This window comes from Syngnathus scovelli, chromosome 21 (assembly GCF_024217435.2).
Source record: "Syngnathus scovelli strain Florida chromosome 21, RoL_Ssco_1.2, whole genome shotgun sequence".
Taxonomy (NCBI): Eukaryota; Metazoa; Chordata; class Actinopteri; order Syngnathiformes; family Syngnathidae; genus Syngnathus; species Syngnathus scovelli.
The window spans coordinates 8,608,945-8,855,810 of NC_090867.1; the positions used below are offsets into that span (position 1 = coordinate 8,608,945).

At 43.1% G+C, this 246,866-nt stretch overlaps 28 protein-coding genes, 2 long non-coding RNA genes and 1 other non-coding gene across 50 annotated transcripts; 11 read left to right on the forward strand and 20 right to left on the reverse strand.

Annotated features, from left to right (window-relative positions):
• The first annotated feature begins 554 nt into the window (after window positions 1-554).
• Window positions 555-9,791, forward strand: atp2a1l (ATPase sarcoplasmic/endoplasmic reticulum Ca2+ transporting 1, like). The gene is made up of 23 exons (XM_049759564.1): window positions 555-849; window positions 1,262-1,279; window positions 1,785-1,867; window positions 2,763-2,867; window positions 3,626-3,764; window positions 4,483-4,563; window positions 4,674-4,759; window positions 4,832-5,129; window positions 5,217-5,383; window positions 5,466-5,554; window positions 5,634-5,736; window positions 5,819-5,950; window positions 6,022-6,138; window positions 6,211-6,429; window positions 6,521-6,632; window positions 6,697-6,920; window positions 6,984-7,204; window positions 7,288-7,490; window positions 7,564-7,649; window positions 7,730-7,863; window positions 7,936-8,053; window positions 8,338-8,455; window positions 9,126-9,791. The coding sequence occupies exons 1-23, from the start codon at window positions 732-734 to the stop codon at window positions 9,140-9,142; spliced, it is 2,988 nt and encodes a 995-aa protein (XP_049615521.1). The 5' UTR covers window positions 555-731; the 3' UTR covers window positions 9,143-9,791.
• Window positions 9,792-9,800: 9 nt separating this feature from the next.
• LOC125991557 (sulfotransferase 1A1-like) lies at window positions 9,801-11,623 on the reverse strand. Its single transcript, XM_049759571.1, has 7 exons — window positions 11,419-11,623; window positions 11,189-11,317; window positions 11,017-11,114; window positions 10,819-10,945; window positions 10,661-10,755; window positions 10,396-10,576; window positions 9,801-10,341 (listed from the first exon to the last, which is right to left on the reverse strand). Exons 1-7 carry the CDS (start codon window positions 11,567-11,569, stop codon window positions 10,229-10,231), a joined length of 894 nt encoding a protein of 297 aa, XP_049615528.1. The 5' UTR covers window positions 11,570-11,623; the 3' UTR covers window positions 9,801-10,228.
• Window positions 11,624-12,312: 689 nt separating this feature from the next.
• Window positions 12,313-14,067, reverse strand: LOC125991558 (sulfotransferase 1 family member D1-like). Its single transcript, XM_049759572.2, has 7 exons — window positions 13,845-14,067; window positions 13,622-13,750; window positions 13,233-13,330; window positions 13,040-13,166; window positions 12,887-12,981; window positions 12,640-12,820; window positions 12,313-12,477 (listed from the first exon to the last, which is right to left on the reverse strand). The coding sequence occupies exons 1-7, from the start codon at window positions 13,987-13,989 to the stop codon at window positions 12,365-12,367; spliced, it is 888 nt and encodes a 295-aa protein (XP_049615529.1). The 5' UTR covers window positions 13,990-14,067; the 3' UTR covers window positions 12,313-12,364.
• A 405-nt stretch (window positions 14,068-14,472) lies between these two features.
• On the reverse strand, window positions 14,473-17,685 carry LOC125991559 (sulfotransferase 1C1). Its single transcript, XM_049759573.2, has 7 exons — window positions 16,564-17,685; window positions 16,351-16,479; window positions 15,859-15,956; window positions 15,637-15,763; window positions 15,463-15,557; window positions 15,093-15,382; window positions 14,473-15,010 (listed from the first exon to the last, which is right to left on the reverse strand). Exons 1-6 carry the CDS (start codon window positions 16,748-16,750, stop codon window positions 15,188-15,190), a joined length of 831 nt encoding a protein of 276 aa, XP_049615530.1. The 5' UTR covers window positions 16,751-17,685; the 3' UTR covers window positions 14,473-15,010; window positions 15,093-15,187.
• Window positions 15,007-21,559, forward strand: LOC125991561 (tectonic-3; the record flags this gene model as incomplete). The annotated part of the gene is made up of 14 exons (XM_049759575.1): window positions 15,007-15,040; window positions 18,483-18,600; window positions 18,684-18,781; window positions 19,087-19,199; window positions 19,294-19,402; window positions 19,534-19,646; window positions 19,716-19,754; window positions 19,826-19,900; window positions 19,990-20,109; window positions 20,187-20,285; window positions 20,373-20,476; window positions 20,583-20,730; window positions 20,837-20,971; window positions 21,053-21,559. Coding segments are annotated over 14 exons (1,374 nt in total), but the record flags the coding sequence as incomplete, so codon positions are not given.
• Window positions 21,281-25,163, reverse strand: mto1 (mitochondrial tRNA translation optimization 1). Of its 2 annotated transcripts, XM_049759566.1 has the most exons (13): window positions 25,023-25,163; window positions 24,443-24,645; window positions 24,168-24,367; window positions 23,895-24,012; window positions 23,378-23,676; window positions 23,202-23,314; window positions 22,941-23,131; window positions 22,738-22,868; window positions 22,427-22,631; window positions 22,111-22,282; window positions 21,911-22,020; window positions 21,688-21,845; window positions 21,281-21,505 (listed from the first exon to the last, which is right to left on the reverse strand). In XM_049759566.1, the coding sequence occupies exons 2-13, from the start codon at window positions 24,630-24,632 to the stop codon at window positions 21,398-21,400; spliced, it is 1,995 nt and encodes a 664-aa protein (XP_049615523.1). In that variant the 5' UTR covers window positions 24,633-24,645; window positions 25,023-25,163; the 3' UTR covers window positions 21,281-21,397. The 2 variants fall into 2 exon arrangements, with proteins under 2 accessions (XP_049615523.1, XP_049615522.1); XM_049759565.1 differs by having other exon boundaries at window positions 22,738-23,131.
• Window positions 25,164-25,298: 135 nt separating this feature from the next.
• Window positions 25,299-33,740, forward strand: atxn2l (ataxin 2-like). 2 transcript variants are annotated; one of them, XM_049759561.2, is made up of 23 exons: window positions 25,299-26,200; window positions 27,136-27,175; window positions 27,347-27,403; window positions 27,491-27,562; window positions 27,701-27,857; window positions 28,063-28,184; window positions 28,370-28,461; window positions 28,566-28,802; window positions 28,897-29,339; window positions 29,613-29,699; window positions 29,792-29,905; window positions 30,036-30,116; window positions 30,200-30,261; window positions 30,350-30,687; window positions 30,761-30,830; window positions 30,913-31,047; window positions 31,121-31,184; window positions 31,288-31,469; window positions 31,542-31,683; window positions 31,797-31,906; window positions 32,071-32,250; window positions 32,321-32,492; window positions 33,083-33,740. In XM_049759561.2, the coding sequence occupies exons 1-23, from the start codon at window positions 26,079-26,081 to the stop codon at window positions 33,130-33,132; spliced, it is 3,129 nt and encodes a 1,042-aa protein (XP_049615518.1). In that variant the 5' UTR covers window positions 25,299-26,078; the 3' UTR covers window positions 33,133-33,740. The 2 variants fall into 2 exon arrangements, with proteins under 2 accessions (XP_049615518.1, XP_049615520.1); XM_049759563.2 differs by lacking the exon at window positions 25,299-26,200 and adding an exon at window positions 26,227-26,587.
• Window positions 33,741-33,743: 3 nt separating this feature from the next.
• On the reverse strand, window positions 33,744-36,662 carry adprh (ADP-ribosylarginine hydrolase). The gene is made up of 8 exons (XM_049759568.1): window positions 36,398-36,662; window positions 35,963-36,077; window positions 35,703-35,811; window positions 35,414-35,512; window positions 35,176-35,281; window positions 34,768-35,034; window positions 34,357-34,571; window positions 33,744-34,190 (listed from the first exon to the last, which is right to left on the reverse strand). Exons 1-8 carry the CDS (start codon window positions 36,403-36,405, stop codon window positions 34,042-34,044), a joined length of 1,068 nt encoding a protein of 355 aa, XP_049615525.1. The 5' UTR covers window positions 36,406-36,662; the 3' UTR covers window positions 33,744-34,041.
• Window positions 36,663-40,750: 4,088 nt separating this feature from the next.
• Window positions 40,751-41,366, forward strand: LOC125991462 (uncharacterized). The gene is made up of 3 exons (XR_007489306.2): window positions 40,751-40,894; window positions 40,963-41,070; window positions 41,147-41,366. It is a non-coding gene; the product is annotated as an uncharacterized lncRNA (long non-coding RNA).
• Window positions 41,367-50,069: 8,703 nt separating this feature from the next.
• Window positions 50,070-54,079, forward strand: si:ch1073-13h15.3 (inactive all-trans-retinol 13,14-reductase). The gene is made up of 11 exons (XM_049759381.2): window positions 50,070-50,281; window positions 51,030-51,212; window positions 51,329-51,570; window positions 51,636-51,831; window positions 51,901-52,098; window positions 52,171-52,290; window positions 52,374-52,512; window positions 52,933-53,042; window positions 53,203-53,369; window positions 53,437-53,596; window positions 53,666-54,079. The coding sequence occupies exons 1-11, from the start codon at window positions 50,125-50,127 to the stop codon at window positions 53,833-53,835; spliced, it is 1,842 nt and encodes a 613-aa protein (XP_049615338.1). The 5' UTR covers window positions 50,070-50,124; the 3' UTR covers window positions 53,836-54,079.
• Window positions 54,080-62,526: 8,447 nt separating this feature from the next.
• On the forward strand, window positions 62,527-74,454 carry col1a1b (collagen, type I, alpha 1b). The gene is made up of 51 exons (XM_049759365.2): window positions 62,527-62,761; window positions 63,833-64,021; window positions 64,952-64,971; window positions 65,088-65,123; window positions 65,518-65,610; window positions 65,734-65,811; window positions 65,902-65,946; window positions 66,027-66,080; window positions 66,169-66,222; window positions 66,310-66,363; window positions 66,442-66,495; window positions 66,565-66,618; window positions 66,695-66,739; window positions 66,810-66,863; window positions 66,953-66,997; window positions 67,077-67,130; window positions 67,470-67,568; window positions 67,659-67,703; window positions 67,774-67,872; window positions 67,954-68,007; window positions 68,097-68,204; window positions 68,306-68,359; window positions 68,447-68,545; window positions 68,623-68,676; window positions 68,753-68,851; window positions 68,932-68,985; window positions 69,071-69,124; window positions 69,207-69,260; window positions 69,347-69,400; window positions 69,492-69,536; window positions 69,620-69,718; window positions 70,027-70,134; window positions 70,214-70,321; window positions 70,463-70,516; window positions 70,603-70,656; window positions 70,740-70,847; window positions 70,942-70,995; window positions 71,072-71,125; window positions 71,202-71,363; window positions 71,447-71,554; window positions 71,638-71,745; window positions 71,854-71,907; window positions 71,998-72,105; window positions 72,199-72,252; window positions 72,342-72,449; window positions 72,573-72,626; window positions 72,721-72,828; window positions 72,902-73,184; window positions 73,264-73,454; window positions 73,539-73,781; window positions 73,867-74,454. Exons 1-51 carry the CDS (start codon window positions 62,680-62,682, stop codon window positions 74,011-74,013), a joined length of 4,350 nt encoding a protein of 1,449 aa, XP_049615322.1. The 5' UTR covers window positions 62,527-62,679; the 3' UTR covers window positions 74,014-74,454.
• sgca (sarcoglycan, alpha) lies at window positions 73,572-84,065 on the reverse strand. Of its 4 annotated transcripts, XR_011086115.1 has the most exons (15): window positions 84,025-84,065; window positions 83,512-83,619; window positions 80,465-80,544; window positions 77,963-78,110; window positions 77,753-77,869; window positions 77,522-77,673; window positions 77,241-77,307; window positions 76,966-77,164; window positions 76,727-76,895; window positions 76,428-76,636; window positions 76,329-76,355; window positions 76,089-76,262; window positions 75,990-76,016; window positions 75,858-75,922; window positions 73,572-75,244 (listed from the first exon to the last, which is right to left on the reverse strand). XR_011086115.1 is itself a non-coding variant. In XM_049759377.1 (12 exons), exons 2-12 carry the CDS (start codon window positions 77,997-77,999, stop codon window positions 75,916-75,918), a joined length of 1,185 nt encoding a protein of 394 aa, XP_049615334.1. In that variant the 5' UTR covers window positions 78,000-78,110; window positions 78,231-78,380; the 3' UTR covers window positions 75,519-75,915. The 4 variants fall into 4 exon arrangements, 1 of the variants encoding a protein (XP_049615334.1); XR_011086116.1 differs by lacking the exons at window positions 80,465-80,544; window positions 84,025-84,065 and having other exon boundaries at window positions 83,512-83,621; XR_007489280.2 differs by lacking the exons at window positions 80,465-80,544; window positions 83,512-83,619; window positions 84,025-84,065 and adding an exon at window positions 78,231-78,380.
• On the forward strand, window positions 78,799-87,844 carry LOC125991455 (neurabin-2). The gene is made up of 10 exons (XM_049759374.1): window positions 78,799-80,028; window positions 83,497-83,629; window positions 84,058-84,178; window positions 84,294-84,398; window positions 84,866-84,998; window positions 85,830-85,976; window positions 86,097-86,150; window positions 86,230-86,459; window positions 86,530-86,626; window positions 86,961-87,844. Exons 1-10 carry the CDS (start codon window positions 78,799-78,801, stop codon window positions 87,009-87,011), a joined length of 2,301 nt encoding a protein of 766 aa, XP_049615331.1. The 3' UTR covers window positions 87,012-87,844.
• LOC125991454 (histone-lysine N-methyltransferase PRDM9) lies at window positions 87,155-92,032 on the reverse strand. 2 transcript variants are annotated; one of them, XM_049759373.1, is made up of 7 exons: window positions 91,805-92,032; window positions 91,608-91,717; window positions 91,250-91,306; window positions 90,888-91,165; window positions 90,754-90,821; window positions 90,451-90,641; window positions 87,155-90,360 (listed from the first exon to the last, which is right to left on the reverse strand). In XM_049759373.1, the coding sequence occupies exons 2-7, from the start codon at window positions 91,702-91,704 to the stop codon at window positions 88,481-88,483; spliced, it is 2,571 nt and encodes an 856-aa protein (XP_049615330.1). In that variant the 5' UTR covers window positions 91,705-91,717; window positions 91,805-92,032; the 3' UTR covers window positions 87,155-88,480. The 2 variants fall into 2 exon arrangements, with proteins under 2 accessions (XP_049615330.1, XP_049615328.1); XM_049759371.1 differs by having other exon boundaries at window positions 87,155-90,363.
• A 150-nt stretch (window positions 92,033-92,182) lies between these two features.
• mbtd1 (mbt domain containing 1) lies at window positions 92,183-101,342 on the reverse strand. Of its 2 annotated transcripts, XM_049759375.2 has the most exons (17): window positions 101,170-101,341; window positions 100,304-100,508; window positions 99,814-99,947; window positions 99,616-99,730; window positions 99,265-99,347; window positions 99,080-99,197; window positions 98,873-99,007; window positions 98,696-98,784; window positions 98,362-98,596; window positions 98,226-98,281; window positions 98,064-98,168; window positions 97,856-98,003; window positions 97,682-97,764; window positions 97,323-97,557; window positions 97,187-97,258; window positions 96,569-96,721; window positions 92,183-95,811 (listed from the first exon to the last, which is right to left on the reverse strand). In XM_049759375.2, exons 1-17 carry the CDS (start codon window positions 101,188-101,190, stop codon window positions 95,693-95,695), a joined length of 2,106 nt encoding a protein of 701 aa, XP_049615332.1. In that variant the 5' UTR covers window positions 101,191-101,341; the 3' UTR covers window positions 92,183-95,692. The 2 variants fall into 2 exon arrangements, with proteins under 2 accessions (XP_049615332.1, XP_049615333.1); XM_049759376.2 differs by lacking the exon at window positions 96,569-96,721 and having other exon boundaries at window positions 101,170-101,342.
• Window positions 101,343-101,430: 88 nt separating this feature from the next.
• tmem94 (transmembrane protein 94) lies at window positions 101,431-109,995 on the reverse strand. Of its 4 annotated transcripts, none has more exons than XM_049758511.1 (32): window positions 109,861-109,995; window positions 109,140-109,284; window positions 108,952-109,071; window positions 108,684-108,811; window positions 108,434-108,570; window positions 108,149-108,354; window positions 107,938-108,083; window positions 107,682-107,784; window positions 107,523-107,609; window positions 107,315-107,431; window positions 107,126-107,182; window positions 106,944-107,048; window positions 106,709-106,867; window positions 106,388-106,606; window positions 106,009-106,321; window positions 105,770-105,943; window positions 105,607-105,709; window positions 105,326-105,534; window positions 105,045-105,226; window positions 104,858-104,978; window positions 104,673-104,788; window positions 104,484-104,583; window positions 104,260-104,368; window positions 103,975-104,161; window positions 103,822-103,899; window positions 103,651-103,736; window positions 103,497-103,578; window positions 102,967-103,130; window positions 102,791-102,885; window positions 102,636-102,729; window positions 102,404-102,574; window positions 101,431-102,300 (listed from the first exon to the last, which is right to left on the reverse strand). In XM_049758511.1, exons 2-32 carry the CDS (start codon window positions 109,161-109,163, stop codon window positions 102,228-102,230), a joined length of 4,065 nt encoding a protein of 1,354 aa, XP_049614468.1. In that variant the 5' UTR covers window positions 109,164-109,284; window positions 109,861-109,995; the 3' UTR covers window positions 101,431-102,227. The 4 variants fall into 4 exon arrangements, with proteins under 4 accessions (XP_049614468.1, XP_049614470.1, XP_049614469.1 ...); XM_049758513.2 differs by having other exon boundaries at window positions 109,140-109,273; window positions 109,861-109,988; XM_049758512.2 differs by lacking the exon at window positions 109,861-109,995 and adding an exon at window positions 109,442-109,581.
• A 603-nt stretch (window positions 109,996-110,598) lies between these two features.
• Window positions 110,599-112,858, reverse strand: LOC125991027 (nucleoside diphosphate kinase B). Its single transcript, XM_049758517.1, has 5 exons — window positions 112,712-112,858; window positions 111,603-111,729; window positions 111,147-111,248; window positions 110,959-111,071; window positions 110,599-110,886 (listed from the first exon to the last, which is right to left on the reverse strand). The coding sequence occupies exons 2-5, from the start codon at window positions 111,723-111,725 to the stop codon at window positions 110,772-110,774; spliced, it is 453 nt and encodes a 150-aa protein (XP_049614474.1). The 5' UTR covers window positions 111,726-111,729; window positions 112,712-112,858; the 3' UTR covers window positions 110,599-110,771.
• Window positions 112,859-113,290: 432 nt separating this feature from the next.
• On the reverse strand, window positions 113,291-118,611 carry si:ch211-214e3.5 (zinc finger protein 518A). 2 transcript variants are annotated; one of them, XM_049758515.2, is made up of 3 exons: window positions 118,262-118,611; window positions 117,370-117,432; window positions 113,291-117,284 (listed from the first exon to the last, which is right to left on the reverse strand). In XM_049758515.2, the coding sequence occupies exon 3, from the start codon at window positions 117,272-117,274 to the stop codon at window positions 113,474-113,476; it is 3,801 nt and encodes a 1,266-aa protein (XP_049614472.1). In that variant the 5' UTR covers window positions 117,275-117,284; window positions 117,370-117,432; window positions 118,262-118,611; the 3' UTR covers window positions 113,291-113,473. The 2 variants fall into 2 exon arrangements, with proteins under 2 accessions (XP_049614472.1, XP_049614473.1); XM_049758516.2 differs by having other exon boundaries at window positions 117,360-117,432.
• A 408-nt stretch (window positions 118,612-119,019) lies between these two features.
• Window positions 119,020-125,796, reverse strand: fmn2b (formin 2b). Of its 2 annotated transcripts, XM_049758532.2 has the most exons (19): window positions 123,983-125,795; window positions 123,701-123,924; window positions 123,433-123,605; window positions 123,249-123,372; window positions 123,122-123,180; window positions 122,001-122,959; window positions 121,748-121,892; window positions 121,422-121,509; window positions 121,296-121,357; window positions 121,142-121,233; window positions 120,957-121,086; window positions 120,741-120,887; window positions 120,563-120,622; window positions 120,191-120,311; window positions 120,014-120,106; window positions 119,868-119,919; window positions 119,652-119,801; window positions 119,471-119,552; window positions 119,020-119,393 (listed from the first exon to the last, which is right to left on the reverse strand). In XM_049758532.2, the coding sequence occupies exons 1-19, from the start codon at window positions 125,347-125,349 to the stop codon at window positions 119,367-119,369; spliced, it is 4,155 nt and encodes a 1,384-aa protein (XP_049614489.1). In that variant the 5' UTR covers window positions 125,350-125,795; the 3' UTR covers window positions 119,020-119,366. The 2 variants fall into 2 exon arrangements, 1 of the variants encoding a protein (XP_049614489.1); XR_007489175.2 differs by lacking the exons at window positions 119,020-119,393; window positions 119,471-119,552 and having other exon boundaries at window positions 119,708-119,801; window positions 120,175-120,311; window positions 123,983-125,796.
• Window positions 125,797-125,948: 152 nt separating this feature from the next.
• chrm3b (cholinergic receptor, muscarinic 3b) lies at window positions 125,949-130,084 on the reverse strand. Its single transcript, XM_049758533.1, has 6 exons — window positions 129,365-130,084; window positions 128,418-129,122; window positions 128,131-128,306; window positions 127,489-127,784; window positions 126,835-127,427; window positions 125,949-126,770 (listed from the first exon to the last, which is right to left on the reverse strand). The coding sequence occupies exons 2-6, from the start codon at window positions 128,464-128,466 to the stop codon at window positions 126,319-126,321; spliced, it is 1,566 nt and encodes a 521-aa protein (XP_049614490.1). The 5' UTR covers window positions 128,467-129,122; window positions 129,365-130,084; the 3' UTR covers window positions 125,949-126,318.
• Window positions 130,085-130,143: 59 nt separating this feature from the next.
• On the reverse strand, window positions 130,144-159,317 carry ryr2a (ryanodine receptor 2a (cardiac)). Of its 2 annotated transcripts, none has more exons than XM_049758531.2 (114): window positions 159,151-159,317; window positions 157,333-157,452; window positions 157,140-157,244; window positions 156,946-157,020; window positions 156,785-156,863; window positions 156,544-156,656; window positions 156,295-156,394; window positions 155,936-156,032; window positions 155,670-155,744; window positions 155,385-155,538; window positions 155,151-155,315; window positions 154,883-155,004; window positions 154,607-154,790; window positions 154,399-154,534; window positions 154,236-154,331; window positions 153,835-153,953; window positions 153,623-153,756; window positions 153,285-153,526; window positions 153,034-153,226; window positions 152,746-152,950; window positions 152,565-152,669; window positions 152,381-152,484; window positions 152,179-152,262; window positions 151,940-152,099; window positions 151,596-151,743; window positions 151,418-151,518; window positions 151,247-151,351; window positions 150,988-151,162; window positions 150,716-150,924; window positions 150,475-150,651; window positions 150,271-150,410; window positions 150,075-150,189; window positions 149,849-150,009; window positions 149,594-149,750; window positions 149,440-149,526; window positions 149,231-149,362; window positions 149,077-149,171; window positions 148,836-149,011; window positions 148,129-148,760; window positions 147,855-148,055; window positions 147,638-147,743; window positions 147,420-147,563; window positions 147,227-147,354; window positions 147,013-147,158; window positions 146,825-146,939; window positions 146,628-146,760; window positions 146,465-146,568; window positions 146,269-146,404; window positions 146,018-146,204; window positions 145,693-145,801; window positions 145,503-145,623; window positions 145,276-145,445; window positions 144,980-145,200; window positions 144,802-144,892; window positions 144,588-144,728; window positions 144,350-144,513; window positions 144,038-144,116; window positions 143,877-143,966; window positions 143,539-143,676; window positions 143,356-143,433; window positions 143,204-143,279; window positions 142,959-143,082; window positions 142,663-142,778; window positions 142,487-142,554; window positions 142,295-142,416; window positions 142,042-142,091; window positions 141,464-141,524; window positions 141,127-141,365; window positions 140,974-141,055; window positions 140,737-140,867; window positions 140,544-140,671; window positions 140,279-140,471; window positions 140,102-140,184; window positions 139,883-140,040; window positions 139,734-139,821; window positions 139,563-139,655; window positions 139,307-139,477; window positions 139,173-139,232; window positions 138,924-139,058; window positions 138,644-138,756; window positions 138,473-138,569; window positions 138,236-138,342; window positions 138,121-138,172; window positions 138,005-138,055; window positions 137,843-137,942; window positions 137,700-137,779; window positions 137,549-137,625; window positions 137,391-137,464; window positions 137,232-137,312; window positions 137,063-137,151; window positions 136,851-136,979; window positions 136,655-136,759; window positions 136,477-136,558; window positions 136,253-136,411; window positions 136,030-136,184; window positions 135,752-135,967; window positions 135,418-135,690; window positions 135,075-135,281; window positions 134,712-135,002; window positions 134,559-134,626; window positions 134,354-134,486; window positions 134,187-134,273; window positions 133,835-134,098; window positions 133,643-133,773; window positions 133,459-133,501; window positions 133,254-133,387; window positions 133,113-133,173; window positions 132,900-133,046; window positions 132,676-132,810; window positions 131,830-131,986; window positions 131,700-131,764; window positions 131,517-131,617; window positions 131,235-131,286; window positions 130,144-131,112 (listed from the first exon to the last, which is right to left on the reverse strand). In XM_049758531.2, the coding sequence occupies exons 1-114, from the start codon at window positions 159,193-159,195 to the stop codon at window positions 131,017-131,019; spliced, it is 14,814 nt and encodes a 4,937-aa protein (XP_049614488.1). In that variant the 5' UTR covers window positions 159,196-159,317; the 3' UTR covers window positions 130,144-131,016. The 2 variants fall into 2 exon arrangements, with proteins under 2 accessions (XP_049614488.1, XP_049614487.1); XM_049758530.2 differs by having other exon boundaries at window positions 150,075-150,192.
• A 544-nt stretch (window positions 159,318-159,861) lies between these two features.
• On the reverse strand, window positions 159,862-168,125 carry mtr (5-methyltetrahydrofolate-homocysteine methyltransferase). Its single transcript, XM_049758412.1, has 33 exons — window positions 167,965-168,125; window positions 167,257-167,465; window positions 167,054-167,143; window positions 166,883-166,952; window positions 166,718-166,810; window positions 166,517-166,623; window positions 166,297-166,356; window positions 166,108-166,202; window positions 165,741-165,841; window positions 165,581-165,642; window positions 165,317-165,384; window positions 164,969-165,048; window positions 164,794-164,906; window positions 164,534-164,674; window positions 164,285-164,470; window positions 164,037-164,216; window positions 163,856-163,972; window positions 163,653-163,793; window positions 163,501-163,590; window positions 163,275-163,427; window positions 163,089-163,196; window positions 162,920-163,020; window positions 162,786-162,853; window positions 162,601-162,721; window positions 162,452-162,533; window positions 162,254-162,352; window positions 162,111-162,186; window positions 161,718-161,873; window positions 161,263-161,447; window positions 160,997-161,197; window positions 160,662-160,854; window positions 160,411-160,523; window positions 159,862-160,249 (listed from the first exon to the last, which is right to left on the reverse strand). The coding sequence occupies exons 1-33, from the start codon at window positions 168,005-168,007 to the stop codon at window positions 160,160-160,162; spliced, it is 3,792 nt and encodes a 1,263-aa protein (XP_049614369.1). The 5' UTR covers window positions 168,008-168,125; the 3' UTR covers window positions 159,862-160,159.
• Window positions 168,126-168,214: 89 nt separating this feature from the next.
• Window positions 168,215-192,646, reverse strand: bms1 (BMS1 ribosome biogenesis factor). 3 transcript variants are annotated; one of them, XM_049758418.1, is made up of 24 exons: window positions 192,526-192,646; window positions 179,580-179,733; window positions 173,633-173,812; window positions 173,376-173,566; window positions 173,175-173,254; window positions 172,913-173,101; window positions 172,694-172,836; window positions 172,484-172,605; window positions 172,213-172,406; window positions 171,975-172,117; window positions 171,418-171,893; window positions 171,235-171,336; window positions 171,011-171,162; window positions 170,853-170,934; window positions 170,658-170,728; window positions 170,398-170,583; window positions 170,077-170,265; window positions 169,834-170,014; window positions 169,689-169,747; window positions 169,475-169,597; window positions 169,255-169,402; window positions 168,975-169,150; window positions 168,725-168,886; window positions 168,215-168,636 (listed from the first exon to the last, which is right to left on the reverse strand). In XM_049758418.1, exons 2-24 carry the CDS (start codon window positions 179,612-179,614, stop codon window positions 168,406-168,408), a joined length of 3,615 nt encoding a protein of 1,204 aa, XP_049614375.1. In that variant the 5' UTR covers window positions 179,615-179,733; window positions 192,526-192,646; the 3' UTR covers window positions 168,215-168,405. The 3 variants fall into 3 exon arrangements, with proteins under 3 accessions (XP_049614375.1, XP_049614373.1, XP_049614372.1); XM_049758416.2 differs by lacking the exons at window positions 179,580-179,733; window positions 192,526-192,646 and adding an exon at window positions 174,060-174,306 and having other exon boundaries at window positions 168,496-168,886; window positions 173,633-173,809; XM_049758415.2 differs by lacking the exons at window positions 179,580-179,733; window positions 192,526-192,646 and adding an exon at window positions 174,060-174,306 and having other exon boundaries at window positions 168,496-168,886.
• trnak-uuu (transfer RNA lysine (anticodon UUU)) lies at window positions 176,836-176,908 on the forward strand. Its single transcript has one exon. It is a non-coding gene; the product is annotated as a tRNA-Lys (tRNA).
• On the forward strand, window positions 177,190-179,085 carry adoa (2-aminoethanethiol (cysteamine) dioxygenase a). Its single transcript, XM_049758420.2, has 2 exons — window positions 177,190-177,996; window positions 178,108-179,085. Exons 1-2 carry the CDS (start codon window positions 177,661-177,663, stop codon window positions 178,543-178,545), a joined length of 774 nt encoding a protein of 257 aa, XP_049614377.1. The 5' UTR covers window positions 177,190-177,660; the 3' UTR covers window positions 178,546-179,085.
• egr2b (early growth response 2b) lies at window positions 180,231-182,670 on the reverse strand. The gene is made up of 2 exons (XM_068649418.1): window positions 182,155-182,670; window positions 180,231-181,991 (listed from the first exon to the last, which is right to left on the reverse strand). The coding sequence occupies exons 1-2, from the start codon at window positions 182,309-182,311 to the stop codon at window positions 180,844-180,846; spliced, it is 1,305 nt and encodes a 434-aa protein (XP_068505519.1). The 5' UTR covers window positions 182,312-182,670; the 3' UTR covers window positions 180,231-180,843.
• LOC125990976 (NHL repeat-containing protein 3) lies at window positions 192,172-194,656 on the reverse strand. Its single transcript, XM_049758419.2, has 3 exons — window positions 194,289-194,656; window positions 194,015-194,214; window positions 192,172-193,606 (listed from the first exon to the last, which is right to left on the reverse strand). Exons 1-3 carry the CDS (start codon window positions 194,539-194,541, stop codon window positions 193,007-193,009), a joined length of 1,053 nt encoding a protein of 350 aa, XP_049614376.1. The 5' UTR covers window positions 194,542-194,656; the 3' UTR covers window positions 192,172-193,006.
• Window positions 194,657-194,994: 338 nt separating this feature from the next.
• nrbf2b (nuclear receptor binding factor 2b) lies at window positions 194,995-196,999 on the forward strand. Its single transcript, XM_049758152.2, has 4 exons — window positions 194,995-195,078; window positions 195,356-195,440; window positions 195,541-195,581; window positions 195,745-196,999. Exons 1-4 carry the CDS (start codon window positions 195,049-195,051, stop codon window positions 196,414-196,416), a joined length of 828 nt encoding a protein of 275 aa, XP_049614109.2. The 5' UTR covers window positions 194,995-195,048; the 3' UTR covers window positions 196,417-196,999.
• A 95-nt stretch (window positions 197,000-197,094) lies between these two features.
• Window positions 197,095-200,902, reverse strand: reep3b (receptor accessory protein 3b). The gene is made up of 8 exons (XM_049758153.1): window positions 200,585-200,902; window positions 199,929-200,001; window positions 199,739-199,815; window positions 199,519-199,639; window positions 199,327-199,440; window positions 198,701-198,866; window positions 198,476-198,609; window positions 197,095-198,389 (listed from the first exon to the last, which is right to left on the reverse strand). The coding sequence occupies exons 1-8, from the start codon at window positions 200,614-200,616 to the stop codon at window positions 198,318-198,320; spliced, it is 789 nt and encodes a 262-aa protein (XP_049614110.1). The 5' UTR covers window positions 200,617-200,902; the 3' UTR covers window positions 197,095-198,317.
• A 1,360-nt stretch (window positions 200,903-202,262) lies between these two features.
• Window positions 202,263-233,867, forward strand: jmjd1cb (jumonji domain containing 1Cb). 3 transcript variants are annotated; one of them, XM_049758149.2, is made up of 31 exons: window positions 202,263-202,660; window positions 215,565-215,759; window positions 219,610-219,723; window positions 222,269-222,374; window positions 222,487-222,611; window positions 222,691-222,834; window positions 222,901-222,942; window positions 223,254-223,512; window positions 223,586-224,125; window positions 224,197-224,521; window positions 224,603-225,509; window positions 225,581-225,769; window positions 225,842-226,014; window positions 226,087-226,249; window positions 226,328-228,674; window positions 228,770-228,971; window positions 229,041-229,261; window positions 229,355-229,507; window positions 229,577-229,666; window positions 229,736-229,860; window positions 229,999-230,224; window positions 230,301-230,512; window positions 230,587-230,922; window positions 230,995-231,163; window positions 231,251-231,341; window positions 231,425-231,555; window positions 231,718-231,840; window positions 231,999-232,138; window positions 232,218-232,394; window positions 232,466-232,597; window positions 232,678-233,867. In XM_049758149.2, the coding sequence occupies exons 1-31, from the start codon at window positions 202,505-202,507 to the stop codon at window positions 232,768-232,770; spliced, it is 8,406 nt and encodes a 2,801-aa protein (XP_049614106.1). In that variant the 5' UTR covers window positions 202,263-202,504; the 3' UTR covers window positions 232,771-233,867. The 3 variants fall into 3 exon arrangements, with proteins under 3 accessions (XP_049614106.1, XP_049614107.1, XP_049614108.1); XM_049758150.2 differs by having other exon boundaries at window positions 202,264-202,660; window positions 229,041-229,255; XM_049758151.2 differs by lacking the exons at window positions 202,263-202,660; window positions 215,565-215,759 and adding an exon at window positions 217,375-217,687.
• A 964-nt stretch (window positions 233,868-234,831) lies between these two features.
• Window positions 234,832-239,808, reverse strand: LOC125991338 (uncharacterized). Of its 3 annotated transcripts, XR_011086150.1 has the most exons (7): window positions 239,698-239,808; window positions 239,382-239,431; window positions 237,617-237,821; window positions 237,272-237,552; window positions 236,929-237,206; window positions 236,743-236,876; window positions 234,832-236,511 (listed from the first exon to the last, which is right to left on the reverse strand). It is a non-coding gene; the product is annotated as an uncharacterized lncRNA (long non-coding RNA). The 3 variants fall into 3 exon arrangements; XR_011086149.1 differs by having other exon boundaries at window positions 236,743-237,206; window positions 237,272-237,376; XR_011086148.1 differs by having other exon boundaries at window positions 236,743-237,206.
• Window positions 239,809-246,866: the final 7,058 nt, after the last annotated feature.

Consider the following 246,866-nt stretch of genomic DNA (forward strand, 5'->3'; position numbering starts at 1 on the left):
TTTGGACAACCTTTCCCCAAAGTTCCTTAGCAAAGACCAAGGTTGAACAGGACTAAAAAGTTCACCTGCAAAGGTTAAAGTGCATTTTAGGTTGATCCTGAAATACGAAATGACAAATATCCACCTTAAGAAACATCTCCAGGTTTTGTTCTTAACACGTCTCCAACCTCCCGCAAGTTCCTCAGCACAAACCAGTTGAGCTGTCATTCAATGAACGCCCCCCCCCTACCCCGCCCGACTGCATGATCCCCTCCGTCGCTCTCTCACCTTCTCTCTTCGTCTTATTCCACTGACCATGCATGTTCCAAAAACAGATCCCATTTTCATCTGCGGTGACACCCCCCCTCCGACCCACCGCTGCCGCTTCACCTCCTTTCCCAAAATCCAAGCCTCCTTGTTCCTGTCTCACCTCCTCATCGCTCCACCTCACGCCACACCCCCACCCGTCGCCAGCCCTCCCAGTCGCCATGTGCGCCCCCTATGTTGGTATGCGAAGGCGTGCGCCGGCAGGGGGTGTCCACCAATCCGGGGACCCCTTAGGTGGTATAAAACCCTGAGCAAGTATGCATTTATTCGCTCTTTCTGTCAGACCAGCACTCTTAAATCGGAGGGTGCCACTTAAGAGCGAGGGTGGTGGCTCAAGGGTGTACACACTTGTAGACGAGTAGAACCAACAAGAGAGCGCGGACCGGAACCGTTGTACGGCCCGTCCCTTTATCTATCCCAACAGGATGGAGAACGCACACACCAAGACCCCGGCAGAATGCCTGGCTTACTTTGGCGTGAACGAGACCTCGGGTCTGACCCCCGACCAGTTCAAGAAGAATCTGGACAAGTACGGCCACAACGGTAAGATTGCATAGACTTTGCAAGAGTTTTTTTTTTTTGGGGGGGGGGGTTCTCGGCTTGCACGGCGAAGGCTTTTTTAGCGAGGCCTTGCGACAGCTGCTTGACACGCAGCGAGACATTGAGAAGCAGAGATCTTTGAGGGCTTTGAGAGGCTATTTAAAGATAGCCAAAGAAGATGGCTGGAGAGCGAGAGAGACAGGTGACAGGCTCAAGAAGCTTCCTGGCTGATATATGGGCCGGGGAGCTCGGATAATTTTAGGCAGGTTTCAAAGGGGGCTTAAATGATATGAAACACGATTGACCATTAATGACTTAATTACTGTGCACTGCTTGCATTATTCCTTGGCGGAAACAAACCTTTGTACGCATGAAGCTGATTCACTGACATTTGTTCTCTCCTCTTCTCCTGCAGAGCTGCCCGCTGAGGAGGGTAAGTGTTTAAAGCCCACCGTCAAAACACCACACTCATCTTCACTTGAAGATTGTCAGTGATTAAGGGCTGCCAAGGTTGAATCGAAGCGACTGGACCTGAAGCCTGATTTGAAGTGTGGAGTCTTCCCAATGATCCGGTTTTAAATTTGAAGTGTGAAATCTCTGGGTATTCAAATCTAGAACCTCTTCAAATCTAGATCTGAAGAAGTCTTCTGTTGTCTTCAGTTTTTGATTTGAGGTGTACCTCAGTTTTAAAACCGAAAAGTGAAGAAGTCTCTTGGGTCAATAGGCTTCCTTAGTTCTAGAACCAAAGACTCTCCACACTTAAGATTTTGAAGTGAAGAAGGTTTTGGGGATTTTGGATTACAGGTGAAACAAATTTACAAGAGTCCAGTTGCCTTGATTCATGCTTTGCAGATTTGTCTTTATCTCCATCTGGCAGTTCTGTTTTGCTCGTCACGTGGAAATTCAGGGTGCCTCTGTCCTTTCTTTGCACATCACAGGCAAGAGCATCTGGGAGCTGATCGTCGAGCAGTTTGAGGACTTGCTGGTCAGAATCCTGCTCCTGGCCGCCTGCATCTCTTTTGTAAGTAAACACCGGGCGCTCTGCCCAACCATGTCTGTCATTTTGAATGCAGACTAAATTTCCTGTGGTGTGAGGGACAGCGAGTCCTGTCAGGACTCCTTGGACCGCCCATCCCAAGTCCCCCCAAATCCTGCCCTCTTCGGTTCGGTTCCAAGAACCCTCGGTGTATTTCGGAAGACGACAACTTGAGACAAATTGCGTGTTGTAGGAGGAGGTGTATTAATTCCGGTGCCAGCTTTCACCGCCAGCTGTCATGATGGCCTTAGAAGGCGAATATTGAGGGGCGAGAGGGAGGGTTGGGGGGTCATGAAAGTGAAGGGGGGGGCGCGAGTGAGAGGACGAGGGTAGTTGGTGGGGGGGTGGTGTGTGTGCGGAGGGGGGGGGGTTATTTTAAGGGCAGGCCGAAGCTGAGGAGAGAAACTGAATCCTTCGGGAAAGGTCAGGACTCAAGGAAGGAACGATGGGCTCACAGTTGCAAGGACGTCCAGATCCAATTAATAACGATGATGTCACCTAATTACCTCTCGACCTGCCGTGTCATGATCATTTCTTAAGTGCGGTCATTTCCTCTCTGTAAATTTGAATTCCTAACCATAAACCATCAATTTGATTTTTCTTACCATCAAACACTGAAATGTTTTACCAAACAGTTTCTAAGTCACTGATTTTTATTATATACTTTATTCAACATCATAAAGTCGCCCAAGTTTTCTGAAATCTCAAGTGCATTATAAATGAAACATATTATTTTTACACAACATTTTGAATGTACAGCTAGCTCTACTTTGAATAAAATAGCTTTTTATCGCCCTTAATAAAGACCCACTTTTGACCCCTGACCCTCAGTTTGAAAACTGTTGCTCAACTATGATTGACTCTCTTTTCGTCCTTCAAGGTTCTGGCTTGGTTCGAGGAAGGCGAGGAGACTGTCACCGCCTTCGTGGAGCCCTTTGTCATCCTCCTCATCCTCATCGCGAACGCCGTGGTTGGAGTGTGGCAGGTCAGTGCGGCGGAGTTGGGGGTGCTTGGCACATCGGGCAATAACACGCCTATCGAGTTACGGTGATGTCAGAAGGCGCACGGGGTCCAGTTACCTCTGCTTCATACCCGATCGCTTTTACAGCGGTGAGGCTCAAAATAGCTTTTGGCTGATTTAGGCGCTGGTGTTGCACCATTTAGTACAACGTAGATAAACAATGTCACATGTCACTTCATATGCCGCAAACAAAATAAGACCCCGGCAGTTTTAATCTTGAAAAATGTCTACTTGATTACAGATGCACTCAAGTAGCACCGTACGATGTTAATAAATATTGTAACTTCTTGAACCTACTGCATACTTCATGAGGTACACCCGCATGCTTTAATTAATTATTAGTATGATGAAACGTATGACCTAGCTTAAAATATTGTTAAATTAGTAGTCTACAAAATGGTTGTTGTCCTAGGCTCTTCAAATTTGTAATTTAAAAAATACGGGCTGCGTAGCAAATGCGTTAAGCCCGCCGTGCGTGTGACAGATGTTGTCCCAGCAGGTATTGGCCGATTCCGATTGTCGAGCTATTCAAACACCTCCGCAGGCACGCCGTTAAGTGTTTGGCAGCGCCGTCAGGCATTTGTCAGTGGAGGAACGTTACCACGCCCATGCCAAGGCTTTTTTCTGAATGAGAGCATTTATCATTCTTCATTGTCAGCCGCGGAACAATATAAGCACGAGCAGCTTTGTTTATATCCCACTGCCTTGTGTGCGCACCACAGGAGCGTAATGCCGAGGATGCCATCGAGGCTCTCAAGGAGTACGAGCCCGAGATGGGCAAAGTCTACCGTTCTGACAGAAAGAGCGTACAGAGGATCAAGGCCAGAGAAATCGTCCCTGGAGACATTGTGGAGGTGTCTGGTAAGACATTCTTTTGGGGAATTTTTCTTTCCGGGAATATTAGAACCCATTCCCAGTCCAATCAAAGCATTTTGCATTGAGTTAATTATGAATTTCATATCAAACTGTGCAAGTGCGCCGAATCAAAAGACGCATGATTGACTGCACGGTGAAAGCAGACGGCCAAGCGTCATGTCTTTTTAAGGCAATGCCAAGCAAGGGACGGACGGCGGAGCTGCCGCTGGCCTGTGAAAACATGCTGAGTGGAGCAAAACAAAATCACAAAGTATAAATATCCTGGCTAGCGCCTGCCGCACCTCTTCTCCCCTCCCTTGTCCATGTACACCTGTTACCCCTCTGGCTGACAAGACCCTCCGCCCCCCCCCAACTGCGCTTCATTCTCTCCAGGCATCGGTTTACCCTCCGCACCCTTATGAAATCCATGGATCAAGTATAGAAGTGCTGCAAGGGTCTTCCTCACAGTCACTTGAATATTATGGGGTGTGAAAATAATTAATGTTCCAGCCGAAGGTCATCATATTTATGCAGTCAGTGTGCCGAGGCACGTTAGGTACACTTGCACAATCCAATAAGAAACATATTGGCCAGGGTAAAACCATATGCTTAAATTTATTTCATTTCATCAGAAAATCACACATGAATCAAAAAACAAGCAAATATGATCTTAGCGGCGGTTGGTTGAAGTAGATGGTAACCATTGATTGTTTGTGATTACCAGTTGGTGACAAAGTCCCCGCTGACATCAGGCTTGTTTCCATCAAGTCCACCACCCTGCGTGTTGACCAGTCCATCCTCACTGGTAAGCTGAACTGGAATTTGAAATCCGCATCCAACTGCAATTTGACAAGTGTTTCTTTAAGCAAAAATGAATTTGTAAATTTCATGACAGTTCTTTGTTTCCCCCGTCAGGTGAGTCCGTCAGTGTGATCAAGCACACCGAGTCTGTTCCTGACCCCAGAGCCGTCAACCAGGACAAGAAGAACATGCTTTTCTCTGTAAGCTTCCCCGTACCGCCATCATTTTTTCCGCCCCTTGCATAATCTTCAGCTTCACCTCTTCCACTGTAGGGCACCAACATCGCAGCCGGCAAGGCCGTCGGTGTGGCCATTGCCACCGGAGTCTCCACCGAGATCGGCAAGATCCGTGACCAGATGGCCGCCACCGAGCAGGAGAAGACCCCTCTGCAGGCTAAGCTGGATGAGTTCGGCGAGCAGCTGTCCAAGGTCATCTCCCTGATCTGCGTCGCTGTCTGGGCCATCAATATCGGCCACTTCAACGACCCCGTCCACGGAGGCTCGTGGATCCGCGGTGCCGTCTATTACTTCAAGATCGCCGTCGCCTTGGCTGTGGCCGCCATCCCAGAGGGTGAGACGAACAAGGCTGTCGTCCGGTTTGCGAGTTTCACTTACTGGTCGACCAAAAAAAAAAACCAACAACTTCTTTGTGTCTCAGGTCTTCCCGCTGTCATCACCACCTGCCTGGCTCTCGGAACCCGCCGTATGGCCAAGAAGAACGCCATCGTCAGAAGCCTGCCCTCTGTGGAGACCCTCGGCTGCACCTCTGTCATCTGCTCCGACAAGACCGGCACCCTCACCACCAACCAGATGTGTGTCACCAAGGTGAGTTCCCTAGAAAAATCATCGAGGCTCCAGCAAGTTGTTGAGCGCACTACGTGACGCCTGACGACTTCCCGCGTCGTAGATGTTTGTCGTCAAGAACGTCGAGGGCAGCCACGTTGACCTCGATGCCTTCGATATCTCTGGATCCAAGTACACCCCTGAGGGCGAGGTGTAAGTTTTCAATTCGTATCTTACGTTGTACAATAGTTACTGGCAGGCACTTTAAAAACATTTCTGATTCTCTGTGCAGTTCCCAGGGTGGTGCAAGGACCAACTGCAGCGCCTACGACGGTCTTGTGGAGCTCGCCACCATCTGCGCCCTTTGCAACGACTCCTCTCTGGACTACAATGAGGTAACGCCTGCGTTTTCATAACACTGACCTCCAAAGATTTTGCTCTGTGACATGGACACATCGATGCCTTTTGTCTTCTCAGTCCAAAAAGATCTATGAGAAGGTTGGTGAGGCCACTGAGACCGCTCTCTGTTGCCTGGTTGAGAAGATGAACGTGTTCAACTCCAACGTGAAGAACCTGTCCAAAATTGAGAGGGCCAACGCTTGCTGCTCTGTAAGATTCCCCCTCCCTTCTCCTCGAATTGCATTAAATTTCACACAATTCTAATGTTTCTTGGTCTACAGGTCATCAAGCAGCTCATGAAGAAGAACTTTACTCTGGAGTTCTCCCGTGACAGGAAGTCCATGTCCGTGTACTGCACTCCCACCAAGGGTGACGGCGGTGCCAAGATGTTTGTGAAGGTTGGCGCCTTTCTCTTGAGCCAAATGTTTCGACTTTCCTAGCACCGGTGTCAAAAAGACTTTCCTCCACAGGGCGCCCCTGAAGGTGTGATCGAGAGGTGCATGTATGTGCGCGTTGGCACCACCCGCGTCCCCCTGACCAACGCCATCAGGGAGAAGATCATGACCGTGATCAGGGACTGGGGTACCGGCCGTGACACCCTTCGTTGCCTGGCCCTGGCCACCTGCGACAACCCTCTGAAGCCCGAGGAGATGAACTTGGAGGATTCCACCAAGTTTGCCGATTACGAGGTCAGAGCTCGATGACCTTGCTTGGCGAATTAACAGTATCCGAGAGTTAACGAAATCTGAACACCTTCCCTTTGGGTCCCTTTCTTCACAGACTGACCTGACCTTTGTTGGCTGCGTGGGAATGCTGGATCCCCCTCGTAAGGAGGTGTCCATCTCCATCGAGCTCTGCAGAGCTGCCGGAATCCGTGTCATTATGATCACCGGTTCGTATCTAGTCTGTCAATCTAACATCGGTGACGGTCACTAACTTAATTCTTGTCTCTTCAGGTGACAACAAGGGAACCGCCATCGCCATCTGCCGTCGTATCGGCATCTTCACCGAAGACGAGGATGTGGAAGGCAAGGCCTACACCGGACGCGAGTTTGACGACCTGCCCACCCACGAGCAGGCCGAGGCCGTCCGTAGAGCTTGCTGCTTTGCCCGCGTGGAGCCGTCCCACAAGTCCAAGATTGTTGAGTACCTGCAGGGTTATGATGACATCACTGCCATGGTAAGACAAGATTACGATGAACCTCAGCGAGACGACAAACACTGACTTGGGGTCTCGCCGTAGACCGGAGATGGAGTGAACGATGCCCCCGCCTTGAAGAAGGCCGAGATTGGCATCGCCATGGGCTCTGGCACTGCCGTTGCCAAGTCTGCCTCTGAGATGGTCCTGGCTGACGACAACTTCTCTTCCATTGTGTCTGCTGTTGAGGAGGGCAGAGCTATCTACAACAACATGAAGCAGTTCATTCGCTACCTGATCTCCTCCAACGTGGGTGAGGTCGTCTGGTAAGGCAGCTAAGCGCTCGGTTTTCCCTTCCGATCTCCAGCTCTGCCTTTGCTTGATGGATCCATGTTTGTGTGGCCCACAGTATCTTCTTGACTGCCGCTCTGGGTCTGCCGGAGGCTCTGATCCCCGTGCAGCTTCTGTGGGTCAACCTGGTGACTGACGGTCTGCCCGCCACTGCTCTGGGCTTCAACCCCCCTGATCTGGACATCATGGGCAAGCCCCCACGTTCCCCCAAGGAGCCCCTGATCTCCGGCTGGCTGTTCTTCAGATACATGGCCATCGGTGGTGCGTGGCTCATCATTGTCTTTTGTCGAAACGTTTTGTTTGTCTGTACCCACACTTCGGGCCCTTCCTGCAGGATACGTCGGCGCCGCTACCGTTGGCGGCGCTGCCTGGTGGTTCCTGTATGACGCCACCGGTCCCGGAGTGACCTACCACCAGCTGGTAGGTGTTTTTCCTCTTGATGACGTTACAAGCTTCCGTGTTCAGATGTTGCATTGAATCCCAAATTCTCCTCTCCACAGTCCCACTTCATGCAGTGCCACGATGAGAACGAGGACTTCACCGGCGTGGAGTGTGAAATCTTTGAGGCCTCTCCTCCCATGACCATGGCTCTGTCCGTCCTGGTCACAATTGAGATGTGCAATGCTCTCAACAGGTACTTCTACAAAAAGATGAGGAGCGTGAGCAGTGATGTAGACTCATTCTTTTTTTTTTTTTTTTTTCCTAGCTTGTCTGAGAACCAGTCCCTGATCCGCATGCCCCCATGGAGCAACTTCTGGCTTCTCGCCGCCATGACTCTCTCCATGTCCCTGCACTTCATGATCATCTATGTTGACCCTCTGCCCGTAAGTTTATTGATGCAGAACATCTTGTTGTACTGCATTTAACACCTGATTCTAGTTTTCCAGACAAAATAAGAATGCCGATCCCGGAAGTAAAACCAAGCATCCCTTTTCCCCCTTTATCTGGAAATAATGAATTCAATATTTTAATTTTTTTCAAATGGGAATGTATTCTTACAAGTCAAAGTTGCGGCAACTCAAATACTTCGGTTTTCTGTGAGGCGTGGTCACCATTGTTGCTTTTCATGCGGCGCCGCTCACTCTTGAACCCTTCACAACCCCCTCAGATGATCTTCAAGTTGACCCATCTGAATGTAGACCAGTGGCTTATGGTCCTCAAACTTTCCTTCCCCGTCATCTTGATTGACGAGGTGTTGAAGTTTGTCGCCCGTAACTACGTTGAGTGTAAGTATCTCTGCATTTGTCTTTCTTTTTTTTATTAATACAACATCTACTCCATTTTCTTTTTAACATCATTAACAAAATGTAAACCCATACCTATCATACCATCCACCCGCCATTCATTCTCACATTAACGCCTTCTGTTGATTTCCAGGCTAATTCAGTCCACCCCCAACGTTAGCCTGTAACTAAAGTAAGATCCTGTAAATATGCCAAAAACTGCCCGTATTTGTCTTTTTAATGCATGAGTGTTTTTTTTTTAATGCATGTCAATGTCCCTTGTCCTCATACACATCCATCTGGTATGTGTGTACTTTTCTATGTATTTCTGAGCCATGTTTGTGCGCATTCCTGATGTCACATGACATCAGTGGTTCCCGTGGCGACTTGAGCTCCAGTCAGTCATTTGTTTTAGAGCTTGTTCATGTCCGCATTAGGAGCACAGTAGTATCGCTGGATCTGTAGTGTCTTATTCAAGACTGTAGACAATTAGTATTAGAAAAAAAGCTTCACGTGTGTCATTTATGGACATATTTCTAGTCCTACGTCGCTTGCTTTTCTTAGAGTTGATGTGGGGGGGAAATTCACATTGACCCCAAATCGTCCTCTATAGTTTCATGTTGTAGCTCATCTCCTTTCCTTTTTTTTTGACTGATTTCTTTTCTCTTGGCAGGTACAGAAGCTAAATAGAGATGTAGAGGGAGATCTTACAAGGGTTGGATAGAAATAGTTGGAGACTAGAGAGAGAGAGAGAGAGAGAAAGAAATGAGCATCACAACCGCAAGGCCCAACTGAACCAACCAACAGAGGAGAGAAGATAAAATACAGGGAAACGTGTAAAAAAATCAACAAAATGTGTTAAAAATGTGTATAAAAATAGCCTCTATATAAGGAAGGAGATTGAAATTTTAAAAAAAGGGAGATGTCCCTGCAAATTCAGTATCAAAGTATTTAAGATTTTATTCTTAGGCAATGATGTATTAAAAGTGACTTTTTTGTTAAACTTGGATATTCTCAGCTGTTGTGTTTTTGTGTCCTCTGTCCATTTTCCTATGAAAGATTTTTCAGCTCATGACTTTTATTCTTTTAGTCTTTACTGGCTCGTGCAGGAGCCGCGCTTCAGGTGAGCTCTGCACAGTGTGCCCGTAGGGTTGCATGAATGAATGAAGGGCAGGAAAGCCAACATCCATCCGGCGGCCAGGGCTTCTACTCACTCCATAGGCAAGCTGCAGTCAATGGTCTCGTGACACATGTTGGGCATGTCCACGCTGTCTCAACACTTTTGGTCTTATATATTGTTTACCTGATGAGATGAAATAAAATGATGATGACAAACGTGCATATTTTATTCTTTTTTTATTATTACTAACGCATTTAAATAAGCTGTGTTTTGAACCATGTTCTCTTCTTCTAGGCTCCTCCTCCTCCTCCCTTAATCCTAACTCAAAATGCCACGCTTTGAACCTAACCCTGCAACGGCTGCCTGACCTACGAACCCGACTGGTAAACACTAACTCAACATCAGCAATACCTTTAACTAACCAAGCTCATAACAGAAACTTAACTGCCAAAGTCAACATTTGACTTCTATTTGCATCTTACTTATCCAGTTAAATGAATGCTGGGCGTGAATATGTTTAAGTCAACTCCATGCATGATGTTTAACAAGCTTAAGTCAGTATTGTGACAAGCAAAGTCATTCTCAAAATAAATCCTGTAATATTATTTCTGATTATAGTACAATGGTTCCTTATGTCCAGCTAACCATTGAAACGTTCAGATCTGCGTTCTGAACGGAATGTTGACATGCTTCATTTTTTTCTCGTAGTCTTCGTCAAACTTTGCTGACTGCTCGGGAGTGAAATGATTTTTCCAATCGCCGACTTCTCCTGTTAATCATAAAAAAGTTAGTTATTGCTATTATAAAAATCGCTTCGACTGACCTTTTCTGATGAAAGTACTGATGGACTGATCAAAAATATGATTGGGAATGAAGCTGTAGTTGACCATCGGGTTCTCCTTCATATTCTTGAAGGTCGTCAGCTCCGCAATGCGGCTGATAATGTCATCAGGGAGGGACAAGTTGAGGTAGTTCATGATTCGTTTAATTTCGCGTGTAGGATTCTGGATGGTAGGCACACAAAAATAGGATGTATAATTATTGTTTATGCCAAGACAAAAATATTAGGGGTGGTATTAAATCACCACCTCTTTCATGTCTTCATAGAAGAGGTAGAGGATGTTCCGCTCTTCTCGTACTTCCCAGTAACCTTTCACATGATCGTACCAGGAACCCCATACCACTGCAGTGACAATAGTCAAGTCAGTGAAAGGCTCAAAAAGTCCGCATGATAATTTCCACTTACGCTCTCCACTCATGAACTTGTGGATGAAGTTCTCCCAGGAGTCAGCCTCAGGGCCCATCTTATTCATGCCACGAAAGTGGTAGAAACTCACCAGAGTGTCCTTAGCATTGCGTGCAACGTAGATCGTCTTGAAAATAGTTCACCTTATTACAAACCAGGGCCGGTTCCAAATTGTCCACCCTGAAAGTGTCATCTTACTTTACACTTGTTTTCCCAAAACCCGACCGGACACAGCTGAAGTGGCAGATGTGTCTTGATGACTCTTGGGGGAGTCATCTCCTTCAGGAGGTCAAGACCTGATGATCACAGCAAAAATATCTGAAGTATCAATGTATACTTTTTTTATGAGATCCAATTGCGGTCTACTCACTTGATTGTTTCAATAGAAAACTGGGAGACTCGAGGAAAGCCTGTCGCTTGACGATTGGAGCTCGTCTTGCGCTTTCAGCATCACCATTATGTAGCAGCAGGTCAACTATCTCCTGGGTCCATGTCGTCCCTTATTACCCAAATGTATAAAAACTTAAATCTCCAAAACACCACATCCATCCATCTAGTTGCAGGGTGGCCTGAAAAAAAAAAGATTGTTCAATGACAAACCTGATTTAGGGAAGGAGACGATGAGGAGGTCTGACGGATCAGGACAGAAACCAGACACGGCGTCCAACTTTTCGACAATGAATTCTGGAAAAGGAATCCCTTTTACTTTGACAATGCAAGGTCGACGGATGCTAGTCTGGACGTCTGACATAACTGATGGCAACTTGTTTTGTGGACGACCCCAAAAAATAGTCGACGTAGCCCTTCCGCGATGGTAGTTCTATTTGAATTTACATCCCCCTGTGCATAAATATATATTCTAGGTCATGTAAACGTGTCATGAATATTTGCTGTGCATCTCCTTCAAATTCAGATCAGTTTCAAAGCCAACAAGCCCCCAGTCCTCTTCGTCACGTTTACACACTCAAAATGTAATCATTAGAAGTCAAAAGATGCTTTTTTTTTTTTTTTGTCTGTTTGCTCCCAAGCAATATCCCAAGCTTCATCTCTGCCATAAATTCTAAAATTGTAAAAGTGTAAAATGATTTTTCCAATCACTAACTAGTCCTGTTTTGGAAACCGAAGAAAGAGACACGCCAGTTTGGTACGTTATGCTAGAAAAATATAAAGATATTTTGATATAGTTGCTATATGGGGCTTTAATGACCTTTTCTCATTAATTTTAAGATTGTCCTGATTAGTCCCTTCATTTAATCAAGACCTGAGGATCAAATACAACTTACTGTAAGTATGTCACCTTGACTTACAACTTAAATTTGTTCAGTGACCAAGCTTGTAACTCAAATGTGTTTTTAATCAATGAAGTGACATTCCAAATTCCCCACTCCCCAAAAAAACATTTCTGAAGAAAAAAAAAATAGTCCGATATAGTATAAAATCATTCTAAAAGCAAATGTTCATTATAAAGTCCATTCATCTCAGCCTCCTCAAGAATAATCAGGCAAAATTTTTTGGAGTGTATTTTATTTGAATACAGACAATAATGTTACAACTGTGTTCTGAACGGTATGTTGATGTTCTTCATTTTCTTTTCGTAGTCCTCGTCGAACTTTGCTGACTGCTCCGGTGTAAAATGAGTTTTCCAATCACCGACTTGTCCTGTTTTGCAAAGCAAAGAAAGAGACACGGCAGAACGGTAAGTTATGCTGAAAATGATGTCGGAAATTGCTGAAGCACTGAAATTGCAGAAAGACAGGAAAAATAAAAAATATTTAGGAAAATATTTGTCACCATTATAAAAATATACAGTAATTATATGACCTTTTCTCATGAATTTGGTGATGGACTGATCATAAGTATTTTTGGAAACGAAGCTGTAGTTTGCCATCGGATTAATCTTCATGTTCTGGAAGGTGGTCAGCTCCACGATGCGGTTGATGACCTCATCAGAGAGGGACAGATCCAGGTACCTCATGATCCGCTCCACTTCACGCCGAGGGTTCTGAAATTAGAGCCAGTTTTACTTAGCCCAATTTGTGATGTGAAATCAAATAGTTCAAACCACCACCTCCTTTAGGTCTTCATAGAAGATGTAGAGGATGTTTTTCTTCTCTCGCTCCCGCCAGTAACCTTTCACGTGATCGTGCCAGGTGCCCCATCCCACTGCAGTGACAATAGTCAAGTGAAACTCTCAAAAAGTCCGCATGATATTTTCACTTACACTCTCCACTCATGAACTTGTGGACGAAGCTCTGCCAGGGGCCAGCCTCAGGACCGGTCTTATTCATGTCGTGAAAGTAGAAGTAGCTCACCACGGTGTCCTTTGCGTTGCGTGCAACGTAGATCATCTTAAAAACAAGTTATTCAATGAGAGGCGACGCTTCGGCGTTGTCGTCGCTGTCGCTTTGACATACTTTGCACTTCTTTTCCCAAAATCCGACCGGAACTAGTTGAATCGGCAAATGGGTCTTAATGATCCTCGGGGGAACCATTTCCTTCAGTTGATCCAGACCTGGTGGTTGACAGCAAATCCTGATGTACTTACAACTTGAATTTGTTCAATGATCAAGCTCATAAATTAAATCACTCCTTTTTGAAAATAACGTTCTTATTACCATTGCAACTTCCCCAAAATTTGCTTAATACCGTTCATGTTGTTCAGGAAATTTTTAGGTATGCTTTGAGTGATGAAGAATGCATTTTGCTTCTAGGTGGAGTGGAAACAGTCAGTTGCAATCAGTTTTGAAGAAATTTCCCGACGCTTTTTTGGAAGACATCTACCATCAAAATGGAGTCCACGCACCTGATTTAGGCCGTAGTCGATCGGAAGCCTCGAGGAAAGCAGCTCGAACCGTTATCGGGGCTCGTCTGCAGGTCTCGGCATCTCCGTTATGAAGAAGCAGATCAACTATCTCCACCGTCCAGGTCGAGCCTGTTTACCCAAAGGTACCCAAAAAAAAGATGTATCTTAAGTGAGAGATTAAGCTAAAAAGAAACTGCACATAAAAAATGGAACGCTCTCAAACCTGATTTAGGGTAAGCACCGATGAGGATGTCCGAAGAATGCGGACAAAAAGCGGACACGGCGTCAATGTTTTTGGCGATGTGATCTAAGAGATTAATCCCTTTTACTGTGACAAAGTCGGGACGTGCGTCCTGGTTGACTGACATGATTGAGATCAAAACGTTTGGTGGAACAACTTACAATATTTGGCGTATAATAGTTCTCCTGCCTTTTTATCTTAGAAGTCCTCTGAATATTTGCTTAGAGGCTTGTGCTCATTTTGTTTGAAATTTAACAAACCCCATATGTAAACAGGGCCACTCCCAATGTAAAATAGGGAGAAATTATAAAATGCCAATCTTAATAACTGCCTTGCAGTTGCGAAAGATAGATTTGGTTAATAAATGCAAAGAAAATGAAGCTTTTATTTTATTGCACGTTTCTAAGCAGCAGGATATGTAGACCATAGAACATTTAATCATTACTCTGTTTGGAACGGTACGTTGACATGCTTCATTTTTTTTTCTTGTAGTCCTCGTCAAATTTGCTGAGTGAGTAAAATGTTTCCAATCACCAACTTGTCCCGTTGAAGATAAAAATAAAAGCTAATGACTGAAATTGCCCCTAACAAAAAAATATGACCAAACAACAGGAGTTAATTTTTTTATTCATGTAAGCATCAAGATATGCAAAACTTATTGTCTATTGTTCAGAATTGACATTCAACAGTGTCATGTCATCATTTTCATGAATCGTGACTATTCTGTAGTGATCCAAACAAAGGCAACAAGGTGCTGGAGTGGATGTGCATAATGGCTGGAAGGATAGATTCAAAGAAGGCTTAGGGCGCATCATACAAATAGTTCAAATTTAAAATTTGTTTGAATTTCACTCATTTAGTTTAATGAACTCTGGGCGGGGAAAGTGTTTGTTTAGTCAACCGTGCCTTTCTTACGGGAAATAACGTACAACCAATGTTGGGACAAGCAAATTGCATTCTAACTTTTTTTTTTTTAATCATTCTTAAAGGACTATTGCAATTAGCAACGATTGAGAAATAACAATTCGAAACTTGTTATAACTCTGTTTTGAATGGGATGTTGACTTGCTTCATTTTCTTCTCGTAGTCTTCATCAAACTCTGCTGACTGCTCAGATGTGAAATGATTTTTCCAATCACCAACTTCTCCTGTTGAGGACAAACAAAAAGATGTTTCTGGTGAGTAGAATATATTTCTTCAAATATTTATAGCAGGCGAAAAGTTCCCCACCATTGTTTGACTTTATTTTGACTGGAAAATAAACCAGTGGGAAACGCAGTAACTCATAAGACCGCTAGAGGTCACTGCTCTCCTATCAAGAATACTCATATTGAATAACCTTTTCTCATGAAGTTAGAAATGGACGAGTCAAAAACAGTCTTAGGAATGCAGGTGTAGTTTGCCATCGGGTTCTCCTTCATGTTTTTAAAACTCGTGAGCTCCACAATGCGGCTGATGACATCATCAGGCAGGGTCAAGTCCAGGTACTTCATGATGCGTTCCACTTCACGTCTGGGATTCTGCATGTCAAAAGGTCATGGGACAATGTGTGCATAAGCTTTTGGAGCTCATGAAAAACAAAATCATGATTAAATCATACCTCTTTCATGTCTTCATAAAAGAGGTAAAGGATGTTCTTCTTTTCTCGAGCCTCCCAGTAGCCTTTCACATGATCGTACCAGGAGCCCCATGACACTGCCGTGCATATACGTGTATGATTTGACACGAAGTCGAAAATGATTCTTTCAATTGAGTCAGATACTGAGCCACTTACACTCGCCACGCATGAATTTGTGAATGTAGCCCTCCCAAGGCCCGGGTTCAGGTTGAGTCTTATTCATGTGATCAAAGTAGTAGTAGCTCACCATGTTGTCCTTTGCATTGCGTGCTATGTAGATAGTCTGCAGTGCACATGACACAAAAAGGAGAGTGAAAACCACAATGTGAGAAGTGACAGTTTTAGTCACATTATATAATCCCACTTATGTCAACTTACTTTGCACTTTTTTTCCCAAAACCCAGTCGGAACCAGCTGAATTGGCAGATGCGTCTTAATGATTCTTGGGGGAGCCATTTTATTTAGCAGGTCCAGACCTGAGAATTTACATTGAAAAGAAAGAAACTATTGATCTGACCTTGGCATTAAGCATCAAAATTATATGCAATCAACATTTCCTCCATAATGCCACATGTACAATTTATCCTTCTGAGTTACTAGGGAAATACCGCCCTCTTGTGGCGTATATGTTGCAGTGCAACCCCAAACACTTGTAGGGTCTATTTCAGTTCAAATCAGCGGTAGTCAGTTCCCAACCAGAAGTACCCTGGTGTCTAATTTTTATGAACAATACGAGCAAAATACCTCAGATCCATTACCCAATCATGGAAAAGCACAATGGAAAGGCAGAATTTTCTTTTTCTTTTCTACCTTTTGACTTTGCCCGCATATTGAATTTAGAACGCAACCGCATATAGAAACAGTACACACCTGAGGGGATGGGTGGTGGGCTCCAGATCTCCAGGAAAGGACTGCGAACCGGCGTGGGGGCTCGTCTACAGGCCTCCGCATCACCGTTGTGAAGAAGCAGATCGACTATCTCCTGGGTCCAAGTTGTCCCTTTACCCCCAAAAGTAGAAGAACACAATGAGCGACATCATTCCTTAATGTGAAGGTGCTGAGAAGCAGCGCATTCTGTCAGACCCGCTTTAGGATAGGTGGCGATGAGGAGGTCTGAGGCGTCAGGACAGAAAGCTGAGATTGCATCAAAGTTGTCGGCGATGTGGCTCATTAAAGGAATTCCTTTGACAGGGATGAGCGGGAAGCGACCCATGGCGCTGCCGGCCTCCTCGATGGCATCGGCATAGGACAACTCTTTGTCCTCTGACATGGCTGAAGTCCAAACGTTTTCTGATGGACAGTCAAGATTGCAGAACGTTGGTTATGTCTGACGTCCTTTCTTCGCTGCTGTCAAATATTTATCAGGGTCTTTTCCTGGAACTCCTTTCCTCGAATGACTACCCCTTTCGTCCGGTCCACTAACATCTGGACTTTGCCTCTGCGAGTTCCCAGGGGCTTGCTCTACAGCGTCTCTGACATGTGAGCACAAAAACTCTCAGTGGGCTGTCCCAACCTTATTTTCCTGGAGACAGAGTGAAGCCTTTGGCTGTACCGTTAAGTCCCCTCCTCCTGATACTTTATCAACTATTTCCTGTGTTACTTGAGGGCATTGTTATCCCACAGGTTTCATTGGATTTATCAGCCATGCATTTTAATCATTGAGAGAAACTATGCTTTCCTCCGACACTTTTGACTGCTAGTTTGGACCCATAGTCAAGTCAGATGTTTTACTCCGTGATTCGCCGTCTTTGTGCGTTTAAGCTCGACCACATGATTAAACCAGGATTGCGCAGTATGGTATTGCATCAGGACAGTTTGCAGAATACACTAGAAGCCATGTGGTGAGCAGTCAGCCTGCAGCAACAGCTTGGAATTGACATCCTTTCAAAGGCTGAAACATAAACAAAGCCCTGGGTTAAAAAAACATTTGCAATGAGACAATCGACATGCCTGTGTTATGAGAAATCTAATCTAAACTTCCGATCAGGCTGGGAAAAGACAGTGCTTTATTTTGTCACATAAGATTCTGGCGGTGGATAAACAATCACAGACCTTAAAAACAATGGCCTAAGAATAGCAAACAAATGTTTTGACTTTACAAATAATCACAAATATATTTACGTTTAACAATTCTTCCTTAATATGCCAATTTATTAAAGAAGATATTGTACATTACTGATAATAAATATATTTTAGCACCTCTGCTTTTACCGGTATTTTACATAACACAAAAAATGTTTCCTTTCTTTTATAAGCTTTACGGTAGTGCCTCCAACCGGAAGTGGCTGCTTCAACTTCCTTGGTAACAAGAAGCCTTCGCAACCCTTCCTGTGTAGCAAGTTTAGCTAGCTCCCTCGAAACACGTATCCGATATTTTACATTTGACTTGGTTTAGTGTGACATTGCGTTAAAAAGATGTCTAAATGTACAACCAACTAGACACCATGCGCGCCGTGGTCATTACGTGACGACATGAACAAGCACCAGTGGCTTCGTCTTCGTTTAGCCTTGGTCGTGTTATCGGTTGTGTGCTTGACCCAAACGCGAGCACAGAAGGATGCAACGCCGACGCAACCCGCGAGTGTAACGCCCCCTTCAGCCAAAAGTACTGGGACTCCCTTTGCAGACAGCCAAACATCCACCGCTGCAACTGTATCACCAAGTGCAGTTGCAACAAATGGGGAATCTCTCAGCTCGGAGACCCCTTCTCCGGGGGTCACCGACGGGGTGACCCCCACCACGGAGTCCATGAATGATACAGTTGGAAGCACTGGGACACCTTTTGAAGACACCCCAAGTCCCACAGCTACTATTGCCCCATTTGTGGGAGACCCTGAGGGTAATTAAAACCTATTTTTTTCATATTTGAAAAAAATTGTCATTACATGCCACAAATACAAGACAGCAAACAGCAGCTACTTGATACATTTGAATTGAGAAGTCTACATACAGATGGAATATCTACTTTAGACTAACACAAACATTGTGTGTTATTTATCCAGCGTGTGCCTGCGATTTAACTCCTGATGTCTGCGACATTGGCTGCTGTTGTGACATTGCTGACTGTGACGTTGCTGACCTGAGTACTGTGTTCACGGGATGTCCTCAGAAAGACACCAAGTAAGAACTTGTCATCAGTGCAAGCAAAAGTGTCTATTTTTTGGTGTTGTTTGTATGCTAACACTTTGTTGTGTACTTTTCAGGTCAGGACACTGTATTGAGAAATGGCTGATGTTCCGCGCCAATGTGGACACTTCCTTGGTTACTGTGACTGAATCATTATTTTGTGTTCAATCTGAAGGTAAATGGTTGCAAATGTATTTATTTATTATTATATTTTTAGTTGACTTGTACGTTTTTTGTGTTATTATGACAGTAACTTAAAAATGACTTGCACAAATTATGACTTTTATTTTTACATTAAACTGTTGTACATGGGCGCCCTCTTGTGGTACATGAAAGAATCACTGCCTGAGTGCAGTTCAATTGTATCTAACGTTTTGAGTTTAATGTGCAAACCTCCGAGTCAGTTTTATTACAAGGAGATGCCCAACACTGTTCTAATGTTGCATTTTTTTTTTTTTTTAATTTTGTTTCTCCCAACAGTTGATCACATCAAGGTCTCCGCTGCTCCACTAAAGCTTCCAGTATTAGGGAACTCTTATCACTTCTCACCACCACAACCAATCAGCGTCGGCCATGGACGACATTTTTATCGGGTAACGGAAACATATTTGTATGCAGCTATTCAAACCCAGGTGCATTACTGAAGCCTTCTTCCCCTCGTTTGTGGTGATTATATCAATTTTCTAGGCCGACGACGTCATCCAGACATACTTCGGCAATTCATCCGTCCGAGGTCTCCTTCGTCAGCCGTCTCCAGGACCTGTTGGTGCATTCTGTCTTAACCGCAATCCCGCACGTAAGCATAAAAGAATTGAATGCAATAAAAATTTCACTCGACCTATAGTGGGATTGTTTTTTTTTTTTTTTTTTTTTTTTTTTACATATATTAACAACTGTAAACTTTTAAGTGTTTTGTTTGTCTTGCAGGCTTCTTGAGGTCCGAGTCTCTGTCCTGTACTCGCATGGTAACCCCTCAGTCGTGCAGCAACGATCCAAATCTCAGCGCGCTCTCCTACTTCTCAGACCTGAGCCTGATTAAAGTAAGCAAGTCTGCTGAAGTTGAAAAAAAAACACGTTCTCTTAAATCAACGCAAATTTTGTCGTTGCAGATTCCCAAACCTGCAGAAGAACAAGTGTCTGACCTTTTGGTGAGAACACATTTGCCTGACCAAGAAGGTCTTAATTAATCAAGATTCTTTTCTTTTTTTCTCCTCTCCAGGTCCCAGTCACCCCACTTTCTGACTGGCCTGCACCAAGTGAGAAAAATAACCTTTGTACAAATGTAGCAAAAGAGGTGAGAAGCTTTATTTGTGTTTTTCAAGCGTAGAATAAAATAAAGCCATATTTACGACCTTGTCAAAACCCCCATCGGCGCGGACGCAGGTGGAGTTTGTCATCGTGTTCACAAACCGAGGAGAGCTGGAGAGTGCCACAGTGAATGTGCTTTTAGCTGATGTGAAAACGGACCAGTTGTTTCAGCAAGTGCATTCGGTCCAATTCAAGGTATTTGCAGCCACGGTCATTATATAAAATGCACATTGTAATGTGTTCCTCTTTTTTTTTTTTTTTTTGTTAAATAGCTGAAGACAGCTCGCCCGTCTCCAACGCCCCAGATTCCCTCAGCTGGACTGCGGGTGGGAGCCAGTGTCCGTGGTCGCTTTAACGGCGTAGTGAAACCCGTATCCTCATGAACTCCTCCGTCAGACCCCGGTTTACATTTTCTAGTTTTGCTGGTCATGCAGAAAGGTTCCTTGACAGCGTGCCAGGTGAGTGTAATGGGGACGGGGCAAGACGGGGAGTGCTCCTCTGATCCCGCCGCACGAATCGGCGTCCTCTTCACGCACAACACAATTGCAGGCTGCTCATTTAGGTAAGACCAAAAAGTCCTTTCCGCTTTGTGTGCAAAATGAAAATACATAAATGTGACATTTTGGAAATAGCTTGACAAGTTCTTCACTGTGTTTTTGCATTCCAAGTTCTTCTTCCGGAAACTGCACAGAACTGCGTTCCAACATCAACAGCATCTTGCTAGGAGACGCCATTCCTGACACCATTGCCATGAGCTCAGGCTCCCAACCAGACTGGACCCGAGTCCTCAAACAGGAGTGCCCCATCAGCTCGGAGGTAGGAAATCACGCGTTGCCAAGGTCATTGGAACCCTCACTTGTGACCTGCCTCATCTTTCCTGACTCTAATGATGAGGATTTAACGGCTTCGGCTTCCCCCTCAGGAAACATGTGACTCTGGCTGCACCCTCCCTCACTCGCTCTCTGTGCAAGTACTGTGGGCACGTATGGGCCTCCTAGATCTCCCTCAGAGCTTCATCCTGGGTGTTAAATACCTCTTTCGATGTCGAAAGTTGCAGGTGGGGCAAAACCTGGCCGATAACTCGCAAAATAATTCTTCCACTGTGAAAATCACCCACCGGCTCTCTCGTGTCTTTCAGTGTCCTCTGTCGTCGCCCGTCAGACTAACCACCGAAGTGGCCTTTGCCGACATGACGGTTTTCCCCTAACCGCTGCTGGAGTTCGGGTCGCCTTAACTGGCGGCACCGCAGATCAGGACAGACTCATTTCTGTTGCAGTTAAGGTCACATAGAGTTTAACACTGCTCACAGCTAACAGGATTAGAATTCTTCACCAGGCAGCTGGACAAGAGAAATTCTACACAAACATTGGCTGAGTGCTTTATTGAAACATTAGTGATGGCATCAATGTGTTTTTGTACATTCTTAGTAAAAGTGTATTTTTGTTGTACGCAGCTCCACTTCTAGCTTCTCCTTTTACTCAGGTTAGTTCCCCTGCGCTCTTTTCTCCTTCTTCCCCGGGGGGCGGATGTAGTTGAGAAGGTGGACAATTGCAGCCGGCGTTATTCCTTGCAAACGTGTAGCGGCGCCCAGCTGAGGGACACAATTTGTTTCACCTCAAAATAAAAATGGATATATCGAAATCTACTTTCAATCTTAACACATTTTTGCCACTTTCACTTTCTTAGGAACCGGTTAGAAGTTTGCTGACGCTATCTAGCGGTGGAAAGCATGTAACACAACAACACAAGTCTGCACATTCATTTTGGACTCACCGTGCTCGGGCGAACTCTGTCCAAAATCTCCCGGACCTCCTGTGACAGAGAGGCAGGCAGAGACAAATAGTCCAAGTCATGTGGGAGAGACATGCTCTCCTCTTTTTGAATCCTTTCAATCTCCTTCTGCTGAAGAGCACAGTGAGGCCTGTACACAGCTACACACAGAAGAACAACATCAAGACTTGAACGGAAAACCACATCCGAACTAGTTCCACACCACCTTCTATCTTCAGCCTTTGTGAGAATTCTGTGTAGGGAGAAAGGCGTTCTGGGAGAATGGATGCCAACATTTCAAAGGTGGCGTCGTTGTACTGCAGAATCTGCAAGCCGCTGAAAAAGAAAGCAGATACCTGATGAATTCAAAGTCAAATGGAGAAAGGTCCTCTTATCTCTCGATGAACCAGCCAGTTTGTAACTTACGTCGGACTGTCTGATTTGTTCTCGCTGATGTGTACGCGAGGCAGCTTCAGTCTCCAGCTTGCGGCGGGCAAAGAAATGTCCTGAAGAACTGCGAGTGCATCTTGGAGACTGTCTCGCACTCTCACAGTCTTCTGGTAGCGCAGGGAGGACACGCAACCCACCTCCTCGAAGCCTGCCAGGACATGTTTCACGATTCAAAATGAAATCTGATTGCCACATTTTAATCAATTTCCCCCTCTTTCACTTCTAGAAAAGTAAATAACACGCTGCTCCAATTCCATCTCATCTCCAGCAAGGCCCTGAAACTCCTGCTTACCTTTCAGGCTAAGTCGCAAGTCAGCATTGTCTGGCCTGAGGGACGTTCGAAACTCCGCCCGGCTGGTGAACATGCGGTAAGGTTCCGTTACGCCCCGCGTCACGAGGTCATCGATCAGAACGCCGATGTAGCTCTCTGTCCGAGATAGCGCCATCGTGGGCATGGAGAGCGCGGCGCGGGCTGCGTTGACCCCCGCCCACAAGCCCTGGAGAGTCATGACATCCAACTTCAATGCGGGTAATTCATTTGATATACGATCTTGAGTCAAGGTAGCATTTTCTTTTCTTTTTTTTTTTTAAATCTATAATAACCTGTGCGGCAGCCTCCTCGTAGCCCGTGGTCCCGTTAATCTGCCCGGCTAAGAAAAGACCTTGGGTGCTTTTCACCTGCAGTGCAGGGCTCAACTGAGTGGGGCACACAAAGTCGTACTGCACGCCATAACCTAAACACATCATGAAAAATAGACTGTTTAAAAAAAACAAAAAAAACATGGGCCGATTCGGGTCACGTGTACCAGCCGTGTGGATTTCGGCCCTGTGCAAGGCCGGGATCTCTCTGATGAGGCGCAGCTGCATGTCAGCGGGCATTGTCATAGAGAGCCCCTGTGGGTACACCAGGTCAGAGGTCAGCCCCTCAGGTTCCAGCCACACCTGATGCTGCCTGCCCGGGAAGCGAAGTACTCGGGACTCAATCGACGGGCAGTACCTGAATAGAAACGGATTCTCAAATGTCTCCATTGTAGGTAGCTGTTAATCGAAAGTGGGTGTGTCTCTACCTGGGGCCCTTTGTGTCCTGCTGTATGTGGCAGTTGAGATGAAGACTCTCATTCACCACTTGGTCCACACCAGGAGTGGTATAGGTCAAGTAGCACGGCAGCTGCTCCTCGGGCTGTCGAAAGGTTCGTTGAAATTCAACCGCAATATCCTCGACTTCACATGTGCTTGAAAATACCTTGCAGTGAGTGTGGCTGTTGAGGAAGCTGAAGGGACTTGGCTGACTATCAGGCTGGTGTAGCGTGGCCTGCTCAAAGTCCACGGAAGCCTTTACAATTCTGGGTGGGGTACCCGTCCGGAGACGGCCCATCTTCAGCCCCAGGCGCTCCCGCAGAGTGTGGGACATTCCGGCGCTGGACGGTGTGTCTCCGATTCGCCCCCCCGGGGACGTGTTCTGACCCATGAAGAGGGAGCCGGATAAGAAAGTCCCGGTCGTAAGAACCACAGAGTGGGCTGAGATCAGGAGGCTTGCACCAGCTGCAAGCAGAAAGTGAGTTTTTATTTTTATTTAATAACAACAATTCTAATAGATAGCATTCAAGTGTAATGTATTTAAAAGTACAACTAAACTAAATGTTCACTGCAATGGGCTGTGATTACTTTGTCCGCCACTAGAGAGAGCCTGAGTTCCATCAATTTTTTTCCCCCACTAAAATGAATAGAAATGTTTTTTTTTTTATGTGTTTGCTGCCTACCTAAACGTATCCCAGTGACTCTGTGGCATCCAGGCTCTTCTGGGTTAGATTCTGTGACAAGAAGCTCCTCCACTGATCCCTCCAGCACAGTCAGTCTGGGAGTGGACAGAAGCTCAGACTGCAGGGAGAAGACAATTCATAAAAATAATTATAAAGTGCTTTGACAAAATGTCTAGACACCCATTTAATCTACAATTGCGTATGAATGTAATCCAGCAAAAACTAAAAATTAAAGGTGCTGTCTTGTCTCATCAACCTTCTTTTTCCTCCCACCTGAATGAATTGGCGGTAGCGTTGGCGGTCCAGCTGAGCCCGCGGCCCCCACACAGCGGGGCCCTTCCTGCGATTCAAGATGGAGAAATGTATGCCGGCCCAGTCTCCGGCTCGACCACACACGCCGTCCAGAGCATCTACTTCCTTCACCAGGTGACCCTTCCCCACCCCGCCCAGAGAAGGGTTGCACGACAGGGCACCTATGTGATGGGAGAAGGACATTCATTCCAAAACGTCGCTGCCAAACACTTTTTGGTCAAATCTCCATCTCTTACCGATGGTGTGAACTTTCTGCGTGACTAACAGCGTCTGTGCTCCAACCCGAGATGCCGCCGCTGCCGCCTCGGTACCTGCGTGACCCCCGCCCACCACGATGACGTCATACTGCTGTCTGGCAAGGTGACTGGCACGTCTGGAGAGCTGGGAGAGCAAGAACTCCAAGGTGGGAAGCTTCCTTGTCAACATGGATGATGGTAAGCTGTATGAGTTGGGGAAAGAACCACACAGACAGTGAAGCAGACGTGCTTACCACTATGATCAAATCATTGTTCTCCCCTATACAAAGTGTTAAATATGATTTCCACAATCCCGTGTAACTACAGCTGGATTTCAAAAGTACTGAATGTTCTTTTCAATATGAATGACAGTTTTTTTAAATATATATTTACGTCGTAGTAAAACGACACGTTAGGCATATAAAGGACTAACACTTGACTGAATGCTCACAAAAATTAAGGAAACATTATATACATGTGTTTACTTGCATAGAAATACGTAATGCCTTTCACCTTGGCGAATGCATTGTGCGATTGCGGTTATCACAGCCCCTAAAATATACCAACTTGAATTACTTACAATTTCTTCGCAAAATTGAGCGGATGGTTCTGCTTTCAGTTGATTTTATAACTTATAAAGCAAGACGACATTTCGGACATAAGGAGGCGGCCATGCTGTGTGTGGCTTACTGTCGTAATATATGCACTAAAGACGCGCACACAAATTTTCCAGCGCTTTGTTTATATTTACATTGAGTAAATGTGGCAATAGCTAAATCCTCTATTTGCCACTTTTGAATTAGAACAGACAATTTTGAATTAAAAGTAGGTTTATATAACGTTCATTTAAAAACATTGATTGATTCATTCATTTAATTGATGTACTTAGTCACACTTAATCATAGTTTTCATTGTTTCTACCCTACTCAATCAGATATATCAATCAGAACAATCCGATCCAATCAATCAGTCCTTCAATGTGCGCGTGATCGTCAGGTCGAAGTTGCGCGCGCACGTCGAGACTCCTCCCCCTCCCTCTACCCCTTTCCGACGTGTTTCCCAGTTCGCCGCGCGCGGATTGAGTCAAGTGAACCAACCGAGAGGTTGTGCTGACCGTCCGCTGCAGGTTTTCTCTACGAAACCTGAATCATTTCACTTTTGGAAGCGACTGACAAGCAAGGCAAAGACTTTATCTTTTTTTTATTTTGACTCGGGAGGTTTTGCCGGTGACGCCGTAGAAGGAAAGAAAGTAAAACACGGAGTGAAAGCGCCTCACTGCATCTTGAGGATCAAAGCTAATGCTTAGCCACCTAGCCGTTTCTAAATAATTACACGAAAACTCGTGTCAGTTGAACCGTCGTTTGCTTTGTCATAACCGCTGATATCACAAAGTACATGTTCGGGGGCGCATTTTGAGAGTGCACGACACATTTGGTAGAAATAGCAGAGGGGGACATTTTAGGCCACAAGCGACTGGTACTCGTTTAGCAAGATTAGCTACCCTAGCCGGTACAACTGAGGTGACACCGGCTCAACTGCTAAAGATAGTTTACAACCGAAGCTACTTAGCGTCGGACGGTTTGTGTTTATTAGTTTCGACACTTTTGGTACGGTCCGAACCCCGTGCTTCTTCACCATGCTGAAACAACAGCAGCCCAACTCCGGCGGGAGAAAAGCGTCAAATGGTACCACGGGCCCCCCCGGTATGTCTTCACCAATAAGTGGCAGCAGCAGCGGCAACAGGACGCCAGCCGGGAGGTGAGTGAGCCGGGCTACACACGTCAGGAAACCCCGGGGTCGGCCCCTTGCGACTAAGGCCTACCGGTTAAAGCTCAGGGTGCTCAATGGGGCGCGTCTCCGCCACAGTAGCTTCTCTCCTGGCCAATCCGTTGCGTTTCTGTAAGATTGAAAGCTAGGCCGAACCAATCGTATTGCTTGAACCGAACCGAAAACGTCTTGAAGGGGCGGGTTTAACTTCGGTGAAACCATTAAGTAGCAAATCAACATACAGGTGAAAGAAAGTTTATCTGGCCGGTCAAGACCCTGAGAGCGGACGCAGCTCGGCGCAAAACAATCCTGTTTACTTGCATCGCTAATTTCAATCTAGCTAGTTTAATGAAATCATCTTTTCATGGCTAACGCAAGGTCAGTCTCGCTCCGTTGTCGCTGACGTGAATGTGCTGGGTTTGTTTTGGTCCGATTGGCCTCTCAGCCTTTGTTTTGTAATCGTGCATGTTTCTTGGCTGCATTGCCACCTCATTGAGCAAGACACATTTGCCTCGTCGAGATTGAAAGTAAACATCGCGCGTTGGCGTCTTTTGTCGGTTTATATTTCGAGGGTTTTACTCCTTTTGTGCTCGATGAGATTTGTTTAAAATGCACACACGATCTAGATGTTGTGGAGCACCATTAGAAGGTCGAATTGGGACATTTGTAGCCTCCCCCATTGTCTTTGATAAAATAGGTATAATGTATGCTGGAGATTCTTTTGTCCGATCGTTTATATAAAAAACGAGTTGCATGGAAAATGGAAATAAAAGATGGGTGCCAGATTTCTGTGCATGTAGCAATTTGTAAAACTAAATTTGAACTGATCTGACAAAGTGTTTGCAAGCATTTATATAGTTTTAATGTTCTAGGATGAATTAAAAGCGTTGCCTGTAAATTCACACAACTGTTTTATCCTTCCGCAGGAATCGAAATACTGCAAAACCATCATTCCAGTCTTCTCCCGTGAGTATTGAGGCCCAAAACATTTGGCCTTCAAACATAAGAAAGAGTTTGAACGTTTTGACCTAATGGAATAAAGATACAACATGTCACAGCCACATCATGTTAGGACAGCTTGTTTGGAATGTGCTGCTGGAGTGTTGATGGATACTTTGTGTCTTGTCCCTTGTGCAGGTTTTTGAGGGTGTGTACAACAATGCTCGAATGCTTCATTTTCTCACAGCTGTTGTGGTGAGTTTTTGTCTGGTGATTAGCCATGGTTCAGATGATTGGTGTCAAGTTCCTGTGATTCAAAATTTCCAATCTTATCTCGCTCAGGGTTCCACTTGCGATATAAGGGTGAAGAATGGGAGTATCTTCGAAGGCATCTTCAAGACGCTAAGTTCACGGGTAAGGCATTGTTTGCTTGTAACGTGCACAGCCTAATAATTGAAATGCCGCATCTACTTCATACAATGATGTTGTGAATTCACTTTTTTGCAATTTACATGCAGCCTAAACTTGTCGATGTTCCCCTAATATTCTTAGTGCGAGTTGGCCGTTGACGCCGTGCACAAACGGGAGGAGGAGGGCTCGACGTCGGCTCCACCGCGGAGGGAAGACATCACCGACACCATGATCTTCAGCCCTTCCGATTTGGTTACGATGATATGCAAAGACGTAGACCTCAACTATGCCACCAGAGGTATTTTCAGTGTTACTTTTGTGTTTGATTGAGTCAATGGTTTACTCATCTCTGTAAACAATGATGAATGAAAGTGCAGAGGGCAACTAAAGATTATTTTACCAACTGTGAGTGTTTGCCATGTGTTGGTCTACAAAACGAGAGACAAAGGACGTTACTGTTGCCAGTTTGAATATTGCATTGCATTGCTTTGCACTGTGTGCAGATACTTTCACCGACACGGCCATCAGCTCCACACGCGTAAATGGAGAGCACAAAGAAAAGGTGTTGCAGAGATGGGAGGGAGGTGACAGCAACGGGGAGAGTTATAATCTGGAGGCAGATGCAGTAAGTGCTTCGCAGTCTTTTGTTGACCCTTTTAGCTTTTGCAGCAAATCATGTAATTGACATGCCAGAGCATTTCTGTCTCCAAAATTGTATTCTGTTCTTTGTATTATTTTCAAGATGTCATTGAATACTCCACTGATGTTATGTTTGATTTGTTAAATGCACCTTGTTGTTCTCCTGCTTAGTCCAATGGCTGGGATGCCAACGAGATGTTCCGCTACAATGAAGTGAAGTACGGAGTTACGTCAACGTATGATTCCAGCCTTTCCATGTATACGTAAGTTTCTAATAGTCTTTGTGGTAACCTTCCTAACAGCCACCCAATAATGTTTAAATAAATTGGGAAATAAATAAAACAATGTTTGCTACCTTCCCCCCAAGTGTGCCACTGGAGCGAGGCAACTCGGAAGTGTATCGACAGCGGGAGGCCCGTGCGACTCGCCTGGCCAGCGAGATTGAGTCCAGCCCCCAGTACCGCCACCGCGTCGGCCTGGAGAACGACGAGGGTAAAAGTGAGGAAGACAAATACAGCGCTGTGGTGCGCGACGGCACCGATCGGGACAGAGGTCACGAGAGCCCTCGCGAGCGCGAAAGGGGTCGAGATAGCCCCGGGGCCAGGTGAGAGCCGTGTTCGTGGTTGTCTAGGTGGCGTCGTCAAACTTAATCAAGTTGTTTTGCCAACGGTTGGACTGTTGTTTTTTTTGTTGTTCAGGGACGGCAAGTACATTCCTTTACCTCAGCGGCAAAGAGAGATGAACCGGGATCGAGTTGAGAGAGGCCCCGGCGGTCCCCCGCCTCACACTCGTCTTAGCGGGGGCTACCGCTCCACTCCCACGTCCTCCTCTAACTCATCTCCCAGACCCCCGGTGGGGGCCCCGCAACCCGGTGGCTCGCCATCGGAGCGAAGCAGTCCCCTGTCAGGCCGAGGTGGGGTTTATGTTGGCCACCACCCCCAAGGAAGCCCCAGCCCGGGTCCCGGCTCTGGTCCCGGCAGTCCATACACACCCGCTTCGCCGGGGGCGGCGCCCACCTCCGCAGCCTCTCTCTCTGCCACCCCTTCGCCGACCAGCCCGCCTGCCCCCCATGGACATGCAGTTCCACATTCCCACTCCCTACCACACTCCCTGTCAGATGCTGGTAGACCTGTTAATGGAGGTAACACGCTTTTGTAGTTGACCAACTTTACATTTGGAATTGTTGTGATAAGGATTTGCCACATTTTTGCTTCTCATCCAGCGGGGCAACAGTGTGGCAATTTTTGTTACTATTTTAGTTGTAAATAGTTTCTATGTATCTTAACAAAACTGTTGAGAGCTCATTTATTATTAAAATGTTTCAGTTATGCATGTTACAGTCATCACCACCACTTTGCTCGTCGTTGCTCAGTTAAGGGCTGTCAACCAAAACAAATGGGAACTTGTCTTTCAGTGGCTGCCAGGACTTCCCCCAAAGCTCAAAGACCTCCACAGTCGAGCAGAACAGTCCGCACTCCAAACGCGCATTCTCAGTCCACCGGTACAAGTTCCTCCCATTTCCAAATATCTGCTCCTCTACTAAACCATTTTTCCTTTTCATCACCACTCATGACTTGGATTCTGTCCTTGCAGCCACTCGCTCGCCAAAATCAGGCTCTTCCCAGGACACGCCTTATTTGGACACGTCGTCCATCTCCTTGCCTGCGCAGAAGACTTCAGGGCCCGCCCCCCTCTTTCCCGTAAATGGTATGGTCAACACTTTCACCTCCTGGTTACCTTTAATTTAAAATTCAATTCCAGCTCATCTGCCAAATTGAGTTGGTCAACACGCCAAATGAAGCGGTACAACCCATTAAGTCGTCATTTGTCATGACAGTGAACGAGATCCTTTGCGCCGCCGCCAAAGAACGCGCCGCCGAGAGCACTGGCGGCACGGAGGAAAGCAAGAGCAACAAAGGTACCAACTTGACAAAGCCGGAACGCCACAATTACTTTCCCGAAACCATGTTTTCATTCTCCTGCTATCCATTTTCTCGCTAGCCCCTTCAGTTCAACAAAGGTCACAAATCGAGGAGCTACGGAAGTTTGGGAAGGAATTTAGGGTGAGTGGTTGCTTGCTGTGTCACGAAATTGGGAAAGCAACCCCTAATTCACTTACTCATTCACTTAGCTGTGTGCTTTTTCTTCTAGCTCCAGCCAAGCGGAGGCAGCTCCAGCTCTCCTAGTTCCCCTGCAGCAGCGACTCCTCCCGCGGTCGGCGACATCGTGCAGGCCGGCGCCGCCAAATTGCCGTTGGATGCTCACGCCGCATCTGAACCCAAGCTGCAGTCCACCACCCCCAGTCCGTCCCATCCTCAGCCGTCGCTGCTCCCGTCTGACGAAGCCTCCAAGGAAGCCGGCACACCCGGTGCCCCCAACTCGGTTGCAGCGGGAGCCATTTCGGACAGGCATTCACCAGCGGTCCCTCAGCCGGCCAGGACCCCGGGAAGTGAGGAGGGCACGTCGGAGCGCACTGAGGGTGTGGCAGAGTAAGTTAAAACAAAAATAATCAAGGATTGACTGTAATTTGAGCTGTTTTAACATCTTTTGGCCTCCTTCTAGCCAAGTGAAGAAATCCACCTTAAACCCCAACGCTAAAGAATTCAATCCAATCAAACCTCAGATGCCTATGGTGAGCATATGGTTACCTTCGCAAGTACATTCATTTCATGATGTGGTCCCTTACCAAGTACCACAATTCTTTTGCCGCCTAGACTAAACCAAACGCGGCGCCCACCCCGCCTCGACCCACTCCTCCGAGCCCCGTGGTCATTCAGCACACGGGTGGGCAGGGCCCACTCTACACTGCCCCCTATCTGTCCTATATGTCGCAAATCCACTCTGTACAGGTACACAAGCAGAGCCCATTCCATAAATATCCATTTCTGATTGTATTATTCTGATTGATTTTTCATTTTCCAGACCCCGCAAATGTACCAGTACACCATGTCTGCGGTCGGCCAGGGAAAGTACCCCAGGACCAAGGGTAATGAATGCATGGTGCAGATTCTTTTTGCCAACCCAGACTGGCAAACGTAGGGCAACTTCCAAATGTCCGCAATGAGAACATGTCCACCATCCCATTTCAGGCTCTGTGGTGGCGCAGCGCTCTGACCATGGCGCCTCAGCTCCCCCTATGCTGCAAGCGGCGGCATCAGCCGCCGGCGCCCCCCTTGTTGCGTCCCCTTACCCTCAGTCGTACCTTCAGTACAACCCGCAGCAGTATGGCCAGCAGCAGGTCATCCAGGCCATGTCACCCTACCCTGGACAGGTAGCGAACGACACCGTGTTGCTTATGTCTCGCCGCGACATTCCAAAAAATAATATCCTACTTGTCTGTCAGCCTATGTACTCCATGCTGCAAGGGGGAGCTCGGATGATAGGGCAAGGCGGGGGTCCCCACCCGCAAGCCCTTGGCCCCCCTGGAGGCCCACAGTTCCAGACACAGGGCGATGGGCCACAAGGCCCTCAGCAAGGCATCTATGGTGAGCAATCAAGTCTTTTTAAACACTGTATACCAAGGAAAGTGCTTTAGCTGCTCTTTTCAAAAAATGTTGTTGATATGGGCTAACAAGAATCGCGTGGATCGTCTTTGCAGCTCCACAGTCTTTCTCCCACCACTCGGGAGCAGTACATCAACCGCAGCCATCCAGTACCCCGACAGGCAACCAGCCCCCACCCCAGCACGCTGCGCCCAGCCCTGGACAGGTGAGTCCACCCGAAAGACTTTGAGCCAGACCTACACCCTCACTACAGTAGAATGTGAGGAAAGTGACCCCAAGTGGACAGAATAATACCTGCGCGCTGTTGTCTTTAATCATTCAAAGTCCATTTTTAGCCGATTGATCAGTTATGCTTATGTTTCCTCCCAGAGCGCCCAGTCAGGCCCGCAGCCCCAGTCCTTGTACCATTCAGGTCCACTGTCGGCACCGACCCCACCCAACATGCCGCCTGGCCACACCTCTCCGCAGGGCTCATACCCAATTCAGGGCTACAGCATCCACGGTCACCAGGGCATGCCGCCCACGTACCCCCTGGGACAGTTGGCGCAGGTAGGAACCCATCCGCTTACTGTGCCCCAAAAAAAATAGCTGATTTTTGTCACGTCCCTCTTTTGGTCAGGCTCATGTACAAGGAGCCATGTCAGGTCCCCACCACTCGGGGAGCCACGGTCAACCCCAGTTAGTGATGCTGCAGCCTCCCCCACAGCAGGGGCCTGGCTCGGTGCCGCAGCACCCGCAGCACGGACCGCAGCAAGGGACACACCAACACTTCTACATAGGACATCCGCAAGGTAGGACAATAGTGTCAATTGCCACGTTCTTTGTGAAATGTCCCTAAGATGGTTCCCAAAGTTTGATTTTAAAAAGCAGTGCTTTGGTGGCATTTTATGACATCGATCTGTCATTGTAAAGCTAAAATTAAAAAAAAGGTTAAAGAAATGACTTAAAAACATAAACTAACTAAAGCTACTTTTTACATATACAAAACTATAATTATAGCAAATATGTCCTTCGTTTTTTGCCTTTGGCAGTTTAAGGGATTGATTTTAAATGTATTTTTTAATCTTTGTTTTGATTTATTAGGGTGCATGCATCTAACTTCAGAAGTGGCATACCAAGGTGTTTTATAATCTTAAACACAAGCAAAGCACTTTTTAAACAAAAACTAAGACTGAAACAAAACTAAATGTTTTTTTTTTTAACTATGCAAATAAAATCTAACAATGCCACACAAAATAAATACAGAAATGTATTATAAATATATAATCTAAAAATAGAAATAGGTTTCGATTACACGCTGTTTTTCACTGCTCAGGGCAGCTTATGATGTGTGGCCTGTTGGATGAAATCCACAGTTGATTTTTCTTTTTGGCACTGACAGCAATGCAGGTTCAGACACACCCGGCCTCCTTCCATCCACCTGGAAACTAAACTTCTATCTCCCAAAAACAAAACGTTCCCGGGATCGAGCGCCGACATCCCCGCGGCCCGCCGGATGACGAGCCGACGGAACGTCCAAATACGAGACTGACAGGAAAGCGCAGCGGGGAAGGACAAAGTCTCATAGCACCTTCTTATTTTACTTCTTCCTCTGCTGTTCTTGTTCATTGGCCCCCGGAAGCAAAGAAGTTTATTTTTAATGCAAACAATGGAGATAGCGAGATGATGAGCGTGGCATCCAACCTCCGTTCAAATCTTGCTCTCCTCTTCAAGTTCTTCCTTTTGTTCCGAGGCATCTTGCTCGCTTGGACCAGTCAGAGGACAAATGGTTTCATCTTCCAGCGGAGTGGTTTTGGCCTTGTTGGGTGTGTAGGCTTTTGGACCCGCAAACGGAATGAATACTTGCTGCATGACAGGAGGCGGCATTTGAAGAGGATGGGACTTTTAACAAATCACTTCTTTCAACTCGCCTCGGTTAAAAAAGAAAAAAAATCACCCATTGACCGTTCTTCTCTTCTTTAGGTTAATAAAATATAAAAAAAGTACAAAAAAAATTCAAAACAAAATGACCAAAAAATAAAGTTTTCAACTTAACTACATCATCATGTTGTGAAGCTATTTTATTCTCCAATTAGTCACATTGACTAGGACTAGTCCATGGACTTTAAACCCGATAGCACGGTTATTTCAAACAGCCACTAGCGGGGAACAGACGTCTTGATAGAGCAGCAGCCTCTTTTGCAAAATGATGTGACAGCCGACGTCCTTGTTGCGACCCTTCTGTCGGTCAGTGGGACACTGTCCCCTCGGCGCCAGTACAACACCAAGCACACGACGGCTCAGCTCGTCCTGTCCCCCGTCAACACATCTGCACATGGCCTACTTTCCCCTCACCTGCGCTCAATGGACCAGCGAGTAGAGCAACTCGCCACTGCGCTCAAGTCGATGGCGGTACTCCAGGCAGCTGTAGTTGCCCTCTGGGACGCCCCGGGTTCCGTAGAGGAGACCCCAGCAGCAGCAAGCGATCACGGCAGTGCTGTCGCTGTCTCCTGGGAACAATGCGAAAGATCAACTAAGTTACATTCTGGGGAACGTGGACAAGAAAGACAAAGGTAATCGCATCCAAACTTCTCCCTTCGCCTTCAAGAAAAGCCAAATAACTATCTGAATTTCAAAATGATCCTCATCAGCCAGGTTAAAATGATGCCAGTGAACCTCCATGGAAAGCAGCCCTGCTCATCAGGTCGTTCCAGTCATCTCCGGCGGCCAGCAGGGCGTCGAGGGCGATCATGGGAGCGTCGTGGCCACTGCGTCCCGCCCAGCCCGCCAGGCTGAAAGTCTTGTACGCTTCGTCTCTCTCAGCCGGCCCGTACGGCTCGGGCCAGATGACCGGACCCACGCAGTTCGAGATGCCCCTCATATCCAGGTACCTGCGGCAAAACCGTACTCACACTCTGTATTGAACCAATAACTGCGCAAAATGTAGTAATTCAAAAGTTGTGAGCTGATGCCAACTATTGCAGTTTTGCTTTAGTGTGCAAACGTCAAAGTGTTGAAAAAAAGTAGTCGTTCTACTTTTCATAATCTGTTTTACTATATATAATTTAGTCCATATGTATCTCATACCACTGCCACTTGTCGCAGAAGTAGTCCCAGTCCTGCTCCGTCTCATCCACAGCGTATCCTCGGCCGCGAACAAAGTTCCTGGCGATGGGGCAGGCCTCATTGAGCAGGCCCACGCCCCATGTGGCCAGAGGCCGGCGCTGCACAGCGTATGCGGCGAAAAGGGCAGAGGCCACAGCTCCCAGAAAACCAGTAGGGTGAGGGTGCGTCATTCTGCCCGTTTCTACGGCAACGGCTACCAAGGACAACAGCTGGTCAGGCTTTGGGTACCTGTCAGTAATTGGTGCAGATGTCAGTAACATGTTGGCCCATTTTTCCCCCTTGGTTGGAAAAGGTTATTCACTTTGTCTCAGGTTTTGAAACTAAACTTGGTAGAGAAAAACATTTCTAATTTGATTTTTTTATTTTAACCTGAGTCCAATGCACATGGATCTCATTGCGGCGCCGCAGCCCGTCCCCTCTGGGTTGTACGCAACCCTGTAGCCCCCTTCCTGCCCGGGCTTCAGCTGGGACACTCCTGAAAAGCAATTTTGGAAGCTAGTTGTTGACATATCACAAGTTAAAACAATAACTATTCTCGTAAGACTTTGGTCAAACTTTTGTCTCTTAATTACTGTAACTTTGCCACTTGATCTTGACAGATGCTTACCCAGAATGCTTGAGGGTCCTGGTTTTCTCCCTTCCATGTCTTTCATCCCCTCCACATAGCGAGCAGCAACCTCGTGCAGAAGCTCTTCCCCTTTCATTCCTGTGTCAAAAAGTTCACCTTCAGTTGCGATCCTCGGCATTCAATAGTGAACCAAAGACCCCTTGCTTAATAACTACCTACATTACGGTTAATATCCAATTCAAATTTACATTCCAGAACACCTGTCAGCCAAATGCAGTAAAGAACAAGAGAGGAAATAAAGAGCAAAGCGGAACAATTCAGCACTCACCGGTGGCAAGTCCTTCGGCCGTGGCCAGATGGAGGACAGTATCATCACTAATAGGCCAATCTGGCAGCTCCACCTTGATGTTCTGCAGCCCGCCCAGCTCCTCGAGCTCCTGCAGACCGAGGAGGGATGAAACTGAATCTGGCTTATCTTAAATTAGCCAGCAAAGCTATCTTCACTATGGTCACGTCAGAGCGCCTCGCTTCGGGGGTGACTTCATTGACCTAACTACAGTTGAGAAACACCAGCATGCTGGATCCGACCTTGTGAATGGCTGGTCCGGACTCATTGTACTCCCACTTCTGGTTCCTGAAGCCCAAAGCATCACCTGCGCCACTCAGCAACATGGCCGCCTTGTAGTGCTCCACTGTAGCAATTCTGCAACCACAAAACGCACATCATTAGTACATGCATGGGAAGATTAAAATTAAGACTAGGTCCCAACTGACTTTGGGTAAGAGTCCAGGTACACTGATTGTTAGGCGATAAACCTAAACCCATATAATTGCACCTATGGACAATTTAGTCTGTAATTAACTTAATATGCATATTATTGTAACGTGAAAAAAATAATGTAAATTGATCAAAACATCACACAAACCTTTATAACATGGAAATATTTGATAGAGTCGTCGAAATTCCTAATCGATACAAGATGACATTGTTCTTATTTAATCATTAAAGTATCGCACACTCACGGGTCCATTGCAGCGACCCTCCCCACAAATTCGTGCCCACAAGGCGGCTTAGCGCAGTAGTCGTTGTTGAAGCTGAGAGGCCTGGAGCGGTGCTCAAGACTTTCCTCGTTCCCTGTGAATTTAGATCGCAATAGAGGAGCAACGTTATCCGGTCCACAGCAGACAAACTGGTAAGAACGTCTTGATGCATAAAAATCGTGTAGTGAATCTAAAATGGATAGCGAATGAACTGGCGTGCCTACGGTAACCGAGAAAGGTCAAAGTGAAAAGTGCCACACCCACCCTTACCCCCAACTCCTGATTGGCAGGTTTCTATATGACGTCACGTATGGACACTTCATTAGGTACACCGCCATTTTCAAGTGCACTTAGAAGAACTGGAATGCACATCATGAACCTAATCACATGCCACTTCATTAGGGCAAAGCTGACGTGAAGTCTGCTTCGTGTGGGGCTCGAAACATGGTCTCCCGAACACCGGGAAAAGTTATAAACCATTCTGCCAGGGAAATTCGGCATTTTTATTAGGTAGTGTATTGTACATAGAGGACGTCTGGTCCAAAGCTGAAAAAGGAAAAATTTAGATGTTCATTTTACGCCGGGTTACATACAAGTGAATGGGGACACTGCCATCTTGCGGTAGCATGGCGTCATTACATGAACCGCTTCATAAACTAGAGTCAAAAGCCTGTGTTTAATATCGTACGACGTACGTATTTATTTAGTTCTGCTTATGTGATGGTATTTTAAACTAAACAAATGTATAGTAAACTACTCATATGTTTAAGTTCTAATAACCATATTGGAACTGAACTAAAATGATATCGTCATTAAAGAAAGAGCAACGATGAAATGGAAATGGACATGTTCATTTTACGCTGGGTTACATACAAGTGAATGGGGGCACTGCCATCTTGCGGTAGCTTGGCGTAATTACATTAACCGCTTCATAAACTAGAGTCAAAAGCCTGTATGTTTAATAACGTACGACGTACGTATTTATTTAATTCTGCTTATGTGATGGTGTTTCAAACTAAAGAAATGTACAGTAAACTACTCATATGTTTAAGTTCTAATAACCATATTGTAACTGAAGTGGAAATATATTTTCATTAAAGAAGGAGCAATGATGAAATGGACATGTTCATTTTACACCGGGTTACATACAAGTGAATGGGGGCACTGCCATCTTGTGGTAGAGTAGCGTCATTACATGAACCTTTTTATTGACTATGGTCAAAAGCCCATTTAATACATTAATTAAATTAATCTATTATATTAATTTATACAATATATTAATTTAATTAACATATTATATTAATTAAGTTATATTAAATTACAATATAGTAATATTTAATGATAATATATAATAATAATTTTGCATATATATATATATATATATATATATATATATATATATATATATATATATATATATATATATATATAATTTATATAATGATTTATAGTGATAATTTCTGTATAGATTTGATTATTATTATTATTATTAGTATATATATATATATATATATATATATATATATATATATATATATATATATATATATATAATTATTTTCATTAAATATAATTATATTATAATTTTATATAATTTAATTAATGGGGTTTTGACTCTATCGTCAATAAAGCGGTTCATGTCATGACGCTAACCTACCACAAGATGGCAGTGCCCCCATTCACTTGTATGTAACCCGGTGTAAAATGAACATGTCCATTTCCATTTCATCATTGCTCCTTCTTTAATGAAAATATATTTCCACTTCAGTTACAAGATGGTTATTAAAACTTAAATATATGTACATTTGTTTAGATTAAAAGATCATCTCATAAGCACAATTAAATAAATACGTACAATATTAAACATACGTGCTTTTGACTCGTTTATGAAGCAGTTCATGTAATGACGCCAAGCTACCGCGAGATGGCAGTGCCCCCATTCACTTGTATGTAACCCAGTGTAAAATGAACATGTCAATTTTTCCTTTTCGTTACCAGACACCCTCTATGTACAATACACTATCACAAAAAAAAGGCCAGATTTCCCCGCCAAAATGGCAGAATGGTTTATAACTTTACCCGGTGTTCGAGAGACCATGGTTCGAGCCCCACACGAAGCGGACTTTGAGCTAAAGTTTGAATAGTGTGAGACTCGAACTCGGTTCTCCCGAACATAAGGCAAAAACTTTAACCACTAGACCACTTGGTGTTCTATATGTGATTGTTGATTTTACAATTTTATCTACTCCTGAAACGTTTTCTATAAGTACATAAGAAAACTTTGGAAATTTCATCGCCAAAATAGTTGAGTGGTTTTTGACTTGGGTTGGTGTCCAGCAGCCTCGGGTTCGAGACCCGCTCCGTGCATCATTTTCCAATAAATAGAGCGACATGCAAGATTCGAACCCGCCTCGCCCAAACTCAAGGCAAAAGCTTTAACCATCCGGCTATTCGAGATCTTAGTCAACCATGTCAATTGCTTGTAATTGAAGGATACTCTGAACTTTTCCTGAAGATAGCTTCATGATTAGGGATAATACAAAGAAGTCTTTCAATCTTGGCCAACGGACAATGGTCGAGGGGATAAGACCATTACCCCTGAAGAAAGCGGTGCTGGTTCGAGGCCCGAACACTCCCAAGCTTTGTCTTTGCAGTTTTTCTCTCGCGCGAGCACCTGTTTGAAAGTTTTTTTTCTTTTTTTCTTCTAATGACGTCATCACAAAAAGAGTATAAAAGGCGTCAAGAACGCGCCACTCATTCGAGCACTCACCACTGACAGCGAGAGCCACGTTGCTCTGGTCCACCTGCGACGCCGGCTCCACAACAGCGTATAAAAGTGACAAGGTGAGTGTACAACTTTTGTTAACCTTTTCAAACTAATTGCTTTTGCTCTCTTTCAGCGTCAACTTGCACTTTGGGCGTGCTTCCATCTTGCAAGCGTGCAAACTAAAAAGTTTGCAGAAGCTAGCGTTAGCAGTTAACAGCTTCAACGACCACCAAAACGCATTTATTTGGCGTGCAACCAAACAATTGAAGCATTTAACGGTGGGTAAGTACAGGTACATTTTCAAAACTGAAGCACGCACCGTGTGGAAAGACTACTAACACCATTTTTGCACAAACATTTAGCAACGTCTGGACGACAGCGCCGTTTGGCTGAAGGTAAGTAGACAAAGCAGCGTTTGCAGAAATCCACCAGAGAATTACTGAAACGGGTATTTCGATGCATTCGTGTTAATTTTCTACTTTCTGTCTGCAGGTGCAAATCCTCAAAACGAGGCCGTCATGGCCGACTTTCTGTGAGTTTTAAAGTCAACTCTTTTAATCGACTGCTTCTAATTGTCTTGTCATTTCTGTCCACAGGCCAGCATCTGGAACAGAGGGAGCAGATTGACTGCAAAATGGCAAAAATATTTTTATGAGCAACAAATTGACTAAATTGTTCTCTTTCTTTTGTCTGCAGGGTCCAAGATGGCTGACTTGCAGTCCTCGCATGGCTTCATGAGACACTTGCAGGTCTACGCTTGCTCAAATTGCTTTTTAGGCTTAAAATGTAAAAGCAGAATGGTTGTAACGTTACCTTGTCTTTCAGACCAGCGAGCTGTGGTTGGAGAGACGTCCGGCGCTGCCCTCCATTTCTCACTGGTGAAACACGCACGCGTCCAAAATGTTTGACACAAGTCAAACATTTCAGCATGTTCTTCCTTCTTTTGTCCACTAGGTGGTGCTAAAGGACCTAGTTTCTGCATCATGGATCTGCTGGTGAAGATCTACAAGGTTTTCATCCTGTGGTATCAATCTCTTGTCCAGGTGACAACTTACTAGAAACTTGGCATTGTTTAAAAGCACTTACCTGCTTTTTTTTTTTTTTAATGCCTCCCGCTTCCTGCAGAGCACTTTCCAGTAAGGATGCAGTTACAAAATCTGCCACCTGTTTGAAAAAGGAACAAGCCCTCCCCAACCATGCAGAGGTTCCTCAAGGCTGCCTCCATTTTCAGAGTTGACGCACAAATAAAATGTACTAAATGGCAGCTTGATGGCTCCCTTGTTTGTGTTGTGTGCAGGTGTCCACCCTGGAGAGTCTTTGCAACATTTCAGGAACTCTGCATGTGCACCAGCAACTGGCTGCTTCCACTCTACAGTTAAAAATAAAACCAGTTAACTTAAATGGAGATGTTGTGTCAATGTTCCTTTTTCTTTCCAGGCAGAGGTGGCAAATCCAGGTCCAGAGAGTGGAAAACTTGCCACAGTTGGTCTTCAGCCTCTGTGAGCTTGTTCACCTGGGTCTGTGCTGCCCAAAGAGCCGGAAAGTAAGTCACATTTTAGCCAACATGTCTCAAAATTTGAATTTGTTTTTTTGTGTCCAGTGTGAAGCACCATCAAGTACCTGCTCATAGCGGAAGCTGAGTACCAGAGCAAAGCCGCATACCAGCAACTCTTTAGTCTTGTTGCTGCCTCAGCTCTAAGGCAACCTGAGAAGTGAGGCACTTTAAATGCTCTTCATTGCATAATCTTATCTTTATTCCAATATTTTTTTTTTCTGACAGGCAGCAAGGAACAAAATCACCTTCCTGGGCCATGCAGCAAGGAACAAAATCAGCTTCCTGGTCATGCAGCTTGCAATACTTGGTGCCATGAACTCTACTTGCACACTGGTATGTTTCATGCCAAAACCTTTTCTGCACAAAACATTGACTTAGCTTTTTACTTACCAATCTCTTTTTGTCTAAGGTCCGGGCATGGAGGAACACTTGCCCCGCTGGCCGACCACTTCACCCCTCGTCCCGCTGGCCGACCACTTCACCCCTTGTCCCGCAGGCCGACCACTTCACCACTCGTCCCTCTGGCCGACCACTTCACCACTCTGCATTGAGCAGACTACCATCCAACTTGTTACTTTGTCATTGTTTACTCTGCAAAAGAAATAAAGCTTTATTACAAATAACACAAACTTTCAACTCTTCGTTTTCTATTATAACTTTAAAACAAATATAAAAATTCTTTTCAAACTTTTTTTTAATTTTATTTTTTTTACCTACCCCAAAAATTTCTGGATTTTTTTTTACGGATTTTTTTTACGGATTTTTTTTCTGGTGAAATTTTTTTGAGAAATGGGGCGGAATCATGACTGGAATACTGCTTCATGATTGGCTGAGAGCTCAGAAACTGGGTGGAGCAATGAGAATAAAAGGCTTTGGTTGGTCGAAAAGTGGGCGTAGATATGCAAATGAGGTGCCTTGTGATTGGTTGGCATTGTAGTGGGCGTGGCTTCCTTAAAATAAAGCAATTTGATTGGTCAGATGTGCAAATGCTGCATTTTGATTGGCTGCCAGAAAGTGGGCGTGGCTATGCAAATTTTGAGCCGGGCCGTGATTGGCCAGGCTGAATTTGGGCAGAGTTAGGAGGCGGGCAAAGTGGCACTTAGGTTTTGGAAGGCTCTTTCCAGCTTGGAGTTGAGTGTTTGCCTTCAGCCACTGAACAGAGCCAAGTCTTTGACTGCTTCTCTCGGTCTCCACATGACTCAAAGTGACTGCAACTGTACAATTGCATCACTTTGACTCATGTGGAGACAGAGAGCAGCAAAGACTTGGGTCTGTTGCAGTGACACTCACCTCAAGGCTGAAAACTTGTGTGCATAGTAGTGGACACTTAGGTTTTGGAAGTGGCCAACTCAAGACTTGAAACAGTACTTTGCCAATGCAGTGACCACCAAGCATGAAAGACTTCAAATGAGCAAATTTGCTCATAAATCACAAAGACTCGCATTCCACTTGAACAATTTATTGAATAGAAAATCAGTTTGAAAAGGCCCTGGCTGAATGCATGGAAGCAGCTTAAGTGCTTGATGAGCTCAGGTATGATGTCACTTACTTCTCGTGGCAGGCACTAGGGGGAAGGTGAGCACATGCAAACAGTGCAAACATCTCTCACTGGGACAAAACCTAAGTGCCAGGTACTGCACAGTACCACCACCACTGACTTTTGGACAAGGTTTTCCATGACACTGATGCAAATCAAGTGAGATAAATATATGTTTCTGACTAACTTGGTTTGCTTCAATGTCATCAAAAAACATCCAGACGAGTGTGATGATGATGATATTGTGCAGTACCTGGCACTTAGGTTTTGTGAGAGATGTCAGCTGCTTGCATGTGCTCCCCTTCCCCCTGGTGTGCCATGACAGTATGACATCACACATCAGCTCCTCAAGCACATAACACTACCAACTAACTAACACAAATGTTTTCTTTTTTTTTTTTTAGATTTAAATATTTTTTTAGATTCAAGTCATAATCTTAGAACAAAGTGGTACACTTTCACTTTTCATGTGTGCCAACTATGATGAAAATATACTTTTTAAGTTCAAATGCGAGTGCATTTTTCAAAACGATACTTCTTACATTAGCATGTAACTTTAACCATTGTAGAGCAATTATTTTGTTTCTTTTCATGGTGGCCCAAATAATCATCAGGACATTATTCATTTGGGAAATGACCAATTAAAATGTCCTTTGATAACATTTTGGACTCCTAATATTTCAAGTCATATATGACACGACCTTCTACATTTAAGATTAGGAGGCAAACGTTAAAGTCCACCTTGCTAGTCGCCAGAGGCATAATGCTACATGGAAAATGGGGAGGTACCTTTCAAGATATGCAGACAGACGACCAGCAGCCGACGTGGAGCCTCCAGTCTTCAAGTTTGGACATGGAGAAACATGGAAAAACAACGTTGAAGTCAAACGTTTTCGTTGATTATCCATTGATTGACAGCCGAGTGAGTGCTGCTTGTGGGCGTGCTAGCTAACGCTCCACCTCTTGTTTCACGAGAGCTAGCGAGTTTCCACTGACGTAACGACTAACAAATATCCTCCTTTCATGCCATTGTTTACATGTACGCATTTACATACATACAGCAAATATAAGAGGTTGGAAAAAGTTGACATGACTCACTCGAACCCCCAAAAGGTAACAACTTGAAGAGCTAGCTGCTCGCTGAAGCGGAAGTGTACGGTAGCCGAGAAAGCTCAAATCAAGTCACCAAAAAGCGCGTCTATGGCAACCTGCAGAAAAGACACGCCCACATCATGCATGCAACACTAGCATTAAAGATGATCAAAAACTAGTTAAAAAGACCAGCCTTGTCAAAAAATAATATTCTGTCATATAGTTTGAGTTTCATACAAATTTGTGTTGTACCTTTGATCAAGTTTGACAGTGACAGTAAATTATTTAAAATAAATTATATAGAGCCGCTAGCCAAGTCCACTTTGACCATTCACTTGGTAGCCAAACAGAACCGAGGGACGCCCCTTCCTTACTACTACGGTGCCTTCCGTGCTTGCACTACCCTGGTAAGCACAATAACTTAATTTTCATTTTTGCAGAAACCCACATTCTCTGTTTAAATGATGAATGATGGTAGCAAGCTTTCGGTTGTCATGCGATCGTGGCAAGTTAACGAGTCCCTCACGTCGATACTGCTAGATGGAACGAGTGAAATGTGTTTTCATTTGCAGTTGATACTATTCGGAGCAGTTTTGTCATGGAGATTTCATTTGAAGGCAAACGCGCTCTGGTCACCGGGGCAGGAAAAGGTAAACACAATAGCAAAATGACTGCTATTATGATGATGATGATGATGATGATGATGATGATGATGATGATGATTATTATTATTTTGCGCTATATAGTGACTGTCCGCTGTAAGCACAATTGCTCCATTTCGACCATGTTGCTCTTATTTATTTATTTATTTATTTATTTATTTATTTATTTATTTATTTATTATTTATTCACTGCTCTTATTTATTCATTGTATGTGCCTTCTTGTTTTTACTTTTTGTATTGTTTACTTGAATGTGTAATATGTCTCGTCAACGTGGGATAGTAGGAAACGCAATTTCGATCTCTTTGTGTGTCTTGACATGTGAAGAAATTGACAATAAAGCAGACTTTGACTTTGATTATTATTACTATCATTAAATATTATATTATAATTTTATATAATCTTAATTAATAATGGGCTCTTGACTGTCGTCAATAAAGTGGTTCATGTAATGACGCTAACCTACCACAAGATGGCAGTGCCCCCATTCACTTGTATGTAACCCGGTGTAAAATGAACATGTCCATTTCCATTTCATCATTGCTCCTTCTTTAATGAAAATATATTTCCACTTCAGTTACAATATGGTTATTAGAACTTGAACATATGAGTAGTTTACTGTACATTTGTTTAGTTTAAAATACCATCACATAAGCAGAACTAAATAAATACGTACGTCGTACAATATTAAACATACAGGCTTTTGACTAGTTCATGAAGCGGTTCATGTAATGACGCCAAGCTACCGCGAGATGGCAGTGCCCCCATTCACTTGTATGTAACCCAGCGTAAAATGAGCATGTCAATTTTTCCTTTTCGCGACCAGGCGTCCTCTATGTACCATACACTACCAAAAAAAAAGGCCGAGTTTCCCCGCCAAAATGGCAGAATGGTTTAAAACTTTACCCGGTGTTCGGGAGACTATGGTTCGAGCCCCACACGAAACAGGCTTCGGGCTAAAGTTTGAATAGCGTGAGACTCGAACTCGGTTCTCCCGAACATAAGGCAAAAGCTTTACCTATTACACCAGTTGGTGCTCTGTATTGGAGAAGTAATTTGGTAATTTTATCTATTTCGTGAGACATATACTATGAATACATACAAAAATTCGGAAACCTTCAACGCCAAAATAGCTGAATGGTTTAAGACTTGGGTTGGTGTCCAGCAACTTCGGGTTCGAGACTTGCTCTTTGCAGCTTTTGCAAATTAAATAGAGCAACACGTAAGAGTCGAACCCGCCTCTCCCAAACTCAAGGGAGAAGCTATAACCATTCGGCCATTCGAGATCTTACATAAAACGCTGAAGTGTTTGTAATTGAAGGTTACTCAACCTTTGCTAAAGAGGGCTTCATGATCTGGGATAATACATAAAATTCTGTGTTCGAGTCTCATCGGTCAATGGTCGAGGGGATAACACCATTGCCTCCGAAGTCTGCTGTGCTGGTTCGAGCCCCGGTCCCACCAAAGATTCTTCTTCGCAGATTTTCTCGCTCTCGAGCACCTGTTTGAAAGGGTTATTTTATTCATTTATTTTTTTTCTTCTAATGACGTCATCACAAAAAGAGTATAAAAGGCGTCAAGAACGCGACGCTCATTCCAGCATTCACCACTGACAGCGAGAGCCACGTTGCGACGCCGGCTCCACAACAGCGTATAAAAGTGACAAGGTGGGTGTACAACTTTTGTTAATCTTTTAAAACTAACTGCTTTTGTTCTCTTTCAGCGTCTAGTTGCACTTTGGGCGTGCTTCCATCTTGCAAGCGTGCAAACTAAAAAGTTTGCAGAAGCTAGCGTTAACAGTTAACATCTTCAACGACCACTTAAACGCATTTATTTGGCGTGCAACCAAACAATTGAGGCATTTAACGGCGGGTAAGTACATGTAAATTTTGAAAACGGTGAAGCACGCACCGTGTGGAAAGACTACTAACACAATTTTTGCAGAAACATTTAGCAACGTCTGGACGACAGCGCCGTTTGGCTGAAGGTAAGTAGACAAAGCAGCGTTTGCAGAAATCCACCAGAGAATTACTGAAACGGGTATTTCGATGCATTCGTGTTAATTTTCTACTTTCTGTCTGCAGGTGCAAATCCTCAAAACGCGCCCGTCATGGCCGACTGACTTTCTGTGAGCTTTAAAGTCAACTCTTTCAATCGACTGCTTCTAATTGTCTTATTTCTGTCCACAGGCCAGCATCTGGAACAGAGGGAGATTGACTGCAAAATGGCAAAAATATTTTTATTAGCAAGGCATCTTATCAAATTGACTAAATCAAGCCTATTTTCTTTTTCTCTTATCTGCAGGGTCCAAGATGGCCACCTTGCAGTCCTCGCATGGCTTCATGAAACACTTGCAGGTCTACTCTTGCTCAATTTGCTAGTTAGGCTGAAAATGTAAAAGCAGAATGGTTGTAACGTTACCATGTCTTTCAGACCAGCGAGCTGTGGTTGGAGAGACGTCCGGCGCTGCCCTCCATGCCTCACTGGTGAAACATGCACGCGTCCAAATGTTTGACACATGTCAAACATTTCAGCATGTTCTTCCTCCTTTTGTCCACTAGGTGGGGCCGAAGGACCTAGTTTCTGAAGCATGGATTTACTGGTGAAGATCTACAAGGTTTTTAACCTGTGGCATCAACGTGCTGATAGGTGACAACTTACTACAAACTTGGCATTGTTTAAAAGCACTTGGCTGCTTTTTTTTATGCCTCCCTCTTCCTGCAGAGCGCTTTCCAGTAAGGATGCAGTTGGAAAATCTGCCACCTGCTGGCCAAAGGTAAAAGCCCTCCAAAACTATGCAGAGGTTCCTCAAGGCTGACTCCATTTGAGTTGATGCTCAAATAAAATGTACTAAATGACAGCTTGATGGGTCCCTTGTTTGTGTTGTGTGCAGGTGTCCACCCTGGAGAGTTTTTGCAACATTTCAGAAACTCTGCATGTGCACCAGCAGCCAGCTGCTTCAGTGGGAGGTTCCAGTCTACAGTTAGAAATAAAAGCATTAAACTTAAATGGAGTCGTTGTGTCAATGTACCTCTTTCCAGGCAGAGGTGACAAATTCTGGTCCACAAAGTGAAAAGTCTGCCACAGTTCAGCCTCTGAGCTTGTTCACCTGGGTCTGTGCTGCCTGAAGAGCCCTCGGCTGGTAAGAGAAGGAAAGTAAATGACATTTAAGCCAACAAGTTTCAGAATTTGAATGTCTTTTTGTGTCCAGTGTGGAGCACCATCAAGTACCTGCTCATAGTGGAAGCTGAGGACCAGAGCAAAGCCGCATACAGCAACTCTTTAGTCTTGTTGCTGCCTCGGTTCTAAGGCAACCTGAGAAGTGAGGCACTTTAAATGCGCCTCATTGTACAATCTTATCCTTATTCCAATAATTTTTTTTCCCCCCCTCTTTTCTGACAGGCAGCAAGGAACAAAATCAGCTTCCTGGTCATGCTGCAAGGAACAAAATCGGCTTCCTAGTCATGCAGCTCGCAATACCTGGTGTCATGAACTCTGCTTGCGCACTGGTATGTTACATGCCAAAACGTTTTCTGCACAAAACATTGACTTTACTCTTTACTTACCAATCTCTTTGTCTTAGGTCCAGGCACGGAGTAACACTTGTCCTGCTGGCCGACCACTTCACCCCTCGTCCTACTTGCCGACCACTTCACCACTCGTCCCTCTGGCTGACCACTGCACCACTCGTCCCTCTGGCCGACCACTGCACCACTCGTCCCTCTGGCCGACCACTTCACCACTCTGCATTGAGCAGACTACCATCCAACTTGTTACTTTGTTGTGATTGTTTACTCTGCAAAAGAAATAAAGCTTTATTACAAATAACACAAACTTTCAACTCTTCATTTTCAAATAGAACTTTAAAAGAAAACTAAAAATTCTTTTCAAACTTTTTTAAAAAAAAATTTTTCCCAACCCCAAAAATTTCTGGAATTTTTTTTTTTACGGATTTTTTTTCTGGTGAAATTTTATGAAAAATGGGGTGGAATCCGGACTGGAATACTGCTTCATGATTGGCTGAGAGCTCAAAAACTGGGTGGAGCAATGAGAATAAAAGGCTGTGGTTGGTCAAAAAGTGGGCGTGGATATGCAAATGAGGTGCCTTGTGATTGGTTACCATTGTAGTGGGCGTGGTTTTCTTAAATGACGCAATCTGATTGGTCAGATGTGCAAATGCTGCATTCTGATTGGCTGTTAGAAAGAGGGCGTGGTTATGCAAATTTTGAGCTGGGCCGTGATTGGCCAGGCTCAATTTGGGCAGAGTTAGGAGGCGGGCAAAGTGGCACTTAGGTTTTGGAAGGCTCTTTTCAGCTTGGAGTTGAGTGTTTGCCTTCAGCCACTGAACAGAGCCAAGTCTTTGACTGCTTTTCTCGGTCTCCACATGACTCAAAGTGACTGCAACTGTACAATTGCATCACTTTGACTCATGTGGAGACAGAGAGAAGCAGCAAAGACTTGTGTCTGTTGCAGTGACACTCACCTCAAGGCTGAAAACTTGTGTGCATAGTAGTGGACACTTAGGTTTTGGAAGTGGCCAACTCAAGACTTGAAACAGTACTTTGTTAATGCAGTGACCACCAAGCATGAAAGACTTCAAATGAGCAAATTTGCTCATAAATCACAAAGACTCGCATTCCACTTAAAGAATTTATTGAACAGAAAATCAGTTTGAAAAGGCCCTGGCTGAATGCATGGAAGCAGCTTAAGTGCTTGATGAGCTCAGGTATGATGTCACTTACTTCTCGTGGCAGGCACTAGGGGGAAGGTGAGCACATGCAAACATCTCTCACAGGGACAAAACCTAAGTGCCAGGTACTCCACAGTACCACCACCACCAGTCACTTTTGGACAAGTTTTTCCATGACACTAACGCAAACCAAGTCAGTTAAATATATGTTTCTGACTAACTTGGTTTGCATCAATGTCATCAAAAAACACATCCAGACGAGTGTGATGACGATAATGTGCAGTAGCTGGCACTTAGGTTTTGTGAGAAATGTCAGCTGCTTGCATGTGCTCACCTTCCCCCTGGTGTGCCATGACAATATGACACCACACATCAGCTCATCAAGCAAATAACACTACCAACTAACATAACTTACACACACATTTTTTTAAATAATTATACATGTTTTTAAATTTAAGCCATATTATTTGAAGAACAAAGTGGTACACTTTCACTTTTCATGAGTGCCATCTATGATCAAAAATATACTTTTTAAGTTCAAATGCAAGTTCATTTTTTCAAAACTAAACTTTAACCATTGTAGAGCAATTATTTTGTTTCTTTTCACTGTGGCCCAAATTATCAACAGGAAATTATTCATTTGGAAAATGACCAATTAAAATGTCCATTGATAACATTTTGGACGCCAAATATTTGAAGTCATATATGACACGACCTTCTATATTTAAGATTAGGAGGAAAACGTTAAGGTCCACCAGAGGCATAATACTACATGGAAAACGGGGACGTACCTTTCGAGATATGCAGATAGACCAGCAGCCAACGTGGAGCCTTGTTTTGAACGAAACGTTCACTCACGAGCCAACACTCCTACCGTTGCGGTGGACGTGATGTTGCGGAGTCACGAGAGTGCGACAATCCTGCAACAAACAAACAAAAAAGGCTTGTAAGAAAACGAGACAAACTCTACATTTTTTGGGCCGTATTTGAAAACTCGGCGGCTGAGTCATTAATTGTGAAAATCCATCCAGCAATCCTCGCTTACCTGAGAAAATGGCACACTCCCCTTGAATCTCCAATTCACCTGAACACCTGACGTCACATCCGTCAATTCAAATCCTGCTCCGCTTTGCACACTAGTGCCACCTGGTGGCCTAACATGACTTCTTTGGCGCACGTACATAACTTTACTACGTAAAATGATTGCTAACATGTGTCACAGTTGTCGAAAGTCACACAAACCTGAGATCTTATCTTTATGACTATAGTTATGACATGATTGGTGTTACATATAAATTAACTCCCCGCCCCTTTGCTTGTGCCTACTAAAAGCAAGTTTCGGACGGGAAGGACATTCACATTCAAGTGTCGCCTCCATCCATCCATCCGTCCATCCATCTATCCATCATGTGGCTCCTTGTATTTGTTGTGTGGTTGGTCATGTGGCTGGGGGGCACTTACTGGTACCTTTTCGGCAAGCGCAGCCCCTTCTCGCTGGACTCTGTCAGGCCTCCTGGACCGCGAGAATTTGACCAGAAGAAGAGGGACAAAGTTATCAAGCAAGGTGAGACATTAAACAATGCAGGATTTTTAAAAAAATATATTGCCTAATTCTCACACAAAGCAAAAGCTACGCTCTTTACCCTATCTTGTACGATATCTCAAAATTGTTGAATTTTTTTTATGAGCGGTTTCTATTACAAAATATTACAATAACTTTAGACATCTAAAAATCATTTTCATGGTCTTATTCTGTTTTATGAGTTCAATCAAGATAGCTTGATTTTTTTAAATTTATGCATAGTTGTCATACATCTCAAAAGCATTGATTTATTTTGCCATTTTAGGCGAAAATCCTTTTTGTGTATTGCAACAACAAAAAAATTAGGAATAGAAACAATCTGCTCGCTGTGACACATTTAATTGCACAGCATTATAAATTTAAATGTCACGTTTAAATGCGGTTAGTTCATATGTGTAAAATCCGAAGGCTAATTAGTTTTACCTGTGTATTTTCGGTCAGAGATAAGCTCATAACTTTTTATCTAAATGACCTGTTTTCGGTGCCAAGAGCCACTAAACAAATGTGCAGCACGGCGTCGGCTTGGTATGATCATAATTGAGTTATCACTTGCTGATTATGCTATCTGGCTTCATCCGTTGTTTGGAAATATCATGAGGAAACTAGATCAACCTTCAAACTCTACATAGCATGTTGCCAGTTGCGCAACACGATAACATTTATGATGTCTGGACTCTTCACGAGCTTGTGAACGTCATTCTTCAGTTGTTTATGTAACCGATGTGTGCAGGTTTCAGCATTGATAAGGTCCCGCAGGACCTGGACGTCATTGTGATCGGCAGTGGCATTGGCGGGCTTGCTGCGGGCGCCACGCTCGCTAAGGCGGGCAAGAAGGTTCTGATTCTGGAGCAACATGACCAAGCCGGAGGCTGTTGCCACACCTACGTTGAGAAAGGATTTGAGTTTGACGTTGGTATGATGGAAACTCAAAACCATAACTCTCATCATAACCCCATCATGCTCCTCAGAAAACCCTGATACCAATCCCTAATCCAAGAAAGTCTCCAAAATCTTGTCCTGTCCTCACAGGTCTTCACTACATCGGTCAGCTCCACGAGAACAGTCTGCTGCGCATCATCTTTGACCAGTTGTCCGAGGGCCAGCTGGAGTTCCAGGAGCTAAACCCCCACTTCGACACCATCCAGATAGGCCAGGGGGACGACAAACGGGAGTACACCATCGTCTCGGGCAAAACCGAGATGAAGGCTCACCTCTTGAAGCAATTTCCAGACGATGCGGAGGCCATCGAGACTTTCTTCAAGATCATGAAGGTACACCACCATAGGCTTGCTTATCTCAGTGGATCAGCTGTTCATCCCACTTTGCTGTTCCTCAGATCTCAGCCAAGAAGACTCACTACCTGGCAACCCTGAAGCTTATCCCACAGTGGGTGTCTTTGTTCCTGTTGAAGTCAGGAATCGCAGATCTGGTCTCGCCTGTGTTCCGCCTTACCGGAACCTGTGCGACTGACCTGGTGAACACATTGACCACCAACAAGGACCTCCACGTCATCTTCTCATATCTTTTTTATGGTGCGTGCTCAAACTTTCAAATGTCTTGACTTGCTGAGTTTTACAAAAACAACTTGTCCTTGTACCCAGGTGTACCTCCCAAGGATTCCAGTATTTTGATAAATGCCCTTCTGCTCCATCACTACAAACGAGGGGCATACTACCCTAAAGGAGGAGCCAGTGAGATCGCTTTCAACATCATCCGCACCGTTCAGAAGTATGGCGGCAACTGCCTAGTGCGAGCGCCCGTCTCGCAGATCTTAGTCGATGACAAGGGAGCAGCCTATGGTAAGAAACTGAAGCTCAGGTAGATACTAAAGACTCCTAGAATGAAAACTTGATCACTGTGTCATGGGACAGGAGTGAAAGTGAAAAAAGGCAGAGAAGAAGTGGAGATCCATGCCCCGGTGGTTGTCTCAAACTGCGGTATCTTCACTACCTTCCAAAAACTTCTACCCCCTGAGATCCAGGTCAAGCCAGGTGATCCAGAAGCAATTTTTTTGAGTTTGTATCCAATTTTGAATGTCCAAGGTTCAGAAATGAGCAACAATATCCTTCTGCAGACATCCAGGACAGGCTGAACATGATGAAGCACGGTAGAGGATCCTTCTTGGTCTTCTCTGGGTTCGACGGGACTGAGGAGGAGCTTGGTCTGGAGTCCACAAATTTCTGGCTGTTCAAAAACAACGACATGGACACATCGTACGTAAAAGGGATAGTGTGTTAAATGTTTTGATTTTGTACTTTTCATTCCTTATAAAAAAAAATAATTTATTAATGTACAAAAAAATTTACATTTAAGTTTTCTCTAGCCTTCTTCACTCTTTCACTCTTCCACTGTATTCTTGTTGAGGCTTCTCCTTATTGGGATCACGTATGAAGATCAGCCACTAGAGGGTGCTGTTGTACAAGAGTTCTGTGTGGATCCTTCCTTTTGGAAGCGCTCCTACAAGTTTTTCCACACGTGATCAATGGAAAGAAAAAGTTTGAGTTATTGTTTGACTGTTCTTAGCAAGCTGCAGCTCTTATTTGGTTCTCTAGATGGGGCATGGAGTCATTCAGGAACGTTTTTTTTTTTTTTTTTTTTTAACTATAGCTGAGTCCTCTTTGTGCTTGTTGTAGAATGGAGAACTTTTTTGCTTTGAGCAAAGAAGAAGCTCCAGACAACATCCCCATGATGTTTATCACCATGCCGTCCTCCAAAGATCCAGAGGCCAAGATAAGACACCCTGGTACAAAGCAACACTTTTAACATATTGTTTGGAGGCTTCCTCTCACATTCCCAAGACGTCCAAATTGGTCATCAGTGTGAATGTGAACAGTTTTGTGAACAGCTCCAGCTAACCCAAAGAAGGTTAAGTAGGTTGTGACATCCCTAACTGGTGTCCACAGGAAAATGTTGCATGACCATCCTGACCATGGTGAAGTACGAATGGTTCGAGGAATGGAAGGATACCACGGTTCGCAAACGTGGAGATGAATATCACAACTACAAAATGAGATTTGCTGAAAAACTCTTTGACTGGGCCTGTGAGTTGTTCCCAAAAATCAAGGACAAGGTGAGTTCTTGGATTCGGGAAGGGTCGATAGACACCCTTTTTTATAACGGCAACCTTTGCCCTCCAGCTGGTCTTCCAGGACGTGGCCACACCTCTGACCAACATGCACTACCTGGGCGCCCAGCGTGGAGCCATGTACTCGGCCGAGCACAACCTGGACCGCTTCCAAGCCGAGGCGGTGGCAAGGAACCGCTGCCACACGCCCGTCAAGAACCTCTTTCTCTCTGGTAAGGATCCCCCAAATGATAGACATGGAAGAACCCAGGTTATCCAATAACATGGCTTTTGTCTCCCAGGCCAAGATGTATTCAGCTGCGGGATCGCGGGAGCGCTGCACGGCGGCGTCCTGTGCGCCTCGGCCGTGCTGGACCGCATCGTCTACATCGACCTGCTCTTCATCAAGAAGAAGCTGAAGCGGGGCAAGGCCAAGGAACTGGCCCTGCTGGCTCGGAAGAAGCTGCAGTGAGTTGGCTGCTTGTTCATTTTAAGAGACATCTGCAGGATTTGCAGGTGATCAAAGATTAGCTCCAAGCATTTCTTTTGTGTAATCAATCATGTAAATTTAAATAACTGTTTTATTTTATGGATCTATGTAAGATAGTAGGGATGAATGTGTACATTGAGGTCTGACATCAATAAGTCATGTCATCTTTTTTGGAATAAAATTTAGATATTGTTTTTGAACCATTAAATATTCTTTTTACTTGAAAATAATCCCTTAAATGAATTATATATTTTTTTTCCCCCCTCATCATTTTGTCTGCTACCTGTGCGGTTCCCACCTGAGTAGTTCCAACCTGCCGCTGTTTGCTTTAGCTGCTAAATCAAACATTTTGAGGGAAACCTCAAACTTCCTGCACTAAGTGAACATTTCCTCGCTAAACAGCCGCCAAACAAACTTTAGCAGCGAGGGGCATAAGGGGATGAATGCCCCCTCTGTCCGGTCAGCTGATGGGACGCCAGCGAGCGCACCGAGCGGGGGCTGCTCGGGATGGGGAATGTTTAAGAAGGTTGAAATGAGTGAGGAGTCACTTGAGTTGACTTTGCCAGTCTGGAAGCTGAGCAGCAGACAAAACGTGCAATTAGCATGGCTGGATAAGGAGCACCACTCCCAAAATAAAATTGCAATGCAACGTTACCACTCAGAGTGATATTGTCTCGATCGAACTTGTTGTGCATCAGGAGTGTATTTAATTTTTAATTTTTTTTTAGAAAATATGACCTCTTGACTTTTTATGACAAATCAAGAAAATATTTTATCTATTTTATTTTTTATTCATTCACAACTGTAGCGTTGTAACGAAAGTAAAGCCGATTTGACGAATGAACTAATTTCCGAAATGTATTTCACACTGCCGTAAAGCCTCCATGATTGGAACGCTAAATTAATCTGAAGCTACGGCGGATGCTCCTCCCGTTCTCCTCACCCCTTCCCCAAGCCGCCTCCCCGCTGCCCCTGACTCGACAGCTCACCACAAATCTGTTCGGATCACTTTTGGGATTCAATGACTCTTTTGGGCTCGCGAGCAGGAGCGCCCCCGATAGGCCATGTTGAATATTAACAGGATACGTAAACGCATGATAATGACGTGTGTGTATACCTTTAAGTGTATATGTAGATATGAATTTTAAATATTGTAAACTTAACATGTCACATGTGGATCTCTTGATTCCTTGCTGAGAGTTGGAGTGGATTTGGCTTCGTGGCAGACGTGGGCCTCGTTCATCTGTTTGTAATATGGCAACTTTCATTGTAAATGATCTTGCGTGTTGGAGAGAGAGGAGAGCGAGAGAGCAAAAAAAGAGGGAGGGAAGAGGTTAGGGTTAGGGTTAGTTCAACTCTGCAAAGAAATGAATGTGTGATATTAAGCTGTAAATACAATTTGGGGTTGAATTTGCAGACAGTCATTTATTTGTACGACTTTCATCTTGAAAAGACAATTTTATTTCTAATATGACCTTTTTGTCTGGGGGACTAAATCTGTTCTTGAGAAAAAAATCTTGACAAAATATGAAATTAGTGCCATAATCCAAACACACGTTGTTAACTCTTGCCGTTGAAAAACGGCAAGAGTTAACAACGTGTGTTTGGCAGTCATCTGTGCGCTATTCCGCCTTCTTTCCCTTCTCTCCTCGGATGTTTCACACATGAGCCGAAGTTTCACATTTCACCCCTCCATCCCCGCCCGCCCAAACTAGCCCCTAAAAAAATGCTTTGGCATACGTCACCGCTCTGCCTGCTCACTGTTGACATGAGCGGCCAGCTAATGGAAGCTAAAGCATGCCGAAGGGTCAAAATATTAGCAACAGCTTTGACTCAATGTATGACCATTTTTTAAGATGACGTTCATTTTGGAGTCTTTTTGCTCAGCTGACAGAAGCACACTTCAACTATTTGCGTTGACACTTTACACTCTCGTGGCAAACATCTCACACTTGGACCCGACATGTTCGCAACATGCCGTTAAAAACGTCAAATTGTTTGAACAGAAAATATTAGCGGGTGGATGAAGGCCATCCTTATCTCCAGAATGGTCATTTTGGTCCAAAAAAAAAAAAGTCAGAAATCCACCAATGGGTGGAAAAGCACATTTGAAACATAAAACAAGTTGACTTACCTTTGCCTACACTCAATTTGACGAATGTTTCAGTGTGCTTTTGGAATTCAGAAAAGCTGCTGTTGTTTTTGTTGAGGCACAGATGAACGTTGCACTTTGGACACAGTCGCTCGGGCCTTTGCAAGATGGAGGAAGAAGAAATCACTTTAGAAAAGAGCAGATTTGATCTATTCAATGTGCACACAGTTACAGTTTTACTCAATTTGGATTTTTTTTTTTTTTAAATACTACTTTTGTCAAAACAGTTTATGATTTTCACAAAGCAATCAATTTCATTAAAATGGCAAACAATTAGTCGCGTGGCCTTTCAAGAGAAAAAAAAAAAGGTCTATGCACTGGGAGAATTTTTATTTTTCCTTCTGAGCCTTTACTTTCCAAACGTTGAAGTCAGTGAGCAAAGCTGCAAGTGATTCCAGATGTTTTTTTTTTTTTTCTTTTCTCTCTCTCTCTCGCTCTTTCTAGAATTGGACTCATATGGAAGCAGAAGATGTTCCTTTTCCTGCTCCCATTTTTACCATTTAAATTTGCCAGTCTTGATCAAATGCAAGCACGAGTGTGAGGAGCACCTTCATGCCACCAAAGGGTGACTGCGCTGCCTCCCCAATGAGGAGGGAGACGCCCCGGGGTGGCCACCCCTTTCAAGATTTGGGGGAGGGAGATGGTAAAGGAGAAATGAAGCACTTGAGCAATGTTTGAGGCAGGTAGAGACAGGACTAGTAGAAAAGAGGAAGGCTCATGAAAATGGCGAGGAAATTCAAGGTGATGTTCCAAAAGGTGGACCATCATCGTCGTGACATAAATGGCTCCTCCTTTCCTTCCCCCCTCATCTTTAGTGGTCTGTTTTTTTTTTTTTTGGTCGGCATACATTTTTCCTCATCCCAGCACACTCCCTTTGTGGATGTGGCAGGCCTGGGAATCAACGCCGATGAGAGGCAGAGCACCTCCTCTTCTACTTGCAGACGTGGACACGGGAGGAGCAAAGAGGGGAGGGAAGAAAAGAAAAAAAAGAAGACAATAATTTCAGCAGATAATGTCGGAGTGGAGGAGGGACGAAAGCATCATGTCTTCAGCTGTGCAATGCCACGCTGTTTAATTCACGTTTCATAAAAATGATGAGAAGGAAATATCAAGAACCTCAATCCCAAGTATAACTCAAAGCTGCTTGATAAGAATAAAAAGATGAATTTGTGACAAGCTCGCACTGACTTTTCCAATGCTTGTGAGCCAGCAGACATCTTTCAAGCGCCACGTGACACTCGTCTATATTCGGGCAAGGGGCTGCAACCAATGAGAAGCAGGCGTCAAAAAAGCCCACCCCTCCTCCCTCTGTTCTCCTAAAAAATGTGACGTGGATGCCTTCAATCCACTTTTTATACTTGCATTCAAGTTTCAAGTTCTTCTGGATGTGGTGTTGCTTCGGTGTCACCCTGAGGAACATCTCCAGATACTGACACTGTGGATCCCTAAAAAAAAATGCCATGTCAGCATCCCATAAAGACAATTAATCGAGCGTTTCTATACGCAATGACCGACAGGGCGTCAAAGTTTACACGCATCTTTGTTAGCTGGCATCTGGATGTTAGCCATTAGCAAGCCGGGGCCTCTTTATGAGCGCCACTGTACATCCCTGGGGGGAAAATGATCTCAGCTTAGGTTAATTCGGAAGCAATGATCAACCAGAGATGAAAATCAGCATTTTTTGTAATTAGGATCATGATGGTAGCAAAGGTTTTAGGCCACGTTGTTCTGATCTGGCACGGTGTTGGGATACAAAGGAGAAGACGTTTGACTTCCTCACTGCTCTTGTAGAGAACTGGACAAGGAGCGCTGCAGCGGTTGTGTGTGTGAAGCCAAAAGCCAAACCCAGTGGCCTTTTTTTTTCTTCAGTGAATGCTGCTGCAACCCTCTAATTTAAATTTTATTTTTGGAATGAGTTTATTGAACTCTCTCTTTCACTGCAAAACGCGCAGGAGTCACTCACTATGATCTCTGTTTTTGTTCTTAATCCGGCCAAATGATAAAATATTCATAATAATACAATATGATTATTTTTAAAAGTTCTTAAAATATATGGGTGACTTTTTTGGGAGGTCTCCTGAAAAATTATGATTTTGGACAAAACTACTTTGAATTTAAAATGAATTTAGTTTTCATTTTATGATTCAAAATATTTAAAAATTCTAGTTATAAATTAAAAAATGCACCAATTAAAGTATTAAATAAAATAAAAATTAAATGTAAGTATATTGTTTTAATTTTACAATTAAAATACACTTAATTCTTTTAAGCTCATCTATAGCTACCCCATTAAAATAATATATTTTATATCATATAATCAAATTAAAAGGTGATTCACCCTGTATTGTTGCCCATGTCCAGTGATTGGTGAGACACTTCCTGATTGCACGTTGGGTTGGGCTTGACCCCCAGAAGAGAAGTAAACACAGGCTACAGATCGGGAAGCGATGGCGAGATGTCGTCAGCGGCCTTCTGCTCACAGCCTAGCCAGCAACATGTGAAAAACGTTAGCGCTGCTTTTGCAGGGTGACCCAGGAGGAGAGCAGAACTTTCAGCTCCTCCTCCTCCTCCTCCTCGAGTTGCTTTTCCAACATGTGGCGGGCACCAGGATTCCTCATCATGCATGGAAAAAACAAAAGTAGAGAGATTTGTGCAAATGGGCGGTAATTAAAGAAAAATGAGCGAGAAAAAAAAAAAAAAGGAAAGGAAGCAATAGGAAGTGCTATCGGCTTGTCGATCTTTGTTTACTTGCACACAAGTGACCTTCTCTTTAGGGACTCAAGTGAAGAAAGAAATGAGAGACTTTGATAGTTTGCTCTAAAAGGGAAAAAGTCACTTTTGCTGCTTGGATGTTTCGGGGCGGGAGAAGAGACCACATTGCATTCTTCTTCATTGAGGTCACCTTTTTTTTTCTTCTCCTTCTCGAGTGCTCAGCAGAGTGGAGCTGCAGCTCAGCTTTCTTCTTCTTCGTCGTCGTCTTCTTCTACTGCACATGCTCACAAGTTGTTGTTGTCACTAGGTGGGGGGAAAAAAAAATAAAATAAATCAACCAATCTACCACTTCTATTATTTATATATATATATATATATATATATATATATATATATATATATATATATATATATATATATATATATATATATATATATATATATGTGCAAATAAATAAATCAATAAATAAATGGAAAAAATAAAATAAAAATATTTAAAAAATGAAAACTATTGCAAAAAAAATTAAAAATATTTTTCATACCTGACCTGAGTGATGTAACATGTAAAACCAGTGTGCACACAAGTCACTCAGAACTTCCTGTCTTGCCCTGGAGGCAGTACCACAGGTCCAAAAACATGGCTGCCATTTCTTGCCGTGTCACCCCCCCACCCCTGCAAGAACAACACCCACAAACATACATGTTCATATCACGTCGCCAAGGTGAAACGTGACCGATAACGTTGGGCCGAGGCGGCGAAAATGTCTCGTCACATGTGGCGTGCAGATGATCAGCACTCGCTGAGGACTCGGAGATCCAAAATGGATTCAAGACAATGGAACACAAATAACTTTTTTGTGCCACTTTCCAATTGAGATCTTTTGTACATTTTTGCTCTTTCTGTTGCATACATAATGGACGCCTTCCAACCTCTGCGTGGAAGTTATTGATAGACCTGTGTCCCAATACTTTTGATCACACCAACGTCACAGCATTTCTGTCCCTGCAGCCGAGAGGAGAGCATGAGTCATTTACTTTTTTCCATTTCTAGCCTCTCTCTCTTTCTCTCTAATGTACCTTCTCTTTTTTTTTCACTTCTAGTGCTTCCATAACGTGCAAATTCTCTCTCTCTCTCTGTCTTTGCCACCTCCTACTTCCAGCCTCGCATACGAAGACGGTAACGACAATTCCAGACTGCATTTCCACCCCCTTTCACCTCCATTTTTAATCGCTTGCACTCTAATTTTTGGTGTTAACAGTTCACACCGATATTCAAATCAGAACATTTGCAGCAAAAAAAGAGTTCATACTTTAAATATGAGAACGGTGAGGGTTAAAAGCTTGAGCACGTGGCAGAGGCTGGTAACCAACTTTACCAGATGTTGGGAATGATGAACCACCCCGAAAAAAAAAAAAAAAAAAAAAAAAAGACTCAAGCGCATGAGAGTCAAATAGAAAGAGAAAAAACTGAGGATTCCTCCCTTGGAATGCATCAGTGAACGCACCATTTTTAAAGCTGTACATTTACAATAAAGACCAGTTTGGATCAAAGTGAGGATTTGTGGACACATTTTTTTTTTTTTTTAAGGGTTTAAAAGTCAAAGTGAGTGGAGAGGAATCTGAGAATTCCTCCTTTATAGATTGCCAGCGAACGCACCAGCAGGAGCGTGCCATCATATCAACATTTTTTGAAAGGTTGGGAGAAAATGTGCAACATTCCCGATGTAGGGAAATGTGACACTCTCGATCCCACCCACTTCTTTCGGTCCTCGGCGCTCTTTCAAGACAAACGATCAATAAGTTGGGTTTGTGGAGGGTGTCATTGAACAATCATTCATTAATATTTTCAATCCATTTTCACCGTGTGGCTGCTTTTGAGGAGCGTGCCAACTGACTTGCATATTATCGCAAAGTCCATTCAGTCAGATTTTCCATCTGGGCTGTCTGACTGGATGTCTGCGGGACTGGTGGAGGGAGGGAGGGAAGGAAGGAAGGATGGAAGGGAGAGCACCAGAGAGTGAGGGGGAGAGAGAGCGAGAGGGAGGGAACGATGGATCCGATGGGGGCTGGGATGGAGAACGCAGCCAGACAGTAAAAGAAAACCAGACCGAGACGTCGTGAGAAAAAAAAAATAGAAGGCAATCGGCAACCATGAAGGTGCGCTTGGTTGAGTTTGGTGAGCGAGAACCTCGTCAAATGAGCTCCATGGTAGAAATGGTCCAAGCTGGGAAATTTGAGATGGAAGTCAATAAAGGAGCAGTAACTGAGAAGAGACATTAAAGACTTCTTTTTAAATGTCCACAGTCTTCTTGTGAATGTAAATAGTGTATAGGAAGGTAAGTGAGGCATGAGCGGGGCTTAATCCCAAGATACAAGTAGGAACACGTGAAGGCTGCAATTTACAGGCTTGCTGGGAATGTCAAGCCTGCTCTTTTTCTGACACTTGCTAGCAAGGCTTTAAACTTGTTATTATTCACGTTCACCCACTGCTGATTGATTTGAGAAGGTGGTGAACTTTCGTCTTTGTGTGAGTTTTGGGAATCGTAAACCATGCTTTGATTGGTCATGAATGTAATCACTCCCACAGTGGCACAGACCTCCCTCTCTCAAATCCAAATACACCAACCTGAAGCGTGCCATCACTTTGCCTGCAGATCTTCTGCAGATCAGAATGAGCTTCCGCCCAAAAGGGTGGAAAAGAAAAGAAAAAAAAAAAGGCCACAAAACTATCTGTTAGAGTCAACCAGCCAGCCTCCATTCTGAGGCGCAGAGCAGAAAATTACAAGTTCTATTTAAACATCGAGCTCCGGTTCCCTCGTGGAACTTTTTTTTTTTCTTTTCTTCCCTACACTCCAATGTCACGCGTTTGACTCCATCTAACTAGTACTATAACTAGTACTAGTACTACTGCCGCTCCAACTATCTCTACTGTACGACCACAACTACCAGTACAGCACCACCAACCAGTACTGCTAGCACGACTGCTAGCAGTAAACTAAAAAAACTAGTTACCACAACTAGTTTTCGTGACTCTACTATATTATCAGTATCACTTTTGTGACTATGATTATTATTGCTGCCATTCCAACCATGACTGCTAAATTTTGTAATGACAATAATCCAAAAAGTAATGCTATGAACAGAAAAGGTGTGTTTGATAATGATAAGGTCTCACGTTCACATCTTTTATTGATCCCAGACTTCTTCTTCTTCTCCTTCCTCTTCTCTCTAAAAAAGGAGAGCGAGAAAGAAGGAGAGAGAGAGTGAAATGAGAGGTCAGACTGGGCCAGCGTGTAGAAGCTGCAACGTGTCCACATTGTAAGCAAGCTGGCTGCTTTGTGGGCCTGCCAGCTTTTTTCTTCTCTCTCTCCTTTCTGCCTTATGTCTTCTCGAGCCGCCGCACTTTTAAAATGAACGTGCGCGCGTTTTCAACGTCCCGCTATGTGTTTTATAGAATCACTTTAATATGGATCAACGCGGGATGCCTACACAAAGCATAATTGGGTGGTTTCATTGGATTTAATGGTGATCCATATTTTTGGTTGACACGTTTGATACTACAAGTGCAAAGCGATGACTTTCACATCCAAATCAGTAATGGAGGAGTCCACAAGGAAGCGACCTTGCTTCAAACGCCTCAAGTGTGTCAATGATCCTCACCATCATCGCGCACCAACTTTTTTTCGCCTGCGTGGGACATGTTTAAAGACAGCGACCAGCCCTCTTCCCGCCCCCCCGGCACACGCTGGAAGGAGGGTGCGCGCTCTTGAGGACCTCCCCAAAAAAGCTCGGGGCATATAAAAACCCCGCTAAGTGATTTGTTGAAGCAGTAGGGAGTTTCTGCTGGGGTCTGGATTGGAGTTACACACACAGACCGGACCCTACCGTGTATGAGTGGCATTTGAGGAGACGGAAAAAGGACCCCCCCTATCGCAAAGAATCTACATGTCTAATATTTAGACATGTTCAGCTTTGTGGATATTCGGTTAGCGCTTTTGCTCAGCGTTGCTGTGCTGGTGGTGAGAGGTCAAGGCGAGGATGATAGTAAGTATCCCTCTATAATATTGATATTTTCTTTTCACGGTGGGTCCCCTATCAGGATTGGACAGAGCCTTGGAAAGGGACGATGAACGTTATGGACGCCTTTTTGGGGTTCTCTTGGAGGTCCGTTTGAGCAGGAGTGGATTGTGTGGGTTGGTTTTTTTTCCCCCCTTGGCGTGCACATACACGCTCAGTAAGCGTCCTCCTAAGGGAGTGCAGCTGCATCTCCTCTCTCTGACACATGTTTAGGTTCAGAGAGAAAAAGACACTTTTTATTTGAAGGACAGGGCTTACTTTGGTCAGTTTAGGAGTAAAACCTAACTTTGCACTACATTTTGTCACTTTGGGAGAAAGTCGCCAAACTCGGATAAACGTCTTAAATTAGGATCACTTCTGCAAAGATTCACTAAATTCTACCAAAGGAGCATCCTTACGCTGTTCCTTTATTGTATACGTTGAAGACCACCCTCATAGTCAATTTGGATTAAAACTTACATTAAAATCGGCTGTGATTTTTTTCCCCCAAGACAGGTAGATTTTAAATGTAGAGGGAAAAACTAAATCTGGTGTAAATTCTTCACAAGTCGTACAGTTTGGAAAAAGCTGGGTGGAAGGAGGGGAGACAATGGAAAAATTGCTGAGGTGTGACGTAGGCGCGTCAATTAATCACAGAGTAGGAGGAGGGCGTTCTTTTGTGGGGAAACAGCACCTCTTAGTGGTCAATTTTGGTACTGTCGCGTCTTTCCCTAATTAAAGTTCTCAAACGCCCACTAAGAGTAAAATAAGGGTCCACTTGCTGTTTGTAATGTATGAAACCTCACTGCTAGTTATTTTTTTCCTCTTTTTATCACAAATGATACAAATTTGAGGCTTAAATGTGGAATATTTGTGAAACGTTCTGTTCCCTGCCTTTATTGATTCTGCCTGTTGAAAGTATGAAAAGGGTTGAAGGCCCCACATATAGCAACTAAGAATTCAATCCTGTAATGATGAATGTATTGAAATGAACATTTAAGGCTTAATTTGGTGCTTTTATGTGGGAGAGTGTTTGACCAACACGTTGTTATCGCTCAGGCACATTTGGCAGCTGCACACTAGACGGACAGTTGTACAACGACAAGGATGTGTGGAAACCAGAGCCGTGCCAGATCTGTGTTTGCGACAGCGGCACAGTGATGTGCGACGAGGTCATCTGCGAGGATACTACCGACTGTGCCGACCCCATCATCCCAGAGGGAGAATGCTGCCCCATCTGCCCCGACGGTACGAATTCTCCCTCCGTACCCTCGGCCCCCCTCGGCCTCAATACCTTTACTTTTTTTTGTGGCGACAAGTCGGGGTCCGAGCATTTGTGCGAGCGGCCTAACAAAATGGACGTCGACCTTGCACGCCCCTTGGGGATTTTCGTAGGTCTTTATGTACGCTTAGCTTGTAAATTTGGCAAATATCACTTTCTTCAAAAGTACTAATGGTAGATTTATTTTTTCCAATTTGGAGGACGATATTCACAAACGATATACAGAATTGCAAACATGATTTACTAAACACTGTAAATACTGCAATGAATTATACTTTTAACAAAAACGGCTAATGATGATCTGTACGAAAACAGATTTTGCAAATGATAAACAGTACAACTAATATTTTAAACAATAAACCGGGCGATACCAAAGTACACAAAAGAGGAACATACGGATATGAAATTGGTAATCCGACTGACGACAAAGTTTGTAATAGGTCAAACTAACAAAAACAGATCGGGAATGATACACCGACCGACAACAAAGTTTGCAAACAATAAATCAATCAATAAATCAAGTCATATATAAGGAGCTAACATTTTATATGGCACTTCTGCACTTTTCTAATATGACCGCCTCTTTTTGTCTTCTATTTGGGCACATTTTTTATTTTTTAAAATTTCAAAATTTTAATGTCCAAACTGGAATTTTAGCTGCATGGTCACAAAACGAGGCCCAAGGCTACGTGGCTTCCATTCCTGTCAATTGATGATTTAAAATGTCATAATTATTCCTGCACATCATATTTCTGTATATTGCTATAAAATGCTACCATCAGCTATAATTGTGTAGCTTTGAGATGCTAATTACTAGCTTCAAAAGCCAAGCAAAGTTGCATAGTCCTATCATGTGGACATGATGTAACATTATATTATTCCTTCTCCTTCCTTAGGACCCGTGGATCCCCAAGAGGTACTGCTACCTTTTATTGATCCCTCATCAGTATCAATGCATGTTTCCTGATTAGCTTTTCCATGCTACACATGTCCACATAGTCTCACTCTTTTATTTTTTGGGGATGTTTGTAGGGAATCAAGGGAGACGTTGGCCCCAAGGGAGATGTGGTAAGTTATGCAAATATGTTGATTATTCTTTATAATTATTGTGTCATAATATTATTCAATCTGGTTGTCAACGTCTATCTAAAACATTTGCTGGTTACTTTAGGCCCCCCCACCCCCCATTCTGGCCCCTTTGGCAAAAATTAAAGCCTATTAATATGCAATACTCTATCGGATGATGTCATCGTGGCTATGGGATTCAGGTCACGAGTTCACGGGGGCATTAAAAGTTCAAAGGCGGTGACTTTTTTCCAGTGGTAGCACCGCAACTTGTCAGTTGAAGGTTTTCAAAAGAGGTTTCAGTTGCACACCTTTGACTCAACTGCATTCAATATACATATTACGGCAAAGTAAATATACTTTTCCACGGCTAATGGCCCACCTGATATCTTTCTAGGGTCCCATGGGTCCTCCTGGAAATGATGGAATTCCCGGACAGCCTGGACTTCCCGGCCCACCAGGTCCCCCTGGCCCCCCTGGCCTTGGCGGAGTATGTTGGATTCAAATACAGTCGCATTCAATGAATCCTGAACATGAACTGTTATTCATACAATGTTGGCGTTATACCTTCAAAGCTCAGCAGCTAATTTGTTATCTCTTCCTCCCTTGACAGAACTTCTCTCCTCAACTGAGCTCTGGCGCTGGCTATCACACCAAGCACATGGGCGGCCCACAAACGCCCGGCCCCATAGTATGATGGCTGTTCATCTAAATAAGCTAAATCAGGATACACTATGAGTCTCAATGCTTGTACTGACTTTTCACTCACCTTCATCAACAGGGTCCAAGGGGTCCTCGCGGTCCTGCCGGACCTCCCGGACCTGCTGTGAGTATACCTCGAGTCTTTGACATGCTTCTTCATTGTGGATGTTGTTTGGTTAATCTTCTGGATTTGTTGTCCATCAGGGTCCTCAGGGTTTCACTGGTCCCCCAGGAGAGCCCGGTGAGCCCGGAGCTTCTGTGAGTATCCCTCAAGCTTGCTTTCAGCACTCACCCCGACCTGCTGTCGCCATTTACGCTTCAATGTCGTCGTCACTTTGTGCTGCAGGGCCCCATGGGTGCTCGTGGTCCCACTGGCCCACCTGGAAAGAATGGAGACAATGTAAGGGGTTTATTCAAATGCTCATCTTTTAGTTGTCCTCAACACAACACAACACGTGTACGAACCATGTCCCCTGTGTATCGGTAGGGTGAGGCTGGTAAAGCTGGACGCCCTGGTGAGCGTGGAGCCCCTGGCTTGCAGGTAAGTCATCCCCCAGTGGGAACAGGGGCAAAGATCAGGTGACCAAAGTTCTTGGTTGACAACTTCCTCCTGCTGCAGGGTATCCGTGGATTCCCCGGAACCCCCGGACTTCCTGGCATCAAGGGACACAGAGTAAGTTGAGAGGATACGGTTAGGAGCGTCCTCATCATGTTGATGTTAAAATGTTGAATTTGATTGCAGGGTTTCAGCGGTTTGGATGGAGCTAAGGGAGATGCCGGACCTGCCGGACCTAAGGTGAGTGGAAGGATGCGAGGATGGAGCCTCCCGATTTGCTGAGCCGTGTGAAACCATCTCTTGTCTCTGTCTACAGGGAGAGGCTGGTGTCCCTGGTGAGAACGGCGTCCCCGGAGCCATGGTGAGTTTTTGTCTCCCCTCCATCGATACACTGAGCGGACAAAGCCGAAAATGTTGTCTTCATTCTTCAGGGTGCTAGCGGTCTCCCCGGTGAGAGAGGCCGTCCCGGACCTGCTGGCCCTGCTGTAAGCGCTGCGAGCTCCTTTCGACACGTTTTGACCAAAGTTGGTATCGACTCTGTGATTTGACTTGGATTTGAAAACTTCCAACGCAGGGTGCTCGTGGTAACGATGGCAACGCTGGCCCTGCTGGACCCCCTGTGAGTCTTTGTCTTTTTCACTTGCAGGTCACCTGTCTCTTTTAGAATTGTCTGCTAACATCCTGTCTTCATATTTTAGGGACCCACTGGACCTGCTGGACCCCCTGGATTCCCTGGCGGCGCTGGTATGAAGGTAAGTCACCCAAAAGAGGACGTTTCATGATTTGCACTTTTGGTCTTCATGTCCTATGATGAGTTATCGTCTGAAACCTAATCTTCCATAGAAATCCAAATCTGGAATATGAAAGCGGCAATTAATCAAAGATTAAAGCAACTTCGAAACAGAGAGGGTCTTAGCAGGTTCTTTGTTGCCACGAGATTAACATCCACCAGTTTGTCGTTAGCTCGTTAGCATGGAAGAACGCTAACATCAAGGTTCAAGGAAACAAACACTTTTGTTCAGCCTGTGGATGGATTAGAATGTACGACTTACGTTAAATATGACATAACTCCGTGTTCTTTCTCTGCTCAGGGAGAGACTGGTCCCCAAGGAGCTCGTGGAGCTGAGGGAGCCCAGGGAGCTCGTGGTGAGCCTGGTAATCCAGGACCCGCCGGAGCTGCTGGAGCTGCTGTGAGTTTAGGCCACTCTTCTACATTGCCATCTACATTTCACATGGATTTAAGAAAAAAATTAACTGCGGTGTTGGTGCTGCTTCCATAGGGTGCTCCAGGAACTGATGGTGTTCCCGGTGCCAAGGGTGCCACTGTAAGTATGACATTCACAAAATACATCAGATGGGGACCCAGTTGTGACATCTGCTCTCGCTATTCCACAGGGCCCCGCTGGTATTGCTGGTGCTCCCGGTTTCCCCGGTGCTCGTGGTCCCGCTGGAGGTCAGGGTACCGTTGGTGCTCCTGGTCCCAAGGGTAACAATGTGAGTAGACAACAAACGATCATGGTTTTTGGTTTTGACCGGCATATGAGATTTACCGTTACCGTGTTTTTTTGTCATTAGGGCGACCCAGGTGTTTCTGGTCCCAAGGGAGAGCCTGGTGCCAAGGGAGAGACTGTAAGTTTCAGTAAACAAACGTGAACATATCATCACCCTTCAAATGATATGATACAATAACAAAACATGCCTGATGCTTTCTTCTTTAGGGCCCAGCCGGAATTCAGGGACCTGCTGGCCCAGCTGGTGAGGAGGGCAAAAGAGGAGCTCGTGGAGAAACTGGTGCTGGTGGACCCCGTGGACCTACTGGAGAGCGTGTATGTCTTCCTTGTTTTTGTTTTTTTTAATATTTGATGATCCCTTATTTGTGCCACCGAAACCTCAAGCACACAGTAATGTTGTCTTCTTGTTCTCCAAGGGTGCCCCTGGTGGCCGTGGTATTCCTGGAGCTGATGGAGCTGCTGGTGGCAAGGTGAGTTCGTGGCTGACCCCCATCTTTGGCTCCCATCTTTGTATTGCTCCATTAAGTCTTTCCTTTGAACCTTCTTCGACGTGGTAGGGAGCCCCTGGTGAGCGTGGTGCCACCGGCCCTCCCGGACCTCAGGGAGCAACTGGTGAGGCCGGAGCTCATGGCGCTCCTGGCGCACCTGGATCTAAGGTGAGTACTGCTCTGTTTGACTTTTCGTCCAACATTTGAGCATAGATGAGGTCCAAACATGGTGAATCTTTTCACAGGGTATGACTGGTAGCCCCGGAAGCACTGGCGCTGACGGCAAAGTTGGACCTGCTGTAAGTTCAAATTCATTCGGCAGACGCCTTGAGCTCACGTTGGAAACGATGCTCAACTTGGTATCTAATCTTTTAGGGTCCCGCTGGACAAGATGGCCGCCCCGGACCCGCTGGCCCCACTGGACCCAGAGGACAGCCCGGAATTATGGGATTCCCCGGACCCAAGGGAGTTGCTGTGAGTGCAAGACTGAACATTATTCTCCTAAAAGTTGGTTTGCGGCCATCGGATGCTCACGCTCCTTTTCATTTGATTAGGGTGAGAACGGCAAGGCTGGTGAGAAAGGACCCGCTGGTGAAATGGGCGCTGTCGTAAGTGCTATTATTTGATTTGAGGTCAGATTGTGCGCTCGTCTTCATCCACGCAAAATCAGACGGACCTTTCTATTCTTCTCAGGGTGCCCCTGGCAAAGATGGTGATGCTGGTGCTCCTGGCCCCTCTGGCCCTGCCGTAAGTATCAAAACAATTTCGTGTCACGTTGTCAAAACACAAAGACAGGCAGTGAGGTCTCTGATCACCTGGTGTTCCTCAGGGACCTGCTGGAGAGAAGGGAGAGGGTGGTCCTGCTGGACCTTCCGGATTCCAGGTGAGTTTGAGGACATCCCCGTATAAACTGTGATCTCATCATTTTTGGTAGCAAGTGTTGATATTCTGCTTCTCTTCCTCAAACAGGGTCTTCCCGGACCCCAAGGTGCTACTGGTGAGACTGGCAAGCCTGGTGAGCAGGTAAGAATGAGAATGATTATCACATTATACTTACGTCACAATACTTTGTCAACAACTGTGTTGGTTGTTAACCCTGTCCTTCTTTGATTAGGGTGTTGCTGGTGAGGCTGGACCTTCTGGCCCAAGCGGACCCAGAGTGAGTATCCTGGAAATCAGCCGGTTCCTTCAACGTGATTGGCTCCTGACTAATCTCGATCCATTTTTCTTTCTTTCAATCAGGGCGATAGAGGTTTCCCTGGTGAGCGTGGTGCTCCTGGTGCCGGAGGACCAACTGGACCCCGTGGTTCCACTGGCCCTGCTGGTAACGATGGAGCTAAGGTAAATTGGAGAGACCTTTGTAGATGAGGTCCGCGAGGGTTCTAAACTCTGTCGTTTGAGTTTTCAATTCCGTCACACGCAGATTATGACTCTTTAGGCCTAGATGGACTCAAACATTAAAAAGTGCAATTAGATGCCAGGCAATATTGATTTTCTTACCTTGGTTTATCCTGATTATCTTTCCAGCTGGTTAAGAGAAATCAAAACCGTTCTGAGTTAGGACGTGTCCATTTGATGACCTACTGTTGGTTTAAATTCAATTGCCAGCCTCTGCAACAAATTGACAATGCTTCTGTTTCTGTGCGCAGGGAGAGACTGGTGCAGCTGGTGCCAACGGTGCCGTCGGAAGCCCCGGTATGCAGGGAATGCCTGGCGAGCGTGGAGCTTCTGGCCTGCCTGGAGTCAAGGGAGAGAGAGTAAGAATCGCTTCACCTCTTTCCCAATTGTGCCGTCAGTCCACATGAACACCAACAAGATGAATTTTTTACCTCTCAGGGTGAGCCTGGTGCCAAGGGAGGTGAGGGTGCCCTCGGCAAAGATGGCCTGCGCGGTATGACCGGACCTATCGGACCCCCTGGACCTCCTGGTGCTCAGGGTGAGAAGGTAAGATCGCTTTATTCTGATTGCCCAGATGGTGGTCTTCTCTGCCACATCCAAGGACAGATAGCTAGTGCAAGTCAACAGCACCAACGATTTTTTTTTTTTTTTTACGGTCAAGCTGATTTCTTTTACATGTGGTTTTAGGGTGAGCCTGGCCCAGTTGGAGCTGTTGGACCTACCGGTGCTCGTGGTTCCCCTGTAAGTTTTTTGCCAATCATTCAAAAACCAGATACATTTTATGATTTGTGTCAGACATGTATTCTCATGATTTTTCATACCTTCAGGGTGAGCGTGGAGAGGCTGGCCCAGCTGGACCTGCTGGATTTGCCGGACCCCCTGTAAGCACCTCTCTTTATCCAAACCATCCATCATTTAAGGATGGCCATGATTTTTTAACTTTTTTTTTCCCTTCAAATTTTAGGGTGCTGACGGTCAACCTGGTGCCAAGGGAGAGACTGGTGCTACTGGCCCCAAGGGAGATGCTGGTGCTCCTGGTCCCGGTGGACCTGTTGGACCCGCTGGACCCCAGGTGGGGGTTACTGTTTAATCACGTGGAAATGAACTCCTAGTCTTCATTGTGATAGTGTGCCTCTAGTCTCACCTTCAAATGCATGTGTTCACAGGGACTTGCTGGTCCTCCTGGTGCCAAGGGTGCTCGTGGTGGTGTTGGCTCTCCTGTAAGTATATCTTGAGAGGCTTTGTGTACTGGACTTGCTTTCAGTTCCATGTTTCATCTTCTGTGTTGTTGTGCAGGGTGCTACTGGTTTCCCTGGACCCGCTGGCAGAGTTGGACCCGCTGGCCCCGCTGTAAGTGCTTCTCACCATTTGACTCTGAACACCTGTTGTATCAGCAACGATATGACCTCACGGTGTGTCTCTGCAGGGTGCTGCTGGACCCCCTGGACCTGGTGGCCCCGTTGGCAAAGATGGCCAAAGGGGAGCTCGTGGTGAGACTGGTCCCGCCGGTCGCCCTGGTGAGCCTGGTGCTGTTGGTGTTGTTGGACCTGCCGGAGAGAGAGGATCCCCTGGCTCCGATGGTCCCGCCGTAAGTAGACGCACTTTATTCACTTTTTACATATTGCCTGTTCTTTGTCGGCTCGAACTGACCCAGTGTGTCCTTCTTTGCAGGGTGCCCCCGGTGCACCCGGACCCCAAGGTATTATTGGAAAGAATGGTAATATGGGTAGCCCTGGAATGCGAGGTGCCTCTGGGAGCGCTGGTCTGCCCGGACCCGCTGTAAGTGTTCCTCAAAAGATCACTGAACTCGGATCATTTTAAAATGTACACCGTTTCTCATCACTCCAAATGTTTTGATTCAGGGTGAGCCTGGAAAGCAAGGACCTGGTGGACCTGTTGGTTCCCGTGGACCCCCTGGACCCGCCGGACCCCCTGGACTCTCTGGTGCTCCCGGAGAGGCTGGTCGTGAGGTATGAGCTGCTGTTTACTTGCTCCCAATTCAATTCTGATCACTTTGGTATTTATAAGCTAGGTCGTTTGTCTACTTTGTCAAATAACATCCGACCAATTTTTCACAGGGAGCTCAAGGACACGATGGTGCACCCGGTCGCGATGGACCTGCTGGCGCTAAGGTTAGCAATCTATTTTTAAATGTACTTTTCAAAACATTGTAAAACAGTTTGTAATTTGCAGAGTTGTCTGACTGAACGTGCTTTCTATAGGGAGACCGTGGCGAGTCTGGCTTGGCTGGACCCCCAGGACCTCCTGGTGCTCCCGGTGCCCCCGGAGTTGTTGGCCCATCTGGCAAGACTGGCGATCGTGGAGAGCCTGTATGTGTCACCTTTACTGAAATATCGACAATCTCGCCGTCCTCTAATTTTCCAGTGCGTTGACATTTGAACTATTCCATTCCTCACTGCTAGGGTCCCGCTGGTCCTGCTGGTCCTGCTGGCCCTGCCGGTGCCCGTGGTCCTGCTGTAGGTTCCTCATTCCCTCCCTTTTTTCTTTGTGCGGACTGGAAATGGTAAATCAGGTTCCCACCTCCATTTGACTTTTTGTCGTAAAGGGACCCGCCGGAGGCAAGGGAGACAGAGGAGAGACTGGTGAGCCTGGAGAGAGAGGCCACAAAGGACACAGAGGACTCAATGGCATGGATGGTATACCTGGACCTGCTGTGAGTACCATTTCCATGCATCCATCACAAGACTCCTGGCGAGAAGGCTTGGCTCAGTCTGTGATCATTTCTTGAGGGATGAGATTCTCTTTGCATGCTCATGGTGGCTTCTTCTGACTCCAGGGTCCTTCTGGAGAGAGAGGACCCGCTGGAGCCTCTGGACCCGCTGGACAAAGAGTGAGTACAATCCGTCCTGAAAAGTGTGGTAGTCTTGTACGGTGGCTTTCGGGAGATTTCTTCATAATGTTTTTTTTTTTTTTTTGCTCCATAGGGACCTGCTGGATCTCCCGGCGCCCACGGTAAGGATGGCATGAACGGTATGCCCGGACCCATCGGACCTCCCGGACCTCGTGGTCGCAACGGAGAAATGGGACCTCATGTAAGTTTCTTTCACATGCTTGATCTTTCTCCTTGAATCTGAGAGATTTCTAAGCTCCTGTCATGTTTTCTAGGGTCCTCCTGGACCTCCCGGACCTCCCGGACACCCTGGTTCTCCCGGTGGCGGATTCGACTTCATCAGCCAGCCAATTCAGGAGAAGGGACCCGATCCCTACCGCGCTGGCCATTACCGCGCTGACGACCCCAGTGTTCTCCGCGATCGTGACATGGAGGTCGACACCACCCTGGAGTCTCTGACCAAGAGAATCGAGAAGCTGAACAGCCCCGACGGCACCCAGAAGAGCCCCGCCCGCATGTGCCGTGACCTGAGGATGAGCCATCCCGAGTGGCAGAGCGGTGAGTGGGCATCCAGAACCTCCCTAAAAATGATCTTGTGCACTCAATAGTGGTCTTACAAATTATTCATCTCCTTCAGGCACCTACTGGGTGGACCCCAACCAGGGCTCCCCTCTGGACGCCATCAAGGTTCAATGCAACATGGAGACCGGCGAGACTTGCGTCTCTCCCAGCCAGTCCACCGTGCCCATGAAGAACTGGTACATCAGCAGAAACCCCAAAGATAAGAAGCACGTCTGGTTCAGCGAGTCCATGACCGGTGGATTCCAGGTAAGACCAGATGGATTTTTTGGGGATAAGCGCAGGCAAGCTCAGACGGTGTGGATTACAATATCTTCTATGACCTCCACACAGTTCCAGTATGGCACCGACGGAGCTGATGCCGAGGATGTCAGCATCCAGATGACCTTCATGCGTCTGATGGCCAACCAGGCCTCTCAGAACATCACATACCACTGCAAGAACAGCATTGCCTACATGGACTCAGCCTCCGGCAACCTCAAGAAGGCTCTGCTGCTCCAGGGCTCCAACGACGTGGAGATCAGAGCCGAGGGCAACAGCCGCTTCACATACAGCGTCAGCGAGGACGGTTGCACGGTAAGCCCCGGACAAATTTCCAATGCCGAAACGTGAATGTGATGGTTCTGAGCCTTTTTGTCCCCCTGTTTTTTTCCGTCCACAGTCACACACTGGCTCATGGGGCAAGACAGTCATTGACTACAAGACATCAAAAACATCCCGCCTGCCAATCATTGACATTGCTCCTATGGATGTTGGTGCCCCTGATCAGGAATTTGGCGTTGAAGTTGGCCCAGTTTGCTTCTTGTAAAAAGGAGAGGAAAAAAAAGAGGAAGAAATATGGACATGACATTGTTGTTTTTTTTCTAGCAGTCATCTCTAAAAATCCTATTTCTTTTGCATTCAAAACTCATTCGGCCACCGTCGGTCCACACGCTTAAAACCACTCCACTGAAGACAATGATTTTTTTTTTTTTTTTGTTTCTTTCCAATCGTTTCTGGACTGCCACTCCACAAGGACACTTTAAAAAAAAAAAAACGAGAACAAATTTAGAACAAACCGGTTCGTTTACAACGGCAACAAGAACATATTTACTTGTGTAAAATGTCTCCCTTGGAGTTTAAGAAAAAATTATCGCAATGAAATACAGGTGACTTTTGCCGTTTTTCGCCCCCAACTGCGGAAGGACATTAAGAAACAACAAATGATATGTACCATTTTTTCTTGGTGTTAAATAAATTGTAAAAAGTGTGACGTGTCTCCTTGTTGTAAAATTGTCCTAACGGAATGCAAAAAAAAAAAAAATCCCAAACAAAAGTGCACCTTCATTGCTTTGATGGCTACCTCAAAACAAGAAGTCACCGCCACGTTTTCTTTTTTTTTTTCTTAAAGGAAAAGGGTCATATTTTACACACAAGCCTAATGGGGAGCATGTAAACACGTCAAGGTGCTATTGAACCAACTCAACTTATTGTGATGGTGAGACGTTCGCTGTCATACTGTAATTTTGACCACTCGTATGCCCGCCGAACCCTTTTGGTGCTACTTAATTGACTCGTCAACTTGTTATCTTTGCCGTGCAATTGTTTTTTTGTAAACGCATGTCATTGTAGCTGAAAACAAAAGTGACCGTTTCAATTGACATCTCTTGGCCGTTGTTGTTCTTTTTCTGTCTCATCTTCACTAAAAAAGAAAACTACCACAACTCCTGCCCTGTTGTTTTTATATTGTTTGTTGTTGTCTCAAGAAGAAGAAGACAAAAAAAAAAAAAAAAAACTCAACCAGGAAGCAGACCCACTTCCATGGTTGAAAAAGAGAGATTGTGTACTTATGTTGTACATGTATAATAAATCAAGATGTTTTTAATTATTTTTTGCTGGGTGCTGAAATAAAGCATGTGAAGTGGTTCTACTCACTGGCTGACTTTTCACTGTCCTGTCGAGCAACTGTTGTGAAACCCAAAATGGCTGCCGTCTTTAAAGTTAGCATCGATCGGTGCCTAGCCGCACCAACTATTCCACAGCAGTTGCACTTGTGTTTCCTAAGAGCAGCAGTGAAAACAAAGCCAATTATTTTTCTATCATTCAATATAATAGACAATTTACTGATAATAACAATGGAGGAGGAGGCCGGGGTACTCGGGCACAAGAAGTACACGCACCCGTCAAACAGGAAAGCTGAAGGTGAGATTTTAAACTAAGAGCCTCAGAAATGTGAGGCAGTGTTATCCACTTGCACACCGCGCTGCCTCTTTTCAGTTTCATCCACAGAATCAAAATTCTTTTAGGATATTTTTTCCGAAACAAAAACGCACCTTCTAGCGGTAAACAGAGCACTTTATTTCTTAAACACCCATTTCCACAAATCTCACTCAAAAGCCCTGGCATCACAATAAATAAAAAAAGGACACATGTTTTGGACCTTGCAATGTTAACTAAATTACTCTAGCGCCCCCTGGTGGACGTTAAGCGCAATAAGCATTCAGGGTCATTTGTAACCTAAAATTAAGAGTTTATGTAATTTAAAATAATTTCCACCCGTCTATCTTAACCTAACTTGGACTGTTAACGATCAAAATCTCAAAACAGAACTTTTAAAAATGATATTACGATTAATATTGTAACACACTGATGATTAGAGAGAAAAACACTCACAAACGTTAAGCGCACACAAGACATTCCGTCCTCCTGGATCGACGCTCCATTGGTGCTTTTATTTCCTGCAGAGGCAAAGACAACATTTGTTGACTTTAAAGCATCAAGCAGTACGTGGGAACGAAGTCTCACCTTGGCATCGTGTCGACATTGGGGTCACTGCAAGGAGACGCAAATCAGGTAGGAAATGTGCTTTAAATAATATGTGGAGAAAAAAAAAAAGGTTCTTACTGCTGGGCCATGATGAGGGGCATACGGGGGCTGTCGGAGGGCGTCGCCTGGGCTCCTGTACGGCTGTCGAACATGGGCAGCGTGGAGAGCGGCGGGGGGACGCCCCGGTGGTCCGCCATGCTCCTCAACTCGTCAGTGTTGTCCAGAATGGTGTGGTGGTGGTACAGCTGGATCCTGTGCCACAGCGTGAAAATTAGGATATTGAGTCCCTGTTTATTGCTGGCTAGGTTTTTGACTTACTGATTTGTCCTTTCGTTCCTCTTGTCACTGTAAGAAAACATCACGTGGTAGTTAATGTGTTCACAAAGTAGGTCAAATGTCGCGCGGTTGAAAACGTACACGCCTTCGCGACGTCCACACATGATGTAGGTGAGCAGCAGACACAGGACGAGGGCCACCACTAGCGGCACAATAATAGTCACGAGGTAGTCCGGTAAAAAGTCCCGGTCCTCGGGGGACTTGGGTGGCTCGAAGTCCTGGCCGGCCTCGAGCACACCGGAGCCCAAGGTAGGCGCTGGCGGGCTCGGAGCCATCTGGGACAGATCAAACTGAAGGGGTGGGGGGGGGGGGGTGCAAAAGGGGTATTGCATGTAAGCTGTTGCGTTCCCCCCTGATACTCGCCACTCCACATGTCTCACCAGCTCAGTGCTGCACCAGCTGATACAGTTGCTGGGGATGCTGCAGAAGTTGCACTCCCCAGGAACCTTGACCTTGGCGCCCGTCGCACACTGCCGCTGATACTCTGGCGTCTGTACCTGCAGGAGGCAGCCTGAGAAGTTCTGCTCCGATCCAACCTTCACGTACACGCTGGCGCAAAAGTGAGGAGAGAAAAATAAATCAACTGACTGGTGGATGGGAAATAATAATGCCGTGTTACCCTTCAAAATGTCCTGCCAGCGGAAGGGGCACGCGGCCGCCGCGGTCCAGCGCGTTGGAGATGTTGACAATGTCCAAGGCCTCCGTGTCCCACAGCTTCTGCAAATCCTGCTTGATCTCATCCTGGACAGCAGGGGGCAGCACCTTCTCAATCTCTCGCAGCTTGATGAAGAACTCAGCCTGATAGGATGGGCTCTTGGCTAAGTGAGAGTGGGGATGGGATTAACATGAGTTCATCGAAAGTACAGTGGGACCTCGAATCCATCCTTTTCCTACCTGCAATCACGTTAAGGACAAGAATTTGCCTGGTGGTTTCATAGCTTCGCTTGTTGACAGCGTAAATCTGCCAGAAACAAAATGACAATATTGTTTTGCAAAGAAATTTGTTTTCTACCAGTTTGTTAGTTGAGGCAACCATTTTCATCCCATTATTTGGTTAACACATGATGCTGAAATAAAGTCAATCGCTTTGTTGACATTTCTGGAAAGGCTGAAAAAGCTTCTAAAAAATGACACAGCTTGCAATTTTCTCTCCTTGAATTCAAGAGTCCAGATACCTCAATGACGCTTTTCCCGGTCGACATCGGGGTCCCGTACAGAAAGCCGTTGTCGAAGGGATGCCTCTGGGTGAAGCGAAGCCACTCGGGAAGATCTGGGAAGTACTGCAGGTTGCACTTGAACACCATCGGGTCATCGTACAGGCGCCCCACTATACATGATGGAAAAAAAAAACTTGTCAACACTCACTAGGACATATTGGGGGGGGGGGACAAAGCACTGGCTCTTACGGTAGAGCTGGGACAGTGGCTCAAAGTCGCTCTGGAAGGTTTCTCTCATCAACTCGTAGGAGAAAAACTTCCCTGCTGGGATGTTGAATTTGATCTCCGCGTGAGCTGCACTCACAACTGTGTGGATGATTAAACACAGTAGAAATCACAACATGAGTGTCAAAACCAAGGTACATGTTTTTTTTTTTAACATAAAAGACAAAAACTTGCCTGTTAGAAGGAGAAACCAGCTCCTGCACACTGCCATCTTGTTTTGGACCGTGATTGACAGCTACAAGTGCACAGTAAGAAAGACTGGCCGGGGTTATTTTGGTCACTCCCGCCTCCAAAGACATCCAAAGAGGCGGTACTCTTCAGGCTGGTGATTAAAATAAATACAATTGAATTGTATTGCAATTACAATAACATGCATTTACTCAATAATGGGGCGTCAGGAGGTCATTTGAAAGGACTTTGGAGACAGAGGGCCATGGCATACAAGGGTCATGGTCCCGTTGCGGGTAAATTCTATTGGAACCCGCCGGCGCTAGGACCCAGCGGATTCTTCTCCTCCATGCAGCGGCGGCTCTCTGCTCGCGGAGGAGGACCAGGCAGAAATCTGCTGCTCGCCGCAAGAGGAGATCAAAATGATGCTGCCTTTAAAAAGGGATTAAAACGTAAGCAATCTGTCGTCAAGCGCGCTAAAGCCGCCGAGTCTCGTCGCTGCTCTACATTTCGCGTTCAACTGTCATTTGAACGATCGCGACAATCGTGCAAGGATCACCGTTGCAATTTCGCGCAAGCTAATGACAGATGCATCGTGCCCACTTTCTCCACAGCAGTGCATGAGATCTGCAGCGCGGCGCGGTGCGGCGCGGTGCATGCAGGCCTTGAATGCAATCTGTTGTTTTCGTCTCGATCCACCTGCCCCGCTAGCCTGAGCGCATCAGCCGCTCGCCGGTGGATAATACAGCTTTGCAAGGAGTGAAAGAGGGAGGGAGGGAGGGAGGGAGGGAGGGAAGGCATGCCGTCGCAGAGCATCCGTCGCGACGCCTGAGCGAGCCACCATGATGAAGACGGAACCCACTGCCAAGAGCGCCGGCTCCACGCTCAGGAGCCCATCCCCGCACAGGAGCGCCTATGAGGCGGGGATGCAGGCCCTCAAGCCCGTCCCCGACAACGCCGCCAATGGAGATGTGCAGGGCGGCCCCCGGGGTCGCAGGTACGGCTCCAACGTGCACCGCATCAAGAACATGTTCCAGCAGCTGCAGACCACCACGGGCGAAGCCGAGACAGAGGAGGGTGCCAAGGGGAGCGACAAAGCCGTGCGCCTCTCCCTTCCTAGGGCCGGCAGCCTCAACGAGAACGTGGACCACAGCGCGCTGCTCAAGCTCGGCTCGACCGTGTCCGAACGCGTCAGCAAGTTCGACACCAAGCCCGAGAACGGCCACCAGCGGGCTTCGTCGCCCAGCTACTCCAAGCTGCAAGAAACCCGCCGCATTTTTGAGCAGCAGCAGCAGGAGAAGCTGCAGCAGCAGCAGCAGCAGCAGCAGCAGCAGCAGCAGCAGCAACAGGAGAAGGTGCAGCAACAGGAGAAGGTGCAGCAGCAGCTGCAGCAGGAGAAGCTGGCCACCACCAGGGTGCTGCTCAAGCCGGATAAGGCCCCCAGCCTGCAGGAGGGCAGGCTGGACATGATGGCCCGCTTCAACGGCAGCACCGAGTCCCTGGACAGCCTGGACGCCAGCGAGGCCGTGTCCCCCACTGTCAGCCAACTCAGCGCCGTCTTCGAACGGGCAGCCGAGCTCCGGAACAACCTGAACCGCCTCTCGTCCACGCCGCCGCTCCCATCCAGGGGGGTCAGCGCCAAGGTGGGCGTGTTGAACTCGAAAATAATCACCAAGAGGGCGAGTGCCTTGGTCTCCAGCAACCATGGGGATGACCAAGACGGGCCTGCGAGGAGCCTCCGCAGGGGGGCCGAGACCATAAACGGGGGGCAAAAGGAAGAGGCGCAACAGCATAGGTCAAAGACCGTGTCTGATGCGGGCGTGGAGGCCAAGGCAGAGCAACTTGAAGAGGCCAGCATGGTGGCGCGCTTCAACAACGGAGATGCCACTTCACCGGGCCTGGAGGCAGCAGAGGAGGGCAGCCGGACGCCGAGAGACGACGGCTCGAGCCAGGAAGAGGACGAGGACGACCGCTACGAGGCCGAGTCCAGCTGCGTGGAGATCGCAGGGCTCCCCGTGGAGGAGGAACCGCCCCCATCGAGGAAAATCCGCTTCAGTATCGAGCCCATCAAGGTGAGTTCATGATGGTATTTGTTCTTCATTTCTAGAACAGTCCAAAACCATGCACATTAGGGTTACTGAAAACCCCAAATTGGATAAAGTCCATCTTTTTTTGACCTTTAAGGTCAGCATTTTGGTAACTAATGAAGTACTGCTATGATATGTGTACCTAATAATGTGGTCAGTGAGCTACTTATACGATAATGGACAAGTCAAGCTTGCTCAGAGTTGACCCCGAAATGTCTTGACGAAGGGAAACCCTCCCCCCGTCTTCACACTGTACCCCACAGAGGCCTTTGTTATGGAGATTGATGTAGTGTGTGCGTGTCAAAGGAGCGTCGGGGTCAAACGCAGGAGGAGGGGGGGGGGGGGGGGGGGGGGTTATTATGCTATTATGTGACTCAAATGTCACGCGTCCCCGTTGCATAGTCACTTCTATGTCGCTTACCAAACAGGAAGTAACCATTTTTAGCGCCCGCTTCCTGTCGTCGGCAGACAAAAGAGTCTTGTTGCGGCGATGGCGGGTCTCTAAAAAAAAAAAAAAAATTAAAAAGTATGTTTGGGGGTAGGGTTCATACGCAATTCGTCGCTTTGTCATCAGTGTGCTGTTGTTGCCGTTTATAAAAATAGAAACTCCGCCGCGAACATCTCGTTGAGCTCGTTTGCTTTGGAATTTGTTTTTTTGTTTTTCTCCTCACATGTATGCAACTTCAACGTGATGGTTCAAAAGGGATTGTTTTGGGGTAAACGCTTGCATAATAAGTCGAATTTTAGAGCTTATAACTTATCTAGTGATTACGTAAGCATGCAAGGGTATGTCGCAATCAAATCATCAAGAAGATTTGGGAAAAAAGACATTTAAAGACAAATAAGGGTTTTTAAGTCACAACCTAGTCCCAGACTGAGACTTCAACTAAATTCTTGAGGAATTTTTTCTTTTCCAAACGTACTTGGCAAAAAAGATAAGCACACATATTTTATTGGACAACAACAATGTGCCCCCTGCGACTTAATAATAAAAGTACTTTTTAAAGCTCCATGGTAAAAGAGGAGCTTGTTTTGTCTACACAAATAAGCAAAATAAATAAACAAGTAAGTTGTTACGTAAGTTGTCACCTGAACGAGTGGGCGCTCTGACACACACACACACACACACACATTCCACCGACACGTCACAGCGGGACAGAAACAAAAGCGAGGGCCAGTGCGACCTTGCTGATTATCTCGAACAGACGATGTGAAACTCAGTCCGAGTCGTCAATCTCGAACGGCGTGTTTATCGCTCGCCTCTGCTGAGCACCCACCAACGCTAACACAATCAACTGAAAGACATGACACCTCTTTAGTGGGGACAACAGACGGGCGATAAAATGAGTTGGGATATTTCAATTTTTTAAATAAAAAGCGCTTGTTTGCCTCACACTGACCATCTTTAGTTATTCAAATACGATGAAGACAGTGGCATGATTCTAGGCTCTGTCTGTCGCTGACCTTGATATTCTGCCGCTACGTCCCTCTCACGAGGTCACGGCTAAGCTGCCCATCGAACTGGCCTGCCAAAGCAGATGAACCCGAGTGCCATGCAGCTGACCATTATTTTATCTGTGTGTTCTACATGTGAGCTGCGGATTAAGCCCGCCCATTCTAGTTGGTGACGACATCTAATACGTTATCGACTTAATAACCATCGAATCGATGCTTTTATTCATCTTCGACAAAGCGCAACGGCAAATTCACCTGGCAGAGTTTGAGAATGACGGAGCTAGCGGAGAGGAATTTATTTCTGATGCTGGGCACCTTGTTGGCTCGATCCAAATATAGACACGATTGGTGAGGAAGCGAGAGCATCAATTGTTGGAGTGGGCGGAGAAGGTTGCAGAGGAAGTGACTGCAAGTTTACTCACTAGGATCATTTGAGAAAAAGATTCAGATTAACTTATATTATTTGTCTACATGTGTTGCTCCACCGTTTGTGTCCATGGCGTGCTGCATTGTTGGTTATCTTTCAAATAAATGGCCGAAACTGAAGCTAGGAGTGGCAATCGACATTAGAAGGAGGCACAATAGCACGGTTGCGACGAGGAACATTAGGCGAGTTTATGATGCGACTAGCGGGGGTGTTGGAGGCCTATTATGACGGCTCTTCGTCATATAAGTGTTGGTTGTCACTTGCATGCCGTTAGCAGTCTTGAGTGACGCCCACATAGACTCAAACCGGTTAGCGTCTGCGGCTAGCTGCAATTGTAGGACATCCCATACTGAAGAGGGAAGGGAGGGAGTTTCCTGGCCATCTGTTGGCTCCTCTGACCTACTATCTGTCACAACTGGAACGGCGCCCTTCTTTGGCACACACGCCGCCGCCCTCCTCCCTTGTAGCGGCAGCGGCAGCCTGCCTCTAATCCCACTGTTTGTCTTCTATGCGCAACAACATGTCTGCAGGCTGAGGTGAAAGTGTGACGCTGTTGGTTAGTCAGATGCGTGTCACCAACGTGCCAAGCCCACAATGAACACCTTAAATCAGGATGCCACTGTGTCAGTCAATGAGTAGACGAGTGTTGTGGGATGTATAGAAGCTTTCATTGTGTCGATGTGTGTGTATAATCCACATGCTTCTAATCCCGCTAAATACAAAGGTAACCTAAATCAAAAACCTCAGTCAGTGCTTGTCTGTCAGCATCATGGGTTGACTTTGGCCTCAATTTTTTGCAAAGTACACCATGTCTATATTATGAGATAAAAACAATTTTGTTTTTTATTTTAAAACTATAGCCGCTTCTAATTTTTTTTTTTTAGTCCAATTTTTACACAACGTGTTCATTACATTATATTCTATTTGTATTTATCAAGGCAAAATGTTTATATTTTAATTTCAAATGAAGAAGCCTTTGCTCCTTGTTGAGTGTTTCAGCGACGCATGCAAATACAATCATACTGTAAATCTCCGAGAGGAGAAGGCCAAGGGCGGGGCGGGGTGGGGGGGGCTGGTGCCAATTCTGATGAGCTTGCAGCGTTGCTATGGAGACGAAGAAAAGCCGTGTAACGCAGATGGACGCATTTGAACAAAGATCGAAAGAGAGATGCGCACACGACGTGAACACTAAAGTGTGAAAATGTCTCCGGAGTGAGAAGAAGAAAATGTTGAGGACAAATTGAGAGCGCTTGTGACGAGTCGGGCATGCGAGGTGCTGCATGCGTAATTGCCTCCTGTGTGTGCGCATGTGTGTGTGTGTGTGTGCAGCTGCAGGAGGCCTCCATTATTATGCTGGAGGTGTTTATGTGAACAGTCACACTGTTTAAAAAGAAGCAGAATGAACGTGGAATGTTAAAATACGCCTGTGTCGCTTTAAAACAGCTCTCGACCTCACCTGAACGAAATATTCATTTTCAAAATGACATGAGTGGAAAGTATTTGAGCTTTTGTTTAGAAATAAATCAAACAATACCGTTGAATCTAAAGTGCAGCGTGTTTGTGTCGTGCAGGTGTTTGCCACCTACCCCAACGAGGATTACGACAGGCGCAACGAAGACGTGGACCCCATGGCGGCGTCCGCCGAGTATGAGCTGGAGAAGCGGGTGGAGCGGCTGGACCTGTTCCCCGTGGAGCTGGAGAAAGGTGAGACGTGTTCCTAATCATCTGAGCACCTCGTGAACGGCAAAAACTTACCTCCACCCTTCCTCAGGGAGCCTGACCCCCAAGTTCTCTTACACATGGAGTATTCAAATATTTATTTATAAGAGATTATATTTAGAAGTGTGTACATGGCCCATCATTCTTGCTATAAGTGACTTAAAAGCTTTTACTTGAGCTCCCTTCTTGCAAGAGTAAAATGGTTTTTCATGCTAAAAAGTACAAAAAAAAAGTGTGAGGACAAAAATGAAAAAATATTTCTGTCATGTACTATAAATACTTTATTTAAAAAAAAAAGTATATAATTTTTCTTCTCTAAATCGCCTTTATTGAAATAATATTTTTAGGCCTATTTTTAAAAAAATAAAGCAGCAGCATACCTTTAAATGAAGCCAGCTTGCCTTGACTTCCAGATGAGGACGGCCTGGGCATCAGCATCATCGGCATGGGCGCGGGGGCCGACATGGGCCTGGAGAAGCTTGGCATCTTCGTCAAAACCGTTACCGAAGGGGGCGCGGCGCATCGCGACGGCAGGTGCGTTCCCGGTGTCACCTCCACAAACATCAACAATTGCATTTTAGAATGTGTGCTGCAGTGTACAAAAACATGGACACCTACAGAAAGTGCTTGTCGATGGTGCTCCGTGCAGGATCCAGGTGAACGATTTGATCGTGGAGGTGGACGGGACCAGTTTGGTGGGAGTCACCCAGAATTTTGCCGCCTCTGTGCTGAGGAACACCACGGGAACCGTCAAGTAAGATGATAAGTTCAAATCAACAATAATTTGAATAGAACATTATTTAACTTTTTTTTTTTTTGCACTTAAGCATCTTTTCAGGCCCTTAAATGCATTTTATTAGTGGCTAAGCGTCATCCTTAATGGAGTGCAGCCGTTCGGGCCTTTGTGTGACTTGGGATGATCAAAGGCTGTCAGACAGCGCATGCATTATGAATTATCATTAAAGAAAAAAAACACCCTCAGGCTGACAAAAAAAAAACAAACAGGCGCATTAAATTACCCGAAAATTGAAAGGCTTCACAATTCATGCCGTCTTCACTCTCCTCTTTAATTAAGACATTTTGTTTGCTTTGTAGTCACAGTAATGAACTGAGGCAAAATGAGTCATTGAAATTTGTTATTTCTCAAAAACGAGCGCTCTCTCTGGAAATCTTTTGTCTATCTATTATGACTGTTGCCTTATTGATAAATGCGCCGCTCAGGTTCTTCATCGGACGTGAGAAGCCGGGAGAGCAGAGTGAGGTGGCGCAGCTCATCCAGCAGACGCTGGAACAGGAACGCTGGCAGCGTGAAATGCTGGAACAGCGCTACAACCAGTATATGGAAGAGCATGAGGTTTGTCTATTTTTTTGCGGGGGGAGGCAGGGGCATAAAAGTGCACGGCTCGTTATTGTGGAATGTGCGGCGGGGCGGCGGTCGTGCTGCCGGGGAAACGCTGAGTAATCTATTTTGCTCCCCCCCTTGCCTTCCCTCCCCCCACTGACTCGGAATTCTGCCTGCTTTCTCAGCCGAGTTGCCTCATCAATATTTAGCTGGGATTACTTCCACTTTGGGAACAGATGCGTTTGTGTGTATTTTTACACACACACGCGGCCGTCAAAACATCAGTCACGCCTGCGCAACCGAATCAAAGCCATCAAGAAATCGGATCTTGCGTTTATTATCACGGTCGTCAGACATCTAGCTCTGCCGAACAAAGCAACGGAAACATTAGAAAGGTCCTGCTGTGTGTGACCTACAAGCTCTTTTGTCATTGCCACGGTAACGTGACGATTGCAAAATGGCTCCCAGGATGAGCCTCGCTGCTCCCGACCGGTCCTTTCATTGCTACACGTGCGCGGAAACGACCTTTTCCATTGGCGGCAAAAACAGGAAGTGACTCCATTCATCAAGAGGGTGGTTCTTGAAAAGCATCAAGAAAGGATGGCAGAGAATGTGAGGCGATTTTGCCCTACCTACTGGCTGTTTACAGTACTGCACCTGTTTTTTTCTCCATTCCCGTTTTAACCCCTTAAAAGCAGTCATTTCCAACCACTATGCAGAAATTTAATTATTTCCATTTAATTATTTAATTTACTTGCAACAAATCACTTCATATGTCATATGTTCATGAGCTACCTTATCCAACGTGTACATTTTTATTCTCACCGCTTTTGGTTCCTGCAGGAAGGCGAGTACGGCACCGATGAGGATGAGGACGAAGACGTCAGTCCGCAGTACACAGGCGCCATCGAAGTGTTCGACTTGGCGGAGAACGAGGACCTGTCGCCGCTGGAGACGGACCCGGAGAAACTGGCCCATAAATACAAAGAGGTGTGCATGACAATGTGCTACTGTGCACAATAGAAAATTAATTGCTTGGAGTATTTCTGTCCAAAACACGACCACGCGCATAATTATGATATGTTCCTTACCTTGTGTCCTCCCATTCAGCTCCAAATTAAGCACGCTGTGACTCAGGCAGAAATCCAGCAGCTGAAGAGGAAGGTACGCTGGATTCACCTGCAGGAACATCTCCGTTCCTCTCCAGCGCTTCTCGTAAGGAACGATTTCTTTATTCCCGCAGCTCCACCACGCCGAGCAGGACAAGCAGCGCTGGCGCATGGACAAGGCGCAGCTGGAGCAGACCCTGCAGGAGAACAAGGAGCGCATGGAAAAGCTGGAGGGCTACTGGATGGAGGCACAGAGTCTGTGCCAGGCGGTGGATGAGCACCTGAAGGAGACGCAGGCGCAGTACCAGGCGCTGGAGCGCAAGTACAGCAAGGCCAAGCGGCTCATCAAGGAATACCAGCAGAAGTAAGACCGACGTCCAACGCTCTCTTGACCCTTCTTTGGAAATGCTGATTGATCCTCTGCCCTTCTGCAGGGAAATTGAGTACCTGAAGAAGGAGACACAGAGATGTGCACAAGCAGGAGCCGAGGCCTCACTCCTCAAAGAGGAGTCGGGTCAGCTGCAGGAACAGGTTGGTTTTTCATAAAGAGAAAAAGCATTACATGTGTGGGTCAGACGGCTCGAAATAAATGCAGGCTATAAAATAAGAGGTCATTTAAAATAGGCATTGGCTGGTAATTTAAAAATAACTGCTAGAAAGTCTCCCTAACCTGTAGCGCCCTCTAGTGGTTTGGAAAGGGAATTCTAAAGCCAAACAGATGACTATGATACATTTTGGTGCAAATCTGGATTAAAGTGCAGCTGTATGTGTCATAATCAAATTTGTAATTTGGAGATTTACAAAATAGAAAAAGATGACTAGGAAAAATAAAAAAATCCACCTCTTCTTCTGGGCTCCGTTGCAGGTGGCTGATTTGGAGTGCCGTGTGGAGGAGCTCAAATCGGAACCTTTATAAGAAGCCTTTTGGAGGTAGACAAAAAAAAAGGAGAGCACAACAAGGAGCAGCAGGGTATCTTTTGTCTACTCTCCATGTCGAACCCTTTTTCTTTTACACCTGGAGAGTATTTAATCCCGGAATCTGGTATTTATTTCCCCCCCCCCCCCCAATTGCCAAACAAAAACAATGTCCTGTCTTTCTAGTTTGGTGACTTTTTCCAGCGTGTACAGATGTGACTACTGTATAGGTGTGGTTTAACAAGAGTTTTTAATATGTGTCATAATATTTAACACATCATGTAAACTCAAATTAGCCGGACGAGTGTTGTAAATTTGATGTGAGATTGACAACTGGGATCAAAACAGGACTGATTGTAACTGTGGCGACCAACTGCTGCCTAACAGTGTTTTGTGTATTTTATTTATTTTCTTTTTTTACATACTTAAGACTTATAAATATGAATCTAGGCCTCCGTTTATTCATGACTACTAACTGGAGCAGCAAGTACCAGCAGAGGACATTTTAAGGTCTGGAACCAGCAGCTGCAGCATGAGGAGGGATAGGGACGAAAAAAAAAAGGGAAAAAAAAAAAAAACAACAAACCCACTGCCTGAATTGAACGCTACCAACATCTTTGTAGAGCTCAGCTTTTAACTGCGTATTTATAACACAAATATGTGAGCAAAAATTGTGTTTATGTTAAAAAAAAAAGTAATATATCTGGATAACGAAAGTGAAGAAAAACAGGCACGGTTGTATTTTTCCTAATAATAATGATAATAATAATAATAAGGCTTGTACAGTGCACATTCTTGGCATTGTGTGTTTTGTGGATTAAACGGTCAACAATGGTGGACAAAGTGCTTGATTTTATTTCAACTAACAAAAACAAAAAATGGCATGCACTAGGGATAGCCCTTGGCAGGTTAACGATTCAACATATTAAATATTTGTATATTGTTGACAGTGGCAATGGAAATGATTCAATCCTCAAACTTTTTTTTTTCTTTAAACGCAAACAGGTGCAACAGCACGTATAGAATAGAATAAAGCTACCTGATGGTGCAGGTCTACTTGGATGTCGTTCAAGTAGCGGACGTCACATGCTTCTCTTGACCACCACATCACTTGATGGACCTTTTTGTTTTCCCTTTTACAACAGATGTATATGTATTATATATTGTATTGTGTTAGCATAACAATGAAATGCTGTCCAATTAGATGGCAGAAAGTAAATAAGTGTATCCACTTTTTATGACAAATTATTTGCAGTCAGGAACTTTTGGAGCAAATAAATGAACGTGGACAACTTTACCGCAGCACACCGGATGATCTCTCACCGCACACTTCACACTGGCTGGAGACAGAATGGAGCTCAGCGCCGGTGGCTGTGGTCAACATGCTGCTCATCCCTAAAATGCACTGAGGATTATTTGTAACAAATATCAAAAAGCAGATTCAAAGCAAGGCTGGCTGAATGAAATGATTCAGGTGTGCATCTTGCGGTGGTGCCTACGCAAATGATAGTTCCTCGAGAAGCTCTTGCTGCACACGGTGCAGGTAAACATGCGCTGGCCCATGTGCAGCATGCGGTGGGCCTTGAGGCTCTGCGGCCGGCTGAAGCTCTTGCAGCACTGTTCGCACTTGTGGGGCCGCACGCCCGTGTGCTTACGCTCGTGCCGCTTCAGGTCGCCCGACTGGCGGAAGCTCTCGCCGCAGTGCGTGCACAGGTAGGGCTTCTCGCCCGTGTGTGTGCGCAAGTGCACAGTGAGCTGGCTGGAGTTGGCGAAGGCCTTGGCGCAGTGCGGGCAGCCGTGCGGCTTCTCGCCCGTGTGCGTGAGCCGGTGCTGCTTTAGGGTGTAGCGGTTGCCGAAGCCCTTGCCGCAGTCGGCGCAGAAGTAGAGCACCTTTACCTGTTGGAAGCACGAGTGGCTTTTAAAGGCTTTGGCGTTGGAGTAGTCTTTTTTGCAGCGCGAGCACATAAACACTTTGACGTCCTGCTCCTCCTCCGGCAGATACGCCGAGCTGTCGGCCCGGTACTCCGCCGGGTGGTGCCTGCGGACGTGCTTGGCGAGGAAGCTCTTGGCGGTGAAGGAGAACTGGCAATGGGCGCAGGAGAAGAGCTCGGTGGTGCAGTGGTACTTCCTGCAGTTGTCGGCTCGCCGGTGCTGCTCCAGGCCCGCGGACTCTACAAAAACCTTGCTGCAGTGCTCGCAGCGGCGTTGTGGCACGCTGCGGTGGACGGTCCGTTCGTGGCGCCGCAGGAAGACCGAGCGGCCGAACGTCGAGCCGCAGATGGCGCACGTGTGGCGTTGCTGCTCGCACGCGTGCGCCCGCAGCTCGTCTGGGTCGGCGTAGCTTTCATGACAGTGGTTGCAACGGAAAAACTTGCGTTTGGAGAGCTCCTCGCCATCGAGCTGGGTGATGAGGGATATTTTGTATTTGGAGGCGTGTCGCCGGGGCCTCTCACAGGGAGGCCTCGTGACAGCGTCCGGGGGTTTCGAACTGGAATCGGGATTGTCCCGCTGCCCGACCTCCTCCGAGTGACTGGCGCCGATGTGCAGTTGGAGGAGGGCCACGGTGGAGAAGTCGACAGAACACTGGCCACAGCTAAATGGCATCTCGGCGGGCGGCCCGGACAAACGGCGAGCTCTCGGGCGGCCTGTGCGTCGCGTGCGGTGGCGCTGCAGGTGGCGGGTGAGGTCGCTGCACTGGCCGAAGCACCGCTTGCAGAGGGTGCACACGAATGGACGGATCTTGTCGTGCACCAGCGCCTTGTGCTTTTTGAGGAACGCTTTGACACGGAAAGTTTTACCGCACTCAGCGCAAACGTGGGGCTGCTCATCCACTTCTTGCTCTCCAGCTTCACTTGAAATTTTGTCCTTCTCATCACTCGGTTGCTCGCTCGTCGTCGTAACTTCCGGCGTGTTGGAAGCTTCTTCTTGGGCGTCCCCAACCTGCTGGCCATTTTCTGCTAAAAGTGGCGCAGCGGGCTTCCTGTGAACAACCTGGTGTCGGAGCAAACCTGACGCCTGGCTGAAGCTACGCCGGCACAGCGTGCAGCAGTAAGGGCGCCTGTTCCGGTGCACGCACAGTTCGTGCCTCTTCAAGTGAGACGCTTGCTTGAAAGTCTTACCGCAGTCGGAGCAGGCCATCGTCATGACTGCGTCTGGAAGTGGCGTCAGAGCAGGGGCAGAGATCCCGGCGTCTGCGCCGGGATTGTCTGGCTCGGTTTCATCAGAATGCGATTTCTGCCGTTGATGTGAGTGGAAGCAGTCGGCGTGGTGCTGGAGGAAGGCCTCGGTGGTGAAGCTCAGCTGACAGTGGCCGCACACAAAAACCTGTGAGGCTTCAGGTGAGACGCTATCTGCTAAAATAAATGAAGAAATAAAATTTTTGAAGACATTGAGTAACTCTTGAGCCATATGTGATTTCTTTATTTCAAATTCCAAAGTACCTGCAGTCTGGAGCTTGGTTACCCAAAATTGCATCCAAGTCTCGCTAAAGCGTGCAAGGAGCTTGTCGCTGGGCCACACCAGCAACTCTTCTCCAGCGTTGACGCCGCGGCAGCAGTGGTACAAGATGCTGCCTTTGTACTGCACTGCCAGCAGATTGCTCTCATCCCTGTTGCGAGCACGCTTGACATACCTGAAACAGAACGAAAACAGTCAAACGGACACACAACATCATTGTGTTGAGTTTTATTATATAAAAAAATATTACAAGTTTAAGATTAAGAAGAAAAATAATCTCATCAAACCTCATCCAGTTTGAAAACGTTTCTGTGGAAGCATCAATGTACTCATAAGCTTCTTGCGCTTTGTAAATCTGCAAAATGAAAAAAAATATATTCTTTACAATGCTTAAAAGCTACAATCTAAATACGCCACCTACCTCCCAGGAAAAGTCACTTTTGATGGCGTTCTCCATACTCGTCTCTTCCCCCTCAAACGGTCCAAAATGCATCCCAGGAGCAAGCGCCAGCCCGTGGTTGATGACCCCAACACCTGCGCCGGGAATACTGGAGCGGCCCACCGTCAAGCCGTAGGGCAATGTCAAGAGGGCCCTCTCGGGGACGCCCATGCTTGTGGGAAAATCAAGGATAAAAGATGGGCCGCTGGTCTTGAAGGGGTCGCTCTGGTCTTGGTAGAGCGCAAGGCACTCTTCACAGCCTGGAGGACAGTTACAAAATGTTCATGTTTAGACAGTCATTAAAACTGTGAATTTATCTTTATTTAAGGATTTATCTTCCTTACAAAAGCCTTCTTCAGCCTCTCCATTACCGACAAGCAACTTCTGGATTGGTGGAATCCCTGAAAGGTGAAATGGAGACAATGTAGTAAATTGAAAAGCTGCAATACATATAAAAATAAAACTCAAAGATTAGATGTTGTCATTATTTCATTTTATTTGATACATTCTGGTTCCTCCTCACAATTTAGCTGCCAAGTCATTCAACCGTAACTAAACAAGCTGTACATGTTCGCGGGCATTTACCTGCTTGAGGAGAAAGAAAAAAAGCCAAACTACGGCAATATTTTCAATTTATGAGGGATTCGGACACATAAAATACACAAATATTAATATTTCGTTATTTGTGGGAAAAAAGTTTACCAGCTGCGTCGACGCCGTCGGTGGGCAAGCAGCCTTCTATGATAACAACTTGCCCGGTGGACTCGACCCATTCCACGGTGCTGGTCGTGCACGACATGGGGACCCCACACTCCATATAAAACACATATTTTCTTTTTAATTAGTATTTTTCGGCGTTTACGGAGAGAGACATGACGGCGCCAAAACATATCTTACCTTTTAAGGCTTAGCTAGCATGATGTTAGCGAAATACTCGCAAATAAGTCTCCTCAAAACGAACCAGACAGGAAGCGAGTCTTGACTTCGTGTTTGAGTCATGTCGCCATTGTAGTAATATTTTTGTTAAAAGTCGTTTTATTCTGTTTCTACATTGAAATAAGTTTATTTGTCGAGCTCAAAATGTGTCGCTTATTCACACCGGAACAGTTTAACTCTTACCCGGGAATTGTCGATTGTGCATTTTCAGAATAAAAGCATTCCTAGCTGGTCGAATTTCTGAAGATTTTCAGAATAAAAGCTTGTACAATTTGTGTATTAAACAGATATTACAGTATATCATTAAAAAGAAACATTAAAAACACTCAGCACAAACAGAATTAATTGTCATTAGGCATTTTATTTAATGTAAAAGACAATTCTTACAAAAAAAAACAAAAATAAATCACAAAATCATCCATGTGAAAAGGTCTGTGGTACCTGAAAACATCAACTGCAACCAATATGATGATCCATACATTATACTTTATTTACATATCTATCAAAGCTTCAATCACAACACAAAATCATAAGAAAAACAACCTTTGTCAAAAACACATAAATCCAATTTAATTGTGTTCTCCAGGTTGTATATGCACGTTATAATTTTAATACTTGTATCCAAAATAGAGGTTTTACACCACAAACCTTTCAACTTAAATCATCTTTTATAGGAATTATTCCATCATTCGTTTTTATCATACATACGAGTATCTCTTACAGTCTCATGACAACATGACAATCCTAACCACCACATTTAACAACAAAATGTTACTACCACCAAGTCGTACATTTTTTTTTTTTTTAATGATAGTAAAAAGGATGCTGGAAGTGCTCTTAATTCAATATTTCATTTGTAAATGTTAGTTTAGCTATTTACGTTCATATATGCATTTAAAACAAACATTATTTCTTTTTTTAAACTGTTTTTGTCGTATAAAAATTTAACAAGTTACTACAAAAAATCTGTTAAATGATCTATGTATAGTATGCATATTTATAACAAATTATAATGGAAGAAATGGTGTCAATTTTGTCCTTTAGCAGCCTACTGATTGCATATCAATCAAATGACATACGAGTTAAGATATTTACATTTAGTTTCTTCCAAATGTATTTTCCAGGTTATTTTATTTGCATATGCTCACGTGTGTGTGTGGTGTGAGTCACACTTGCTTAATTTCTTCAGGAGGTAGTAGCTATTAATGATATCCAAACATCACGATGCAATATCATGATATGAACCTCACAATATGATAATCAGCAGGATATTGTAGCAATGTCAGTGATGAAAAGAAAAAAAAATAGCTCACAATTCTGTATAAAACCTCTCGATATTTAAAAAAAGAAACTCATGATATTGAACAAAAAAAAATCAGCAGTGACAAAGAAATCGGCTTGGTCAGTTATTTCATATGTTGCTGAGGCAGGTGAAGAGTAATATATATTTTTTTTTTAAATCGCTAGTAGGTATACATCATATACAATAGTTCAATAATAGAGCCTCAAGTAGCTTAAGTCACATCCAAAACATTGCATGAGCTAACATGGATTTTTGACCACGTGCAGTAAATTGCACTTTCAAAACCCAAATATTGGCAATATTTGGGCTTTGAAAGTAAACACGGAAAACCTGCTCATAAATAAGACTATTTAAAAACCAACCATACTTACCCTTGGTAGAAAAGTCGCGGAAATAATGGCCTAAAAGCAAATCAATGTGAATTAAAGGATGGCTATGGTTTATAAATATTACAGTCTGATGTAAGTAAGTTTTGCAGAACATGCCTATCAGCATGTTTATTTATTTTTTTATCTTTATTTGATTGAAGTTTAATAGAAGTTTGTACAACATATTTACTTTGCAGATTGTGGATTCCATTCTTAGAGAATTTTTTGTGTCTGTGAAAATGTGTTAAGCCTTTTGCATTTTCTGATGTGTTGATTTTGTTGATTGTCCAGTATAGACGATTTAGGTTTTTAATTTGTGTGTTCATTTCTTTCTATGTTATTGGCTACTATTGTGAATTATATTGACATTACTAATATTTCTATATTACCAGGGCTCTGTGTGCAGCTACAGTAGTGTAATTATTTTTGTTCATGATGTCATGAGAGTTGCTTCCAGCTAATAAATACTATGATTTTTTTTTTTTTATTATTGATTCATTTACAGGATGAGAGCAAATGTTTGAGGAAATATCAAATATAGAAAGAGAAAAGTTGGAGATTGTGCAAGAATAGTACAACACATCCGTTTATGTGAACAATATAAAAGTGGCACATTAAAGAGGTCAATATTTGTTGGAACAATAAAATATAGTAGTTTGGGAATGGATCAGAACTGCTGTTAGATGTTTTATATTTATATATATCACAATATGGGATGATTTATTTACAGGATGAACATTGACAGCAATTAAACAAATTTAGGATGACTAAGGGGTGATGTGTATTAATTGGAAAATAATTAATAATTGGTGTGATGGAGATAGGTCACAAGAAAAGAAGAAATACACATCCAAAGAAATTAAAAGAAAGAAGAAAAAGTTGTTAAATACATGAGATCTAGGAATTCATCAGCATGACTAGACATTTTCGATAAAGAGGTTAAGATTTGCTTATGAATTAGCTTTCTTTATATATAAATTAAATAATTGGACCTGAATGTTGTGACAGTGTGATTGATATCTCTAGAATGAAAATGTAAAGTAACAGAGAAAATTTAAATGATAAACAAGAAGAAACTAGAGAAAAGGACGGCTCTAGAAGAAAGTAGGAGGATAATTGAGAAATATTTTCAAAGCACATACATTGTTGCTAGTCAGCATTAACTAAACTAGCATTTGCTTCTAACTTCGTAGCTCAGCAACTGGAATACAAGGCTTTATGGAAACCTGAATGGTGATTATTCGTGGGTTTAATCTGAATTGGACATTTGCATAAAGCTAATTTTACCGGGGGGGAAATAATGAGCCACATTTACGTCCATTTTCTGACATGTTACAAACAGTAAGTCAACTCAGATTGACTATTTAAGAAAAAATGGCAGTTGTAGCTCTAAAATCGACAATTTTACAACAAAGCCACATTATCGGTATTGGTTAATCACTCATGGATGATCTGTGTAAAACCCTGATGGGAGCATCCCTAGTTCTGAGCAATTTTCCGCCGTTTTTGCCGTACTTTCAATGACTATAGTGTCATTAAAATCTTGAATACAGATACTTTTCACTTTGAACGTTTTCCACCAAACAATCACTATAATCATTTTAATTTACATTCAAGGTTTCACCACAAATCCACAAAAGCAAGTGTAAAAAAAAAAAAAAAAAAAGCTACATTAAGACAAAACACAAACAATTCAAGCACTACTACTCGATGATCCGTTTAAAAAAAAAAAAAAAGCAAAAACCAAGAAAATGGAGGAAAAAAAAAGCTTCCTCTTTGTGCCAGCTTCTATGTCAAGTGTCTTGGAATTTCTATTTTCAGTGGTTAAATAATGAGTAAGAATCGAAAAATCAAAATGACCCACCACAAGACAGTTATGACATTTTATGCAGGCTCGGAGCACCTTAAACTGACATGGAATGCGTAGGAAAAAGGTTTATTTTTATTGTTCATATATTAGAAAAATAGCTTAATTGAATGTTCAGACAGGAGAAGGGAGATCATAACACCAGTCGACTATACACACACACAAGGAAATGATTTCGGAGAATACCCATATTATTTTCACGAGGTGCGGAACTGACCATGCTCTTCGTTACCATTGATAAAATGTGCACTCACACTGATTCTCCATACTTCTTGCAGTCTTCTCCCGTTTGTCCTGCGTTCAATCCCAGACCTTAGGGTTCCTGTTTAATGTAGAATGTTCCTGAGCCATTACTCTCTTGATCGGAGTTGCCTTGGGAAAAGTTGAACTCGTCCGTCTCCATCATCTCCTCCTTCATTTGCATGAGTGAGTCTGCGAGACAAAGGCGCAACAAAGATGATTACACGTTGAACTTAGATTTCTAAAATATTCTTTATGGCAAGAGCTGTGACAATCGATTATTCCATCCAATGATCATGCAAAAATTTTTGTTTCAATCAATTGCTGTGGTAGACTTTTTTTTTTCCCCCAGTCCTAATTTTAAGAGCTTTAATATCACAAAATAATCCCTTGACATTTATCAAAATTAGCTAAGAATCCATTGGGCCTACTTGAACATATTAGATAATAAAAATGTACAGTAGAACACTGGAACATTCCGAAGCAACAGTACATAAACTCACAAAAAACGAAAAAAATACAGTACAACAAAAGCTCGGCGGCGGACATGTCGGACAAATAATGAGCTTAAAATAAATTCAACGTGACAAAATCAAACAATTTAAACACAAAACATACTTACCGTGGTAAGAGCCAAAATGCCAGAAATCAATCAATCAATCAATGTGAACTGAAGGATAATCTATTTGTTTACAAATTGTGGAAGTGCACACAGGCACCCGTACCTCGCCACTAAACCACAACGCCAACAAACATCGGTTTCCCAAGCTTTGTCCAAGAACCGAGGCAAAGATTTCACTGTGACTTCTTTTGGTAATTATCAATAAAATAGGAGTCACGATAATCAACACCCAGATGATTTGCCAATATCACACAGCCCTAGCAAAATTGGATAAACTGGCAATGATTGTTTTCGGGTGGCCGATAACAGTGATTCACGTGATGTTACCTGATTTATGAGTTTGGTGGAGGTGAGTTCGGAATTGGAGCTGAGCTGGCCCCTCGACATGGTAAAAGGGTGGACTCTGCTCTTCATCCCCTGAGAAGCTTCTCCTTCTGACTGCCTGACTGAAGGGTCGCCGACCAACGGGAATCTTCCTCTCTAAACATCAAGCCAAACTGTGGTCAGCTCCATACATCGAGCCACATCAAAGTCCTGGATTGGCCGAGCCAGTCGAACTAACCTAAGAAATCTAAGGCGAGAGCTGGAACTTCACCAAACTCAAAATCTCCAGAATTTGGAGAGGATCGGCAGAGGAGCGGACGAAACGATTTATGTGCCAAGAAACGTCTGACTGTTGTGCTTGAATGACGGCCCGTTTATTTTGTTTGATTTAATGACCCAATATGATTAAAAGTGAATTTGTTCTGATAAAATCTGGAACTGGCTGTGGACTGATTAAATATCAAATGGAGCATAAGCTCTTCGAATCCTTTTTTAATTGTGACACTGAATGAAAATAATTGAACTCATATTACGAACAACAACTTAGACCAAACTCAACCATCCATAATAAGCAAAGTAGTCAAATATTAAAAAAGTATTTGATGAAGAAATATGACTGACTTTTCTTTTGGCCTTTATACTGCTGGGCTTTTTTCTTCTGCTTGGGTAGCGACTGAGACATTTCTCTGGTACCTGAAAGAAGAAATGATTCCAATCACTATCGTGCTGGCAAGTTGTCGTGAAATCAAACTCTTACTCTGGGAAGCAGGGGGTTGAAGTTGATAGCCCGTCAGCTGACACCAACCCACGGGGTAAAGATCAGGTGACTCGCAGTCAACCCACTGGTCATACTCATCTTCCCAGCCGTCAAAGTGGATCCTTAAGAGCCGATGTACGATTCGCGTCACTGTCGCCACGCACACCAGACGTGGCTCCATCAGGTCAACAGCCTCCAGCTTCATGCCTCGTTGGAAACCGTGGTTGGGAATATCCTATCAAGGCAGCATGGCTAGTTAAAAACAATACCTGTTTAATTCAATCAATTGGTTGATTTATAAAGCTTTTTTTTGAGCGACTGAAATGTCATTTTATTCTTGATTCGAAACAGTAGCCTACCTTGCTGAAGAGCTTAACAGGAGCAGCTATTGAAGCAGTTTCTCTGAGGTAGTCAAACCATTTAAATGGAAGCTTAGTGTACCCTGGAAGATAGGAACCGGAAAAACCATTTGCTCAAGGACAAACACCGATTCAAACATCCGAACGACTCCGATAAATATGGCTATCCAGTACCTCGAGGGGAGGTTAGTTCAATGTTGTTGATTTCACAGAAGCCAACAGGGAAGATGGAGGGTGAGGTGCCATGGTAGCAGAACCAGTCGGATCCATCAACCGCTTCAGAACCATCAATTCCAATCATAAGATAGCCGTCTGCTAACACCTTCACAGCGCGTGACGTTAATATTTGACAGAAATATCCAAGACAAGAGGACACACTTACCTTTCTAACAGTAGCTACACATATCGTTGAGAGATTGAGGGGATCGATCGCTTCCAATTTCATGCCGTCCTTGAACCAATCCGCACTTTGGTCCACATCTCGAACCTGATGAGGATGGGGTCAAATGAGACTAAGGCTAAATGAGGGCGTTATTCAGATTACCTTTTGGAAGATCTGTGGGGGAGCATCAATTTGACCTTCAATTTTCTTTGTTATATCTGTCAAATATATTAGATCATGTTAGACGTACTCTTTCATTCTGATTGGAGCCTTTTAAAACATTCAAAATAGAACCCACCGGATCTTTTAAAGCGATGTCCAATGCTGCGTGACCATCCAATATTATGAATTAAAGGACTGTACATGTGACACCAGAAATCATCCGATCCATCCTGGCTCTCTTCGTAAACGAGCCTGAGCCGACCGCCGATCACTTGCTCCACCAAGGCGACTCGCGTCCGGCATAAATAATTTTTGTCCACCACCTCTACCCGCATCAGCTTCTTAAAAGGGAACTGCGTGTTTTCAATGACCTAGGATGAAAATGACAAAGTATTCAAAGTGTGGTAATTAAAATATCCATCAGCAATATCGTTCTTTATTTTTTTTTTTTTTAGTAAGAACAATCTCACCTTGATATTAAAGTCGGGCGGCAGCGTTTTAGCTCCAGTGAGACGTTTCACGAGAAAGGCTTTCCAGTTCGAATGCTTATGTTGTATGCCTGCAAAAAGACATTACGTAACCACTCGTACAAAACCTGACAAATAAGAACGTATCTCAAAGATGCATCTCCATGGGATCGGTCTCACTTTTTGGCGGTACCAGAGGCTTTCCACTGGAAGCACACCAGCCCACGGGATGAACTTCAGGGATACAGAGGTTACACCAGAAGTCCTTACTGCTGTCAACGTCAAAACCTTCGTAACGGAGAAGAGCTTTGAAGCCTATGGAATAGAGCAGATAGCTATTAGGGTGTGATATCCATACAACTTCAATGCAAGCAGCAGTCGTCTTACCTGCTAACTTAACAATTTCTGCTATCCAGTAAACCTTAGTGGCGTGGTTGGTGTCAGAGTTGAGCACCTCAATTCTCACCCCTTGCTCAATCCCTCCCCAGCATGTCCCCATGGGAGCCTGAAACAATGTTTTGGGAGAATGAGTCAAACCGTTTTACGCTCTTCTGTGTATTAATCATACTTACATGCTTAAAACAGCTGACTGGCGCTCCGGACGTGTTATTGACACATATATAGTGGCCCCAGTCAAAGTTTTCCGATGGAACCACTGGGCGAAACACGTATGAATGTGAGAAGATCAGAGCAGCTTTCGAAAGAACAATCCTTGTAACTAGGGCTGCCACAAATAACTACTTTCTTGATTATTTATCAGATATTAAAGATGACATAAAGTACGAAATAGGTTCTCTACCTTTCAGACACATTTGTTAGCCATGACACTGAATTACCCACGTTGTTTTTGTTTACATTACGGATGTCCTGGTCTTCTAATCTTGGCAGCCCTAATAGTCATCATCATTGCTGATCATACATACCAGCTTTTGATTTGGCCTGGTTCTGTTGACTTGCTTGATACTGAGCATAAGCTGCCAACTTTGCCACAAGAGGTTGTTTCTGTAAAACTTTTGCCTTTTTTGTTGGAGGCTTGCCCTAGTCAAATTCAAAGCAGACAGGAGGATGCGTGTGAATTACTGCTGGAAATAAATCAATACAATTTTATAACAAACACCTACCTGGAGTCTCGCCATAATGCTGGCTTTTTTTGAATTAGAAGAATAGCTCCTGGAACAAGAAACACTGCAGAAACGCTTTGTTTTAGAGTAAAAAGCGTCTCGGACTCCAATCATTCCACACATCTCACAGGTGGCTGTGACAAAAAAAAAGTAAATAGAGTATGGTATACAGTCTAGTCAATGGGTATTTAATCAACAAATCAAATTATTAAATAATAATTAATAAGAAAGCTGCAAGCAGCTATATCACAGCGTGGGCCACTTTTGGGTTTTCAACATGTTTGTCGCAGAGACAAACAACCATTCGCACTCGCGGGCAATTTGGAGTGCTCAATCGGCCTACCATGTTTTTGGGATGTGGGAGGAAACCCCACGCAGACACGGGGAGAACATGCAAACTCCACACAGGGAGAACCTGCACCCTCTGAAGTGTGAGGCAGACGTGCCGCCACACAAAACAAATCAAATAAATGATACATTTTGTACAAACCCATTCCAGCCTTTCCGTCTGGGTAAGTATAGATCTGGCCATTGTTCTTGATAATGGGAAGACTGGCGGGGAGAGAGGATACCACCTCATCCTCGCTGTCCTCTGAGCTGGAGCTGCTGGTGGACTCCTCACTACAACTGTCATAGCCATCTAACATCCCAAACGAATCCCTCCGCTTACGTTCTGAACGTGGGGTTCGCTCAGCCTTCAATAAAAAACAAAAAAAAACATCAGTTATTATATGCAATTTCGATTTTAAACTTAGTCATAATGTTGTGGTTTATTCATTTCGTCAGTTAGACATCAATTAGTTGAGTGCAAGCCACATCGTGAACAAAATAATCAATAAAGATATGAATTTATTTGATTAAAATTGCAGATAAGTGAATTGATGATGTGCAAGTACTTCCCGGAATATTGTTTACTTTAAACATTGTCGCTTCCTGCTTTTGGCAACACGTGACCCCACTGCTGGTATCGACAAAATACTACGTTGGGTCTAATAAGTAATTATAATTTCAATGTACACAAGAAGAATAAATAAATAAAGAAATAGAGAGGTAGATAGACACATAGTTGCAGAATGAACACCAAAACACAATTAGCTCAATTAGCATTAGCATAGTTTGCTTGCGGAAACCTTTTGAAATAATTTTACTCAGCAGCAATTACATGGAACAAAAACATTCTCAGCCACGTTTCAAGATTATGTAATTATATTATACATCTTTTAAAATGCTCGACAACTTTGCAATAAGATATAAAGCAGAGCTATACTCACTAGCTCCAGTAAATAAGACAACAACAAAGGATCCTCAAAAGTATTGCTTCGTAGGCTTGCGGCCCGAAATGCTCAATGCACTTACCAAATCCCGTGCGTCTTCCATTAGCCCCTCATGTAGACCTTCTCTTGACTAGCGCATCCGCTCTTAAATGGCGCAAACGGTGCGCTTGTTAATTCGGAATTCGTAAGCGCTAAGCTTCGGACTCACAATACTACAGTCAAAAGAGGATATCAACAAATTACGCTGGCTTGTGCGCATGCGCGTTTTTAACCTACTTTTGCGTGATTGGTCAAGCTGAAAGGCTGTCAAAAACGATCAATTTAGGTTCAACGAAAATAAAATAAAAAATCAAACAAATAATTTAATAGAAAAATACAAATACAAAAAAAATACATATACAAAAGAGATATGTGTTATTTAATTAGAATTACATTTTAATTGCACCTCCTTGGGTCAGTTGAAATGAATTTCTGGAATTTGATATATAAACACATTTTTCACCCATGTGCAATAACCGACACAATCGTAGGTCACTGTTTAAAAAAAAAAAAGTAAAATAACAATAAACAATCAATATGATCAAGCAGCACAACAGCTTTGTTTTTCCCTTTTACTTCCAAAAAATAAAATATCAATAAAAACATCTGATGACAAAGATAAATAAAAGGAATTTGAGCAAATTGGTGATTTCAGTAGGCCTTCACATTAATCAGTACCTAAGAAGTAGCTTTCAGTTTTAGAGGATGTTCATAATTGCTTGTAACTGTAATATTGGTTGCATTTCATGTATGGCTGATTTTGAGGAATGCTATCTTCAGATGATAGCCAACAATTTGATAGCAATAATAACAATGTGTCAGAATTCCCAAGGACAACCACAGTCGAGGTTCAGGTCCACCACAAAACAGTGCCTTCAAGTCTTTAAAACAATTTCAAATCAGATGACAAACCTATGATGCTGCAGAGGCCCTGAGCAAAATAAAAAAAATAACCTCAATTTAACGATTATCATTTGAAGCCTAAAAAAAGAGCACACAAGTTGATCTGATACAACTCATACTGGCAAAAGTGGTAAAAGTCCTCTTTTGTTATTCGCAGTTCCGAGTCGAATTATTGATCAACTTGTCAAACGTCGCCGATTAGAATGGAGAATTCATTCCGAGCTTTGTTTCAAACTGAAGCTTCTGTCTCTTCTGGTAGCGAACCCGCACCCTGAGAACAACACAAAACCATTAGCCACATTGGAAACAACACTCACAGAAGATTATTTGAAAATACTTTACATCACATATGCATCAGTGTCTACTTTTTTTACCTTATCTCATGTAGCTTCACCAACTCATTAACTATCACCACCAGCAGAAGCGACAGCGAGACGAGCAGCCAGCCAAGCAGAGGTATGTCACGCAGACCAAAATTCAGGAGGCTGCCTTGGTCATGCCATAACTGGTAATCCACAGTGGCCTGGACAATCTGACTGACCAGACTGAAGGAGAAAGGTGTGTGAATAAAAAAGATGGACCTTATTTTCAATAATAATGACTTACACCACAGGTACAGTGAGACACCACCAGGCATTGCTAAAAGGACTTTTTCGCCACAAAGACTGGGAACGGTGGACATAGCTGAGCGAGATGACCACTGAAACAAGAAACAAAATTACTTTGTAACGTACATAAATGTTCAAATATGAATGTACTACCTTTATGTAAGACCAGGAAACCCGTCATTAATTTCTGCGTCAGTAGCAGGCCATTTGACAGATCCGTGAACCAGTGAGGAGCATGGTTTGAAGAGCTAAAGAAATAAAAAAAATAAGAACGATATTCAGTGATAAATTAATAGTTGGCTAAAAAGTTGGATTCGTGGAATTCTTACCTGGCTGTGAGTATATGCTGGCATTCTACAGTGGCATTTTCAACCATGGTTAGGTTTGTGCTTCTCAAACACACCTCTTGTAGTGTGAATCCAAAGGCCAACAAATAGGCACACACTGTCAGGCCGAACTTCAAAACAAAGCAGCCGAGGAAGTAGTTTTGAGTCTAACAAAAAAAAATGAGAAAATATTACAAGTCAGTGGCCATCTTGGCACCAAATACTACAAAACTGCTTTATCAATTTGAATGTAAAAAAAAAAAGGGATACAGCTGTGTCTTTTTTTTAAACAGCATCTCTTTTTAAGGGTCAAAGGTCATCAATCAAAATTCTGCCGAGCTCCATTGTAATATTCTCTCTATGTTAGAACAGACTTGGAACTTGTAAATTTCCACTTCTTGTACTTTATTTGTGTTGCCGCGGTATTTTGTAGCACTCAAACTTATTGTTCGTTAGCATAATTAGCAAATAGCATAGTTAGAAATGCCCAAAAAGTCACAATTGCCTCGGCATCCCCCACTTCACGACCTTACCTTCTTTGGGATGGCATCAAGGTTCTTCCCCGTGGCGACGGTCATGACCGAACTATCTCGAGGCTTTCCCAAAAGTGACAGGCTGTCAAAACAGTCGCGACTCTTTTAAATTTACATCAAAATACTATTCTCAAGTCTTGCAAAGGGGTCCAACCTTAGCAACGGGCAGCTGAAGCATGACAGCCAGAGGATGTCCGTAGTGTTCATAGGAGGAGGGAGCTGAGCTAAACAAGATAAAAACTGAAGAAAAAAAAAAAAACATCATTTAAAGTCAACCCCTATTTATTATCTTGCAAAACAAAAAGTACGTCAAGTCTCTTCTTACCTGTATAATCACCAGAGTGAGTTGGCATTGCAGTAGAAAAAGGAAGCACTTGCGAATACCGTAAGTTGTATGTCGTGCCTGCAACAAACAAACCAGAATAAATATATTCAATAAAATATTGCGTAACCTTATTGAGCCGTACGTGCGACGTACTTGCTCTATGAGCTTGGCCATGCTGACACTCTCTCCTTGGTGGAAGGCCACAGAGCAGCCGAGACTATTAAGCTGCCCCGAGAGTCTGAGTGGAGACAGACCTTCGGTGCTCCTGTTGAACGGACCCGTGGTGCGACTGAATGTCTCCCACGAACACTGGGATGGGTACAGTGGTTCCAGAGCGATACTATTCAAGCACATATTATACTGTTAACATGTAGGTCATTACTTTAAAAAAAAAAAAAAATCATTTTTGTGAAGCTAAGCATGAATATGTTCACATACCTGAGGTCGCTCTGCAGAAAAAGGCGACTGTTGCGGAAATTGGCAGCGCTTCCCAAACAGCACGTGACCTCCCTGTTCTCCTGCATGATCTTTATCATCTCACACATAGCTGGAAAAAAAAAATCACAATTGTAATGGTAAATAGAAAAATCTAATTGTATGCATCATTAAATTTTAGTATTTAGTTTTAGTCTCGAGCAGTAATTTAGTGGAAGAGGACATACTATCAGGGGTGCAGTCAGTGAAGAGTGGCACCAGTAGAGGCACATTGTCAATGTTCTTCAAATGAGGTCGAACCTGGTGAATTCCACGCGGAAGCTTCGCCTAAGATAAAAAAAAGAGAACAGCAAAAATGACAAAACTTAAATTGGGTAAAAATGGAACTCATTTTGTTCACCAACATCATTATTTACCCGGTTGCAATCTTCCAGAAAGCTGGGCAGATCACTGTCTGTGGGCTGGAAACTTGCCAGGTCCGAATGAACTTCCTCTTCTGACAGCAACGGACCTTCCGCTTCATCTCGAGAATCTAATTACATTTGAAGGTGACGGTTAGTAAAGCTCTCGTGAAATAGCCGAGATAAGCGTTAAAAAGCACCTTCATGGAGTGAGCCATGATAGGGGCTGGAGGGAGCTCCTTCACATGGACCATCTCCATTTGGAGTCAGTGAGATATGACAGTTCCAACCTGTCTCTAAGCCCATTTTCTCTGCAAAAACCTACAAAACGACGTCAAGACTCACACTTTTGAGGGCCTTCCCCAAATTGAGCTGGAGTGTTTTTACCTTGCTACGAAGTTCATCCTCCATGGAAAAGTACACAAATCGAATGCACGCCGTGATCAAAGCGTCAATGAGTCGGACCGTGTCCAGTCGGGCTTGGAACTGGGATGAAACCATGCCCATGAAGATCTGGCCGCTCAGGGCTTGCACACCATCGTCACATTCCATTCCTTCACCGATACCCTCTATTAGAAAAAGGGAGAATTGTCATTGCACAAATTATTAGGCATCATCATTTGTTAGTATGGACAGAAAAATATTCAAAGCATGGAGCTGAGACATACCGTCAGAGCTCCAACTGTTCCTGCTGGAAGGATGCTTGTTAGGGGTGCTTAAGGACAGCTCCAGTCCTGAAAATAGACAGGGGCCGGATGCCAACTCCACACACTTGCCGTTTAATTGGCTGGCCAATGAGCGCTGCATGGGTTTATATGCAAAGGCTGAGCAGTAGCCAGACAGACAGGCACGTTGGTAGAAATCCAGAATCTTTTTTCTATCAACAAGATATGGGAGAAGATTAGATTGATATCAGATTTTACGCAGACGAAAAAGAAACGTTGTGTACCTGTCAGAACCTAAAAGGGGATAAATATCAGCACCGTCCCAAAAGTCAGTGCTGGCCTCCAAGATAAGGTCAGCTGAGCCGTGTGACAGCATCTGGACACACTCTGCAAAACAAAAGTGAGTCAAAATCCATCCATCCGAAAAAATAGAACGAGTCGGCTCACCTGAGGAAGAGTCTCGTACAAAAAGGGAGATCATGTGGGAGATAGGAGGCTGTCGCTTCGTGAAGTAATGCAAGCGGTGCGAAGGCACATCTTTTGGCATGTCTCCAGTTGGCAGCTGGTAAAGAGCCAAGTGGCTCTCCTGTTCAAACATCTCCCTTGCACCAGGGGTGAACCCTGACACCCACAAAATGGGACTGTTAAGATGTCCACACTCTCAAAACGGAATCAAGAACCTTTACCTATAAGCCTGGAGAGCTCGCAAAGCCCCCAAGGAACATAAACGGGCTGCACGCTGCCGTGGCTCTCTTGCAGTGCCAAGTTGGACAGATGATCGGAGAAGCAGCAGAGCTGTTGAGTGACGTTATTGTTGCAGAGGTTGAGCATGATGTTGAGGCCCAGGGGTTTGAGCGAAGGCAAGTGACACTGCCATGCTAAGTCATCAAACTGAATGCTTGCTGGGTTTTGCTGATCTTGTGAAAGACTCAACATTTCCAGGTGATAGTCACACACGTAATCCTCGGCCTCACTTTCTTGGTTGTCCAAAAGAAATTCCTGGAGACAGCAATGACGTGGAATTATTTGCCATTTAAATATGTTGGTTTTGCTTTCAGATTTCACCTGAGTTTGGTCCTCGCCTCCTTCTGTATGGCGACTGAAGCTCACGTTGGACCCAGAGTTGTGTTTGATGCGACTATTTGCAGGTTGGCAGGAACGCCAGTGCATTAGTGTGTCTGTTGTAGGAGTCGGATCATTCCAAGTCTCCCTGGGCTCGGGTATTTCTCCGATTCGGGGGGCGGGCTCCTCTGGTAAACACAGGAGAGTCTCCGCCTCTTGGTTCTGTTGAGCAGTTCAGCATCGAAATAAATGATCAATAACAAAGTTTTGCAGCTGACACTTTGAAGTAACTTATAAGTCATAATTCATCCAGAAAGTACAAACCTTGCCATCATCGGTTTCTGGTTTGCAGTAGGAGTTGATTGACAAACCATCTATGAGATCATCCTGACTATTTTCAACTCTTCCACTGAAGAACAAAACTGTCTCAGGGCTTGGATTAGGCCATGACAGAATGCCTTGTTTGTCCACACAACACAATACCTGCACACACAAACATGCAGTTGCAAGAAGAAAAAAAAAAAAATCCTTTTCTGCATCAATTGGTCAGAGTACTTACGGTGACAGATCCAAGCGTGTGTAAAAGGTTGGAAGTGTAGCAAAGAGTCTGAGACTCTCCCTTCAGTACACCAATGAAGTGTCTCCACACGGAAAGTATCATCTCCTGCACACAAGAACAAACAAGTCTTAATTATCGTGAGAAGATGAGAACATCGATGAGTCAGTCCCTGACGTGGATACCTGGGAGGAGACCACTTCAGTGTAGCTGCTTAGAGTGTCCTCGGAGAATTTAGAAAGCTGGGGAGAGGGGGGGGGAGAGGAAAATGGAGTTAAAACCCTGGATAGTCAAAGGACATTTTCAGAAAATTAATTCAAAAGAGTGGAGCTGCAAGGGAACATTCTGTCCAACTTAAAAAAGGTCTTCCTCACCAATCCTGCAGGAGAGCCATGGCTGAACTCCGCAAGGACTCTCGCCTCTCCAAAGGCGTTGACCAGCACCCACATGACAGGAAAGAGCAGTGGTAAGACGGGAAGGACCCCCATCAACTGAAAGAAAATACAATTTGCTTATTACGTTTCTAAAATGTGAGTATACATGCGTAGAAGAGTCAGAAGTTATTAGGGAGTGGAAAATGACCTGAAGCTGCAAAAAATTGTAGCTACTGGGGGTGAGGTTGGGTGCATCACAAAAGTAGCGTATGGAGTTCACCAGCAGAAATGTAACCTACAACAAAAATGACTTTTAAATGCTTCAAGAACATTTAAAGGAACAACCATTTAAAGTGATTTTCCTCACCAGCACAACCGGACAGACAAGCTTGGTGATGAGGGACTGGACTGTAAACCTCTCGTTGTCCAGCACTGTAACTGGTCTGGATCCTGCAAACTCCAAACTATTCCTTTTAAAAAGGAAAGAGCAAGAGTTGAGGTTGGTTAACTGGCGACCTTCTTCCCCCCCTGGAATCTTATCTAAAGTCACTAGTCTCCAAATTGGCTTTTAAAATATTAGCAGTTACATTTTGACATCCACGTAAAGAAATCCCGGTTCCTACCTGACAATGTCTAAAACCGGAGTTCGGACTACTCTGAAGAGACGATGTTGTTGTGGGTTCTGGGGTCCTTTTTTCTCACTTGCTGGTGCGGAAGGAGATGATGGGGGGAACAAATCTCCAGGTTCCAAAACAATGTGTTCATCATCCTGTCAATAGAAAAAGTGTCAATTTATTTATTTATTTTAAATAAGATTAATCCTAACTAACTAACCTTTATCCCTCGGAGCGAGGCAAATGCTTCTTGCCCAGGTCTGAGAACAATTATATCTCCTTCCACAAGCAGACTGACGGGCAGATTAACCAACTGGGAGTCACGGTACGTCCAGTGAAGGGACCACGATGGAGACGAGGGCGTATAGAGATCAGGGTAAAGACATGGTGGCCACTGCACTTCGCCAACCCAACCTGAAAGGTAATCTACAACAAATAGATCAATTTCAAAGAGTGGCAATGGGAAGATGAAAGAGGTATGTGAAATCAGGTCAGACGTAGGTACCATTGAGTTGCGCGATGATGCTTTTGAGACGCCGAACCATCTCGCTTCTTTTGAGCCTCTCCTGTCTTCTGACGAGCATCAGATTCAACAGCAAAAGGATGAGGAGGGCGATTGCGTTCACCAGCTCACTGCCAGAACTGGAAAGGTCAAGGTCATATTAGAAGTATCAAGTTCATGGCTGTCATCGAACAAAAATCCACTGGGTGTGAGGTTGCACAATTTAATCAGATCAGGCATACAAAGGAACTACCTGCCCTTCGGTTGACTGCCATAGCAACACACGAGTCCAAGTGCCACTAGCACAGTGACAGCAGCTTCCGGCCAGTGGAGACATGAATGTCGGTTTCCATGGTAAAGGAAGCTATTCACCCATTGTTCCTGTCAAAACAAAAAATCCAGTTGTGGTCAGATGTTTCATGTTATAGCTTTTACCGATTTATCTAAAATAATCTTTTTCCATGGAGGCATGATTATACAAGATAAATTGCAAGATTATTAATATAAAGAACTCCATGTACCTGTACGGAGCCCTGTCTGCATGTTGTCTTCAGGTGCTGGTCCAGTAAGGTGCTAAGCTGATCCCTGAGTTTTCCTAGAGCCTGCTGAGTCAACAAGCCCAAAGCAACGGAATTTTCCTCCTAGAACACAGCACATCATATAATAGTATTTAGTTCCACATTAATATCAATTAAACAATTCAACTTACCTGCTTCATGTCCTTTGACTCCATGGGAACCGCAAGCACTCCACATACTCTTCTTCTCCACTCGTCAGCACCACCTGACAGATTCCGTGCAAGCCAGATCCAAATTTGGACTCTCAGGTCGCGCCCCGGTCAGCCTGGAGAGATGCTTCATAAATTTGGAGGAAGAATGAGAGAGCAGCTTCAGTCATATGGAAAAGTAAACAAGCCATCCCGAGCAAACCACAAATGATCAATTGCAGGTAAAAAAAAAAAAAAAACAACAACAACAGTGAGATCTTATTAATGCACAAAAATGGTCTTACTGTGCATTTGATTTAAATCGAGCGATGCATCAAATTCGCCCCCGCAATCACTACTTGCTTCCGCAATCCTTGGTATAAATGAAGTCCGTCAAAAAAAGGGGTCCGGACGGACACGCGACATTTCCGCACAACCAGCGGTGAGATGCGCAAAATGAATGACAGCTCCATCCAAAGAGTCCAGCGCAGAAATAACCAAATGTTTTAGAAATTGAAGGTGTTATTTGAATAGTGTATATTAAGCAGTAACCCCTTTATAAGCACAAAGGAACTAAAAGAAGTCCCGAGAAAGAGCAGCTTAGGGCATCCATTGCCAATGTTTTCTGGTTTGCTAATATCTCGAGCGCCCAGGCCGTATATTATGTAGATGTGGGAGAAGGACTCCGGTTACCGTGGACGCAGCGGCAGTTAAACCGTCTTACCTGTCAACATTTGCATCCGATTTGATATTTGATAACTAGTTCTTTTTCGAGCGGAGACGTCATCAGATTGTGTACAACACTAACGTTTAGTTAGCTGTGTTGCATTTTTCTTTTTTTCAAAAACTTTATTCATATACTCAATGCAATAACAAAAACACACAACAGAAATAATACAATTGCAAGGGGTTATCCATAAGGTCAGATAATAGGTGATCGATACATTCAAACTTTTCCGTTTTGATAATATTAAGATTTTTCAGATAAGAAATACTGTCCTTGTTGTAGTGAAGAAACGTTCCAAATGTCACAATGTCTTGAAACAAGTGGAACATCAAAATATCCTTGAGTCCATTCATGCGCTCTTCTTCTTATTCTTTTTTTTCTTCTTCTACTACTTCTTTTTAAACTTTATTGAATAGATGTTTTTTTTCCTAATGCTTTATTGAAAACATAATGGACAAATATGGCAATTAACATTCTGCATACATTTAAACACAGCAATTATTTATCATGTTGTTCAGAATTTGTGTGAAGGCCTTCACATCTTTATTATTCCGCTTCTTCTATTTTATTCTCCTCACTTTTTTGTGTATACGAACACACACGTGTGTGCAAATACATGTGCCTGTGTGTATAGAAGACCCACACTCAAGCATATTATCAATAATAAAATATCCAGTTAGGGGCCCACTGTGCTCCTAGTTGATCATTTAATCATCACAGGAATGAATGACACCATTTAGTCTGCAACATGAACATTTATTTTGCAGTAGAAATTTGTCAATGCCATCATCACACAAAGGAATGGAATGTCAGCAACAAAATAAATGCACCCTAAAAATCACAGTACAGTCTGAAATAACTACTTGTGTTGTAGGTAAAATTGGATAAGGGGCATTTAAGGAATGTGCTCAATAGATCCAGCTGGATGCACAGCTCGTGTAGCAGTTGAGCTCGTCTTCTTTGAACCACAGGGCAATCTCCTTTGTTGCACTCTCAACCGAGTCACTTCCATGGATGATGTTTCTGTGAAGCAAAAAGGGAAGAATAAGAGTGCCACTCGATCAAGAGACTGACTATACCCAAGATGACCCTTACTTGCTGACGTCGATGCAGAAGTCTCCTCGAATGGTTCCAGGTTTGGAGTCTGCTGGGTTGGTTTCACCGAGCATTACCCTGCCGGTCTTAACGGCACCCTTGCCTTCCCACACCTTAATGTTGAACAAAAAGATACCATGTTGACCTCTCAAACTAAAGATTCAGTGGCTAGTTATGACGGGTCTCACCATGGCAACCACCGGGCCGCTACCCATGAAATTGACAAGATCAGGGAAGAATGGACGGCCTTTCAGGTCACTATAATGCTCCATCAGCAGATCCTCTGATGCCTGCAAGCATAAATGCAATTTGCATGTTTGAAACGAGGGTAGATGAACCTGTGTACAGTTTTAGAAGACTCATTTTAGTTGCATTTTCTGCCTGGCTGTCGCCGAGCCCCAAATTCCATATTATGGCACAAATGTCAAGAACAAAACATGGAAAGTGTTTACTTGGTCTGGACTGACTCTACAGTTGATAAACACTTAAAGCCACTGGTACGAAAATGGAGTCTTTACTCAGATTATCTGCGATCCCGAAATAGACGTGGTTGATAATCCGCTCACTTGGTCACTCGGCACCCACAATATACATCAGTTCAGTGTGTAAGTAACACGTTAAGAAAACAAAGCATTTATACTTACTTGCATCATTTTCAAGGCCACAAGTTTGAAACCTTTCTTCTCAAATCTTGCAATGACCTCGCCAATGATGCCTCTTTGAACACCATCAGGCTTGATGGCAATAAAGGTGCGCTCATCTGCCATGACTCTGGTGGTAGGAAGAAAAAAAATTAGCATACTGTAGATATATCCATACATAGCACATACATAGATGCCCCCGACATCATGGTGCAAACATGGATCATGAGAACCCCAAGCAGAACGACTGCTACCAGTACGTTGAATTGCTAGCACAGAAAATATTTTAGCCACCCAGAAACCTTTTATTACATTATAGTCTCCCTCAACCCAACTTCAGAATGCCTTTTATTGTCATTATGCAAAGTACAACGAGATAAGAGCTGCCCAAACGGTGTAATATAAAACTATAAAGTATGAAAAACTGCACAGTTGTAGAGGTTGACCTATTAATGAGACATCACCTTGTAATGCAGTATTGAGCAGGGGAAGACCATTATCATGTGATTATGATTACCGATCGCGATCAATTTCAGGTCGATTACGGTGCATGTGCCTGGTTGCAATCGACAATCAAATCCAGTAAGGCTATGGATGCAAACCATCATTATACAAGATAAACGCGAATCTGAAACCATCGCTTGGAGTTATCCTTTAAAAAAAAAAAATCACGCTATTGTTGGGAAGAAGGTCACTCAAAGTCGGTTGTGTGGCGTTGATTTAGATGATCTCTAGTGATGCAAATTGAATTAAGTCAATATACAAGGTATACCGACGGTCAGTGTCTACAGACAAATCTGTTTAATCCTTTAAAGAAGAACCAGCCAAGTGATTATGCAGTACCAGACTAGTGATTCTACAGAAACGGACGATTCTGTAAAATTGTCATTTCATTCTAATCACAAATAAAAAAGAAGTTTTGGGATCTGGAACTGACGCGTTTAGGAGCGGTCCAGATGGCCTAGTTCATAAAACCCCTCATATTGTGTGATTACGAAGGTTTTGATAGATTTTAGAGGTTGAAACGAAATTTTCATGAGGAAAACATCTCACGCGGATCACCTAAGATGGTTACTTACAGAATATCTAGATAATAAATAAAATGACGTTACCTTAATTTTTGTCCTGCGAGGTCTCGGACTTCCGCTGCTGCGATGGAAAGCTGAAAGGCTGCCTCGTTCCGCGTTGCCGCTTTTTATGCGAAGGGGCGGAGACTTTGACGTCACGCTACGGCAACTCTAATAAGACAAACTAAACTAAACCTCAATTAAAAAAAAAAAAAGATGCGCTCGGCATCATTCAAATATAATACAAAGAATTTGACAATTTCTAGAATCAGGATGTATTCTAAGAGTTTGTTCATTCAATTCACATCCAAATTTAAACAAATGTACATTTTTAATCCGGATATTAACAACAAACCGGACTGTAACGAGTCAGAATGTAATCATTCAATTCATATTTAACCATAATTGTACATTTCTAATCCATCTTGCCATCTTTCATTGTCATGAATGCCCCTGAATTCCTGTTTGGAAGGTAATAAAATGGTTTAAAGTTAAAAAAGAGAAAAAAAAACAAAAATAGATGTGTTGTGAGGCTGTGCAAAAGTTGACTTGTTAGAAATAAAAGAATGAACTTTTTGTAGGTCCGAACATTTAACACATCTTAATGAATTACAATGAAACACATTCACAGTTCAAACACACGTGCATGACTGAAGTCATGTTAGCTCCATTTAATTTCAGAAAAAGCACCAATAAAATATTCCAAATAAAAAAATGTATTTACAGAGATGCAAATAAAACATGGTGAAAGGTCATATACATCTGTAACCCTGCTGTTTAGCCATATAGAAGGGTATCTGAAAACATTTACGACAGTTTGTTCCAGTCTCGTGTTGCCTCCATGAGATGTCGCTGCCCGTGGCCAATCCAATGTTCCTGGCTGTTGAATAGCCGACCACAGAACCAGCAGTCGAACACCACAGTCTTTTGGCTACTATCTGACAGAGGTTCCACAACTTCATACTTTTTTTGGTTCTTTTTCCTTAGCTTCAGCTTGAGGAGGAAACGCTCTCGGACCACGCTTTGAATCGCTCGTGGGCTGGGCGAATTGTTTTGCAGCAGAACGCCTTCAGTCAAAATCTCCCCCCCTTGGGGACCAAGCTCAGCGAGCGCTTTAACGGTTTTCTGCGAAAGGGCCACCTTGACAACAGCGCCTCTGTGTCGATTGATTGCCTTCATTATATTGGCCACTTCGGGAATATCGGCGTCTGGATGATTGAGCACGACGACGGGTTGGTATCTACGGGGGCATTTAATTTGTTGTAGAAAGTTGAACGGGGCGAGTCTCAAGGTTCTTTCAACTTCTTTTGCTATGGGACTCCAAAACACAGTTGTGTCTTTTTCAGTCTGTACTTGGTTGGAGAACCTTCTGGCCTTATGGACTGTTTCTGGAAGCTCATCAAACAGTACTTTCCTGCGCACCTTTCTTCGACTTGGAGGTCGACTTGGTCGTGGAGCTAGTTGAGGTTTATCTGCTTGACTTGGTTTGAACTTGGGTGTCAATTGAGGCATTGATTCCCTGACAGCGCTTTGGGCTGAATTCTGCCCGACAATGATCTTGTTCACGTTGTTGCAAGCATTTGTTTTGTTGGAAGGCATAAGAAAACATTGGGTTGGAGGTGAGGTGGCCAAAAGTAAAGGTTGACAACTGGAGGAAGGTGAGCCATTCTGAAGAAGACTCGTGGTAGGGCTAACAATTTTAAATACAACTTTGTTCCCTCTTTTGTCTCTGCTGTGGCAAGACTGACTGATGGATTTTGTTTCCAGATGATTGAGAAGCACATTGGACTTGGGTGGGGAAATGTACCGAAGCAAAAACGTTTGGCGACCGCTCTGCAAATTGCTCGATTTGTCGCTAGAACTTACAGGCATGGCCAGAACAGGTCTATCTGAGTTCAACGGGAGCTTCGCGCTTGCTAGCTTGAGGCCAGAGCTGCTTGGAGCTTGAACAAAAGGAATTGACCTTGGCAACAAGTAGCAAGTTGGCTGTGTTTTCGTCACTTTGTCTGGAGCGTTGGATGATGCGCTCGAAAGGAATACAGGACCTTTTAAATTTGAGCTATTGAGAAGATAATGATGAGGGGAGGTACTAAGCCCACTTTGAAGAGACGAAAGTGTTACTTTATCACTCGACGCTGCCTTATTTGGATGTTTTAGAGGAGGAACGGGCTCACGGGTGTGATTGCTTGAGGTTTCCAACCCAGACTTTGTCGTGTAAGAGACATTGATTTGAGGATTTACGCATTGAGTGATTAGCTTAAAACTCGGTGTGGGCTTGAGCTGCATTGGCATAGCGGAATTTTTCTCGTTAGTCGTCAAGACCACTTGCTGTTTTTCATGTTGCTCTTGAAGTCTTCCAATCGACTTTGTTTGTTTGGAACAATCAAATGAATCGATATTTGAAGATTCGGTTCTTTCCTTATGAAGTTGTTGTGTAATAATTTCATCCGAGTGTTGTTCGACAAAATTGCCCAACGCGGATGAAGTACTTGTTTCATTGGACGATACGGGAATGAGATCCTCCTCAATTTTTATAACATTAAAATCTTTCAGCACCGATTCGGGGTTTTCCTCATCGGCATCAACACAGTCATCGTCCTCAAAAGCTTCCGACAACTCGGATAACGTCGGACTAAAATTAGATGCTATATTATTGATTTCTCTGCCGGCTGTCAGTTCTGGCGCGCCATCATTTTGATTAGATGCTCTGGGTGACATACCAAGCGCTTCCTTGGAATAATTGTGAAAAGCGAATACTTGGTGGTTGAAAGAACTTTGTGGTGTTACAGCATTTTCTCCAAAAGAGGAGGATGAGGCCATCTCTGCCAAATGTTTCTTAGGATGCTGGTAATCGTGGAATTGAATCGTGCTCTCAGTACTTTCTGGAGTGTTCTGGGAACACTGGGCAGTCATTTCAGGCCATTTGCGAGAATTCTCTTTGTGCCCGTCGAAAATATTTCCGTTTCTCGTGCAAGTTATCATTCCTTCATCTACCGCTTCACAATTCTCGACGTGGTTTTTGCAAGTTGATTGACCCTGTGATGCCTCCTGAGAAACAGGATGGTCCATTTTTGATCCGGTCTCAGATTTGTCATCAAAAGCATGAAACGTTTGTCTGCCAATCGGATCGTTCTCTACAATTGAAGTGGAAGAGCCGTTTACACAATGACCACCTCTCAAGCCCAAATCATCACGATGAGGAGAAGACTCAAGAGGGAAAACCGGTGTTTCTTCCTCTTCAACTTTGACGTTAACTGCCAGGATATCATCGTTTTGTATGCATGATTCACTTCCATCAAAACAAGGTGATGTGGAGCTCTTACTAGATGATTCACCATTCTCAACAAGGACTTCACTTCTACAAAATGCAGACCTGCTATCTGGAGAGTCCAAATCGACTAATGAATTGTCTTGGATGGACATGTTTTGTTTTGCTACTGGTATTACTTTGAGAACCAGATGTTTTTTCCCATCGACCATCTTAAATCCCATCACCTTGGTTGTGCAGTTTGGGGGGAGAGAGATTTTGTTTTTCACCATCAGAACGGTCAGTGCATTCGGATTGGTCGGAGAGCCGCAGCCATCATTGTCCAGCAACATTATCGGCGAGGATTGTTCTGCGGTCAAAGCGTTTCGATGAGCGGAGTGTTTCTTTGCTGGTGTCCCGTCGAAAGTTTGCGCCTCGTCCTCGGAACACATCTCCGATTTTGTTCTACCGTTTTGGTTCGATAAGATCCCTGATATACCAAACAATTTTGGCAACTTCTGTGTTTCTTGCAGCTCGGAAATATTTTCAAGCGTAGTGTGGCAATTGAGAGAAGAATTTGTTGCTCCGTTTTCTAAAGTCTTCCATACGTTTGGATGGAGTTGTTGGTTGGATGGATGCTTGCCTGCTGAGTGAGCAGCTCCTGTGTGTCCTTTAATCTGCTTGATGGTTGTAGCGCAGTATCCACAGATTTGACAAATTAAAGGTAACACACTCCGGTGAGATTTAAGGTGCTTTTGATGATCCGCTTCATTCAAGCTGATATGTCGACACTTGGAACATTTCCAAGGACTCTCGTTATGATGGTGGATGTGTTGGACAAATGTCCCCGCGTCCACAGTTGTAAACTCGCACCAGTCACATTGGAACTTTCCGTTGGAACTGTGACACATGATGTAGTGTCTTGTAAGCAAAAGTAGCGAATACTGAATTCCATCACAGCAGAGCTCACACGTAACCAAAGTATTTTTGTGCTCGATTCGGTGACGTTGAAGAGCTGCAAATTCGTTCGTGGCAAATCCGCACAAATCACAAGGGTACGTCGGTAAAATCCCTTTGTGGGCCTCTCGGAAATGTTTAAGCAGATCGTTCGGACTGTAGGTCGAATGGTCCTTACATACTGAGCAGCCGAAACTCAGGATGTTTCCAGAAAAAACAGCCCCTTTCTGAATTTTACAATTGGCTCTCCTGGTGGAGCCATGTTGCTTAACAGGCAAGCCGCCTGCATTGCCTTGACTACGGCGTCCTCGATCTTTGAAATGTGGAGCGTCTTTTCCGTCTTCTGCAGATGACAAAATGTAATTCAAGGCAGAACTGTGAGGTCCTTCGAGATCTTCATCCATCCCTGAGAATCTAGGATGGAAAAAAGTTTAACATTATTTTTGGTAAGAGGTCATTTGTCACGGATGTAATGCCTAAAAATCATACATTGCAGCACCTTAGGGAAGGAAGAGGTAGGACTGATGTCAGATTCTCTGAAGACTAGGAGTTGGTACAGTATCTGCAAAAAGGAAAAAATACAGAAGGAATATAATTTATTTTACTTTAACAATGCCATTTTAGGCCGACTTTAACTTGTTAGCGGGCTCGTAATTGCCATCGGACGTTATTGTTCGACATGATTGTGACTTCATGTCAAAAGCATTGTAAAAAAATAGGAATAACAAAGGCAAAACTCTTCTTATATCTATTCAGAGGTATTAGTTTGATAATCTTAGTGCCAGAGTAACACTCATTTATTTGAACAATAGATAAAGCCACACTTTCAATACGCTACATTCAGGCACACACATACATTTTGCTTGCTACTTATTACATTTTCTAATGTGCAAAAAATGCAGAGTTGCACCTCACACCTATAATTCCGATAAAAATCATGATGATCAATCTGACACCTATAATATTGATTTAAATATTTCATCACGTCTCATCTCTACTTGCAGGTACCACAAAGGTAGAGAGGAAAAAGTTGGCTGTTTCTCAACATGGCTCAAAACAATGGCTTGGCTAACTTAAGTACAGCAACATTTGAAAAAGGGCAAACTATCACAACCTTAACAAGAAAGTAAGATGTAAATCTGATGACTTGGTTGAGTGTCGAACAAGTAGTGTCGAACAAGTTTAAAAGGAGGCGGGCAGGGGGGCTGCATCAGTACATTTAAAAGCTAACCGAAATAGAATATTACATAACACCACTGCTGGAATAACTGAATAAAATTCTCACTATCGAAAATACATTATGGCTGGAGTTTATTGATTAGTTGTCATGTAAATAAAGCCGCCACCCACGCGAAGCTATACAAAGTTACGCTAAATCAAAATGTTCTTACTGTTAACTTGATGGAACTTCAGACTTGGTCCCGTTGACACCGAACATCATAAAATACAGTAGCGCCGGAAAAAACAAACAGCGGCAATATTCGACGTGCTTTTCAGCTCTCTGTGGAACGACAGAGACGGCGGCCATGACAGTCCATCCGGGTGCTTTCGTTGATGCTCTTGACGCTCAAGTAAAAGCGGATGGATATGTCTTGTCAAAAACCAAACTAGTGCTGACATCAATGTTTTTACTTCTGAAAACTGGTCTTACAAAAGTAGATCAAATCACCTGGGCAAGTCTTTAAACCGGTTTAACGGCGTTCCCATGGCATGTTACTACGTCATGGTTGATCTCGTGAGTGTAGGGTTTATGGTGGAAGGAGAAGCAATGGCGGATGTACGCCATTTCCCTTTGCTACCGCCATGACAGATTCACAATTGCCAGTCTTTGTTGTTGTTGTTGTTGTCCCTCGTTTGTTTGGTTTAATAAACATGACGTGTTTGCCTATAATGTTTGGGTTTGGGTCCCATAATTCTCTTACAACTGCTGTTACACTCTATACTTGGACTCCATTACAGTTCGAGCACACGGAAGTGACGTCACTCAGCCATGGCAGCCATTTAACCTACGTCATCACCCATAATAGATTTATACGATTTCCTTATTGCACCTGTAAAGCCTTTATGTACACAATTATTTATCTTGATTTCTTATAGTGTTTCTTAAAGCTAGAAATAAAATATATTGAGAAAAATAAGAGAGCATGTGTTGCTTATCAAGCACTTTAATGTATTGTTTCAACACTTAACCACTAACAATGAAATTGATACTGCAATAGACAACATACTGTCATTTGAGCTGTGGCGATTCCCAGTGACACATTTTAGAGGTTAGGCTTTTCCTCTTGTACATTTTGAGGCTTTTCCCCACTTCCCCAAATGTCCTGAAAATCTTGAAATATAATGTTCTGTTATCCAGCACAAGGAAATGTCATCCTTGTTTATCATCTCAGCAAATTGATCAGTGAAATTAGCCATCCCGGAAAACAGACTGAAAACACTGATGTCTGTTAAATCCATCATCATTTATCGGGGGAAAAAAATAAGTCCAGTGAGTCAAATCTTCATGCCAAGCTTGGCTTTCTGTGGAAAAAACACATTGGACAAAGATTACAAATTGTCTTCACAATGAAAAGAGGTTGAAAATGGGGTCAACTTACAATCCCTGTTGCATGTTTGGGTTTGACACTGTAGGAAGCCCGCTCTTTGGCTTGTCGAAAACATTCCTCTGCTACTTTTAACCTGTCAAATAAATATGCATATACTGTGTATTGCGATCGGGTCAAAAATATCAGAACTTAAATGATAACAACTGAGGGGTTTTGGTGATCAATGAATTACCTTTCCTTTAGAATGGATTTGTTTTCCTTCTTCCACAGGTCCTTAAAGTCAGAGGAAAACTCATACCAGACAGAAAAAATTGTGTTTGGTGAAACCTCTTTCTCTCCTCCCTTTGCCTTCACTGAGTAGAATACTGTGATTTCCAGGAACCTATCAAAACAATATTGCTAAGACTCAAACATGACTGTAAAATGGCGTATTAGTGCTTATACTTACAATTTATGTGTGCTGCTGAGATGACTTTCCAATGTATCAAGTTCATGTTTAGCTATGGAAGAATAATGCACAGGACTTACTGTGATTACCCAGAATGCAGAATATAACCATCATGTACCATCAAACACCTAAACTGTTGTTTATACCTTCCAAAATAAATCCCTCCATGTTGTCCTTAAAAGGCTGGAGGTTATCTTCAATGGAAGCTTTGCACACTCGTTCCACCTCTGAGGTACATGCTAAAAAAAAAATTCATGATGAAGTCGGAAGACCATCATACAGTACCCCACGTGTTATAAGGCCTAACTTGAAATAGAAGTTACATCTAAGGTCTTTTCTGAGTCGAGTGAGATCTTTGTGAAAGTCTTCAAATTTCATCTGGGAAGTCTGGAATAATTCATGAGGCTCAGGGAGAGGGTAAACACAAGTGTCTTTTCCAGCATCCTGGAGAAACACATCCAAATAAAAACTCAAAGCACATCAACACACATTGGTCTGTCAGTAAAATCATTCCAAAATAAAATAAAAAAATTAATCAGGTGAAATTTTGTCCCGTTGTCTGACAATTAAATGAAAATCCAACCAAATTGCGAGAGATCTTTCATCATACAACAACAAAAAACACAAATAGTGGCAACAATACCTTGCATAAATCACTATTCCATAAAATAATCATGATCGGTGTAAAAGCTCACCTCATCAAAATTTTTTAGATAGTATGCAACTATGTAAGACAGAAGACTTCTCATGCTGTCCTGTATGTAGAGAAGAAAAACAGAACAGGCAGTTGTGAATGAACGAACGAACGAACGAACGAACGAACGAACAAATTGCTTCTCACAGATGTTAGTTTGGCTTCCTCTGGTTACTCACACTGCTCTTGACATCTTTGAGTTTAGGAAGAATGTCAAGACTGAAGCCATCGGCTTGACCTCTTGTGCGATTTCCTCCATTCATGAAGTTTCCAAAAGCCAGCACCAGACCTAAAACCTGCTTCACCTTTTCACTATCCTGTAAAACCTAAACATAAGCAGCCATAATTTGTATCGTACTTAACAAGTGAAGCTTTTTGTTGGCAGATGAATTTACCTTGCATACATTCAGCAGAGTATCCAGTTTCTTCATGATGGATGACATGCACTCAGAGAAGCTAGACTGGAAGAGGATACAAAATACTCGACCAGAAAAGCTGGGGATCTGGGACAGCTGGTAGAGAAACCTAGAAGAAAAATTCATTTTACGACTGAAATCTCCGTACCATGGCATCAACTCACTGTTCAGGTTTGTCCAGAGGTTTTGCGTTCTCCTTGTCTTTCGTGGATTTCATATGTTTTTCGATCTTCTCCAGCTCTTCTGGCAACGCTCTCTGCAGAATACAGATATGACTGACACTCGATTGTATTTACTAATCAAAATTTCTGTACTTACATTTTCATAAAGAGCTTGAAGGGTCTCCAGGTCTACTATTGTGTTGTCCAAGTTCAAGACGGCTGCGGATAATGTCAGAAAATAGGATTGAAACCGGATTGCAAGTGTAAATCCAAAGAAACTCACCATGCTGGATGTCTTTCATGTCAAGGTGGAGCGAGGACATAAGGATTCCTACAGCTTGTGATCTTTTGTTGCTTAGGAGCTTGACAACCTAAGACAAGTAGCTAAAATTATTAGGATGCTGAATTATAAGATGATATTCCAGAACATTCACATTTTGAAAGTGTACTTGTGTGTTGATGTTTTTTTTTTGTGTGCAAAAATTATAATTGCATAATGATTATGAGTATGGAAGCCAACCATGTGCTACAACTGAGAAATCAATCGTCACTTTGGAATCAAACAAGGCATTATTTCAAAATGGCAGGTCACATTCCAGAACATTTGACCTGTTTGGCCTTGGACTTGGTAATTGTGTCAGAGAGTGGCTGCTTTTTCTCCTTGACGGCCGTTTTGGAGAACAACTCTACAAACTCCTCAAAGTCCACCTCAGGCTCCTCTATTGTCTCCCACACGGATGCAGATGATATTTCCCTGATGAAGAAGAAAAGAATAATTTGTTTGAAATGTTTAGAAGAGCCTTTTTTTAAACTAGAATAATTTTCTGTGTATTTGTTATTTTAATTCAAAATAGCCATTTACTTTTTCGTGTGTAACTGGATTCTCGTCCAATACAATGGCTTCATAGGTCTGGGAGGTTCCACCACTGCTTTCCTGGGTGGTTTCTCTTGGGTGAGGCCAAGAGTGTATAGCCCCAAAGGCAGAGGAGGAGGCAAGGAGCCCAGACTTCCTGGGGGAGCTGGAGGAATGCAGATGCTACCAGGTGGAGGAGGGGGTCGGGGATGGGGCGGAGGTGCACGGGTCCCACCAGGGAGTGGAGGAGGTGGGGGTGGGGGAACACCACCAGGGAGAGGAGGAGGTGGGGGTGGAGCAACACAGCCAGGGAGAGGAGGAGGAGGAGGTGGTGGTGGAGCAGATCCACCAGGGAGAGGAGGAGGAGGAGGAGGTGGTGGTGGTGGAGCAGGTCCACCAGGGAGAGGAGGAGGAGGTGGTGGAGCAGGTCCTCCAGGGAGAGGAGGAGGTGGTGGTGGTGGTGGTGGTGGTGGAGCAGATCCACCAGGAAGAGGAGGTCCAGCAGGGAGAGGAGGTGGAGGAGGTGGCGGTGGCATTGAACCTGCTGGTAAGGGTGGAGCTGGTGGCGGCTTAGCTACTGCTAAAGGAGGAGATGGCCCACCTGGAAGCGTGGCCAGGGGTTGCTGCTGACATGAACATTGTATAAACGGGAGTTTGAGGAAACCATTGGTTCCACTCGGTTCAGCGTAAGGCACTTTAAACTTAAAGCTGTCATCCATCGGTGATGTTTGCACAGATTTTGCCTCCAGAGAACACAGAAATTGATCTGCTTCAGTCTGAAAGTGAGCATCACACACTTCCTTCAAAAAGATTTCCTCTTGGTCGGTTTCTATATCTCTGTCCAGCAGAGGGGGCTGTCGCTCCAGCTCAGCAATCTTAGTCCTGAGATCTTCAATGGTTTGCTCCAGTTGTTGGATGACATTGACATGTTTTTCCTTCAGTTTCACTGTTTTCAGCAAAACCTCCTCCTGAAAATAGAGGTGGGGAAAAAAAATCAAATGAGTCATTATTCACTTTTGACTGACTCTCAATTTGGAAGATGAATGAATGTTTTGTATTTTATTGTTGGTCTTCTTGCCAAATGAGGAGCATTGATGATGGAAACTATGAAGAGTGTCTCTGTGACTTACCTGACAAATCTGGCTCTCATTTGGTTGCTCCCTCAAAACCAAGATTCCTGTCTGATTTTCTGAAAAGATGGAAAAAAAACATCTGGCACAATTCATGACATGAACGTTTCAGGTGTCCTGTTCTTACCTGGATCTGCGGTTCTGTCTCCATTGGGCCTGCATTCTTTCAAATGACCCGGTTGCTTACCCTCGAGATGATCAAGGGACATAGTTGGCTGATTAACAGTGGTCCATGTGTAGAGCTGGTCATGCTGAAGAAATACCTCAAAGTTATTATATGGAAATCAAACAACAAAAATTCTAATACATACGTGAAACTTAGATGATCCAATATGAGAAGGATTTGCTCCGAGTTGCTGTCTGAAGCAGTCGGTGAAAGGCAGAAGAAGACCCATGGCTAATATTCTGGAGCAGAGCCTCTCAGCCTCTTCTGGCTCCTCCTGCTGCTGTTGTTGGAGGAACACTTTCTCCAGGAGAGTTCTACCTGGACAAACGAGCAAAAATATGGAAATATGGAATCAATTGACTTAATCTGAATCAAGTTAGTTGAGTGGTTCTTGACAGAGCTTCAGAAATTACCTGTAAAAACATCTTGGAAGGCAACTTGTCCACAGGAAGAAGCACAAATGGGTTGGCTTCCTCCACCTCTGCACCTGTAGTCTTCTAAATCCCCAGAGTGACAATTGTTGATCTTGCACCTCATTCTCCTCTCAAACTCGTCCGTCCAATCAGCTGAGCGACTCAGATGAGCAGCATTGCTTGGGGAGCACTTCCTTGGGACTTGATGGTCACCAACCATCATCCTGAGGGCCAAAAAACGTATTTCAACAATCAATCAAGTCCTACATTAACTCCAGTTACCTTCGGAAATGTTGATGATCTCTTCTGGGTGACATGGGACTAATGGAAGGAGATAGAGCCGGTGAATGTCCTGGCGAGCTGAGTTGTCTGGTGGTGGTCTTGATGTATGAAGCGAAGACAGGAGGGTACGGTTTCACCATGGGGTTTGAAGGAGAAGCAGCTTTACTGGACCTGTGAATGTGTTTGGCTAACGTGGGGCTTCCTTGAGAAGGTGTGAAGCAAACACTGTTCCTCCTGGAAGGGGAAGCGATGCTTCCAGCAGAAGCGATGTGATTACTTTCAGAAACGATGCTCATGCAGTCTTCGAGTGACTCGGCAGCACTCGTGACTTCTTCAAAAATATTCCCTGAAATCATTCCGACCATGGTAGCGTTGCTTTTCTCGGGGTTCTCTTGAGCTCCATTCGCATGAGGCTCCTCAATGTGGTTTTCATCTCCTGCTTCCGGCTCCAGTATGTGAGCGCCGTCTAACGTGAAATTGGTTGCCATGGTAAATGGGTTGACTGTAGCCATGGCAGCGGGCAGGGACTGCAACATCTCCGCGTTTTCTGGAACTTCAGCAACACTAGCAGAGGACTTTGGCGCCTTGATCTCCGTTTCCTTCCTCCCATCTTTCTTGGATTCCTCTCTGAGGGACGACAATTGTAATCCTTGTGGTTTGTCGGTTACCTGGTCTGTATCTGAGAGGGTTCCTCCCTCCAGGAAAGATAGTGCATCTGATCCAAGTTCTAATTCGGGTGTCAGGTCAAGTCTTTCGGTGGGGGGTAATTCAACAACTCCATTACTGAGTGTTTTCTTGACCTCAACCGTGTCACATTGTTGTTGGAGCTTGATAGCAAGCTGGATGTCTGCGAGCAAATCATCTTGTTCTGCTGCTGAGTGATAGCTGTAAATATCAGTGTCAGATCCAGAACTCTTGTGTCCTCCATCCTCTGCTGCTGCTGCTCCCTTTTCTGCTCCATTGCATGGCTTTCGCTCACCTTTCAGACCGCCCGTTTCAGTATCTGATTGTCCAAGCTCATCTGCAGACAGATCAGGTGTTTTGGCCAGATCACCTTGTTGTGATGCCAGGAGCACATCTGCATCTTTACCTACGAGAAGAGCCTTTTTCTTGCGTATAGAAAAAACAGAAGGCTTGGACTCACATTTGTTTTTCTTCTTGCCTGGACCTGCGCTCTGCGTTCTTCCACCACCTCCTCCTCCTCTCGTGCTGCTTGCCCCTTTACCTTCATTCTTACCGTGCTGTTTCTTTCCACCCCGTCTTGTCATGTCCCCTCCTCCTTCGCTCCATCCTTCTTCCAGTGAAGGATAGCCACCATTACCAGATGCCGCTGCAGATTTTTTTTGTTTCGCTTCCTGGTTGCCCATGTTGCCCGAGTCAGATGGTATTAGATCCCGAGGACAGGTACGACACTGGAGTCTCTGGTGAATAAAAAGCTACCACAGATTGTCATGATCAATATGGAAATCGTGGTGATTCAGAGGAGATCAACACTGGTTTCAGGTTGCCTAGGCTCTACGTTGATGCTGATTCAGGAAAAGACAGCAGCGCGATGCTCACACACCCATCGCATCCCCTTCACCCCCGTCACTTCTCTTTATTTTCCTCTCAGCCATACCCTCCCCCTCCTCCTCTCCATCTGCTCCAAAATTGTGACGCAAGCTCTGCATGCTCAATGGAGCTCCATCAGCAAAGCATGATGCAAAAATATAATGGCACATATGAGATGTAAAGAGAAGTAAGTCATGGCTAATAAAAAAAAAAATTAGCTGCTGCTCTGATGACAAAAGGCTCATTCATTGCCACTCTGGTTCCTCACTACATTACCCATGATTCTCGGTTTCCTGTTGACATGATCCAATGTGGGGTGTCTTTAAAGTGCCCTGTCATAATAAGAACCTGAAGAGATTAGCAATTTCGAATTGTCTCTCTCCATCCATCCAAAAAAAAAAAATAAACAAAATGGTTAAATATCTCCATGGTTTTGTTTATTCATCTCATATTTGACACACTAAAAAAATGTTGTGCGTTCCATGCAATACTGTCATATAAAGACAACACAAAAGATTGTGCAGACACAAAACACTCATTTGTGGGTCTGTTTATGATAAAAAATAAATGAAAAAGACAAAAAACAATTGCGTTTGTCTAAATATTTACACTATCACCAGATGTGGTTGTTGTCAATCAACGATTTCCCACATTCGGTAAGCGATGCAAAATGACCTGGGAAGAATTTTTATCGTCTGCCACTGCAGTTCGTCACTTCTCCATTTTTTCAAGAGAGAGCACACCAGTGGCAAATTTGGACTGGAGGTCCCAAAACTCAATCTGGTCTACATTTGCTCTTTCTTTCGGCAAGCTGCGGGATTCCTCTTATTCAATTGAGGCTTGGCTTTGTTTTGATTCCACTGACACATTAAGATATCTCGGAAGGTTGTTCGAAAAGTCTTGTTACAAAGAGCGTAACACATCGGGTTCACCGTGCTGTTGACGTAACACAACCAGTAGCCCAGCGCCCAAAGAGTTCCCGGGATACAGTCTTGGCAAAAAGTATTTACCAAGACCATGATATTGTACGGTAACCAAGTTGTAATGAAAGCTAGAAGAATAGCGCTGAGTGTCCGTGCTGCTTTTTTATCATTTGTCTTTTTTTCATTCTTGCGTTTGTTAACCTCTGTCTTCGCTTTCGAGTTGGACTTTTTCACATCTTTCATGGAGATATTTTCAGGGGATGCGTCGGCAGGCGGTTTCGACTCGTCCTTTGCCCTTGTCGTCTTCTTTCCATCTACAGATAACGAATAAGATCATTTGGTGTGACATAGCAATCAATCGAGATTATTCTAACCAACCTGCGGAAAGCTTTGTTTGGTCGGCATCGTTTGCTTCCTCTTCCTCCTCTGAAACATCATTATTGTTCAAACTGTCACAGCAACTCTGTTCTCCTGTGGTGGCGTCAGATCTTCTGAACCTCCGGGAGAAATGAAAAAGCAAAGTGCTACATTTCCCTTTGCTGCTTTTCATTCCTGTTGGAATACTCGAGTTGTCCTTGGTGTTGTCTGGCGGCGGCTCATCATTCCTGTTATTGTCCTTGGTGGCACCATCATCCCGCTTTTTGTTTCCAACCCCAGAACCCTTAAGACCTTGTATATCCTTAGCACGTTTTTCTGACACCTGATAGATCTTCCAAAACAAGGTGGTCATAATGGTAACAGGCAAGTAAAAGGCAGCTATAGCGGTGCAGAATGTTATGATGGGCTCAGAGAGGAACTGGATGAAGCATTCATTGGATGGCACCGTCCGCTCACCGACGATGTATTGCCAGAACAAGATGGCGGGGGCCCAAAGAATAAATGAGATTGACCAGGCTAAACAAATCATGGTCATGGCTCGCTTCGTTGTGCGCTTCGCACGATATGTCAAAGGCCTGGTTACGGAGAAATACCTAAAAAAAAAAAAAAGGATGAGAATTTTAATTTAATTTGAATCACAAAGTAGTTCGTTACCTGTCAAAGCTTATGACAAGGAGGTTCATGACTGAAGCATTACTGGCGACGTAGTCAATCGCAAGCCACAGGTCGCAAATGACCGGCCCCAGAGCCCACTGATTCATGATGATGTACGTGGTGTACAAGTTCATCGATAAAGTGCCGATGGTCAGGTCAGCGAAGGCCAAGCTCAGCAAGTAGTAGTTGTTCACCGTCTTCAGCGCCTTATTGATCTTGAAGGACAACAGGACTAAAATGTTCCCGACAACAGTCACGAGAGAAAGTGACCCGGTGAGGAAGACGATGACTATAACCTGAAGATGTAGGAAAGAAAAAAAAAAGATTATTAAAATCATTATTATCATTTATCCGTGTATAATCATTTCAAAATTTCCTCAGTAAGGCTATTTAATGACTTTGTTGTATCGCAGGGAGTAGAGAAGATTCATTTAATGATTGATTTGAATAGTTAAATAAATGAGCTCCTAATAATTTGGATTACAGTGTAGTTCAATTTAACCCTTAAAAAAATAACTGAATGAAATTAAATAAATGAAAACATCAATTCAAACGCTGTATTAAAATGATTTAAATGTGGATGTAATAGAATATAAATAGTGAATGGTTAATAGAAAATACTTAAAAATATCTGCTTGTTACCTGCAAGACTGTATGTCCTCCTAATGGGTCAAAGGTGGTTGCCTCTTGGATTAACGTCCTATTTTCTGGTGATTCACTGAAGTTCGCCCCTTGCGAAATATTGCTACTATTGATCCGATGGGGAGTCCACCCGCCCACATTGCCGGACAATATGGCAACTTCCTGGTAAGAGCCATCTGAAATGGAAATATTTATAAAAATCAGTGTAAGGAATGACATGATTGAAAATGGAATCACTCGAACTTCAAATTTTGGGCTTAAATTTCAGATTTTAATAAGATAAGTACCAAAAGTAGCTGGGATGAAGGCAGCGTCCGATCTTGAGCTTTGATCCATAATGACCGACAAACATCTAAAGGAAGAGGCAAAATTGGTAACTAACTTAATCCATTAATTCAAAGGTAATCAGATTCCATAACTGCATTATTGATGAGCAGAAATTAAAAAAATACAAATACAGTGGAGACAATTGAGATCAATTATTTCAAAATATTTCCCCGCTCGTACACGTGCTTGTCCTGACGTTCCAAAATGCTCGGTGAGATGATGTTACCTGCTTACACATACGTACGTATGCAGAATACTGTCGTGCAATGTACGAAGATCCTAAAAAATGGTGTGAGAATCATTACACACATGGAAAGCAATGATAGCATCAATGAGCTAGCAAATACAAGATGATCATTCCATTCAGATTCCATTGCACTGCTGATTATGGTATAGATTAGCATAGCCTGTAAAGAAAAGATGACATTACTAATACAGGCTGTACTAATTAAAGCCAGAACCATCATGAGGACACGTGCAGAAAATGTTCGGGGTGGACCAATCATACCTCCAGTTCAGAGAAACATTTGACAGAACTTTGATCAGGTTGGGGGAAAAACCTACCAAAAACATGCAGCCTCCACAGAAAGACCTAAATGAAGATTTTAACCCAAGAACGCCGTCTGTGTAAACTCGTCCATTGTGTTGCCATCATGGAACTGTTACTGTGAAAACAAACAGGAAAACATAAATCATAAATATTAGAAATTAACCACTGAAATAATCAAGTCTGATTCTTCAGAAACAAAAAAGAACAAAAATTAAATTACAATTTGCGATGGATCATTAGTCTTTAATTGTGCCTTTATGTCAGAAATGATATAATACAAATATATGACTCGACCATAATAAAATGCAAACTTATTTGAATTCATATAAAAGTGTTGGGGGAAAAAAATGAACTTACCAGGGGTGTGTAGAATATCCTACTTCGCCCTACTTGTGCAGCATGCTGCTTTCCTCGGCTGCTCAGATTGCTCAAGAAGTGTGTGTGTGTGTGTGTGTGTGTGTGAGACTAGAGCAGACAGCGCCGCCCGCCTTTTAAAATCTTTATGCAGAAAAAAACACAAGGGGTTCTACTTGACAACACAAAGATCTGCCTCACGAGAGTTCAGTTTAGGAGGAAAAAAAAATTAGTTTATTTTACAGTGAAGAAATCAATTGATCATGTGAATAACACTTTATATAGTAGCTAAGGTCAAAGGTCAACATAATAAGTTCAGTGTCATTATTTCTCTTGTGTTGCTGGCCACTTGTTCTCTACCCACCCAGAAATAAATATTTTCATTTCTGATTTTTGTTTTTCAAATGTTGAGCCACATTTCCCTTAATAGCATCTCCGGCCATTTTTCCTCTTGATCGTTATGAAGCCCACCAAACTTACCTCGTCTCTCTTCATGATTCTCTTCTGTGGGCTCTGGAAATCCTTTTAAGGGATCTTTGCCATGCATCACCTATTCCGTCTATCACCATCCCTAATTCCAGACACATTTTGAGCAGCTGCAAAATAATGAAGTTAGCATAATATTGCGTAATATTCCAGAAGTGAAAATCGGAGCGCCCTAAAATACAAATGAAAATATCTGAGAGCCAACATCTCCAGTTATCTCAAGTTGGTTCAAGTTTCAGATCCTTCCCAAAAAACTTTTTTGTAAGTAGTAATTCAATTAATCAGTTAATCCCTCGTTCAAACTTCACAACTCGTTTATTTGTGTAGCCTTGAAAAGAAGCAAATGAAAGAACAAGCATAAATAAGGACGATTCAGTAGAGCATCATCCAACGTCATGTTGCAAGCAAATTTACAGCATTCTTCACGCTCACACACACACACTCACACACACACACACACACACACACACAATAATGACATGTGCAGATTGTGGACATCATCATAACATCTCCACTTGGATTCAAACCATTAAAATACTCCCTTGTTAAATATTAGAAAAGTATTCATCTTCAGGCACATTGTCTTCCCACTGTATTGCAGGCAAAAATTTCCAAGGTCACATTTTTGACAGTGGTAAGAAAAAAGAGTTTATAAAACAGACGATAGATATTGTCCACCATCAAATGTGTCTCGTCTGTTCACTTCTTTTTTTTCTGCTACTGTTTTGTCAAATACAAGAAAATGAACGACTCATATCTGAGTTTTTAAGATGTCAGTCACATGCCAATAGTTTGATTTTACAAGATGTGTCCATCAAGTCTGGATCCATCAACTTCTGCTGAAAATTGCAAAGCGCATTAAATTATGCACTGAAAATGAAGTTCTCCAAATTAAAATGGAATAAAATTGTTTTCATGTATCCAAACTTTTTGGTGAGCCAGTATCATCAGATCATTTCCATGTACACAAAATATCCCGAAACAAGTGTGCTGCAAGGTTGGGGCGGAGTCATCAAGGTGACCTACTGAATTCGGAAGATCTTGGATGAAAGTCAGTTGGTCTGCTTTGAGAAGCCATTTTGTATGGGGGGAGTGTTTATAGGCATAATCTTGTGGTTCGGAACACATGCAAGGAACCACCGGAAAGGGAGAACGACTCCAGAGACGGATCAGTTCAGCTGATCTTCATACTGTTTCCGGAAACAATCTCCAGCCGGGAAGAACTCCCAACAACGTTCCTGGTACATCTTCCAAACATAAGATTCCTTCAAGACAAACAGGACAATTATTTTTTTACATGACACTGTCAATTTGAATTAATGTCCTGATGGAAATAAAATCCGACTCCTCAATGAATCAACGATTCAAACGAAGTCAGATGATTTACCTGTCCTGTGTGCTCTGTTTCATCTTTGTTGATAAGATACATCACAAAGAATCTGCAACAAAAACATTTCACATTAGAGAAATATCATATAAATATATTTCCCATCACAAAGTGTATCAAAATACTCTTTAATTTTGAACTGCAAGGGTCCGAACTCTCTTTTTGGTGGGCTTTTCACAATAACGAATTGTCCAAATGTTCCCAATTCATTTTTGTATATTGTCTCTATTTTGAAAACTAGTAAGTGTGTGTAAAAACTAAATATCAACAGAGAGTACTTACAGGTAATTAGCCAAGTTGTGCTCCTGCAGAGTGTGTGTTTCAAATCCATGCGGCACTGTGTCGAAATAATCGTTGCCTATTCCGCAGATAAAACATTTTGTCTGGAAGAGAAGAAAAATTGGATGGCGAGTTAAATATATGATCATTTGAAAATGATTTATTTTATTGTGATGGCCTGCTTGCCTCCATGTCCTCTTTCACTTGTTCTTGCTGATCCCGCAGTTCTCCAAAAGCATCAATGATTAAACCTAGGATTGTCAAGACGAAAAGTTTTATCACCGCTTTGATCAAGGTGCCGACCGAAATGTTTCACCTTGGATGATTGCCAGCAGAATTACAATGACAAAGAAGAAGAAGGTGATGTCAAATATGATGCGATAGATCTCGTATTCGTCTCCTGCCGGGTCCTCAATCTGGTCACCGATGCCCCCCCCTGCTCGGACACCTACATACATGTGGAACATGTAGCACTGGCAGAAAAAAAAAAAAAAAAAGAAGAAGATATGGGAAAGAGAGGCAAACAATGTTATTTGAAAATAATTTTCCTGCCACAGTTGACTTTCTTCTTTTCATGCCTCTGTCCCCTTTGTGTCGAAAAGGCCATGGCTACCCCCTCAAATCCTTAATAGGAATAAATAGAGCTTTATGGAATGCTATGGATGGCTGACTATGGGGGATTAGTTGGGAAATTTCCGGGTGACAGAAGACCCCCCCCCCCCCCCTCCCCTCCCGTTACAAAACACACACCATCAGCTGTCGAGGCCTTATATAGCATTTCTTTCACATGCATTTCCAGTTGTATTTCATTTTTTATCAAGTTTGACTTCATATAGCAAATTGATAAAATGTGACATGTTTTTTTTTTTTTAGGATTCACATTTGATTAGCGTGATGCGCTACAAAATTCAGAAGCTTATTCAGACAAAAGCCAGTGCCTGAGGGTGAACGCTAAAACTAAAATCCCGTGACTCTCAATCCATAAATGGCAGTGGACCTCCTTGACACACAAGTTACTTCTCAAACATGGCTGCAGTGTGCAACTGTGCAAAACAGTTTTCTTAGCAACTCTAGCGCACCACATTTTTTTGACTTAATAGCATTATAAGAGGATACATGGGGAATTAGACGTCTAATCTAAAAAAAAACTTCTAATACTCACTGTCAACATGTCATCACATTTCATGTCAGGTAATTCTCCATCTTCACTCTTGTTGTAGAACTTTCGGAAGAAGTTGAACGCTACGACGGTGTACAGATACACAACCACCGCTAATAGGCCGACTGTTAACACCAACTGGGAGGAATGACGGATGAAGAGAAAATTATTATTATGAAAAAAAGTCGTTTTCTGGGATAGTTGACAGAGAGATGAAGATGCTCGACCTGTTTGCCGTTGTGCGTGACTGAAGACAGGATAGTCCGGAGTGTCTTGAAACCCATTGCGATGTCAAGCAGATGCGCGGCAAAGAAAAAATTGTTGTAGTGACCCAGGATGGACATGGTCATATACCAGGCCAGATACAGGAACGACTGTTGGGTAGCAGAGAAATGATTTTAGAGATGGTGTCCACCAAATCATTCTTCATGCATGCTTACATTGTCAGTGAACACCACGCCCAACTTCCAGATTTGGTACTTGACATCAATGGAGTTCAGCCTGTGGAGAAAATCAAATGATTCGAGTCCGTTTGGATTTTTCGTGAACTCAACGTGTCTTTGATTGTGCAGTGTACTCACACAGCTGCCAGGTAGCTGTCTTTTCTGGGCTTCCTTTTTTTATGAGCATCACTGAAGGCCAAGGCAGCCTTATCCAATCCCAGAAGTTCACTGATCCTGTCATGACCATAAAATTCTCCATATTTATCCATCACCTGTGGAAAATCAGAGTAAAATTCCCTTGACACATGTCACAGACACGGTTGAACTGTCAAAGACACCTTACCTTTCGCTTCACAAATTTATCCCAGTAGTTGTTGGGGAAAGATCTGAAAGTGACATATCAAAAGTTTTCAAAGCATCCATTCATCTCAAATACCATTTTTTATTTAATCATCATATATTTATTTTGCAGGGTGTGAGAAGATCCTCGTTTATCTCTTTAAAAAATAATAATTAAAAAAACTTACTGCGTGTTAATAACCAATCGGTCCCACTGTCCTTTGATATCATCCTCAGATGGTTGCTCCGTTATGTAAAGTCCATCAAACTCCAACTTCCTGGCGACCTCCTTTTCACGCTTAAAGATCACCAGAGGAACCTACATGACAAATAAGATAAGCATGATCATGATAATCAAATACTTACCAACAACCGCATACCTTGAGGCAGTAATATCCGATAATGCAGAAGAAAGAGATGACTGTGTGAAGGATAGCCAAGATCCGCAATGTCGGCTCCATGTATCCGCTGCCCTCTTCCAAAACAAAATGGACCATGGCTAACTTCAAGGGCTCTTTGGGGTCATCCGTGACCCCGTCTTTGATTTCGACCATGGGCTCACCACCCAGTGGATCCCACTGAATGGAGCTGTCTGCTTGATTGGTTGAGATCACTTCCTCGGCCACAGATGATGATGTAGAAACCTAAATAGAAAAAAAAGCTTCATTTATAATCGATATTGAATAAATGAAATTAATCAAGAGTTTATATTTTGTAACAACCCAACTCTACCTTGTAGAAGAGGAGAATGAAGTTGATGGCAAATGCGACAAATAGAGCTAGCATCCTCATGTTGTAGAAGTTCCTCGCAAAATAGTTCTGCAGGAGGAAAATAAAAGATCTGAGCGAAATCATCAAACAGCTGATAAAAAAAAAGTTCCCAAAAAATATTTTTTTACCAGGACTTTTCGCTGATACGCAACAATCTTCTTTGAGACCACCGACTCCTGTAAATCAGGTTCATCCTTCCAGACCCTACGCCTTTTAACTTTTGCCTTCATCTTCTCATTCTTCTCCTGTTTCTCATCGCTCCTGTGAAATGACAAATGTTACAAATGTCCAATCATCCATTCTTGTGTCAACAAGGTTTCCAATCACACTTACTTTTTCTTTATTTCACATGGATTCACCGGTCTTCCTTCCTTCTCCTCATCCAAAGAAGAACTGTTCAACTGAAATGGGAGGGGAGAAAAAAAAACAATCAGGAATTTGATTGTTCTTCAAATGTTCTTATCAACGGAAGGATTCCATCCTCACCTGTTGCCTTTGTCTGGGCTCAGAAGGTGGCGGGGAAGGAAGTGGAGAATTGAGCATTTCAGTGAGACTGGCATTAGGGTTGTGGGGACTGAGTTTATATTGTCCTCCCTCTCTCCGTAAATCCAAGCCGAAAATGTCCGACAGCAGCTCCGAGTCACTTGTATTGACAGCCAAGTACGCCAGGTCCTCGTTCACTGAGCTTCTGTCGTAGGATTTTCTTTCTTTATCTTCTCCCTCCAGTCTGATTGCATCCTGGGTCGGGTCAGGCATGTTCGCCAGTAGCTCAGACACCTGAGAAGAGCATGAGGGTTGAGTTATTTTTTTTTTCCCCCCCATAAACTGTGGATGATGTCATCTCCATACCTTTATGCTCTTGGTGCCATCAACCTGATTAGCTCCAAAAATACTATTATATAAAATTCTGCAAAATCCTCGAAACACACTGAAGACCATGTGAAGGAGGCCTTGCAGTACAGACAAGTAGAACGAAAGCAGGGTGGTGAGAAGGTCTTTTGACGTCATGCTTTTGATCTTCTTCATTTTCTTCTTCAAACTCTTCATGGACAGCACCTGACAATTGAGATGAAAACTGTCAGATTGTTTTTTCATGTGAGGTTTAAATGTAAATGAGATTTACATGAAATACATTTTCCGGAACTTTAAAAAATGTTCTTATTGCCTAATCTCCATAATTCAGGAGTCTGACCTTAATCAAAAGGATCACATTGACCCGCAGCGCGACGAGTGCCATGTGAACGGTGGTAACCGAAAAGAAGCTCGTCTCGGGATTTTCCACATCCGGTCTGTCTTGCTCGCTGTCGTCTTTCACCGCCGAGCGCTCCCCGGTGTCGGACATCCGAGCGGCCAGTTGCATTTCAAAGATGGTGTCCTCGCAGAAATTCACAAACAATTCCATTTTTTCCTTCTCGCCTCCTTCGTTCACCACGTCGAAGATGAACTGCCGCTTGGATTCTTTCACCTGGGTAAGAAAAAAATATCAAGACAAAGCTGAAGCGGAAAGGAGGTCAAAAAAATCCTACCTGCGGTTTCTCCCACTGCGTCCTGCTGGACTCGCTGATCTCAAAGTAGACCCTCTCGATACGCTTGGCGCTGCCCATGATCTCGATCCTACCCAGGTAGGGCTGGAAGTAGTTGAGAACACTCTCCGCCAGCTCCAGAAAGGTGTGCAGTCGGTTGTCATGAGGCATGTGCTCCGACAAGTTGGTCAACAACACCGCCACGTTGAAGCCGATGTCCTTGAAAGATCAGATTGAAGATTGAAGGATCATTTTGCAAAAAAAAAATCAATTTTCATTACCTTGGCTGGTTCATGAAAGCGCTCGACAAATTCCTCATAGTCCAGGAGTTCATTTTCATCCGTTTCAGCACATGAGAGAAGAAACTCAGTCTCAGACTGGGTATAGTGCTTATGGTTCTCCATCGCCTTCTGGAAGTCCCTCTTGGATATGACACCTTTCAATTCATTTGTTCATCAATACCAGAAGAATTCACACATTCATTCACAGAGGCTTCATCCTTACCTTTTCCATCAGGGTCGTACTCTTTAAAGGCTTCTGACGAGGTGACATCTTTCAGCTTGAGGAACATATCAAAGAACTTCAAAATCATCTCCACATTGTTTGACGATTCCACCAGCATGTCAACCATCTGCTTTCCGATCGTCCCGTTGACCACGTTGCCTGTCAATAGAAGACATTTCCTTAGAGATGCTTTTGGAATCAAACCGACTTGATTATTGTCATACCCTCCATCATTGAAAGCAACATGACCACCATGTCTTTCTGAAGGTCCATCAATTCCTTCAGTAGCTCAATCTGACTCGAGTCCTGAAGTGGAAATTGTGGGAAAAAAAAGTATATCCTTTATTTATGAACATTTATGAATTTTTAAACATCATTCAGCGTCTATTTTATTTCACGTACCTGAGACAACTTCATCTGCATATGAGCAAAGACGTGGAGGAACCCAACGACAGCATCCCACAGACGACTGTGTGCCAAACTCTGCTGATTGCCAGTACATGGACCCTGAAATAAAGTTACACATAATAAAAAAAAAAAAAGGATGACATTTCAATTCATTTAAATCCATTCCGTGAATTTGTCTGGATCTTCGTACCTGGATATACTCTGTGAGCGTGTTGAAAACCTGCTTGGCAACATGAATAGCCTTTGAGAAGTTCCTCTGTCCTTGCTCATCAATCACATCTTTGCCCGAGTAATACCAGTAGAAATCACTGATCGACTCCTAAGAATAAAAAGAGGCAAGTAAAGGTGTAAAAAGTCAAATATAATGAGGGCTCCACTTTTTGCCGAAATAATGGTACCAACCTGAACTCTGAGAAGGTAGTCAACAGTTGAGATGATGATGTTGACAGTTGTATTGTTCCCTGTTTGAGTCCTTAAATAGTTTTGGAAATCTGGAATGAAGGAAGGAATGTCAATTTCCACCATATTATAATATTCTACAGGTGTCAGATTGCTCATTTGGAAAAAATACCCGAGTTGTGTCCTTCACAGAGAAGCTGAAGGAAGCGGAAGAGGTCGCAGGTGAACTTATCATCCTGCATCACCTTCTCACCTGTTCCAAAAAGAGATATCATTTCAAAGCCAGCTTGATAAAATACCTGATATTTCTTTTAAATGGTGAAATGTTTACCGGATCCTTCCTCGGTGATCATCCCAAGTCCTTCTGCTTTGTTCTGTCTCTCAAATGCATTTAGATCTAGAACACTGAGAAGAAGAATTCCATATTGTAGGATTTAAAATCAAAATGCAAACTAAATGATTTCATTTGTGTCATTTCTTTCCCATTACCTGCACAACTGCATGAGTCCAGCAAGACTCTGAAAGAAGCCCACGTCCTTTCTGTTCTTCAGATAATCCAGCATTTTCTGTCCAAACATCAGACAGCGGAATTTAGACACGGGCTGGAGGACAATAATAACATCAACGATATCGATCGTACCGATTGGACAGTCGAGTTTCCTCCATTGAGAATTGCAATGCCCAGTTTTAGAGTTGAGGCAACCATGGGACCCATCTCACCTGGTTCAAAGGAATCCAGAAGATTCTTATACCGTTAAAGACAAATGGATGAAAAAGCAATACCTTTACTGGCACTAATGGTCTGAAGAACCATTTCAGCAGCTCCACGATCATGCAGCCTTTCCTGCTGGTATAACAGCCTCTGCTTTTCCATCTCCTTCTCCTATTCATGAAAATAGAGATGCGACTTGCTAGGAGAAACAAATCCAAATGCAGAAAACCTACTTCAAAACTTTTCACTTCCTCCCCATCTTCATCTTCTTCATCATGGCAGCTCTGAGGGCAATGGAAAAAAACGTTAATATAATAAAGCAGATTTAAAAGAAATATTTGGAAGGTACCTTGGCCATGATATCTGCGTAAGCCATGTAGAGATGATCTTCATCCAGTTTACTAAAACAATCCAACACTTAATTGATTCTGATACGGTTCAAAAAATAATTCCAGGCAACCCACCACTTCTCTGTAAGAGCCGTTCGACTGAAAAGTTGGATGAGCTGGTGTAGCGGATCAAAACGTTTCATTCCCTCCACCTCTTCGAAAGGCTCTTGTTCTCCTGATTTCTGAAGCACATTTTCGGTACCTTCATATTAAAACCTCCTAGCAATACGTACATCATTTGCAATCAAAAAAAAAAGTCCATACAAAATTATTATTTACATGCAGGAGACAAAATTAGGTGTGAGAACTTACAGCAAGATCCTCTATGAGTTTATCCTCAAAGAAATGTTCTTCTGCTTCAATCCAGGATTTCTCATAGCCCTGAAGAAACAAGTTGACAGCTCGATGCCTAGAATGGAGGAGATCATGGAAAGACTCAATCAAACAAATATTTTGTCCACAACTGGTGTCCATATAACCTACCTGGGTAGATTGTAGAGAGGAGCCATCCTGAAGCAAGCAACCACAGCTCTCTTCCTCTGTTTCGACAGTAATTTATGCCACACGGCCTTTTTACTGCGCTGAGGATGCTCAACCTGAAAGGACAATCATGTTCATGTTTGCAGAAAAAACGCTGTTCATTTTTAGGCTCTTGTGTCACACCCCTGGACCACACTTTCTGAGAACCACCCATGAAGATCTTGCCATCATATATTTCCATAATAAATCATCTCCAACTGTACGTGAGAACTTTAACTATAACCTGGTCGAGGTGGAAGAGGACATGAGCCATGTCCAGCACTCTGTCCACGTTCTTCTCGGGGTCAAAGGTGTTATCCGAGTGATTCAGGATGTCTCTGTACAGGGCTCTTTGCCAGCGAGTAGCGGGGTCCTGTAACTTTAAATAGAAATTGAAATAAGTCACTCGATAAAAATACGGAGTGCAAAAGGTCATAGGTGAGCCTCTGTTATCATGATTTAACAAACCGAACTTACTGTGAAGGACTTTTACCTTTCCTTGGAGATTGAGGTTGTTTCGAATGACTTGACGCACTTCATCCTCAGTATCTTTCTGGAAAAAGATCAAATGTCTTTTAAATGAAGAAAAAAACAAAATGCAAAATCTTGTATTATTTTGAATTTTACCTGGGAAAATCGGTTCTTGGCAAGAGCAATGAGTTCTTGCTCACCAGGAACGCAAACGTTAAGTCCGACAGGTAGTAGTCGCTTGAGAGCTGCCACGATCAGACTCGTCTGCATTGAATATCGCTCGCCCTTTCTCCTCAACTTCTTTCTCTCCTGGTATGAAACGATTCCCTGGGGACAAAAAACATCAAATGATATTTTTCATACGTCAATAAATGATAAGCTAAATGATTTGCTTATTTCGGAAACATCATACCTTTGACATCTTCGAGTTGGAATCTGAGATGAGGAAAGACATATTGTTGATTTCATTCTGGACCACAAAATTCTGTTCTTCTCTCTTGAAGTTCTGCATTTGGGAAAAGTCATTTTCTCTTTGAAAGGACGACAGAGGTATGTTCGCCCGTCAAAGTTTTCACCGCCTTACGTGAGACTTGGCCCAGAAGATGAAAACTTCAGCCACCATGTGGAATAACACTTCTGCTTCTGGATCGGACTCCTTCAACCACGTGGCCCTGTCGGTATATTACCAAATGTAATTGCATTTTTCAGAAGAACCAACTCACCCCACACTACCTGTTGTAGTCGACAAATCGTATGAGAAGAGGATAAAAAGCGTAGATGTCCCTGACGAGAACTGAGAATTGGTCCATGATGAGAAGCTCGGTTTCTGAGATCTCACCCCTCCCCTCCGCCTTGCTTTGTTCCTCATCCGTGAGCACGACGGCTGCTTTCTGCGTACGATTAAAACGATATGAAAAAGAGCTTCTTGACTTTCACCAAAGCACAACTCACTTTTCGGAGTTTCTTCATCAGAGGCAGAAAGTGGGTCTTGAGCAACTGAGATTTGGCCTTGCTGATGATTGGCTGAGAAAACACTACGAAGGAAAAAAAATGAAGATCCATCCTGATGTGTCAATTCAATACATTTAACAATTTCTAAATGGAAATATAGTAAATATATGATTTTACCAGCAAGTCTTTTCATCCAAGCCCCCTCGTCGATCCCTAAATTGTTGTAGATGATCTTCAAGATGTTCCCTAGTAATATATTCATATGTTCAGAGGTCACAGATGTGCAACAGCTGTCGGCTTGATCCGGGTTGTTCTCTGGTCCGTCTTCCCACCAGTGAGACATGTAGCTGCACAAAACTGGTAAAACCACCTGCGTAAATACAAATAAGCTCGTTGGAGCACCAGAGAAGATCTCCATAAAGGTTCAAATTTCATGACATACCTCCATGACATGAGGCATTTGAGTATATTTAATTCCAGACTCTGCCACCTCAATGATTTCTTCCAGTAACTTCTCCAAATTTGGAATCATTGGACACATGTCTAGGACCTGGCCTGGCAGACCATGATCTAGAAGAAAACGATAAAAAGAGTCAATTCAAGACAGTAGTAGAATAATAAAGTCAGTCGAGTACCATTTCTGTCTTTAGGTCTTTTATTGTTGTAGATGGAGAAGTTGTTGAAATGGTCAACGTGAGGTTCGAGGAAGGCGACTGGGAAGGCTGCTGAGAAAGCAGCCAAACATTTTCCTAATGCCGGACGATGTCTGGAGAAGACATGATCCTTTATTACTAGTAGTCCAACAAGAGTAGTTAGTGAGTGCTTCAAATAACCTCAGCATTATGGATTTTAATTATTATGAAGATACATACCTCTCTACAAATATGCTTTCATTGGTTCCCAGAAAGTAGAGACTGTTGAGGATTCGGTAGCAGGAAACCTGGACCTCATCCACTAAAGACAAAAATGGAATCAAATGTGTGACCCGTCTACAAAGTATATCAATAAAACTAATGTATACGCACATATTAGATCTTCTCCAAAATTATTCTTCCCAATGTGTTCAAACAAGGAAGACAAGATGGGGAGCAGGCCAAAGGTGGTATAGTTGATGATTTGAGGGACGCCTCTGGGTTGTTCTTTGCTGTGAGTAAATTGACCAAGTTTTAAGTTCTCTTGAGTCTTCTCCAAAGCTTCCGCTGCACTGTCGAAGTAGGACTGAAGTGCCGTCTTGACTGAATCCAAGCCTGTCTTCATCACCGTTCTAATACACGATAACATTGACAAAGTTAGTCACCGATTTTATTTACAAAAGTTTTTTTTTTTTAATATAAAATATACGAAAATATTGTAAACCATTACCTGGCGTCCAGACTTTGTCCCAGTATCTGCAAACAGTTTACTATGGATGTGGCATTATTACCTAAGGTAAAAAAAAAAAAAAAAAAAAAAGAAAGAAATCAGGAAATATTTAAAGACTTTGGCCACGGATGACAAAAAAGAAATAGAAGCTGTTGAGGAGAGCAGCGTGGTGGGAGTGATGTCTTCCTCCAAATACATCATGAAATATAAAAAGATATATTTCACAGCAAAGCTTAATGACATCTTTTAAAGGAAATGGGAAATAATAAGGTGCAAATACAAGTTCATTCGACTTATTACAAAAAACTCTGTATTATTTTTAAAGCAGGTTCTTGGCTGGCCCGTCCATCCTTCCATCATCTATCCTTCCATCATCTATCCTTCCATCATCTATATGAAATTATAATTCAGAATTCCACATTCCTTAATGAAATTATACTTGAATCATGCAAATTGGAATTTAGTGCTGGCTTTTTTTTTTGGGGGGGGGGGGAACGAAGAGGCGTGGGGGGGGGGGGTTTGATGGGAGTTTGAGCTTGTGATCAGAAGTGCAAGCATAAGCCATAAACCATTCTTACCAAATAAGGATATCCTATTTCTGACAAGTACTCCCAGTTTGCAGAAAAGACTAGAAACAAAATCAAATGAGGAGGAAGAGGCAGGAAGGGGAGGAGAAAAAAAATGAAAACAACAGTTATGATGAGACACCCAAGAGGAAAAAAAGACCAAGGAGAATGAGAAACAAATCCCTACGACAAACAATCGCTAGTTCCGACATACAGACAAATCCCGTCGCTCGTATCTCTCCCGGGAATGATTTGTCGCAATCACCTTGTTACCATCTCTTTCTCCTTGTTGGAGGCATGTCCACCACTGCTTATGGGATGGATGGATGTAGATAGGAAGTACATCCGATGGTTTTTGAAGTATTGATCCACCAATGGCAAGACAACCTATGGGGACGATTAGTAGAAATGTAACAAACAAATCCTGGAACATTTGAAAATGTTTCTGAGTTCTGACCTTTCCAAAGAACTTCATCTGTTGTTCATGAGGACTCTTTACTCCCTTTTGTCTCGTTCTCGATATGTCTAGAGATGATCGAAGGCAAATATGGATTCACTCGTCCGCCCATCAATACTGAGTAAAGCGTCTTGGAGGATGCTAGCTGTTATGAAATTAAAATCGAAGGGTCTCACCGAACTTCATCATGTGCTCGTGGGCCTGGTCGACGTTTTGGATGAGTTGCAAAAGGAAAGTGTAGGCGAATCGTTTCTCTGTGGCTGGCGAGTCCAACTCCTGCGACTTCACACCTCTGAAAACAAGAAAAGTCTCCATTATGAATTTCTGCAAAAAGATCAAATGAGGCCAAGATCGAAGTTATTTCTAAAGTCATTAATATATTGATTTATTTTTACTTGAGTTAAATAAGGTTTTTGCATTGCGTCCCGATACAGGACAGTTATATTATTTAATATTTTATAATATTTCCTACCTTGATACAGTGTAACCATTGATCTGGAGGAACTTGAGGATATCCTGTGCTTTTTGTCTGTCTTTTAATTTCTCCTTGGCGGTCAGTGTATCGAAGGGAACCAATAAGGGGTGAGTTCCTCCACCTGGCATACATAAAGAACAATTTTTATTTTGTCCCAAGAAGCAAAAGCATCTGATTTAATTTTGCTTTAGTTTGATGATCACATTTTATTCAAATATCTTTTTGTATTTTTCATAGCACACCTTTGGCTTCAAGCTCAATTTTCTTTTTCTTGGCCCAGATGTTGTGATAGTTCTCAGCCAGCAGCTCTGCCATTGACTGCAAAACAAAATGTACGTACAGTTATTCAATTTTAGAAGTTATCAGTATGCTTTCTGTGAAATATATTCAATACCTGTGTGTCCCTGGACAATGTAACATTGCTCATATCAGTAGGTCTGGGATTGAAACTCTGAGCTCCTTCCAAGGACGGCTGGGAAACACATTTTTAATTATAACAACTTTGATTGATTTTATATAGGGCACAATCAGACCTACAGATATCGTGTGTATGATGTGCTGATATAAAAAAATATACCTGGCTGGCCAGCGAGATCCTCCTCGATTTGTTATGGAGGTTGGCAGTGTCACTTTCTCGTATCCTGTTGATGCTCCATCCCCAAGAAAGCATGGTCTTTAGACACTCTCTGATTGGCAAACAGTAGAACTCTTTATCCTAAATGAAATAAACAAAACAGTAATTGCACCTTCAAACATACGTATTATATATATTACGCAATATGTTGGCGGCTAACGCTCGCTATTTAGCTACTATTGAATATTTGCGTTCTAATGTCGTTGCACAACAACTTCACAAGTTTTGAAAAGTATGAGTAAAAAAATAAAAATAAAAATACTAAGGCACATGTATATTACCTTATCAGAGAGTGCTTTAAATGATTTTAATAAATTGTGGCTCCTGGATATTTCACATGCATTTTCCCCGTATGACCAGCCATTGGATAACTGAAAAACAAAAAAGTCAAAATATTTTTCTTTTTTTTTTTTTTTAAATGAATTTGATATTTTATTTATACCTTTTCGAAACACCACTTCTCATGGTTATGTTCTGCGTATCTGGCTATGAAAATGTCCAAATTTTCTGGTACTGTTACACTATAAAAGACAAAACAAAAGTGAGGATTAGAGAATTACGGTATTGTTGGATAAAGCTACACACTTCCATAACATTTAACTAAGTTAAGTTTTTTAAGTCTGGTGTCTATTTATTTTTTTGAATTGAATTATTTTCAGTATGAAAATCTTATAAAATAATTTGCAGAAAGCTCTACAATGTTAAGAATACGGAAAATCATTGAAAACTACGGAAATAAATACAAAATATATACTTGGCAGTGTCTGCAGGTTGCGGCGTGAAGTTTCCTTCGGAGTCCAGAGATGATTGTTTGTCCATCATGGCCATGTAATTAGACTCCATATAATCTGGAGGAAGAGCTCCTCCCACTGCGCTGAGGCACGACAACGCAATCTTAAACAGCTCCTGGTCGTATGGCTAACAAATAAAAACAAACATAGATTTTAAACGACTCGCTAATTAGAGTCACGTTAGCCTCCAATTATGCTTACTTTATGAGAGAGAGCGTCAAATATTCCCCAGAATAATTTCCTGGAAAGATGAAGTTCTTCATCAGATGCAACACCAAAACTTCCCCAGCCTGCAGTCAGGCAGTAGTACTTCCAACAACGCTCGTAGTGATTGGTCAAAAGCTGTTGAAAGTCAAAAATAATATTCATCTTCCCACTCATCCATCCATGAATATGCTCAATTGTTGTTTCGGACCTTCAAAGGCATCTTGGTGTGTTCATTCAGCAAGGGAATGTCAAACACGAGCCTCCTCAGGAGATGCTGCATCATTGAAGGTCTTAATTTACTGCAGAGAAAAATTAAAGACTTTATATGCAATGTCAAATAATTTCCTGTGCTGAAATTTTTTTTAAATTCTAAAACATGGTCTTACCCACAAACTGCGAGAAGGCATTCTTCAATGGAATCTCTCTGAGCTTTGGTAAGGCAGCAGCCTTTGGATAATCGGTAAACGGTGTGAAGGAGGGAATCGATGAGTGACGCGAACGGCTCCGTCCCCGCAAACAACGGCGCGCATTTGGTTAGAAGTGGTAATACCGCCGTGCAGAGATATCTGTTGAGGGCAAGAGCCATATCTGTGGCACTAAGAGCTGCCTAACACAAAGAGAAGAAAAGACAAATATTAAAACCATATAAATGGAAAAAGAAATAAAAAACACCCAAACTAACAGTATCCAACGAAGCTGCAGCTCTGAGATCTGGTAAGAAGCCAACTTCTAGAAGATGAAGGAGGAAATTCTGGTCTTGTACACCATAGACCCGATCCAAAAACAACACCATGGCCGCTTTATGATCCGGACAGAAGCCAGCTGACATGTCCGGCTCCAACACCAGCCCATCTAGGAAACATCACTCTGTTATAATAATCGATGTTGATTTTGACACGATCGACTTACCCTTTCCCAGGCTCGGCATCGAGAACGGGATGCAGATGACCCCCACGAGATCTTCGATGGGAATGAGAGACCTTAAAATAGCTCTGATGCGGATTGCTTCACCTTTCCCAGCATGTATCAACTGATGGAGAGGAATTTAAATGATATATTAGGCGATTATATATTTGTTGGTGTGTGTGCGTGGACTCACATGCATCTCCGGACCACAACGTCCAAGCAGGTCAATCAGAGCTGCATAGAAGGTCATGATGGCATTCCCCAAGTGGATGGTGTCATCTTCTTCCTGTCGTCCGTCATTACTAAATTAACATGCACGCAGAAACACAGACAAATGAATAATATTTATTATTTATTCTGTTTTTTTTAATATCAGCATCTATTAGTGGAGTCACACCTGATGTAAAAAAATCAATAAAAAAAAATCTAAAGAAAAATAAAGTGATGATTAATTTTTTAATTTTTTTTTTTATTAAAATTGACCAGTCACAACAATATAATTTTGGGCATCGTCTTACGGAATATTGCTGCTTTCCGATGCCAAGGAAGGACCATCTCGTAAAGGATCGAGGGAGATCTTAATTGCTTCTTCCATCGTGGCCAACAATCCATCTCCACCTTCTCCCCGAAGTGCTGGGCCAAAACATTCCGGTCGGCGGATAAGAAGTCTCACCACAACGTTAGCGTTCTCTTCCACACTTTCACCTATCGCAGAGGAGAAAGAGGTCAACGACAAAGAATGCTCCATAAATATTCATGAGATGTTTACCGTTGCAAAATACAGCAAAACGTAAAAAGTCAAGGTAGCGTTCTCCTTCCACAGGGTTCCAGCCAATGTCGGGATATCCTTTACACACCAGCATGGTGCAGCTCTGCAGACCACAGCCAGCGAGATACTGAACCACCTGAGAAAACAAATGAGGTCAGAATTTCCCCTCAACTTTCTCAACACGATAAAACCTCACCTTCTCCAAATCTGGTTCTCTCAAAGCAAGAGCCAACTCATTGTTGTCCATCACTGATGCAGCAGCCACATCAAGAGGCGTGGCTCCTCGCATGGATGGAGATGCTGAAAATACAAATACAAACCAGTACAAATACAACTACTACAAATAATCCCTCACTCACCAAGGCCAACGCTGCTGTTCTCCAGCAAGTAGCTGAGATGATCAAACATGGCTTTCTGGTTTTGACGACTGATTCGACAGAAGTAACAAAGAAACCGACAACAGTTGGCCACCATTTTAGGAAAGGTGATTTCCTGCAAAAACAAAAACAAATATTAGATATAGCATTTCTTGAAAGGAGAACATCTTTGAATATACCTTTGAAACTCCTCCACTGAGCACGTTCACCATGACCTCCATGACAGTCTCATGCATCCCCAACGCTCTCATCAAGTTAGGATGCTGGTAGAACACTTTATTGTTCATAATATCACTGCATTAAAAAAAAAAAAAAACGTGGAATGTTACACATCATTTTAGGAACAAGAAGAGGAACATTTGCTCACCCCAGTCCTCTTATCATCAGCTTCTCCTCTTCTCTTCCCATTCGTACACTCAGCAACGATCTTATCTGGCCAAGAGCAGCGAGCAGGTTGATGGTGTCCTCGATTGAAACAGAGTTGATTGTGTAAGTCTTGGGGAGAGCCCGAACCTAGACAGAAATATAAATAATAAATATATTTATTTTTGCAAAGAGACTATTTTAGAAAAAGGCAGAACCTGTCCTCCAATGCCATCATACTGTCGGTGCAACAGGACAAACATGGCTCTGACAAGTTCTGGATCCTCGATCACAGATTCCTGAGCCCACCGGACCATGGTCTCTGAAACCAACTGCTGTAAAGTACCTGAAGATACAGAAATGGAGACAATCTGACATGGAGACGGAGCATTTTCTTCATTTAACACTTACTGGGTTTTCGATCGGTGTTTTCCTTCGGCGGGTTGACAATCTTGTTCTTCAGGTAAGACACTTTTTCCACCAAGGACATCAGTCGACCTCGAAAGTTGAAATTACTGTCTCCGTCTAAAGAGCTGTCTTCGATGATTTCGATTCCTGAGGCAGATGACAATATCAGGTGGGTTGAGGAAGAGGATGGATAAGAGAAGAACCTTTGAAATGATTTTTACCACAGTGTTTCATGAGGTCCTCATGGAAGTCCAGCAGCTGTTCTCGGATATATTGAGGACAGGGACACTCTTGCATCTCCTTCTTGAAGTTCAGCAACATGTTGATCTGCTCAAAAATACATTTTCAAGCTCAATCGAGTTTTACTTCCAAAATCATTTCAGTCACTTTAAGGTGGTGCATTCTTGGATGTTCTACCAGCACGAAATATCTGCTAACCTGCTCCTGAGGTGGCGATCGGAACTCCTTGGTCTTTTTGGCGGTGAGAGCAGCAGACATGTTGAGCGCCAGCATGACTTCATTGTAGCGAAAGCGCTGATTTTCTTGGAGACAAGCTACGAAATCATCGGAAAAGGCCACGACTGCTTCGATACGATGACGCACCTGGCAGTCGCACAGATACTGAAGAACGTGGCACATCTAAAAAAAAAAAAGGGCGTTCCATATGTGTTATCTTTGTTTGCCTTTCCGTTTATTTTAAAAAAACAATTACCTGAAGTTTGACAGGTTCTGGTAGTTTCATTTGCAACAATCCCTCCTTGGGTACGCTTTGCCCTTCATCATCTTTTCCTTCCTCACTTCCCAACTTCTTCTGCATTTCCTCCTCGAATTTCTCGGAGAACACAGACGGCTCGATGAGTCGCAGTATTTTCTTCAGATCTCCGTTTTGGAAAACACCCATGATGAGCATGGTGTAAAAAAGCTTAATGAGCGGCACGAAGAGAAATTCAGTGCTGCCCCCTATAGGATCTCTGACATGCATGTTCCCCTCACACACTGCCTCAGTCAGCATCTCGACGGTTTTCGTTTTTAATACATCCAAGGGGAATTCAGGACTGTACTGGCAAGAATCGATTGCGCCGTTGTTGAGATTAGTCGTAAATTGCGACGATCCGGAACCACTGACGAAATTCGGCGATGCGAATTGCATTCTCGGTCTCAGGGAAGTGCTGAGCCCGATGCCGGGCACGCCGTGTTTTTTTTCCTCGTTTGGAAAAAGGGTGATACTCTTAGTCTCGCCGGTCATCGGAACAATGTACTCGTTGTTCATCATAAGACGAGCGGTTGCGTAATTGCTCAGGTGGATGTCGATCAGGAGGTCGTAGTAGCCTGCACGAAGCCAACCTGAAAATATAAAATGTTTCTTTCACTTTCCATATTGAGTCCTCATGAAGGTAAATATGGAATACTGATCTTCACCTGGCATATATTTACTCTCTATGGCGTGAAGAAGCTGCGCCTCATCCACATGGGAGCAAAGTGCATGAGCGACCCGGTTGTTCCCCAACGCACAGATTGCGGAATACAATCGGAGGGTATGGTAGTGGAACTTTAATAAATCTCTCCTCTCCGTCAGCTCCAAGACGTCCAGTGACCTGAATGACACGTAGATTGAATGAGATCTTCCAGAAGACGAGAGAAGCCAAAGTGTGCATTCCACCTGTTCTCTTCAGGGATGTGCAGAGATAAAAACTGTAAAGGTTCATGACATTGGACCAGCCAGCCGTGTCGGTCGTTCGAACGGGATACTGACACCTGTGCGGACAAATGGTTTTCAATGCATGGAAAATAAAACGAGATGCGCCCAGCGTTACCTTGGGATAGTCGTTGGGAACACGACTCCATAAAACAGGTGTGAGAAATTGGACGTGCAGCCTTGGAGGACATTGAGGGATTGAGTTCTTCCTCTCGCTTTTAAATAAACCAGCCGACAGAGGCATCACATTCTAATGGGACGGAAATAGATTTTATTTAGATTTTATCATTAATAAAAAAGTATTTTGTGTTGATAAAATCCAGGAACCTTCATTTGCCCAAGTTCAAACTGGAACACATTGGGACTGGTAGCCTTGGCAAAGACGGCTGGGAAGAGTTTGGTACTGGGCTCCAACTGAGATCAAAACATTTTGGATTAATCCGAATTCCTGCTTGGATTAGCTTCGATCTGAGATACAAACCTGGTAGTATGTGCTGAGTTCTTTGCCGTTAGCGGTGAAGGAGAGCAGTCCGTTTGCCGTGTCGAGCAAACATCCAATCTCCAAACCGTTGTTGTTCCTTCCTTCAGGACTGCTGCTCTCTCCAGCCCACACCATGTAACAATTACTACGTTTTATACTGCAAGATGGACAGCGTTGAGAAGATGGTGAGGTTCTTCAAACCACGGAGCTTCTAGCGTCACAAAAAAAACACTGAGCGTATCTAACTTGACTCACCTCTCGTGAACTTTGCCTTTCTCATCTCCCAAAGTCACGGTTACAGTTTGGACCTTGTCCAACCCAAAGCCAGGTTCGTACTGATGGAAGTCAGAGGTGACCCAGCCCACCCACACGTTGCTGGGCTCCTGGCCAGGGAAGATCCTCACGGAGTAGGAGTGCTATTGGAAGAGATAAGGTATGTAAGACTCAGTCTTGCAGGTTCTTAGAAGTTTTCTGGTCTTACAGTAGATGCTTGCATGAGTACTTCATATTCATTCCTGTCATCAACCATCACGTCTTCTGATAGACAGGGAGGGCTGCGATAAAGGTTCTCTGCTTTATTCTTCTTCAACAAAAACCTGCTGAGGAACAAAAATGTTCAATTGTGATTTGAGATATACGTTGTGACTTTTTGAAAGATGAAGGAATGGCTTCTTCACCTTGGTTTGAGTTTGGAGGTTTTCTCTTGGTGGTAATCTTTGTGGTTGTTGAATTCACCTCTATCTGGACCACTTGGACCATTATGGCCATGAGGTGTTTTCACGAGGACCTCAAAATCGCTTTCAAAGTCTTCGAGATCCTAAACACAACTGTGCGTGAGACGTATTTCCAAGCAACATTTGTACAAATATTTTTCATCTTACTGTCTTAAGTGACAAGAGGTCAGAGGTCGACGGAGGTTTGGAGAAGGATTCGGCGCATTCAATGGGCATGCTCAGTCTGTAGAACGTAATGTCCGTGTTGCTGTTTTGTGAACTAAATGACTTTTGTGTGACCTTCAGACAAGGACAAGAATCCACTGTCCCATCTATTCTTGTCACCTTAAAGATAAAAAAAAAAAATTCAATCTTCCAGTTCCAATCCACAGCCTGTAAGAACCTTTACCTCTATATGTTGGTGGTCTGGAGGTATAGGTACAAACTGAGGAAGCCTTTTACTGAGCCATATAGTGACATCACGGTTCATGTTGACAGCAAAAGGTTCATAGCCTTCCTGCAGACCACATATGGTGAAGTATTTCAGGGTGCTGACATGTTTACCAAAGTCAATCCTCCCAGCTTGGCAGACACCCAAACTGCACACTGGGATGAAACCTGAGCAAAGAAAGAAACCATTAATATACCATGTGGTGAAAGAAGAAGCCAAAAATGACCCACCTTCACCAACGTCAAAATCTTTGAAAGCCAGTTCCGATCCAGAGTCATCAAGCAGGATTTCTCCATTCAGGGTGAACATCATGGTGTGTTCATTTAAGTCCACCATACAGCCAACAACATCTCCTGCCTGCCAGGCACGTCCAAAGTGCTCATTGCCTTGATGCCACCGTTGAACCTGCAAAATAATTCAGTCCATCAAAATCCATTTGACTGCTTAACAGTCCCCCCAAAAAAACCCACACAAGATAAATGGAGCTACCTTGAATCCATCAAAGACAAAAGCCTGTTCATCTGAACCCAATTCGAGATCTGGTAGACATCCTGGTCTTGCCCAACCGACCCTCATCTCTCCAGCAGTTAATACCTGAGACAAAAGTAGTTATCATCACCAACGTTCTTCAAAATACAAAGGTCAAAGGTTGTTATTTACCTCAAGCTCAAAGTACCATTTTCCGGCATTCACGCAATAAGATCGTTCCGCTCTGAAAATCCGGAACCTTTCAGCAGACATATTGCTATGGTCAAAGAGAGCTAGGAAAGTCAAGGAGGACAAAGAATTATTAAGCGACATCATTATGTTGTGGATATAGTGATGTCAAGTTTTTTACTGTGGTCCTGGTCAGGAGCTTCCAAGTTGTATCCATAGCCAAGCAGAGTTCTGACGGCTTCTCTCAAACTGTCTTTGTTTGACTTCTTGGTCCTCTCATCCAAGAGACTGTAGGGCACCAGGCGAGGATTTCGGCGACTCTTCACATCCTGACGGGAAAAAGAAGAAAAGTAGGTCAAATCAAGAAATAAATTAAAATTTTAAAAAATTAAATTAAATTAAATTAAATTAAATTAAATTAAATTAAATTAAATTAAATTAAATTAAACATATCCGCTACTTTGACTGGATATTTTAAGCTGGGCTACTATTGATGGTCTGACCCAAAAGGAGAAAATTCGTTACCTGTTGAATGCCATAGGTCCAACCCTGACGGATGCGGTCTCTGGCCCAGACGTTGTGTGCATTTTCAGCCAATTTGTCCACCATGGCTTCCTGAGTGGAGGTCAATTTGATGTGACAGAGGTCCAGTGGAGCAGGTTTGTAACCACTAGACAACTCATAGCTGGAGAGATAAAAAAAAATAAAAAAAAAATCAGTACACCTTCCTGGTCAGTGTAACATTTTTAGGAAAGGTAACTCACCTTGAAGACAGTTTTAAACTTTTGACTTTCTCCACAGCATGTTCATCTGCAAGACCAACATGGCACCCCAAAGCAAGAAGAGTTCTGAGACGCAGACACACATGCACACAAAATCCTTAATGTTGTGAATATTGGGCAAATTGGTTAACAAGGTTCCCAAAAACTCTTCTACTGTGTCTTTAATAATGCAGCAATACTTTACTTCAGAGTTTCCACAGACATCTGTAAGTTGTAACTTCGTTCCTGTTCCGGTAATTTAGAAAACTCCACCAGGCATGGGTGTTGCCGTTTGGTATCATCTCGTACCTGAAAGCACAAATGGGAAATAGGTCAGGTTCCGGTAGTCGGATTTTTTCAAGTGGAGAGATCGTTATAAGGATACTCACGACACCATAAGTCCATCCAATTTCAATCTTGTTCATCACCCACAGCTCATGGATGTTCTCTGCAAGTTTCTCCTTGATCTTCTCTAAGTGAAATGGCAAAACAATCTACAGGGAGACACAAAAAAAAAACTGTTGGATTTAAACTAACTTAACTAACTTAAAATAAAATGTCCATCTTCACCTGACTGGTGTTCACCGGCATCGGCGTGAATGCTGCCTGGCTCATTGTGATAGTCGGCCCCAGAAGGTCTCTGGCAGCAGTCTGGTGTTGACTGGGCTCCAGTTTCAGTTTTTCTCTTGGCAATACAGCCTCAAAGCAAGGAGCGTAACCTGGAGGAGGGAGGAACTTAAACTCTCCGTGGCGACCCCCGAGAAGGAAACGAAGCCTATACAGAGACAAGACGCCGAGGAACAGGTGAGCAGGTCAAGGTCACCTTTGTATGGATGCTTAAGATTAATTTGCACTGACTTAACTCCAGCTGAGAAGCTGGCCACCGGGAAAAAAAGCCCATCAGAGTTGAAGTTCTCAAACATGCCCTGAACTGGTTGTCCGTTGATCCTGAAGGAGATACTGGGCACGCTGAGGTCCAAGCAGCAGCTGACCACATCATCTGCTTTCAGAAGGTGCTGATTGGGCGAGTTAACACTCTTTGCGATACATCCTGCGCAAAAGTTCATGTCTGACTAGTGTACATGAAATCATACACACTTATAATGTACCTGTCCAAAGATGGAGGCCATCAAAACCAAAGGAGTAAAGATCATCGCCCACTCCATTGCCGCCCCAAACTTCTCCGCCGCTGGGGCACGGCATATAACCGTTGGTGTTGGCCCAGCCTACTCTGAGGTGAGATGCCTCAGCGGTGACAAACGGGAGCGCTTGGTCTACAATCAACTCATAGTACCACTTTTTATACTGCGCAGAACCTTCACTGACACCCAGGAAGATATTAGGACACATGCTGAGAAGAAAAAAAAAAAGAATGATGTCACTAAATCAAATGGGAGACACTGAAACCATGCTTATGTACTTATTATACTGTTTATCGTCTTTCTACCTGCTTACGTAATTGATCAGGCGTGTCTGAAGTAACAAATCTCTTCCGGGAAGTAAATTATCACAGATCAAGTGCTGGTTGGAGCGTACGGCCACGCCGTGACACACGCAAAGTGAACACAACACGTCGAGAACCTAAAAAGACAGCAGAAAGAAATATTAGAAAATATCAAGTAGTAAAATAATACAAGTTGTTTTAATTTCAACAAATACCTTATGATTGCGTCCATGTTTATCCAAAAGAGAAATGATGGATTTAATATGTCCTTCTTTGATAAGATTCAGTGCTTCGGGACTTTCCACCAGGACACAATGAAGGACCTCAAGTATGCCTGAGTGGAAATGATTTCTCATTCAAAACGACAAACTGTACATGAAAAATACGTGGAACGAAATGATGAGAATGAAGAATCGCTCTGAGTTGCACGTCCAAATATAGGCAGGCACTCTGGCGCCAGGGTGCGATTGTCTTTCCACGCATGAAGTTGTTTACTTTTGCTTCAACTTGTGCGTGTGCAACTCTCAGAACTTTTTAGCTTCCAGAAATATCCCACGGAGAGAACAATTGGGTGGCACGTATTATTGCACCATGAATCGATATGGTAATTACGTACCTGAGGAGGCCTCCAGTCTCTCCAGCCTGCTGACGAGCCAGTCTAAGGAACCGGAGAACTGAGCGCAGTTCTTTCTGTTCCCCCTGATAAGTGCAGCTAGAAGGGGGAGAAGAGTTCTCGTGAGACGTGCCGTCCCATTCGTGTGAATCCGCGCTGTATATACCAAGTAGTTGGTAGAGGGAGTTAAGGCTGGAGCTCCAGGCTTCTCCTGCCTCCTTTCCAGCAGCTTCCGTGAAATGGGCCGCGCTGCTATAGGCGTGGAGTCGATCGATACACTCCAGAACCAGGGAGATCATTCCCTGCAGATGCAAAAAAATGCTAATTTATCCAGCTAATTCGATTAAATATAACAAAGCGTTGATTTGGTTCACCTCTTCTTGAAAGAGGTTCTGCCGGTTTTTCAAAGCTCGAAGAAGATTCTGCTTGTCTTCATGGTCCAGGTGATCATCAGGCGGCTGGAAGTAGCCAATCAGATCCTGAAGACTCAGGCTGATGGAGTCAATTGGGATATCGAAACTTGCGCTCTTTCCTTTTGCTCGTAATGTATCGAGACTCCTGGGAATGACAAGAACGAAGAAAATCCAAATTGGGGGAAACTCAAATTATAAATATGTTTCAAAATACGCAGAGATGTTAAAGGTTAAAACCTTATGAACAGGTTGAATAAGAAGACGGTACTGCGGATGACTCTGGCAGTGTGACTTTCTTCATGTTGGGAACGAGATAAGGTCAGCCCGTCGTCCATGTGACCTTCATGGTGCATGAGGGCCTAAAAGAAAAATATCATCAGAATATAATGCATAATATAACCATCAGAAAAACACTGACTGCTACATCTGTCAAAGCATACAAAATAAAACTTGGTGACCATGAATTAGAATTTTTTTTTTTTTTTTTCATAAAATATAACGTTACCTTTCTTTGAATGTCACCAATGCGTGCAGATTTCGCATCAGCAGTCTGATACGTGAGCCACAGACCGGTGTCGACATGTTGAATGTAACACACCGAGTCGCCATATTTAATATCAGGCGTCCCCATTCCGTCCACTTCCTTTTTTACACCAAGGTCAACCTTTTCCTAGCAGAGAAAAAAAGACAACACACCTTTTGGAAAAAGACTACAAGGCAAAGAATGTACAATCCATACCTTGGATGATCGGAAACAAAAGGCTGTCGACTTGGCATCGGCCTTGTCTTTTTCCATTAGGAGTAATGATTTCTCCGTCAGACTTAGGTACCGCCCACTTGTCACATGTCTCAGTCGGAACGGCTGACCCCAGCGAATATGACTACCGCTCCATCTGGACGCAAAAAATAAATGAACAGGAGCATCTCATAACCCAAAGCAGTATAGAGGTTGGCAAAATTCCTCATATGGTTGTTTAAATTGTGATGTATATTTTATTTTATTTGACACATTTGAAATACTTACAGAACTCGGAGTGTCTCCAGCCTCCACAGCGACCTGGCATGGCTGGACACTGCTCCGCCCTCATAATGCACCGTTCTAAATCAAATGATCAAGACTCCTTTATATCATTAATCCGTCACATTTTTAATAAAAAACAGTTCATATTAGCAATAATCTTTCAATCGTGTTAAAAATAAAAAATAGATTTTCCTTAATGATAACAACTAAGTGTAGGAATAAAATCCCACCAAAATTTACTATAATAATAATTTATACGTGCATATTACCTCTTCTGCTCCTCCCCGTGGTCTTCTGATGGAACGGTTAAACACTCATCCATGTGACCATGAAGGAGGCGCAAGACATCTCCTCCTATCAAGAAACCTGCAGAAATATTAAATAAAAAAAAAGGAAGATGTGACATCAGAGAAATATCAAGATGGATGTCTCCACGTGGTGCCTCCACATTATAATATTTTAGTATTCTAATTTTTTTTGGTCAAGTTTCTTCAAGGTCGCAAAAAGACATTCCACAGACGATACTTTTTAATAGACTTTTTAAAATGCTCTAACCCAAATAAAAAAAGATATGATTAATTGGATCTAGTATAATACAACAAAGATTAATGGAGATATATTTGTGTACCTTGTGCTACTTCACTACCGGAACAGATTGGAGTAATGCTCCAGAGCGTCTGCTGGAATGCAGCGTCTACATTTTGACACTGGTTGCCATAGGACAGATGCTAGAGGAAAAAAAACATCATTAAAATAATAACAGATATTGTTTTAATCCAGGAAGTAGCCAAGAAAATCTTGCCTGACTGACAAAAAGAATTGTTTCAAATAGTAAAGAAGAAAGTATGAACCTGCACAAAGCAAAAACAGAAATTACCAGATATCTCTCGGATGAGATGCTGACAAGGATGAGATCATCCCCCACTCTAACCTTCTCTCCCTCAGAACGTTGCTTTGATGCTGGATGAATGGTCCACCAGCATGCCTCACCTGAACAGAAGGTTCAAACATGACTCACAAAGGACTCAATATCATACGCTGTGATGTCATCGCAGAAGATATTTATAGCTGCAAAAAGATCTATATATAGAACTTAATTTGAGATGTTCCATAAATACCTGTGGTGTCCTCCTGCAGCCCTACATCAAAAGCTAATTTATCTGTGGATGATCGCGAGGTGGATAGACAACACAAGTACTGTGGAGAAATAAAACAACCAATCAATGACTTCTTCATCTGAAACTTTAAAGAACAAAATTAGTTCGAGTAGCGGACAGACCATTCCACTGTACGAGTGTCGGAGAAGTATCGCGTGTCCGTATAACGAAGTGCGATGACCACCACCTTGGATTATCTGGGAAAAAAATAATGATTGGAGGAAACAAAGACCAACCAACGTCTGAAAAAGTGCATTTTATATTATAAAATATTATAAAACTCATCCAACTACTACTCCATTTTTTTCCAACTCACTCCTCCAGTCTTCTCTTCATTACTAGCCAGCATCTCCTGAAGAGCTCGAACTGACAGTGACTGCTCCAAGACAAAAGTACAGATTGACAGATCTGGAGGAACATTCTGCAACAACAAAATCAAATCAACAAAATCAAATCTTTTTCATGGCATACTTGACTTTTTTTTTTTGTCTGCACATGAAGGTCCAAACCTTGGAGTTTGAGATGGATTCAAGGAAACACAGCCTGTTTCCGAAGCCTTCAGCAGCTAGGCAGAGTTTCTGTTGCTCCTTATGTATTGTGGCCGAACACTGGAGGACCACCTCATCGTTCTGAGTAGACACACACAAACTGATTTTAAAAACTGATTTTTGTCTTTGCATGGCCTTCAGGATTTGAAACAGAAATTGCTCGTGGGCCGGTCAGTGGATGAGGATTTGGAAAAGTGAGAGTGAGCGAGTGAGTGTGGAGGATGGGTTGCATCTGTGATGATGTAATCAGAGCAGAGATGGGAGTGGACTCTCACTTAATAGCCAAACACAAAATCTCTCAAGTGGAAACACATGATTCAAGCTACGCTAGTTCATTTTATTTACAATAAATCAAAAAGTCATTCCTTGCAATTTGATTTTAGTGACATGAGGAAATCCGCCAGAACAAACCTGAATTCCTGCAGCCCACAATATCACCACTAGCTTAAGGAAATGAAAATCACTGCAATGGTAAGACACCATCAATGACTGCGGGCAACACACACACACCCACCCACACACACCGAGGCTGATGACTTCTTATTCTGCTGCCCTCGTAAATTCTAAGCGTGTGCAAGTTGTCCTGAGAAGGAATCACAACCTGAATCACCTTAGAAGGACATTAAGCTACAGGGCCAGCTGTACACAAACACACACATCTGTCATAAAATAGCACAGCGCAGACACAAGGACAAGCAGCATAAATCAAAACATGAAAAATATTTGGATATGTGAATACAACAAATTCAATTCCAACACTACTAAGGCCTTTATTTAATCCCGTCAACTCCTGATTTACTGTTAGGACTTCATTTGTGTTACTCTGCATGATTAAAACTTCTGACCTCAGCACAATATTTTTTTTTCTGTGAGAAAATGTGTCCAACTATTCTCCTATATTAGTTTCCCAGTACTGGATGCGAATGTTTGAATGTGAAGCGTATGAATAATTGATCCACTGAAAAGCGCTTTGAGTGTTGTGTTACAGTAAAGTGCCATATCAATCAGATTATTATCATTTCTGATTATATTACAATTATGTTTGTGATTAATCAATTGATTTCATTGTGTTGTCTGCTTCAGCAGGAGTATTGTTTTGTATTGTTTGTATTTATATTAAATATCATTTAAATAATAGCTAAGAATAACTGCATATTTTAAATAGTCAGTCATATTTGATCTATATTTTTATATATTTTATTGAAATATGTCCAATATCTGGCATTTCCTGTACTGAATTGTAAATAAACACAATTGCTCTGGTCGTTTTTACACCAAACTATTCAATCAATATTCTCAGGTGGTGGTGGTAAACTCCATCCTGCAGCCCGAACTATTCAATCAATATTCATATGCTCTGTTTAAAAAGGTGGAGGTCGTGATTTCCCTTCATTTGCATTGATTTATCTCGATTTAACTTTCTCACGACTGCAAAGAGCAGGTGGATTGGTTGAGTAGCCGAGGAACGGACTGCAGCAGCGGGGTTTATGTTGACTGTCTGTACCGCACTGCGCTCCCCCAATCCAGCCAACACACGAGCCCTTAATCCTGTCAAATTCGCCTTGACGATGCGCATTGCTGACAAATTCCTCCATCGTTCGTTCCATCACTTGTCGCCACCCATCCTGGCTGACGAACCATTTGTGTCGGTGCAAGCTGTCATCCTTAATGCGGTAAACTGGCCGTCCTTTCCCGCACGCACGCACCCTCGCACGCACACGCCCACCATCCAAGTCTCACGCGCAGCTCTACATTCTTCCCAGCATCAAAACGACTTACAGTTCGCAGAAACTGAATTTCATCCTCGCCTTCTCCGTCAGCCATGGTTTGCTCTCACTCGAGCTTGCCGCAGCTTGTGGGAAGTTGTTAAGGGGGGTGCGCGCGCCTGTACGTCTCCGAAAGCGTCACACGCAGCCAAAGCGATGGGACTCGCCTCATTAGTGTGCGCGCACACGGAGGGAGGTGCTGCACTAGCCTTTCCTTGCCTGCAAACTCAATTCTCGCGGTATTTGGGAGTTTGCAAAAAGATGAGAATCCATCTTGTCCCGAAAAGCAATCATCAATTTTGGGTGCGGGGGAAATGTGGCTGCGACATAAACGCATCATTAGACGAATGCACGGACGCTGCTGTTAATTTCCATTGCCAAATTAGGTGTAAACAAAAGTTTGGTAGGCTGCAAAAGTTGTCAAAATAGTTTCAATAGTTTCCCCAGATTGATACAGTGAAAAACTCCATCGTTTCAATCTGGCTCTTGTCAGGTTAGAGCTGCACAGGTTTGAGAGAAAATTCTTTGGCGCCCTCTAGTGGCAAAACCCAGTAATACAACTAAGGCGTCCCGGATGGTCTTGAAAGATTTTGACTGCAGCTTTCTCATTAGATACTAAAAGTCCCACTCACCGATTGATGCTGTGAAAAAAAAATAAAAGCACGATATTTTTACACACAATGTGGTTATGCAAAATTAATATGGATGAATTAAATAGATCATATACTGTACAAAAAGTTTATTTTTGATCATTAAAAAACCTGTGCCACACAAATAGATTTTCTTTTTGTACATTATGGCCATTCTAAAACCACTGGTTTATCCAATTTATTTCTATAGCCCTTAAGCTATCAATTTATAAACACTACAAGCGTGTCATTCAAACAGATGCAATAATTGAGTTCATTAATAAATTCCGATTTATTTTATTACTACTATGTACTATTTTGAATAATACTGTAAATGACACCTGGTAAACACGAAACAGTCATTTTCTGAAGTCTCTTACTGTTGGTGTGGTTCTACACCTCACTATTGTAACCAAGGATGGGAGCCAGCCACTTCTCAACTTCCTCTATACGCATCTTTTTCCTTCTTGAATAATCCTCCACCTGATCACAAAAACAAAACATTTGATCATTCTTTGCCTTACTCCATTTTTTTCCTCCTCTTAAAAATGACACACATCATGTCAATCATTCCATCCATACTTTCCGACATGTGTGTTTTTTTTTTATGCGAGTGCACGATTCAGTTGCTTTTCAAAACCTGCCTGCTCCTTGGTGATCTTTCCAACAGCAAAGTATGTGGCGTGGGGGTTGGAGAAATAAAGTCCAGAGACTGAGGCAGCGGGGGTCATTGCCAGTGATTCTGTCAAGGTAATACCTGAACACAGAAAAAAAAAAAAAAAAAGTAGCTTTTAATACTATGCACAACTTTGTTGCCCTTGTTAGTTTTCAGTTCTTACATACTCAACTTTATAATGCGTCGATCAATCATCGAATAAATTGTCTATAATCTTACCAATGCTCTCCTCTATATGAGCAAGCTTCCACATTGTAATCTTCTCAGTGTGATCAGGTTGGCTTGGGTAGCCTGCGGCCGGTCTGATACCCTGATAACGAACCCTGTGTAGGTCCGAGGCTTGCAGAGACTCCTCGCCACTGTAGCCCCACAGTTCCTTGCGCACACGAACGTGTAGCTCTTCTGCAAATGCCTGGGGGGAAATGAAGACAAGGTCATGCTCCACGATGGTGAGACCTCTGGAGTATTAAGCTATTGCAATCTATACCATATTGAAATGAGGTCTAACTAGTCCATAAAATGCCAAATTGAGTCATTTGGATGCAGTACTGCACCTCTGCCAGTCGGTCAGCCAAGGCTTTGACCATGATACTGTTGTAGTCATCTCCCTCAGCTTGGAACTGCCGACTCAGTTCCTCAGCACCAAACACTCCCACGGCAAAGACCCCGATGTAATCAGCCAAGCCGCAGTCGATGGGTGCCACAAAGTCAGCCAAGCACATGTAGGGTTCGGAATTTGAACTGTCCTTTTCTACCTGAGAAATAAAAATAAAAAAAAGGAATGATCTAATGTCGTTGATAAGGCCACATTTTCTCTTACCTGTTGCCGTAAACCGTGCAAGACTGCGATGGGCTCGGAATCGTTATTATTGTACACGTTGATGTCGTCGCCGTTACTTTGGGCTCGCCAGAACCCGACCAGTCCTCGCCCCGTAAGACTCGAGTTAACAATCATTTGGTTGAGCAGCCGCTGGGCATCATCAAAAACTTTGCGTGCCTCCAATCCTATTAAGAACAAAAATCTGAATACCATTTGTCATCTTCATCCAGCTTTTCAGAATGCGGGGGAAAAAAATGATTAAAAAATAGTTCGTAGCAGAAAAAAAATCTCTATGATACAAAATAAAAATATGAACATACGGCAAATGAAGTTTTAATATAAAAAAATTAAAATAAAGTCAAAATGGACTTGTCTGTCCGTTAAAAAAAATACTATGAAATATTAGAGAATCATATCCCACAATTGACTAACCAAACAAAAAAGTGAACGCATACCAACTGTCTTGTCATTGAAGATCTTTGGGTAGCCTCGATTAGGATACTTTCCCCTGAGCTGCCACACATCAAAGAAAGGCTTCCAATCGATGAAATCAATCAGTTTGGTCAGGTCATATTGATCAAAAACACGGGTGCCAAAGAACTGAGGACTCACTGGAAGACAAATGATAATCATTTTGATTATGAATAAATACCCTAACCTGCTCTAGATACGAAACTGAATTACAAAGAGGTAACGTGGCCTCAAATTGATCACAATATTTTTCAGAAACACGACAATGTGCCAAATCAAAGCTTCTTAAAATAGACATTGCAACACTTTTTATTTGCATTAAAAATGCACCAATTTGTGGTACGATTAGGAAATGATGTCAATAAAAAACACATTACCTGGCTTCATTTCCGATAACCAGTCAATATGTAGACCTTTTTCTCTAGCCTGGGATAGAGACAGATAACGGCGATCCTGAGAAGACAAAAAAAACCTAAAAATATAAGACAAATCATTTATGTGTATCGCAACTTTGCTGTACCTTCAAGGAGTCGTAGTGCTCCTGTCTTATCTCTTCATATTCCTCCTTGATATCTTCAAAATATTCTTCTCTTGAGCTATCGTCCAGTAGCTGAGAGCACTGAAAAACAGTCATCCCTCGTTTTTCTCCCATCACTTACCAAATAGCAAATCTATGCTAGCAAGTATCTTCAGCTTCGGCTAGAGTGAAGATCTTTACCACAACTACGCTGCGAGAAGCATCCAGAACATGGATAACAGGGGAGGTGTAACGCGGGGCGATCTTCACTGCCGTGTGAGTCCTGAGGGAAAAAAAAAAAACCATCATAAATGTCATGTGACCAATTCAAGAAAAGATGAACACTGCACTTTGAGGTGGTGGCTCCTCCGATCAGCAATGGAGTTGCCATCCCCAGTCTCTCCATTTCTTTGGCCACATGGATCATCTCATCTAGAGAAGGGGTGATGAGGCCGGACAAGCCGATAATGTCTGCAAGAAAGATTATTTTATGCGACAGACAAGATGGGAGGTAAAAGATATTTTTAAATTGTACCTGCTTTTTGTTCCACGGCCTCTCGGAGAATCTTATCGCAAGGAACCATCACACCCAAGTCAACCACTCTGAAATACAAATGGCGACCTTGTCATCGTTTTGTAAAAAAGTGATTGTCCTATCAGAGGTTTTACCTGAAGTTGTTGCAACCCAGGACCACACCTACGATGTTCTTGCCAATATCATGGACGTCACCTTTGACTGTCGCTAGAATGACGGTGCCTTGATAAGGACTCTGCATCCAGAAAATAAATGCTATGAATCAAACTATTATTTAATTATAATTTTTTTTTTGACACAAACCATCTCTGACGTTGACCCAGACACAGCTAACATCTCCTTTCTCTCTTTCTCCATGAAGGGAATGAGATGGCCCACTGCCTTCTTCATAACACGAGCCGACTTAATGACCTGCAAAGGTTATATATTACCGTATAATATCTCAACACATCTATTTTTTTTCCTTGTCAGAGTTTTTTATTTTCCTACCTGTGGCAGGAACATCTTCCCAGCACCAAAAAGATCTCCGACCACCTTCATGCCGTTCATTAAAGGACCCTCAATGATGTGAAGGGGGCGGGCGTAGCGATCACTATTTGTCCGACATTCTTCCACATCCTGCACCACGTATGTTTCTATTCCCTGACGTCGGAAACAGGGAGATGCACATTTATTGAAATGATGTGATTTAAATTAAAATGAAAGGCAGAATTACCTTGATGAGAGCGTAGGCCAACCTATCCTCCACACTTTTTTCTCTCCACTTGTCTGTTGGAACAACCTTTTTCCCTCCCTTCACATAGTTCTGTCAAGTAATACCGCAATAAGACCAATAATCAAAGTAACAATTCGATTTTCTAACTGTACTTGTGCATAGGCCAGAAGTTTCTCCGTGGCGTCCACGTCTTTGTTCCAGATCAGGTTCTCGCACATTAGCAGGAGCTCTTTATCAATATCATCGTACACGGGCAGATTCCCTGCGTTGACGATTCCCATGTCCATCCCATCCTGAGAAAACACTAAGCACTTAATCCTTGTATATTTAATTTATTATAATGACCTTGGATTACCTTAATAGCATGATAGAGAAATGCTCCATGCATAGCTTCTCGGATGACCTCCATTCCTCTGAAGGAGAAAGACAGGTTGGAGAGACCTCCACTCACTCTGGCTCTTGGTAATGTCTCCTGCACACATACACAAATGTACAAAATAAAAAAAATCCTTGATTCCGAGTGTGTCATACTGCACCTTAATCATTTTTGTGGCCCAGATGAAATTGACAGCATACTCGTTGTGTTCCTCCATGCCCGTCCCAATTGTCAGGATATTGGGGTCGAAGATGATGTCGTTAGGGTTAAACCTAATTTTACTAACCAACAGGTTATAAGCTCGGGTGCAGATCTCCACTTTACGAGCTGTGTCTGTGGCCTGGAGAAAAAAAAATGCTCAGATGTTTTGTATTCTGCATGTGTGTGTGATACACGATGTCCTCTCACCTGACCTTCCTCATCGAAGGCCATGACCACGACAGCGGCGCCGTAGCGTTTCACAGTTGCTGCTCTCCTCAGGAACTCCATCTCACCTTCCTTCAAACTTATGCTGTTGACGATACATTTCCCCTGGCAGCATTTCAAACCAGATTCAATCACTGCAAAGTTGGACGAGTCAATACACAGAGGAACCTGGGGAGGAGAAGCAGATGAGATTAAGGTGTCCATGTAAACGGTGGAATATTTTGATAGTACCCGAGCAATGTCCGGCTCAGAAGCAATAAAATTACAAAATCGAGCCATGGCTGTCGGACCATCCAGCATTCCTTCGTCCATGTTGACATCGAGGACTTGAGCTCCCATCTCCACCTGTTCCTTGGCCACGACTAAAGCATCCTAAAAATGACATGAGCGATATATACTTGATGGTTTTACAGTTTTTGAATCCCAAGTAATACATACATTTATTCGGTTTGTGTGGCGAGTGAGAGACTAAGATTTGACCTTTGACTCACCTCATAGTTTCCAGCCATAATCATCTTGGCAAACTTACGTGACCCAGACACATTGCAACGCTCGCCGATGTTTACAAAGTTGGTGTAAGGGCCTATCTTGAATGGTTCCAGACCTACAAGAACAAAATGTAAAGCTGTGATTTTTTTTTAATAAGTTAATAAGTGAGTGAATTACCTGAGAGCAGTAAGTAGTCCTGATAAATGTCCTCCACAGGAACTCGAGGTTGGCAGTCTTTAACTGCTTCTGATAGGGCTCTGTGGATGACAAAAGTATTTTCTTAACACTTCACACTATAATCGAATAAAATTGTTGATAAAAAAAAGTTGATTCAAGAAAAGGGGGCAAATAAACCACAATTAAATTGAATTCAACTTGAAAATTAGAATTTAGAATACTTTTGAGCATGTTTGAACTTGTGCAACTGATTTATGAAAATAAAAATGATTTACTTGTTTACTGTATGCAGATGGAGTCATTTCAAAAGGTGAGCGCGATCAATCAAATGAGAGAAATCATGCTGACCTTATGTGAGCCGGAGTGGTGCCGCAACAGCCTCCGACAATATTGACGAGCCCGTCCATTGCAAACTCCTGAAGGCAGACATTTGAGCAAAAACATCAGGAATTTTACAGCCAAACACCTGGTAGAGGTTTTTATTAAAAATAAATAAATAAAATAAATAAAATGTCATTTTTTAAAATAAATTTGTAAAATGATCTGTGGGGAATACCCATCCATCTGTCCGTCCATCCATATATTTTTGATTTAAACACAATTTAATTTTACCTTTAAATTGGAAGCCGTGACTGCAGGAGTTTCATCATAAGCTCCAAATGTGTTAGGAAGACCTAACAGTAAAACCCAAATGATAAGAGCATTATAAAACGACACTTGTATGAATTATTAAACAGTTAATTTAAACTTTAATTCAATTTTTAATAATTACCTGCATTGGGGTAGCAGATTATAAAAGCAGTGGTACTCTTTCCTATGGCCTCGATGAATGGTCTCATCTCCGTTGCCCCTAAAGCGCAGTTGAGGCCGATACTAAGGAACAAAATCAGTAGCAAAGTGGTGATCACAAATAGACGTTCTCAACAATAAGAAGGGGAAAAATCTGTATAAATGGTGTCGAAAAAATATATGTATTATATTTACGGACAATCAATATAAATGATATTTTTCCTTGAATTCGGTTTACCTGAAAATCAAACCTGCCTGAGATTACCCCAGGGAAAAATGAACCCAAATGTTTCATATAAATCCGATATATTACATAATCATTGTTCTTTTTCGAGATACTTGCAACTTACCATAACGGTTCAGCATGTGATACACTCACGACGAAGGCATCTCCTGTCTGACCGGACAAAGTTCGCCCGCTCCTGTCAACAATGGTACCTGATATCTACAAAAAAAAAAAAGCACAAAAAAAACTTAGAAAATACTGTAGTGGTCAAAGTTGAATTAAAAAACACAAAGGTAAACTATACTTGACCTACAAAGAGAGGTTTCCTCTGGTCGCACTCCTCAAACAGCAGATCGATGGCGAACAGTGCTGCCTGCAGAAACATCAAGATTGTGAAAATCTACACACCCCTGTTTAAATGTCAGGATTTTATTTTACAGATACAAGTGTACTAGATTCAAACGGAAGCCATATATTTATTTTGTTATAATTTTTCATCACTCCTGTTCAGTGAACTCCTGACAAGCACCTACCTTGGCATTGGCTGTGTCGAAGATGGTTTCAACCATAATGATGTCTGCTCCTCCATCTAATAAACCTCTGACTTGCTCCGTATAGGCTTCAACTAGCTCATCAAAAGCTGTTAAAAGACACAAACATGAAATCAGAATGCTTCAAATATTCATTTAAAATCAAATAAATCCTTTAAGATTCATTAATGAGAGGGAACTTACTTATGTTTCTGAAATCAGGTCTTTCTACAGATGGTGATACAGATAGTGTTTTATTGGTTGGGCCAACTGCTCCGGCCACGTAGCGCTTGCATCCTGACAACACATAAAATATGATAAAGTATATCTGTCATCATTATTTCAATAAATAAAAAAAATGAACCAAACCAGTTTGTTTGCCAACATCGTCCGCCGCTTTTCTTGCTAGCTCCGCTGATGCTTTATTAAGTCGATAAGCCTGAAAAAACAAAATAGAAAAAAAGACACCACTTTTCAACTCCAATTTAGGCCAGGATGGAAAATATTGCTATTTGTGAAACTCAGTGAATTTGCTCCTACTATGTGCGCCAGTCCATAATCAGCCTGAGCAACAGACGTGCTGCTGAATGTGTTGGTCTCAATAATGTCCGCACCAGCCAGCAGATATTCCTGCCAGAAGAAAAGCATACATTTTATTAAAATATTTAAAGTTTCACATATTGAGCTTTTCTTGGAGTTCCTGCTGGCCGGACACTTCCAAAAAGTTTATTATTTCTAACAACCTTGTGAATATTATAGATGACATCTGGCTTTGTGATGCTTAGCAGGTCGTTGTTTCCTTTGAGAGAGAACTTATGCTCTTTAAATTCTTCCCCTCGGAAATCGTCCTCCTCAAGCTCCTGTTGCTGGATCATGGTTCCCATACCGCCGTCCAGGATCATGATCCTTTGCTGTAACAATGCTCGCAGCTCGGACTCCAGAAGACATCTGTCTGGAAATTAAAATTTAAAAAGATTGAAATATCACCAAAAAATACTTAGCATATAAAAAACAAAATAGTTGCTGGGAAAGCATTGAAGCTGGCTTGCCAGGCTAAATCTTTACCTATTCCATATATGATTTATTATTGATTTTAACTAGGAAATTAATTTCTTGTCACAAAAAACTAATTAATGTATCACTGGAAAATACATAAATCACTGTAATAATCTTGATCTGTCTGAAAACTGTCAGTGTCAGCACTATGCAGTCTCACCCATCATTCAAGATTTACGCTTTGACATTTTATACTTTAAAGCTCAGAAAATTATTTGTGGAATAAATAACTATGAAGTTAGACAGGTGTCAGTTGTCAAGAGTGTGAATTTATTGCACAAAAATGTGCTTTGTGGTTACCTCCCCCGCTAGCTTCCACAACTTTTACACGTGCATGCTAAAAGCTAACGGTACAAAAGCTACTATGTGTAGGTGTGTGTTTAAAATGCAAATACCTGTTTCTGAAGAATATTGGGGGGCGCCTTGAGTCTGAACCATCTTTTATAATATTCGAGGATGTTGGCAGGGGAATCCAAGCGACCCGATTCGGGTTAATTCCTAAGAGTTTAACTTATTTTGGATCCTCCATGTAAACTTCCTGGTTGGATTTTCAAAATAAAACGACTTTGTGCTGCGTGCAAAAATATTTGAAATCAATGTAGAAACTTGGGAATGACAAAATAAAGTACGAAACATACTGGTAAATCATTTACCTCTGTACAATTTTAATTCCTGATATTTTGACAGCCTCCATTCACATCATGATTGATCATAAATCAATCACAGAGCTAGTCACACTGACAATCAATTTATTATGTTGTAATAAAACAAGATCCCCAACTTGGCTCACCTTTACATAATTTAATACCAAATAAAATGAGTGAAATCATGTCCTATTAGAAATCTTGTGATGATGTCCCTTTAAGACTTGACTTTAGTTTCTTTTGGTCCTTCTGTCCCATGGCGCGATAAAGTTTTTTACGTGCTTCCTTCTGTCTCTTCAGTTTGGCCTCCTCCTCCTTGTCTTTCTGTTGCAGGAACTCCTTGTGTTTGGCATGTTTCACTGTGTGCGCTTTCTTCGTGTTGTACTGGTGGACTGTGCCGAGAGCGTGGAGGAGAGCCGCCACCTATAAAAAGCATTTGTTTTTATTCATATCAAATTTACTTTGAGATGTTGGATGACAGAAATGACAAACGCCACATCAATTTACTCGCCTTTCTTTCGTGAGGCTCTCTGATCACGCTGGGCCTCTGGAGGTCTCGAGGGGTTTTTCCTTTCCCTTGAATCAGTTTTGGTTTACTCTTGTAGGGAAGAGCCTTCTGCAGTGCTTTGGGGATGTGGAGGGGATTGTAATGGGTTTGTGTACGGACCACAGGCTGATTGGGGAAAAAGAGTCACAGAAGTAGGGTTCAGGCATATGAAGGTTGGCCAAATCAGAATGAGGTAACCACAAAACGAGTCTACCTTGTACAGAGAGTCTTGATTGGGTTTGTTGCGAATTCCCAGGTCGTGTTTGAGCTGCCCTAGGGTCCTCATGCCAGCCCAGCTGTCCTTCTGACCCACAGGGAGCAGCAGAGACGTGATAGGGTTGTACAGCTGTGGAACGGACACTTTGCACCAGGAGCGCAGGAACACAATATCTGCAATATAGTCACAAAGAATCACAGCCTTTAATGTTTTGCTGCCACCTAGTGGTGAACTAATAGAATGCAAGAACCTAAGTTCAAAGCGTGTGCAAACTCACCACTCATAAGCACCCTGTCCTCAAACGTAGCTCGAAAGGATCCTGCTGGCGTTGACATTGCTTTCTTGATTTGACCCCTGAGGCCAGACACTGTTCTTATCGAAGCTCCTTCAAATTTGGCCACTTCCAGCACTGTATTGAACATGCCCTGAATACAAAAGGAGATTGCAAAATGAGAGGTGATCTTTTAATTCATTCTTTGGAAAGAAAAAACTCCTACCTTTATGAAACATGTGTTCTTAAAGATCTTGTATGGGTAGCCAATGAGTTTGAGCTTCTTGACGACAGTCACCGACTTATCCAGGTCGAGGATAACTCCGGTTGCTGCGATCCGGAAATTGGCCTGCACGGAGAGAAATACGTCGGGTTGATGGATCAAAAACCTGCTGTGAATGTTGAGAGACAAAAGCTTTCAAGTTCAGCAAATTACTTACATTAATTCCGGTTACTGATTGCAGAGCCAGGAATCCCGTTCCTTGCGGTGTAATTGGACCTTCAGAGAAAATGCAGGAGCATTTTATTAAGCGCTTTCAATAGGTTATAAACTATTTGTCAATTTGCTCTTGGGTCTCAACTTACCCCAGATGGAGGCACCGCAGTGCATGTGCTGTGGGGTGTATTTAAGAAGCCGGTGTCGCCCGTTGTGATCCTCGATATGGTAAAGGGGCATGGTCTGGAAGCGGCGCCAGCCTAGCGATAGTATGAGCGGGTCTCGTGTCTTCAAGATGCGATTATACCAGCGGTGTTTCTTCAGTCTCATCTAAAGGAGAGACAGAAGTTTAGAGAAAAAAAAAAGAGTGATACCTCATCAGCTCGACGTACCTGTAAGTATCCAGCGCTCCCCTCATTGGAGCCCAAACCACCGAGGATGATGGGATAGTGAGGATCAAAGTTTGTGATAAATTCACAAGGTAACGAGGAGATTTCCAGTCTGACGTACATCCCTGGCCGGAATCCTTCGTATTGCACTCGCGACTCGTCGTCTAAATCCTCAAACTCTGCCCTGTTCAGCTGTGAGGAAAAATACAAATTACAATCAAGACTATGTCATGAAAACTAAATTGAAGAACGATACAATGCAATCGTTAGGAGCTCCGTAAAAATGTTCCCAAAAGTTAAACAGATGAAATTGTGCGAATGTACCTCAGCTTGCTTCTGCATCTCCTCCTTGAGGTCATCAAAGTAAGTGGCATCTCCGTCGTCATACTCGGCATCAAATCGCTCTTTCAGCCTCCGTTTTTTATCCAAGCGCTTGTTTTTCTGGACTTCATCCTTATCCTCCTTCATCGGAGTCTCTTCTGTGTTATCGTCGTCATCGCTCTCACTATTCTGTTGGTCGTAATTCAATTATTTAAATTAACACTTGGATGTTCCTTGGTCAATAATAAACTTTACAAGCACACCTCAGCTTTATCCTGAGCTCCTTTGTGGACTTCGCCCGTTTCCAGATCTTCAAAATCTCCGTACTCTTCGTCTACAGGAAAGAAGTCTCGATTAATCATCAGACATAACGATGAACAAAATGTGCTGCCTTTGAAAACACTTGCTCATTTACATTTAAGTTAATATCAGATGTCCAAGTGGAATTTTCTACTTGCCATGTTCCTTCAGGAGTGTGGCAGCATCTTGGTTCTCCTCCCATTTCCCCGTCACAAAGCAATCCCGTATGGAGTTCAGCATCTTTGTAGACAAATTCAAACCTTTTAGCTACCTTTGATCATATCTATAATCCCATTTATGTGTCATCAAATACTACCTCCTCCAGATCCCAGTTGCGGGAGGAATCGGGGTCGAAATGGGAACAATCAAGCCCATTCGCTTGCAACCTTCTACTCTTCTGAGCGCGGTTGACACGAAAGAGTCCTCCCAACTCCTCGTCGTCGTCATCCTCCTCTTTTGCCTCGGCAACTAGAAAGAGATATGAACATCAATACAAAAATCATTTGCATCTTATCGTTTGTGAAAAGGATCATTTGATACCTGAACCGTAGACCAGTTTTCGCAGGTTGGGCATAGCTTCTTGGTGGCGTAAAAATGTTTCAGATGCCTTCTGCTGCAGACAGTCTTTCCACCGCAGAGCCCCTGTAGATTTAAAAAAAAAAAAAAGGTCTCATGAAGTGAACTCGAGCACAAACGTTCAAAAAAATGAAAATATGCATTTACCGATCTCTTCTTGGGTTTCCTCTTGGCTTTCACTCACTGTCTTTTCCATTGTGATTTGAGTTTCATCTTCCTCTTCATCAACATCATCTCCATCATCTTCATCACTCCCTACTTCATCCTCATCTTCTTCAGAGCAATGTCCAGAGTCACCCACTCCACCAGCTTCGTCTTCTTCGCCACTCATCTCCAGGTCATCGTCGCTGTCGGCAAAAACGGGCAACTCGGCCGCTCCTTCCGCAACGTCTTTGTTCATCTCCAGCTTGCGTTTCTTTATTGTTGGTCCATCTTGATCACTTGAACATTTAGACTCTTCATGCGCCTCATTCTGCTCCTCAGCGTCACTGTCATCATCATCATCATCATCATCACTGGAGTCCCCTTTGTCATCTTCCTCTTCTTCATTGAAGATCACCTTTCTTCTCTCTCGGTGGCTCATAGGATCCCAAATACGCTCCTCCGTGAGGCCCTCATTTTCTCTGTCCCACACACACGGAAAATATCAAATGATATTGGTACAAACAATTTCTTTCCCTCATCGTATCCATCTTTTGTTTCACCTGCTCTGTGCGTTGACATCTGCCGAGTCCAGAGTAGCAGAACCGCTGAAGAGGGTCACTTTGCTGGCAGCCATCTTGGCATCCAGAGTGGCGTGGGTATCAATAAGAGACTGGACAAGCTCTGTGCTGGGTCTCATCACCTCCTGTGTCGGAAAGTAAACAATTCACACAAATAAAACATCAGATGAAATGAAAATAAAACACTGATTATCTTCACAAGAATTTGCTTACTACACACCTGGTCTTGAAGAACATGGCACGCAGGAAGGTCGATGTACACGGCGTCTTTGTCGTACACCACCCCACCGACTCCAGCCATGGGTGCGTAAAGCAGCCGCTCCTTCTCATTCAGTGCCCTTTTCTTCTGAGCATCTGGCAGTGGACAGGGGTCAGGCAGGAAGTTCACATCTGCAACCTCGAAGTCTCCAACACCTGAGAAGAGGAGAGGCGATAATTATTTTTTTTCTTCCATGATTCAAAACACAGCTGAATGTTTCAAAAGAACATACCTGGAATATGGACCTGGCTTTTGTTTTTCAAATATGTCCCTCGCAAGTAGCCATAGAGCGACACTCTCCGATCACACTTTGAGTCCGTTCGAATCGTTTCGGGGTCAGTCAAATCCTCCATGCTGAGATTGAGAGCGCAATGCAATTTCCATCAATTCAGAGGGTATTTTTCTGCCACAAAGATAATCAATAACAAGAAGGCGGTCTCACCGATCAACAAGCAAATACGGGTGAGATGTCTGCCAAACCAAAGGACGAAATTTCATGACTGAGATGAAGCGGCCGAGGTTCTTCACTTCCTGTGTTTGATACTCCCCGTACACCATGCCGGACAGATAAAAAAGCTTGGCACCCTGTAGTTGTCAAACAAAGGGAGATTTTTGACATGGAGGCTACAAAGGTAACTGAAAGAAGGAAAATATTATTTACCTGGTAGACCTCTGTCCAGAAGCGATGTTTTAAAGTTTTCTTGGTCTTCCTTAGAGCCTTGTTGTTCTTAAAGGAATCCAGGTGAGTGAGCACACCCATGATGCGAGGGAAACCATGCACTTGGCAGATGTTGAGAAACTCAAACGTTTCCATTTCAAAGCCAAAGCTGGCATCTATCAACATCAGAACCTAAAAGGAAGAAAACATTTTTATTTTTAAGTCATTTTTGATTCAAATATCCCTGTTTGCAGTCGCCACTTACCAGATCAGCTACTTTTGCAAGGTCGATCATGGTATTGATGTCATTGTTACACTCCATGAAAGTGAGACGCCGTTTCTTCCCTGCGAAAAGAGTACAGGGAAATCGAGAGGCTTCATTAAACTAAAACAATGTGAACTTGTGACTAAAAATTATGATACATCGACCATAAATATAACATCAGAGGTGAAAAGCCAAGCGCACCTGAGACGATGGTTACAGGGCCACATATATCTCCAAGCTTCTGACGCGTGAAGATTTTGATCAGGCAACGGATCAGGGTGCTTTTCCCCACCTTGGGGGGTCCGACTACGACAATCACCACTGGAGGAGGCTCCAGGGGTGTCCGATCAACCAGGGGGATGTGGTGTTTTTTGGTCTTTATGTCCTGCGACCTGGAAATATTGAACACATGGATCAATACAGACTAATCCTCAGAAACCTGCTCCATCTCCATTTACCTGTGGAAGGTCTTGGCCATGCGTACAGCAGACTGTACTGCAAAGGCTTTGGGGTTGCGTTTGCGTTCATCTTTCTCTGTTGAGACACCTTGTTTTCTCAGTTTCTTTCTTTCCGCCTTTGGCCCACTGTGTTTCTGCTGATGTTTCCTCTTTTCCTTAACATTACCATCCATCTCTCTGCTGCAACAAAATCACAGCAGATATGTGAACATAAAATAAAAATCTCTGCTTAAATTTAATTTACAATATGTTATGCAAATACACATTGCTTTTCCAGTAGCGACATTTTCAATATCATGTAGTTATGAAGCTGCACAACACCGAAAAAATGTCGACAACATTATATTTACAGACGTCGTGTCCACCATAAAGTTATTTATTGACTAATAAGCGTTTTAAAATGTAGTTAACGTTGTTGTTGACTCACCCGGGGAATATCCACAAAATTTGAGGACTGAAAATAAGGTTATTTGGGGATATTGAGTGAGGCGTGGGTGAGCATTAGGAGATACGTTTCTGTAGTAGGCAAAATCTATTCTGTCTACCAACACTCGTTCTGTGTTTTAAAAGGAAAACGAAAAATTTGCTAATAAATTTGACAATTTATGGAAGAAGCATGTATTCACTGTCCACATGTATTCGGCGAAAATTCACCCGGAAATGATTATTTTCATTTCCGGTTCATCTTCTTCTTCCTCTTCTTCTCCGTCTTCTTCTTCTTTTTATTCACATCTGGCAAACCAGTGATCATGCACATTACCGCCATCTACCGGACTGGAATGTGAAACAGTAGACCTAAAATCAACCGTCCATCTATTTTTCTAATTTCATAAATTATAATTCACTGCGCCATGGCACCCTGTTTAGGTGTATACAATAATTAAATAATTGACTAGAAAGAGACTGTAAACTGTAGTGAGTGACACGCAGCACGCATACAAGTCAAGTTATTTGATGAATTGGTCCACTTATATTGGTGTAGTGTTTTTGAAGGAATGATCCGTCATTTAGTAGAGATGTCCTGATGTTATGAGAAGCAATGAGGAGATGAATGACACTGTAGCAAAGCCAATATTTCCACCTCACTGATCTTGGCTGTTGTACAATCAACACGAGGATTGCCAATTTATTAGTTCCACCCAAATAAAGCCAAGTCTAATATTATTTATTGATGACTTTTTAAATTCATATTTTGAAAAGTCTAAACTGACAGTAGGTCAGTGTTTTTAATTATGAAAATGAATGTGAGGGCTTTTGGATACTTACTGATACTTTGTATATAGTGATAGAGGTGATATCTGTTGAAATATGACAATTCTGTATTATTTTTATCAAATAATTGGAATAGGAAATAATCTTTCCATGGCAGTAAAATAACATTACTGTGAAGACTGGACTCCCGTCAATCCACATGATGATATGATTAGTTTCGGACTGCTTCATAGTGTTTCCTTGATTGAATTACTTGGCCATTTGAAATGTGAAATATATTGCATTTATTGTAGAGGAATTAAAAGACCCTTGAATTTCAACAGTTAATATATTGTTTTGAATGTTGTGTTGATGAGATCACATTTGTTGCACCTTTAATTTCGTTGTACCTCTAGTTTGTCTGTTGTTGTACAATTACAATACAAACTTTTTATTTTATTTTATTTTATTTTGACACCCAAGTCACCTACATTTCTTCATTGGTGTTAAGACTTTGAGTAAAACTGGTCAGTTCCTGCCTCTTACATCCTCAGTCATCTCAGGAATGTCCCACAGGAACCCGAGGACCGGGGAACCTTCACCCTTCTCCTCCACTATGGCTCTTCCGACAAAGACCTGCGCAGGTCAACGTCCATCCAACCGCCTCTCCATCCTCTCATTCATCACTCATTCATCTATCGAGCCGTCACGATGTGACGGGATCCAGTGCGAACGACAGACGTGAGCCGCCGTCAGGTTGAATCTTCCCTTACGAGGATCCCTCTCAGAGGTGTCCGAGGGTCTTGTTGGAGCCTGGAGTGCCACGCCAACTCAATCTTAGTAGTGGACAAAGTCAAGAGAGTGGGAGCTGTCCCATCAGTCTCCATTATGGGACAGTGTAGTTGCTTTGCTGTCGTGTTCCTGTGGTACTCCAAAGGAGATGCTGTCTCATACATCATCACTGAACAAAGGGCCTGCTCGGCTGAGGGGGCTGGGGTAGAAGGTGGATCCTTCCTGCCCCAGACCCCACATAGACCCACCCACATTCTCAAACACAAGTTACATTGAAGGTCTTAAAGTATGAGGAGCAATTGGTTGTTTATTTTGATTCAATTAATGTTCACTTCTATTGCTTAATGACTTTATTATAGTGGTTTGTTTGCAGTAACCGTTTGAGATGTTGGAGGCGGTGGGTTTGCACAAAGTTAATAGTGTCTATCAAAGCGGCAACAGTGACAAACGAGCTGGTTGCGCACCAGTGTTTTATACTTTCCCACTTGACTCCTCAGTAGTGACCATACGGCTGCAGTTGCCTTTATCATGAACCATGGATGAGATTTTTTACACTTCATTTCCTCTCAGAGAATGCTCGACTCATCCATCCATTGATTTCTTTTCGAACCTCAAAAACCTCAGTTTCTGCAATTTCTCAAAGCAGCTTTTGCTGGAATGAACAAACATTAGCATTGGCTGTGTTCTTTCTGTTTCCCATTTAGTTATGCAGGCATTTCCCCCTTGCAAAATAATAAAATGCATTCTTGGCTAAGGCTGTGAGCGTTCATTGACAGACAAAAGAGTGGATTTCATTCTGTAGTGACGGCCTGTTTGAATAAGGTCACAGGGGTGAACATATTCGAGACAGTCCAAGACTAAATAATGCCAACTCTGATTTCAGAAAACAAGTTGTGTATTGATGAACACAAAAGCCATGTTGACTGGATGCAAGAAGTGATCCATAAGCAGATGCTATCTGCAGTTTCATTGTCTCATTATGCTAATTCCGGATATGGGAATGTGTGCGTGCGTGAGTGCAGAATAAAATGTAATTTGAGAAGTGAAAATATCAGTTCACTCACATAGAACTCCAGAATAACTTCCCTCCATGACACTACAAGGGTTCAGGGTTCAAGTCCCTATTCAGACATTGTGCCATGATTATTCTAGATAAGGCTTTTTGCACACACTCCGTAACTCACTGAGTCTGCTCTTTATCTGAAACCTAAGTCCACAGAGCCTGAGTAGCTCAGTTGGTAGAGCATCAGACTTTTAATCTGAGGGTCCAGGGTTCAAGTCCCTGTTCAGGCTTGGTTCCACACAATGTCCATTAATATTGATTGATAGTAGATTTTTTTTGAGGAAAATAAAATAATATATTTTTTCACTTTTTTGGAGAATAATGATATATATATATATCTATATTCAGTTTTTGGGAGAAAATTAAAATAATATGTGTATATAAACCATGATTATGGAACCTCTCGGAGCCGAGGGAACGGAAGTAGCTATGTTGACCGGAAGTCGTGAGTTCAATGGCCGATCTGGCCTTCCTCTTTTCAACTGTCGGTCGTCCTCGTCGTTTGTGGGTAATGTAGTCCCATCGGTTTTATTATCACCATTTTTGTCACGTTTACACAATACTCATTCTAACCTTGCAGGTGAAACGTCACATGCTTTTTTCGTACGATAAAAGAATTATAACATTTTAATGCTATTGAATATTTGAATCCGATCTTGCTAATTTATTATTTGTATTGAAACTCAAAGTCTATGGTGCTTTGCGTCTCTTGCGCAGGCGCAGTGCGTGCAGGCAGCGGAGCAAGAGAAGCTTGGAAAATGACCAACGGAAAGAGCACATTTGGCGATGAAATTTGGCATTATCACGACAAAAGCCACATTTTTAACCTCAATTTTGTTATTTTGTGTTTAGATAACGTGGACCAAGAGATTCTGGGTAACATTTCTTGACACTAGGTCGTTTGCGAGGCATTTAAGACGCTTTCGTTTGCGACGGAAAAGGTGCACCTTTAACGTTATTTTTATTTTTCACATCAACAAGAATGTCGCGAAACAACAAAGATCCTCTCATCCAGAAAATAGCAAAACAAGCGTTTACGACATTTAAAGGTTTAAAGTGTTCGGCCAATGGAGATAGTAAAGTCTTTGCAGAAAAACAGGCCAAACTCATCTCCTTGGTGACTGCGATTAGGGCGACGGATCTCAAGATCTCTCCCCAGAAAAACAAACCCACCTCGGGTACGTCGGAACCGGATTCCCCGCCGGTCACCTACATGCACATCTGTGAGACGGATGTGTTCAGCATGGGCGTATTCCTGCTCAGAACCGGAGCCTCCATACCTCTTCACGACCATCCGGGCATGAACGGGATGCTGAAGGTCTTCAATGTTTCCTTCAATGTTTTGTTGTGTGTGTTTGCCATTTTTGCATTTTTTTTGGCAGTATGGAGAAGTCATCAGAACAAATTCATTCTTCTCCTCTTTGTTTAGGTCCTCTACGGCAAGGTGAACGTCAGTTGCTTCGACAAGCTGGAAAGTGGCCAGACAGCCCCTCCTCGCTTTGAAACTCCCGTGACCCCATTTCAAAATGCTTCCCTGCGACGATCCTTGCTCCGCTCAGTAGCTGAGTACTCGGAGAACAGTGGACCATGTCTCCTGACACCTCTGCGGGATAATCTCCACCAGATTGACGCTGTAGACGGGCCTACTGCTTTCCTGGATATCCTGGCGCCGCCGTACGATCCAGATGATGGGCGGGACTGTCACTATTACAAAGTTCTAAAAACTGTGGCAGACCCAGACATTGCTGTGATGGAGAACCAGGGGCTTCAGGAAGAGGAGAAGGAGATGTGGCTTTTAGAAATCCCTCAGCCAGAGGACTTTTGGTGTGGAGGAGAACCTTACCCAGGCCCTGTTGTTTCCGTGTGACCAGTGGGACTATAGCAGTACTAGAAATTGCTCAACTCAAATACTTTTGGAAATGACATTTATGCCCCCAGTCAACAGGGAGGGCAAATATGATGTTACCTGGCGTGCTTTGCCGAAAAGCTCAAATTATTTCAATAATCACGATGTAGTAGCCTCATTTCTTCTACACTGAACCTTTTTTTTTTTTTTTTTGTGAAGCTAACACTAGATAATGTAGAAAACACAAAAAGACAATTAGCAAATGCTCTATACGTGCGTGTGCATGCATGTGCACGTTTGTTAGTCACCAAAAAGGATTAATTTAATGCAGTTAATGATTAGCGTTGATTGAATCATATCAGCTCGTCATCACTGCCCTCAAACATTAAACATGAAGTTCTCAAGACTGCTCTCTAAATAGCATCAAGAAATTTCTGGTTGACAGCTTATTCTAGTGTTTCCTTTTTTCTTCTTTTGCAAGTTGCACATGTTATCACAATGCTTGATACACTTATTGAATGTATGTTGAAAAAATAAAATTCACAGACTATATTCAAACAATTGTAATTTCAATGATTTTCATCTGTTGAGACTAAAAACCAAGTCAAAAGTTACTCTATTGCTTAGCAGAGGAGGCACAACAAGCAAATAAAGAAAGGTACGATAGATACATATAATTATGTCACTATTTTTCTCACTAAATATATTTCTAGAGGTGCTATTGAGAAGTTTCACCGGATGTCAGTAAAAACTCATGCAACCCACACATATACAAAAAAAAAAAATCATAGAGTCCAGAAATTAAGATATGTGTCATTTGAAATGACTAATAGGCACTTATGTGATAGGACTGTATTAGAAATGATGTAAAAAAAATACCTCAGGAGTGATTTAACTATTTTGGAACAGAGTTGCGGTGGACTTACAGACGCCCACCTTTTGGGCTTGATTTGACACATCAGTCTGACAACGTCACGGAAGGAAGCCATCTTAATTCCCCCATTGGAAAGCATTGTACAGACTAGAGCTTAAAATGAAAAATTGATATGACTTACTACATTTCCCCTGAAGTCCACATATGGGGTAGCATTTCCGAAAAGGGAGCTGAAGGGTCGGCCTATTCACTGGAAGTCCGGTTCTCTCAATCTTTCCAAGTCCACGGCAAGCCTTCTCCATGAGCTGCAGGCTTCCAGATGGCGAGCCTCCACGCTGAGGTACAAAAAGAGGAAATTAAAATGATCAAACTTTCTAAATAAAAAAAATCAATCTGAACAACCAGATGCTTTGTGTTGCTAAGATATCTCCCCCCCAAAAAAGAAGACATTATAAATGTTTGCCTGGAAATCGGATATGTGGCAAAACCAACAAAAAAAAAAAACTTTGAATCTTTAATAAAATAATATAATAATATTTTTGTTGTTGTAAAGACATCTTCTCAAAACACACGTACAAAACAAAAACGAATTAGCCGTAGCCTGTGCATTTTTTTAATACTACAATAATAATAATAATAATGAATGAGAAATATTAAGAAAAATTTAGTTCCATTTCCATATTTACTGCCACCGTGCAGATGTGACACAATTGAGAGACTTTTTTTTGACTATGGAACAAATACTTTGCATGAAAGGTCACAGTTTAAGGTCTTTAAACATGAGTGGGTGAAGGTGATGAGTCACAAATACCATATATGGCGCAACGTGGGATTCATCCTACCGCATTTTATTTCCAGCCTCATTATAATAAAACTTTTCTTACATACACACAATAAACTTTCCATGTATTGTACCACTTCCCTTTGTTACGTGTTATAAGAACAATAAAACAAATGTGTGTTTTTTTTCCATCCATTTAATCAATCCCACAACAAACATGTAAGTTTTTTTTTTACACTACATTATTGTTTTTCCAAGTGAATATTTAACATTTACACGAGACTGAGTACAAAAATAGAATGCATGTCTCAACTTTACATAAAAACAAATATACATTGCATTAGAGTCTCTCAAATCAGAACATACAACAAGGCACGACGGAGAAAATGCGTGTTAGAATTAACACCGTTTAAATGACGCTACTAAAAATTTTATTGCAGTTATTTCTCATGAGATTTTTCCTTTTTTTTTTAATACACATAAAACAGCCGCCCTTTTTTTTATTATGACTATATATTCAGTGCAGACAAAGTGCAATTATGGCAGAGCTGTCACCTTGAAGCGTAGTCGGGTGCAATTACGCAACAATTGAAATTCACCAACCGTTAAAAAAAATTCAAAAGTTCATTTGTTGGGTTAGTACGGACATGCAGACGTGTCCCACCTAAGCGCAAATCCCGTTATTTGCGCTGATGCCGCCGGTGCGCTCCAAAGCGGAACCGATGGATGAGGACGAATTGGATTTCCTCTCCTTTTGCCTCAGGTGGATTTTGGTATGCCTCTTCCTCTCGTCGCTCCTGGCGAACTTGCGGCCGCAGAAGTCGCAGGCGAACGGCTTCTCCCCCGTGTGGGTGCGGATGTGAGTGGTGAGATGGTCGCTGCGGCTGAAGTTGCGCATGCAAATCCTGCATTGGAAGGGCTTATGTCCGGTGTGGATGCGGATATGTCTGGTGAGCTCGTCGGAGCGGGAGAAACGCCGGTCGCAACCCTCCGCCGGACACGGGTAGGGCCGCTCGTGGATGGGGGTCTTGCTGGGTCTGTTCGGATACTTTCTGGGTCGCAGGATGGGCCTCAATGGGAGATTCTGGGGGCTGTACGCGGAGGGGAGCCTGGCCGGGCCTCCCCCTTCAGCGCTCGGACCACCCAGCGTGTAATTTCTAATCGTGTTCAGCGGGGTCAAAGGTGGCGGGACGCGGAACGTATCGAGGGAACACGGGCCGAAGGGTTTTCGATCGGGGATGCTCATGTCTCGCTGACAAGCCGGCTGGAAGAAGCCAGGGTGGTAGTCGGGGATCATTGGGAAGAGTCCCGGCACGTCTTGGCCGCCGTGCTGCTTGGGGGACGAGTACGAGGGCGGCGGGTAAGAGGCGATGTGGCAGGTGGACGTTGAGAGAAACGCCGACGGATCCTGATACACCTCCGCGCAGGCGGCGGAGGAATACGGAGGCGGAGGGGAATAAAGCTGATGATGCTCTATCTCGACTTGGTTCTGATGGGCCGCGGCCATGCTGCAACTCAAATTTCGGCTCGAAAACTGACCGGGAGAAACTGGCGAAGCCGGAGAAGAGGATGATGACGTGGATGGAGGAGGGGGAGGAGGAGGAGGAGGATGGGCGACGTTGAAGATGCCCGAGACGATGTTGATGACTCCTTCGGGGTTCCAGTTTGCGGGATACTGGGAGTCGATGGAGAACTTCCCCATATATGTGAAGGTCTGGTTGCGGTGTGAGGGAGCTTGTGAGAACCCGGCGGAGTAAGAGGAGAGGTCGAGAGAACGTCTCTCTGCGTTCATCTCTGCGCTCATTAATGAATCTGTGGAGAAAATAAAACAGATCATTAGTGAAAGACCTTGTCGATGATTAATACGAACATTTTCAGCGCATTCATAAAACTCACAGGTTAGCATCTATAAAATTTTAGTTATCATTTTCCCAAAAATAATTATTTGACAATGTATTTTAAATCTCAGTCTTACCTGGAGCCACATTGATCTGGTCGTAGTGGGGTCCCATATCAGAGTTGGGAAAAATTGCTACGGACGTGGGCAAGCCGCCGGCGATGTCATCCACGGAATAAACGTTCTCAAACCCCCCGAGGGTCATCGGCACCTTCTCCAGAGTTTTTGCCGTCATCCTGGCACAAATACAACTCGTGCGAACAAGTTTTTGGAATTCACACCCGATTGTTTACAGTTGATCCACCACGCGTGCGTTATCGCTGCATGGCTTCATTATGAGAAGAAAGCAGAGGAGCGCTCCATAGTTCGAACACGCTCGTAATATTATTCTCGAGCAAGCGGCGGGCCCAGGCACTATCTCGTACATAAGGGAACCCTTTTCAATGTAGTCACAACGTCATTAACCAAATATGGTGTGGGCGTAGGGGCGGAGCCTTCGGTGCCGATTGGCAAGGAAGATCCGTGACGTTGCAAAGTGAAAGTGGCTCGAGCGTTAAGAGGAAAAAAAGGGGAAAATATAAGACATGATGAAGAATTTAAGCAGTAAATACAAAGCCCGAGCGTCAAACTTTTCTCTACACTATTTTCTTTTTCCAGCAGCGTAATATCTTGCATTTTTCTTTCTGAAATAATAATTTCCGGCTCAGGTCTTAAGCCCATAAAAGGATGAATCCGGTGAACAGACTCCCCTTTATCGGTTTCGTTTCCGTTATGATAAATGACGGAAAGTGACGAATTTTATCGAGGGGGGAACGCAACTTTGAACCACAATCAAATCAGAAGGAGCCAGCAGTTAATTTTTTTTTTCAATCTTCATGGAAACTCTTTCAGTGTGATTTCACTGTACTGGACTAAATATAGCTAGCGATAATGAAAATATGGTATTAATTTTAAATACATTTTATATTTTCTACTATGAAATAATCCCCGTGTTCCAGTGAGCCCGCCCCCTTGTGGCCTCCTAAAGTACAGTCGCTCTCTCTCTCTTTGTGTCTCTGTCTCTCTCTCTCTCTGTCTCACCCACACACTTGGCCACCTCACTTAACCTGGTAAATCCCCTCCGTAGGCGCTTGTTACCATACAGAAAAACATTGGCTTCAAATAGAATTTGCTTTCCATGTTAACGGTAGACACTGGTTTGCACATCCGGCTCACACTTCACAAGGAGCGGGTTCGATTCCCTCCCTGCGTGGAGTTTGCATGTTCTCCCCGTGCCTGCGTGGGTTTTCTCCGGTTTCCTCTCACATCCCAAAAACTATTTATTGTTCAACTTTCAAACTATGGCACCAATGACCCCAGCGTACACATTAAAAACCCCAAAAGTTCAAACTTTACCGCTACCAAATCCATAATTCTTCTTTTAAGCTGCTCTCCTGACAATTATAGTTTTGTGATGTCACAGAAAGCTTTGTATCGTTTACTGTCTAGACACATGAAAGCAAGAGAAGCGCTCTGATATCAGTCCAAGATGGAGAAGAAAAAAGGAGAGCCACCATAGATGAATGAGAAAGCTACGGGAGGGACCTTCTGTCATGGGCACATGCTTCACACAGTCTGAAGAACAGTAGTTTTGTCGGGCATTAATCGGGCTAACAAAGGGTTACTGTAACGTTTCAAACTCAGATACGACCCGTCACATCATTTTATGTGGCCCGCAAAAACAAATTTTACTTTGTGCCATGACTAAAATTACAAATTGTCTTTTAAAAATAGAGCTATTGCTAGCATTTTTATTGCAATTCATCTTTTTAAACTCCTATTTGAACTGATTTATGCCAGTAGAAGTTTTGAAATTCATGTTCAATCTAAAAAAAAAAATGCTCAGAAACTTTTTCTGTACATACTGTACTTTGATGCTATAAAATAAAAGCTGTGATGAGGTTCTCATCTGACAAGAAATTTTAATAAATGTAATTTTCGCCACACTTTGAGTGTGAACTGAAAACACCTCAGCTGGACATCACAGTTTGCAATTTGTTAGAGTTTACATTTCACAGAAAAAAAGTTTTTTTTTTTTGCCAACTTTAATGTCTGCATTATGGATTTTAATTGGTATTATTATAGTTTGCTCTGTGTTTGGCTCTTTGCCATTAAGCCCAAAGATTAAGCACATTATTCTTTGGGAAATTCTTCTCAGTTGTATTCATTTGCCTCAAAACAAAAAAGCATCACATGATGTACAGTAGGTCATTGACAGCAGCACCAATGGAAGGTTGCATGCTTGGAACATGATTGTGTAAGAAGCTCATTGACAATAGCTCACAAAAGCTTCTAAGTTCCTCCAGAACACTGAGCGTGTTTGAAAAAGCCGGCATTAATCAAACTCATTTGAATGTTTCACATTTCGAAGAATGTTTCTTGACCGCCTCCAGTAAGTCAGACGAGGAAACGCTTGGGCTTTTGGGACGTCCTCACATAATGTGGCCTGTTTTTCTCTTGTCTCGCCCACGGATGCAAAAATGTTTGCACATTGTGGCGGGGAAGCAAAAGCTTGAGTGAAAGCCCTGCATAGAAGAGGGGAGGAGAGATTATTTGCTGAAGAAAAGAAAGGAGAAACTTCTATTTATATAGTCTCAAAACTTTTTTGGATTCAAAGATTTCTGATGGTTTGTATATAGTACAATATTTCCGACGCTGAAATTAAATGAGATTTCACCTTATGGATTCGCTTTTACAGGTTTCAAACCTAATGAGGCTTCCATTTTCACTTAAGCTCAAGTTTGGTTCCTTTGGTTCCTTTGCCTATTAATGACTCTGCGGGAGAGGAAAATGCGAGGAGATAAAATTGGGGAGACAGTAAATACAGGCAAAGTTGCTTTGGGTGAAGGAAAAGCATAAATTAAAAAATGATAAAAAAAGAGTCATAGAGGGAACAATGAAGAAGAAAAAGATTTTGGTGGAGATGTTTCTGATATTGATTTGATGGCCTAACACTCGACACACACACACCACGCCGGCCGCTCAGTTGCCAGTCTTGTATTTCAGCAAGAGCATCCGGGGGTGGAAAGCAGCAGGGGGGGGGTAGGAGGGGGGGTACGCTCCCCTCCCGCTCCCCTCCAGCTTCTTCATCAGAAGATCAATCAACATTTCTCCGCTGCAAACACAATCCCTCTGTGTGCTCCTGTTTTCTCTGCTCAATTTAGCCCCGAATCTGCGCTACAGTTCAACTTGTATTTCAATTGTTTCATCTTTCTTCTGGATGTCACTAGGGCTCCTGAAGTTTTTGGACTAAGAGAAAAACAATTTTCCTATACTGCAATTAATTTTTTTGTGTGTGTTGAGGAACTATGGGAGATAAATGTGCTCATATAAAAAGACAAAATAAGAGAACGACTTTGCATAAACAGTGATTTGCCCATCATTAATTCTTACGGGAATTTATCAGGAATAATAAAAAAAATGAAATTACTGCTGAAATATTTCCTCAATTCAAATTCATTCTATAAAAATGTATGTATGGCAACAAATAGAAATAATAAATAGTCAACATCTTTGCCCTGGCTTTCTTCACTTTATGTTGCCTTATTTTGTTTGGATGCCATCGTGTCTGTCAGGGCCTGTCACTGTCCACCCACAAGCTGTAGTTTTCACTGTCACCCCAAATTGCAAAGCCCCCCCCCCAACAGTCCTTCCATCCCCCCCTACCACTCCTTCCTTCCGCTATAAGACATACTCAGGGGCACACACACACACACTAACAGGCTGACCATGTGGGAGATGTCGGCCTGTTTGGCCAGCAGATTTTCTTTCTTCTCGGGGCCGTGGGTGGTTTCTGTTTTTCTTGGTAATTCAGTGTAGGTGGCTCTTTTCTCTATTGAGACTGACTTTTTTTTTTACAGGCCAACTCAAATGAAGTATGACAGCGGAGAGGAGAATCATTGGAATTGTTAGTGTTATATTATATATTGAAGTTAATAGCAACTTCGTTTTGCATAATACCTCACGATTTGTAAACTGTAAATTTTTTAAATGCACAAAACTGCACAGCTTCGGAAGTCTGCTGGCAATTTTTAAATCCACAAATCCAGGTTTGCTTGCTAAACGAATATGAGCTCTTCTTCCATCCTATAATGAGGGCAATATTAAGAGCATTTAAAAGACTGCTGTTCCAGGACATTAGCATTAATGCTTCTGATGATGGTACACAAGTCAAATGTCAATGGTGGAGCCTGGCTCAGTCTAATGACTGAGACAGGATCCTTTTAATGAGTGCATACCAATTAATTCTGACCTGCTGATCTTAGCCTGCTCCCCTGTGATCCAGACATGAGCGTCATTCCGAAACGAAAATAGCGAGAGGAGGAGTTTGCTACCTTCTCCCCCATGCAAAAGTATAAGAACAGTTTTTTTATGGTCAGACAAATCCACCAATGCTGAGTATTAATGGTCAGAGACAACGAACATTAAGCAAATAGCATCATCAGACATAGTTCATCTTCACCTGTTGGAAGGAAGCGCTTCATTCATCTTCCAACACCTCCCCAGAGCTGGTCAGATGTCAGTCAAACAAATGGCCTCGCTAATTGCTATTCACATCGAGACATGAGAGTTGGTGCAACTCACCATCATCTCCTCCTGTGCCTGTAGCATAGCATGTAAAGCTGTACAAATACGCTTGACGTTTCCCCATTAGCCTGTCACTATATTAATCATGCAGCAAGGTTCCCTCAGCAATACATTGCTGTCCATCAACTTAATTAAGCACTATAGAAGGGATAATTAATGTCTCTCAGACTTCCATTCGCCTTCAAGTTGAATCTATTGTAGTTGTTTTCCACCATTTTGTATCTCAATCAAACAAAAACAGCACAAAAAAGTCTTTATAATATAACATCATTAAATATGTTCGATTCTGGAGTTTGCTTGTTCTCCCCGTGTCTTCTGTTTCTTCCCACGTTCCAAATAAAAGTATAAAAGGTGATCACATCATGTGCGAATAATAATCACCGCTAACACATAGAGTGTGTGTGTGTGTGTATGTGTGTGGCTGCATGCACACGTGTGTGTTTTTGTGTGGGAGGGTGTCAGGAAGACAAATGACCTCAGTGTCATATAAGCAGTGGAAGCCATATCATTAGCCTTAGAGTTGAAAAGAGAATATTTATTTTATGCCACTTGCCAATTCAATATGGTCCTTCCAATTTAAAATGATGATGTCGGGAGATAAACCGGGTAAACATAAACAAGACAAATTCAAGTTAGCATCTAGATCGTCATCAACTTGGCACATTCTAGAACAAATATAAATATATAGAGCTTTTTTTTTTTTACTGCAATGAGAAAGACTCATTGATCCTCCTTCGCTCAAGCCTTGATACATGGGCAACATTTAAAGCGACTGTTGTTCCCTGCAGCACAATATTTTACCTATATTGATTCAGTCTTGACATTAAAAAGCCACTTTGTGACTTGTCTTAGTCTCTTTGTCAGTCTTCAGACAGACAACATGATGGTGTCCATGTTGATGTCCACAAACAGAAAGACAAATCTTTTTAATTCTGATGAGATCTACAGAATTCTTGTCGGTGACTTATAGTCGGGAAAATACGGTACATTGGAAAGACGTTATTAAAACCAAAAGTGGCTTTTAATTTTTTTACTTTTCACCTCCAGCAACATTTCTACCTTGCCAGGTTCCTTTCGTCTTCTCCCTTATCTTCTGTCATCTCATTCTACGCTCTGACAGGCCGACAAAGATAACTCACATCATCACGCACATTTCCAAATGCATACACTACGTCCCACCCACGCTGCCTATATCTGACACTTAACTGTGATAAATGTGCGACCTTTGACCTCCAATACTCCTGCTGCCTTGAATATGAAAAAGTTCACCTCAATTATTCTCGCTCATCTCATCAACTCACAAAAAGGTGGAGCCGGTGGGAAAAGCAACCCCAAAAAAAAGTTCTCTGGAAATACATTTTGCTGGTGCTGATGAATGAGCTCCAACAAGGTTTCACACCGACTTGAAGAGTAATTCCATTACGTCCGCTCACTAATGATACTGGTGAGTCTCGGGTTTCCTGCTGGAGAAAAATGGTATGAAACAATACCTGATTTTAAGCTTTAATCTTGTTAAAACAGCGTAGGAGAAAGCTCATTCGTGTGTTCATTTGGCAGGGGATGAGTCGTGAAGAGGTGAGAAGGAGACTTCATAATCGCCCGTTAATATCAGATTGCCAATGTGGGAAGTTTCGATAACAAAGGAGCAGCGTGTGACTTTGTGTGTGTCCGTGTGTGTGTGTGTGTGGGAGTCGGCGGTGGTGGGGGGGTTAAGGGTCTTAATGTTGCCACAACAGAGGATGAGTGAATTAGAAAGGGCTCCAACCTCAATGCTGATAAATGTGTTCATAATTGAATGCCATTCACTTGTACAGACGCTCGTTAAATATGAGCGAAATGTTGAGTCGATTCCACGACAGGTATTTGAAAATGATATTGAAACAGCCGATGATAATCTTTTGGATGACTGCTGTGATTAATGAAGAGATAGAATGAGACGTTTTCAACATGGGAGCTCGGTTAATCATCTTCTTTGGTTTGATTTAAAAGACAGCCAGTTATAGGCTACACAACAAAGTGATATTCCAAAATTAAATATTGAAATCAAGTAAAATATCTAAAAATAAAAACTATTTTTTAAAAAAAATGTAAGGTAATAAAATTGCTAACCATACCTCTATTTTAAATATTATTTTATTTTAAATATTGAAATCAAATAAAATACCTAAAAAGAAATATTATTTTAAAAAAATGTATGGTAATAAAATTGCTAACCATACCTCTATTTTAAATATTATTTATTTTATTTTAAATATTGAAATCAAATAAAATATCTTAAAATAAATATTATTTTTTTAAAAATGTATGGTAATAAAATAGCTAACCATACCTCTATTTTTTTTAAAAGTGAAAACAATTTTGGAATTGGCATAAATTCTTTGCGGGCCACCTAAAATGATGCGGCGGGCCGTATCCGGCCCCTGGTCCTCGACTTTGACACCGATTCTCTACTTCAATATTAATTATACAATACATACATTAAATCATTAACCATCCCTCACTGATTATGAGGAAGAGATAATTTGTCCGTTATTGCCTTTTCGAAAAGATACAACTTGTGCGTTAAATAAATCTTATCTTCAAATTAAGAAACCCCCTGCACCTGCTCCCTGTCATCGAGGAACAAAAACCATCCCATTTATTAGATTGGAGTAAGACGATGCCTGGAGAACAGCGCAGAACTTGATCCAGTTGTTGTTTTGCACGTGTTAATTGGTGAGCAACACAAGTGCGGCCAAAACATTATTACAGGCGTAAACCACCACAGCAGGGTATTGCTGAAATTGAATTACACCTCGCTATTGTTTAATTTATCTCTCAACGAGCCAATTAGGGATGAGCTTTTCGGTTTCGGGCTCATCTCCACGGGAAAGGGGAGAGTTGACCTAGTCAAGTCCACATCAACGTTACACAGTGGAGATCAAATGGATTTCTCATCATTTGGCTAATGATAGGAAGGCAAAATGAAAGCTATTTTAAACCTCACTTGTGCTTCTGCTGATGCTGATAAATTTGCTGTTAGATTGAATCGTGCTGATGATGAAGATGATGGCAGCCAAACATAACATCATTTATTACCATCTTCAATATAAGGATGTGCGCTAGATGGAATTTTCTTATTAGTTTGAATTTTCCATTTTTCTTCCTAAATAATATTTAGCCTCCATTACACCGAGTGATAAATCGGGAAACTTTTTGCTTGAGCTGAAGATGGTGTGTAAGTTCCGTTTGGAGGTGATATTTGAAATTTATTTGTTCCTTCTTGAATTATTCATAGTCAGGACTGGAGTGAGTTTCTATCTTATGGCTGTAGCCTGAGTCACGCTGAATCAATACACTGGTCATAATTTATCAACAATCAATAGTGCATTTACTTTGTTGTTAACCTTTACCTTACCCTACATAGATGATTATTCATTTTAAAAGAACGTCTCTAATGTTAAAACTTGAACCGTATAAATTGTCCAAAAAAAAAGGAACTAATTTGGGGTTTTTATTTTCACATGCTTTAGTGAGAATAATCTGATTTTTTTTAAGGATGAGAAGAAATTTAGCGTTTAACTCAGGCTAGCATAAAACAGTCGAATACAAAAGACAGGATGATACTTTTGCATTTCTGCCTTTTTCTATTTCACATCAGCAAAGCTCTCACTCACTCAGCAGTCTTTCCAATTAGTGGTTTGTTTCTTGTATTTCATTTCCTCCCTGACCATAGTCCAAAACTACAGACAATGCAATTACGGTTGACGTCTTGTCACTCTTGTCTCGTCGTCATCAGAGAACAAAAGAACCCCGAAGATAGACGACCCGTAAGTATCTGTCCCGAAATAAAGACTGCAAGACAAATTTCATTCGTGGGCCACGAAGATTTGAAGAGGCGTATTCCCCAAAATAAAATAACATAAATATTTTTGCACCCATACAATATCAATTGATATATTTTTTCTTAATATTTCAGTATAAAAAAAAAATGAGAAGTAGAAAACGATTACAAAATAGTGTTGAACCACCCAAAGCAGCCAAAGTTCTTGAACCCCGGACTTCTCCTCCTCCTCCGTACTTCCTCTACCTTGTTCTTGACAGGCCGCTGACCCAGTTCCTTGCCCGTGGAAAACTACAGAGCGAGTCATTATGGCTAAAGCGACAAAAGATTCTGTTGAGCGGCTGTGTGATGTTGAAACACTGATTCTCCTGTCTGCCTCAGCAGGATGGAGCAGAGAGGGGCTTCATTCATGTACAGTCACAGCCTGTTAATGTTCAACCACAGACAGGAACTGATTGGAGTATTTCTCCCCCCCCCCCCCATTATTCCACACCTTCATGTATAGCTACAAACATCTGCAAGATCAACTCAAAGGAAGTTTCAATTTCTTTCGATAATCAGACCTCCCTAACTTTCTACGCCTTCTAGCAAAAACCAGGATGCCCTCTTTGTTGGGAAAGGAATCCCTCCTGTGTGCGTGGAGAAGGTGTGTGGGAGTGTCATGTGGGCGTTCCCCATACAGAAAGTTTGTAAAGGCCAACCCACACATTGGGATGCCGCCTGCATCCCCTGCCATGACATCCAACTGGAGTCTGTCAGCAAAACAGCCAACATGGCAGAAAGTATTGAAGACGAGGGCAACGGGGAAAACAAAGGGGGAAAGTGTGAAGAAAGGGAAGAGCGTGTGAGTGTAATGTACACTGATATGGAGAAACTTTGTGTCGGTGGGGCCATCCTGGTGTGGAGAATTGTCTCACTCCCACACTCGCATTCCTAAATGGAAGGCAGCAGAATGAACATATGCAGTGAGAAGTACCTGCATAAAGAAGCAAGAAGATGTGTAGGAGGTGATGATCTTTTCTAAGCTTTGAATGACATCCAAAATAGACCACACAATGACAAAGATTTGGTCATGCTTGGCTGAAGTGACTGGAATCAATCAAAGAAAATAGAAAAGGGAGTCTCATTTAGGTGAGGACTTTGTTTAACTAGAGCATGAAATTAGCGTGACTAACAGCAGCAATATTAACATCGTGAGCAATTAAGCAATTAAACTCCATCTAATCAAAGAGTCAATAATTCTAAAATACTCAATTTCATGTCATTACTAAAATTGCAAATCATCTTTTTTTAAATATTTGAACAGTAGTCTGATTTGAAAAATTATTATTATTAAAAATTATTACATTTATTTGGGTTGGCAGTCAAACTATGACTAAAAAAAATTTTGATACCCCTGCTCTAAGTCTCACAAGTCTCACATGCTCTGATAAATAATTAATGAAATATTTTAACATTGTCTTTGTGCATATCAAAGAATAAAATCAAACAAAGAAAATACCAATTCATATTAAACACTACTGACCATCATTTCACGGTGCGTTAGCACTCTCTAGTGGCGTAAAACGGAACAGTTTTACTAACAAGGAAATCAATTTGATCATGCACTATTTCTACTTTGATGAATGATAAACATCACCGATAAGTTATTTTGAGATTTTTACTTTTAGATTATATAAAACATTTAAGACAGTAGCACATAAAGTACAAAGCAGGTATGAACAGCATAAACATCCCATTACACTGAACTTTGGAAGGAGAAAAACATTAGGACAGCCACAATGAGGTCAATCAATTATCCACATGTAATATTTTAAAGTAAAAACAAAATCATGACCATCACCCCATCACTTCCTCTTCCACACACACCTCTGCTCAGCCAAATTTATCCAACATGATAAAGACAGAAATTGATTCCGACAGTACTAAGACCACAGGCCAGTCAGTTCAACAAAGTCCACAAACAAAAACAATCATTTACAATATTTTTTTTCACTTACGATGCATGTTGCTTAGTGCGACTTGTGGCGTTCCTTGCCTTGAACAAATTTTTTAGCATGGAGTGAGCTGACGTGCATGGCAGTGACGATTTGAAGCTTTGACATGCGCTAATGACGTCTGACATATTAAGCAGAATGGCTTGTTCAACAAAAAAATATAAACTTTACCACTGTGTTCATCTTGATATTTTCGTTTAGCTGTGCATTTTTCCCTGCCATTTTGAAACCAAAATTGACACTTGTTTACTCGAATGGGTTTGCCTCACCTGCTTTGTGGAAGTTCACCCTATGCGCATGCGCGTTTGACGAAAATACCATATTGAACTCAAGCGAAGCGAACACGCAAAAAAAGTGAAAGATCGCCCTCTGGTGGCAAAAGAGAGAACTGGCCAACAGGGCAACAGGGAAAACACATACATACACATAACGTCTGGATTAAAAAAAAAAAAAAAGACATTCATTCATGCATCAATTGCCTGGATTATAGAAAAGTCCCACCTAAGCTAAAAGGGGTGAACTTCTGTGCCTGCTGGGCACCAATCTCAGCCACGTAAAGCGCCCCTGACTTTAGGTCCAAGTCAACCAAATGTGGTTTGACATCATCAGCAAGTTGAATCACACTGACCACCTTGCACTGACCAATTAAACCCACCGGCGGTGCCTCCAGTAGTGAAATTTGGTTGGTGTTGAGCTGGACTACAACAAAATATTTCTTGTCCGGGGTGAGGCGGACTGAGTACGGGGCATCCTCAGTGAAGCAGCTCCCCCATGAGCCCAGCCAGCCCCCCGTAAGGGAGTTGAAAACTTGGATCCTCTTGTTTGCCCTATCAGCCACCCATACCCTTTGAGCACTGTCGATTGTCACACTGTGAGGGATGTCGAACTGAGCTAGGCCTGGCCCCTTTTCTCCATGAACCCACAACACTTCCTGGTCTTTGGATAATTTGATGAGGCGATTATTCATCCCACCGTCACCGTCGACTATGTACATTTCCCCGGAGTCATGGACGAAGATCTCAGCCGGCTGGTCAAACTGCAGCGGATGAAGCCCGGAGCCGGCTTGCCCTGGTGTACCAAGGACCTGCAAAATGGAATTCTTTTATACATTTTGTCTGGGGGTGTGATTTTCTCCAGTGTAAAATTCAAGGTTGGGAAACTGGTTTGTTCTGCCAAATTGTCTGATAACAAAACAAAACTAAGCATTGCAACTTTTGAACTTGATACACACTCATTTCTCATTGAAATGAGATCAAATTATTCTGTTATGTATATTGCAATGTTGATTTGGTAATACAAATCAACAGTATTGGTTTCGGACCTATTGTGATTTTTGTTTGTACAGTATTGAAAGATGTCAAACGTCACAACATTCTTGCAATGACTGAGAGTAGGAGAGGCCACAGACTTTGAAAAACAACCTAACAGGAAGTTTAAGAGACAGTAAAGTACAAAAAAATCAAACATTTTAGCATTTTTTTGCTTTGTTTACCTGCAGAAGTTTCCCCGATGGTGAGTATTGTTTGATGCAATGGCCATACGGACCATTTCCCACATCTGTGATCCAGACAGTTGGGTTTGACAAAGCATCTGCTAAAAATATACCATGGGGCATCTCTAAGGTACTTGTATTCCAGTACATGAGGAAATCACCTTCTGTTGTAAACACCAGCACCTTGGGCACATTGTCCCCTAAAGAGGGAACACCACAACACCATGTTGGCATAAATAACAGAAAAATAGATTTGCTAATAATCGGGATTTACCTCTCTGTGCCACATAAACGACACCAGCATACTGGTTGACAGCCACCGCATACACATTCCCAGAGAAGAGTTCTGGGTTTTTGGGCCAGGTCACATCCAGTTTGAACAATGGCCTGCCCAGTAGTTGATAGTCTTGTCCGAGGATTGAGTTGCCAGCCTGCTGAGGGCTGAACACATCGTATAGCAGCATCATAAGAAATAATAAAGAGACCATAGCGGTCAATATTAAGCACGTATAGCTTCTACTTTTCATTGGCAGCTCCGGTAACCTTTGGAATAGCGTTCGTACACAAAAATACTGCTCGACCGTATCTTGCAGTACTGTTGAGTTTTTTCTGTTTACAATTTACTTCCTGGTTAATATATGAACCTGCGTCAAGTTAAAAAATGCCTTCCGATAAAAGGATGTAGCTGTTACATTTCAACACTAAAATACTAAATTATTTATTTCACTTCAGCTTTAGAGCAACAAATATATTGTCCAAATATGTTATTAGTAATGTGCTCGCCCTTCTATATTGAAATACATGCGTAACATTTAAACGTGTTTTATTTTATCAATTCAAACTATTTTACTTCCGGTGAGTGTTCGACGCTATGACGTGGAACGGTAGTGTACTCGATGGAGGCGACTGAGCCGCCGACAGGAATTTTCGTCTCCACTACTTCTTTTAATCGCACTTAAGGCTCAGTTCGAATGACAGTCCAGAAGAAACAGACACATCCTTCATGCAGTGAAAACCAGCAAAGATTTGGATGCATGGAGGTCGTGGATAGTCCGCTTAATCTGGTGAATTTCGGTCGTGATGTTGCAATAACAGGCTAACGTTACTATCGGTCGCAATGATAAGCTGTGTTAGCTTCCCCCACAGCGGCTTACTCTTCTCTTTGTCGTGTTTATTGTGTTACTATCTGATAACCTTGACCAAATTTAGTGTATATTATTAATAAACAAGTTCTACTTATTTGAAGACAACTGTATACGATCTGAAAAGAGTATTCTGTATAGTAGAGCAGCTTTTGTTTCATTATTTCCCAAGTGAACTCAATGTGTTATTCTTCTTAAGGCCCATCAGCAATGCAGAAAGGCAGATCGTTTGTTTTCTGCTGGAAAGTACGAAGAGGCAATTTCATGCCATGGGAAAGCAGCAGGTATCAATTATGTCGTGCTATTATTTAGAATACAAATAAAAATGGTAGGGCTGTGACGTCATCATTACAATGTGTGTTAAGAACATGGTCTCTTTTACAGAACTTTTGACAGAAGCAATGAAGACAACAGAGTGTAAACAGGTGAGATTTTGGGCTAAATAAAAGTAACAGTATGTGAAGGGCTACTTTGGGATCAGCGTCGTCCTCAGTCTTTGTCATAGTGTGGTCTCGAACCCCCCCCCCCCTTTTTTTTTTAGTCTAATTTAATTGTGTACATCAGCTACTATTCATTGTGTGCTTGCAGGCTCGTGTGTCCATGGAGTTGCAGAGGGACAGGCATATTAAACAGCAGCATCTTATCCAGGAGCGCTGGAAGAAGGAAGCCCGTCGGGAGGCCACGAAAGCCCGACCTGACTCGGGTTCTGCCCTCCTCATGCCATCCCAGTCAGCAGGCCAGACCGTCCCCCCAAATGTTGTTGCACATGGAGGAGGTACAGAGAGAGAGTACGACACTCTACTCTACCAGCTTCAAACTCGACAGGTGGGAAGCCTCCAAACTGTGACCCCCTGTCCTGGATCGAAGACCACCAAAGATGACAAAACTCGCCTGGAAGAACAACAAACCACAATTGAAGACTTGAGGCGCCTCGTCAACCATCTGATGGACGAGAACCAGCGGCTCAGCTCCGAGAACGATCGGCTCCAATCTGAAAACACCCGACTGCGGGCCGAGGCGGCAGATGTTGTGGAGCGCTCTGAGCTCTGGGTGCTCCCTCAGGCAGGGGCCGCCTTGGCGACGGGGGGCAACCAGGAGAGGAAAGGCCGAGGCAAAGGAAAGGAAATAGCAATCCCTCAGCTGCCCCCACTGGAGATGCCTGCTCAGGAAGATTTGTGTTTGGATGACCTGCCTCCTCTAGAGCTGCCAGAGGACATCCAAAATGAACTACAGGAGCTTTTGGACAAAGAAAAACTGTGAAAAACAATTTCTTTTTAACATCAACATTGATTTCAGGGTTCAAAATGATTTCTATCTTTTTTGGTTTGGCTACCAAAATCTTGGATCTTGAACACAGAATACACAAATGATGCTTGAGCCTCCAGGTCTAGTTCACCCTTCCAGATATGAGCAGAAAAAAGTACAACTAGTTCAAGTGAATCATCACTAAATTGAAATATTAGTGTGGTCACGAAACTCAAGGATTCTTGATTGAGAAATTGCTCTCAAGACAGTCAGGATATTCACAGTTATTTTATTTCTGTATTATTTACAACGTGATAAAGTTCATAGGGGCCCTGAAAATCCCATATCAAGGGTTACCTCTGTGAGGACATGATGTGAAATTAGTGGCATTAAACCTGATATATTATGGGTTCCGATTGATTTTATGCTAAGGATCGTTAGAAAAGGGCAGTGATGACGAAATTTCAAAATACCTTAAATGTTTTGTCAGCCATTCGGGGCACTGCTCCGATTAACACACTAACATGTTTTGAGAGCATGTTTTTTTTTTTATTGTGTATGAAATGAATCAAATAAATGTAATTTCATCAGAAATCTATGCATGCATTTGGAGGTCCTTCAATTAAAAAGGGATATATTTATTCCAGGCCCTTCAAAAGAAGTCTAAAAATAAATTCCTCACACACAATGACGCAAATTTTATTGCCATACTTTTATTGAATTACAATCCAGTAATCCACAAAACAGTTAGCCATAACCTGAGCCACACTACTCTAAAGTACACAAAGCTTTGGTATATAATTAGTCAGTTCTGTGCATTGCATGGATAATATGACAAGATTTGGCTTGTTTCATCAAAAGCTGTAACAGACTAAATCGTGGCTGTCCATGTTGATCAACAAACATGTCTGCATGCACAACTTTGTCAAGCAGCCGAAGGGCGGACAACAACGTTCCTCCTATAAGCACATCAGAGGTAAGCCTCTTGGTGGTAGTTTTTTTTTAAATTAACAACAGCTCCACCACCAAATCTGTCTTAAATTTCTGTTAAAATGTTATTTGTTTGATGCTGAAGAGCAACTGTATTCCTAAATAGACTCCAAATACATCAAATGTAATTACTATGTTCATTGTGCTCACCCTGTCAAGTAAGAAAATAAAAATTAGATACTGATGTATGATTGAGATAATAATCATGATCAATCTAGTCAGTAATAAGCAATAAAATAAGCATTGTCATCAACTTTCGGCATCTTCCTCCATTTTGGAAAAGAAATAGGAGCCAAGTAATTTCCACTGTAGCTCATTTTAAATGCCATCAAGTCAATAACTTCAATGGAGTGTATCAATACATTGATTTATCAAGCATACAACTATTTTGTGTTCAGCATCCTACTTGCGACGCCGCCGATAAAAATTGAGATGACAAGCAACAAAACAGCAGTTTAAAAAAAGCTTTGGGATGAGATGCATATACAAAAACAGCTATGGATAATATAAAAGCCCTTCTAATCCAAACATTACAAAAAAAAAGAGAAAAAAGATCAGACATGCTCAGGACTTATTAAAAGTTATTTAAAATACGAATGCACATAACATTTTGCTCCAATTTTTCATGGGCTGTAGTATTTAAAAAAATTAAGACTTTTCCATGTGCTGTACGATTGTACAGAAAAGGCCAAACTTGCTCAAATATTATTCACAAATCTGCGTTGGTGAGCATGAGTTAATCCTTCCACTTCGTAAAAGGTTTGTGGCATTAGAAGTGTTATATGTTGGCCCAATTATATTCGTAATTGAATAGCCCTAGATAAAAATATTTCAACAGTCACATTTCAGACAGATAATATCTTTGACTACTCAGCAGTGTATCTGTGTGTGTGTGTGTGTGTGTATACGTGTCAGCAGAAGAATCTTCACGCTCCATAATTAATTGAGCTGAGCGCTGGTCTCTTCTTCGCTTTAATCTTCAGTGATCCATAGCGAGCCTAGTAAGACGAAAAATAATGAACGCTTGTATGAAACCGTAGGATCAAACGGTGATGACTTTCACGTTCCAAAAAGCGTGGCTTACATCTTTGCGGACTCTGGCCCGTGTCAGCCTGACACTCTGAGATCGCCTCAGTCCTTTTTGAGAAACGGCCTCGTCTTCAGAGAAAGTCGGCTCGGTGTCGTCGTCGCTCCTGTCGTCTTGGTCGTAAAAGTATTCTGAAAAAATGAATTGTCGTTTTTTATTGTAGCGCCTTCACCATCATGAAGGACGGGGCGGGGTTCAATCCGAAAGTGCGTGTTGGTCCACCTGCATCATCAGGTACATCAGCACTCTGAGTTCGTCTGGCGGCTGGATTGCCAGCGTGGGCGGTGTATCGATACAGCTGGTTTTCTCCTCTGCCGTCCTGCTGGCTGATCTGCGTGAGGTCATGCATGCTCAAGCTGCGCAGCTTATCTGTGATGGCACCTTGACCCTGGGACAGACAGAAAAACCCACAGTTGCTTCTTTTAATCGAGTACACCCAAAAAAACGCCATCTAGAAAAGCACACTTGCTCATGGACACCATCTCAAGAAAAACAATGCATCCATGTACTTGGTGGACAGATCATTGTGAGCACGACATGGACATGAGGACATGAAAACAATGCTGGTATGAAATGGTGGAAAGGTTTGGTCCATGCAACTGAGATTTATTTCTTTTTACCTCCCAGAGGAGCCTGGTGAAGCACAAAAGCCCTAGGGAAAGAAGGAGGTCAGTATAGAGAAACAAGAAGAAGCAGACCCATGCAGCAACTTGCCATGTTAGCAAACCAGTGTCCACTGCCATTAACCAAGCGTAGATCCAGAAAGTAGACAGAAAGCAAAAATGTAAATAAATAAACTACAGCTGAACATTCTAGATAGCTTCATGGAAAATAACATCAATACTTGCCTTGACAGCTGCAGTGACAGCAGCGGTGGCCGCGATGCTGAGGCCTTGCTTGCCGAAGTTCACCATGGTCTCGTAACTTCGTTCTTTGGCCTGCACGATGTACTCATCTATTTCCTAGAGGAAGATGGTGAACAGGACATTTGTTCAGGACAGCTGGATCACGTACATAAAAGGCATTGAAAATCTAGTCACCCTTTCTCTGGAAGACAGCAGCGGGTGCAGACATTTCCTATAAATGAGACTTGCTCCTCTTGTGTAAGGGGACAAGAGCCAGATCACAAATGCTACCTTCAGTTCATAGTACAAAGGAAACCTGGAGATGAACAAAACACCAAATCAAACAATCGATCCAAGTGGTGTGGGACAAATATCTGGTACTATAGCTAGCTATATATTATTATGGTTAACTCACCATGCCAGTGTAAGGTCCGTGATGGTCTCCACTACAGTGTAGAGGGCAAAAACAATCCAGTACATCATCCACCGGACCTATATAGGAGGATTGTTTTTTCAAAAATATTCTTTTTCATCTCATACCACGATACAGACAAGTCCTTATGTCAGATTCGCAAGCATCAATGTGTGTGTTTAAATGTTCTTACATATTCCTTGACATTTTTTGTCTTGACAGCTTTGTAGGAGTAATATGCAGGATAAAGCGTCCCAAACACAAGCCTGCATGATAAAAACAAATAACCGATGATTAATAATTGATGAGAGCACAACATATTTCTAATGATACAAGTTATAGCCTCAGTTATTTGTTTATAGTACACAATCACTATGCAATATGTTATGCAATGTAACAGGCTTAAGTTAGCTCATGAATTAGCTGTACTTGAACAAAACTACTACATTTGATGCCGGTTTTGCCTAAATGTGGAATGGCGGGGTTGGCCTTTAGAATTCCAGCTGGAGCTGGCACTCCTTGACAGATCGACATGTCGAAACATAACAAGCTCCAACTCAGCGCAAGGTATTGGATGACTCGCTGACAATATGAACGTTAACATCGATAAACGAGATCATCTTGGACTGATTCGCAAATCACCACTTATATAATCATGGTAACACAAATATCCAGATATAACAATAACGTCGTCCAAGGTAACCTATAAAAGCTAAAAAACAAAAAAAGTGCTTCGGCAACTAGTTAGCTCGGTATGCTAACAAAGCTAACTCCCTTCAACCGTCATCTTAAACTGAACCTCGTGAAAACATTTCGTTGATTTGAATCATTTAATCATTTTGTACTTACACGACGCTTCTTGAAATGATCCAGGACACCATGTTCTTTGTCTTTGGAGTGGTGGACTGGGTCTAAGGTAGAGCTGCCGAAATGATGTCTGAAGCCAAGCCACAGTAAACTTGCAAGGTCTGCCTAAACTTCGAAGAGATCCACGAGCTAGCTGCGCTTCAGCCACTCGATTTTTCTGGAATGTTACTTCTCCTTTCCTGGTGTGGTCATGATTTACAAAATTCTATCCGACGTTTTCTGGAGTGACTTAATCCACGAGTTATCTTGCGCGACTGCTTCTCGGTTTCTGGCAACACAACAACACTCAAATAGCTACTGACGTCATGATAAACGAATTCACCTTCTTTCAACTCCTATTGGCCAATCTAAGCTGTTTACAGCATATCTCAATTTTCATTGGCTGGTGAAGCTTAGTGATCATTTGTAACTAAGCTGCAAATATATGTATTTTTAAGTGTTTTTATTACATAACATCTGTCTCCCAAGAGATGCAGAATTTTATTCTGTCTTGTGCATGTGTTGTGTGAAAATAAAAGATAGTAGAAAGTCAAGATGGTTATCTCAGTAGTGGTATCTTCACAATCATGAACAATCAGAGGGCATTTTTGAATAATACAGGCTTTTTAGAAAAATATCTCTTGAATTGTTGGGTATGATCCAATCTGCAATGTAATCACTTTACAGTTAAAAATGCTTCCAAGGTATAATTTGATTTGAGCTGGCATGTGAGCCTTGACATACGATGTGCATGTTTGTGACTGCATGTAAATATCTGCAAGCTTTGTGTGCAATGAGAGTGTGTAGGGTTGTGGGTGATGGATTCATAGCTACTTGTTATTCATGAAGGTGGTTGCTGCAGTCTGCAGCAGTGTTAGGGAGATTCCCAGTAGAGCTTCTCTGGTCACATAGCCTGTCTGGGATGGCATCAATGGATCACAGTTGAACAGAAATGTACTTCCCAAGGGCACTCAGTTTTTAACTGGTACTCTAAACCTTTGTGTAATATCATACGTGCAATGTTCTCAAATATTTAAATTCATGTACTTCAAGAAGATTGTCCCGGTTAATGTTATTAAGCATACACACATTAGGTAAACATACAATTAGGGTAGGTTAAGTGTGGTAGTAAGAATAAGAATTATGCATCACAATTGTTGAACCAAACAATCACAACTAACTCATCTCTTATATTTTCCTAATAGAAACAATTCTCCAAACTTTTTGCTGACAGGTTTAGTGAACCCCACTCCAGCAATGTTGATTCATGAGGTACACTGAGATCATTTGAGTAGGGTACTTTGTGCCAAGATGATCCATCAAAGATGTGCAACTAATGCCCAAGGCTATTTGAAGTCCCTGATGGTCTCTATATGTGACCTGCGACCAGTTCTGGGTGTAGTCTGCTTCGAGGCCATAATAGAAATCTTAGTCCACATCATTTGTGCAAATCAGAATAGTGCACAGCAAAGTGCATGCTGGCTCCTAAACCTGTTTTACATTCGTGCTCAGTCCGCAAAAAATTAATTTCTGTTATTAAAAGATATTAACAGGAAAGCACACTGTGATGCGTGTTCGGGAAAAATAGCACGGATGGATTGGAGCGGATGGACACTATCGTGCTGCGGTCTGTGAATGCTGTAGGATCCAGCGGAGAAACACTAGCATGAATTGTAGCTGTGATGCGGTTCAGTGTTCCACCGTATTTTTTTCAAGCCGAGAGAAAAAGGACTGACGTTCAAGCGGGTGGAGACTACTACGTTTAAATCCCACGGCTTGTTTGCCCATTTTGCCTTCGTTTTTCATGTTCCTTCGAGTGCGGGCGTCCTTAACACCTTATTAATGTCGTAAGAGGCTGATTTGTAAGGGCGTCGTAGTTGGGAAGTTTTTCCGAGGGAGGGTTTTCGCCCAGCGAAGGGGGCCATGGCATTCGAGGCTCGGCCGGAGCTAGTCGGGAAGAGGTTCCTCTGTGTCAGCGGGGACGAGCCGCCTGAAATCGGCGACATCGCCCGGTGGCCGTGGAGGTCCGGTGTCATTCGAGCTGTGAACCATCGAGACAGTGACAATCTCGACTTGACGGTAAGGAAAACACTGCTTGTCTGTTTTATGCTAAGCCATTGGGAGAAATCTCTTGTTGGTTGGTCGGTTGGTTGGTTGGTGGCTGGCCAGCCAGCCAGGCAAGCAATGCAGTAAGGCGGACATTATTTTGTGCGCGCGCGCGTTCGCGTTGAATACTATTTTTTAACTTAATACATGACTCAAACCCTGACGAATCTTTACATACCCAAACCTTTAGATTTGAACTTTGCTTACCAAAGCACTTGAGCAACCAAATAAATGGGTGTTGGCAGAGTTAACAGCAGCAATTGTCGAAAAGAAACCCACGGTTGTCTAGACAGTACTATGCGCAAAAAAACACCTTTCTCTTTCTTTATGCATATGTATAACGACTGTCAAGCCAAAGTTGAAGTCAAGCCCGAGATTACTTACCATTCAATGAGTGATAAACAATAATATACACTCGGAATGTAAGCTGTGTAGCTGCAATTGTAAAGCATGTGAAGGAATTTGACTAGCAAGCAGCTGAACGCTTTAATCTGCTGTATGTTGCAAATCAGCTGACCGAGGTAGTAAGGTTAGCTTTCTCAATTTAGCCCTTAATTAATCTATGCTCTGAGGAGAAGTTATTTATGAATGAAATAGACAGAGTGAGCTTGTGGTGTGTTTTTTCTCCTGACACTTTGGATTCGGACAGTTTGGCAGAAAAATGATCAGACTCGGAAAAACATAACAGTGTCTTCTTGCTGCAGGCCGAACAATGGGCAGTCTAAAATCTTCTTGTAATGTGTGTTGAATTTTTGAAACATGTGGGAAATATATTATCGCCTTTAAAAAAAGAAGGTATCATGTTCTTTTTATTGGCCTAAAACAATGAAATATTTGTCCTGACAAACCCTTTTCTGGATAATGCAGTGTTGATGCCTTTTTTTTTTTCTTTTGTTCCGATTGCTTCTGTATCCATATGCGGCGCATTGGCCAAATATCTTGACTTGATCATAAAATGTGATTTGCATTCACTGCAGTTATGTGTGCATTTTCAAATGTCTTATTTGTAGTTGTCACAGATTTCTTTTCGGAGATATTCAAATGAATGTGGACTTTGTCTGCAACTTCATGTCTGTGTTTTAACTTTATTCCGTTTGATATGATCGAGAGGTGTTCCTCTGTCATTCCACACATTGCCCACGAAACAATATTTATATTGTCACTTTGTCGACAGCTGCAGTATGTATGCCACGTTATTCAAATGATTTCACGAAAACATACTATAAATAGATATAACGAACTGTCGGTACCAGAAATGTGTTTTCACAGTCATTGCTTTATGTTGTATGTGTGTTTAATGTTTTGATCACTTAAATGACACACATTCATGTAATAATGACTTTCTGGATTTATGCTGCATTCAGAATGGTTTGCTCTCAAGTAGCACAATTTGGCAATGCGTCATGGCATCTTAAGCAAAAACAAACACATTGTGATATGCATAGTTTATGGGTCAGCATAATGATATTTTTCAGATCATCATGCCTGTCTTTTGAAAATGTATACCCGGCCGGAGCAGTAAGGTGAAGCTGTTAATAAGCAAGTGTCTTGTCTTGCATCTCTCGCTCTAAGCCTCATCATGTACACCATGTTCATTTGTTTGTATCATACAACACCCAGGCTTCCCTAATTCCCAAGGAGAATAGTTTTTTTGTGTGTGATGTGACTTAGACGGACGGCGTAGTGTTCTGCTTTAATTCCATACAATAGGGCACCCTCTCATTAGCAAGAGGCTTAACTAGCTTAGTAAATACAGTGCAGAGGGATTGGAGATTAGATTTGGAACAAGTGTGTCAAGACAAGTCTCTGGTCAGACAAGCCAAATCTACTACAAATATTAAGTCTTATAAGTCAATATGATTAGACTGTATATTGAATTTTCCCAACAATTAATGTTTTGCTGGTTTGTAATCGTCCAGGATGTTTGTAAATGTTACTCGTGAATTGAAATCGTAGCATCTTTAAGTCATAGAAGTCATCCCGAATACAAAGCAATCACAAAAATTCCCGTATTACATAAGTCCCATAAAGGTCTTCATAATGGTTTTCATAATGGTCTTCATAATGGTGAATAGAAAAAAAAAGTTTTCTGGGCTGTTGCCTAGAGGAGCCTTTTGTTGTCAATAACAGTCTCCTTTGTATGTTTGCGTGTGTACAGCGGCTCCACTTCTAGTTTGCTTTTATGGCCGTGACCCTACGTTCACTTTGTTGCTAATCAGCACAAAATCCCAACCTGGGACTGGAAGAGAACCTTCCACATACAGCAGGAGAGTCAAAAGCAAGATATTATTTCCACGCCGCATCGGAGCCAACGTGTGTCGGCTTGTGAATAGCAAGCTTTGTCGGGAGAACAAACAAATGCCGCTGAGGCAAAAAATACTTAGACAACATTTTGCCTGTACACCCTCAAAACTGCAGGGTTGAAAATTGACCCAACTTGTGCTCATGTATATAAATTGTTCCGTTTTAGACTCCTTTTATAATGATAGTATTTAAAGTTGTGTTGTATATAGGTCAAAGGTACTCAAGAGTGTTGTGTTGGTGTTGAAAGTCTTTTTTCCGTGCTGTTGAATTGTGACGTCATAGTTTGAATACATTTATTTTTTGCGTGACCCGTCCACCCAATAATGGTAAAGTCGCAATACAATGTTTTTTTTTTTAATGCATGGCAGTTAAAACATCCAAATAAGATCGGTCAATGTTCAACGACTTTAAAAGAAAGTCACCGGCCTGGCGTAACCTCTGATCTCCAGCTGTTCAGTGGATCAAGAAACATCTGGTGGATGTTATTTTCACTGATGTTTTGCTGCTCACCGAAGTGGCCAAAGAGAGAGAAAAAAAAAATTCAACTCAATAAAATCGTGAGCAAGAATGCAGTCGATCAAATTTGTCGTCACGTGACCACCAGGTAGATGTGATGCAACTTGACTATAGTTGTTTACACGATGGGTTTTCCGATTAGCGAAAGGTAAATCCGAATGAAACTCCAGCCTCTTTAGTTGTATTTATTCATTTCCAATTTGACTGCAATGTTGCCGTGTGACAGCCGCACTTCTTTTAAGGTGTTCGGGTAGCACGTAAGTGGATACGCAGAGTTGGTGGTTTGTTTGGCTGGTGCAGAAGGAAACATCATGTAATCCGAAGCCAGGATGGGCTGAATTGCCTGCCTGCCTGCCTGCCTGCCTGCCTGCCTGCCTGCCTGCCTGCTTCGGCAACTTGCTGAACGTACCCTCCCCCATCTCTTTCCAGCTCTCCTTCTGACACACACGAGCTCCATTGCACTACATACGGCGGCGGTGGCGGCGGCCATAAAGTCTCCTATAGGTTCACAGGCTAACCCTGGGAATACTACTGAGCAGCTGCTAGTTGGTCTACTGTGCTTTCTCCAAAAACCCTTTGTATATCACAGCAAAATTTGCTTCAACCAAATATTAGAAGCACAAATCAATATGTTAGTAAGTTGTAAAGGGTATGTTAGTAGCCTTGTTGAGCAGCCATTTGTTGTTACTAGTCACCATTTTGCACACTGCCCAGAATGGACTTTGGCCTGGTCTCTTTTCCACAAACCTGGAGCTACAGGTTCTGAGTTCTTGAGCCTGAAAAGGCTGTTCTTTAACTTTCATGCATCTTCTTGAGCCTCTATTTTCTTGCCACGGTCCGGAGGGATGATCTCGCCCGAAGCGCAAAGGAAAATGATAGTCAGACATTTTTTTTTTTCTATAATGATGCCAGTAGTTGTCCCTTGCTTGCTTTTGAAATCCATTCCAGCATTTTTTTTTGTTAAAAGTTCTGATTTAGATTTGAAGAAACATTTGTGAAATCATCTTTGATATTTAGCTCAATTATTTTTTCCAACTTGACTTTTACCATTTGCCTATAAGATAGATGTCATCTTTTATGACTAGTCATGTTCTCCATCCAGCTTGTACATGATTTGAGTCAAACACACTGTCACTGGCCCTTTTCATAAACATCTCATTAGCTTTTGCAACCATCAAGATGAAAATAAGCATAAAAAGAAACCCGTAACCGGATAGAGGAGCTACAGCGACGCTCGATTGATGTTCTTCAGAGCTGCAGTAAGAGAATGAATATTTATTTTGAACAGAATGAAAGAGAAAGCATCGGATAGTCATTACCCGTGTCTTTTTTAGAAATGCAGCGCAGCAGGGTAGGCCAACGAGACAGAAAAGTGGAACGTGAGAGAGAAAGAGAGCGAGAGGGAGTTCTTTCTGCTCTGTCTGGCCTCTCTCCCATAGCAACAGCGACTTAGCCACGTGAAGGCCAGTTCCTTTGAGTTCACCCACTGCATACAATTTAACCCCCTCGCTGCTGGATTACGGCACAATGGAGCAGCGCAGAGAGAACACGAATACCATCGGAGATCGTTCGCAACTGTGCTTAGTGTCGTCAATTGGAGCTTATTTCATATTTGAAAAGAAATGTAGCTGGATATTTGGAGAGCGCTTTCACGACAGTCTCACCTGTGGCGCATTTCTGATCGTGCAACGTGACAATAATTGATCCAAACGTCGATTCTTTATCGCATTACAATAGTGTATTTTAAAGTGCCTTTGAAAAGTCATTTGACAGCTCCCGTCAAAATAAAAGCATACCTAGGCATTGACATATGTTACTTGGATGAATTGGCGTTGTGGTCGAGAGCGTAACCAGTAGGTTGCTAAAAAAAGGGATTGTCGGTGGTTACTCTGGCTCGCTTTTGCAGACATGAGCCAGCTGTCTTTATTTATACTTCTTAACGTTTGCGTTGCATCATTGTCGCTTATAATTGTGTGAACGCTTACAGCGGGATCGAAAAGTTCGAATGCACCCCGACGGTTGTGCAATTTGTTGTTTGTCCTTAAATAAATCAATAAATAAATAAAAAAAAATACTAAGTAAATAAATGGCCGATGATGGGTTTTGAAATAAGGAGACGCAAATATTCAAAATAGTTTCAAATATTTTTTGTGCATGGTATTTGAGAAAGAAAAATGAAGAAAACAATGAATCACAGCTGACATGCCTTGAGGGGAAAACTATTTACACACACAAACAGGTGTGTGTGTGTGTGTTGTCAAATGTCACCGGAGCGCAGCAGTACCTATGGCGTAATGAGATTTCTGAATGGATAAAGATCCATTGTGGTGATAATAACTTGTGTGTGTGCGTTAATCAATCAAACATATTACTCGCTAATTTGATGGAGAAATGCTTTTTTGTTTTCAGTGGAAAGAAAACTTGGAATCATTTCTGTGCACTTGACTCTCATTATGGTTCTCCAGAGCCCCATCAGGCACATCTGATGGGAGATCCTTAAAAAAAAATACTCACACCCCAAGCCGCCCTCGTGCAGTGTCCGAAAATTCCAGACTAGATCTGTGCAATATGGCTCTTAGACTAAGGCCTTTGTTTTTTATGCCCCGTGCAGTCGAACTGGTTCTGTTGACATTACAGAAGCAAATTGTTACTCCTTCTGTGGATTCTGTTGACTCCAATTTCAATTGCATCCTGCAGCAGCACAACCAGAAAGAGAGAGAGAGAGAGAGAGAGAGAGAGAGAGAGAGAGAGTGCTTTGTTGGAACTTTCAGCTCAGGGGTTACCACATCCAGACACTCCCAGGATTTGATTGACACTTGTTTTTTTTACTACTCTGATATGTAAATGAGGAAACCATACAGTTGTTTCGAGGCATTAGTTAAGGGCTAAGTTAAGCTAAGGGCTCACATTGTTTCATTCCATACAAAGTGAAACTTGACCTTCACAGCAGATGTCTGAAATTCGTATGGCTGTCAAAGACTTACATGTGTGTGCACGCTCACAGACAGTATATACGAATATTTGCACCAACGTGTTGATGCTTGTAGTCTTTCTGTTTTCTCCGCGGGTGTCAACTGCAGCCCGACTTGAATTGTTCCGAGGACTTTTCTTGATCTGCTCGCTGTTGCGGAGTTGCTCTTCACTTGTTGGGGGGGCCCGCTGGATCACTGTAGCACATTTCTGTAGTATTTCACAGCTCGAAGGGAGCTTTGGCGTGGGGCTTGCTGAAATGGCCTAAAAGTCTTTTATTTCCTCAAAATTCTAGAGAAGGGTTCTCAACCACTATGTTGTGCTACATTATGAACAAAACATATTTTATTGACTTGATTAAATAGAAGGCAGGGAGTAAATTGCTGTGATTTATTTTTCAGGGATTATATCACTACTACCAGACTTTTTTTTTCCCCACCCTTTATGATCTTCACCTTCCAAGTCTTTTTCACAGATTTGAGTGACATTTACACATCTCAGGATAAATACACTTCCAGGATTTACATGTGGTGGGTGTGCCCAAAATTTCTAGATTAAACACTGGGCACTTAACACGCTAATGGGAGGATATGAATTTATTAGCAATGTTGCTATTTCGTGATGAGGACACACCACTTTTGTTTGTAGTACATGTACATGTATTAAACAGATGTGTGTGCTTGTCTGTGTGTGTGTGTCAGTCTGTCAGTGGCAGACGGCGTGTGTGTGTGCGCACTCTGTTTACGAGCCAGGAAACATGCAATTTGAAACGGTGGGATGGTGGAATTTCAAGCCCACATGCTGTAGCAGGAGACCAAGACACGTGAGCCAGTTGACCTCAAACCATCTCAGAAAGAAGCAGACAGAAAGACTTGGAGAGGTAGACAAGAGTACATGTTAATAAGATATAAATAAAATATACCCATTTATTTGTGACAGTAGCCGAAATAAAGGCTGGGTCAGGGTTAGAGTATTTTCCCCGCGAAGAACTCTCAACTGGTGTCTTTGATGAGGCTGTCTGATGATGGCTCACTGTGGATGGTTTCACTTGACATGCACAATGCTCTTGCTGTCTTTTTTCCCGCTAAACTTGAGCATGTGATGGTGTGTGCGTGTGTGTGTGTGTGTGTGTGTGTGTGTGTGTGTGTGTGTGTGTGTGTGTCTAAGCAAGCTCTTTGTGTACATAACAGCATTCTTGTCTGTCCAGCATGATAACTATTAGTCTACTCCATCCATCCATCCACTCCATCCATCCATCCATCCATCCATCCATCCATCCATCCATCCATCCATCCATCCATCCATCCATCCATCCATCCATCCATCCATCCATCCATCCATCCATCCATCCATCCATCCATCCATCCATCCATCCATCCATCCATCCATCCATCCATCCATCCATCCATCCATCCATCCATCCATCCATCCATCCATCCATCCATCCATCCATCCATCCATCCATCCATCCATCCATCCATCCATCCATCCATCCATCCATCGTGCGTTCGTGCGTTCGTGCGTTCGTGCGTTCGTTCGTTCGTTCGTTCGTTCGTTCGTTCGTTCGTTCGTTGCCCCAGCAACCAATTTGTCAACCGAGAGTTGACCAAGATTTATTTTTTTTTGGTTCACTACAGTCCAAGAGTGCTGCGTTTAGACGTGTGAGGTCGCATCGAACATATCGTAAAGAAAAGTTTTGACTCCCCCTTTAAATCTGCCTTGACTGCCGAAGGTTCATTTGCCTCATTAGTCCATACAGATTTGTCTTGGTTTGCTTCTACTGTCGTAACATCTGCACTTTAATTCATGGTCTTGACCTTCTGAAGCGTGTTGACGATGTCCGTAAATATTTTACTGTCTTCCTTACTGTCAGATGACCTCATGTATCTTGTATGAGAACCTCACGAGTCGGCATACAACTTCCACATTTGATGTGCAAGCTTATTTTAGAGTTGTTGCAGCGATATTTAATCCGTCCAATCCAATGTTTTGTTCTTATAATGTTCTTTGCGTTTGTTCCTCAGCCAAACGTTGCACTTGAAATCATTTTTGATTGCCTCCAAGAAGCGGAACAGTATCTGTCAGCTGAGCGAGTTCATTATTGATGTCACTTTAATACCGTTGCTTTGTTTGCGTGCTTGCTTGCGTCCATGCATGCTTGACACAAGAGCTCAGCTATCAGTTACATCATACGCTGGATTTTTTGGGCCTCTATTCTAAAATAAATAAGGTGGACTTTACAGAAAATGATACTCCATTTGTAGACAGATTGACAAAACGTCACAGCGATCAGTGCACAGGAGGACAAAGTGCATTTGCTATGTAAACAATCCAAGCACTTGGTGGAAAACAAACATCTATCCCCGTCCGTGAATGACACACACAAATGGAAACTCATAATACACTCTCACATCTCCTTAAATATGTTTAACTTATGCTCCAAATTATCTTGATTAAGAATATTCTCTCAAGCTTGGGAAAAATGTCATCCAAAGTGATTTTTGTTGCGATATTAAATTATCTGTAGTGTTTTGCGGTCTAAATGAGTTTCAAGTTTTGTTCTGCTGCCATGATGAAGTCATAATTGCACGCGGAGGTATTAGTAATTCAATTCATAAAAGAAGCAATGCAATTACGTCATTTAGTTTGAACGAGAAGTAGATGGTGGCAAATTACAACAGGTTGGGACAGTGGATATTTCTATTTTTATGCTTTCCTGTTTTGCCTGCTTATGAATCCCTTGATGAAATACAGTATATTCATATTCTTTTGGCAAAGTATCAAAGTCACGCTGACCTCATATCATTATTTTTTTTGCATAGTTTTCCAGGAAGAGCTCAGGGAAATTTAATTATCCACTTTGTTGCAAGGTTAAATTGTGGTTAGACCAAACGAAGTGAATGGGTGACCTCATCAGAGAAGACATTTATAAATTCATGAAATAGGTATTCGCTCCATCACAAATGTTGCTGAAGTTCTGGTTAACTGCTAAGTGAGCTTTGCATATCTTTGGAGATACATTTGTGTGGTCTTCAGGCCCCTGGTCGGGTCACCAAAAGTCATAATATGCTTGACACTCACTCAACTTTGTTCCTCTCACCAGCTAATGGTCCATTTTTAATTTTTTTTTTTTAATACTCTGACCTACCCATGCAGAGGAGTCACATGAATGTGTAGTAGAACCCAGGACTCCCTCAGGGATTTCACGTGATGGTAATCTGAGCCTCCCATGTAAGAATGATGGTATGTAGTAGGAACCTGACTGGACTAGAATAAAAGCATTTCGAAAAGAAATCTTATTTCTATTATGCACTGTGTACATGTTGAATTGGGAAGAGACTTGATCTTCCAAATACAGACTCTGCAGCTGCTGGCCTAGATTTCACTCGACGATTGTCTGCTTGCAACTCTGCTATTAATAGAACTTTATCATCCAGAGAGACAGAAACGCAGCGAGAGAATGTCCCGTTGGTTGATTTCGCTCAAATTCAAAACTTGTGGCAAACCCATTTGAAGTGTCATCAACTATGAGGGGAGTTAAAAGAAGTTTTATTTTTTAGATTTTATTTTTAACAAAATGGGATTGTGCGAAAGGTCAGGGTAAAAAAAAAGAATATTGTCTACGAGAACTTGAGCTCCATAGCACGGACGAACATTGTTTCTACTATTTTCCATTTAATAATTAAAATGTACTGCATGTGTGATTTCATTTAATTTGACTTTGCCTGATTTGGTCGCTGCTAAAACGTTCTTTCATATTTCCGTTTTAATTGGGTACATCTTGATTACACGCCGGAGTCGACTATATTATACGTTAGCTTGTCAGAAATGAGGAACCCATGGATGTGGGACAGTGGGAAAACACAAAGCCAAAAACCATTCCAGCATGTTTGAGTCGGTCGGTATTTTCCCAGGAATGCGTCTGAAACAACATTGGGCTATTTTTGGATGTGCCTTTTCCTTTCCTCTCACCTCTCCCTCCCTCCTTCTCTCCTGGGCTCACACATCCTTCATACGAGGAGATGAAAAGGAGGAGAAGAAGAAGAGGGGGCAGCATCACATCAGTGTGCTGCTGAAGGCTGTTTACGTCGCCTCTCTCTTCCTCTCCATCTCCATTGTTGTGTTTATCCCTCCTCTGTCTTCCTCTTCCCCCCTCTATTTGATCATCTCTTCTTCTTCTCCCTGATACGTATGACCTTGTAGGATAGGGAACGTCTCTTGGTGCTGTCATCGACTATTACTTCAGCTCACGTGCGCTCTTCTTCTCTCTCTCTGCTTGGAATTATTTACATACCAGTGAACCCTCACAAGCAGCTACTCTTATTTCTCCTCACTGTCCTCATGCATGTTGTATGGACTTTTTCATTTCAAGATACGAGCAGATGGAGGAGTCCATCATTTGGTCCTTTTTTTTAATTCAATCAAAGTGTTTGCTAGGTTTTTAAAAATAAATATTTGTATTTCTTAGGATGGATTCTCGATTATTTTCTGTTATGCCCCCCGAGGAAAAAGAAAATATTTCTCCTCAGGGATGATTTGAAGTACACCTCGCCATAACATTGTTCCCTGAGGAACACCTCAATATAGCAGCGCTATATCTCGAAATGAATCATATGAAATGACTTTTGTTTTACGGCCTCGCGATTCGACGGCATTATCACATCATCAGATTTAAGTTTTTGACATCGTTGAATCAAGTCCATGTGCCATCCGATGCTTAATTGCAAAGGTCACTATTCCGCCAAGTGATGGTGCGCGGGTATCGCCTCATTTGTTTGCTGTCCTTTCAGTTGAGGCCAAGTTAGGCCAGCTGATATCAAGCGCTAGCTGATGCCATCTCGACTTATGAGGACACGGGGGGGGCAAGAGTGCAGCGATGTATAATCTGCCCATCCATCACTCACGACTGCTGAGCAGCTTTCTGGCTGGCTGCACCGCAGCGGCTCGCAGCCAATCAACACCAGACCTGAAAGCAAACAGCCAATGCAGACAGAGCGCTTAAATCTACCTTAGAAAATGAGAAAAATGCCTTTAAAGCTGCTTTTATGCACCTCGGATATTCTCCAGACTGGATGTTGAGCTACTAGAAATTTCTCTGGCATGATATTGTCATTTTGCTAGCTTGTGGATTTGATATTGTCACACGAGTCAAAGGAAAAAAAATCCCATCACTTTTCAAAATAAAATATTTTTCAGACTCAGCTAATGTATAAACAAAGTGCTGCACGTTTTTTTTCATTTTATTTACACAGCTCACGATAATAATAATAGAATAATTGGCCGTAACATAACAAATACTTTCCAGATTTAATGCAACCTTTCCAAAACACTTGATTAGGGTGTCAGCAATTATAACCTCACTTTTTAAATTATATTGATCATATTTCACGCTTGGCTGTTTTCCCCCCATTCTCCTTTGTTCTCTCTTTCTGTTGTACCTGCTCACTGTGGATAGAAAATGTGCACTGATGTGTGTGTGTGTGAGTGTGAGTGTGTGTGTGTGGCTGCTGCCTGCAGTTTCTATAGCAACAGACAGTTTTATCATTCTTGTCGCATGTATGTTTTTCAGCTGCATATAATGTTTTTGGGCACAGTAGACAGACATTACATATGAGGGTCGTTCACTTTATTGTGATTCGGTCGTAAAGACAGCAGGACATGAGTCATTAATGTGTATGTCAGGCACTTTGTGTGTGTGTGTCTGTGTGTGTGTGTGTGGGTTGTGTGCGTGGCCACACATTTGCTAAGGTCATTTTATGACTCATTGTTTTATCATTCATTTCATGCTGAACATTGAAAGCTCTCAAGTGAGTGTCAGGCAGCAAAATATGATAATTAAGTGTGCTTTTGTTTTGGGATAAAAATGTGTTATTAAGATTGGTGGTTGATTGATAAGAGCTTTTTTAGTTAGCAATTTAAGTTTTATTTTGAAGTTGGCCTTCTCACGGAACAATTGATGCTATCTTGACTTCTTTCTTACAGTGCGCAAGTAAATAAATGGGCTTTTTTTTTTTTTTTTTTTTAAACAGCTACACAAATTACTCGAGGATTTTTTTGTCAGCCCGACAGGTCAATGACGCCCATGTTGGCAGTGTCGCTACTTTGCTGTTAGCCTCTCGCGGCGTCATGGCAACAAAGAGAGTGTGTGTGTGTTGTGTAAAAGATATTCGTTCTTCATGCACCACATCCAGTGGGAGCTTCACTTCGTCTTTTATAATAAGTCATATTTATTGAAGTTATTAATGAATTCAGACTATGATCAAAAAAGCATGTCGCTGGGGTTATATCAAATTATTATTACGCAACGGGAAAAAAAAGATGACTGCTCAGGATCCTGAGAAACTTCAGAGGATTAAATTTTTTTTTTTAATGACTCCGATTGTCATCTTTTACCGAGTTTGCCGGGCTGGTGACATACTATCTGCTCAAAGAGGATGGGCGAAGGTGGTCAGCGCTGTCCTGAGATGCTCCTTGGACTTAGTGGGGATGTCTACAATGTCATCCATGCAAAACACCCTCCAGTTATGTTAGACATTTTTTTTTTTTTAATTGTTTTGAAAGGGCACAGAGATGCGGCCAATTATTCCGTGTTTAAACAGTCAGATTGCTGTGTGTGTTCTGAGGCTGACTTCAGAAGAAAGGGAGTCGCTGCCATGATCAATATTCAGAGAAGATGCACACAATGGCCGAGTTGAAAAATAGATTGAGGTAATGACAAACAGGGAGAGGCGGCAGGAAGAGTAAACAAAGGACAGACTGACGTAGCTGCTGTCTGCTGGCTTAAGAGTGATTACTCCTTTGACTGCGGTAGTCCGATCCAGCGGGAGGGGGAGGGGAGGGGCACTGACTGACTGACGATGGATGGATGGATGGATGGATGCACCCACTGATCTCTGTTGCATGCTCTCACTCTCCTTATGGATCCGAGACATGGTTTTTATATATTTAAATATATTGACTTCAAATACAGAGCTGCAGTTCATACAAGATGCCCTCTATTTATCCGTCCGTCCATCCATCCATCAAGTGACGTGGCCATCATGATTGCAAATGTCGTTTGTTGATCAATTTCTGTCATGTCTTGCAGGTATACGTGGAATTTGATGACCAGGAATGGGAGAAGAGAGAGTGGGTGAAGGTCTACGACGATTTCCAGCTGTTTCTCCTCGAGCACCAGCTGGTCTGGGCCAAGAGGAAGGAAGGAGGAGCGGGAGCAGGTGGAGGAGGAGTAGGTGGCCTGCTGCAGGGAATCAAGGCTAAACACATACAGTGGCCTGCCCTGGTAAGAACTTTGTTTGCTATTTATAGAACCGACACAGCCACCACAAAGCTCCCCCCCCCCCCCTGGCTGTGCATCGTCAACCGCTTTAGCATATGGCTTGGATTGTATTCGTTGAATTTCCTGGGAGCTGTATTTATCTTCATTGTGAGTCTTGGAAAGTGGCAGCCTTGAAGGCCACGTCTCGTGTATTGCGAGACGTCTTATTGTATAGTGACACCTGTATGACAGGCAGCTAGCTTCATGCATTAGCCTCATTGTTCTTTCAGAAAACACCAGATAGACAGAGCGAGAGAGAGAGAGAGAGAGATTTCATCTGTGATCCGCATATTACGTCATTTCTCCGCAAGCATTGCAAAGTGGGCTAGAGAAGCTCAGGCCAAACCCCCATCAATGACACGATGTGAATCTCAATGACCGTACATCATCCAAGAGCTCAGGAGAGTGTTGAAAATGAAGGCTAGGTTATGAGACTTTGATTGAGATGTGTTTCTGAAATGACAGAAAAAGAAGGAAGTCTTTGCTTTGGCTCCTCTTCACTTTCAACGGACCATGTTACCTAGCAACAGTGGCGGTGAACACTGCACACTGTAGTTTGATTTAATTCATATTATGAGAATGATTTTTTTTCTTTTGGTGGACCTTTCTATTACTAATTCACTACACATCTGTAGTAGACGTCCCTGGAGATAAAAATGCCTCGCCTCATTTCCCCCAAATATTTATACTTCCCCTCGCAACGCTCCTCTGTAGATATGAAGCGATCAAAAGATTAGCCCCTACACGCTACACTACCCTGCGTAAACACTGCGCTGTGAGCGAGTCTGTGACTTAGTGACATCGTCTCGTCTTCTGTGCGTGCGGGTCTCTTTGGGTATGCGTTTCGTTCACACCACAGACGGACTGAGTTGGCGTTTAGTACGTAACGTCATAAGTAACACAAGCATTCCACGCAAAAAATCAAAGGCTGATGTGTGTTTGAAAGTAACAACAAAATGCTGTGGGGAAAAAAAAATACTTCAAATTCAGAATGCGTTACACACTTGATATTTGCACATACCAAAAAAACTTTGCTGCAATGATCCATTTTATTGCCATGTTTTTGTTGGTCTCATTCTGATTGATGCATTCAAATCGCCTGGGTTTTTGCAGTTTCCCTCAAGTGTTGTTAAGTGGAACAACTGTACCAAAAATCTGCACAGATTTAGGGCTCGAATTTTGTGATTGGCACAAATCCGGCATGACACGTGGTAGTGATCATTTTAGAGGCACGCACATGTTCGGAAAAAATGGCGGTGTGCGCCGTTGTGGGCATGGACAAAAAATAAAATAAAACACTAGGTTAAAAAAAAAAAAACTGTTGGAAAGGATTGCTCACTTGTACTTCCGCTGGAACAGGAAGTCACACCCATCATTGTTTTGACAGCGGAGCCCTCAGGAATAAGATGGAGAAGTCCATGCGTAGAGAAAGTGGATGATGATACAAGTTTGAGGCAGTGGGACAAAGTGAAAGAGAGAGAGCGAGCGAGCGAGCGAGTCATAGAATGTGGTAAGAGAGGAAGTGAGTGTGTTGGCCAAGCCTCGCTTGGGTCCCTCCCTCCCTCTCCTCCCTCCCTCGGTCTCCCTCTCCTCTTTCTCTCATTCTCTCCCTCTCTCACTCCTTGCGTCAACAGCCGTTAAAATGTCGGCTCTATAGCTTGTCCTCCGCTTCTCTTTCTCTCCCTCTCGGCCATCTGTCTCTCTTTTTTTTTTAACCCAAAGAGGAAACCACTTTTTTTTTTTTTCTTTCTTTCTCTGCCTTCTATATAGTACCCTCATCTCCCAGTCTTGTATTTCTGCTTCTGCGGGGTGGAAAAGCTTTTTGGGGGTTTTCCAAGGTTCTTTCTTCACTGCCATTGCTTCTTGATGTTATTTGAAGACGGAGGGGAGAGGTAATCTGCCACTTTTTGTTCACTCTCTTCTTTTAAATCAATGGAATTTAAACCATGTCTCAGAATAAAGGATTAAAGTAAGCACTTTGCTATTTAGCAAAAAGCTCTCAACAGAGAATCAAAATGTGAATGTTTTTTTTCTAGCAGCTTGTTTTTGTTTAGTGTTTACATGCTGAAGCTGTATATAAATATTCTATGGAAGCGTGACTCCAATTTTATTCACAAACGGCCAGATACGAGCTAGTACGAGATGCGACTTACTGATATATTCATTTTTCAATTCATTTGTAAAATATTAATTGGTGCCGCATGCTTCTGGGACTTTTGAGCCTATTTGATATGTCTTGTATCTGTTCTTGCTTTATCAACCTGCTCCAAAATATGTTTTGTTTGTCTGTCCCGGTGTTCTAAGGTCAAAGCTATTGTTTTGAACGGCCATGCAATACTTTTGGAACCAAAATGACAGTTGCATTGGGGGATTTCATATAAGAACTCCAATTTCACGTTCCGGTTGTACACAAGTAGCTTACGAAAGAGAACGTGGGCGAGAGTAAAAAAAAAAAAAAAAAAAAATGAGGCTATATTGAAAGGCACTGTCTCATTTATTGGAATGCAACAGTGCATATTTTCATAAGTTTCACCTTTTTATCCATATAAAATCATACATATGATTAAATACTGCAGCTTATATATATATATACACTGCTTGGATTTTGTGTGTGAAGGATGACATGTACCTGGATTGGCTGTAATTGACGATCCATATTTTGAAATATCGGTGAAATCTTGTGGCAGAGATTGTTGATTTGTTGCAAATCTTTTCCTCACATCATATTATGTGCATGGCAGTATTGCAATATTTAACGTGATTTCTTCATTTGTCCGTGCTAGACAGAGCAGCTGTGTTTTGACAAGACCGGTCAGTTAGTATCGGAGCAATAAGCAGATTAGTGTACAGTACAACCTGTGCGTGGAAAGCAGCTGTTTAACTCTGACCCACATAGAGAATGCCCATTCATTCAGCCACAAGTCATCTCCAGGTTTTATTTTTTTTTACTGCTCTTATCATCCACGACGAAGGACAAATAGTTCTAACTTCATGACTGTCTACATCCTGAACATGAGCTATATTCATGTCATGCGTCTCACGGGTGTTTCCTGTTTGCTCGCAAATGACCTCAGATAAAGTACTCTTGTCGTATTGATGTGTTAAAAAGAAAGATTGCCTGAAGTATTTTTTTGAAACTTGAATTCAAAATGATCTTCAACCGCACCCGCCCTTACTTTAACCAGATCCTGTGTCGATAATGCACTTACAATAATGGAGAACTGAGGAAATGATGAATCATGTGTGGGTTGGTAAGTAGAGTGGAATCATCACTCAAAGGTTTCTTTCTCGGATTAAGACCGAAAAGTGAGTGAAAGCCCTTAAAAGTCAATATGAAACTAAGTATCAATTGGAAATATGGATTCATAAATAAATAGACTAACATATGAACCTTCTGGCCTACTAAATAAAGCTGCAGACACACAAGCAGTGTTTTGTTGAACGCACAACATGACACGGGCTCCCATGAGTGTATGACGGCGGCGGCGTCCCGGCGGTCATGTTTCCCCTCCTCTCGTCGCTCCGTGACAGACTGACCCTGTTATATAAGCATCAAATCATAGCAACAGGCCACAAAGTGAGTGTTCAGTCCTCGGATGCATCATGGCGCTCCTCCTAAGTGATTTCATGATACAGAAAATCAGCCACAATAATGGCCACCGTCTGATTTGGGTGCAAAGTTAAATCTGCACGTCAGAATGGACGTCTCCATTTGTGCTTGTTTATTTTTTTTTTCAAGATAAACTAACATTTGGTCATAAGTCTTATTGTTTGTTGACTAAATTCTTTGTGTTTGTTTTTTCCTCCTGTGCAGGCATTTAAGCCAGTGGTGGGGAAGAGCCTGTTGTCATCAGTAACAGCGGTGGAATTCTTACTGGACCGACATCTGGACTTCCTCTCTGACCATTCGGCCTACCAACCTTACCAGGTCAATATTAAATCACCCATCACACGCACCACAGAATTGTTTTCATAAGAAGCTCGCAAATAATAGCGAACAAGAGTACATGGATGCTTTTGTCGTCTTTTATTCCAAAGTTCCCACTTGTCATTGCGGCTTCTCGATGGACTTTGACTTTTTTAACTATGGGCTGGCTGCCCAGAGTCATTGAGCTGCAATATGCTTGGAATGCAAATGTGCACTGAGGCAATCAAATCTGGCACGCCCAGGATTTTTTTTTTTTTTCACTACACATACACGTTTACGCACCACTTAATGTACATTAGTATGACACTACTTTAGTTGCTATTTCTATATTTTGGCAAATACATTACTTCATTTTTAATAATATCTTTTAATACCAGTTTTTCCTCGTCTGATTTGAAAACGAGTTGTTTTGTAGCTTTGACCGTATCATCCATTTATTTGGGTTGACAGTCGTAATGGCCCCTCCGAAAGAAGCTATGATGGAAAAAAAAAAAAGTTTGACACCCCTGCAATAAAGCAAAGTGGGACTCTCTTGAGGCTCACACTTGCATCCCCTCTTAAGCAGCAGTCCAGGTTGACCCCTTCAACAGTGACTTCATTGTACAGTTTATGCCAAACAGATTGCAGCCCCCCCCCTCCCCTCCCCTCGCTCTCTCGTATTGCCTCGCTCTTCCTGACCAACTGGAAAAACAGAGAGGGGAGTGGCCATAGTTTCATTGCTGTCTGTGTGTGTGTGAGAGAGAGAGACGGAGCGTGAGTAAGAGAAGGACTGTTTTTTCAGCTCGGAAGAGTTCAAAGGTCTCCAGAATAAGCGGCTCTGTTTGTCGGCATGGGTGATTTAGCAAGAGGAGAGCGAGTGAGTGTGTGTGTGTGTGTGTGGCCGTGCGTGCGTGCGTGATTTGAAAGTGAACAAATGGGGGGGGGGGGGGGGGGGGGGAGCCTTGCTGCTGACTCAAGTTTAACCAAGCACACACACACACACACACACACACACATCAGAGCCCAAAGTAATGTATTTTTGCTCTGTCCTTAGCAGCTGTTTTCCATTTGGCCGTGCACCGAGAGCAACAATGTTAGCAATAAAAGTCAATGTCTAACATCTGAACAAATTTCAATATCATACGGCATCCGTTTTACTTCTCAGTAAAACCCTCCAGAAGATTTGTTTTGCATCGCGGTGTGTGTGTGCGTGTGTGTGCGGCTCAAAGATGAATTGATTAGCGTCCCGTTAATGCAGAAATGCAAGCTGTTCGTTTTCAGCTTGGATCGCGTCGCCGTTGTATTTAAACTGATTGCAACTTCTCGAAGAAATAATCAAACGTAGTCTCTTTTGGCTGTTCCGCTAACTTTTTACAACCCAATTGAATATTAATGACTGACACTTTCATTCCAAACAAATGATAGCATTGGGGCGTGCCAGTAACGAAAAGTTGACTTGTCCATATCGACTTTCCATGTTAACTAAGAATTATGACGTGTAGGTAATAATACAAGTTGGGAGACCAATTTGAACGATCGACTCCTTTTAGTCAGGTCTGACAATCGCCGTTTGAGTCTCGGCACGGCTCGGCTGAGCAAATCAATATGTCGCATCAGTACATGAGTAACACATTGACCTCAAAACATCCTTCTGCAAAACAAATAGATATCAAACATTAATTTGTGTCCTGTTCTGACAAAGTTCCCCTTTGTAAGCAGAATCTGGGACATAATAGTCTTCTGTTATGCTTGAGAACGATAACTGGCTCAGACAGTTCACTGCACAACAACAGTGTAAAAGTACACAAATGATATGTATAGGATAGCCATGTCCACAGGGCGACATTCCAATAAGCTATTTTTAGTGTGTATGCTTGGTTTTGATTTAGAGCAGAAAAAGTAGAAGACGCTGAAATGAAAGCCAGATTTTTTTCCTCGAGTTCTACAGCGTTGCGTTGTCATATGTATTGCACAAAACTGAAATGTTGTTTTACAACTATCACTTGGCTTGTCACATTTTGTACCTGCCCAATCAGAGACTTTGTTTTATTAATTCATATAAAATGGCATGGTTTACCCTTTTGCCCTCTGAATTTCACAACCGTGATTATATGCGTGTGTAGATACTGTAGCTACAGACAAGTAGGAAATTAATGAAGTTTGATTTTAGATCAATATTTGTTGCTCCCCGATGATTCAGCAGTCGTTTATAATCATGAAAGCCCTGCCAAAGTAACCGCAATGGAACGATTTGCGCATCGAAAAATCTCTGATGTGGTCAACGTGGTTTGTTTGGCTTCTTTTCACGACTGCGTCACTTTCTTTATTACACTCAGTGGCACCGTGAAATCTATTTAAGAGATGAGATGTTAGTGTTAAATGATAAACCTTTGTGTTTTTTTTAATTTTTGGTTGTGCAATTTTTTGGGGGGGGGGTGTCTGTTTTGAAACGATTCTCTTGAAGCGTGCATTCCAATTTTTTTTTTTTTTTTTAGTGTTACCTTTCAGGGTGAACCTCCCTCATACTCTCTCTCATACTGACAATTATATTTAATTTGTCTTTCAGGATGAGGTGGACAGTCAGAATCCAGTGTTAAGAGACAATCCCCAGCTCCATGAGGAATTGAAGGGTTGGCTCAAAGACCAGAAAGTGCAGGAAATTTTTATGCAAGGTAAGCCGGGGAGGAAATATGTGCTCTACTCATAAAATCTTTGTGCCTCACTTTTATGCCTGGATTCTTTTCTTTCATTTTTTTGCTCAAATGATTCAATTGGATTTTTCAGGTCCCTATTCATTGAATGGCTACCGTGTGCGCGTATACAGACAAGACTCGGCCACCCAGTGGTTCACAGGCATCATTACACATCACGATCTTTTTAGCCGAAACATGGTCGTTATGAACGATCAGGTACGCTCTCATCCATCATCTCAAATTGCAACGTGGGTATTGAGCAGTCATTCAGGTCTACATTCTTTTTTTTTTTTAGGTGCTGGAGCCTCAGAATGTGGATCCATCCATGATCCAGATGACCTTTCTGGATGATGTGGTTCATTCCTTACTGAAAGGAGAAAACATCGGCATTACCTCCAGACGAAGGTCGCGATCCAGTCAGAACAACAATTCTGCACATGTGAGTACACCCACCCACATCCAAAGCTATTGAGGATTCCTTATTATTATTTTTTTTACGTTAAAGATGACGGGAGGGAGACCCGGCGGGACCACTGCCAACACTCAGGTACCCCGTCGCCCCTTTGTTGCCTTCCTCTTTTAATATGTAAATCAAGGTTTATTGTTCCAATTGGTTTTTGTAACGCTTGGTGTCAACGTTTTGGCATGTTTGTTAATTAATGACTTTACCAGGACATTTTATCCTGCTCTCTAAATCTTTTGGCAGTCCAATCGGTTCAGTAATGATTGCAGGCAATGAGTGACATCATGACAAAAATGACTAACAGAACCATTTTGGCAAGATGAGAGGAAGCGTTACTTTAGTGGTTCTGTCTGGACCTTAGTCTCGCTAATGCAGATTATCCGCCGCTCTTCCAGAGTCATTATACGCGAGCCCAAGCAAACAGCCCCCGTCCAATCATGACTTCATCGGGCCCCAACCCAAAGGCTTCTCAAGGGACGCTGGCCTCCCAACAACAGAGTCAATCATTGCAAAGCCAGCAAACGTCCAGCCAATCGCACCATTCTCCCGGCGGCAACGCACGGGAACAGCGCAACTCTCGCTCATCCCGGAGGAAAGGATCGGATAGCAGCGTCGCCGACGACGACAGAGACAGGAGAGACGTTGGAGGCAAAGGTGAGCTTCTTGCACGCAAGAACAAATAAAAAAAGAAATGCAGAAACGTCATTTATTTTCTTTCATTCTACAGACTCTAAGTCGAAGGCCAAGCAGGCAATAAACAAACGCAGGAAGGGCGAGGATGACGAGAAGAAGGCAGGTCTGAAGAGACTGAAGACCGACACCACGACGTCTGACTTCTCGGAGAGCAGCGACTCTGAAAACCCGCACAAGAGGACGGTCCATTCGTCGTGCTCCTCTTCGTCGTCCTCCTCGTCGTCCTCGTCCTCCTCGTCCTCTTCCTCCTCCTCCGAGCCCAACTCTGAGAACGAATTAAAGACTCGCAGCAGTGATGTGAAATCCAAAATGGAGGATGAGGAGAAGACACTCATTCAGGCTGTCAAAATGAACGATTCTTCATCTCCCATGGGTCGCCTGTCCCCGTGGAGCGAGCTTCAATCGACAGAGGACGCCAAGACGGCCGCTAAGGAAACAAGCAAAATGATCACAAAAGAGGAGGAAGAATTGGTGGCGGTGACGCAGATCACCCAATCTCCACGGCAACAGATGCCTCTTATGTCTGACACTCTCCAGGCGACCATCCTCGAGAGTAGCAAGAACACTGTGAAAGGTGACTTGCTCTCATTCATACCAGCTCTCGATTGTCTGATGGTTCTAACAGTTGTGTCTTTTATTTTGAAGTCTCACCTCGATGTCAGACACCTTCCCTGTCCCACCTCCACGGCAGCGGCGTGATCGACATCACAGACGACGCGCAGGCCACCGTGCATCAAGAGAGTTCCGAGGCCGTGTCAGCTCTGCTGGCTTCCCAGAAGGCCGAGTCCACGGCCCTCTCGCCTTACCTCACCTTGCATCCGTCCCCCGTTTCCTCGCCTCCTGTCCCTCCATCACCTTCACCCTCGGAAGGTGGTCGACGGGCAGAAATCGAGCCTGTGGTGCAGCAGGCTCTAATAGCAAGCCGCAGCTTAAATAACAAGATCGAGTTTTCTTCTTCGGAGGTTATCAGGTAAGAACAGAGTCCTCCTTCAAGTTCTAATTGGTGTAGTTTGTGGTTTAGCTTTCGTTGACATGTTGTTGTTTTTTTCAGACCTGTGACATCATTGGCCGATCCTCTGATGCTGATAGACAAGGAGAAAGCCGTCATTCCCCATCCTTTTCTTCATCAACCTCATCAACCGCAACAACACTACACGTCCGGCATGAAGAGTCCGTCTTTATCCGAGGAGCAAAGCAAGCACCCTGACAAGATGAACGCCACAGTCCTCTCCACTGACTTTACAACCAAAATGAACCCCAACCCAACCTCCCTCGACTCCATCAAACAAAAAAGCCAGCACCCCAACAACTCCCTGAGCCATCCATACCCTAGCACAAGTCCAGCGGAGCATATCAAGTCCAAGCCCCACTTAGCCCTGGTGGATATGTCCAAACCTAAACCCAATACCTCTCCAGAGGTGTCTAAACATAAAATGCCAAGATACTGTGATAGCTCCTCCCCTCCGTCAGGTCGTTTGTCCGCTAAAGTAGAAACAACTGAGCCTCCTCGATGTGGTTTTAAGCCAATAGCATCTCACTCAGAGTCAGGTGGGGGCAGCAGCAGCACCACCACCACCACCACCACCACCAAGAGCCCTCTAATAATCGATAAGAACGAGACATTCACTGTTTACAGGGACCCAGCTCTGATCTGCTCAGACAGTGAAAACTCCTCTAACCATGTGGCGGCATATCTCCATCCTCACCTACACGGCCTCCACTCGCCAGCTCCCCGCTCCCCTTGCCTGACCCCTTCATCCCACCCACATGCTGCCTCTCACCTCCTCGCTCCTCCTCACACATCAGGCCTACCTCACCCACACCTTCTACCCCCTGGGGTTCTCTCAGCCATGCCTCCTCCTCACACAGCGACTCTCTTGGGGGGGCACCCTCAGCTGGACTCCCCTGGAGGTCTAGGTCACCTTGCCCTACCTCACCAGCAGCAGCAGTTCCTACAGGTCTGCCTCATATCTAGGATGTTGTGTTTTTTTCCTCTCGCTTCACATCAACCCACTTTGCGTGTTTTCAGGGTCAGGGAGCCCCTTCAGCTCTGCTCAGCCAGCCTCATGGTGGAGCTTCGAGTTTGGGCATCTACCCCATCATTTGGCAGTATCCCAATGGAACGCCGAGTTCCTACCCACAAGGGCTCAACCTACCTCCCTCAACGAAATGGGTTCACCCTGAAAATCCAGTTAATTCTGAGGTGTCTCTCCGAAAGGTATTTTTTTTTTCTTGAACCTAATTGTTGTTTTTAAATGTCCATTCTGATTCTTTACTTTGAAATGTCCAGAACGCAGCCAGCCCATGGTTGCACCAAGCTGTCGGTAGCGCAAGTGACAGTTTGGGTTTGCTGAGTCACGTTCCCGTACGACCCGCCAGCGCTGACCCCCACCGCCCCTCTGTTAAAATCAACACACACGCCAGCCCACCGCTGTCAAAGATCAGCGTGGACGTTCGGAAAGAGTGAGTCGCTTTCATCGGAACTGTGCTGTGATTTAATCGAGGGCTTTTACCCAAAAAAAATTATTTTGGCAGAGATGCGGATAAGAGAGGCTTTATGGATCCAATAAGAACATTAACGTTAGCCCAGCTGAAACAAGAACCAACGGAAAATCACAGGAGCGTGAGCGGGAAAGATGCCCAGCTTCACCGCCTCTACTTGGACCCTCACAGCAAAGCACGCCTGGCTCATACACAGGTATAGTACTCTCAAATACAAAGAAAATTTTGAGTAAATTAAAAAGTAAATTAACATATTCCATGTTTTCCTTCCAAGGATGCTGTTCAGGCAGTGGACCGCGCCAGTAAGTACAAAGAAGAGAATCGGCGAATTCTCAAGGAGAGCATCGAAGTGGCCCCGTTCACCGCCAAAATCCAACGCTCCAGCGAACCCGCCCTCGACAGGGATCGAGAGAGAAGCCGAGATTCCCCCTTTCCCGTCCGGATTCCGGCTCTGGCGTCCCTCAGCCCCAAAGCGACCCATCCCCATATTATCCAGACGGAAAAGAGCAACTATTTTACCACTTTGTCCAACAGTGTTATCAATGACCCCCCTCGACTCTACCCTTCCAAAGAGCTCAGCTCTTACTACAAGAAGGTGACGGTTGGTGCTCAAGGTGTCGTGACCAGTGTAGGAGGAGCCGCCGTTTCGAGTCAGAGCACCCTGTCCCTCGGCAACTACAACGCCAAAGTGTCCATATCTCGGCCGCCTCCTCTAATTAAGCACCACCCGGAGGGCGGCGAGGGTCTCGCGGGGAAAATTACCGAGCAGCTCAGCCAGCAGGCTACACTGGTCCAACATCAGCACCACGCAGAAAGGATGGAGCGCTGCAGCCCTGCTATTTCTCCTTCCTCGTCGACATCTTCGCTGTCCAACCACCACCCTCATCATCACCACCACCATCACCAGCAGCAGCAGCAGCACCCTCAGCAGCAGCAACACAACCTCAGGGCAATGCCATCTCTTCACCGAGCCCCCGTCTTCCATCCACCCACTCAGCACGCGCTTGAACGGAAAGAGGCCGCAGAGCGAGAAAAAGAACGGGAGAAGGAACGGGAGAGAGCCGCATACGGTGGACGTCTATCTCCGCCGACTCTCACACCCATCCAACCGGTGACCTTAGCGGCAGCTGGTAGTAAAACATCAGTCGAGCAGCAAAAGCCTCCCACGCTACTGCCGGAACTCAGGGATGTAAAAGGTCACGGAAATACTGCCGTCGTTGCCTCAGCTGTCACTGTGGAGAACATGACGGGAGGATGGAGAGCCGGTCAAGACCGAAGAGCGCTCTTCTATGGAGAGAAAGGAGCGCCGCGAGATAAGCCCCAATCTGCAATGGCGTCCGTCATCGTGCGTCCGCCGACGTCCGTGAAGTTTGACAATCCTGCAAACAAATCTGGTGCTATGGCCCCGAAGGAATTATCTCTGGGGACTTTCTGCTCAGCTAAGATTCAGGAGGACAGTCTAAAAGCGGGTGAGGCTTTACGAGACTATGGAGTAAATCGAGTTATTCAACCCAACTCCAACCTGGATGACATGTACATCCAATATCAAAAGAACTCACTTCGTGGCTTGCAGGGGGTTGTGGAAGCCTGCACCACAAACTCGGTTCATAGGACTGTTGTTTCTCCATCGATACAGAATCGAAGCGACGCCACAACTCTCGAGCTGGGTTACTCCGTCTTATCTCACCACGGGCCAGGAGAGCAGCAAGCGGGGGTCGGATCGCGTACCTCGTCTCCAGGAGGATCTTTGCCTCAGTCTGGCCCGCCACAAGCCAGCCCTAATCTCACCTCGAGACCGAGCCCTTGTTCTGGCACGGGTCAGGCTTACTCTCCCTCTTTTGTTCACCTCAAGAAGCACAAAGCTGCACTGGCGGCAGCAGCTCAATCGAAAAGCAACCTCTGCACCGCTTCCACGACTGGATCTGCAATGGTGGAGCATCCCATTGAGAAAAGTCAAAACGCCACTCCTCCACCTGCCTCCAGCCAAACGTCATCTTCAGCAGATAGCAGTTGCAGCAGCTCAACCAGCGGCAGAACAACGCCGGGGAAATCGAGTCCCTTGCACAATGGCCAGTCTTCTGGTCCTGCTCCAACGAGTAGCGGCCAGGCTAGTAATTATCACAAACTCAAGAAAGCCTGGTTAACGCGGCACTCCGAGGAGGATAGGAACACCACGGCGACCGGAAGCTCCGCTGGTTCCAAACAGGAGAAATCGCCCAGCATCAGCAACGCCGCAACAATGACAGAAATGATCAAACCGTGTACTGTCAATCTCAGCGCCTCCACGTCCAGCGAGGTGGAACTGAGCAAGGACTCCGCCAGCAAAGGAGAACGAGAGAAGCTCTCGGAGGAGAAGACGGGCGGTGGCGAGGAAAGGAAAGCAAGGCGAGGAAGCAAACGGACCTACGAGTCTGCTTCGGAGAGCGGGGGAGATGACTCGGATGCTAGCGAGAGCAAGATGGAGGGCAGAGCCAAGCGGCAGCCCAAACCAACCTACAAGAAGAAGCAGAACGATATGGCCAAGAGAAAAGGAGACAATGACAAGGACGAGGAGGACGTGAAACCCAATGGCATCTTTCGATCTGCCAAAGAGAAGACCAAACTCAAACTGGCCAGTAGCAGTAAGTCCAACGATCGTCCTCGCCTATTGTTTGTTACGTCATGAAAAAAAATAGGAGCTTCTTCTTGATGATTTGATTGCCGATATTCTTTCCAGATGGGATCCCACGTTCCGTCCTGAAAGACTGGCGCAAAGTGAAGAAGCTAAAGCAGACGGGCGAGTCTTTCCTTCAGGACGATTCTTGTTCCGAAATCGGGCCCAATCTGCAAAAGTGTCGCGAGTGTCGGGTCATCCGCAGCAAGAAAGGGGAGGAGCCGGCGCATTCTCCTGTCTTTTGCCGTTTCTACTATTTCAGACGGTAAAGAGCGTTTAAAAAAAATTTAAAACAAATATTTCAACCATTCACACTTTGTCTTTTCCATTTCAGGCTTTCCTTCAGTAAAAATGGAGTCATCCGAATGGACGGTTTCTCCACCCCAGACCAGTTTGACGAGGAGGCTCTCGCTTTGTGGATCCCTGGAGACATGGACGAGAGTCACCTGGACCAAACCACAGCCAAGTACATCCTCAGCTTTATCGGAGACATGTTCTGTCAGATGGTCCTGATGGAGAATGCAGCCGCTTCCTGGGTCAAAAAGGATGGTGTGTGTGCGTGCTAGTCCCACGTTAAGTGCCACATCCGTGCAGATAGTGGGTGAAGGTCTTGTCGAACTCCACTTTTTTTTTTCGTGTGCGTTTCAGCCAAGCTTGTGTGGAAGCGCGCCGTTAAGGGAGTGCGGGAGATGTGCGACGCCTGCGAGGCGACGCTCTTCAACATCCACTGGGTCTGTCAAAAATGCGGCTTTGTGGTCTGCCTGGACTGCTACAAGGCCAAAGAAAAAAGGAGCTCCAAAGGTCAGTTGTCTACCGGAGATGGTTGGAGATGTTTAGGGAAAACTAAAAAGCCGAACTTTGTGTTGTCAGATAAAGAACTATACGGCTGGCTGAAGTGTGTGAAAGGCCAGCCTCATGATCACAAACACCTCATGCCAACACAGATCATACCTGGCACAGGTAAAGAACCTCATTGTCAGCCAGATCTTCTCATCTTCTCATCTGAGTTACCTCTCCGTTCTTTTTCAGTGCTGACTGAATTAGTCAGCTCCATGCATTCGATGAGAGACAAACACAACATCAAAGTGCGCTGCGCATGCGCCAGCAAACCGAATCTTCTCAACAAACTACCAAGCACCAATGGAGTTTCACAGGTACACTATCTTTTAATACCCACAACAGATGGCCGTCCATCCCATTTCAGCGAATCACAGCAACGGCGGCCATGACATACTAAAAAGGCACTTTTTCCATTTTTATGAAGTCGTAATTGAACTTGACTCTGCCGCCAGGTACTGCAGAACGTCCTGAACCACAGCAACAAATTGTCCCTGGTGAAGGCAGAGCCACGCTGTCAACAGAACTCCGACCAAGGAGGAGCTAAAGTCGAGTCCAACGGCGGAGGAGGAAGAAGCCCGGGCAGCGATGAAGGAAGCGCCGTGACGCCGCCAGAGTCCCAGTCCCCTCTGCATTTCCTCGCCGACCTGGCGGAGCAGAAATCCAGAGAGGAAAAGAAAGGCGAGTCGAATCGTTGTTCGGTTCTTGACTTCCGAACGGTGGATTCGAATCGATCGATTCGTTTTTTCCCAAACAGAAAACAAAGATTCCATGCTACTGGGGAAATCTGTGAAAGAAGGGGACAGCCTGGAGGTTCTGCAGCAATGTAAAACCACATCCCTGATTGGCAACAGTACAGAGCAAGGCTCCACGCTCAGAGATCTGCTCACCACCACTGCAGGAAAACTCAAGCTGGGCTCCACCGATGCCGGAATCGCCTTTGCGCCAGTCTTCTCGTCTGCTTCGCAGGTTGAGCATCGTTTGGTAGAACTGCTGCTTATTTCATCCGCAACGATTTCATCTGATCTCATTTTCTTTTCAAGACTGGAAAAGGTGGCCGAAGCATGCCGAATATCCTCGACGACATCATCGCCTCGGTCGTGGAGAACAAAATCCCCGCCAGTCGCCAGACTATCACCACCAAGCTTTCAATCAAGCAAGAGCCCGTCATCAACGTCAACAACAGCAACCCTGCGCCTGCTGTGCCAGAAGACAAGAAGAAGTCCATGCCGGTCACGACAGTCATTGCAGAGGATTCGTCCAATCTGTATCCAGATATTCCTCACTGCTGGCTAAATCACGGACGACTACTTTGGCTGAAGGATCACCGGAACCAGAATAACTGGAAGCTCTTTCGGGAATGCTGGAAACAGGGACAGGTACGAGTCCATTTGTAGTACCACAGTATGAGATTTCTTTTTTCTTCATGTCGTTTTGATGTTTTTGTCTAGCCCGTATTGGTTTCTGGGATCCATAAGCGTCTGAACGCCACCTTGTGGAAAGCTGACTCTTTCAATCAAGAGTTTGCAGACCATCAGGGGGATCTTCTCAATTGTAAAGACCAAGTGGTCTCCAACTCAGGGATCAAAGAGTTCTGGGATGGATTTGAGGACATCACCAGTGAGTTCAAGCGCTGACGTTTGATTGGGTGTTGAGGGGGAAATAGAACTATGAAGGAGTCTAACAAAGATCTTCTAACCCGTTAAGAACGACTCAAGTCCAAGGATGGGGAACCTGTGGTTTACAGACTGAAGGACTGGCCTTCTGGAGAGGAGTTCATGGCTCTCATGCCTTCAAGGTCTTTACAGGCACTTTCAATACTTGTGTTCAGCTACGGAAAAGCTGGAATAAAAACAATCCCAATTTATATCCCTCCCCCAGGTATGATGACCTAATGAAGAACCTGCCGCTGCCTGAGTATTCGGATCCAGAAGGAAGCCTAAACTTAGCATCTCATCTGCCATCTTTCTTCGTCAGGCCAGATTTGGGACCAAGACTCTGCTGTGCCTATGGTGAACAATGACAAATCAAATCAATACCCAAATGAAATGTTGAGCTACTCCCACACACTACTCACAAAGGTTGACCCTAATTTGACCTTTAGGATGCAAATGCCCAACTGCCAATCTATTTGTAGGTCTTCTTCTACTCTTAAATAATTGATCATTCCCTAGGTGTAGCTGCATCTCAGGACCAGGACTTTGGGACTGCCAACCTTCATGTGGAAGTCTCAGACGTGGTCTCTATTCTAGTCTACGTCGGAGTGGCCAAAGGCAATGGAGTCTTGTCCAAAACTGGTAAAATGTCCAAAACAACCATCATGCAATTACGACAAACGCTGAGATGAATTTTTTTCATTAAGAAGGAAATATGTACTCGTAGGAATGTTACACTTTCTTGAGAAAAAAAAATGGATCTCATCCAAACAGATAAATATTGTTTTGTGTGGTTGTAGGCGTGCTAAAGCGCCTGGAAGAGGACAATCTGGATGAGGGCGTTCGGAAAAGGCTGAAGGACTCCAGTGAAACACCGGGGGCGCTATGGCACATCTACCTCAACAAAGATATGGACAAAGTCCGGGAGTTCTTGTACAAGGTAAACCACCGTGAACAGCTTGAAATGAGGACGATAACTCATCATGCGGCTATTGTTTCATTATTATTTATTTTGTTAGCTTTGTAAGGAGCAGGGATTGGATGTATCAGTGGACCAGGATCCAATCAGAGAGCAAGGCTGGTACTTGAGCAAGAAACAGCGGCAGCAGCTTTTGGATGAGCACGGGGTGCAGGGTTGGACCGTCGTTCAATTCCTGGGAGACTCGGTTCTAATACCAGCTGGCTCCATGCATCAGGTACAACCAACCACCCACCCACAGAAGAAAGTCAACACAACATACCTGACACTTCCAACCTTGTCTTTCAGGTTCAGAACCTTCACAGCTGTGTTCAGGTCATCAATGACTTTGTGTCTCCTGAGCATGTGGCCAATTCTTTCCATCTGACCCAGCAGCTCAGACCCAACAATGAAGAAGTTAACTATGAAGACAAACTGCAGGTGATTGTGTCAATCTCTCATTTAGTTTGTTGATGGGACGTGCTCTTAGACGACAATCATTTACTCCTCCTTCCTCACAGGTGAAGAACATCCTGTACCACTGTGTCAAAGAGGCTGTGGGCTCCTTAAAACGGAGCGTTTCCGAGGAGGAGGAGGAAGAAGAGAACTCATAACGGCCCCTCTCCGAGACCCGATTGCAGGAGTCGAGCTGCTTATGGAGACTCCCTGGTCGGCCAAGAGGTAAACTCAAAAAGAGGTGGGCCTACTGGACAGATTGGGGTTCAACCATCCACTGAAGACTGAAGGAAAAAAAAAATGTTGGGAGCCACGTTAGAAGACTTAGCTTCTCGAGTGGGACTGTCATGTGAGCCCAAGTGCTGCTTTGGGCGGCAGGAGCGACTGAAGGTGCTGGCTTCTGCCCTGTTCTGTTCAACTGCAGCAAGAGCCCATACGGTAAAGTGATTCATTTCTTTTGCTGATTACAAAAGCATCACCAGCAGCAAGCCACTTCAGGGCTGTCGTGACTGACGGTCAGCGGTGGAAGGGGAATTTACGAGAGAAAAAAAAAAAAACGGTAGGGGGAACGCAAAGCAAAAATCATCAGCTGTATGATTGGCGTCAGCAAGCCCCCTCGTTCGTTCCTTTTTTTGTTCTGTCACTTTGTGTTTCTCTGTGAAGATGTATTTATTTGATAAGCTTTGTGTAAATGTGTATGTGTGGTAATGAGACAAAAAAAGCATTCATGTAAATGTGACTTGTACAGTTGTTTGATTCTTCCCACTTTTGTTTTGCTCTACGTGCTTTTCAGTTATACGGTTCTACTGTGATGGAGGACACGTACATGCACCAGCTAATGCCTGTAACTTTGGAAAATGCGATGTCCTCATGCCATAAATACATTTTTGAAGATGAACTGCCAAACTTGTTGTAAAGACTGTTGTATTATGTATAGAAAAAAAAATTGCTCATACAGTTTTGAATTTTATGAAAAAAGTATTCCCTGTAAAACAGACATTTACAAAAAAAGATGTAATTTATTTAAGAAAATAATTCATTTTCATTTTGTTGAGATTTACTATGTTTAACTTCTGAAGTTAAAAGAAAAAACTAACTATAAAATGTAAATATATACATATATACATTGACTGAGGTATTTTTATAAAACATGTCTTGCTTCAATTTAAAATTTTCAAGTGTGTTACAATGCTTTGTAAAATGAAGTCCAAATGGGGTTTTACATTTTCCATTAAAATGGATTTATCAAGCAAAATATCTAGTCTTTGTACTTCTTTAGGGGTAAATATAATATAATAATATAAATATAAATAAATATATATATATATATATATTTATTTATTTATATTTATATTTATATATAAATTCAGCTACAATATGATTATTAGAACTTATGTATTACATTGAAGAAAGAGCAATGATAAAATGGAAATGGACATGTTCGTTTTAAACTGGGTTACACACAAGTGAATGGGGGCACTGCCATCTCGCGGTAGCTTGGCGTCATTACATGAACCGTTTCATAAACTAGAGTCAAAAGCTGTATGTTTAATATCGTACGACGTACGTATTTATTTAATTGTGCTTATGAGATGATCTTTTAAACTAAACAAATGTATTTTACTATACACTCTACTCTTATGTTTAAGTTCTAATAACCATATTGTAACTGAAGTGGAAATATATTTTCATTAAAGAAGGAGCAATGATGAAATGGAAATGGACATGTTCATTTTACACCGGGTTACATACAAGTGAATGGGGGCACTGCCATCTTGTGGTAGAGTAGCGTCATTACATGAACCTTTTTATTGACTATGGTCAAAAGCCCATTTAATACATTAATTAAATTAATATATTATATTAATTTATACAATATATTAATTTAATTAATATATTATATTAATTAGATTATGTGAAATTACAATATAGTAATATTTAATGATAATAATATATAATAATAATATATATATAATTTATATAATGATTTATAGTGATAATTTCTGTATGGATTTGATTATAATTATTATTAGTAGTAGTATTATATATATTATTATTATTATTTTCATTAAATATTATTATATTATAATTGTATATTTAATTAATGGGGTTTTGACTCTATCGTCAATAAAGCGGTTCATGTAATGACACTAACCTACCACAAGATGGCAGTGCCCCCATTCACTTGTATGTAACCCGGTGTAAAATGAACATGTCCATTTCCATTTCATCATTGCTCCTTCTTTAATGAAAATATATTTCCACTTCAGTTACAATATGGTTATTAAAACTTGAACATATGAGTAGTTTACTATACATTTGTTTAGTTTAAAAGATCATCTCATAAGCACAATTAAATAAATACGTACGTCGTACAATATTAAACATACGTGCTTTTGACTCGTTTATGAAGCAGTTTATGTAATGACGCCAAGCTACCGCAAGATGGCAGTGCCCCCATTCACTTGTATGTAACCCAGTGTAAAATGAACATGTCAATTTTTCCTTTTCGTTACGACACCCTCTATGTACAATACACTATCACAAAAAAAAGGCCAGATTTCCCCGCCAAAATGGCAGAATGGTTTATAACTTTACCCGGTGTTCGAGAGACCATGGTTCGAGCCCCACACGAAGCGGACTTTGAGCTAAAGTTTGAATAGTGTGAGATTCGAACTCGGTTCTCCCGAACATAAGGCAAAAACTTTAACCACTAGACTACTTGGTGATCTATAGGTCAATGTTGATTTTACAGTTTTATCTACTCTTGAAACGTCTTCTATAAATACATAAGAAAACTTCGGAAATTTCATCGCCAAAACAGTTGACTGGTTCTTGACTTGGGTTGGTGTCCAGCAGCCTCGGGTTCGAGTCCCGCTCCGTGCATCATTTTCCAATAAATAGAGCGACATGCGAGATTCGAACCCGCCTCTCCCAAACTCAAGGCAAAAGCTTTAACCATCCGGCCATTCGAGATCTTAGACAACTCTGTAAAGTGGTTGTAATTGACGGATACTCTGAACCTTTCCTGAAGATAGCTTCATGATTTGGGATAATAGAAAAAATTCTTTCAGTCATGAGCAACGGACAATGGTCGAGGGGATAAGACCATTGCCTCTGAACATAGCGGTGCTGGTTCGAGGCCCGAACATTCCCAAGATTTGTCTTTGCAGTTTTTCTCTCGCACGAGCACCTGTTTGAAAGTTTTTTTTTCTTTTTTTCTTCTTCTTCTAATGACGTCATCACAAAAAGAGTATAAAAGGCGTCAAGAACGCGGCACTCATTCGAGCACTCACCACTGACAACGAGAGCCACGTTGCTCTGGTCCACCTGCGACGCCGGCTCCACAACAGCGTATAAAAGTGACAAGGTGGGTGTTCAACTTTTGTTAACCTTTAGAAACTAACTGCTTTTGCTCTTTTTCAGCGTCAACTTGCACTTTGGGCGTGCTTCCATCTTGCAAGCGTGCAAGCTAAAAAGTTTGCAGAAGCTAGCGTTAGCAGTTAACATCTTCAACGACCACTAAAACGCATTTATTTGGCGTGCAACCAAACAATTGAAGCATTTAACGGCGGGTAAGTACATGTACATTTTGAAAACTGTGAAGCACGCACCGTGTGGAAAGACTACTAACACAATTTTTGCAGCAACATTTAGCAACGTCTGGACGACAGCGCCGTTTGGCTGAAGGTAAGTAGACAAAGCAGCGTTTGCAGAGATCCACCAGAGAATTACTGAAACGGGTATTTCGATGCATTCGTGTTAATTTTCTACTTTCTGTCTGCAGGTGCAAATCCTCAAAACGAGGCCGTCATGGCCGACTTTCTGTGAGTTTTAAAGTCAACTCTTTCAATCGACTGCTTCTAATGGTCTTGTCATTTCTGTCCACAGGCCAGCATCTGGAACAGAGGGAGCAGATTGACTGCAAAATGGCAAAAATATTTTTATGAGCAACAAATTTTATCAAATTGACTAAAGCAAACGTTTGTTCTCTTTCTTTTGTCTGCAGGGTCCAAGATGGCTGACTTGCAGTCCTCGCATGGCTTCATGAGACACTTGCAGGAAGGTCTACTCTTGCTCAATTTGCTTGTTAGGGTAAAAATGTAAAAGCAGAATGGTTGTAACGTTACCGTGTCTTTCAGACCAGCAAGTTGTGGTTGGAGAGACGTCCGGCACTGCCCTCCATTCCTCACTGGTGAAACATGCACGCGTCCAAATGTTTGACACGTCAAACATTTCAGCGTGTTCTTCCTCCTTTTGTCCACTAGGTGGGGTTAAAAGACCAGGTTTCTGCCTTATTGTTTAAAAGCACTTACCTGCTTTATTTTTTATGCCTCCCTCTCCCTGCAGAGCAGATTCCAGTAAGAATGCAGTTGGAAAATCTGCCACCTGCTGGCCAAAGGTAAAAGCCCTCCAAAACCATGCAAAGGTTCCTCAAGCTTGTCTCCATTTTCAGAGTTAACACGCTAATAAAATGTACTAAATGGAAGCTTAATGGCTCCCTTGTTTGTGTTGTGTGCAGGTGTCCACCCTGGAGAGTCTTTGCAACATTTCAGGAACTCTGCATGTGCACCAGCAACTGGCTGCTTCCACTCTACAGTTAAAAATAAAACCAGTTAACTTAAATGGTTTTTGTGTCAATGTAACTTTTTTCTTTACAGGCAGAGGTGACAAATCCTGGTCCGCAAAGCCTGCCAGTTTGTCTTCAGCCACAACTACTGTGAGCTCATTCACCTGGACCTGTGCTGCCTGAAGGGCCCTCTGCTGGTGAGAGAAGGAAATAAATTACATCTTAGCAAACATGTTTCAAAATTTGAATCTGTTTTTGTGGCCAGTGTGGAGCACCATCAGGTTCCTGCTCGTAGTGCAAGCTGAGGACCAGAGCAAAGCTGCATACCAGCAACACTTCGGTCTTATTGCTGCCTCAGCTCTAAGGTAACCTGAGAAGTGAGGCACTTTAAATGCTCCTCATTGCACAAAACGTTGACTTAGCTTTTAACTTACAATCTCTTTGTCTCAGGTGCAGGCATGGAGTAACACTCGTCCCTCTGGCCGACCACTTCACCACTTGTCCCTCTGGCCGACCACTTCACCACTCGTCCCTCTGACCGACCACTTCAACCCTCGTCCCTCTGGCCGACCACTTCACCACTCGGCAATGAGCAGACTACCATCCAACTTGTTACTTTGTTGTGATTGAATGTTTATGCTGCAAAAGAAATAAAGCTGTATTACAAATAACAAACTTTCAAATTTTCATTCTCAAACATCACTACTTAAACTTTAAAACAAAACAAAAATAATTCTTTTGTTTCCAATTAATTTTTTCTTTTTTTCCCCCCCACCCAAAATTTCTGGATTTTTTTTTTCCACGGATTTTTTTTCTGGGGAATTTTTTGAGAAATGGGGGGGAATCATTACTTGAATACTGCTTCGTGATTGGCTGAGAAATCTAAAACTGGGTGGAGCCAGGAGAATAAAGAGCTGTGGTTGGCTGAGAAGTGGGCGTGGATATGCAAATGAGGTACTTTGTGATTGGTTAGAATCTTGGTGGGCGTGGTTTCTGTAAAATAAAGCAATTTGATTGGTCAGATGTGCGAATGCTGCATTCTGAATGGCTGTCGGGAAAGTGGGCGTGGTTATGCAAATTTTAAGACGAGCCCTGATTGGCCAGGCTGAATTTGGGCAGAGTTAGGAGGCGGGCAAAGTGGCACTTAGGTTTTGGAAGGCTCTTTCCAGCGTGGAGTTGAGTGTTTGCCTTCAGCCACTGAACAGAGCCAAGTCTTTGACTGCTTCTCTCGGTCTCCACATGACTCAAAGTGACTGCAACTGTACAATTGCATCACTTTGACTCATGTGGAGACAGAGAGAAGCAGCAAAGACTTGGGTCTGTTGCAGTGACACTCACCTCAAGGCTGAAAACTTGTGTGGACACTGAGGTTTTCAAACAGTGCTTTGCCAATGCAGTGACCACCAAGCATGAAAGACTTCAAACGAGTACATTTGCTCATAAATCACAAAGACTCACATTCCACTTGCACAATTCATTGAACAGAAAAGCAGTTTGAAAAGGCCCTGCCTGCCTGCATGGAAGCAGTTTAAGTGCTTGATGAGCTCAGGTATGATGTAACTTACTTCTCGTGGCAGGCATTAGGAGGAAGGTGAGCACATGCAAACAGTGCAAACATCTCTCACTGGGACAAAACCTAAGTGCCAGGTACTCCACAGTACCACCACCACCACCACTGACTTTTGGACAAGTTTTTCCATGACACTAATGCAAACCAAGTTAGTTAAATATAGGTTTCTGACTAACTTGGTTTGCATCAATGTCATCAAAAAGCACATCCAGACGAGTGTGATGATGATATTGTGCAGTACCTGGCACTTTGTGAAAGATGTCAGCTGCTTGCATGTGCTCACCTTCTCCCTGGTGTGCCATGACAATATGACATCAGCTCCTCAAGCACATAACACTACCAACTAACATAACTTACACACATTTTTTTTAGAATTATATATTATATTATATTTGAAGAACAAAGTGGTACACTTTCACTTTTCACGAGTGCCAACTATGATAAAAAATATACTTAAGTTAAATTGCAAGTACATTTTTCTAAACTATACTTCTTACATTAACATGTAACTTTAACGACTGTAGAGCAATTATTTTGTTTCTTTTTACTGTGGCCCAAATAATCAACAGGACAAGGTCCACTTTGCTAGTCACCAGAGGCATAATGCTACATGGAAAATGGGGAGGTACCTTTCGAGATATGCAGATAGACGACCAGCAGCCGACGTGGACTCTCCAGTCTTCAAGTTGGACATGGAAAAACATAGAAAAACAACGTTGAAATCAAACGATTTCGTTGATTATCCATTGATTGACAGCCGAGTGAGTGCTGCTTGTGGGTGGGTGGGCGTGTTAGCTAACGCTCCACCTCTTGTTTCACGAGAGCTAGCGAGTTTCCACTGACGTAACGACTAACAAATATCCTCCTTTCATGTCATTGTTTACATGTACGCATTTACATACATAGAGCAAATAAAAGAGCTTGGAAAAAGTTGACATGACTCACTCAAAACCCCAAATGATAACAACCTGAAGAGCTAGCTGCTCGCTGAAGCGGAAGTCTACGGTAGCCGAGAAAGCTCAATTCAAGTCACCAAAAAGCGCGTCTTTGGCAACCTGCAGAAAAGACACGCCCACATCATGCATACAACACTAGTTGTGATCATTTAGTAAATACGCATAAAAGACACTCAAATAATCCTCTTTTTCCTGGACATGTCCTACTTTTGAACCCTAAACAATGAGTGTTTACATTCTCAATATATTAGTCAAAGTAAGATCACCTCAGGAATGTTAAGTTCTCCATTTGCAGCAAATTAAAATAAGCATAAGATAAATCTAATATATTTGTGCTATTGTATATGTTGTGTGAGAGTGGGTGAGGAAGAGAGGGACAGGAGTCACTGCTGACATGACTAATACTGCGATCAGCGCCCATTCATTCTTCCAAAGCTTAACTGGAAACACATATTAAACCTGCTCTCCATTATATAAGTCTAAACTGTGTGTGTGTGTTTGAGATTGTGTGTGCGGGCGTGCATGTTAGTGTGTGTGATAGGTTAACTGGAGTACATGGAGGCAGTAGTTCACCACTGAGTTCAGGCAGAGGTCATTCTCCAGCTCTTCTTTCTTAATCTTCCTTTTCTCCCTTTTTTTTATTCCGCTCCGACTGCCTTGTTATTTTCTATTTTATTTATTTATTCTGTAGCCTACTCAACTGTGTGCTATTTTATGCTGTTTTCTGCAACTTCCTTTTTACATCTATGTCTCTGTGTTAATGTTTTTTTAACACAATAATCCATTAACTTCGTGCGTGTGTGTGAGCGTGCACATTCGAAAAATAAAGACTGGATGTGTCTTCAGGGTTCAGCTTTAGGTCACTTGTAATGTAAACCCCAGTATAAACAGGTACTCCAGATTTTGACAAAAGCTTTTAAACATAACTTCCAAAATGACCCCTTTTTTTTCTTATGTGTACATTGCACACATACATAATACCGAATGTCACTATGTGTTGATATCGAAGTGTTCAGTGGAGGAGTGGAAATTTGACAGTGAGTGATGCCAGTCATTGCTATTCCCAGTGAGTATGTCGGAGTGGCTTGAGCAGTCAGTGTGTACAAACAGAACAGGAGCATTTCTTCAAAGAAAGACAAGGTGTCATAAATCGTGTGTGTCGACAGCGGGCAGCTTCCTGCTGCTCCTCCCTGTCTGAGCCCGAAGCCTAAACTGACAGACCAACGACAACCAATACAATACACACGGACCTGCAGAATGGCACAGACCACACACACTTTACGGAATAAAGTTCAACATCAGACACACGCCGAGGCCTCCTGCTCCTGCTCCTGCTCCTGCTCCTGCTCCTGCTCCTGCTCCTGCTCCTGCTCCTGCTCCTGCTCCTGCTCCTGCTCCTGCTCCTGCTCCTGCTCCTGCTCCTCCATCCGATTGCAGCGTGTGGAGGTCACAGCCCCCTGCCGTGTCGTCACCATCATGAACTCGCACAGGGCAGCTGGCTCCAAGTGTGTACATGCGTTTGTTGGACAACGTGCATGCTGCAATCTTCCATTTGGTCGATGTGTTTGCACCTTGTAAAAGTCAACCACAGGTGCTTCTCACTGACTAAGTGACCCTGCAAAACCTTTGGCCGCAGAGAAACATTTCTTTGTGTGTTTGACTCGATTCACCTATTTTGAAGATAGCAGGGCATTTCTAATGATGTCAGTATATGTAAATGAGTCGGGTGATAGGTAATGGGGCGACGACTGTGGAGGGGGAAGAAATAGCTGGGGTAAGATCGGGGTGAGGGTTTAAGTTGAGGGCAGAGGGGAACGAGAGGAGAAGAGGTGTGTGTGTGTGTGTGTGTGTGTATGTTTGGGTGGGGGGAGGTTTAAGTTAAGGGCAGACGAGAGACTGCCTGCGTGTTTCTGTCCTTTCAACGACCCTCCCACTTCTACGCATGAATCCGATACCCTCATTTTTGTGTATGATGAGAAAGAGAGAGAGAGAGCAAAGAAAAAGAGAACAGATTAGATATATCAGTTGCAGAACACCTGAAATCTCCATTTTGGTAGAATGATGTCATGAAAACGGGAGTCAAGTCTCAAGTCACAGTTTTCTGAAGTAGTTGGAGTTTGCCTGTTTTTTTTATATTCCACAAAAAAAACAATCAGTGTGTATTAGCCGTGCTACGTATTAGCTTGCTTCGTTTTCTCATAATAGAGCCTTGTAAAAACACTGCTCGCTTTACCTCAGCACCAAATGGCAAACAGACAAAGTTAGCGACAAGCTGGTGAACATGGTGGAGCATTTAGCAGCCAAATAATAATGACCCCGGGAGGACTAAGCAGAGTTGGATTTGACAAAACAACTTGTCACACACCTTCACCACGCTGGAAGCCATGATGCCTCCTTTCACACTCGCTTGTATTTTCAATGCGGGAAGAATATGAGTCCAGGCAAAGCCAGGAAGTAGATGTATATGCCAGTGTGTGTGTGTGTGTGTGTGTGTGTGTGACAGCCAGAGACACGGACTCAGGTTAACTAGAGTACATGGAGGCAGAAGTTCACTTGTGAGTTCAGTCAGAGGTCGATCGTATTATGTATTGCTCCTCTCCTCTCTGCCCTCATTTCTTTCCATTTTGTGGACTTTCATTCTTACCACCTCATTCATTCAAAACATTCGCCTGAAATATCGATTATAAGAAAGTACTGTTTTCATATGTAACCATCACACTGAGCTCTTCACGTGTGTGAAGGGCGGAAAATCACTTCCTGGGTTGAATCGCTTTTGACCCTGTCATCTCAGTGGGAGGTAGGACGGAGGTTTGAGCCGTTCCCCGGGCTAAAAGGTGACCGCTGTCTCGCCGAGACAGGCATGGACAGATGAGATGAGGAGGAAGATCCAGCTGGAAAATCAGTCAAAAGAAAAAGAATGCATCCAAATCTATTTGGAGTGGGCACAGATTTGATTTGATTGTGGTTCATATATGATGAGATGAGGAACAATCCTGATTTGTGTCTAATGAGGGCAGTAAAAGCCACGCACTACTGCACAAACACACAGAAGACCTGTGGTCAACCTCTGTCCTGCTAACCTGTATTTATTGCTCATTAAAGGCCAATAGTTCATTCTCACACTGACAAGTCTGATTAATTAGGTAGATTCATCACACCGTTTTACGACAACTCACACACTTTGTGCCCTGTGCTGCTACTTGCAACATTGACGGATGGAAAGGAGCACGGGACGGACAAATAAAATGATCTCATGAATGTGTGTGTAAGTTTTAAAATTTTGTGCAACCCAGACAAATGTATTTAAAAAAAATATCTACACAACAAAAAGTCTTCGATTGCATTTTAACTTGACAGCAAACATACTGCTAGACTCATTTCCTTTAGTTTATAAATCTTGCGACAGTGACAGGAAGTTAGCAGAATAAACAAGACAATAAAATCCTAACCCCCCCCCCCCCCCCCCCCCTGTCCGGTATTGAGTTATGGGTTAAGGGTTAAAACATTTTTTTTTTAAATATATGAGAAAAACTGGACTCACAAGGCCAAAAAAAACCTCAAAACATGACAGAGAAGTTTCTCCTCCATAGAAACTTGATTGACAGCTCAAAAGGACAGCTCATATGAGTAGTAGATGAAATTATGAGGTCAAAGGGTCAAATCCAAGCTCCGTCATTCCTGCATTGGAGCTTGCATATTCTCCAGGTCTCCTCCCACATTCCAAAAAGGTAGCTTAACATCAACTGTGGTGCAAAAGCTCTACATTCTACATTTGGATGAGTCCATGACCGGGGAACAGGATTTTGGACTTCCTGACAAACAGATCCACAACAGAGTCTCCTCCATCATCTTGTTCACACTACTAACCTATGAGTGTTCTGTGAAATTCCTGAGATGTCATATTTGAGCGCAGTAGGAGCAATCAACAATGACGTGTTTCGTATAAATCAAGTTTAACAATATTGTGAATGATTTGGAAAACATGTGAGACATCTCCATATCCCGTACAGGAAGCAACTGTCTTTACATAACAGGACGAAAAAATTGCATCTACTGCCCTCTTTCTGTCAATCACATTTATTCATCTGCAAAAAAGCTGACAAGTAGAAATCCATCAATATGATTAATCCTGGGAAAACACTAAGTCAACAGAGGAAAAAATGTGTTTACACAAATGGAAATTTTTATAAGTGGGTGGGTGGCTTTGCAGGGAGATGTGACTTTGTGTGTGTGTGTATGTGAAATTGTGACTCAGTCACACCTGTAACCATAATGTGTCTCCACCGAATACCAGTGGTTGGGGTTCCCTTCCTCCACCGTTGCATAGTATGAGGGGGCGGTCCCACCAAATGCAAAATCTTGGCCGGTGCAAAGGAAGAACACGTCTTGTGCCAGGTCTGAACTTCTCCAATGTCTGGACCTCAAATTTTTATTTTCAGTCTGACAGTATTGCTAGTACTGCAAAACAAAACAACTTGCTAGTAGCTATACTACTGTTAAAAAAGTCAAAAAACCAGATTAAAAAAGAAGACATAAATATCTCCAGAAAGTTCCACCAGCAACCTGAACTAACTTGAAATTCAAAATCAGAAAGACAGAGATTTACCAACATGTCAGGATATGACTCCCATGTCTGTCAATCTGCTGCACCAACTTCCACCAGACTTGTTTTCCATCTTGGTGTGTGCCCTTCCACCCTGAGTAGCGAGTCTTTTCGAGGGTAACCTCTAAATGCATTCCAGGCCTCCAGCATTCTTTCACGCCTACTCTGGCGTGTTTTCGCCCATGCTTTTGCTTTGCTTCATTAGTCAACCCCACAAATTCATCGAGTATTCCCCAAATTTGACTGAGCATAAATACGGGAGTCTTCTAAAGACCAACAGGTGCATGTTTCTGTGGTAACCTGTGATGGCAACACAGGCATTTCTTGGAATTGTTTCAAGCTCCCTCTTAAATACTCTGACCACTATCCCATAATAAGACTTTTATTGCATGTGCAGTTTGCTAGTGTGTACCACCAAAGTGGCAATAAATTGATTTAGTAGCAGTTAATCGGTCTTGCAAAATAATAATAATAATTAGAAATATAACATCCAAGCAACTGAGATTTAAAAACTCAGTGAATGTCTATAAACTTAAAAGCGTGTGTGGATTTTATTTGTCTTTTGTCAGGTTGATGGACTGCTAAATTAGGGTAAGCGTTGAAACAAAGGCCCTTTTTTTCTTTTCTTTTTCCCCGCATCAAAGCACTGAAATGTAACATGGACATGTTAAATCCTCTGTCCTCTCTGTGGCCTGATAATAAACAGTACAGTAATTATAGGTTGATGCATGTACACGTACTGAATTACGCAAAAAAAAAGGAAACTAGTTGGATAAGGAAATAATAAATTCCCTGATAATAGACTCTTGGTGACCATTATGGAACTGTGTCACCTTAATAAGACATCAGAGTGTCTTATCGGAGTTTATGAGGCAGGGTGTGGCGTTTGGATGTAAATGACGCTCGGGAGACGTTAACAGCAGCAGCGGCGATTGTTGTCTGTGTCTTTTTCCTTTTATTGTCTTTTAGATCTTTTCGACGGTGCCGAGGCACAATAAAGTCAGGAAACATCGTAAAGGTGCAGCGACGTGACCTCCCTGACCTTATCGCTTGCTCGGACAAGTCTAATCTTTTCTCGTTTTAAATAAGGATGCAAAATTGTTTTGCTTTGTATTTTAGATTAAATCTACTGATAACACTTTTGATTATATATATACTGTATTTTTGAATGGACAGTATGGAGTTGTTATTGTAAAAATATTTTTCCGACATTTTCTTTCATTTCTCAGAGAAGAATCTAAACGCTGTTTGTTTTATGTGTTCTGAGAACACCTGGATTATTCTCCAAATAAAATAATGATATTCCTCCGAAGGCATTGAGAAATGTGTTATGCACTTTGCACGTGTATTTGCTGACCCTTGTGCAGCGTGCACGAGTGTTTTTCATTGCCTCCCTGATGACCTCTTTATCAGATCATTGCATATTACCCTCACCATGATCTCATCCTGAACTGCTGCTATTTTCCAAGAATAGTCTGTCGGCCTCCTCGGCATGCTTCAAGGCTCATTGACATGGGTTCAAGTTTGTGCTGAACTTTTGAACTTGGCAGAGTATGTTTGAGTCAGAAAAATCTGTACTCTGCAATCCCTGCTGACTCCAACAACAGTGACAAAGAGGATTTCCCCATTGTTCCATCAAGCCCCCCCCAGTGCAATGTGCTTTGAATGTGGAAAATCTGCCTCTTCAATATAGCAATTGTAGGAAAATCTATTTTTTACACTTATGTGTAAATTAGAGGCCTGTGGTAATATAACAAAAAAAGTGTGAAAATCAAAACACATGATGACAATGCTAACAAAGAATCAGCATTACAATAGCATTGTAAATTTGAACTTGAAAAGGTATAGCTAGTGTCAACAAGGTGGTTAATTATCTTTTTAACTACAGTAATGAGCTTAACGAAGTGCCGAGGGGGGGGTGTTAAATTATGGAAGGATTACTAAGGAGATGCAAATAAGGCTCGTTTTGATAACTTGGCAAAGCGGGGGGAAAAAACTTCTATACATGAAATTTTCCACGAGAAAAATAGACTAATTGGTGCTTAAGAGGTATTGATTAGCAGCAATTGCATAAACATACACTTTTGGTAATATGATGAAAGATATATAAGTGTTGATTTAACCCCCCCTAGCCCCCCCTCCCTCTCTCCAGGATGCTGACCTCCAGCTAACCTGATGAACTTGTCAACAGACAACTCTCAGCTCTTCAATTATGAATAATCACAGTGAGACACTAACAACCATGCTAACGACACCATTAGCATGTCTTATCGAGCACTCATATGAGTCCACAGCAGGGACCGCTGAGCCAGTAAACACCATGCTAATGTGCTTTTAGGAATTGACACTCCAATTGAATTACAATGGCTTCCCTATTACTGATGCTATAAATTGATTATGTCATGCAATCAAGTTCACTACGTTACAATTCAGACAGAATTCCGAATACTCCACCCCGTTATCCGGATCAAATGGTAGACTTGCATCATAAATGCCTGAGATTAGATTCAATCTAGTATTCGGAGACTTTGTGCTACAAAGATGTCTGATTAAAT

Coding starts and splice junctions, on each gene's coding strand:
- atp2a1l (XM_049759564.1), top strand. CDS start 732: ATGGAGAACGCACACACCAAGACCCCGGCAGAATGCCTGGCTTACTTT. Junction 6,921..6,983: donor ATGATGACATCACTGCCATG/GTAAGACAAGAT, acceptor GTCTCGCCGTAG/ACCGGAGATGGAGTGAACGA. Junction 7,650..7,729: donor GAGTGACCTACCACCAGCTG/GTAGGTGTTTTT, acceptor TCCTCTCCACAG/TCCCACTTCATGCAGTGCCA.
- LOC125991557 (XM_049759571.1), bottom strand. CDS start 11,569: ATGTCAGACGTCCAGACTAGCATCCGTCGACCTTGCATTGTCAAAGTA. Junction 10,756..10,818: donor CAAGTTCATGAGTGGAGAGC/GTAAGTGGAAAT, acceptor TTGTCACTGCAG/TGGTATGGGGTTCCTGGTAC. Junction 10,342..10,395: donor CAGTACTTTCATCAGAAAAG/GTCAGTCGAAGC, acceptor TATGATTAACAG/GAGAAGTCGGCGATTGGAAA.
- LOC125991558 (XM_049759572.2), bottom strand. CDS start 13,989: ATGTCAGTCAACCAGGACGCACGTCCCGACTTTGTCACAGTAAAAGGG. Junction 13,167..13,232: donor TTTGGGAAAAGAAGTGCAAA/GTATGTCAAAGC, acceptor CTTGTTTTTAAG/ATGATCTACGTTGCACGCAA. Junction 12,821..12,886: donor TCTATGAAGACCTAAAGGAG/GTGGTGGTTTGA, acceptor CTCTAATTTCAG/AACCCTCGGCGTGAAGTGGA.
- LOC125991559 (XM_049759573.2), bottom strand. CDS start 16,750: ATGTCAGAGGACAAAGAGTTGTCCTATGCCGATGCCATCGAGGAGGCC. Junction 15,957..16,350: donor CCCACCACCCATCCCCTCAG/GTGTGTACTGTT, acceptor GTAAATTCTCAG/GTCTGGACCTGCTAAATAAA. Junction 15,558..15,636: donor CAAATTCATGCGTGGCGAGT/GTAAGTGGCTCA, acceptor TATGCACGGCAG/TGTCATGGGGCTCCTGGTAC.
- mto1 (XM_049759565.1), bottom strand. CDS start 24,632: ATGTTGACAAGGAAGCTTCCCACCTTGGAGTTCTTGCTCTCCCAGCTC. Junction 23,677..23,894: donor AGTCACTGGGATACGTTTAG/GTAGGCAGCAAA, acceptor TTCTGCTTGCAG/CTGGTGCAAGCCTCCTGATC. Junction 21,506..21,687: donor ACAGAGTTCGCCCGAGCACG/GTGAGTCCAAAA, acceptor TGTGTCCCTCAG/CTGGGCGCCGCTACACGTTT.
- atxn2l (XM_049759561.2), top strand. CDS start 26,079: ATGCTGAAACAACAGCAGCCCAACTCCGGCGGGAGAAAAGCGTCAAAT. Junction 29,700..29,791: donor CGCGCATTCTCAGTCCACCG/GTACAAGTTCCT, acceptor CTGTCCTTGCAG/CCACTCGCTCGCCAAAATCA. Junction 30,831..30,912: donor TCAAACCTCAGATGCCTATG/GTGAGCATATGG, acceptor TTTGCCGCCTAG/ACTAAACCAAACGCGGCGCC.
- adprh (XM_049759568.1), bottom strand. Junction 35,513..35,702: donor GGCCGAAGGACTTGCCACCG/GTGAGTGCTGAA, acceptor TTTTTGACACAG/GAATGAAAGGGGAAGAGCTT. Junction 35,035..35,175: donor TCCATGTGCATTGGACTCAG/GTTAAAATAAAA, acceptor AATTACTGACAG/GTACCCAAAGCCTGACCAGC.
- si:ch1073-13h15.3 (XM_049759381.2), top strand. CDS start 50,125: ATGTGGCTCCTTGTATTTGTTGTGTGGTTGGTCATGTGGCTGGGGGGC. Junction 50,282..51,029: donor GGACAAAGTTATCAAGCAAG/GTGAGACATTAA, acceptor CGATGTGTGCAG/GTTTCAGCATTGATAAGGTC. Junction 52,099..52,170: donor TGACAAGGGAGCAGCCTATG/GTAAGAAACTGA, acceptor GTCATGGGACAG/GAGTGAAAGTGAAAAAAGGC.
- col1a1b (XM_049759365.2), top strand. CDS start 62,680: ATGTTCAGCTTTGTGGATATTCGGTTAGCGCTTTTGCTCAGCGTTGCT. Junction 66,619..66,694: donor CCGGACCTGCCGGACCTAAG/GTGAGTGGAAGG, acceptor CTCTGTCTACAG/GGAGAGGCTGGTGTCCCTGG. Junction 71,555..71,637: donor CTGGTCTGCCCGGACCCGCT/GTAAGTGTTCCT, acceptor GTTTTGATTCAG/GGTGAGCCTGGAAAGCAAGG.
- sgca (XM_049759377.1), bottom strand. CDS start 77,999: ATGGCAGTGTGCAGGAGCTGGTTTCTCCTTCTAACAG. Junction 77,674..77,752: donor GCCACTGTCCCAGCTCTACC/GTAAGAGCCAGT, acceptor CATCATGTATAG/TGGGGCGCCTGTACGATGAC. Junction 76,356..76,427: donor TGTGGACGTCGCGAAGGCGT/GTACGTTTTCAA, acceptor GTTTTCTTACAG/TGACAAGAGGAACGAAAGGA.
- LOC125991455 (XM_049759374.1), top strand. CDS start 78,799: ATGATGAAGACGGAACCCACTGCCAAGAGCGCCGGCTCCACGCTCAGG. Junction 83,630..84,057: donor CCCCGTGGAGCTGGAGAAAG/GTGAGACGTGTT, acceptor CTTGACTTCCAG/ATGAGGACGGCCTGGGCATC. Junction 86,460..86,529: donor ATCAAGGAATACCAGCAGAA/GTAAGACCGACG, acceptor GCCCTTCTGCAG/GGAAATTGAGTACCTGAAGA.
- LOC125991454 (XM_049759371.1), bottom strand. CDS start 91,704: ATGTCGTGCACGACCAGCACCGTGGAATGGGTCGAGTCCACCGGGCAA. Junction 91,307..91,607: donor CGACGGCGTCGACGCAGCTG/GTAAACTTTTTT, acceptor TTCACCTTTCAG/GGATTCCACCAATCCAGAAG. Junction 90,364..90,450: donor AACCAAGCTCCAGACTGCAG/GTACTTTGGAAT, acceptor CATTTATTTTAG/CAGATAGCGTCTCACCTGAA.
- mbtd1 (XM_049759375.2), bottom strand. CDS start 101,190: ATGGAAGACGCACGGGATTTG. Junction 98,785..98,872: donor GCCTCTGGTACCGCCAAAAA/GTGAGACCGATC, acceptor GTCTTTTTGCAG/GCATACAACATAAGCATTCG. Junction 97,558..97,681: donor CTGTTAAGCTCTTCAGCAAG/GTAGGCTACTGT, acceptor CTGCCTTGATAG/GATATTCCCAACCACGGTTT.
- tmem94 (XM_049758511.1), bottom strand. CDS start 109,163: ATGGAGTCAAAGGACATGAAGCAG. Junction 108,084..108,148: donor CCTCGCTCCGAGGGATAAAG/GTTAGTTAGTTA, acceptor TTCTATTGACAG/GATGATGAACACATTGTTTT. Junction 107,183..107,314: donor ATGGCTCTCCTGCAGGATTG/GTGAGGAAGACC, acceptor CCCTCTCCCCAG/CTTTCTAAATTCTCCGAGGA.
- LOC125991027 (XM_049758517.1), bottom strand. CDS start 111,725: ATGGCAGATGAGCGCACCTTTATTGCCATCAAGCCTGATGGTGTTCAA. Junction 111,249..111,602: donor TGGCCTTGAAAATGATGCAA/GTAAGTATAAAT, acceptor TTATGCTTGCAG/GCATCAGAGGATCTGCTGAT. Junction 110,887..110,958: donor TTCTGCATCGACGTCAGCAA/GTAAGGGTCATC, acceptor TTTGCTTCACAG/AAACATCATCCATGGAAGTG.
- si:ch211-214e3.5 (XM_049758515.2), bottom strand. CDS start 117,274: ATGGATGAAGATCTCGAAGGACCTCACAGTTCTGCCTTGAATTACATT.
- fmn2b (XM_049758532.2), bottom strand. CDS start 125,349: ATGGGCAACCAGGAAGCGAAACAAAAAAAATCTGCAGCGGCATCTGGT. Junction 123,181..123,248: donor AGACAGAACCGCAGATCCAG/GTAAGAACAGGA, acceptor CCATCTTTTCAG/AAAATCAGACAGGAATCTTG. Junction 120,312..120,562: donor ATCTAAAAAATTTTGATGAG/GTGAGCTTTTAC, acceptor GTGTTTCTCCAG/GATGCTGGAAAAGACACTTG.
- chrm3b (XM_049758533.1), bottom strand. CDS start 128,466: ATGGATCAAAGCTCAAGATCGGACGCTGCCTTCATCCCAGCTACTTTT. Junction 127,785..128,130: donor GAGGACATACAGTCTTGCAG/GTAACAAGCAGA, acceptor CTACATCTTCAG/GTTATAGTCATCGTCTTCCT. Junction 127,428..127,488: donor CTTGTCATAAGCTTTGACAG/GTAACGAACTAC, acceptor TTTTTTTTTTAG/GTATTTCTCCGTAACCAGGC.
- ryr2a (XM_049758530.2), bottom strand. CDS start 159,195: ATGGCTGACGGAGAAGGCGAGGATGAAATTCAGTTTCTGCGAACT. Junction 137,943..138,004: donor AGGAAGTGAAAAGTTTTGAA/GTAGGTTTTCTG, acceptor TTTCATGAATAG/GAGAAGGAGATGGAAAAGCA. Junction 136,559..136,654: donor TGCAGATGAAGTTGTCTCAG/GTACGTGAAATA, acceptor TTTCCACTTCAG/GACTCGAGTCAGATTGAGCT.
- mtr (XM_049758412.1), bottom strand. CDS start 168,007: ATGGTTCAGACTCAAGGCGCCCCCCAATATTCTTCAGAAACAG. Junction 166,624..166,717: donor ACCTGATTTCAGAAACATAA/GTAAGTTCCCTC, acceptor GTCTTTTAACAG/CTTTTGATGAGCTAGTTGAA. Junction 163,794..163,855: donor TTCTCTATCATGCTATTAAG/GTAATCCAAGGT, acceptor GTGTTTTCTCAG/GATGGGATGGACATGGGAAT.
- adoa (XM_049758420.2), top strand. CDS start 177,661: ATGTCGCGAAACAACAAAGATCCTCTCATCCAGAAAATAGCAAAACAA. Junction 177,997..178,107: donor GCATGAACGGGATGCTGAAG/GTCTTCAATGTT, acceptor CTCTTTGTTTAG/GTCCTCTACGGCAAGGTGAA.
- bms1 (XM_049758418.1), bottom strand. CDS start 179,614: ATGCTACCCCATATGTGGACTTCAGGGGAAATGTA. Junction 173,567..173,632: donor ATGGCCAAGACCTTCCACAG/GTAAATGGAGAT, acceptor CAATATTTCCAG/GTCGCAGGACATAAAGACCA. Junction 172,837..172,912: donor TCTGGACAGAGGTCTACCAG/GTAAATAATATT, acceptor TGACAACTACAG/GGTGCCAAGCTTTTTTATCT.
- egr2b (XM_068649418.1), bottom strand. CDS start 182,311: ATGACGGCAAAAACTCTGGAGAAGGTGCCGATGACCCTCGGGGGGTTT. Junction 181,992..182,154: donor CCAGATCAATGTGGCTCCAG/GTAAGACTGAGA, acceptor TTTTCTCCACAG/ATTCATTAATGAGCGCAGAG.
- LOC125990976 (XM_049758419.2), bottom strand. CDS start 194,541: ATGAAAAGTAGAAGCTATACGTGCTTAATATTGACCGCTATGGTCTCT. Junction 194,215..194,288: donor CGTTTATGTGGCACAGAGAG/GTAAATCCCGAT, acceptor TTCCCTCTTTAG/GGGACAATGTGCCCAAGGTG. Junction 193,607..194,014: donor CATCGGGGAAACTTCTGCAG/GTAAACAAAGCA, acceptor TCCATTTTGCAG/GTCCTTGGTACACCAGGGCA.
- nrbf2b (XM_049758152.2), top strand. CDS start 195,049: ATGGAGGTCGTGGATAGTCCGCTTAATCTG. Junction 195,079..195,355: donor TGGATAGTCCGCTTAATCTG/GTGAATTTCGGT, acceptor ATTCTTCTTAAG/GCCCATCAGCAATGCAGAAA. Junction 195,441..195,540: donor ATGCCATGGGAAAGCAGCAG/GTATCAATTATG, acceptor TCTCTTTTACAG/AACTTTTGACAGAAGCAATG.
- reep3b (XM_049758153.1), bottom strand. CDS start 200,616: ATGGTGTCCTGGATCATTTCAAGAAGCGTCGT. Junction 199,816..199,928: donor CAAAAAATGTCAAGGAATAT/GTAAGAACATTT, acceptor CCTCCTATATAG/GTCCGGTGGATGATGTACTG. Junction 198,390..198,475: donor GGGCCAGAGTCCGCAAAGAT/GTAAGCCACGCT, acceptor TCGTCTTACTAG/GCTCGCTATGGATCACTGAA.
- jmjd1cb (XM_049758149.2), top strand. CDS start 202,505: ATGGCATTCGAGGCTCGGCCGGAGCTAGTCGGGAAGAGGTTCCTCTGT. Junction 222,612..222,690: donor TGGTCGTTATGAACGATCAG/GTACGCTCTCAT, acceptor TTTTTTTTTTAG/GTGCTGGAGCCTCAGAATGT. Junction 229,667..229,735: donor ACAGATCATACCTGGCACAG/GTAAAGAACCTC, acceptor GTTCTTTTTCAG/TGCTGACTGAATTAGTCAGC.